The sequence below is a fragment of the Mytilus californianus genome, unplaced genomic scaffold, assembly GCF_021869535.1.
Source record: "Mytilus californianus isolate M0D057914Y unplaced genomic scaffold, xbMytCali1.0.p SCAF_3, whole genome shotgun sequence".
Taxonomy (NCBI): Eukaryota; Metazoa; Mollusca; class Bivalvia; order Mytilida; family Mytilidae; genus Mytilus; species Mytilus californianus.
Window position 1 is genome coordinate 126022115 of NW_026262679.1, and position 246108 is coordinate 126268222.

Here is a 246108-nt window from a genome sequence, read left to right on the forward strand (position 1 = left end):
CGGTCTCGTTAGCATTAGTTCAGAGCATTAGATACATTAAGTATCGATTCCTTCACCCGGTCTCGTTAGCATTAGTTCAGAGCATTAGATACATTAAGTATCGATACCTTCACCCGGTCTCGTTAGCATTAGTTCAGAGCATTAGATACATTAAGTATCGATTCCTTCACCCGGTCTCGTTAGCATTAGTTCAGAGCATTAGATACATTAAGTATCGATTCCTTCACCCGGTCTCGTTAGCATTAGTTCAGAGCATTAGATACATTAAGTATCGATACCTTCACCCGGTCTCGCTAGCATTAGTTCAGAGCATTATATACATTACTTATCGATACCTTCACCCGGTCTCGTTAGCATTAGTTCAGAGCATTAGATACATTAAGTATCGATACCTTCACCTGGTCTCGTTAGCATTAGTTCAGAGCACTAAGATACATTAAGTATCGCTACCTTCACCTGGTCTCGCTAGCATTAGTTCAGAGCATTAGATACATTAAGTATCGATTCCTTCACCCGGTCTCGTTAGCATTAGTTCAGAGCATTAGATACATTACGTATCGATACCTTCACTCGTCCTCTTTAGCATTAGTTCAGAACATTAGATACATTAAGTATCGATACCCTCACCCGGTCTCGTTAGCATTAGTTCAGAGCATTAGATACATTAAGTATCGATACCTTCACCCGGTCTCGTTAGCATTAGTTCAGAGCATTAGATACATTAAGTATCGATACCTTCACCCGGTCTCGTTATCATTAGTTCAGAGCACTAAGATACATTAAGTATCGATTCCTTCACTCGGCCTCGTTAGCATTAGATAAGAGCATTAGATACATTACGTATCGATACCTTCACCCGGTCTCGTTAGCATTAGTTCAGAGCATTAGATACATTAAGTATCGATACCTTCACCCGGTCTCGTTAGCATTAGTTCAGATCACTAAGATACATTAAGTATCGATACCTTCACCCGGTCTCGTTAGCATTAGTTCAGAACATTAGATACATTAAGTATCGATACCTTCACCCGGTCTCGTTCGCATTAGTTCAGAGCATTAGATACATTAAGTATCGATACCTTCACCCGGTCTCGTTAGCATTAGTTCAGAGCACTAAGATACATTAAGTATCGATTCCTTCACTCGGCCTCGTTAGCATTAGATAAGAGCATTAGATACATTAAGTATCGAGACCTTCACCCGGTCTCGTTAGCATTAGTTCAGAGCATTAGATACATTAAGTATCGATACCTTCACCTGGTCTCGTTAGCATTAGTTCAGAGCACTAAGATACATTAAGTATCGATTCCTTCACCCGGTCTCTTTAGCATTAGTTCAGAGCATTAGATACATTACGTATCGATACCTTCACTCGGCCTCGTTAGCATTAGTTCAGAGCATTAGATACATTAAGTATCGATTCCTTCACTCGTCCTCGTTAGCATTAGTTCAGAGCATTAGATACATTAAGTATCGATTCCTTCACCCGATCTCGTTAGCATTAGTTCAGAGCTTAGATACATTACGTATCGATACCTTCACTCGGCCTCGTTAGCATAAGTTCAGAACATTAGATACATTAAGTATCGATATCCTCACCTGGTCTCGTAAGCATTAGTTCAGAGCATTAGATACATTAAGTATCGATACCTTCACCCGGTCTCGTTAGCATTAGTTCAGAGCACTAAGATACATTAAGTATCGATTCCTTCACTCGGCCTCGTTAGCATTAGATAAGAGCATTAGATACATTAAGTATCGAGACCTTCACCCGGTCTCGTTAGCATTAGTTCAAAGCATTAGATACATTACGTATCGATACCTTCACCCGGTCTCGTTAGCATTAGTTCAGAGCATTAGATACATTAAGTATCGATACCTTCACCCGGTCTCGTTAGCATTAGTTCAGATCACTAAGATACATTAAGTATCGATACCTTCACCCGGTCTCGTTAGCATTAGTTCAGAACATTAGATACATTACGTATCGATACCCTCACCCGGTCTCGTTAGCATTAGTTCAGAGCATTAGATACATTAAGTATAGATACCTTCACCCGGTCTCGTTAGCATTAGTTCAGAGCACTAAGATACATTAAGTATCGATTCCTTCACTCGGCCTCGTTAGCATTAGATAAGAGCATTAGATACATTAAGTATCGAGACCTTCACCCGGTCTCTTTAGCATTAGTTCAGAGCATTATATACATTAAGTATCGATACCTTCACCTGGTCTCGTTAGCATTAGTTCAGAGCACTAAGATACATTAAGTATCGATTGCTTCACCCGGTCTCGTTAGCATTAGTCCAGAGCATTAGATACATTACGTATCGATACCTTCACTCGGCCTCGTTAGCATTAGTTCAGAGCATTAGATACATTAAGTATCGATTCCTTCACTCGTCCTCGTTAGCATTAGTTCAGAGCATTAGATACATTAAGTATCGATTCCTTCACCCGGTCTCGTTAGCATTAGTTCAGAGCATTAGATACATTACGTATCGATACCTTCACTCGGCCTCGTTAGCATAAGTTCAGAACATTAGATACATTAAGTATCGATACCCTCACCCGGTCTCGTTAGCATTAGTTCAGAGCATTAGATACATTAAGTATCGATACCTTCACCCGGTCTCGTTAGCATTAGTTCAGAGCACTAAGATACATTAAGTATCGATTCCTTCACTCGGCTTCGTTAGCATTAGATAAGAGCATTAGATACATTAAGTGTCGAGACCTTCACCCGGTCTCGTTAGCATTAGTTCAGAGCATTAGATACATTAAGTATCGATACCTTCACCTGGTCTCGTTAGCATTAGTTCAGAGCACTAAGATACATTAAGTATCGATACCTTCACCCGGTCTCGCTAGCATTAGTTCAGAGCATTAGATACATTAAGTATCGATACCTTCACCAGGTCTCGTTAGCATTAGTTCAGAGCATTAGATACATTAAGTATCGATTCCTTCACTCGTCCTCGTTAGCATTAGTTCAGAGTATTAGATACATTAAGTATCGATACCTTCACCTGGTCTCGTTAGCATTAGTTCAGAGCACTAAGATACATTAAGTATCGATACCTTCACTCGGCCTCGTTAGCATTAGTTCAGAGCATTAGATACATTAAGTATCGATTCCTTCACTCGTCCTCGTTAGCAATAGTTCAGAGCATTAGATACATTAAGTATCGATTCCTTCACCCGGTCTCGTTAGCATTAGTTCAGAGCATTAGATACATTACGTATCGATACCTTCACTCGACCTCGTTAGCATAAGTTCAGAACATTAGATACATTAAGTATCGATACCCTCACCCGGTCTCGTTAGCATTAGTTCAGAGCATTAGATACATTAAGTATCGATACCTTCACCCGGTCTCGTTAGCATTAGTTCAGAGCACTAAGATACATTAAGTATCGATTCCTTCACTCGGCTTCGTTAGCATTAGATAAGAGCATTAGATACATTAAGTGTCGAGACCTTCACCCGGTCTCGTTAGCATTAGTTCAGAGCATTAGATACATTAAGTATCGATACCTTCACCTGGTCTCGTTAGCATTAGTTCAGAGCACTAAGATACATTAAGTATCGATACCTTCACCCGGTCTCGCTAGCATTAGTTCAGAGCATTAGATACATTACGTATCGATACCTTCACCAGGTCTCGTTAGCATTAGTTCAGAGCATTAGATACATTAAGTATCGATTCCTTCACTCGTCCTCGTTAGCATTAGTTCAGAGTATTAGATACATTAAGTATCGATACCTTCACCCGGTCTCGTTAGCATTAGTTCAGAGCACTAAGATACATTAAGTATCGATACCTTCACCCGTTCTCGCTAGCATTAGTTCAGAGCATTAGATACATTAAGTATCGATTCCTTCACCCGGTCTTGTTAGCGTTAGTTCAGAGCATTAGATACATTAAGTATCGATACCTTCACCCGGTCTCGTTAGCATTAGTTCAGAGCATTAGATACATTAAGTATCGATTCCTTCACCCGGTCTCGTTAGCATTAGTTCAGAGCATTAGATACATTAAGTATCGATTCCTTCACCCGGTCTCGTTAGCATTAGTTCAGAGCATTAGATACATTAAGTATCGATACCTTCACCCGGTCTCGCTAGCATTAGTTCAGAGCATTATATACATTACTTATCGATACCTTCACCCGGTCTCGTTAGCATTAGTTCAGATCATTAGATACATTAAGTATCGATACCTTCACCTGGTCTCGTTAGCATTAGTTCAGAGCACTAAGATACATTAAGTATCGCTACCTTCACCCGGTCTCGCTAGCATGAGTTCAGAGCATTAGATACATTAAGTATCGATTCCTTCACCCGGTCTCGTTAGCATTAGTTCAGAGCATTAGATACATTACGTATCGATACCTTCACTCGGCCTCGTTAGCATTAGTTCAGAACATTAGATACATTCAGTATCGATACCCTCACCCGGTCTCGTTAGCATTAGTTCAGAGCATTAGATACATTAAGTATCGATACCTTCACCCGGTCTCGTTAGCATTAGTTCAGAGCATTAGATACATTAAGTATCGATACCTTCACCCGGTCTCGTTATCATTAGTTCAGAGCACTAAGATACATTAAGTATCGATTCCTTCACTCGGCCTCGTTAGCATTAGATAAGAGCATTAGATACATTACGTATCGATACCTTCACCCGGTCTCGTTAGCATTAGTTCAGAGCATTAGATACATTAAGTATCGATACCTTCACCCGGTCTCGTTAGCATTAGTTCAGATCACTAAGATACATTAAGTATCGATACCTTCACCCGGTCTCGTTAGCATTAGTTCAGAACATTAGATACATTAAGTACCGATACCCTCACCCGGTCTCGTTAGCATTAGTTCAGAGCATTAGATAGATTAAGTATCGATACCTTCACCCGGTCTCGTTAGCATTAGTTCAGAGCACTAAGATACATTAAGTATCGATTCCTTCACTCGGCCTCGTTAGCATTAGATAAGAGCATTAGATACATTAAGTATCGAGACCTTCACCCGGTCTCGTTAGCATAAGTTCAGAGCATTAGATACATTAAGTATCGATACCTTCACCTGGTCTCGTTAGCATTAGTTCAGAGCACTAAGATACATTAAGTATCGATACCTTCACCCGGTCTCGCTAGCATTAGTTCAGAGCATTAGATACATTACGTATCGATACCTTCACCAGGTCTCGTTAGCATTAGTTCAGAGCATTAGATACATTAAGTATCGATTCCTTCACTCGTCCTCGTTAGCATTAGTTCAGAGTATTAGATACCTTAAGTATCGATACCTTCACCTGATCTCGTTAGCATTAGTTCAGAGCACTAAGATACATTAAGTATCGATACCTTCACCCGGTCTCGCTAGCATTAGTTCAGAGCATTAGATACATTAATTATCGATTCCTTCACCCGGTCTCGTTAGCATTAGTTCAGAGCATTAGATACATTACGTATCGATACCTTCACTCGGCCTCGTTAGCATTAGTTCAGAACATTAGATACATTAAGTATCGATACCCGCACCCAGTCTCGTTAGCATTAGTTCAGAGCATTAGATACATTAATTATCGTACCTTCACCCGGTCTCGTTAGCATTAGTTCAGAGCATTAGATACATTAAGTATCGATACCTTCACCCGGTCTCGTTAGCATTAGTTCAGAGCACTAAGATACATTAAGTATCGATTCCTTCACTCGGCCTCGTTAGCATTAGATAAGAGCATTAGATACATTACGTATCGATACCTTCACCCGGTCTCGTTAGCATTAGTTCAGAGCATTAGATACATTAAGTATCGATACCTTCACCCGGTCTCGTTAGCATTAGTTCAGAGCACTAAGATACATTAAGTATCGATACCTTCACCCGGTCTCGTTAGCATTAGTTCAGAACATTAGATACATTAAGTATCGATACCCTCACCCGGTCTCGTTAGCATTAGTTCAGAGCATTAGATACATTAAGTATCGATACCTTCACACGGTCTCGTTAGCATTAGTTCAGAGCACTAAGATACATTAAGTATCGATTCCTTCACTCGGCCTCGTTAGCATAAATACATTACGTATCGATACCTTCACCCGGTCTCGTTAGCATTAGTTCAGAGCATTAGATACATTAAGTATCGATACCTTCACCCGGTCTCGTTAGCATTAGTTCAGAGCATTAGATACATTAAGGATTGATACCTTCTCCCGGTCTCGTTAACATTAGTTCAGATCACTAAGATACATTAAGTATCGATACCTTCACCCGGTCTCGCTAGCATTAGTTCAGAGCATTAGATACATTACGTATCGATACCTTCACCCGGTCTCGTTAGCATAAGTTCAGAGCATTAGATACATTAAGTATCGATTCCTTCACCCGGTCTCGTTAGCATTAGTTCAGATCATTAGATACATTACGTATCGATACCTTTACTCGGCCTCGTTAGCATTAGTTCAGAGCATTAGATACATTAAGTATCGATACCCTCACCCGGTCTCGTTAGCATTAGTTCAGAGCATTAGATACATTAAGTATCGATACCTTCACCCGGTTTCGTTAGCATTAGTTCAGAGCATTAGATACATTAAGTATCGATTCCTTCACCCGGTCTCGTTAGCATTAGTTCAGAGCATTAGATACATTACGTATCGATACCTTTACTCGGCCTCGTTAGCATTAGTTCAGAGCATTAGATACATGAAGTACCGATATCTTCACCCGGTCTCGTTTGCATTAGTTCAGAGCATTAGATACATTAAGTATCGATACCTTTACTCGGTTTCGTTAGCATTACTTCAGAGCATTAGATACATTAAGTATCGATACCTTCACCCGGTCTCGTTAGCATTAGTTCAGAACATTAGATACATTAAGTATCGATTCCTTCACCCGGTCTCGTAAGCATTAGTTCAGAGCATTAGATACATTAAGTATCGATTCCTTCACCCGGTCTCGTTAGCATTAGTTCAGAGCATTAGATACATTAAGTATCGATACCTTCACCCGGTCTCGCTAGCATTAGTTCAGAGCATTATATACATTACTTATCGATACCTTCACCCGTTCTCGTTAGCATTAGTTCAGAGCATTAGATACATTAAGTATCGATACCTTCACCTGGTCTCGTTAGCATTAGTTCAGAGCACTAAGATACATTAAGTATCGCTACCTTCACCCGGTCTCGCTAGCATTAGTTCAGAGCATTAGATACATTAAGTATCGATTCCTTCACCCGGTCTCGTTAGCATTAGTTCAGAGCATTAGATACATTACGTATCGATACCTTCACTCGGCCTCGTTAGCATTAGTTCAGAACATTAGATACATTAAGTATCGATACCCTCACCCAGTCTCGTTAGCATTAGTTCAGAGCATTAGATACATTAAGTATCGTACCTTCACCCGGTCTCGTTAGCATTAGTTCAGAGCATTAGATACATTAAGTATCGATACCTTCACCCGGTCTCGTTAGCATTAGTTCAGAGCACTAAGATACATTAAGTATCGATTCCTTCACTCGGCCTCGTAAGCATTAGATAAGAGCATTAGATACATTACGTATCGATACCTTCACCCGGTCTCGTTAGCATTAGTTCAGAGCATCAGATACATTAAGTATCGATACCTTCACCCGGTCTCGTTAGCATTAGTTCAGATCACTAAGATACATTAAGTATCGATACCTTCACCCGGTCTCGTTAGCATTAGTTCAGAACATTAGATACATTAAGTATCGATACCCTCACCCGGTCTCGTTAGCATTAGTTCAGAGCATTAGATACATTAAGTATCGATACCTTCACACGGTCTCGTTAGCATTAGTTCAGAGCACTAAGATACATTAAGTATCGATTCCTTCACTCGGCCTCGTTAGCATAAATACATTACGTATCGATACCTTCACCCGGTCTGGTTAGCATTAGTTCAGAGCATTAGATACATTAAGGATCGATACCTTCTCCCGGTCTCGTTAACATTAGTTCAGAGCATTAGATACATTACGTATCGATACCTTCACCCGGTCTCGTTAGCATTAGTTCAGAGCATTAGATACATTAAGTATCGATTCCTTCACCCGGTCTCGTTAGCATCAGTTCAGATCATTAGATACATTACGTATCGATACCTTTACTCGGCTTCGTTAGCATTAGTTCAGAGCATTAGATACATTAAGTATCGATACCCTCACCCGGTCTCGTTAGCATTAGTTCAGAGCATTAGATACATTAAGTATCGATACCTTCACCCGGTTTCGTTAGCATTAGTTCAGAGCATTAGATACATTAAGTATCGATTCCTTCACCCGGTCTCGTTAGCATTAGTTCAGAGCATTAGATACATTACGTATCGATACCTTTACTCGGCCTCGTTAGCATTAGTTCAGAGCATTAGATACATGAAGTACCGATATCTTCACCCGGTCTCGTTTGCATTAGTTCAGAGCATTAGATACATTAAGTATCGATACCTTTACTCGGTCTCGTTAGCATTACTTCAGAGCATTAGATACATTAAGTATCGATACCCTCACCCGGTCTCGTTAGCATTAGTTCAGAGCATTAGATACATTATGTATCGATACCTTCACCCGGTCTCGTTAGCATTAGTTCAGAGCACTAAGATACATTAAGTATCGATTCTTTCACTCGGCCTCGTTAGCATTAGTTCATAGCATTAGATACATGACGTATCGATACCTTCACCCGGTCTCGTTAGCATAAGTTCAGAGCATCAGAAACATTAAGTATCGATACCTTCACCCGGTCTCGTTAGCATTAGTTCAGAGCACTAAGATACATTAAGTATCGATACCTTCACCCGGTCTCGTTAGCATTAGTTCAGAGCATTAGATACATTAAGTATCGATACCTTCACCTGGTCTCGTTAGCATTAGTTCAGAGCACTAAGATACATTAAGTATCGCTACCTTCACCCGGGCTCGCTAGCATGAGTTCAGAGCATTAGATACATTAAGTATCGATTCCTTCACCCGGTCTCGTTAGCATTAGTTCAGAGCATTAGATACATTACGTATCGATACCTTCACTCGGCCTCGTTAGCATTAGTTCAGAACATTAGATACATTCAGTATCGATACCCTCACCCGGTCTCGTTAGCATTAGTTCAGAGCATTAGATACATTAAGTATCGATACCTTCACCCGGTCTCGTTAGCATTAGTTCAGAGCATTAGATACATTAAGTATCGATACCTTCACCCGGTCTCGTTATCATTAGTTCAGAGCACTAAGATACATTAAGTATCGATTCCTTCACTCGGCCTCGTTAGCATTAGATAAGAGCATTAGATACATTACGTATCGATACCTTCACCCGGTCTCGTTAGCATTAGTTCAGAGCATTAGATACATTAAGTATCGATACCTTCACCCGGTCTCGTTAGCATTAGTTCAGATCACTAAGATACATTAAGTATCGATACCTTCACCCGGTCTCGTTAGCATTAGTTCAGAACATTAGATACATTAAGTACCGATACCCTCACCCGGTCTCGTTAGCATTAGTTCAGAGCATTAGATAGATTAAGTATCGATACCTTCACCCGGTCTCGTTAGCATTAGTTCAGAGCACTAAGATACATTAAGTATCGATTCCTTCACTCGGCCTCGTAAGCATTATATAAGAGCATTAGATACATTACGTATCGATACCTTCACCCGGTCTCGTTAGCATTAGTTCAGAGCATCAGATACATTAAGTATCGATACCTTCATCCGGTCTCGTTAGCATTAGTTCAGATCACTAAGATACATTAAGTATCGATACCTTCACCCGGTCTCGTTAGCATTAGTTCAGAACATTAGATACATTAAGTATCGATACCCTCACCCGGTCTCGTTAGCATTAGTTCAGAGCATTAGATACATTAAGTATCGATACCTTCACACGGTCTCGTTAGCATTAGTTCAGAGCACTAAGATACATTAAGTATCGATTCCTTCACTCGGCCTCGTTAGCATAAATACATTACGTATCGATACCTTCACCCGGTCTGGTTAGCATTAGTTCAGAGCATTAGATACATTAAGGATCGATACCTTCTCCCGGTCTCGTTAACATTAGTTCAGAGCATTAGATACATTACGTATCGATACCTTCACCCGGTCTCGTTAGCATTAGTTCAGAGCATTAGATACATTAAGTATCGATTCCTTTACCCGGTCTCGTTAGCATCAGTTCAGATCATTAGATACATTACGTATCGATACCTTTACTCGGCTTCGTTAGCATTAGTTCAGAGCATTAGATACATTAAGTATCGATACCCTCACCCGGTCTCGTTAGCATTAGTTCAGAGCATTAGATACATTAAGTATCGATACCTTCACCCGGTTTCGTTAGCATTAGTTCAGAGCATTAGATACATTAAGTATCGATTCCTTCACCCGGTCTCGTTAGCATTAGTTCAGAGCATTAGATACATTACGTATCGATACCTTTACTCGGCCTCGTTAGCATTAGTTCAGAGCATTAGATACATGAAGTACCGATATCTTCACCCGGTCTCGTTTGCATTAGTTCAGAGCATTAGATACATTAAGTATCGATACCTTTACTCGGTCTCGTTAGCATTACTTCAGAGCATTAGATACATTAAGTATCGATACCCTCACCCGGTCTCGTTAGCATTAGTTCAGAGCATTAGATACATTATGTATCGATACCTTCACCCGGTCTCGTTAGCATTAGTTCAGAGCACTAAGATACATTAATAAAATTGAGAATGGAAATGGGGAATGTGTCAAAGAGACAACAACCCGACCACAGAACAGACAACAGCAGAAGGCCTAGTATCGATTCTTTCACTCGGCCTCGTTAGCATTAGTTCATAGCATTAGATACATGACGTATCGATACCTTCACCCGGTCTCGTTAGCATAAGTTCAGAGCATCAGAAACATTAAGTATCGATACCTTCACCCGGTCTCGTTAGCATTAGTTCAGAGCACTAAGATACATTAAGTATCGATACCTTGACCCGGTCTCGTTAGCATCAGTTCAGAGCATTAGAAACATTACGTATCGATACCTTCACCCGGTCTCGTTAGCATCAGTTCAGAGCATTAGATACATTACGTATCGATACCTTCACTCGACCTCGTTAGCATTAGTTCAGAACATTAGATACATTAAGTATCGATACCCTCACCCGGGCTTGTTAGCATTAGTTCAGAGCATTAGATACATTAAGTATCGATACCTTCACCCGGTCTCGCTAGCATTAGTTCAGAGCACTAAGATACATTAAGTATCGATACCTTCACCCGGTCTCGCTAGCATTAGTTCAGAGCACTAAGATACATTAAGTATCGATTCCTTCACTCGGCCTCGTTAGCATAAATACATTACGTATCGATACCTTCACCCGGTCTGGTTAGCATTAGTTCAGAGCATTAGATACATTAAGGATCGATACCTTCTCCCGGTCTCGTTAACATTAGTTCAGAGCATTAGATACATTACGTATCGATACCTTCACCCGGTCTCGTTAGCATTAGTTCAGAGCATTAGATACATTAAGTATCGATTCCTTTACCCGGTCTCGTTAGCATCAGTTCAGATCATTAGATACATTACGTATCGATACCTTTACTCGGCTTCGTTAGCATTAGTTCAGAGCATTAGATACATTAAGTATCGATACCCTCACCCGGTCTCGTTAGCATTAGTTCAGAGCATTAGATACATTAAGTATCGATACCTTCACCCGGTTTCGTTAGCATTAGTTCAGAGCATTAGATACATTAAGTATCGATTCCTTTACCCGGTCTCGTTAGCATTAGTTCAGAGCATTAGATACATTACGTATCGATACCTTTACTCGGCCTCGTTAGCATTAGTTCAGAGCATTAGATACATGAAGTACCGATATCTTCACCCGGTCTCGTTTGCATTAGTTCAGAGCATTAGATACATTAAGTATCGATACCTTTACTCGGTCTCGTTAGCATTACTTCAGAGCATTAGATACATTAAGTATCGATACCCTCACCCGGTCTCGTTAGCATTAGTTCAGAGCATTAGATACATTATGTATCGATACCTTCACCCGGTCTCGTTAGCATTAGTTCAGAGCACTAAGATACATTAAGTATCGATTCTTTCACTCGGCCTCGTTAGCATTAGTTCATAGCATTAGATACATGACGTATCGATACCTTCACCCGGTCTCGTTAGCATAAGTTCAGAGCATCAGAAACATTAAGTATCGATACCTTCACCCGGTCTCGTTAGCATTAGTTCAGAGCACTAAGATACATTAAGTATCGATACCTTGACCCGGTCTCGTTAGCATCAGTTCAGAGCATTAGAAACATTACGTATCGATACCTTCACCCGGTCTCGTTAGCATCAGTTCAGAGCATTAGATACATTACGTATCGATACCTTCACTCGACCTCGTTAGCATTAGTTCAGAACATTAGATACATTAAGTATCGATACCCTCACCCGGGCTTGTTAGCATTAGTTCAGAGCATTAGATACATTAAGTATCGATACCTTCACCCGGTCTCGCTAGCATTAGTTCAGAGCACTAAGATACATTAAGTATCGATACCTTCACCCGGTCTCGCTAGCATTAGTTCAGAGCACTAAGATACATTAACTATCGATTCCTTCACTCGGCCTCGTTAGCATTAGTTCAGAGCATTAGATACATTACGTATCGATACCTTCACCCGGTCTCGTTAGCATTAGTTCAGAGCATTAGATACATTAAGTATCGATACCTTCACCCGGTCTCGCTAGCATTAGTTCAGAGCACTAAGATACATTAAGTATCGATTCCTTCACTCGGCCTCGTTAGCATTAGTTCAGAGCATTAGATACATTACGTATCGATACCTTCACCCGGTCTCGTTAGCATTAGTTCAGAGCATTAGATACATTAAGTATCGATACCTTCTCCCGGTCTCGTTAGCATAAGTTCAGAGCACTAAGATACATTAAGTATCGATACCTTCACCCGGTCTCGTTAGCATTAGTTCAGAGCATATTTTATGAATAGTTGTGTTAGTACACAAAGCTTCATTAACCCGGATACTCCATCTGAATGATTTCTTTTTATTATTGATTGTTTTGTTTACATTTTAACACTTGTAGTGCTATGGAACCAGTTGACCACAAATATTAGACTGAATGAATAATTGCTTGAAAACTTTGTCAAATTCCTTTCTAGTTGGTAAACACAATGAATCCAACTCTTCCTGTATTCAAAGTCCTTAATTTTATCTAATTACAGGTCTTGTACAACAAACAACTTTATGGGGGTACAATGTGTTAAATATTCAGTTTTGTTGCTGATCTAAACTTCTAAAATAATCGAATGTACCAAAAAGGGCAACACACAAGGTATAAAAAAAAATTCTAGATAGTTTCATCAATCGATTTATTTTGTCAATTCACTTATAATAAAAAAAAGAACACTTTTTTCCAGATATATTTTTATTTAGTAACTTAGCGAGTGCCAAATATAGAGTGGGAACTGCTTAACCTTCCGAAGCACCTGAGTTCATCTCCTTTTTGGTTGGGTTTCTTATTTCTCAACCTTAACTTTCCTGTGTTATATTTTGCTTTGTTCCTCACACAATTGTTTGCCATTGTCTTGACTGCTTTTATCAGACTAATGCTTTCTTATTGCTCCATTGGTATTTTCACTCCCTTTTTGCAATTGAATTAAACAATCGATGACAACATCCCAGAATGAATTTAATTATATCTGTTTTAGATACCAATCTCTAGAATCCCGAGATCATGCTGAAAATGATGAACGCTGCAGACAACTTGAACATGCTGAGGAATCCCAAGATCCATTATAAGAATCATTTTATGGAAGTTAATGATTCTAACAATGTTGTCCAATGATAATATGGCTTTTGTCTTACGTTTCTTTGTTTTAATGAGTAAATGTAAAAGTACAAAATGCAATGTGCTTGTGCATAAGTCACTGCTTACCCTCCAGAATTACATGAGTTTATCTCTGGTATTTGATTGCTCTATTTTTCTCATTTCTATGTAATGTATTGTGTTGTTTCTCTTTCGTTGCTTGCATTTACCAACGTTGTGTGTGTGTATGTGTGTTTTTTTTTTTGTTTTTTTTTATCTATCCACCATAGACTAAATGACATATATATATTTGCAACTATAGATAAATCCATATTGATGCCTAGGCTTATGCACATGATTTATAAATCCATTTCAATCAAATGCACATTCTAATATGACGTCCTTATTATGCTTTGTAAACAAAGCTGTGTTCTAATTAGCACAAAATATGTTTGACATATTCGCACACACATTCCGTTTACATTCTCATTATTTTTATTGTTATCCTTATAAAATATATACATCTTAGCTGCTTACATACAATGTTTATTATATCTTGTTATTAAAACATATATTTACCCTGCTATTAGTTTTTAAACTTGTAAAATATGAAAATGTAATGTACATACTTCACGGGGAGGAAAAGGGAACATCAAGCATTTCTAAGGTATTTTTGTACGCTTCGACCTATAGAAATACCGTATTTGTCCTTTCAGAATCAAAATAATTATTGACCTGTTTAATTAACACTTGCCTTCATCCTTTACATTATGTTTATGTCGGCAATCATTCATTGATCATGAATACATATTATAAACAAAAGGTTAATTTGAAATTAACCTATAATAGAATACCAGGATCAGTGCCAGGAAAAATATACAGTGAAGGATTGAGGTATACCTCATGTCACATTTTATCCACATATTGTACAAATGGTATGTAGATAATTCCTCTACTCTTTCTAATACATGGTTAGATTCTAATCAACAATTTATTAAGAAGTCGACAGAGGATTTTGGCCACGTTGCCTTAATTGCATATCTTGTTTTGCTGATCATTCCCGCTGTTCGACTTCCTCTATCGTTTATACTTTATGAATTTGTATAATAAGGGGAAGACTGACGACATCGGCTACCTGCATTATTGTCGAGATTTTGTCTTATTGATCATATTTGCTGTTGAATTTGCACAACTATCTATATAGTTGTTCCATATTACAACCAAAAAATCGTCTCGAACTGGCAAAACAATATTAGGTCGAAATAGACAGTAGGTTGCTTTTAACATTCTGTAAAATTTTGCCCTGTTAGATGTTCTGTTTCAATGACTTTTGTCAAGATATTAACGATTCAGATTTTTGTAAAAGATCAGTCACATGATACGTGTGGAGCAAGATCTTCTTATCCTTTGGGAGCACCTGAGATCATCCAGTTTTAAGTTAGGTTCTTTCGCCTCTTATTCACAACGAAAGACTTCCACGGTCAAACACTTCCCCTGTTTTCTATGTTAGCCAAAAAGGGATAAGGTACAGCGTATGATGTATAACTTTAAGATAAATGCCACAATAGCCTCCGTTTAAGAATCTGTTATCTATATCTAGATATGAGTCAATGCCGTACCCGAAAAGATGATTTTCTACAAGACGATTCATACAAAAATGTTAATGATGGTAACAAATTTTATTTAGGTAAGGCATTGGGTCCTATCCAACTTTATCCAGATATGTTTTTTAATGGTCAAATGTTGGTCAAATATATCAATTGCAACCTTTTTTATCATCAAATTGTCGTCAAATATATGTTCTTATCGTGCATACTCCTTTTTTTCATTTGATTACTCAATTAAATGTTCAATGTACAATCTGAAGCTATTATAAAAAAAAATATGTCAATAACGATAGTTTTGCATTGCATTTTTTCTTTCTGACTGTTAATGATCATGACGTCTTTACAATAAATCTATTGGTTGTTGTATGTGTATTGATTGATATTTTACTCTTCATTTCTTTTAACTAGTTATTGAACTAGGTTTCAGTAACTGCGAATATTCTTCGATTTGTACTTTATGTCCTTTGTGATTTTGTGAGTTTGTTTGTTCTTGGTATCGGGGTGACGAGTTAAGCTCATTTATACTGAATTTTTTTTTATAGTTTGTTCTTTTATTGTATTGTTCACCACTTTTTCTAGGTAAGGTGGAGGGTACAGCGCCGGCAATATTTTGTTTGTGTCTGTCTCAAGGAGCGTGCAATTCAGTGGTTGTCGTTTGTTGCAGTATATTATATTTGTTTTCGTTTATTTTTTTGTACATTAATCAGATCGTAAGTTTTCTCAATTGTCATTATGAGGCCTTTTTTTTAGCTTACTATACGGTATAGGTTTTGCTCCTTATTGAAGGGCGTACTGTTACATTGTTTTGTTATCTTCTATGTCACTTGGTGGCGATATAATAACTAGTTTCAATCAAATATTAAAATGTTAATCTATCAAAAACAGAAGTAAATGACGGTCTACTACGATAGTTCTGGTTGTCATTAAAACCTTCTTAGATCCCTTGTTTTTGTAGTGTAACAAATATTTCATCTGTGAACTGAACTTAATGATAATCAGCCCAAAAGCTCATATTGTAATTTGCAAAAGTTTGCAATAGTTAATACTTTTTTGTCGATCGTTTATACATAAAAAAACAAAAGACAGACACATTAGCTGAATCGTTGCTAAAATTTTCCTAACGAAACTTGCTGTCTTACCTGTTAAGAACATTTGATACGCATCTACAAATAAAGCGACAAAATTTGAAAAAGGTTCGTTTGAAAAAAATAGATTAAGAGGAACAATTGTTAAAATATGTTTATTTTTTCTTACCAAAATATGTTTTTTACATTTTTTATAACTCCTATAAAAATTCTGTTTAGCATAGTTTACAATTTCTTTTTTTTTCCTTTATCGTGGAAAAAGTAAAATAATCAGTATGACGGTGTAAAAAAATAAAGGTTGTATTGAATTCTATTTAAGAAAGATAAATGAATAAGGAAACAAATAAAATGGACACAATGTCCAGTTATGCAACAGTAGTTTACAGATATTGAGATCTCATAAGTCGATGTCTGGTAGATTTTAACCCAAAGAAAACACAAACATTGGTAATTCCAATGTTAAACCATAAAAATGAAATATTGTATATAATGGTGAAATCGTTGAAATATAACAAGCATTTAGGCATCACACTCTCATCAGGTAGAATCTGAACTTGCAATATTGATAATCTAATAAAGTGTTTATTAGAACGGTAAATGAACTGAGTAAACTAAAACTTACACTATCAAGAAAAACCAAATCAACATCTATATCATATTTATAAGACTACTTTTGGAATATGGACACACATTATTAAACTGATGAATTAAGACGTCTTAATCGAAACTATATATAGAAGGAAAATTTTATAATAAAAAACGGTATTCCAAAAGTAAGTGACAGCTTTAGTTTATTGGGATAAGAATGTTCCATATATAAACAAGAGTACAAATACCAAACTGTGTTGTATAATAAGTGTGTGTTTAGGTTTTGTTGTTTGTTTTCCCCATACAGGAAATCAGAGACAAAAACGCATCAGCGTTCTTTTTATAAAATATGATACAAAAACTTCAGTTATTTATTACAAGAGGAAGAAAATATTTATGTCAAAATGCCCTTAAAATAAGTCGGAAGGGATATTTATGCTAATAAGTTAAAGATAAACTGACAATGTCATGAAGGGAAAAAAAACGAAAAACGATCATAAGACAAATAACAGTTTGCATAGAAAACTAAAGACTGAAAAACACGAATCCAATCAAAAACCGGGTGAATAATGTGGTATTATTGCAAAAGAATTACGCTTATCTCCACAAGATACCAAATGAAGAAGAAATTAACAATTATAGTCTATATACAGCCTTTAACAATGAGCAAAACCTATACCGCATAGTCAGCTATAAAAAGCCCCGAGATGACACATGTAAAACAATTCAAACCAGAAAACTAACAGCCTGATTTATGTACAACACAATAAACGAAAAACAAATATGATATACAGCAATAACATAAACGGTACCAATTTTTCTGCACCAGATGCGCATTTCGACAATCAATTAAAAGGATGAAGAGCTATAAACCAAAAAGGACAAAGAAGTATTGCCAAAGCCGGGCAAAAATCAGAGCTTTGCATGAGGGAGATACATTCCTTAATTTTAAATATTTCAAAAATTGTGTAACAGAAAATTTTATTAATACAAAATCCGTATTTTCTGGAATAGTGATAAAAAACAACAACCACTAAAATACAGGCTCCTGACTTGGGACAGGAAAATACAGAATGTGGCGGGTTTAAACATGTTTGCTCGTGCCAAACTTTCCCCCTAACTTGAGAAGTGGTGTAACAGTATAACATCAGAACCTACAATAAGAAATGAATTGAAATAGATTAACTCATCAGATCGATACAAAGCAAAAACAAACCGTAACAAAAAAATTTAAAAGACACGAAATAGGAATACATGAGCAGTTACTGAAGGCTAGTTAAAAGCCAATGATTAAAAACTCGTGTATCTAAGACTAAAATATCAATCAAAACACATCCAACATCCAATTGATTTAGTGTAAAGACGTCATTAACAGTCAGAGAGAAATCATGACCTTATGCAATGCCAAAATATAGGTATCGACAGATTTTATGACCATGGATGTATAACAATTATATTTAGCATTGTTTTAAATTCAATGATAACCAAATCGATAGTTATACCGATAAAAAAATATCCGATAAAAAAAATATCCAAACCTCAAGTACATATCTTAATATTGCAGATGAAAAATGTTTTTTTCCATGTTTAGGTTTAACATAACAAAACTATAAGCTACAAGAGAAAACATTAATATAAAGCCTTTGTCTGTCTCAGTCTTTATATCAAACATATATCCAAGTTCTAAAAATGCAAACCCAAAGAGTTGTCTCGGGTATAGATATATATATATATAGAAGTCTAAATTGAAAACAACGTTCAAATCTATGATTGCGTTGGATAAAAACCGCAATTTTTATACGTGTGCATGCAAAACAAATTTCTTGTTAGAGGGGTCTAAATACAGCACAAACAACATTTTCCAAAAGACTAAAAAAGTGAAAAAGTATATTTTAACAAAACGCATTTGACTAACAGGTCGAACAACAAATGTTCTTAAACCCTGCTGACTGCTAATATATATATATATATATATATATATATATATATCTTACCATTCCTTCTCCCTCCTACTGGCGATTAAACACTTGCCACAAAATGAGGGTCTGTTTAGTCGTCCTGGAAGAATATTTTCGCAGCCGCGTCCTGTCATCATGAGGACGTTTAGTCTGTTATATGGAACGCCACAGCTGTCTTATGTGGTAGTCTGATATTACGTTATGTTGTTTTATTATTACTTGATGATATTTTGTCTTTACATAATATGGTTTTGGCATTACGTAATGATGTTTTGATATAACTCAATATGGAATAGGCATTAGCCACGTGACCATTTTGAAAAAAATTAATTCTATTTTTAGCCCGATTTCCATATGTCGTTTGTCTAATGTGCTTCGGATGAGTGTCGCTATCCATTGAGTTAAAGTTCAAATTAAAGTTCGAGTTGTTGTTCAGAGTTATTTGGTATGATAAAGGGGAATGGCAGACAAAATTAAGAAAAACAATAATCTATATTTCGGACATAAGGGGAATATCCCCAAACTACTTGGTCCTGCCGTTTTTTCCCCCTTAGTTCTCAAATGGAAGCAGTATTATAATAAACTCAAGAAGAATTCCACGGATCCCTGTGTTTCGCCTGAGATTGCCGCTGTCATTGTAAAAGTGTAATATTGACTGTAAAACGTCCATTTGTCGGTAAAAACAAAACTAAAAAAATGTTTTTCTGTACATGCTTTATCTCGATATAGAAGATTAACTCCTATTCAAGTTTTTATAACAATTCATGGAGGTTTAAAAATTTATCATGACAAAATAGATGTGGTATGATTGCCAATGAGACAATTCTCCACCACATACCAAATGACGTAGCAGTTAACAACTATATGCCACTGCATGGTCTTCAACAATGAGCAAAACCCATACCGCATAGTAACCTATAACAGGTCCAGAAATGACAAATGTAAAAACAATCCAAACGAGTAACATAACTATCTAAATGATGAAGACGCCGACGACGGAATATAGGTTTGTTGTGTCTCACTTCCACATTGATATCGCAGGCTAGACACACATCAAATGACTTGTACTTTATTGTCAACAAATGATACACTTTAAATCAACTCACACTAAAGTTACAGGAAAATGGGGGATCGGACTAAGCGACAAAGCATCAATTCTATAAAATAAGAATTCTCCGATTTTTTTTTAGAGTGTATAATCATTTGAACATATACGAATATCAATCTTTTAATATATATTTTTATCAATTCTATTCTCTCATATACTTCGCTCTAAAATGATACAAAAAACTAAACTTTTAGGAATATCTGTTTCACATGTGACGACGGATATGTTCCAGTTGTCGTAACCACAATCCCGTCCTTTTTTTCCTCGAATGTGACCTACCGAAATAAACCAAATCACTGGGTTTGTACTTTCACGAATGACACGACGGGTGCCACACGTTGAGCATGATCTGCTTACTCTTCCAGAGCTCCCGAGATCACCCCACGATTTTGATGGATTTATATTGCCCAGTCATACCGATCTATAGAGTTAAGCCAATTGCATCTGATTTTTATACGCCCGTTTACGTGACGTATTATGGTATACCGTTGTCTGTCCGTCCGTCCGTCCGTCTGTCCGTCCGTCTGTCCGTCCGTCTGTCCGTCCGTTCGTCAACATGTCGGACAATAACTAAAAAACGCTTAAATCAATATGCATGAAACTTTGTTGAAGTGTTTATATCTATTGACGTGAGCTCCCTTTCGATTTTTTTAAATTTTACGTTTCCGAGTCATTGGGTTTTATTCATTAAAAGGGGGGATTTTCCAGTTTTCGGACAATAACTCAAAAATGCTTTCAGCAGTTTTTCGAAACTTTGGTGAATTGTTTATATCTATTGACGCAAGCTCCCTTTTAATTTTTATAAATTTCAGATTATACATTTCCGAGTTATGGGATATTATTCATAAAAAGTTATAAAGGAACATAACTGAAGAACGGTAAAAGTGACGCTATCCAAATTTGTACTTGATCTGAGTTTTGTGGTAATAAGTATTGTGTATAAGTTTCGAATTATTTGGCAATTCAGCAATTTTTCCATTTGTAGAGGGACATAACTCTAGAACAGTAAAAGTGACACCACCAAAATTCAAACTTGATCTGTATTTTGTGTTAATAAGCATGGTGTAGAAGTTTCATAACAATTGGTTAAGGCAAACTAAAGTTAGAGAACGGAAATGAAAAATTCAGCAATTGTTCCATTTGTAAAGAGGCATAACTCTCGAACGTTTACAGTGACGCCACCAAAATTCAAACTTGATCTGTGTTTTGAAGTAATAAACATTTTGTATAAGTTTCATAACATTTAGTTGAGGCAAACTAAAGTTAGAGAACGGAAACCAACTTCGGGACGGACGACGTACGGACGGACAAGGGTAAAACTTAATGCCCCCTTAACTACGGCGGGGGCATAAAAATGGGTGATTTTCCAGTTTTCGGACAATATGTTATGAAAGGATTTAGGACGTTATTCGAAATAATTAGAAATTAAAATCAAGGAGATATTAGTTAAACAAACAAATATATTTCTAGTTTTTTAAGATAGTGAAAAGTAAAATGGAATATAAATTTCAAATAATTCGTTGATACAAGAAGAAAATACATGAGTAAAATAGATCAAGATTCGTAAGAATAACGAACTTTATTTTAGATGCAAGATAGTCAGTAATAGTACAAAGTCAAGAACCTCATTAAATAAGTTATTTGGCACGCGTAAAGAAGGTTATTAGGTTGCCGGACAGATGTATGTCGAATTGCTATTACATCCAAGGTTATAACCATATTCTCAGAATCATGAATATTCAGTAATACATTAAGGCACACGAGAACGTTATTAACAACCAATCAAACAGCTGAGATACGAAGATTGATGTATACAAGATAATAATTAAAATTTAACAAATTTTTAATTATCTTTTATTATTAAGATCAGAAATTAAAATTCTTCCAAAAATATTATTCTTTTTAATTTTAGAAAACATAATTCTGATGCTTTTCAAAAACAAATAAATGCATTTTGCATATTATGAAGTAATAAATGTTTTGGCAGCAAATTCCATCGTTTGCAAAAGAAGCTCAATTTCGGCTGGGGAACAAGAATGTCGGGTATTCAATAGTGACTATAAAAGCAAATATAAGTCTACTGCCCGTACTATCCTTGTTCCTACCAGCAGATTGAGTTGTCTTATTTATTTCATTAAAAAGGTAGGTTATATACTGTTACTTAAACTTATTTAAAGAAAGAAGTTAATTGCTATATAATTCAATAAATATAAATATAAATATATATATTCAGATATAACATTTTAGTCATTGCGTTTCATGAGGTTATTCACTCATGTATAACAAATAGACTGAACGTAGTTTACAAGGTAATTCAAGCAATATTTGAAATAGAAATACATATGTTATTGTCAACTGATAATGTTATTTATTGTTAATCTGTATGATTTATGCACTGTGATATTTTATGATCAAAAAGAAAAGAAAAGAATAATTAAACTATCCTTGTTCCTACCAGCAAATTGAGTTGTCTTATTTTTTTCATTAAAAAGGGTCGGAAGGCGCGAGTCCCACTCTCGCTGCCAAGCCAGTCCATAACAACGACATGTAGTCCCCAGATGCCCAGACATCTTTCTACCTACAAGAACCGTAGCAGAACTTAACAAACGAGAGAAGGGAAATCACCATCATGTTTATCAATATAGAAGTCATAAAGCACAATGATCATAGTCCCACCTTAACAAGTGTTTCCCCTGTGAAGTATACAACAAAAAGGACCATAAAAACCTTCACAACAAATATCTTGAAAGTGCTTTGGTGACTGGTTTATATCTATTAAGATAACCTCCCTTTAGTTTTTCATAAATTTCTGATATAACATTGAGAAGTTATTAAACTTTATTCTATGAAAAAGCGACTGGCTAATCGTGTGCTCATGGCGCATCAGTTTATTACAGTTTATTCTTGTGTTGTGCTGTTACACTATTCACCCATGGTAGGGTTAGGGTCACAGACATGTTTAACTCTTCCACGTGCACATTCTTTATGTGCCTGTCCCAAGTCAGGAGCCTGTAATTCAATGGTTGTCGTTATTTCATGTGTGTCATATTTGTTTTTCATAAATTTTTTAGTTTTTAGTTACGGGTGCCTATAATTGCTTACATCCACTGTACTTAAACTCTGGTGGATAGTTGTCTCATTGGCAATCACACCACATCTAACTTTAGTTCGATTTATATGTGGTGTTTTGTATACTGCAACATTGTTTATCTTTGTACGCATATCCCTTAACCCTTTTTTCGGAAGCCCTAGCAAAAGCCCTTGATCCGCGATACAATATTTAAATATGAACTCCAATTTTAACTCGAAATCTTGGTCTAAATGAGACTCAAACTCGAAGTTCAACTCGAAACTCAATTTTAATTATGGCTTGAATTCTAAGTCAAAATCTAAAATTACTCGAAGTTTAAATCAAAGACTAACCCGAAGTTAAATTCGAACAGTAACCCGAACTTTAATTTGATCTCTAACTCGATGGATTGCCACACTCATCCGAGGCAAATAAAACAAGAAAATCGGTTTTAAAAATAGAACCAGTTTTTCCCAAATAGTCAAGTGGTTACACCTCATCAAGTAATGTAATAACCACATCATGTAGTGTAAAATCGTCAAATATTGAAACATCATTATGTAATTTTAAAGCCATATCGGGAATTGGCAAATCATCATTACGAAATAATAAAACCACATCATGTAATGAAGCAACTACATAACATTAAGCCACATACACATCAAGTAATGTTAAAACCACATTGCCTAATAACACAACCACATTAAATAATGATGAAACCACATCGAGTAATGACAAAACTATTTCAGGTCCATACGAAACCATATCATGTAATATCGAAATATCATTAAGTAATGACTATTCCATATTGAGTAATATCACAACATCATTACGTAATGTTAAAACCATATTATGTAAAGACAAAATATCATCAGGTAATAATAATATAACATAACGTAATATCAGAGTACCACATAAGACAGCTGTGGCGTTCCATACCGTTGCGTTGTGTAGTGAGTGAGAGTGTCACGCTCTCTGTACGTTACAAATCCATGCAACAACTCTTTTAAAAGAAAATTCATGAAATATTTGCCACTGGACATTAAGCAAACATCAATCAATCTATCATTCAAAACATTTTGAAACATTAGGTAAATCAAGAGTTCCAAATGGTGAAGTTGAAATCATCCCTTTGTAAATTTTACGGACGCCATCACGAGTTGGTTGACCGTTATGGAATATCCGTTTCACAGACGATATCGGATATGTTCCTGATGTCGTAACTACAATCCCGTTCCCTTTTCACGAATGTGACCTACCGAATTAGACTATTTACCCCTATTTGTGACATTTTTACCTATTGTTTTTGTTTGTTTTGTTCACACATCGTTGTCAATATAATGGAATTTGATGCGACTGTCATACAAGTGAGAGGTTTAGCTAGCTTTAAAACCAGGTTCAATCCACCATTTTCTACATAAGAAAATGCCTGTACCAAGTCAGGAATATGACAGTTGTTATCCATTCGATTGATGTGTTTGTTGTTTTTTTTTTTTTTTTTGCTATTTGATTGGGGACTTTCCTTTTTGAATTTTCCTCGGTGTTCAGTATTTTTGTGATTTTACTATTCACATAGAAATAAGTCTAATATAGTACACATTTTATCAATTTTATTAATTTTATTTTTTCCGAGTCTTGTGTCAGATATATGATCATAAGAGACTAGCAAACTGTTATTCTACGAAAAGGGGCTGGGATAGCATCCTTTTACTGTTACGATTTGCTTTTATAATGTTTAATATGAGACTCATTATTTCTTTAAGCTTTATGTGTATTCAGTTTGATATTATTCATATCCGTTTCTTTTCCAAGTGAATAATGCAGGTTAGTCGTTTGAATCGTATAGAGTTTAGTTAGTTAGCATAGTTTGCTGATTTTTTCATCTTCAAAATTGATTAGTGTATATGCAAAAGAAGAACATGAAAAAAATCGGTACATTTCAGTATATTTCGGTAAATAGACAACCCGTATTGTGAATCCATGTTAGTGTTCTTTTTAATGTAAATTTATTACATAAAAGCTGTTGTACATAACAAGAACCCTGTGATCTCACTGAAAATATAGAATGCTTAATTGGTTTTTACAGCATTGACGAATATCAATATTCGCCACATCATATTGATGTTAGTGATTCCAACAATATTAACTCTTGATAAAATTGCTTTTGCCACATATTATATCATTTCAACTTGTGTTAAGGTTGTTGAAAAGTAAGTTACAGGAATCAATGGAAAATTATTACTTTTGATAATAACGATTTTTCTGCCAAACTATTTAAGAATGGAATTAGCAAATCTATATTATTCCTGAATGCCGCGTGCTTAGCTGAGAATCAACAAAACGTCTTTGGCTTGACCTGGCCGGGTTCGAACCCACGATTTCCATGCAATCGAGGCGTATATATATTAATTTAAATAAAAAGTCATTGGTATAGACAATATAATTTAAGAATAAAAAAAACACAAAACATCACATTATTAATCAAATAGTGTTTCTGTTAGCGTTTTCAACGCATTCTTAAATTATATATATCATAGGTTTGAACGTTGTTTTCAATTTAGACTTGTTTATATTTTTTCGTTTGGGCTTGTATTATATTTGCCTTCGGGTTTATATGATCCGTTCATCCTATTTTGACTCCTCAAAATTCAAGAGTCTATCCCAAATTGAGGTAAATTATGTGGCCTTCCAATAACCGTTTCGATTCCTAACATCACTGAAGAGACATTAATTGTCGAAATCCGGATATGGTGTACAAAAAATCTTTGCACCTTTGTTTGCGGTATACCATCTTCGCCGCAAGTTTATTGTTTTCTGTTTGGTATTAAATTTAAAGTTAAGATCCATTTATTACTCCTTGTGATCCGTTTATTTGGCAATCGCCAATGGCAGTCAGCAGGATTTAAGAACATTTGTTGTTCGACCTGTTAGTCAAATGCGTTTTGTTAAAATATACTTTTTCACTTTTTTGGTCTTTTGGAAAATGTTGTTTGTGCTGTATTTAGACCCCTCTAACAAGAAATTTGTTTTGCATGCACACGTATAAAAATTGCGGTTTTTATCCAACGCAATCATAGGTTTGAACGTTGTTTTCAATTTAGACTTGTTTATATATATATATATATATATAGAAGGTATGATAAGGCAATTGTTTTGGCCTCTCAAAATCTAAATTAAAAACCATCATAAATCTATCAAATGATATCCTTTACCCAAACAGTTTTCTAAATTTCGACATGATAAGGAAATCACAAACTGATATTATATCTGCCTATTTATTAAATCATATGATGAACATTACTTTAAAAGAACTGAACAACCTTATTATTTTAGGGGTTAAATAATAGCACTTATCATGACATCTTCTTTGTGTTATTTGTGATATCTCAAATGCAATTAAGATTTGCAGTTATTAAAGTTTGTCATAACTATTTATATACAGTACATTTGCCTCCTAAATTTAATAATTCAGAGAAATGATTTTGTCGAAAAATATTATTTCCAACAAGAAACTGTTTATCGTTAAATCAAATACAGAGCCGAGTTACGTATTCCATATTTTTTAGTGACTTTTTTTATATTTTGAGTATCTGATCATATTATTTCCGTGTAACAAATACTTTGTGTACTACTTTTGGTCTCTTTGCCATAGCAGCCTTCTTAGATACCTTTTCAGGTAGTGTTAACAAATATTTCATCTGTGAACTCAACTTAATGAGATCCAATGAACAAATAAAAGACACCACTGCAATTATAACAATCAGCCCAAAAGCTCCTATGGCAATATGAGATGGTTTGTCGTAGTAAACACTTTGCTTCGATCGTTTATATCTAGAGAGGGATGTAACATCGACAGCCAGACTAGCTAAATCGTAGCTATAATTGTTCTTTCCGATACCTGTTGTGTTTCCTGTTAAGAATACTTGGTAAACATCTACAATTAAAATGCCCAAATTTTAGAAAATATATTAAGAAGATCAACTGCAACTCATTCCTAATATTTTATATAGTTTAAGATTGGGCTTACTCATAGGTAATTAATGTGCAGAATAGTTTTTGTTTATTCTTTACGTGCAACAAAGGAAAATAATTAATGTTTGGAAAACTGAATGATGGATAGTTAAGTCTGTTAAATATTGATTTAATGAAAATATGATAGGCACAATGTCAAAAGATTTCAAGTGCAGAAAGACTTCCTTAGTTGAAATATTTAAAAATTGTATGTAAACAAAAATGGAAAAGGGTGAATTGGCCCGAGATTATTATTTCGTAGTGCATTTTTTTTAGACCAAAAACGCAAATTAAAAACATCGCACCTGCTCTATCCAAAACATTTTTTTACAGTGTAGTGTACTACTTTTGGGACAAATAATATCAAAATTATAGAAATAGAAAAGTCTATCGGCTCTAACTCAAAATATGGACAATTTTATGTTTAGTGGGTCTGTAATTCAGTTTGCCTATTCTTTACTGTTTAGTCAAAGGAGCGCAGAATTGTACCTTTCTGTTGTTAATGAATGATTTACGAAATCCAAAATCAAATACTCAAATAATTTCTAACTAATCCTTCAATAATCTTATTTTACAATTTCGTTTCAAATTAATCTGCACTGATTCTAGATTGATGGACATAATATCATTATGAAAATAAAACTAATCAAATTGAAATTATTGATATGGAATTCAAAACGTTTATTGAGTCCAGAGTGTTTGATACATAACAAAGTGTATGACAATAAGTGTGTGATTGAGTTAGGTGGTGTATTCACAGTTCAGAAAATTAGATTTAAAATAAACTCTGTGTTAATTTGATAGAACACCAGCTGTTTCTACAAGAGAAGGAGGATACTGAGGTCAATATGCAATAATTTTTTTCGTCCTAGAAAATTTGTATTGGAACGAAAGAACATTTTGCATGGGTCCAATTGTAATTTCTGTAAGGAAAAAAAATATTTTGAACATGTCTGTTTTATATGTCAGTTTCTAGACAAGTTTTTATGGAAACTTATATAAACTTATAAGAACAAAAAGAGGAATACAATATGTGGACCTTCGCCCACGGTACTGTTGTGAAGAAAATCCTTTAGCGCAATAACGATTGAGAATATTTTGCCTGCATATCAAAATAAGTCGAAGGGAGAAATTTGATATGGAGAACATGAGAGATTTTCAGGATAATTACTTCTAATTACGACAAAGCAAAAATTAACCGAATTTTTGACAGAAGTACAAAAACCTATTTGTCTGCATTGGCATAGTTGTCCAATCTCTCATTTGCGTATTTAACTCAGTAGAAAATTTGGGCTTCAAAAGTCTTCAATAGTGTGGACTTTGTACATCAAATTAGCCTTTTCAAATCGTTAATACAGAAACAATACACAATTATACATAGCAAAGAGTCTTCTTGATATACTGCAAAACATCTCATTCTGATTAATTTCATGGTATTGTAATAAAGTATGTTTAAGTGAATGCAGGTGTTCCTCACAACATTTGATATACACTAAACGTAATTCGAAATCAAACATACTTAATAGATTGAAAAGACTAAATTACTAATTTGTTCTCAATACGAGCAATACGAGTGGTGCAACATGTGGAGTAGGATATGTGTACATGATAATATTACTCCCGGTTGCTTGTAGGGTTCGTGTTGCTCAGTCTTCAGTTTTTATGAAGTGATTTGTGGACTGCTGGTGGTCTTTTCGTCGTTTTTCGTTTTTTGCTATGAATTTGTCGGTCTCACTTTGAATGATGTCTTTTTCTCTCTGGGAAATTCTGCCTAATTTATACATATTTGGATGTATTCGAAACACTTTATTATGAAGTCAACACTCAATTAATTTCAAACTGAAACGTATTAATTATCTATGATACATGCATGTTAAAGTATTGTGTGTGCATTAAATAATAAAATATAATAACTAAATACAAGCATCGATTCAAGATATATATAATATAAGATAATAAGATATATAAAAAAACAGGAAAATGATTGAGACAATATGATTCATAAATTATTTTGTTATCGAAAATATTTTTGGCTTGAATGATAATATTGGAATTGAAGCTAAACAATTTGATGATTGTTTTTCAAATCAAACAGAGAAAACTTTAATTTTTCGATGTATACATCAATTTAAAATTCCTTATACAGAGTATCAATTGTATATGTTTTACAGGTTGCATAGTTTCTCAGACTATGTACAAGATAGTGATTCAAATGCATTACTTTTCCTCATGTTTTATTTCATTTTTATTTTTGCTCAAGTCTACAACAAAACTAAAATAGATATATTTTCCTTTCAAAATCAAAAAAGCTTTTGAAAGCTATGTTTATGTATTGAGGATCTAGTACCTTGGCATACTGGTACTGTACCTACCCAGGTACCAGACAGTCATACATACCTTGACACACTGGTTCTGTACCGACCCAGGTACCAGAAAGTCCACACATTCGTACTATGTTCCCTGACATGACAGCAGCACCCGCATCGCATACTGCTACAGCTTCTGATCCATAAACCTTGCCAGTTGTCTTGATTATACCTTTAGTTATGTTGTTTGGTGCTGCACATTCTATATCTGTGAAAAGTTGACAACTCATTGTTATAATATTATTTTAGTTTACCGAGGGTAATCTTGTTTTATATAACGTCGTTCATTGTTTCTAAATAAATCTACACAATACATTACAGATAAACAAGCATGTTTAGTATTGTCTATTCCCATGTTCTTCCCTGAAATTGTAATGAGAAGGTATGATGAGGTAACTGTATGTGCCCTTGGTGTCATGAATTTCTGAAGTATTTGAATTGTTTCTAACACATTTGTTCTAAGGCTTTATACTTCTTTAGTTTACAAGTAATGCAAAAGTGATAAAACAAAAATTTTCATGTTAAAACCTCAAAATAAGCCTCATTTTGATATCGTGTCACATATATTTCAATATGAGCCAAGTCCTGACCCCAAAAAATGTGTTTAGCTACAAAGACGTTTTTACAAAGAAATTAATTTATTTGCATCTTACCGAAAATTATATTTTTGGTAAAGCCTTGGCTCATAATGAATGATGCGTCCAGATTATATCAATTTATTCATTTATCAGAATTGTGAACGGCATGAAACATTTCACTGTTATGCAATTTCAAGGACCAACAGATAAAGCTAAAGTAATACCTCCTTCTCATATTCTTAGCGAAGTATATAGCAGTCGGATAGATTGGTCAATTATTTTTAAACATTTTCAAAACGTGTTTGGTTGCTTTTATCTTGTTTTTTCTTGTCTTTCATTTTACGGATGTCAAGTTGGTTCACTATTCAATATTCAACATTCAAAATTCTATTTTTTTTTATTTTTTTTTTGTTAAACATTTTTTTTTATTCGTTTTCAACATTCAACATTCAACATTCAACATTCGATTTCAACATTCAACATTCAAAAACAAATTTCTATTTTAATTTTAATTTTTTTTTTCATCATTCGATTTCAACATTGATCATTCGATTTCAACATTCAACATTCGTTTTCAACATTCAACATTCATTTTTCAACATTCGATTTCGATGTTGAATGCTGAAATCGTATGTTGAAAAACGAATGTTGAATGTTGAAATCGAATGTTGAATGTTGAAAACGAATGTTGAATGTTGAAAATAAATGTTGAATGGTGAAATCAAATGTTGAAAAACGAATGCTTCGACCTTATATTTCTCATTTCATGCTAATAAATTTTATAGCATTATTTTGAAAACAGTATGGCTTTAAAAGAAATCTTGAGAAAGAAGTAAAAGAGGGGCGAAAGATACCAGAGGGACATTCAAACTCATAACTCGAAAATAAACTGACAACGCCATGGCGTAAAAAGAAAAAGACAAACAGACACACAATAATACACAAAACACAACATAGAAAAACTAAAGACTAAGCAACACGAACCCCAACAAAAACTTGGGGTGATCTCAGGTGCTCTGGAAGAGTAATGACATTTTAAATCAAATACGTCTGGTCTTAAGGCATTGTCAAACGAGAAAGTATTTATTTATTTATTGATTCAGAAATAATCGTGAATATTCACCTTTGCAATGTGGTTGATCACCTGTCCATGTACCGTTAGCCTGGCACTCTCTTATGAGGTCACCACTCCCCAACATGTGGCCAACAACACACTGGTAAGTAACTACGTCCTTATACACATAAGTTACAACAGGAATAGACTGTACATAGGTGCTATGTACTGGATGTGAACATGTAACAGCTACAAAGACAAATCAATCAATAAATATTCATTTGAAAAATAATTTTCCTTTTTTGTATTTTACAATTTCTTGTTTTCGCTTCTTTTTCTGCAAAACATAAAAAAATGGTTTGTATAGAAACAGATGTTTTAATCATACAACATGTACAATGCATAAAAACCAAGTCAGAGGTCTTGCAAACTTCTCATTTTGCCTTTCACAATTGATAAAATAATTTACTAAACACATTAATTTTGTAAAACAATGTGCTATAGTAACGTCATAGGACTGTACCACACTAATCGACTGGAGTTAAAATAAAATCTTTATCAACAGCTTCATTCTCAAAATAGTTTCATTATTGGAATTGACTTAAACATATAATTTAAACATGGAGTCACACACCCGTTCAGTACTCCGTCCAATTATTTAATCAGACACAACCTTTGACAACTGCTTTGTTGATATGCAACCTCATATTTTTTTTATTATTGAAAATGCATGCATCTGATATAAATTCAATTGTCTTATTTCCAAATAACATTTTGAATGCCCTTATAGTAAATCTGTTTACATTAAGTTTGTACATGTGTTTATTATTCAAATCATTTAAATTCCTTCAGTGGCTCAAAATAACATTAAGTCGGAATCATGAATATAATAGTGTATGGAAAACTAAAATGTTTCGGACTACATTCTTCTTTAAGTGTCTTTTTTTACACAATTTAACAGCTTTATTGCAACCTTGCCGTGAAACATATTTTAATTCGATCTAAAGCATTTGTCTGAATACTGGTTTAAAGTTCTTGAATATACAGGGTATTTGGTATTTTACAATCTTAGGTATTTTATGACAGATATAATTTTATTACAAAACTTCTAGATACTAGTAATATTTATTATTTTGTAATGCAACGTTCATGATCTGGATGTTTAATTGGACATTTTTCATCAAGACCGAAGAAAGTGCATTGTAATCATTATTCCTAACCTCAAACATCGACCATAAATTAAACCCCAGAAGCTAAAATAAATTTTAGAAATTGGTATGGTGAGCATCTTTGACAGCCGACGATGACACAGTAGAAATCAGTAATACCAAATCTACTAAATCAGTAGACAACTACTTGATAAAAGTAAAAAGGTGAAAAGAAATTCCATCTTCCTAAACAAAACGCATTATAGGAAAGCAAATTATTCAAAAAAATATTAAAAATCTTTATATAGCTTATACATTGAGGTTTAAAACTTTCCCTATGCCTGATATTGATGTGAGGAATTGATAAGTTTATACGTTATGTCCACCATTCAATAAACAATCAATGGATAAATAGTCCAATGATGTACCACCAGAAGTAGAAACAAACAAATAAAACTGTATATCTTTAATTTGGATTCCTATTCTGTCTACTTAATACTTACGTTGACAGTCTAAAGGAGAAGTAGACCAGTTTTTATCATCCATACATTGTGCCGTTTTGACAGTTGAAATCTTATCGATATTGCTCACAAATCCTTCCTTGCAAGTGTATGTAGCAACAGAGTTATAAGATGTAGTTGTATATGTCAGCGTAGATTTCGAGCCAGTAACTGGAATGCCACAATATTTAACTGCAAAAAAACTGATTTTGTTGAAAAACAAGGGAAAGGATAAACGTTCAGTGCGATTTGTAAAAAACAATATTGAAAATAATCACGATTTATATCAACGGAACAGTTTTTTATTGCAGATTTTCATCTAAATAAATGTTGAATAAAAGGTTATCAGAGCAATATCATTCTAAAGGTCGAGAAAAGTAACTGTACAATATATTTTTCTAACATAAAGGCTCCATAAGTATTACAGTTTTATTTAAACAGTGTACCTGCACAAGACACAGGCGTACCAGTCCAAACACCATTCATCTGGCAAAATCTACTGGCACTTCCTGACATATTCTCATGTCCTGTTGCGCATGTGTAATTAGCCCAGACACCAACAACGTTACCACCAGATGTAATCCTATTTACACCTCCGTTATTTGTCGGATGACCACATGAGACTGAAATTTAAACAATTTTAGTTTATTTGCATTGATATGTTTAGCTATTGAAAAGATGAAAAATGAATTGAAAATAATAACAATGAAATAACGGCCTTGTGCAACTCCAAATTTAATCCAAGGACAGATCGTTGTACTAATAACTGGCACACGATGATCACATGATATTAACAAACAATATTTACAAAAACTCGTTTGTGTCGAGGTCATGTAATTATAAGATAGTCAGGAAAGTTGAAATAATCTTTGCCGACTTGCGGCAAACGCCCTATTTTCACAATTTGTAATATCAATGAGCCTAAAAATTGTATTGTCATTCTTTAAATCGTATGTTCATGTAGTAAAGTATTTATCGTTATCGTTAATTTCAGCAAATTTTATTGTTAACCGTCATTAAAGATACCCCATTCCATCATCAACGGAATTATATATGGTTAATAAGCATGAGTAGAAAATGTTCGCAGCAAATTGCAAGCTGACTTTAAAAGTGTTAGTCCAGTAATGGTTATTATATATTTCTGGTTCTTTCACACTGTACATATTATCATTTTGCTGCAATTTTACGATCAAATAGTATTTTTTACAGTTAAAATGGTATTCCATTTCTATTTGGAAACAGGTAAAACAGTGAACCACTGCCCCCTTATGATATCTTCGCCTTACAAATTCGGGCAACAAGATGTTGCTATGAATCTGAAAACATTTCACACAGTAAAAAATGTTCTCATTATTACTGACAAGTTTCAGGTGCTATAAGAATATGACGAATATTTTACTATATGACCATTATGTGTAATGTGTAAATATATAAGAAATCGTTAAACAGGAGGTTGATGAGCGATGATTCTGAAAACGTATTACTCAGTATACCATGCTTACATAAAACCTGATAACAAGTTTCAGAAAACTCTTATTTAAAGTTCCCTAAAGGAGTCAAAAAATACCAAAGGGATATTCAAACTCATAAGTCGAAAATAAACTGACAACGCGAAGGCTGAAAAAGAAAAAAACCAACAGACAAACAACAGTACACAAAACACAACATAGAAAACTAAGACTGAGCAACACGAACCCCTATAAAAAAAACCGGGGGTGATCTCGGGTGCTCCGGAAGGGTAAGCAGATCCTGCTCCACATGTGGCACCCGTCGTGTTGCTCATGTTAGTACAAACCCGGTAATAAGTCTAATTCGGTATGTCACATTCGGGAAAAGAGAACGGGGTTGTAGTTACGACATTAGGAAAATATCCGCTATCATCTGTGAAACGGATATTCCATAACGGTCAACCAACTCGTGATGGCGTCCGTAAAACTTACGAAGGGATGACTTCAACTTCACGACTTGGAACTCTTGGTTTAATAGCTTCCTTGTGAGCAGCAACCCTCTATCAAGGAAATCGTGATAGGAAATACAAGCCCTGGAATATCGTATAAACTTGGAGATATATACTCCGTATACAGGCGCTGCTGGAATGCTGCTTCATATAAATGGAAAGTTCACAATTGGGAAGCTGAAATCATCTCTTTTGTCGTAAAGTTTATTTTCAACAAACCCTTTTTTTCTACCCTTTTTCGTATGAAACAGGATGTGTCGTACCATGATTTTGTGGTATTACACTTAAAGAAGACTTTTGTGTTGAATAAACTGAGAGTGATTTTTTTCCTTTGTAATAATGGTTATTTGAAGCATTACTGTCAAGTTTTGTCATAATCAGTTCAATCTAGTATAATGTAAGACAACATTTACAGCAATTTGAACAAAATGTAGTATGGACCAATAAATTACCATATATGCATCTCATCATCTTCATACAACTCCAAGGGAAATTCAAAACGGAAAGTCCTTTTTAGAATGGCAAAATCAAAAGCTCAAACACATCAAACGAACGGAATACAACTGTCATATTCCTGATTTGGTATAGGCATTTCCTGATGCTGAAAATGGTGGATTAAACCTTGTTTTAGCTAGGTAAACCTCTCACTTGTATGACAGTCGCATAGAATTCCATTATATTGACAACAACGTGTGAGCAAAACAAACAGACATAGTAGGTACAAATGTCAGAAATTGGGGTACAGCAGTCAACATTGTAATATAATCTTAATCACCATAAAAACAAATCACTATTTCAAAATATAGGAAATGAGGAGAAAAAGTAAGAAAACACTCCTCAAAACGCTGAGTATGGCTTTCTCTGCCTCTAATATTCATGGTAGAGCCCTATTTCAAGGCAATTTTCTCTTAAATGTGTTTTTGAGTTTTAATCCTTTCAGAATATTTCATTTTTGCAATATTTCACTGAAATAGCATGAGATTTAAACAACTGAGAGTACATACAAGGTCAATGGTGAATGTGTAGCTTCCCATTTAGGAATAATACCACCATTGTTTTTCCCCTATTAGTCTTTGTAAAATTGGCATTTTTCAAAAAATTCATCTTCATACAAACAGTTGAATATGATGCAAATAAACTTATCATGGATACCAGGACTGAAATTTTGCTATTTGCGCCAGACACGCATTTCGTCTACAAAAGACTCATTAGTGACGCTCGAATAAAAAAATGTTAAAAAGGCCAAATAAAGTACGAAGTTGAAGAGCATTTAGGACCAAAAATTCCAAAACGTTTTGCCAAATTCAGCTAAGGTAATCTATACCTGAGGTAGAAAAATCTTAGTATTTCAAAAATTGAAAGTTTTGCAAACAGCTAATTTATAATTATGACCATATCAATGATAATTCAAGTCAACACAGAATTGCTGACTACTGGGCTGGTGATACTCCACCAGCAGTAGCATCGACCCAGTGGTTGTAAATAAACTCATCATGGATACCAGGATTGAAATTTTATATTTGCGCCAGACGCTCGTTTCGTCTACAAATGTTGACTCCAAGAAGATAAAAATTACTAAAGGACCACTTTGTCTTCATTATAAGGTCCCTTTTAGTCCATTTATACCTCTTACTTTTCCAAATTTTAATTTTTTAGGCTAATAAATCAAAATTTTGTGATAACTATCACACGTTTATGCAAGAAATGTGATGATTAATGAGTAATTGAAGTTTTCAAGCTGAATGAACTATCCCTATACTGACTCCATGAAGGTTTCTATAAGTCCTTGCGTAAAACTTAAGTTTACGCCGCCCTCCAGAGAGGGACAAAAACACAAGGTCATGTTTTTTTCTGACTGTTTATGACGTCTTTAAACTAAATCCATTGGATGTTGGATGTGTACTGATTGATAATTTAGTCTTAAATGCATGATTTTTTTTCATTAATTGTTATTGGCTTTGAACTAGCTGTCAGTAACTGCGAGTACTCTCAGATCTATGCTAAGTGTCTTTTTGTTGTTGGGATGTACAAATACCCATCCACGTCCACTTTGTGTTTATGTTGGATGTATTTCTATTTGTATTCATCTGTTGAGTTAAACCTTTACAACTGGTTTTTATAGTTTATTCTTTTGTTGTACTGTTACACCACTGACCCAGGTTAGGGGGAGGGTTAGCGCCTTCAAACTAGTTTAACACCGCCACATTCTGTCTGTAATTCAGTGGTTGTCGTTTGTTGCTGTATTTCATATTTGTTTTTCGTTAATTATTTTGTACATAAATTAGGCCGTTAGTTTTCTCGTTTGAATTGTTTTACATTTGTCATTTCGGGGCCTTTTATAGCTGACTTTGCGGTATGGACTTTGCTCATTGTTGAAGGCCGTACGGTGACCTATAGTTGTAAATTTCTGTGTCATTTGGTCTATTGTGGAGAGTTGTCTCATTGTCAATCATACCACATTATAACTGTATATTTCGTAAAGTATTACTTAGGAAAACGTTTTCTTTTAAAACACAAATTAAAAAAAAAACGAAAATACCGAACTCCAAGGGAAATTCCAAACGGAAAGTCCTTTATAAAATGGCAAAATCAAAAGCTCAAACACATCAAACGAATGGAATACAACTGTCATATTCCTGATTTGGTATAGGCATTTCCTGATGCTGAAAATAGTGGATTAAACCTTGTTTTTAGCTAGGTAAACCTCTCACTTGCATGACAGTCGCATAGAATTCCATTATATTGACAACAACGTGTGAGCAAAACAAACAGACATTGTAGGTACAAATGTCAGAAATTGGGGTACAGCAGTCAACATTGTAATATAATCTTAATTACCAGAAAAACAAATCACTACTTCAAAATATAGGAAATAAGGAGAAAAAGTAAGAAAACACTCCTCAAAACACTGAGTATGGCTTGCTCTGCGTACTAATATTCATGGTAGAGCCCTATTTCAAGGCAATTTTCTCTTAAATGTGTTTTTGAGTTTAAATCCTTTCAAAATATTTCATTTTTGCAATATTTCACTGAAATAGCATGAGATTTAAACAACTGAGAGTACATACAAGGTCAATGGTGAATGTGTAGCTTCCCATTTAGGAATAATACCACCATTGTTTCTCCCCTATTAGTCTTTGTTAAATTGGCATTTTTCAAAAAAATTGTGCAGAATTTATCTTTGTTTCAAATAAAGAACTACAAGGCATGAATAAACTTTTATCCTGTCCAGTACTACAGTGAAATGTAAAGCAAGTCGGCAAGAAGAGGAGAACAGTTGGGTATCATGGTCACGATTGTTTGTTGGAAAACATGTCCTCAAAACGTAACAAATATATTGTCAATCAAGAAGTTAAGCATCTTGATAATGTCATTAAACTCATCATAGGTACCAGGATTAAAATGTACACCAGCCGCGCGTTTCGTCTACAAAAGACTCATCAGTAACGCTCCCATCAAAACGTTTTAGAGAATTTTTTTTTGAATAAGAGTGATTTTTTTTTACAAAGTACGATTTATCCCTCCATAAGACAAGATATTTGTATCTACGTTGGCCATTCTGTTTTATGAAGCAAAGCATGACCAATTCTTTCAATTTGTCTTTTAGCTTGGAATTGGAAATACTTGTGTGAAGGGTAGAAAAGTCAACGATTTTATACTATTGCAAGAGGAAAGAGACTAAGATTGTATGTACTCTAATAGATCTTTGGAGTGTTTAAGTATCCAAATCTGAATCATGTCGCCCCTATAGAAAGTAGTTTCATAATAACTTTGAAGCCCGGCTTTGATTGCTGATAAAAATGGATGTTTATAATTTAGAAAGAAATTTAATTAGGTATCCAATAAAGTGAAAGAAAATGCAGTTTTTCATATTTGGTTGAAATTCTTAAGGAACATAGAACAGACCTATGATTATTAAGGATTCCCTCCTTGGTATGTGTCATGGGGGTAAATATTGAGTTTACAAGTGAATTTTTAATATCTAATTCCTTTATCAAGCAGTTTATGTAATGTGTATACACACAAAACGATAATATTCGGGGCTTTATCTTTGGGCTAACAATGTATTTGTCATGGAGGTAGGACATGTGCTTAGTAAATTTGGGTCTTTGAAGATCGATGTGTATTCATAGACCAATTCAGTTTTTTTTAATTCAGATTTGTATCAACGACCTCACAGCCTTAATCCATTCGGGAAGAGTATCTACGTCTTCTATTTAGCGTTTAGCCAATTGCCTGGCATAATCTTTGACTGAATACATCAGTATCTAAAGGTTGGTTACCAATTGATGGATTTAAGCTCGGGATATTTTGGTCCTTTGAATAAAACATTTCGCATTTTTTTAAATGTTCATATTTAAAGTATAATTCCTAACATTCTTTCCCTATACCCCTAGACTGAATCGACAAACCTGCACAACGATCACAACGACAAGGTTAAAGGTTCAAAGCTATAACAAAGTGAGCAAAATAGAGAAAACACTAGGGTGAAAGAGATATGTAGTCAAAGGAAGTTGGAAAAAGTGAGTAATGGATGTTATCAAGATTGTATAGTTATCACCAAAAAAAAATGATTACGATCAATTTAGTTTTAAGTCAACTTCATGTTGAAAATTGAGCCTGTGGGTGACATTCAGGTTTCTCTGTTTCGAAGCATATGTTTAGCATATCATGGAACCAAGTAGGCTATTATATGTGACGCAGTTGATACTATATGCTGTTCAACATTTAAATTTCAGTTTACGATTTCGAAGGGGCCTGGGCCGCCATATATAGTTATTATACAGTAAATTCAACATTCAGGAACCGAGATGCACATTCACTCCTTACGATTCAACAGTAAGTGTCAGTGGCGAATCCAGGTTTCTTTTTGAAAGGGTGGACCTAATTCTAAATTACAAAATATAAAGAGCAACGCGAAAAACAATATGACGATTTTATGCTAAAATTTATGTACTTTTCAATCAAAGGGGCATACACCCTCTATTGCATTCTCAAAATAATCACTTTTTATTAAAAAAAATGCCTTAACATTTTGAAAAAAAATAATAGAAAAAGAGACATTTACGCTTGCTTTATCAAGGTCAAGAATAAACACAATATTGACTGATGTACCACCATTTTAGACATTTTTACCTACTATGTCTATTTATTTTGCTCACACATTGTTGTCAGTATAATGGAATTCTATATGACTGTCATACAAGTGAGAGTTTTAGCTAGCTATAAAATCAGATTTAATCCACCATTTCCTATATGTGGAATGCCTGTACCAAGTCAGGAATATGGCAGTTGTTTTCCATTCGTTTGATGTGTTTGAGTTTTTGATTTTGCCATTTGATAAAGGACTTTCCATTTCGAATTCTCCTTGGAGTTCGGTATTTTTGTTATTATACTTTTTTGGTATATATAAAGGTGTTAGTATGAAATATCTTGCAATATTGCATTTTCAGAGTGTAAACCTTATATGAAAATAACATGAAAATTACCAATCTTATCGAAACAGATGCGCATTTCGACAAATAATGTCTTCGAATTCATTGATGCTCGACGCCAAATATTTGAAAATAAAAAAAGTTATTTTAAACATTGCCTTCCCATTATAAATATGTTTTGATTTAAAAGATATTGAATCCTTAGCATGCTTAGTGTGATAATGCTAAATCTTCAAAACTTATCAAAGCTTCACTTTATAAAGAAAATGAAACTTATCCTAAAAATTGAAATATTTTAGGAAAATACCAAAATATGTCTATGCAAATTTATGTATATAATCTTAATTATCGAAATTTTCGGGTTCAAAGATTACTAGAAATCAGTGATTATATATGTACACTTATCGAAATTGGCAAATACAGAAAATGTTCAATAGAAGATTATTCATCAGTTGTAAAAATGAAATTGATGATGAATGTGATTTACTTCTGAACTGTGATTTAATGAGAATATTCATGAACAATTATTTAGCTATTTTGATACAGTAAAAAACAAATGTTGATAACTTAACAAAAGTTGATAAAATTAAAAAGGATAAGAAGTTTTCAAAACCAAGTGATAATAACACAATAGTATGAATTACAGTCATATAAGAACATAGCAGAAGGGATGATAATAACAATTGATTGTTGATACATGTTGTTCTTTATATGTTATGTCCTATTATTTTAATGTTATTTGTATACTTATAATCTATATCCCTAATTGTGATTATTTGGCATTATTTATTAACGATTTGTGATTTGTTACTCAGGAATAAATTATGGTGTGTTGATTGTGGACCTTCGATATACTCTGTTAAATCTCTTTATCACTTTGCTTAACTCGAGGCGATTTAAATCTTGACATTTTGTATAGACACGAACTTGTATATAGTTGAGGACCGCATATTGGCCGCAATATATCGTATATCGTCCGTGTTTTTTTTTTTATTTATTTTAGTCGGATTGTTGTTTCTTCGTCCTATTCTTCTGTTTGCAGTTAAGTCCACCATCTCGAGTATTTTCGAACGGATGCGTGGTGCAGACAAACCAATATTTACAGTGCAGTTAAAAAAACCAGTATATACAACTAAAATATCGCAAACAGTTCTTAACACAACTGTGTTTTCTGCGACTCACACTTTAAGGTGTCGATTGATTTGCAGGCTACAGTAGTTGATGGCAGGCTGTTCCATAAACTGATGGTGTCTGGGAAGAATTAGTGCTGGTATAGCTGCGTTCTTGTCATAGGAATCAGGAATCTTTGGTTGTGTCCTTTTAAGGTTGCTGATGTTGGAATTAAGCAAGATGTTGGTATCGCAACAAGGAGGTTGACTATGCAATACATCATTATGACTTCATTCATAGCTCTGCGTTCTTGTATGGTTGGTCATTGCAGTTGATGTAAAAGGTTTGTTACACTGACGTATTCCCCAAGTCATTATCTTTTTATTTTTTATTTGAAAACAAATTCAATATTTGCACCAAGGACAGTATATTATAAATGTTCTTGAGTTTTTAAGGTATTTTACTCACCATTGCAGAATGGTGCTATGCCACTCCAGTTACCGTTTGCCTCACACTCTCTTTTTTCATTGCCGTACATAATTCCGTAGCCAGGATCACAAGCATAAATGACTTCACCCTCATACTTCAGCGATGAAATGTTATCAATATAACTTTTGGAACCTGGTTCTACGTCAGGGGTCGAACAGGAAATTCCTGTTCCAAAAATAAATTTCTTAATTTTGTAGAACGACGATTCTTTATTGATTTTTTTCAAACTCACTAGTATTGCCTTCTCTTTATGTTCAGTTATTATCAATACATATAGGAAGATAAGATTTCGAAAATAAAAGTAACATCAAATTCAATCTTACGCATACAATTAGGAATATCAAATACTATGCCGCTTCTGACAATCATTTAACTATCGCATTGAATGATTGAAACTATGTTAGCTACCTACGCCAATAGACGACTTGAAGAAATAGGATTGCAAAAGGAGTCTTAAGATTATCTAATAGTAAACATAGATATAGAAAATTTAAAAAGTTTCGACACAACCAAAGAAAAACGTTTGAACTCCACTTTCTCGTTTACAAATAAGCCGATTCGGTAAAATTTGTTGATGTTATGGCTACCGAACTATCATCAGCCTTAAAAAACCATTGAGGTTTGATTTGTTTCTTTATCAATGCAATTATTTCAAAGCTTGCAACAAATACTTTTTAACAAACGATTCAAACTGAAAGAGGCGACTACAAACTTACGGTCACACTCCAATGGTTCCTCACTCCATGTTTTGTTCAGAGTGCATCTTCTTACAGTACTACCATTGACAGGTTCGTATCCAGCAATACAAGAAAACTGTACAGTAGAGTTGAAAGCCAAGGTCCTAGCGGATGAACTAAGTTGTACTAAGCTGGAGTTATGGTCATTTGGTGCAGTACATACTATGGCTGTGGAAAATCAGTTGTTTCTAGTTATTGCTTTTGCGTAGTATAAATTTCTTTGTTTTAAAAAGCACATATCATGAAATATACAGCATCAACTGAGAAAATTTGAGAAAAAAATGGCGACGTAAAATGGTTATGACCAAACAAGACTCTAAGTTGTGCCTTGAATAAAGAAAAACTTTACTCAAATCAAATGTTAAGACGGTTTGTTTGATGTTTGAAAATAATAATTATCAAATTCGGAAGGGATCAAATTACAAGATAGTATATTTCTTTTCCACTACATTTTAGTTTGACAGAAAAGTTAGTACAGCTGAAACACAAAATATGCTGCTTTGCATAAATCAATAACGGGGCAGATGTCTTGGCGTAAAATTAAAGAATATATGGTAAATATGTCCGTTCATAAACATTTTTGTCTTAATATCTGAATCCTATCAACCCTATGTAAATGAGTCAATAAATTATACCCATTTTAAAACGTTCGTCTTGATTTCTACTTAAAAAAAATTTATTACCAACTATGAAAGCTATCGTTAATCATTATTTCTTTAATACAACTGAATTTAAATGAAAAAACGTATGCAGTGATGTCACGGTAAATAAGTTCATCGTTTAAATAACATAAATACATCAAAATACGTACGACTGTCACAAAACTGGCCTTCAAAACCACTGCTACCACAATCACACATAGGTCCTACTCTTGTTGCTGAACAACCCTTGCCTTCGCATACATCCTCTGAAAAGCAGTCATAATTGTATTTAAGTGCAGAAGGAAAATACAGATTTAAAAAAAAAAATACTAATTAAATTGGCGATTTCCTTGGCCTAGTAGATATAAAACCACCACCAGTATTCTGTGCTCAGCATTGCATACTTTTGTCAATCATTATAGTATTAATTGAATAACAGATTTCGGTGATTAACAAATGCACATATAACAAACTTCCACTATTGCTTTGGATAAACAATTACATGTGCGACAGAATTGATTTCCTTGGGTAGTAGACACTTAGCCAGCCGAAAATGGTTGAGCTAAGGAAGTACTTCTTAAGCTCAGTCGCTTATAGCTCCGATAGAAGTTTCAAGTTCGAGTCCCGGAGGAGACAATGCAATTTTCTATAAAGAATCATGCTCTCCGTTTACATCTGGCGCCCAATTAAAAGACACACGGTGGTTAGAGTATATCTTGCCAGGGTTTGTGTTGTGAGAGTCACAATGGCATGAAGTATGACGGGTTTGCTTTTCTGGAGTAGTAGATACTCGGCCAGTTGTAAGCGTTTGAGCTAGAGGAGTACTTGCTCAGCATAGTCGGTCATAACGCTCACTTGTAACACAGAGGTCCCTGGTTCGAGTCCCAGGTGGATAATTGTCTCTTTGGCAATCGTATCATATTTCTTTGTTTATAAAAACATTTACAAAAAAAAATATCAAATGACACAGTACTATAATGAATTGATATATCATTAGGTTGCATCAACAGAACACCACGTTTATCTTAACAGAACACCACGTTTATCGCAATGTATTGAAAGGCAAAGATTTAAGAAAATACTCATAGATTAATATGCGTCTTAATTATAAGTGCCAAAACCATATTTAATCAAGTTAACTCCTTTGTGTATTGTTAAAAATTAAAGAACTTTATCAGCAAAGAAATGTATTAAAATTCATAATATAGCTCACGTAAAGCATAAAAAATTTTAATCCTGGTATCTATGAAGAGTTTATTTACAACCACTGGGTCGTTGCCACTGCTGGTGTAGGTTTCCTCCCCGAGGGTATCACCAACCCAATAGTAAGCACTTCTGTGTGGACATGAATTATCGCTGATATGGTCATAATTGTAAATCAACTGTTTACAAAACTTTGAATTTTTCGAAATACTAAGGATTTTCTACCCTTGGAAGAGATTGCCTTAGCTCTATATGGCAATATATTTCGGAATTTTGAATCATCAATGCTCTTCAACTTCGTACTTTATTTTGCCTGTTAACCCTTTTTGATTCGAGCATCACTAACGAGTCTTTGTAGACGAAACGCGGGTCTGTGGTACAAAATTTCAATCCTGGCATCAATGATGAGTTTTTCATGACTTGTGCCAAAGCATCGTCTTCTTGTGTATGATACCCGAGGGCCATCACATTACATTTTGCAACATAAAACAGTTTCTTAGATTCACCTGCAAAAGGACTATTACCAGCATAGAAATTAAAACGCAACATATGGTAAGATACATAAGGTTAAAATAACCGATACCAAAGGGGACGAATATGAGTACAACAGGAGTATATGTGAAATGTCGAGTTGAATTTACACAATTTTGAAATTAACAATATTATCCAGAATAGCGCTTCAGATGCATGAAATTTATAAAGTGTTGTTTTCATTATTTTATACATCTATCAAATTTCATTCTTCAAACTTTCAATAAAATTAGTCTGAAAATTTACTTAAGGGGTTCAAACTTCTTGTGTTTAATACAAACTCAAAAATTACCGAAATGTCATAATTTAAACCAAAAACGATGTTTTGCTAGAGATGAAGCTTTTGGTGCTGTTTTATTTTTGACTAGTTGTCTCCAAGTAAAGTAAAAGTGACCTATAGTTGTTAACATCTATGTCATTTGGTCTCTGGTGGAGAGTTGTCTGATTGGCTATCATACCACTTCTTCCTATTTTTATATATCATCTATTTCATATAATAATAAACTGACCTGCAATTATGGAATCTATTCCCAAGGCATATATTTTAGCCTGCGTGCTGCATTCACTGTGAACTCCGTTTCCCCATGACCCGCCTACGGCAAACAAACAACCTCTTCCGTCATCAGGAGGTCGCCACAAATAGATTTTGCCAGACGAAAAACCAAAGACTAATCCTCCATAAAAAGAGGAATCATTAAAACCATTAATCATTCCTGGTACAAAAAAGGAATAACCAAAATTTCCGTTCTCGACCTCTTCTTCTGGTGTAATCTATAATAAACAATTACCATGCACATTTCTGTTATATCAACCATCATGAAATTTCCAAAACCCATTGTGTTTTGTATACAGGTTATTTTTCGATGCATTTAACATTGCCATCTCTTATTAGCTCACACTGGCATCACTTGCTAGCTCTTAGCTCACACTGTCATCACTTGTTAGCTTACATTGCCATCACGTGTTAGTTCACATTGCCATCACTTGTTAGCTCACATTGCCAACACTTGTTAGTTCACATTACCATCACTTGTTAGCTTATATTGCCATCACTTGTTAGTTCACATTGCCATCACTTGTTAGCTGACATTGCCATCACTTGTTAACTCGCATTACACTCTCTTGTTAGCTCAAACTAACATCAAATGTTAGCTAACATTGCCATCTCTTATCAGCTCACACTGGCATCACTTGTAAGCTCTTAGCTTACATTGCCATCACATGTTAGTTCACAATGCCATCACTTGTTAGTTCACATTGCCATCACTTGTTAGCTCACATTGCCATCACTTGTTAGCTCACATTGCCATCACTTGTTAGCTCACATTGCAATCTCTTTTTAGCTCACATTGCCATCACATGTTAACTCAGATTGCCATCACTTGTTAGCTTACATTGCCATCCCTTGTAAGCTCTAATTACCATCACTCGTTAGCTTATATTGCCATCACTTGTAAGCTCTTAGCTCACATTGCCATCACTTGTTAATTCACATTGCCATTACTTGTTAACTCACATTGCCATCACTTGTAAGCTCTTATCTCACATTGTCATCGCTTGTTAGCACACATTGCCATTCCTTGTTAGCTCACGTCTGATCCCTTGTTAGCTCTTAGTTCACATTGCCACCTCTTGTTAGCTCTTAGCTCACATTGTCATCCCTTGTTAGCTCTTAGCTCACATTGCCATCACTTGGTAGCTCATATTGCCATCCCTTTTTAGCTCAAATTGCTATCACTTGTTAGCTCACATTGCCATTACTTGTTAGTTCATATTCCCATCCCTTGTTTGCTCACATTGCCATCCCTTTTAAGCTTACATTGCCATCTCTTATTATCTCACATTGCCATCACTTGTTAGCTCACATTGCCATCACTTGTGACTTTCACATTAGAGTCACATTAACCTCATGTGGAGTCAAATCTCGTATAAACTTGTTTGAGGTGAAATTCACGTGAATGTCACATGAGATTCACATGAGTCTAACTTTACGCGAAATGCACGCGAGTGAAATTTCACTGTGTAGCAATAAAATTAAGTAAGATATCATTTACAAATAAGTGAAATAAAGAAAATTGTTAATCAAATCCTCATAGCAGTAATTACCCTTTAACGATGATTTTACCCAATTGTTTTACCGATTATTTTGAAACTCATAATTAAAATAGAGAAATTCTATAAACAATTAAAACTGGTTAAGACTGTTAAGTAAGAAATGTCAATGAAAATGGAAATGAGAAATTTATTAAATAGAACGCCCCTACCAGTCTTTCGTAGTTTTCAACAACTTCATGACATTTGTGGCTTATCAAGGATTGATAATTTTGCTTGGTCTAGCTATGATGTCATGCGTTCTCAGGACAAGAAATAGTGGGTCTTCAAAGTGGGTTGATCGGGATTAATGTCTGTAAATACCAGGGTAACTGATATCATCATTACAGAAGTACAGCAATTAAGAATTAGTCGCTTATAATCAGGCAAGTGCACATAATTCCATACGTGCTTAGCGTATTATCAACGATGATGACTGTTACTGAATTGTATTCATTATTGGATCAAGGGACATAAGTAAGGATGTTTCATGTGGCTAAGATGAGTTTATTCTACTAATATGTAGATAAAACCTCGATCTCAATACCTCAGTATTACTTACTGTTAAATAATTGATTATACTACTACTCCCTGGAGCACTTGTTGGTGCAAACTTGTATAAATCTTGTGTTCCTGGTCCTTTTAGAACTTCTTGTCCGTATGCGAATGGACTATGTTGAAGATCGCTGAACTTGAAAGCAAATATCTGGGCAACAACACTCGAATCATTATAAACGTTTCCAGTAATTCCCCATCCTTCAACTGCCGAAAATGGTCCACCTGAAAATGTTTTTTTTTATAAAAATTGGAACAAATATAAGGAGAAATGACCATCTAGAACGTGAAATAAGGTTCGCTTTCTCTGGCCTTACTATGATTTTGAAGAGAAACAGCAATGAAAGAGCTGTGCCTTCGCTTTCAATTTTGTTAGTTAAGCGCGTGGAATTCTATTTGCCTCATTCATATCTTCTATTCCATTATGCAACATGTTGATATAAGTAGCATACGCACCAAAGAATATCTAATATAAACTAGTGGTACTGCGAGAAAAGCTCACAAAATGACACCTTGTCACTTGTATCAATCCTAATATAAGTACTGACCTTGAATTTGCAGACACAATTACAATGTAATTCATGACATCCTGTGGTGTCGGATAACAATATCATGAAAACCTCATTTATATCAATCAAAAGATTTGGGTTGAAAAGAACTTTGCATATTTGCAACTATGCTTGTGACCTTGACCCTCAAGACGGAAGTTCACACCTAATTTGCCACACACCGTCTGATGGTGGAAAAAAGTTTAGTGTCGAACACGACTTCATATATTTGAATATGGGGATATAATCTAAAAGTTGAATAAACTTTGTGACTGTGATCGTGCACAGACATTTTAACCTATATTTGCGATACTATCGCTGGTGGTAAACAACAATAACATCAGTATCATTAATATTCACGACTAGAATAGACAGATAGACAGCCAGAGTTATTGCTATATAACCCAGAACTTTGTTCACGCGGGTTTAATTGGAGGTTTTGGGTTGTCACGGAATAGAAGTTCCTTCATAATATAAGTTCCCAATGAAAACAATATTCTGGAATATTATTTCCACTGGAATAAATATTACAGTAAATGTTCCTAACGGAATAAATGGTATAGAATATTTGTTCCAACAGGAACAGATATTATGATATTGTTTATAACAAAGTTTCCAGTGGAACTTCTGTTAGGCGGAACAAATATACGTTGACAGGACAACACTATTTTTTTTCTATATAAGCAAAACAAACATTTTATCCTATCAAATATTATCAAGAGTTTAAGGGAGAGCTGCATGAGTGCTCACAAACATGTTTGACATCGCCACATTCTTTATTTTACCTGTCCCAAGTCAGGAGCTGTAATTCTGTGGTTATCGTTGGTTTTTGTCTGTCATATTTGCATTTTGTTAATGGATTTTTTTATAGATAGATCGTTGGTATTCTCGTTTGAATTGTCTCACATTTTTTATGTTGGGGCCTTGTATAGCTGACTTTAACTCTGGTGGATAATTGTCTCATTGGCAATCATTACACATCTTATTTTTATAAGAGTTTTTTTCATGGTGCAGGTGAATTATCCGCTTATAATCGTTCTCGTGTTAATTTTTAGTTTTGTGTAATTACTGTTCGCAGGTTGATTAGATTTGTCTAAATACCGGTTACACTCATCACCGTTCTCAATTCCGTCGAAATGACTACCGTACGCAGGTTGTTTGACAGTTAAGTGTAATAATGTTAACATGTTAATTAACAGTTTTGTCTAATTACCGTTTGTTTTGCTAGTACCTGTTCCCTTTTTTGGCGACCAAAACCTAATTAGTTTTCTATTATAAGCAAACATAATTCCTCCAAATGGCTGATCAGATGTCAATACCGATGCTGATCCTGAAAAAATACGTTGTTTTTTTTTTTTTAGTTTCTTGAACATTGTTTAAACTTGCACATATGTCCTGTTATTCATTCAACTGTACTGTTATATCATCTTAAGGTTCTAGTATATATATATATCGTGGGCTTTGACTTTTATTTCGGTTGATTTACATGAATTCTGTGACACGTAATTTGACTTCATCTAATTACAAACAGAACTATGCCTAAATATTTCTTTGGGTTTTTTTAATTCAAAAGAAATTCTTTAGGAATGTTGAATAATAAAAACTGTATCATATGCAATAATTTTTTTATTTTCGTCAATGGTACTGGGCAAATACTTATGTAGCTGTATTAACATGCATCCAACTGCAAGGTCTTTGACACTAACAAGAACCGAAAAATATCTAGTGAAAATTACAAACCTCAGCCACTACACGAAGTGCGAAACTTGAAAGAAGGAAACAAATTATTTTTCCTTTAAAGATGGAAAGATCCCGGAAATTTCAATACGATCCGGGTAAACTTATCAATCTTTTAAATGAACTCATTCCAAAAGGTTAACAATTCAACACTGTAATTAGATCTTAAAATATTGTTTTTATTGGTATAAATAATAATTGTGTTATCAGTAAATTAAAACTATACTAAATATTATTGTTATACACATTCACGGTACTACAATCTGTCGATTACTTTATTTTGGCATTGCACAATGTCATGTTTTTGTTTCTGACTGTTAATGACGTCTTTACACTAAATTCATTGGATGTTGGATGTGTATTGATTGATATTTTAGTCTTAGATACATGATTTTTATTAGTTGTTATTGGCTTGGAACTAGCTATGAGTAACTGCGAGTACTCTCAGGACTGTACTTTGTGTCTTTTTTGTTTGTTTTTTGGAGATGTCTGTGTTTTTGTTATATTTTTTTTTCTGCTATGTATTGAGTTAAGCCCTTTTTAAATGATTTTTACAGTTTGTTCTTACGTTGTACTGTAACACCACTGTCCCAGGTTAGGGAGAGGGTTGGCGCCTGCAAACATGTTTAATCCCGCCAAATTCTATGTGTGCCTGTCCCAACTAAGGAGCCTGTAGTTCAGTGGTTGTCGTTAGTTCATGTTTGTTTTTCGTAAATTGTTTTGTTATGAATTCAGCCGTTCGTTTTCTCAATTGAAATGTTTCATATTTTTCATGTCGGGCTTATTATTACCGACTATATGGTATGGGTTTTCTCATCGTTGAAGGCCGTACGGTTTTAACTATCAAGGACAAATTTCCCCACAATTAGCAGTGAATTTCAAAGCACTATCTCCTCATCTGAATAAAATTATTCAAAAAGCAGTACCATCCGCATGAGTGATATATCCATTTTGCAGCTGCACATGTACAATCAGTAAGTCGATTTTGCCCAAAGTATGAGGCACTGTTCCAAATGAATTCCTATCTGAAATGTAGATAAGTATGTGTAAGATGAGAGCGTATAATTGCTCATAATATTTTTACATATTTTTTACATGTTCAGTCTACAATGTTATCTCATGTATTATACTTTCAAACAATAAAAAGTATGTTATATGCAGATTTAAAATATTTGAATAAAATACATTTGGATTTATCTGAGTGAGACGGCAAGGCTATGGAAAAAAACATTTAGATTGCAACATACGGTCTTCAACAAAATACATGATGCAAGCTGTAAAACAAAATACATGTTGCAAGCTGTAAAACAAAATACATGATGTAAGCTGTAAAACGAAATACATGATGTAAGCTGTAAATCGTCCTCAATCAGAGTTGTGAAAAAAACTTTAAAAAGACACCAAAGGTTTGCCATCAACACTTATGTTAAAGTTACAAATGAATGAGTGATAACCAAACTTAGCCACTAACAAGGCACAATTAACACAAGACGGATTAACCTATTTCCCAATAGGAGAGGTACTTATAACTCACAAAATACAAACTGGAGTATGAGAAATAACTACTGTATTGGAAGTACTACTTTCATTTTCACGAATTATTGGATCGTGAGCATCTCAGTTTTGCAAATGGATTAAAAGTAAATGTGTGGTTAACGTCAATTAAACAATCAAAATACAACACAAATAAAAAAAAAAAACATACGTCGTTTTATTTTGCCTCATGAGGCTAAAAGTTGTTTACAGTGATGACAAAAAAAAATTTAAAATCAGCCGATTCATTAATTGCTCCGCTTTTTCTTATATTCACATTATCTTTTCTTTGTAAATCCTAAAAAAATATGTTTTATTTACAACTAAAGATTTCTCCCTCACTAAGCAAGATTTTTTTGGTGTGTTGATCATTCGATCATTCATTTTGAAAAAGAGCAACTATGTTAACTCGGTCACATCTGTAGCTGAGCTGTATCAAAAGAATATCGCTAGTGGTTGTGTGATATCATACTCGTGGCGAATTAGAACTTCCCATACTATAAATATCCCTGTTTATTGTAAAAGACCGCGAGTTATCTATGTGTCATTTGGTTTATTTTCGATTGATATTCTCATTGAAGTATATCCACATCTCTTTGACGTATACCTCACATCTCATTGACGTATAACCCACATCTCATTGACGTATATCCACATATCATTGACGTATATCCACATCTCATTGACGTATACCCACATCTCATTGACGTATACCCACCTCTCATTGACGTATATCCACATCTTATAGACGTATACCGCACATCTCATTGACGTTTACCCCACATTTCATTGACGATTACCCCACATTTCATTGACGTATACCCCACATTTCCTTTTATTCATACCTACTGCATGGATTAACAATACTTACTGTTGTTTATTTCTATACTGGTTAAAAACGATGGTTTTCCAAATGTGCACATTTTCCAGGCACGTATACGAATATGACCAGTCTTGAATGTTCTTGGAAATTCCGGTGGCCCTACATGGTTTGCACCACCTACAAAGGAAACTCAATAACAAAACATGTTTTCAATCTACTGGTATATTTACACAAATAACAATTTCTAGTATGATAAAAACTCGGAATACAAATGGTGTCTTTGAGCATAAATTGAAGCTGCAGACTTAAAGCGGGCGTTAAGAAAGTTTACCTGAAACTGACATTAGATGCCATGTTACTATTTTAAACGTTACACATCGTCTCGAAGAAATGTAATACATGTATCATGAGTCAGGGATTGTATTTTATAAATGCACCGCTAACAATATTTGGACCATAGTCCACAAACGATGCAAAATAGGACAAATATCTACTCAAATAATTTGAAAAGTTCCTCTCTTTGGACCTATTCAATGAGAGTGGTTTCAAGGTATATCACTGAACATAAAAATATACCTAGATATACAACATAACCATTGCATGTTCCACAATCACTTGGACCAGGAGTAATTATTTTGACATTAGTCTCGTTGAACATGTACACGATGCCACCATATTCATTGTTGTAACTTCCTGACTGTGCAGAATTCAAAGCATTGAAGTAAAAGTACGTATTATTAAATTCCACTCTCACTTGAACATCAACTCTCATTGGCAATTCATTTAAACCATGTGATACTGTGAATTCAACTTCAGATGCGTCTCCATTAGCTGTAACAGCTATCCAGTTGCTGATGAATGCAGGTGGGGCAATCCCAAAAACCATTCGAACTGAAAAAAAAGAAAATGTTAAAAGTTTCATCTCTAATATCGACAAATTCAAATGGACTTCGACACACAAAAAAGAAAAATGACACAGAAGCAGTAACATAGTTTATGCCAACATTAACTATACCAGTGTTATTGGAGGCTTCCGAGAATATATCAAAACTGGCAAGTATCCATGTCAAAATGCTGTTTCAAAAATTGTCAAATATCCAGTTCAACATTCTGCTCAACACACTGTCCATTATCGTAGACACCAACCTGATCAACAATGTATCCATTATCCTTGTCAATATCACGGTCCACTATACGTTCATTATCCTAGTCAATACCATGTTCCACTATATGTTCATTATCCTAGTCAATACCATGTTCCACTATATGTTCATTATCCTAGTCAATACCATGTTCCACTATACGTTCATTATCCTAGTCAATACCATGGTCCACTATACGTTCATTATCCTAGTCAATACCATGTTCCACTATACGTTCATTATCCTAGTCAATATTATATTCCATTATATGTCCATTATCCTAGTCAATATCATGTTCCACTATATGTTCATTATCCTAGTCAATACCATGTTCCACTATACGTTCATTATCCTAGTCAATACCATGGTCCACTATACGTTCATTATCCTAGTCAATACCATGTTCCACTATACGTTCATTATCCTAGTCAATACCATATTCCACTATACGTTCATTATCCTAGTCAATACCATGTTCCACTATATGTTCATTATCCTAGTCAATATCATGGTCCACTATATGTTCATTATCCTAGTCAATACCATGTTCCACTATATGTTCATTATCCTAGTCAATATCATGGTCCACTTTACGTTCATTATCCTAGTCAATACCATGTTCCACTATATGTTCATTATCCTAGTCAATATCACGGTCCACTATACGTTCATTATCCTAGTCAATACCATGTTCCACTATATGTTCATTATCCTAGTCAATACCATGTTCCACTATACGTCCATTATCCTAGTCAATATTATGTTCCACTTTACGTTCATTATCCTAGTCAATACCATGTTCCACTATACGTTCATTATCCTAGTCAATACCATGTTCCACTATACGTCCATTATCCTAGTCAATACCATGTTCCACTATATGTTCATTATCCTAGTCAATATCATGGTCCACTATACGTTCATTATCCTAGTCAATACCATGTTCCACTATATGTTCATTATCCTAGTCAATACGATGTTCCACTATACGTCCATTATCCTAGTCAATACCATGTTCCACTATATGTTCATTATCCTAGTCAATATCATGGTCCACTATACGTTCATTATCCTAGTCAATACGATGTTCAACTATACGTTCATTATCCTAGTCAATATCGTGTTCCACTATATGTTCATTATCCTAGTCAATATCATGTTCCACTATATGTTCATTATCCTAGTCAATACGATGTTCAACTATACGTTCATTATCCTAGTCAATACCATGGTCCACTATATGTTCATTATCCTAGTCAATACGATGTTCAACTATACGTTCATTATCCTAGTCAATACCATGGTCCACTATACGTTCATTATCCTAGTCAATATCATGTTCCACTATATGTTCATTATCCTAGTCAATACCATGTTCCACTATACGTTCATTATTCTAGTCAATACCATGGTCCACTATATGTTCATTATCCTAGTCAATACCACGGTCCACTATACGTTCATTATTCTAGTCAATACCATGGTCCACTATATGTTCATTATCCTAGTCAATATCATGTTCCATTATATGTCCATTATCCTAGTCAATAGCATGTTCCACTATAAGTTCATTATCCTAGTCAATAGCATGTTCCACTATACGTCCATTATCCTAGTCAATATCGTGTTCCACTATACGTTCATTATCCTAGTCAATATCATGTTCCGCTATACGTTCATTATACTAGACAATATCATGTTCCACTAAACGTCCATAATCCTAGTCAATACCATGTCCCACTAATATACGTTCATTATCCTAGTCAATACCATGTTCCACTATACGTTCATTATCCTAGTCAATACCATGTTCCACTATACGTTCATTATCCTAGTCAATACCATGTTCCATTATATGTCCATTATCCTAGTCAATAGCATGTTCCACTATATGTTCATTATCCTAGTCAATACCATGTTCCACTATACGTTCATTATCCTAGTCAATACCATGGTCCACTTTACGTTCATTATCCTAGTCAATACCATGTTCCACTATATGTTCATTATCCTAGTCAATACCATGTTCCACTATACGTTCATTATCCTAGTCAATACCATGTTCCATTATATGTCCATTATCCTAGTCAATACCATGTTCCACTATATGTTCATTATCCTAGTCAATACCATGTTCCACTATACGTTCATTATCCTAGTCAATACCATGGTCCACTTTACGTTCATTATCCTAGTCAATACCATGTTCCATTATATGTTCATTATCCTAGTCAATATCATGTTCCATTATATGTCCATTATCCTAGTCAATACCATGTTCCACTATATGTTCATTATCCTAGTCAATATCATGTTCCATTATATGTCCATTATCCTAGTCAATAGTATATTCCACTTTACGTTCATTATCCTAGTCAATATTATATTCCATTATATGTCCATTATCCTAGTCAATATTATATTCCATTATATGTCCATTATCCTAGTCAATATCATGTTCCATTATATGTCCATTATCCTAGTCAATACCATGTTCCATTATATGTTCATTATCCTAGTCAATATCATGTTCCATTATATGTCCATTATCCTAGTCAATACCATGTTCCACTATACGTTCATTATCCTAGTCAATACCATGTTCCACTATACGTTCATTATCCTAGTCAATAGCATGTTCCACTATATGTTCATTATCCTAGTCAATATCATGTTCCACTATATGTCCATTATCCTAGTCAATATTATATTCCACTTTACGTTCATTATCCTAGTCAATATTATGTTCCACTTTACGTTCATTATCTTAGTCAATACCATGTTCCATTATATGTCCATTATCCTAGTCAATATCACGGTCCACTATACGTTCATTATCCTAGTCAATATTATATTCCACTTTACGTTCATTATCCTAGTCAATATTATGTTCCACTTTACGTTCATTATCTTAGTCAATATCATGTTCCATTATATGTCCATTATCCTAGTCAATATCTTGATCCACTATACGTTCATTATCCTAGTCAATATCATGTTCCGCAATGTGTCCATTATCCTAGTCAATATAATAGATCATGTAATATGGCAACAAAACAAGCTTCAAACTAAGACAACCATCAACAACAAATAAAAAAAAGCTCACAAAATTTCATCAAGACCTCGAGCTATCATTGTGAGCCTCAGAAGTAAATGAAACACAGTCGTGGACAATGACGCGCCTTGCGAAAAGAAGACCGAATAAATAGTTGTTGTAGTTATGGGAACCGGTTTCAGTGCGACGACACCACTTTACTTTATAAAGGAATAAAATAAATATAAAACTATATTGAATATTAAAATTCAGAAATGTCTATCTACATTGACGCGTTTGCAGAAAAAAAATGCATCAATGTACGCATATATTTTTTTTGTTATCACGAATATGAACATACAAATATTTCGTACGTACATATGTATTCATTTAAACGTGACAAAATGATCAATTTTCAACAATAATGAACACAATCGTAGTGAAAAAACAAGATCCGTATTTTATCAGATTGTAAAGAACACTAATGTTTATAGTGATCTTGGAAAAAGCAAGTGGTGGATTCTGGTTGTGGAAACATCTCAGGCTCTCGATTTTTATAACTTAAATAAAAATCGGAAAGTATAAAAATCTAATCAAATTCTAAAGGTTCGTTTGTCGGCTGCTGAATAAGCTTTGAGAGCCCACACCACTAAAAACTGCTATTGTGAGCAACATGAATTGTCCTCACTTGGAGTATGTAGTCAGTTATTTTCTCTGACGAGAATTAGACAGAGAATGAATGAAGACAATATCTTGCTTTAAGATAAGAACAATTGAATGGCCATTGAAGCTACACAATATAATACAAACCAATTAGCATGCATATGATATGGTTTTCAAAATAAGAAATGCTTAATTTTTGGCTGTTGATCTGGAAAAGGAAAAACAAGTGAAAGTGCGAGCTACTGCTCACTGATGATACCCCCAGCCCAAATAGTTGACGGTAAACAGGAAGTTGTTGAGTGATGAATCTGAAAACGCATCACACGGTATAGCTGAATTATATAAACACTGAAACCAAATTTCAGAAATCCTTGTTATGTAGTTCCTGAGAAAAATGTGACGAAAATTTTCAACTTGGATGTGTTGTGTAAAATGATGTAAGTGTTCGGTAAACAGGAAGTTGTTGAGTGATCAATCTGAAAACGCATCACACGGTATAGCTGACTTATATAAACCCTGAAACCAAATTTCAGAAATCCTTGTATTGTAGTTCCTGAGAAAGATTTTCATGGGACGGATGGACGGACTGACGGACTGACAGACTGACGGATGGATGGACGGACAGACAGAGGTAAAACAGTATACCCCCACTTTTTTAAAGCGGGGGTATAATGATGTTTTATTGTCCCTTTTGCATCTTCTGCCTCTTTTCATACTATACAGCCGTAAGCCCGTGTGTTCTTTTTTTTTTTTTGTCTACATTTTTAGCAATTGAAGATTCCTGGTTATTACAGAAAAATATGATTCACCGATCTGAATTAGAGACAACTGTCAAAAGGTTAAGGTCATTCAATAAAACTTCATGACCTCATCTGTCGTACAACAGCGTTAATAAACAAAAACAGTTATTATGAATCAATGATTTCCATGTCGTTAATTCAAGAACTTCATAATATTGAACATGCTATACATTTCGGTTTCAGTTTGTTTATTATAACACTTATTATTTGCTTTTAAGTTCTGAGTTTATTATATCATACTGATCGAAATCCATTATCTAATTCTATTCTATAAACATAAAATACAGCCTATATTTGTGTTGATTGGTTAATTGATGTGTGCCTTACGCCGCCTTAGAACAAACTATATCGCAGCGAGAACTTATTTGTATATGCTGAAATAAACAGTTGAGTTTTAAAAATCAGACAAAGGTATTTCATTATGATAAAGCTAGAAAAATATAATAATCAACTAAGAATACATGATAGAAAATAGATCAAAGACTCAAATGGCCGGTTTGCGCAGAATGTATCTGACACAATGCAGAATGTTCAATACTGAACATTGTAAGTTTTGAAATATGAAATATAAAGATACTCAAACAATTCTATAATAGCAGATGTACAACTTCAAAATATGTGCAATCATCCTGTGAAGTGTCAGGGATCTGGGTTTAAAATTGTAGGAGTTGATTATATAAAACTTGTACTTTCTCATACATTTTGCTGAAAAATGACTAAGTTCCCAATTCTGGAAAAATGAGAAAATATTCCCCAAACAATTCCAAAATAGAAGGTGCACAACTTCAACCAATTTGCATTTCAGGGATCTGTGTTGAAAACTGTAGGATGAGTTGATTACACAAAACTTGTCTTCTTTCTCTTTTTAATTTACAAATCACCTTTAGTTTTCGATAGAAAGCTGCTATTTTTTAATCGGGTTTAAAGAAAAAAATAAAAGCAGGTACAAATACCGTTACTTAATTGAAATTAAGTTTACCTTATAACCTGTAATTAAATTTTTCAAACCAGAACCTTAATTGTCAGTGTGATGAATAAGCCATCTCTAAGAAAGGAACTATATGTGTGGAAGATTATTTTGCCATTTGAGTGTTTAAATCTAAAATGGATGTCTTTAGTCGAAAACCCATGCAGAGAGAGAAAAAAAAACTCCTTATTAATGACTGATAATCGTATAATCTTAGTTATTTACGTATAATATTATTTACCTTTTGCTTATTTCAACACATATAATCAATAAAACATTTTAATCGTAATTAATAACTTTAATCTGGATTTGTTAAACACTCTTAATAAATATATATATGTACAATTTACAATACAGAAAAATATTGTTAAATACATATCTTGGATGTGATCAGTTTTGTGTTGGAACTAAGGAATGGGACATGCACGAAGGAGCCGGGCGTCGGTTATTAGACTCCCTCCGATCTCACAGTCGCCCTCCCCAAGTATAATATCGTGAGTATAGTAAAAAAAAAGTCTTTCTAATAAGTAGATCTATAATTTGTTTTTTTTTCAAATGATTATGCTGTACAACTCAATTTTGGCATACTGTACTCAGAAATCGAAACAAAGATTATTTTCCAATGAAACTTGAAAGTTGTTTGCTGCATAGTGTATCCAATGGACACACAAATCAACGTTTCTGAAGCTTTTACAGCAGTTTTTTCTTCTTTTTCTTAGCTTGCAACGTATCAAGTTCAATTCTTACTTAGTATCAATAAATCATTATAAATAAGAAGATGTGGTATGAGTGCCAATGAGACAACTATCCATCAAAGTCACAATGTGTAAAAAGTAAACAATTAAAGGTCAAAGTACGGCCTTCAACACCGAACAACAAGCTATAAAGGGCCCCAAAATGACTAGTGTAAAACAATGCATGTTTATTAAATGTTATATATCATGTGCACTCGTATATAATTACTCCTCGTTCCAATCGATTATGTCAACACAAGAAATTGGAATTTTTTTTTTAATCACATTAAAAATTATTTAAATTTACAATGGTTTCATGGCAATGATACACAAATCACTATTTGAACGATACCGAATCCAACTCAAGTTTAATTCAAAAAAGGGGAAAGTCCATACAAACTGACAAAATCAAACGCTCGACTTAATAACCATCGAAACAAATAGAAACAAGTGTCATATTCCTGGCTTGGTACAGATATTGTCTGAAGAAAATGGTGGGTTAAACCTTGTTTTATAGCTGGCTAAACCTCCCACTTGTATCCTTATCCACTATCCACTATCATTCAGTTTGAATATCTTCTAAATGAATAATATGTCCTTTACGTCTAAAAAAGTGACGTTACCTTCCCTTCCAAAAAGAGTATGTTTCAAAATTTTATCTAAAAGTAGTCATTTCAATATTAATTCGATTATTCCATGTTTATTTCTAATTTCATTATACAGCATATAACAAAAGGTAGCTCTTTTCAAATAACTCATTTCCATAGAAGAAGAAGCAAGAAGCAAACGAGATGTTTCCCTTGTTAAGAAATAATCGCAGTGCTGGTTTGCAACAAGATACACTTAAATTGTACGTAATACTTGGCTTTATGTCACTAGTAACAATCGTTTTGTTTAACACATGCATTTTTTGTAAAAGTTTTAGAACTTTATGTTTTAAAAGCCCTACAGGGGTATCCGAACAATTGCAAATATATACAAATACCAAAAATATTGAGTTTACATATATAATAATACACCAAGAAAAAGAATATACAGTGTTTGACATAATATGAAGTACATGTTTATTTCTTTCGATAAAAAGAGATTATTTAAATCGAGGTTTAATGGATTTTTTTTTTCATGCAGCGATCGTTTGAACGCTCTGTCTCGCCCGAAGAACCTCGACGAAAGATGGCAATCCAATGGAACACCAACTCATATAGGGTAAGTAGAGAAAATGTATATTTTTTTTTTTAAACAGACGGGTTATGAAAATTTATAGTATTACTTGAGAAATGAAAATAAGCCGAATTATTTGATAAATTGCATTCAACCAAATGTATCTGCTAATTTTGCACGTATACTTTAAAAACATTTCAGTACTATTGCTTCATGGCTCTTAATATTTTGGTACTAAACCCAAATACACATTGATTGTGTACCTTTCAGTAGCATATTGTATATAAATAAGAAGATGTGGTATGAGTGCCAATGAGACAACACTCCATCCAAGTCACAATGTAAAAAAAGTTAACAATTATAGGTCAAAGTACGGGCTTCAACACGGAGCCTTGGCTCACACCGAACATCAAGCTATACAGGGCCCCTAAATGACTACTGTAAAACAATTCAAACAGGAAAACCAACGGTCTAATCTATATAAAAAACGAGAAACGAGAAACACCTATGAACCACACCAACAAACGCCACCACTGAACAACAGGCTCCTGACTTAGGAGAGGTGCATAAAAATGCAACGGGTTTAAACGTTTTAACAGACGCCAACCTTCACCCTAACCTGAGACAGTAGTGTAACATTACAACATAAAAATACACACTATAAAATATCAATTGAAATGGCGTAACTCGAAAAAAAGACATTTAAACTAAAACAAGTAAACATACACTGAACGAATGAGTTTGATCTATGACACAATATAAATACAATATTAAAACGTGGGTGCCTATATAACAAAGACGTTACAGGTAGTGATAAAAAGATGTAGGAAGAGTGTCAATAAGACAACTCTTACCTGGGACAAAATGGCGTTGAATAAAACAACGTATACAGGTAAATTTAAATACAATAATTTTGATGTTTGGAGTACGGAAGTAAACATTTTTTTTACAAAATTAATATATTTGTTGTTTAGAGTACGAGTACAGAAGTGAAAATTTATCGTCATACTTAATACTTATCAAAGGTGGTACAAAGTGATACTAGAAAATAGTGAGACGAGATATAACACAAAATGACATGGTACTATAAATTATGTAATGTGCAATTCTTTCTTATTTGTACAGTAAAAGCACTAAATGTGTGTTAAACAATCAGGTTTTAAACAGTAAAAACTATAATTATGTAAAATAGGGATATACAGATAAAAAGATGTGATATGATTGTCAATGAGACAGCTATCCACCAGAGACCAGATGATGTAGATCAACTATATGTCATCGGACGGCCTTCGCTAATGAGCAAAACCTATACCATTTAGTAAGTTAAAGAAAGGCCCGACATGACCAAACGTTAATTGATTAAAACGAGAAAACCAACGGCCTAGTTTATGTACAAAACAATGAACTAAAACGAGAAAACCAACGGCCTAGTTTATGTACAAAACAATGAACTCAAACGAGAAAAACAACGGCCTAGTTTATGTACAAAACAATGAACTAAAACGAGAAAAACAACGGCCTAGTTTATGTACAAAACAATGAACTAAAACGAGAAAACCAACGGCCTAGTTTATGTACAAAACAATGAACTAAAACGAGAAAACCAACGGCCTAGTTTATGTACAAAACAATGAACTAAAACGAGAAAACCAACGGCCTAGTTTATGTACAAAACAATGAACTAAAACGAGAAAACCAACGGCCTAGTTTATGTACAAAACAATGAACTAAAACGAGAAAACCAACGGCCTAGTTTATGTACAAAACAATGAACTAAAACGAGAAAAACAACGGCCTAGTTTATGTACAAAACAATGAACTAAAACGAGAAAACCAACGGCCTAGTTTATGTACAAAACAATGAACTAAAACCAATTATGAAAGACAACAACCAACGACAACTAATCAATTACAGGCTCCTGACTTGAACAGGTTCACAATAATATGGCGGGGTTAAACATGTTTTGGAGCGCTCAACCCTCCTGTAATCTCGGACAGTGGGGTAATAGAACAACACAAGAACAAACTGTAAAAAGCATTTGAATAATGCTTGACTTTTTCATAAAAAAAAACTGCAGGTTTCAAGTTCAAAACTCAAAACAGAGATGTAAAAAATCTTTCATATAATCTTAGTTATGGAATACTTTAACTTGAGTACCGCCATCCTTGCAAAACTACAAGTTTATCAAAAAGGGATATAAACAAAAACATGTATTCAACCAATAAGAAATAATGTATATTACATCATTTTATTACACTTACCTCTTAAAGTTGTAGAGATAATTAGAATGATATCCATACTGCATATTTTAGCGTTTTTTACATTTAACACATGCATAATTTGTCGTCAATTTTTGTCTCTTATGTGTTTGCCTCATGAAATGATATATTTCTTGCTTGTTACATTTCATGTTTATTGCATTTCATTTCAAAGATAATTTGCCAAACCAACTATGCTATAAAATTGAGAATGAAAATGGGGAATGTTTCAAAGAGACAACAACACAACCAAAGAGCAGAAAACAGCCGAAGGCCACCAATGGGTCTTCAACACAGCGAGAAAATCCCGCACCCGGAAAAGGGCTTATGCTATGTCTATTAATCAATAATTATTATAACTAACATTATTATTATTATGATAAGCTAAAATACCATTTTTAGTACATTTTGATATTAGTGATTCTTGTGAAGTTATGGATATCAAATTCAACTTTTGTTTGTAAATTTTCAATTGACATCCCTTATCAACAAATTAATTGACTTATATTATAGTTTAGATGTTTTATGGGGATCACAACAACCGATACGACCACTTGGAAGAATACCAGAAGCAAATGAAAGAGTGAAAGACCTTTCTAAACCCAAGAGAAATTTTCAAAAGGAACGCATCAGGTAAATCTTAGAAAAGAACCTGTCTTAAAATCACGGGAAGTCTAAAATATATGACATGCCCAAACACAGAATATACTTCAAAACGTAAAGACCGGTAAAGGATTACGGAACGTAAAATTTTCAGATGCATAAAATTGTACTTGGTACCACAAATTAATTCACAGAAAACTTAAGATTGAGCATGACTGGGAATGAACTCATGAGCTCTGGAAGTGTTAGCAGTCATACACCCGCCGTGTTACTTAGAAACTATAGAGTGGAAGACTTAGGACTGCAACCTGTCCTAGAAGAGCATCACGGTAGTCATTGAAAGCATAAACTGTAGTATAATGCTTGTTTAACATTAATTAAGCGGAAATGCCCACAGGCAGGTCCTGGACTGTCAAGTGGGTCCCTTTTCCATAGATACATTTTATAATGCGCTTTGGGGATGCAGGCAACAATATAGCTAGGCTATGTCTACTCGCATGATCATAATATTGATTGACCGGGTGAACGCAAACTATTTACTATCGGACAATGTAACGCTTTTCCTGAATTATTGAAACTTTATGGCATATTATAAAAAGATTAATCATCAAAGAACATTCTTACAGAAAGTATATATATTTATCAATTTTTCCCTTTTCACAGACCTCTGTTTTACTACAGTATTGGACGCGCATCCTTTATTACTGAAGCCAAACCTAAAGTTAAGGAAGCTAACGAGAGAGTCAAAGAACTGGCCAGTCCAAAACCTACACACGACCGTGGTAATATGTATAGGTATAATCATCATATCTAATATAAGTTTGAATTTTACTTTAAAAGTGTCTGTAAGTCATACTTAATTTCATACTGCTCAAGTCTTGTCGAGTTATATGTCATTTACATCTCAAATGACCTTTTAGTAACAAATATTGTACCACAATGCTATCAACGGCTGACACAAAACATAGACTTACTAGAAGTGGGAATTTTACAGCGATAAGAACATTTGCTTCATTTCTAAATCTTTTTCACTACAATTAAATTTATACAAATTCATCACGAATGAAAAGGGTTGAGGTGTATACTTCAATGAAACAACATCTAAACGACACAAATAACCAAAAAACATCTAGAGGTCAATTTAACACAGTCTTCGACAATAGACAGGTTTTTATACAATATACCATGCACTATACCGTCCTAAGGTTAAAAAAAAGAAATGTGAAAAGAATAAAACAGATACGTTCATTATCAAATCCCTTTCATCAACACCAAATTCTCCAAATAACTTTAAAACAAGAATTGAGCTGTCAAAATTGACATCTAACTGGATTTTCTGTATCTTGAAGATAACCATTGTTGAACTTAAGAGGGTAACTACACAGGGAAATTTCACTCGCATGAATTTCACGTGAATTTAAATGCATGTGAATCTCACGTTAATTTCACCTCAAACGAGCATATACATGAAACTCACATGAAATCAGTTCATGTGAGTTTCACGTGAATCTCAAGTGAAACTCACGTGAATTTCACATGAAAATAACATGATTTTTTTTTCACGTGAAATTTACGTGAAATTTGAAATAAAGGTATTCAAATAACATCTAAATTTTCAAATCTAATTAAAATCATTAAAAGTACCATTTTTTTGGGGTAAAGTTCACGTGAAATTCACGTAAAATTCACATGAAAATTTTCACGTAAGTTTCATGTATAAGCTCGTTTGAGGTGAATCTCACGTGAAAGTTTTGACGTGAATTTCATGTGAGCAAAATTTGCCTGTGTAGTACGAATGAAATTTATGTTTTCTAATGCATGGCGCTTTCAGGCTTGTTTGACCTGCAACTTTCTGTGCCTATATATTTTCAAATTGCAATCTATCAAGGATAATAGAATGTCATGGACGGTCAAAGTGAGATAGGCAATAAAAGACTTGACCTACATTTGTCATCAGTTACAACATATTAAAATGTGAAAACCATTGGTTGAATGGTTCATAGTTCAAAAGTAATATGTAACACGGAAACAACATAAACTACCATTTTTCACTTACGAGTCTGCAGATATAGAACAGGAGCATGAACTTGTGGCGGGGTTAATTGTAGCAAACGGTACGTAAAGGTCATACAGTACAAATACAAGTATAAATGGTGTTCTATGATCACGCCATAAATAAATGTTAGTGTGTGTGATTGTATTTTTATTATAGTGTGTCTGTCCATTTAGCATTTTGTTAATTATGGTCACAGGTCTTCAGGTTATCTCTCTCTTCTATGAAGAAATTGGATGTGGATAACAGGTCTTAGGAAATGTTTTGAATTTATTCATATTTTAGTAAAATCATGTCAAATGATATGGACATTTGTCTATCATAGAAGACCGTATAGTGACCGCAAGTTATCTTGTTATGTTGTGATGGTTCTATCACCTAAACGTTTACACCACATCTTATTGGATTCATACTGGGATTCTTTTGTTTTGATTTTTTCAGTCCTTTGTTTAAATACAGCTGTGGTCGCCCATCAGCGATATCCCCAGATTTGAGAGCTGTGAAGATCAAGAAGGCTTCCATCAGAATGCAAGAACTTTCAAGACCGAAGGCTTTACATCGAGATTTCTTAGCTCACAGGTATTATCAAATGTTATATAAATACCTATTTACTTACGACAACTCTACAAAACATTTCTTCATTCAACAGTTGAGGCAACGGCTATACGAGACATTCAATATTTTCAGATCATATAGTTGCATAACATTTTCATATCTGTTGAATTGTCAGCCCAAGGAGGTTTTATAATCTCCTTGGTCAGCCTTAGGTCATGATATCATCCCTCGAGCCGATATCGACCGACAGTTGATTATACAGCTAGTATAATCAAAGTACTGAGTACTGAACATCGGATGACCGCAAGTTCTGGTGGATGGTCACAAGCACTTGTCTCAGAAAAAAAATCACATCTCTATACCTGAAGGTAGGTTAAGGTACATAGATATATTTTTTTCTGAGACAAGTTCCTGTGTGGATGATGAATAAATGACAGGGAATTCAACCTCACCGATATAATTATTATATTGTAGTGATATAATCATTTGTTATCAGTATACTCTGGTTTGTTGTTATACATTTTATTAATATGTGTATACCAGTTATATATATAGCAGATCGTCTTAATAACTCTACAGGCAAATTTTCATCCATTTATATATCATTCTATTCTACTATTCTAATGATAGTGCAGTGCAAGTGCATGGTGGACACTCTTCTGTAATAATTCGTTTTTCTAATAGATTGGATTTGAGTAGGCATTCATATTTTCCCGCTTTTGTTGCAAAACGTTCTCGAGATATTCTTCCGCATGCGTTAACACAAATTTTCGGTATCCATGATTTGTTATTGATATATATATTTCTCACGACAAAATATTTTCATACATTTATCCATGTTCTTAAAAATTATTTTCATGAATATTTATTGATGAAATTAATATATAACAAGCGATAAGGAATGTTAATTTCACTCGATAATATCCGCGTAATTATACGAAATACGTTCGGTTATCAGTCAAACGGCAAGGACATTTCTGCGGCAACATAACACCGATATGACCTCTCAAGGTCACATCCGATGTAAAAACTGTCATGTTATGATTGATTGTTATATTGCTTCTTGATTAACTTCGAGTCGGCGCAAAATAACTATTAGTATATCGCGACGAGAGTCCGTTAGTAATAGTTAAAAAAACTAATTAAGTTTTTATAATCAGACAAAGGCACACATCAGATATCACTTTTTTATAGATAAAACGCAATTATGGAACCAAATGCTAAAACATAGTTGAAAAAAACTATACACCGATAAAATATTTAAATCAAATTACATAATATATATATATATATATATATATATATATATATATATATATATATATATATATATATATAGATTCTACCACTGCATCGAGTGTGATACGATATTTATGCACTCGAGACAGTTAAATTTTCAAATTTTAAAAGGCGAGGCTCGCCGAGCGTTTTAAATATTTAAAATTTAACTGCCGAGAGTGGATAAATATCGTATTACACGAGATTTGGTGGTGGAATCTGTTTCTCTAATGATTTTCAAACAATACGCAGGCAAATTTATTCTTTCTTTTCGAATGATCTGCAAAAAGATGTGTTCTTTCTATGTGACGTCATCAGGCATGGTCGCCTTTTTTCATGCCGTCACAATAGGAAATTCAGAGGAAAGCAAGAAAATTCGACGTCATAATCGGATTTTAACCAATGAAGAACTGAGATCAAACGAACCACACGTTGATTAAATTTTTTTTATACAATTGGTGCAGAAAGGGATAAATTGACGAAGAATTAGAGAAATATATATATATATATATGATCTTTTTAGCATATACGTCAACTTAGAAAAATATCAGTCTCCAAAAATGTTGTATTACAAAAATATCAACAGCAAATATGGCATGCAATTTATACTCACGGTAAATCACCAACAATGGCAGTCGTATATATTTAATCATGTTTAAGAGACATTACACCGTAGAATACTTAAACGTGCAAATAGTTTTAGTGTATTCAAACTGCTTTTTTGTACTGATAAATATGTATTATAAAGCCGGGATCAACATTTATTTGTTCACGACACCAATAAGATATCGTTCAGGAAGCGTCCAAATTCAGCCGTTTCCAGCCGAATTTGTCCCGATTATCACGTTCTCAATCCGATTCTAATCCGATTAGTATCTTTTGAATGGCAAAAAACGACCGAATCTGTCCCGACAGCATCCCGATTCTGTCGAATGCGATCCGAGAGGGATCCGACACTGACCAGACAGTGAACCGACGCTGACGGAAGATATCCGTTAGAAAACGTGATAGTCCCGTCCTAAAAAATCGCCATATTCGGGATGATCAGGTACTGTCGGAACGCAATGCTATCACAGTCTGCTGTACCGCATTGCAAACGGCATTGTCTAGACTCAGTCGTATCGTGTTCTGTAATTGTCGGGACTCTGACGTGGGTATTATTGCCGAATTTCGTGTTAATAACGGGACTGTTCCGGAACAAAGACGGTTCGCATTCGGCAAGATCTGGATGCAATCTGGACTCAATCGACAAAAAACCAGCAAAGACAAATTTCTCCAGGTCATGCCCGTTCCACAAGGCACCGTCAGGAAAACACAGAACATTGTTACGATTTTGATCCGATACAGCAGAATCTGTCACGATTGTAATCCGACTAGACAAACACGGCTGAGTTTCCCCGAATGTTACGGGACGCACCTTATTGTCGGGGGTGCTTTGCCGACCTCTCCGAACCATTCCCGATCCGTAGGAATCTGTTACGAACGTATACAACTGCGTTAAGACAATGATAGGACATTCCAGATCATTGGGGATAGTAATCCGACTTTTTCATATTTCGTGTCTTAGCGCTATCTTATCTCAAACGGGAGCCATAATCGACACTGTGTGAACGCAACATTAAAAACAAAACTTTAAACAGAACTAGATTGGTGAAAAAATTAAAAATTTGTGTCACTTGCAAGTTTATATCATTTCCTTAGTGTGGTTCGAACTCTAGCTTTGAAGTCATTAACAAGGAAATGTGGGGTATACATTAATGAGACATTTAAATAAAGGATCGAATTAAAAGAAATATTGGTCAACATATATCCAGTCTGTCATAATAGAAACATACGTTTACATAAGGTCAAGCTATTAATCGCTCCGAGTATTTATATATATGTAGAATATTTTGTATATACCTTAGGAGACATTTTGATTTCAGACAGCATATATCAGTTGTATTGTTATGTTCCATAAGTAACTGGTAAGTAACTTGCAGTATATTCTGTTTCTTTTATTGTTATTTTCTATAAGTAACTGGTAAGTAACTTGCAGTATATTCTGTTTCTTTTATTTTTAGACAAATAGTACAGCCTTTAAGTATAACAAGTACACTACGAAGATAGAAGCACGTGACTGTCAGGATCAGTCTAAAAACCAGACCGATAAGATGTATAGATATACAAAATTATATATAAACATTTACAAACATCGTCCTGTGACTGTTGTCCACCTAAAGGAAAATCAATGTGTATTATTAAGTGTATGTTAGTTCAAGACGTCTGAACAAGTATTTATATATTTTTTTCATTATATATCCTCATACCATATCTATGTATGAAATATATCTCCTTGGCTAAGTCAAACGCTTGTCTAGTTTTTGTTTTTTTTTCTATTTCTGAATAATTTACTACCTTCTAATGTACTTCTATAGTCCAATTTGACAATTAAACTGGGAAATTCAATGACAGAGAATACAAGAACAACTGGAGATAAACTGGTGTTCGTTAATCAGGTGTCAAAAAACGACAGACAATACCACGGCCAAAAGGAAAAAGAAAGAGATCATTAATAGTTCAGGGAACACTACATAAAAAACCAAAGATGGAGCAACGCGAACCCCACTAAAGGGTAATGATAACGTAGTGGCTGTTCCACTTTTGGCACCAGTATTGTTCTTATGACAATTAAAAATCATAGGTCGAAGAAAAACAATATGTCAAAAGAAAAACAAATCAAAGAAAAATAAACAATAGTCCACAAAATACTACACACAAAAAAAACATTGAGCAACACGAACCCTACTAAAAACCGAGGTAAATAAGGTGGTCCGGTATGGTCAGTAAACATTGAGCAACACGAACCCTACTAAAAAACCGAGGTGAATAAGGTGCTCCGGTATGGTCAGTAATTATTTTATATAATGTTCTCAATAGATTTCTTGAAAGCAGCAATCTTCAATTGGTGATCTTGCTTTTGATATTTAACTGTTAGAACGAGTTTCCCACAGAAAACAAAAACCCGCTAGGAAAACTCAATCGTTCCGAAAGAATATACAGTTCCCGTTCTACTCCGTAGTGTTGATTTTGACTTCTAAAAATAACTTATGAATTCAGTCATAAATAAGGGAAAAAAAACATCAGAATTGCGGCTACGACAGATGGAATGGTATACTAAGTCATCTGTATCATAAAGATTCCGTAAATGTTATGATGGCTTTCGAAGCTGAATTAAGAGAGATGTAGGTTTAAAGTCAATAAGACAGCAACCAAACGACACAAAAACTTATATAACTTCCAAATTAAACATGTAAACAACCATAGACAAGCCTTAAACAATATGTCAAACATTACTCTCTCCCCAGTCTACACATGTTGTAATATCAATATTCTGATGCAGAATGAAAGCTTTGAAATATCGCATTGACTGAAATGTCAAGGTACAGGAGAAAAGAGGTAAAACTGTTGTTAGAACCTTAAAATACACACATCAAGCTTTCATACTGTGAATTTGAGAAAAGATTGGAGGAGGTTTCGAAAATGACCTTGGCATGAAATAAATTCAGGTGAAATTAGAACTACCTCTTTGCTATATAAAAAAATTGAAAGTGCAAAATGGAAAAATTAAAGTCAAATATGTTTTTTTAAATATTAGTTCTCAGCTGACCCTCAATGTCGGTTCCCAGATGAAATAGATTCGGTAAACATAGTAACCTAACTGAATCATTCAGTGAGAGAACAGTATCTATATAGATGCTAGCGTGTTTTGTTCTTCTTGAGATGCCCCTTATGTATGTTTCATATGAATGCGAAGAGATGAATAGAGGTGGTTCCGATTGGAATGTCTGTTGAAAACACGTCCAGAACAAAAAATTTATCAATCTTCTTGATAATGTTATCAGTAACTTTTGTTAGAATTAGAGTAGTTGTTTTTTTTACTTCTTAAAACTAACTCTTTGTTCCAGGACCATTTTTTATAAAACAAAGTCCGACAAATTCTATTGGTCTTTCTTTAATTAAGGTAGGAATGAGGAATACTTATGTGCATGAGGGGTTGCGATTGTAATTTTTTTTTAAGTCAATTGCAAATGATGCAATGATATCATATCACCCCCTTTCTGGTTACTCTTTTTAAAAGTAAGAGATATCTAAATCTAGTAATTACATCTCAAATACAAAGCACCATTATCTAAAAGGAAAAAACGCAGTGAGTCTGACATATTGTCCAGAAGTATATACTACACAGAAAACTGATGATATCTAACGCATATATAGAGAATAAAAGAACAAGAAACGTGCATTAAAAGTTGAGCGCTTCATGTAAAATGTTTTTAATTTATATACTATATCAAACTCTAAAAATTCCGGTGCATTTCCAGCAAAAAGGCTTATTTTACATGACTTGGCTCCAAAGTTTGCTTAAGGCCAAGGTACATGTAACAGATTTTAGTAAAATTTTACATTTCGCTCGTTGAATGAAAATGGAAAAATTAATGCATTTTTCTCTTTTATTTTCTGAAATATTACTGAATTAATTCTTTCAAACTCGATGCATTTAGTATAAATGTGCCAAATATCAAATTTACGAAACCCAAAAGGTCGACTAAATTTAAATTTATGGCTATTTTTTTGGACTTCTCCCAGTAAAACCCTTGCTAAAGTGGGGCGTCCGTTTGGATGTGTTGGATGTATAAATACACATGCCATGTCCCGTCGGAATGTGGAAGGTTAAATCAGATGCCCCGTGTATAGATCGTACCACGCATTCTGCACGTTACAGAATCCTTGAAACAACTCTGAGGGATCTGTGGATGGCCTGTTGCAAGGCAAAACAGTCTGTCCTTATCCAATCATTTTCCAGTGGTACCTCACATTTTCAGCCCATCCCGATAGACCCTACCTTGCAGGGCCGACCCTTGTATTTATTGTTTACTTGCTCTTGTTTTAAACATGCATTAAAACTTTGAGAATGGATGTTAAGCAAACAACAATCTAAATCAACTTAACAATAAAAAGATAGTAGGTAAACCGGAAAGAAGGGCGTGAATTTCTACTGTTACTGAACAATTGGGGTATGTTTAATAGGGGCAAAATTTTGTCTGCAACTGGCCACCTATAGACCACTCGGAGAGTTGTTGCAATGATTCTTTTACGTGCAGGGGTAGGACACTCTCCCTACACGAGGGATCTAAATTGACGTCCACATTCCGGTCGAACGTGGCTGCGTATTCATACATCCCACATGACCAAAATGGACGCTCCTCTGTAGCAATTGTTTTACAGTCGAAGGGAAGAAGTCCAGGATTTGAATTCCCAACCCTTGATGTTGAACAGTCTATACTAAATACTCTACCGTCATTTGACAGCGAATGCCGGGCAAGTTCCTTTGATTCAATGTGTATAATTTGCCGTGTTCAGTGGCGTAGGAGTTGAAAAGTAGGGGGAAATTTTCTGAATGTGAAAAGCAAAAGAAAAAAACTTATAGTCTTATATTCTAAAAGCTATTCAGTGTCCTCTTCAATGTTTTTAAATTCTATTTTCATTAAAAAAAATTCCTTGACCCCCGGCTTCTCTTTTCCTCGGCTCCTAAGCCCCTGGAATTTATGACGCTGTCAGTATTTTTTAAACTATTTAATCATAATTCGTATTTATAGTATGATATTGTTTCTTGATTAAAACAAACCTGTTAAGGCTGAAAATTAGGAAAATATAACCATAAAATTTGAACGGTAAAAAAGGATGATGTAACAGAAAAAGTAGGAAGATTGAAGGTGTTTTATGTCTACTTGGTGGTAAATATGACATAGATATCAGGACAAGAACGTGTTGATGTGGATACGTGTGTGTTCTAGACCGCTTGGTCGAATTTTTAACATGCTAGTTCACAAAGTGACAGTCCACAGAAAGCCATTTCACCATACACAGACACATTATAATGACTACGAGTCAATCAGACGTGAGTATTTTCTCTTACTCTTAAATGGTAAGTGCTTAAGCGGGATCAGCAAATTAATACCAATTCTCAAGTCTTTTGTTTGACCCAACCAGTGCAACATTTGTAAGATAAAATAACAAGTTTAATTTTGGACAATACGAAAATAGAGTCATTTTATAAAAAAAAACAACTAAATTATCTTGCTACTCTGTCCACTACTGTAGACAATCTTTGCAAAAACATGGTTATAATATGAGATGTATATGTAAAGATTGGACTGATTAGGAAAATGTACCTTCGTTTTCCAGTGAATTAAAAATGGTGATTTGATAAAAGTCAGCTAATGCCTAAGATTGGCACCTATGAAGAACCCCATACTGCTAGAGGGGATTTAAGCATTTTACTCCAATTTGTTTTAAAACATCACCTTTTGAATTCGAAACCGCTAGACAGCTGGGTTATTGAATCCATACATATATTATTTAATTGTACATATTTTACTGGACAAGAGAGTTGAAAATTCATGTTATAAAAGTTAGTTTCATCACGCTATATACCGGGAGTAAGCGAAAAAAAAGACTTGTACTTGTAGCCGAACAAAACAAAATCACGAAGCAGATACTGTTATTGCAAAAATTTCACTAAAATAACTATAAGAGTGAAAAATAAATGATTTATTTGTTTTTATAATTCGTAGCAGTGCATACATTTCATATATAACCATTGCGAACTTACCCAGGAGAAACACTACCAATAGCCTCATATTCTCTTAGCGGCATAAAAAGACCACTTATGTCATAAGCTTTGAAATAATTGATCTTAATTCTTAAGTTTGCCTATGTCAATGTTTGAAGTATATATTTATTCTCAGATGTTTAAATAATACTTGTGAAGTACCAGGTGGTAGGAACTGTATGTGTATTACAAACGACGGACGCTGGCTTTCGATTTAAAATCAATTAAGAAGGTGCAACTATATACATCTTTCAAACAATCCTAATAAAGATATGCAGCAGTGACACTAATATGGCCTAAAGTAGATAAAATTTTAAAAAATAAACTATTAATTAATTGATTACATTTCGTTCCTTGGTAAGAAAATGAGAACACGTGGATTTCCTTTAATTGTTGTTTTTACACTGTACAGGAGAAAAAGGGAACCCAATTTTTTTTTTTTTTTTTTTTTCTCGTTTCAAAAGCAGAGTTATTTCACAGGACAGATACGCATATCAAAAATGACTATTCATATGACGTAATCTAAAACCCCATCTTTTTCATTACAAAAGCAGTGTTGTTTCACAGGACAGAATACTTATATCGAACGTGACTGTTCACATGACGTCCACTGGGAGTAAAATAAACAACAATTAATCAATTATAAGACGTCTTTGGGTCATATTCTGGTGGTGAAATAGTTCATTTGGAAAATGTGTGTGTCGAGCAATATTATTTTAAAAATGTTAACATAACTTCTCGAAAAACAAAGTTGCTATATCTTATGTAACAGTTCAACTGCTTCTCTTTCATTTATTTATGGTAACCGGCTCCGCAAAATAAAAAACAAAGTAACAATTACTAGTTTTGATCTTTTTAAGAATCTTTTCTACTCCAAAAATAATGAAATTTTTTAATATACATGAATAGGAACAGGAAAAGGAAACTGTTTTTGGGGCAGCAAAGTTAGTTAGCTCGAAAAACTCTCGGCGTCGAAATCGTCGTCCGCGTTTGCACCTACTGTATATTCTCAGAACATCCACATACTTTTGTGTGTAATAAATGAAGGTCATATGACCAATATACCCACTAAAATAAGGTCGCATCACGAATTAACAGTAAGCGAGAGAAAAATAAAATTAATCTACAAATTCCTGTTCAATGTTTTTCGAAGACAAGAGTTTTCATTAAAAAGCTCGAATTTGGGCTTTATATATTCGCGAGAAAATAAAAGGCTAGCTTTTAATTAATGGTTATATTTCAAAGTCAGGTGTGATTTTATCACTATGGATTATTTTCACTGTGAATTAATTCTAGTTGCAGACGATTTGTTTACTTTGTAAATCACATTGTCATGTGAACCCCAGGGATGAAACCTGATATTTTAACACCAGTATAACTAGGCTGCACCTAACTCACATGTCTATCTTATTCCTGGGAAATCCAACACGAAAGGTATGTAAGTTGATTATTCAAAAATATTTGACAATATATGAAATTTGAATAATAATGTTTAATATTATATTGTCTTGGTGAGTGTTCATAAACGCAATATATATTTCAAAATGCATTTCGACACACCACCATGTAGTTGTCAGTATAGTGGTTGATTATCTTGTAGGTGAATGGTTTCGTTCTCTTTGATTTTTTCGTGTATCTTCGTCGAAGTACATTTTGTCTATGATGTTATTTCATGCCATGTTTCATCTACTTCACACTGACATGTCCTTTCTGAATACCTCACGTGTACAAGGTCGTTTTTATGGATTAAGTTCTTTGTAAAAATATGTGTACCAAAGCCACAAAAAACAGAGAGATTAAAAATGTGAATAACACGTACTGAGACAGCAACCAAACAACACGTTGTAATTCGACTATACAAAATCGGCTGGGTTTCCCGAATGCCCGGACCATTCCCCATCCATAGGACTTTCTCTCGTTGTAATTAATATCGGTGTGGACACGTAAATTTCCGCGCCGGTAGGAGTAGGGTATTAAAAATCACATACCTTCCGACTTACGGTTAATCTAAAGTATCGTACATGTAAATGGTGTTACCTAATGCGGCCGTTCACATTATATCCGACTTGTTTATAAATCCCGTTTGTGATCCGACACCGCTACGACACGAAAAGTGAAAAAGGCGGATTACTATCGGCAATAATCTGGAGTGTCCTATCATTGTCTGAATGCAGTCGGTATGTGATTTTTACTTTTCTTGTCGTAGCGGTGTCGGATCACAAACGAGATTTATTATCATAATCGCTATGATTAGTATACTTAGACAGACATATTCAACATTTTCAAATCCAATAAACTACTAGTGATATAAAGATACGACCATTTTTTTTAGAAGAACCCTTACATTTTAACTGTCGGTGTCGTTGTCAACTGTAGGTGTTGACAGTTATTGAAAATGTCTAATAGAATGAAATTAATCTTTAACTAGACTTGCAAGTTTAGAGTATTATTTTCTACATAGCCTCAAAGGTCTTTTGATGTATGTCTTGTATCGGTTTCTGTATTTAAGGATCCGCGACAGGGTTTTTTATGTATGCATAGCAGTTATTACCCGAACATGTGTTGATTGAAATATAATGTTTTTTGAAAAAAAAACAGGTTTTTACGTGATTAACCTCTTCTTCCTGCTATAAACCCGATGAGACTGAATATTTCATATATTCTCATAATTGGTATGTAGAGCTATAAATCTGTCATCGCATGGTGATACGGCGACAGATAATATTTACAAAAGCTCAAGAATGTGTTAACATGGTATATAGAGGTTGTTATTGACAAAGTGTAAAATCTCGACTGGACCGGACTCTTGGACTTGACCCACGGACTGGACTCTTATATTCAATATTGTTTCCTTCTCCCTAATCAAAATATTTTTCTCTTCAAAGTTCGGAATCAGAATATTTTATAGAAAAACCCCTTTTTTGAGTTAAATTTTCGTTCCCTTGCCTACCTGTTTCCATTGTGTCTTACCTACGAGTGTTAATGTCAGTGTAAAAGTGTATTCATGTGATTGTTGACTGCCAAAAATTAATTCCATTCATCAGTAACACTTACAAATATCCTAAAATTTGCTTATGGCTTTTGGTTCTGGAAGAACCAGAAACTATAGAACACTAACTGCGGGGCAGTCATATTGTAGCAGACATTTGGAACCATCTGAATTCTTGGAATTACGAAGCAACACATATTAAAATTCCACTTAATGTGGATTTTGTCATTTTTGGCCTCTATGAAAATTATAAACTAAATTTTATAAAAAAAAATGAAGTCATTTTATTAGCAAAGTATTTCATCTACAGATCAAATATGCAAGATGAAAAACCTCATGTAGAGGAACTTAAAAATTACATCAATGAAAATTTAACTTAAGACAAGCATATTTCTTCAAAAATATGAGTGTGGAAGAATACAGCATATACTGGAAGTCCTGCGTTAAGGTCACCGATTAGAATTTAATGATGATTTTTTTTTTAGTTGTAATCTCTGTCCTCCCTTTTTATTTTTCACTCTATTCGGTCCTGCCTTTTTTTTATAGTTTATCCTGACTTTTTTTTACCTAAATTGTCATCCTGAGGGAAACTATCTAATTTTGGATATGACCATTCATGAGTATCGAATAACTTTAGCTGGTATATATGGCCCAAATAATGATAATCCAGGTTTTTTCTCTGAAGTACAGGAGGTAATCTCAAATATTCAAAATTCTTCAATCATTATAGCGGGAGACTGGAATGTAGTTCAAGATTATGAAATTGATACAATTAACTATAAAACAAAAAATAATGTCAAAGCGCACACTAAACTTATAGAAATAAAGAACTCCTTAGACTTGGTGGATGTTTGGAGAGCAAATAACCCAGACAAGAAAAGATATACATGGAGAGGTCCGGAACATAAACAAAGTCGTTTAGACTATTTTTTTATATCCACTGATTTTGAATCCTTAGTAAATAAATCTGATATAGATATTAGCTATCGTTCTGACCATTCTCCTGTTTCTCTCAGCTTAAAATTTTATAACCAAGAAAGGGGGAGGGGTACTTGGAAATTCAATAATAGCTTACTACATGATACTTATTATGTGGCTGAGATTAAAAAGTGTATATCAGACACTGTTAATCAATATAACCTATCAAATACAGATACGGGGGAAGAAACAGAATTATCTGTAGACCCCCATATATTTTGGGAGTTATTGAAATGTACAATAAGAGGGAAAACTATCTCTTATACTTCATATTTTAAAAAAAAAGTCAAAGGGAAGAATCTGAACTCGAACAACAATTAAACATTTTACAAAATAGATATGACCTACACCCAGATCAGGAACTAAAACCTGAAATTCAAAACATAGAGGAGAGCTTAAAAACATTTAGAGAAAAAAAAAATGGTATAATTGCTAGGGCAAAAGCAAAATGGGAAGCAGAAGGAGAAAAATGTACAAACTACTTTTGTAATTTAGAAAAAAGACATTATAATGAAAAAATTATTCCTAAAGTTATCAACGAAAATGGAGATGAAATCTTTGATCAATTCAAAATATTGGAAGAACAGAGAAAATTCTATAAAAATTTGTACTCATCTAAAAATGCATTTTGTAAAATGGAACATGAAAATATGTTTTTCAACAAAAATAACTCTTTTATCAATTGTCTATCGGAAGAACAAATGTTAGAAGCTGAGGGAAAACTATCAACTCAAGAATGTCTGAATGCTTTAAAAAACATGAAAAATAATAAATCACCAGGGGTAGATGGGTACACAGCAGAGTTTTATAAATTTTTCTGGAATGACCTTAAGTTCTATTTACTTAATTCCTTTAATTATAGCTTTGAAGAAGGCTCTTTATCAATTTCGCAAAGACAAGGCATTGTTACATGCATCCCAAAAGAAGGGAAGTCTAAGTTTTATTTAAAAAACTGGCGTCCTATCACCCTTTTAAATGTTGATATGAAAATATGTTCCGCATCTATTGCAAATAGAATTAAACCCTTGCTCAAACATATTATTAGTGAAACACAGTTAGGATTTATTAAAGGTAGATACATTGGGGAATGTACAAGACTTATTTTTGACTTAATAGAAAGAACTGAAGAAGAAAATATACCTGGACTTTTACTCCTTTTAGATTTTGAAAAAGCATTTGATACGCTTGAATGGTCATTCATAAATAAAGCACTTGAATTCTTAGGTTTTGGTCCTGATTTCTGTAATTGGGTAAAATCTTTATATTTCACTATCGAAAGTTGTATTATAAATAATGGTCATTGCTCTAGCTTCTTTAATATAGAAAGAGGGGTTCGTCAAGGGGATCCTTTATCCCCTTACCTTTTTATACTGGCTTTGGAACTGATGAGTGCAGCAATGAAAAATAACCCAGATATTAATGGTATTAAGATAGACAACTCTGAATATTTGCTTAGTCAATATGCAGATGACTCAACCTTAACCTTAGATGATGATGAAAATTCGTTAGAACAATCTCTATATATTTTAGAAAAGTTCTCTGAGTGTTCTGGTTTACGAGCAAACTTAGAAAAAACAGAAGCCATTTGGATTGGGTCAAAAGCACATTCAAAAGAAATATTTCACCAAGGAGAAAGATTAAACTGGAATCAGACAGGGAAATTTAAACTCTTAGGTATAAACTATGATCTTTTTGCTGTCGACAAGACTGCCTATAATTTTGAAGAGAAAATTGAAAAGATAAATGCATTATTAAATACTTGGATTTACCAAGATCTTTCATACTTAGGAAAAATTACAGTCATAAAGTCTTTAGCATTGCCAATTCTCATTCAGTCATTAACAATATTGCCAAATCCCTCTTTTGAAAATTTTAAGAAAATTGAAAATATTTTTTTTAAGTTTCTATGGAATGGTAAACCAGATAAAATCAAAAGAAATGTTCTAATTGGATCATATGATACTGGTGGACTAAAGATGCCTCATATTGAATCCTTCTGTTATGCACTGAAAATGACGTGGATCTATAAATTATTGGACCCTTTCAATCTCTCTCCTTGGAAAATTCTTTTCAATGATAAATATAGAAAATATGGTGCAGATAAAATATGGATGATGAATAAGGATAGTATTAAACAAATTTCAATATATTTTAATAGATTTTGGAAGGACATCCTTCTTAATTGGGCCAAACTGAGGAATGCTGCCCATGACCAAAATGACTTTATAGGCCAACCTATTTGGTTTAATGCACTTTTAAAAATTGATAATAAAACTATTTTCTATGAAAAATGGTGTGAGGCAGGAATATTTTTTGTCAATGATTTACTGAATGAGAACAATGAATTTCTCTCTTTTAATCAATTTCAAGAAACATACGATATTAATACAAATTTTCTTCAATTCTATGGTATATATCATATGATCCCAAGTAGTTGGAAGGACCACATCAAAAACTGTGAAAAGAAAATCAACATTACTTGCGATAATTTAGACTATTTGAAAACAAATCAGAAATCATGCCCATATTTTTATAAATTATTTGTGTCTACTTATCATGAAAACCCCATAAAATCACAAAATAAATGGAAAGAAATTTTGCATATGGAAATAGGTCACTGGGATCTTTTCTATATGCATCCTTTCAAGTGTTCTTTGAGTAATAAACTGATAATTTTTCAATACAAAATTCTGCACAGAATTTTATGCACAAATGATCTGCTATATAAGTGTAAACTTAAAGAAACACACCTATGCAGTTTTTGCAATGAAACAAAAGAGACAATAGAACATATTTTTTGGGAATGTTACATTGTCAAAAATTTTTGGCTTCAACTAGTTGATACATTACATTCAGATAGCAATTATGAGCTTCTAATATCAAAACAAAATATCCTCTTGGGATCAGATATTATAGATATCTCTGGAAATTTTTTCACTGTTCTCATGAAGTACTATATTTATTCTTGTAGATTGAGCTCACTGTTACCTTGTGTTAAGATTGCACTAAAGAAATTGAAAAATTATTATATTATTGAAAAACTTTCTTCCACCTTTCACAGTTCTCCTGCAATAGGTGAAAAAATAGGAAAAAAATGGGAACCATTTCAACAAATAATTTTATGATACAAGAAAGATAACTCATACTTAACTGAAAATAAATGTGTAACACAACTGGATGCACATCACAATTGGACAGTGGTTAGTGTGCATCCTATAGATATTATATATATGTATGTAAGAATTAAATGTGTGTTACTATGTTATGATAATAAGAGTTAAAATACTGTTTTTTATATGATTTCCAGATATTGTCGGGAAGAAAAAATAACAACAAAATACAAATGTATGTCATTATATATATAATTTTCTTTACGAGTACATGTACGAATAGAATAACTATTGTTGCATCAATAATAATAATAATCTTTAAATATCATTTTAATCATATATAAATCATATATGAATATAAGTTAATGATTTTTTTTTTTTTTTTTTTTTTTTTTTTTAGTTTTTTTTTTTTTTTTTGTATGGGGAGGGGGATAATATAAGCGCTGACACTGGCAGGTCAAAACAAATAAACATGTATTGTATTCTTCTTTGATAGAAAAAATGCATATAATTATTGTATGAGATGAAGAAATACAAAATAAAGAATTATAAAAAAAAAGTTACAGATCAAGTACGACTTATGTTCCGGTCTGATGATTTTGTGCAGAGTTATGGTCCTTGGACTTAGAAAATTCACTTAAATAATCAGTTTTCCACACTTTTTTTCGTCATGCTTAAAGTAATTGATTTGATATTTGTTATATTATAGTTTACACCATGACAAGTTATAGATCAAATAAGCATTTTGTTCCAGTACAATGAATTTTTAACCGGTAGGGGACTGTATTGCCATGCAATACTCTCAGAATGCTTGTTGAATTGGTCCTTATTAAGATCCAAATGATCAAAAATTAAACTTTGTTTGATTTCATCAAAAATTGAATTATTGGTGTTCTTTGATATGCCGAATCTAAACGTGTATTTAGATTTTTAATTTTTCGGCCTGTTTTCAAATTGGTCCACATTGAGTTCCAAAGGATCCAAAATTTAACTCTGTTTGATTTTAAAAAAACTGAGTTCTTGGGGTTCTTTGATATGCTGTATCTAACCGTGTATTTAGATATTTGATTTTGGGTCCTGTTTTCGAGTTTGTCTAAATCAGGGTCCAAAATGAAACTGTGTTTGATTTCAACAAATATTGAATATATGGAGTTCTTTGATATGCCGAATCTAACCGTGAATTTAGATTTTTAAATTTGGGGCCCATTATCAAATTGGTCTACATTAAAGTGCAAAGGGTCCAAAATTAAAATAAGTTCGATTTCAACAAAAATTGAATATATTATTAAGGGGTTCTTTGATATGCTGAATCTAAACATGTATTTAAATTTTTGATTTTAGGCCCAGTTTTCAAGTTGGTCCAAATCTGGGTCCAAAATTAAATTTTGTTTGATTCAACAAAAACTTAATATATATGGGGTTCTTTGATATGCTGAATCTAACCGTGTATTTAGATTTTGGATTTTGGGACCTGCTATCAAAAAGGTCCAAAATTAAAACATTGTTTGATTTCATGAAAATTAAATTCTTGGGGTTCTAACGGTGTATTTAGATTTTGGATATTAAACCATAATAGGTAAAAGTCAAATTTCAGGTTTTTGCGTAACCCCCCCCCCCCCCCTTTTTGAGGGGTTCACGCCTTTATGAGGGGCCTGATGGGTAATTTTCGTTCTTCGTGATCGGCGCATTTTCGCTATCGTAATCCGTTTTTCTACATATTTTTTTTTTTATATTTTCGTGATCCGTGATTATGAAAATTTATTTTCTGTGAATCGTGATTGACAAAAAAATCAACTCGTGAATCGTGATGAGACCCCCCCCCCCCCCCCCCCCAATCAGGCCCCTCCTATATATCGGTGAGTTTTGGAAGTGTCTATGGGCCATTCGATATACTCGGAATCAAGATTTTCGGAACGTCTCGAAAATTTTCGATCATTTATACAGGTAGTTATATATGTCTTTGATACGGTCCCTCTATGGATAGACTACCACGTGACATTGTATATTTCAACAATCAAAGTTCATGATAGTAAAATAATGAAGGTTGCAGTCAAAAAATCATTTATATCTTAGAACCTATTTGCCTTTTGACTAAACATAAGTGTTTTTAATAATGCGAATGTTTATAAAATATAAAGTATAATGATAACGCAATTATTTAGTTCATGCTTTGAGACGGTCCCTGTACGCGTTGTGTGTGTAGTATTTAATACAGAGTGCTGTTGTGCATTGTGACAACAAACCTGGGAATAGTTTATTGATATGTAATGTCCCAGAATAAACTGATTATTTCTGAACGTTTATCATTTGATATTTTGTATTTCAATCATAGCATGGGAAAATGTCGGAAAGCATGAAGAAAATTATGAAAACGATATTTCTGTTATAAATATTTATTTTAGGTCGGAAACACAGTGGTCGGAAAGCAGAGAGATAATTAAACATAAGGATTTTTCTGTCAAAAATATCTAATTTCATTAATAGATACTACCAGACCAAGAGAATATTCATTATTAAGTTTAAACTGAGACTGAATTTATTCTTAATAGAATATAATTAAAATTGTCATATATACGTGCATTATGTTTGACTTTCACAGGTTTGAACAGTCATTACATTTATGAAAATTATATGCAACGTATGAGCAGGGATGCGTACCCAAAGTTAGCTAAATATCTAAATTTTAAACGGACGTGAATGAAAAAATACTTATAAAAAAGAAGATGTGGTATGATCGCCAATGAGACAACTCTCCACAAGAGACCACATGACACAGAAATTAACAACTATAGGTCACTGTACAGCCTTCAATAATGAGCAAAGCCCATACCGCATAGTCAGCTATAAAAGGCCCCGAAATCACAAATGTAAAACAATTCAATTGAGAAAACTAACGGCCTAATTAATGTACAAAAGAATGAACGAAAACAAATATGTAACACAGCAACAAACGACAACCACTGAATTACAGGCTCCTGACTTGGGACAGGCACATACATACAGAATGTGGCAGGGTTAAAAATGTTAGCGGGATCCCAACCCTCCTCTAACCTGGGACAGTGGTGTAACAGTACAACATAAAAACGAACTATAAAAATCAGTTGAAAAAGGCTTAACACATCAGATGGATACAAATAGAAATACATATAACAATAACACGTGGACGTGACCGGGTACTTGTACATTCCAACAACAAAAAGAAACTAAGTACATATCTGAGAGTACTCGCAGTTACTGACAGCTAGTTCAAAGCCAATAACAACTAATATAAATCATGCAACTTAGACTTAATTATCAATCAGTACACATCCAACATCCAATGGATTTAGTGTAAAGACGTCATAAACAGTCAGAGAAAAACAAGACCTTGTGCAATGCCAAGATAAAGGAGTTGACAGATTGTAGATCCATGAAAGTGCATATGTATATAACAATAATATTTAGTTTGCTTTTAATTTACTGATAACAAAATCAATATTAATACCAATAAAACAATATTCAAAGATCTAATGACAGTGTCAAAACCAAATCTTTATATCTATGGAAGAATTTAGTAAAAGTTTTTTAAGTAATTTGTGGTAACGAAATCCCTGACTTAATAATTTACCAGTAATACATAGATTACGTTCGTTAAAATCTAAAACGTCACAACAGACACGGGTATAGCGAACGAGTTGTGAAATATAAACACCGTAAGATGGTGCCAACGGAACATCACCATCCAAAAAAGGAAAATTAACAAAAGGGAACGAAAATTCGTCCTTTTTGTCGTAAATTTCAGAGTGGAGTTTCCCGTGTTAAACTGAAATATCTAAATCTAGGAAAGAACAGTTATTAGCGTTTATATTTGATTTATTTGAAGTAAGTTCCTTTGGGTAAATTTCGGCAGTATACTTAAAAAAATCTTGATTATTTAACGAAAAAATATCATCAAGATAACGATAAGTGTTGTTGAATTTCTCAACTAAATGCAATTCAAACGGGTCTTTACTGAGTTTGGTCATAAACTGTGAATCATAACAGTACAAAAACAAGTTTGCTATTTAAGGGGCACAATTAGTGCCCATAGGAATACCTACAATCTGTCGATAAACTTTGTTGCCGAAACGTACATAAATATTATCAATGAGAAAATTAACAGCTTCAATCATCTCATCACACCTCCAGTAAGTATATCTAGCATATTTACCTTTCTCATTAGAGAAGAAGGCTTTAAATGAGTTGCAGCACATATATTTGCATTCAGATTTACCAAACGACCATTTAATTAAATAGGAAAACTTTTGTGTGGTGTAAAGAGTTGAAAAGTCAAAACTGTCAACAGAATCAAAAGGACCATCAAAAACACGTAATTTATCTAAAACATCCAAAGAATTTTTTACACTCCAAAAATAGTTAATTCCACTATTTTCATATATTTTATTACAAAAGTTTATGATAAGTTCTTTGATAGTAGTTAAGGAACTAGTTAAAAGCACTGAAAGATTAGTTGTAGAACACTTACTAGAGGCCGAGATGAAACGATATTTTACTGGTTTTTATTGTAGTTTAGGTAACCAATACATAGTAGGGACCTTCAAATGTTCAGAAGAGGCCTTAAGCTGTGATGTGGTTATGATATGTTTGTTAACTATATGACTCTCTGTGGGGCGCATGGACTTGAATGTAGATGCATTTAAAATTTCATTCTTAAGAATGTCCGTGTAGTATTTACGGCATACCACAACCACATTGTTGGCTGCTTTGTCGGCCGGTACAAACACAAACTGCTTTGAAAGTTCTTGAAGTTTATTTCTTATTTTGGAAATAGGCGTATTGTGTACTCTTTTATTTATTTCTGAATTTTTTTCAAAATGTGATATTCGAATATCCACCATGTCCACAACATTCATAAATCTATTTAAATAAGAATCAAGAGATTTTTTATCAGATTTTTCCCGTTTACACCAGTTTTTACAAAACGAGGAAAGAGCGTCTTTTGTGACCTGACGACACTGTTTTCAATCTATTTTAGATGGAGGACGATATTTTGGTCCTTTTTCAAAAAGTTTTTTAACCTCTCTGTCTTGGAATTGCATGGTTTCAATTCACAAGGATTTTAAATCCTTGCATCTCACAAAAAACGTAATTAATATTTTACAATAATCATAACAAAATTTGATTACTATGTTAATTATTTTATACTGTTTTAGTATGGATTTATAAGTCTCTGCTTATATTTTGTATAGCAATATATTCATATAGTGGAATGAAAGACTTTAAGAAGAGATTGATTTGATAAATAAAATGTCCATCCGTAAATACTTGACGTTTGTGTTTATTGATATTATATTCTAAATTTTCGGAAAAAAATCATTAACAGGAATGTATGCTAATTATAAAATTTCAATTTTTGTTTGTTTTGTTTGTTTTAATAGTTCAACCTTATAGCATCTACATATTTGCCCTATGGTACAATTTTGAAAATTGTATTCATTGTGTTGACCAGCTATCCTACACGTCTTGATTCATTCACATTATATATCAACCTGTTCACACGCACACTATCGGTTTGCGTTCACACAAATTCCTGATTAAACAGGTTGGGGACAACCCGCCAAATGGGGAACTATTCCCCAAATGAGTAACAATCCCTCATTTGAGTAATCATTTAATAGTGCTATTAACGGAGTTAAAACACTTAAGGTAGGTAGTTTGACATTCGAATTCAACTATTAGATTAATATATGTGATGACGCAAATGCGTATTCTTATCCAGAGTATCAGTGCGTATGCTTTCTCTTTACTATTTCTTGCGCATAAATACCATGTGCATGCATAAATATTAATTTCGCTCGCGAATGTGAATTTTCTCTTTTCTTATCTCAATTCAGGAGTTTCTACCCCAGGAATAGATTACTTTAGATGTATTCGGCAAACTTTGTTTCGAAATTTTGGGTCGTGAATTCCTTTCAACTTCGTACTTTATTTGGCCTTTTTAACTTTTTTTATTCGAGCGTCACTGATGTTTCTTTGTATAGACTAAACTCGCGTCTGAGGTACAACATTTTAATCCTGGTATCTTTTTATATCTACATATCTTTTTATATAAATTGGTTCTTTTGAGAGTATGTTTAGGTATTCATAAAACTTCTGAAAATAAGATATTCTCCAAAACCAAGTTTTCCTGTAGAATATTTGGATTGATTTAAGTAAAATCAGGAAATCCTTAAAATTTGAGATGTTTTATGAGACCAAAATAAGTCTCTTTATAAGAGGTCCCAATAAAGCTGGTGTGTTACTCACAAGAAAAATATACGAAACCTTCTTATAAGTTGCATGCCACAGGGTTTCACTTCACATAGAAATTGAACTTCAAATTTATCTATACACATCTACCAAGAATAACTGAAGGCATCAAGGAAACAAAATATGAAGATATGATAGATAAAATAAATGCATCCAGATTATAAAGCAAACTGAGTGCTTAAATTTATTTTGCGATTGGTTTGTGCAATTTGCATTAGACATCCGGTTTGCAGAAACTGGGATTTGCAATAGGATTATGAAAAAATGATGTAAACTCCCAAGTAATAATTAAAATAGTCGAGCCTTAAAATGTATATTCAAATAGCTGTATATATACACTTTTCTATTGACACCTATCCAACATTGCTTTCAACTGACTTGTGCAAGAATGTACACATTATTACATATTTTTAATAAGGGTGTGTTAACATCATCATTATCTCCTTCTATTCACAGTCAATTATTTCAATTCAAAAGCAAACAAAAATTCAGCAACAGTATTTTGGTGACCAGTCAGCGGTCTTAGGTTCATGTATTGCTTTACTTTTTTTAAAGAAAGCAACTTGTTTTTAATTTTGAATATAAGATAAGATAAGATAAGAGATATTTTTATTTCCAATTATGGGCCCCAAAGGGCATAAACATTACAACATCAATAATTTTTCATAATACAATACAAACAATGAGATGAAAAAAAAAAAATTTAAACGAGAACTATTTAAGTTCTTAAAGAATACGTAGATAAAGAATCTATAGTATGTTTTTTTTTTTTTAATACTAATGCATTTTATTGCAAGTGTGGTTGATATAGATAACAAACAAGCAGCCCAAAAAGAAAAAAAGAAAAATAGATATCCACATATGTATAGTACACAAAAAGTTGGATCAATTAAATATATAATAATTAGCCAAAAAGAAAGTAGAAATTAAGCATGTCCATGACTCATCCTGTGTCAGCAGCAGATAGGAAAGCATTATGGTTTCCTAAAGGCAGCTGACACCAGGGGGCGATACCTTATGGGCCATAGGCATGTAAAATGTGTGTAAATGTCTCTTTCCTACCTGTATCAAAAGCAAACAAGGAAGCATCATAGGAAACTTGAATGCAGTTGATACCAGGGGACGATGCCTCAAGGATATAAGAGAACATTTGAATAAATAATATATCTTGACAATTATTATTTTTTTTTTAATCGGCTTGTATGTTTGTGATATTCAGATGAATATAATTTTCTATGTCCAATCAAATGTATATACACACATAGATTTCCTTTAACTAATCTTCACTAAGGAAGATGTTTGTATATAAAATTACATATTATTTTAAGTAACTCAACATTTTCTACACTAAATAACCAGATAATTTTGCTTTGACTGCTCATATGATTAAAATAAGAATTATATTTTGCAATACTAGCCAACATACAATTTCTATCATCCTCAAATTTGTTACAATCAAATAGAAAATGAGACTCATCTTCGACAGTATTGGAAGAACATTTATTACATATTCTGTTAATTCGGGGAATACCCTGATATCTACCTAATTTTTTTGTAATCTATGAGAAGATACACGTAATTTAGTAAAACTTCTTCTAAGTTCAAAATTCTTGATCAATGTTAGATATTTTTCAAAACCAAAATTTGTTTTATATAAAAGGTAGGTTTTCAGTTTACTGTCTGAAAATTTATCTATTTGTTTTTTTCAACAGCTAATAAACAATATTGATAGCTTGGTTTGTATATATTTCTTAAATTTGTATAAGGATTCACAAAATGGAGCATTTATGGCATTTGTATAGTCAATACCAAGTATTTTAAAAACAACATTTATTGAACCATACCATGATGTTATATTCATGTGATGTAGTGTCTTTGATTGTGTATATGCCTCTTTTAATAGAGGAAAATTATTACCTAAATTCTCTAATCTATACCAGTACAATAACATTCCTTTTATAATATTAAAATATATTGGAAATCTTCCAAGTTCAGATAACACTGCAGCATTTGTTGTTTTCTTGTGTACCCCAAGTATAAATTCACAAAATTTTATATGAAGTTTCTCACAGGGTAAACCTGAATATAATTTTTCAAAAGATATATCTTCCTTCTTACATTTAGAGGAAAGAGAATTAAACATCCCCCATATTTCGCTACCATATAATAAAATAGGTTTTACAGTGTGGTCAAAAACATGAATACTTGTTTTTACATCAGGATTAAGTGATAAAAGATCTTTCCTTAATTTGAAATGAGCTTTCAGGGATTTTTTGTATAGTTCATTTTGAGCATAACTGAATGAACCAGATGAGCTTAAATATAAACCTAGGTATTTGTATTTTGAAACACATTCCAGATTTATATTCTGAAATGTGAATATCTGTTTTACATGTCTGCCTGCCTTGTTGAAAATCAGCACCTTTGTCTTATTAGTATTCACATTGAGACACCAATCTTTGCAAAATTTATCAAGCATTCCCAGCTTTTCTCTTAGTCCTTCAGCTGATGTAGATAATAAAACAATATCATCAGCATACATTAAACAATGTAGATCTTTGTCATTGACATTAACTGGGTCTCTAGTATCTGACAAATATCTGGGCAAATCATTTATGAATATCTTGAATAAATCCGGACTGAGGTTGTCACCTTGTTTGACTCCAATATCTAATGGGAAAAAATCACTTACTTGATTTTGAATTTTGACACATAATTTGCTAATTTCATACATACTTTTAATAATGTTATAAAAATAAGACCCAGCCCCAATATCTAGTAGTTTAATCTTGATCCCTGTATGTATAACAGTATCAAAAGCCTTCTGAAAATCAACAAAACAGGCAAACAGTCTACCTTCTTTTGAATTACAGTATTTGTTAATAAACAAACTAATGTTTACTTCCCACCTGACATCATTGTGTAAGTTAAAGAGTAAGTTACACCAATGTATGTTGAACAGTTGCACTAAATTAGTACTAAACAACATACTCATTTTGGATACATTACACCATGAACAGTGTCAAAAATTAAATTTCAAATATACATTTTATGTTCTAAAAAAATACAACATATAACAGTTACCCAACTTCTGATTTTTCATAAAATGCTACAAATTAATAGTTAAAGAGTGTATATCATATATATCATCATATTGAATGGTATGTTGATTCGAAAACTAATTTTATATAACTTAACTCAACAACGCCAAGTTAACCAACTTTAAAAATATTAAGTTTTCATTTATGATTATACAGATAAAGAAAAACAACGCTATCTGAGATACTGGCATAGCTGTGGAGTGCATCAAAGTAAAGGAAAATGGCAAATACTATCTATCAGTCACGTGACTGTGATGTATATTGTCTGGAGTTAGATGAATTGGATGGCTTACAGATAGTGGTGAAAGGTCATAACTATTGCAATTTTAAAAGAGATAATTTAACTGATCACAATGGAAACATAAGTTACACAGTTCATAGACTACCATCTCAAGACACGTGCATGACTCAATCTTCACACAATTTTAAGTGTAAATATTCACCATCATCAATTTTGCGTGGAAGAAAGATACCAGCGCAATCAGAAAATTCAACTGCTGGTGGAAAAAATATAACAGCACATCCAACTACTGTAGAATCAATCATTACTACAGAACAAACTTCTAATGCAACCAACGTTATTACAGATCCAACTTCTAATGCAACTAACGTTACTATAGATCCAACTTTTACTGATACCATTACAACATCTGCATTTACTTTTAATGAAGCCAATTTAACTTTGCAATCGAATTTGGATGGAAGAAAGATAATAATAAAATCAGGGTTTAATGAAACGAATCTAGCAACACTGTCTTCTACGGCATGTTCAGGTAAAAAGAACATAACAAAATCTTTAACTTCCGAAATAACACAACAGGCTAATGCAACTGGCTGCAACTTTAAACTATCTGCTGGCTCCAAAATGTTGATACAATCAACTTCCTCAAATATCGAGTGTGAAAAGCAGATGGAACGAAGAAGAAATCAGTTACAACGATGTTCATTCACAGATAACAGACCTGCATCACATTCGCAACCCGAAATACACAAAGATAAAAGACCATGTGATTGTGATTTGTGTGAAAAGAGGTTCAGATGGAGATCTAATTTGTCGGTTCATAAGAGAATCCACACCAGTCACAAACTAAATCAATGTATTGAATGTGGTAAAACATTCGGTTCCAAAGATAAATTAGGAAAACATCTGAAAACACACAAAGAGGAAATAACTTATACATGTAGTAAATGTGCCAGTACGTTTAAACAAAAAAGTTCTTTGATGTGTCATTTACGTACGCACGAAAATATCAAACCATATCAATGCACTAAATGCAACGAAGAGTTCAGTCGTAAAGGTCATTTGCAACAACATTGGAGAGTACACACAGTGACTAAACCTTACACATGTAGAATATGTGGAAAAGAGTATATATCTAGTTCAGCATTGAACAATCATTTCCGACTTCAGTATAAATGTTGTGAAAACAAACAATGTTTGTACAGTGTTTCTTCAGATACTCCCATGAGTAAAAGTACAAAATCATATAAATGCTCTATGTGTGAGAAACAGTTTTCCCATGATTCAAATTTATATGCCCACTTGAAAATACATGACTGGTGTCAAAACGTTAAATCATCAACTAATATTGACAACATACTGACACTACCAGCAACTTCTATCACAACAAGCACGGCTCAACAAACATGTTCTATCGTTCCTAACACAACACTTACGTCAACTACTGTAATCGCCAATACGATACAAAGGTCTACTGGCATTGCTAAAACGGCAACACCATCAGCTTTTGTTGAGAGCAACACATCCGAACCGTCTACCACTAGCTCCAACGGTATCCTTAAATCAATTTCTGTTATCAACAGCACGAATTTTACAACTTCTGATTTCATCAACATACCTGAACTTCCAACAGTTGGATCTATTGCAACTCCAGAAAACATCTTCGATCACAAGACAATGCAGTGCTTACCTCTATTTGACTCTAAAATCATGTCAGCAACTCAGGAAAACTTTGTCGACCACGATACAACACGTTGTTTACCTCCTGTTGACTCTAAAATCAGGTCAGCAACTCCGGAAAACTGTTTCAACCACGAGACAACACATTGTTTACCTCCAGTTGACCCTAAAATTATGTCAGCCTCACTATCAAACTCTGGTGGCTTTAATAAGTCACGAACATCAGCTAATGTCAACACACAAACATCAATTTCTACGCGTTTAAACAAAAAACATTTATCTACGTGTAATTCGTTTGTCTCAACCATATCCGCGCTGTCAGCTCCTGTTAGTGCCGTGCCACATCGACCAAACATTAAAAAGAGATCAACACGTGTTGGTAGCAACATGAAACCGTCAACCTGTGATCGATCCAATAGAACCGTATCATCTAATAGTGGTCGTCGTAAATCACATTCCAAATTGCATGCCTACACTGATTTAAATAAATGTAATAAAGGCAAGAAGCTATACAGTCCTAAGAATTATTTAGAACGTCCCTATAACTGCACGACATGTGAAGGTCAGTTTATACGGAAGTACGACTTAGAGAGACATACGAGGATGCATACAGGTGATAAGCCTTATGAATGTAAAGAATGTGGGAAGCGGTTCCCCGAGAACTATCGTTTACAATCTCATCGCAAGACGCACAAAATTTCCTATCAGTCTGAATGTCCCGTATGTGGAAAACTGTATCTCCAACATTCGACTCTACAAACCCATATGAAAATACATTACTGGCGTCAAACTATTTAGGCTTCCCAGAGAGTTTTAGTGCTGAGAAATATACAAGAACTACACGGTAAAGAATGATGGCTAACAATGAAACCTGAAATACTTTTTTTGTTGTACGTCTCAGTTTAGAGAATCAATTTTACGAACCAGTATTTTACGAAGGATGATAATGAACAAACAAAAACTATATTTTCTGAGTCGCAATTTCAATCTTTTTCAATCATGTGTTGCGAGATTGATAGTTTGCTTTGAAAAAGTATGGAAGATTGTGATTTGTGTGGGATATTGTGATTTGTGTGGGAGATTGTGATTTGTGTGGGAGATTGTGATTTGTATGGGTTATTGTGATTTGTGTGGGAGATTGTGATTTGTGTGGGATATTGTGATTTGTGTGGGAGATTGTGATTTGTGTGGGAGATTGTGATTTGTGTGGGAGATTGTGATTTGTGATGGAGATTGTGATTTGTGTGGGATATTGTGATTTGTTTTGGATATTGTGATTTGTGTGGGAGATTGTGATTTGTATGGGAGATTGTGATTTGTTTGGGATATTGTGATTTGTATGGGAGATTGTGATTTGTGTGGGATATTGTGATTTGTTTGGGAGATTGTGATTTGTGTGGGATATTGTGATTTTTGTGGGATATTTTGATTTGTTTTGGATATTTTGATTTGTGTGGGATATTGTGATTTGTGTGGGAGATTGTGATTTGTGTGGGAGATTGTGATTTGTGTGGGAGATTGTGATTTGTTTGGGATATTGTGATTTGTATGGGAGATTGTGATTTGTGTGGGATATTGTGATTTGTGTGGGATATTGTGATTTGTTTGGGATATTGTGATTTGTGTGGGAGATTGTGATTTTTGTGTGGGAGATTGTGATTTGTGTGGGAGATTGTGATTTGTGTGGGAAATTTTGGGATATTGTGATTTGTGTGGGATATTGTGATTTGTGTGGGAGATTGTGATTTGTATGGGAGATTGTGATTTGTATGGGAGATTGTGATTTGTATGGGAGATTGTGATTTGTGTGGGATATTGTGATTTGTGTGGGATATTGTGATTTGTATGGGAGATTGTGATTTGTTTGGGATTTTGTTATTTGTGTGGGAGATTGTGATTTGTGTGATTTGTGTGGGAGATTGTGATTTGTGTGGGAGATTGTGATTTGTGTAGGATATTGTGATTTGTGTGGGATATTGTGATTTGTATGGGAGATTGTGATTTGTGTGGGAGATTGTGATTTGTGTGGGAGGTTGTGATTTGTGTGGGATATTTTGAATACTTTCACAACAAATTGAGGTTTCATCAATGATAAAACTTTTACAAAAGTGGATACAATTAACGTGAAGATAATACTGTTTAATTGAATTTTCATGTTGTTTTAAACACTGCATCTTCATTATATTGTGACGATTAAGATTAACTCCAAACTTGTGAAACTATTTACTTTTTTGTATCTAATAGTTTATTCTTAAAAACCATAGGTACTTGGGGACCGGACAATTTTGTTTTAACTCTCCCACTTTTTTTTCCAAAATCCGTTATTTTTTTTTATTTCTATTAAGTTCAATTATTTTCGCGTTTTTCTGTATTTTTATGAACATAACTACACTAGAAATAACTTGTATATGCTATTTACTATCAATTCCAAGTTTACTATCCACAGCGGTCACTGATATATCATATATATAATATTAATAACGGATTTTGGATGAAAAAAGGGGAAGGTTAAAGGTAATTGTCCTGTCCCCAAGTACCTATGCATAAATCTGTTAGTTTTAGCGACGTGTAATGCGGTTAGGGATTCGTTGGATGTGTACAGTATTATGTTACAAGCTTGCTGGACTTGGCTCAGCAAATCTTTTTAAAAAGGCCGTCAGAGAAAAGAAAAAAGTCACCTGTTTCAATCAAATGTTCATGATCAAATTTCTTTATATTATCAATTTGAATTATTTGGAGAATTAAAGTTTTTTTATTTAGTCTGAATATACTCCAATGTCTTCAGTTATATTTTCGTTATTTGTCAATGCAAAAATTTTATACTCAATCTTAAGGCTCTTTAAAGAAGCTATTATTTCATTATACTAGTATATAATCACGTTAAGCATACAAAAAATCTTTAGGTTATATAAAAGATTCATTTTGTAGGTATCAGGCTCAGCTGTCAAGTTGGGGGAACTTTTAATTGCTCTTTACATATTATTGCAAAATGAGGAGAATTCTTCATTTTTTTTTACTCTCAATTAAATGTATACATATATAAACTCTAGAAATATTTGTTAGCTCTTTTTTTAGTCCTACAATATGTTACACCTTATAGTCTCAGCATCATTTTATAAGTAAGAATTGGTTAAATAAGTAAATCATTAAAACTTAGAGTAATTATACAAGCAATTTTGTAGATTTTTTTCACTTTCTGGTAGAATATAGTGTCATCTGAAATTACCTACCAACTTTTTAGTGAAGTGACAGAGTACCGTTCATTGATAATAAATCATTCTTGGTTTTAATACCGGTAATTATTTGTTAAAAAATAGAATGAAAATAAAATAAGAAAATATAAATGATTCTAAAGTTGTATTGATCTAGTTGTGTTCAGACATGAATATTATACTGTTCAAGATGGAAAAGATACCAAGGGTCAATCAAGAACTACAATTCGAAGAAAAACAGACAATACAGTGGTGGGAAAAAAATACCGTCGTAAAGACAAACAACAGTCACTGCACAGGAAACAATAAATTGAGCAACACGAATCCCGCCAAAAATCATTCAAGCACTGGGTCCCTTGTTTAATTACCTTTACTATGTCGAATATGGTCAGACATCAACTACCTCGCAGAACTACTCCAATCAGACATAATTTTAACACCATATGTTCGCTCATTGTAGATTGGGATAGTCGTCCTGTACATAAAAGGTGACTTAATATTGTTTACAATTATAGGATTGGGTTTCAGGAGATTTTGGTCCTTTGACTCTTTGACTACTATACATGTATTTTAAAGCTTCTCAGTGTAAAAAAGATATGGGTAAACGTTAATGAGACAACGACCCGACAAGACGAAAATAACAACAAAATACATTTAGAGGATAACCGTGGTTTTCAACAGCAAACAACTTGTCAAGTCCTTAGACCCTACATGTCAAGATCTTAATCGTCTCGAGCCTATAGAAAAGTCGGTGAATAAACCTAACAGACTACAAGAATGCAATGATCTCTTCGAAAATAATAGTTAAATAAATAAATAGGTATAATCTACCTGTATTTACCTGAGTTTACCTGTAAAGAATGCGCGCAAATATAATCAAAAGTTGCGTGCAAACGTAATGATTTTTGCGCGCAAATGTAATGGTAATGCGCACAAATGTAATGCATCGGATCTGATATCAATAACCAATTCAACTTTTAAACAACAAATAAAGAAGTATAAAACAATACTAAGTAATGCTGTATCTAAAATATTCTCGTATACTGAAAAAAAACCCAGATCATACTCTTAATTAGTATAAGGAATGGGATTTTCATCTAACTTAAAATACAATAAAGATTTGTTTTGAATAAGTAGATTTATTAATTATAAAAACTATGATTATTTTAACCTACAATATAGAAAGAATGATTTGTGATCCTCTGATGATTTCCAAGATAATCCGTATTTGGGTTTCTTTTTGTGTGATTATAAACTGGCATTTCCCTTTTGGCGGGGAGATTTCCTCAGAGTTTCCTTCCAGGAACGAGTTCAATTTGAAAGTATTTAACCGACATCTACGGCTAGAAGCTAGCTTCCTGTCGTGGCGAGAATAATTTAATCATGATTTTCCAAAATATGTGCTGCCTTTTTTGTTCATGTTCATTGTTTATATATAGTGTTTATCCTGATGGTAGCTGTACTGTGAGTATAAAAATAAGAAGATAATTTATGATTGCCATTCAGACAACTCTCCACCAGAGACCAAATGACATAGAAGACTATAGGTCAATGTACGGCCTTCAACAATGATAGGTTTGTTTTATCATAATTTAAACGACATATGATCTAGATAGGCAAAAGGGGCGAGTGAAAATAGTTAGTCCACAGGCGCTTGGGTACAGAATTTGGATTTTTTTTTCATTGTTTGCACTGTATATTCTATTTTCTATTTTTATACAACATACTTAACAATATCTTGTTTGGGATGAATTTATCAACTCTGATACAATCAAGTGTTGATAGTAAAATACGGGATAAAGTTCAAATGACGTGCATGGTTGTATGCAACTATAGTTCACGGTACGACCACCAACAATAAGCAAAACCCATACCGTATAGTCAGCTTTTAAAGGCAGACAACAACCAACGACTCATCAAATCGACACGTAGCACAAAACAAAACAATAATATAAAAACCAAAAACACAATTATCGATTTGGGAGTACTTATAGTTTCAAAGCCAATTACAATTAATAGACAAATTTTAATCTACCAGATTAAAGTGTCAATCAGTACACATCCATCGGATTAAGTGTAAAGACGTCATAAACAGTCAGATAAAAGCAACCGAAAACCTTGAGCAACTCCAAAATATAAGTACAAAGTCATAGTATCGAAAGGATGTAGGACCGTAAGTTTTCATAAATGACTTTATATTGTGGTTTTGAATTAGCAATACACCTTTGTAGACAACACATAAATAATGGCATAAAGATACTGGACACTAACAGAAACAGTTCAATGAAATGATATATGGGGGTCAGGATGCGGATTTACAGAATAGAGAATAATAGACTAAGAATACAGAATAATAGAATAGAGCAATAAGGTCTTAAAACTTAAAGAATGTAGGAATTAAAGCTCTATCCGCTCATATATCAGTCTGAGACAGATATGAATCTTCTAATTGCTGTCTCATACTGATATATGAGGGGCTTTTGTTTTGTGATATGAATCGAAAGTAGCATTGTTAATTCCAGCTTGACAGGCGTTTTTTTAATTTTAGATTTTTTTTAATTGATTTAGTTCTTATTTTTCTTTTCTTCTTTCTTTTTTCTTTTTCTTTTTTTTTTTTTTTTTTATTAACGGCAATTTTTGTCGAGCCTTCGACTTTAGTCGAAAAAGCGAGACATAGCGATCCTACATTCCGTCGGCGTCGTTGTCGTCGGCGGCGTCCACAAATATTCACTCTGTGGTTAAAGTTTTTGAAATTTTAATAACTTTCTTAAACTATCCTGGATTTCTACCAAACTTGGACAGAAGCTTGTTTATGATCATAAGATAGTATCCAGAAGTAAATTTTGTAAAAATAAAATTCCATTTTTTCCGTATTTTACTTATAAATGGACTTAGTTTTTCTGCCGGGAAATATTACATTCACTCTGTGGTTAAAGTTTTTAAAATTTTAATAACTTTCTTAAATTATCCTGGGTTTCTACCAAACTTGGACAGAAGCTTGTTTATGATCATAAGATAGTATCTAGAAGGAAATTTTGTAAAATAATAAATCCATTTTTTGCGTATTTTACTTTCAAATGGACTTAGATTTTCTGCCAGGAAACAACACATTCACTCTGTGGTTAAAGTTTTTAAAATTTTAATAACTTTCTTAATATACTATTTTGGATTTGTACCAAACTTGGACAGAAGCTTGTTTATGATCATAAGATAGTATCTAGAAGGAAATTTTGTAAAATAATAAATCCATTTTTTCCGTATTTTACTTTTAAATGGACTTAAATTTTCTGTCAGGAAACAACACATTCATTCTGTGGTTAAAGTTTTTAAAATTTTAATAACTTTCTTAATATACTATTTTGGATTTGTACCAAACTTTAACAGAAGCTTGTTTATGATCAAATGCTAGTATCTAGAAGGAAATTTTGTTTTCTTCCAGTTAACATTACATTACATTCAGTCTGCAGTTAAAGTTTTTAAACATTTATTAGATTCATAAACTATCCTGGATTTTTAACAAACTTGGACAGAAGCTTCTTACAATCAAAAGATAGTATCAGGAGGAATATTTTTATTGATTTACTTCCTCATTTTTGTTGAGCCTGCGATTAACAGAAAAAGTAGGCGAGACACTGGGTTCCGCGGAACCCTTACGAATTTTATAGCTAATGACCCATAAATCAAAATCAGTTGACTACACGGATTGTTGTAATATCATGTGTAACATTCTTGTAGTCTATACTACTTAGAGTTATCTATCTTAGAACAGATTATTTGTATTGTTTATAAAAATGTCGCATAAATTGTACCAACAAAAAAAAAGGAAAAAGGAAAAATCATAAACGCCACTTCATAAAGTGCATCAAGGATCTAATGGAACAGTGCCACTAAGGAAGGGAAAATTAACAATAGGAAAGGAAAAGTTGTCTCGTTTATCATAAACCTTAGAATGATGATTAGTTTGACAAATTTTGATGTCAATGTATAATGAAAATTATCGTTGGATTTGGTAGAAGCGAGTTAAGTCAGAGGAATTTTATTCGTCAATTCGTCAACAAGACGCCAACAAAAAAGGTGCTGCAGGCTAGTATATAGTGAATTTGACAAAGACGCAAACAAAAAATAGTTTAGTCGTTGATAGTAAATTGACAAGGACGCCGATAAGAAAGGTTTTGTTGTTGATAGTACATACCATATATAGTATACAATTTCTTGGTAAAGTAAAAATTAAGTAAAATATAAATACAAGGGCAAAAATAAAAGAAACAACAATGTAAAAACTCTCTTGTATTCGAATCACACTTCGGGACCCACCTGCGCCAGAAACCATAGGTACTTGGGGACAGGAAAATTTTTGTAAGCCCTCCCCCTTTTTTCCAGAATCCGTATTTTTTTTATTTTTTTTTTTCTATCAATTTTGATTATTTTCGCGTTTTTCTATATCATATGAAAATAAAATATACTAGAAATAACTTGTATTTGCTATTTACTACCAATTCCAAGTTTACTATCCACAGCGGTCACTGATATATTATACAGAGAGTGACCGCTGTGGATAGTAAACTGGGAATTGAAAGTAAATAGCAAAACCATGGCTCATTAATTTTTTGGCTCAAACACCGATGACGTTTTATAGAGTCTGAGTAGCAGCTGCAAGCTCTTGAATATCGTATGAGTTGAGAAATGTATACTCCTGTTCATTGATAAACTATTTATTTTTACTATGTATTGAGTGCGATTTTGTCCCATGTACATTTACTCCATATTCTTTCATTTTCTATGCATACGGGTGAAGTTTGTATATTAACAGTCAGTTGTTCGTACAAACCATATTCTCAATATTTCTAGTAATGACAAACACTTGTGCACATTTACATCGATACAAAAATGTTGATGGATAAATGAATGCAAAAAACCTATATGTGCTCTGGTAAATGACTTAAGAATTTCAGTCAAACCTTGAGGGGTCATCTAATGGTGAAGTTTTGTATTTTAAATACCATTTAGTATATCTTATGTATTGTTGTAATGTGTATTGTGTACTAAAATAAATCAGTAAAAATGGTATATCTCTGTTATAAGAGCTGTTATGTTCATTTAAAAATTGAAACATTACTTCAAAACTTATTCATCGAACCAACTGAGAAATGTAGACCCCATAAGAAGATGCCAATCGCAATACAAGAGCAAAATTATTAAAAAGAAAAGAAAGAAATCTCGTTTGTCATAATTCTTCATAAATGAAAATGTTTGAATAGATGTTTAAATAGGCCAGGATATTCATTTTCAAAACCCCTCCCAAAAAATCAAATGGTCGTCCCCTTAGTATGGACGTTGTTTTAGCCAACAGCATTTTATTGGAACTTTTGTTTTTTGTTGGGTTTTTTCTTCTCATATCGTTACACAAAATTATTCAACAATAAGGTTAATATATTCTTGAAGACAGAGGCACTGGATCGATATCTGCAGTAAAAACAAAGTGATCACTGATGACTTCTTGACACTATTTCAGAAAGTTTATCCCAATTCGGTTTTTTTTTTTAAGAAGAATCATAATCTCTCGGTCTCAGATAAGGTTAAAAACACAAATATGTTATCCGCATTTTTTTTTCTCAAACTATACTAGTCACAACAAAGTACTGTTGCGGATCAGATAATAATTCTGACCAACAATGAGCTTAATGTCAACCGTACAGAAAATAATAATGCATCAACTGGTTTGAGACCACTAAGATAGTTGTGGCAACACGACGGGTGTCACATGTAGAGCAGGGTCTGCTTACCATTCCGCAACACCTGAGATCACTCCCGGATTTAGGTGGGGTTCGTGTTGCTCAGTATTTAGTTTTCTATATTGTGTTTTGTATACTGTTTTGTTTATCTTTTGGTCTTTTTTTTTTTTTAACCATGGCGTTGTCAGTTTATTTTCGACTTATGAGTTTGAATGTCCCTTTGGTCTTTTTCGCCTCTCCTTGTCACTTCAAGTCGTTTTTTCCCATAAATACAAAGCTTGGTACCAAAGAATATATTGAGATTACAGGAATGCAAATGTACCTTCCCGAAAACGATATCGAATAGATACTGTGTAAGATTCAAATATTGTAGTATACGAGATGGGGCTCTGGTTAAATTGCAAAAAAAAAAAGAATAAAGCTGAAGTCATCATATTGAAAGTTTTACGGACGCTTAAGCAAAGTATACAATAAAAATAGCACATGCAATATACATTAATCAAATATAAGAAGCACATTATTAAACAATAAACATCAAATAATAACTATATAATTGAATTCAAAAGATTTGCAAGAGTTACATCTGCAAGAGCTACCACTTCAGTTCTTAATCGAACTTTTGAACTTTGTTAAACTATATAAAAATAAGGAGATGTGCCATTGTATCCAGAGTTCAAATGACGTGAATATAAGCAATCATAGGTCTTCAACAATGAGCAAAACCCAAACCGAAGCTAAAAAAAATAACATAAAAACAATAGACACAAGGCAACGATGGAGGAGATCTCACAGTTACTAAAAAGCTAGTTCAAAGCTAATTACATCTAATAAATAAATCATGTTATCCCAGACTAAAGTATCAATCAGTACACATCCAACGAGTTTAGTGTAAAGACGTCATAAACAGTCTGAGAAACTCATGACCTTGTGCAATGCCAAAATATAGGTAAACGGTATCTACAGGATGTATAGGATCATGAGTAATCATAACTGGGCCATGTATATTTAGTTATGTTTTATTTTTTTAGAAAATAAAACCAATGTTAGTACCGATAAAACAATATTTATAGATTTTACTACGGCGTTAGATTGATTACCTTTAAGAATAAATGTATTCAAAGGATCATTGAGTTTACATGGTCGTTTCTAAATTAACATGGTTTGTTTGCGAATGTCATTTGGCAGGTCATTCCCAAGTGTGGCCCCAGTGTATATTACGAAGTGTAAGCGAAATCTGGTTGTTCACGGAATTTCGACAATGTTTTCTTTTCTAAAAACATAATAAGCATTTTTTAGTTAAATAATGTCAGAAAGATTATAATGGACATTGTATATATATATATAATTAGACGAGTTGTATAATAATATATATATATATAAAATTCAAGAGTCTATCATAAATTGAGATAAATTATATGGCCTACCAAATACCGTTTCGATTCCTAACATCACTGAAGAGACATTAATTGTCGAAATCCGGATATGGTGTACTAATTTTTGCGCATTTTGTTTGCGGTATACCATCTTTTCCGCAAGTTTATTGTTTTCTGTTTGGTATTAAATTAACAGTTTAGATCCGATGATCCGTTTATTTGGCAATCGCCAATGGCAGTCAGCTAGTCAAATGCGTTTTGTTAAAATATACTTTTTCCCTTTTTTGGTCTTTTGGAAAATGTTGTTTGTGCTGTATTTAGACCACTCTGCCAAGAAATTTGTTTTGCATGCACACGTATAAAAATTGCGGTTTTTGGAAAGTTTGCTATAGCTTGCTATAGCAAAAACTTTCCTAAGGCATCGGCCTCAAACCGGAAGTGACAGACTATCTTACTTTAGGATGTGTGTTCTACTCCTAGATTATGTAGTACTGGTGTTTGACAACTAATTCTAGGAAGATGCTTTTGAAATTTTGAGTTACTTCTATTTTGATTAGCTTACAGTTTGAATTAAATATACTGAATATTCATCGATAATTCAAATAATTCAACTTCATTTTGAAAATGGCTATCACAAACACTACTTCGCGGATCTGCGCTGCGCGGAAGGTAAAATCAATACACATCTACACGAGTCAGCAGTTACTACGTTATGCTTTTATCGGTATTCCCCAGACATGCGTGAGATCCATATCAACGGGAGTACTATAATCCCGGTTTCAAGGGTTTCCTCCCGTCCTTCGGTTGAAGAGAAAATAAATACCGTGTTTAAAATAGTTCATGAATGAACATTTTTCGACGCTTACTACGGTTTATAACAATGTTTATTAAAGACGTAAAAGCCCGAGTGTATCGAAAGTATCCCGGTATCTCATCTCGGCCCACAACAAACTCGGACTATAATAAACTCGGCCTATTACATAATCGGCATCAGAAAATCGGACTATAACAAAATTCGTAATTATACTACTTGCTATTAAGTCTCCAAACAAAGTTTGGAGACTTATTGTTATGCTCAGTTCTTATTATTTTTCTTCTTGAGGTCTATTTAGGGGTATTTTGAGGGGCCAACTGAAGGGAGGGATTTACTATAGAACCCTATGGGATTTGTTTTTTTTTAAATTTTCAAATGACTATGAATTGAAAACAGTAAGTGATAGACACACGCGGTTTTCAGTAGTGATCACAGAATTATAAAACAAATCAAATGAAATATAGCGGGAGTCCCTCTGGATCAGCCCCACCCCTCCTGTTTGAGAACTTGTAAACAGTTGAGATCCCCACCCCTAAACCATATATATTCTTGTATGGGACAATAAAACAAGTCAAATGAAATATAGGGGGAGTCCCTGGGTGTCACCCCCACCCCATCCTGTTTTGAGAACTTGTAAACGATCAAGATCCCCACCCCGAAACCATATATATTCTTGTACGGGACAATAAAACAAATCAAATGAAATAAAAGGCGAGTCCCCTGGGGTCATTCCCACCCCCTTACTGTTTAAGAACTTGTAAACAGTCGAGATCCCCACCCATAAACCATATATATTCTTGTATGGGACAATAAAACAAATCAAATGAAATATGGATGAAGTCCACAGGGGTCACCCCCCCCCCCCTTCTTTTTGAAAACTTGTAAACGGTCAAGATCCCCACCCCGAAACCATATATATTCTTGTATGGGACAATAAAACAAATCAAATGAAATAAAAGGCGAATCCCCTGGGGTCACTCCCACCCCTTTCCTGGGAATGACTAATTATGGGAGCTTTGTTTGGGAGACTTCGTAACAGCATCATGTAACAATTATTTCTTGTATTAAGTAATTTTTTTTAAAGTCGGAAAAAAGTTAAACACCCAATCTACACATTTACAACCTATTTGAAATATTACACATCTACCGTTGCAAACTTTCCACAGGTGCTATCCAGCACTTTGATTATCCAACGCAATCATAGGTTTGAACGTTGTTTTCAATTTAGACTTGTATATGAAATATATAGTCTATCCTAAATTGAGGTAAATTATATGGCCTTCCAAATACCGTTTCGATTCCTAACATCACTGAAGAGACATAAATTGTCGAAATCCGGAACTGGTGTACACATTTTTGCACCTCATGTTTGCGGTATACCATCTTTTCTGCAAGTTTATTGTTTTCTGTTTGGAAATAAATTAATAATAAGATCTATTTTGTTACATCTTGTGATACGTTTATTTGGCAATCGCCAATTGCAGTCAGCAGGGTTTAAGAACATCAGTTGTTCGACCTGCTAGTCAAATGCGTTTTGTTAAAATATACTTTTTCACTCATTTGGTCTTTTGGAAAATGTTGTTTGTGCTGTATTTAGACCCCTCTACCAAGAAATTTGTTTTGCATGCACACGTATAAAAATTGCGGCTTTTATCCAACGGAATCATAGGTTTGAACGTTGTTTTCAATTTAGACTTGTTTATATTTTTTCGTTTGGGCTTGTATTATATTTGCCTTTGGATTTATATGATCCGTTCATCCTATTTTGACTCTTTCAAAATTCAAGAGTCTATCCTAAATTGAGGTAAATTGTATGGCTTTCCAAATACCGTTTCGATTCCTAACATCACTGAAGAGACATTAATTGCCGAAATCCGGATATGGTGTACAAAAACCTTTGCACCTTTTGTTTGCGGTATACCATCTTTTCCGCAAGTTTATTGTTTTCTGTTTAGTATCAAATTTATAATTAAGATCCATTTATTACATCTTGTGATACGTTTATTTGGCAATCGCCATTGGCAGTCAGCAGGGTTTAAGAACATCATTTGTTCGACCTGCTAGTCAAATGCGTTTTGTTAAAATATACTTTTTCACTTTTTTTGGTCTTTTGGAAAATGTTGTTTGTGCTGTATTTAGACCCCTCTACCAAATGATTGTTTTGCATGCACACATATAAAAATTGCGGTTTTTATCCAACGCAATCATAGGTTTGAACGTTGTTTTCAATTTAGACTTGTTTATATTTTTTCGTTTGAGCTTGTATTATATTTGTCTTCGGGTTTATATGATCCGTTCATCCTATTTTGACTCTTTCAAAATTCAAGAGTCTATCCTAAATTGAGGTAAATTATATGGCCTTCCAAATACCGTTTCGATTCCTAACATCACTGAAGAGACATTAATTGTCGAAATCCGGATATGGTGTACAAATTTTTGCACCTCATGTTTGCGGTATACCATCTTTTCCGCAAGGTTATTTGTTTCTGTTTGGTAATAAATCAATAATAAGATCTATTTTGTTACATCTTGTGATCCGTTTATTTGGCAATCGCCAATTGCAGTCATCAGGGTTTAAGAACATCAGTTGTTCGACCTGCTAGTCAAATGAGTTTTGTTAAAATATACTTTTTCACTCATTTGGTCTTTTGGAAAATGTTGTTTGTGCTGTATTTAGACCCCTCTACCTAGAAATTTGTTTTGCATGCACACATATAAAAATTGCGGTTTTTATCCAACGGAATCATAGGTTTGAACGTTGTTTTCAATTTAGACTTGTTTATATTTTTTCGTTTTGGCTTGTATTATATTTGCCTTTGGATTTATATGATCCGTTCATCCTATTTTGACTCTTTCAAAATTCAAGAGTCTATCCTAAATTGAGGTAAATTGTATGGCTTTCCAAATACCGTTTCGATTCCTAACATCACTGAAGAGACATTAATTGCCGAAATCCGGATATGGTGTACAAAAACCTTTGCACCTTTTGTTTGCGGTATACCATCTTTTCCGCAAGTTTATTGTTTTCTGTTTAGTATCAAATTTATAATTAAGATCCATTTATTACATCTTGTGATACGTTTATTTGGCAATCGCCAATGGCAGTCAGCAGGGTTTAAGAACATCATTTGTTCGACCTGCTAGTCAAATGCGTTTTGTTAAAATATACTTTTTCACTTTTTTTGGTCTTTTGGAAAATGTTGTTTGTGCTGTATTTAGACCCCTCTACCAAATGATTGTTTTGCATGCACACATATAAAAATTGCGGTTTTTATCCAACGCAATCATAGGTTTGAACGTTGTTTTCAATTTAGACTTGTTTATATTTTTTCGTTTGAGCTTGTATTATATTTGTCTTCGGGTTTATATGATCCGTTCATCCTATTTTGACTCTTTCAAAATTCAAGAGTCTATCCTAAATTGAGGTAAATTATATGGCCTTCCAAATACCGTTTCGATTCCTAACATCACTGAAGAGACATTAATTGTCGAAATCCGGATATGGTGTACAAATTTTTGCACCTCATGTTTGCGGTATACCATCTTTTCCGCAAGGTTATTTGTTTCTGTTTGGTAATAAATCAATAATAAGATCTATTTTGTTACATCTTGTGATCCGTTTATTTGGCAATCGCCAATTGCAGTCATCAGGGTTTAAGAACATCAGTTGTTCGACCTGCTAGTCAAATGAGTTTTGTTAAAATATACTTTTTCACTCATTTGGTCTTTTGGAAAATGTTGTTTGTGCTGTATTTAGACCCCTCTACCTAGAAATTTGTTTTGCATGCACACGTATAAAAATTGCGGCTTTTATCCAACGCAATCATAGGTTTGAACGTTGTTTTCAATTTAGACTTGTTTATATTTTTTCGTTTGGGCTTGTATTATATTTGCCTTCGGGTTTATATATATGATCCGTTCATCCTATTTTGACTCCTCAAAATTCAAGAGTCTATCCTAAATTGAGGTAAATTATATGGCCTTCCAGATACCGTTTCGATTCCTAACATCACTGAAGAGACATTAATTGTCGAAATCCGGATATGGTGTACAAATTTTTGCACCTCATGTTTGCGGTATACCATCTTTTCCGCAAGGTTATTTGTTTCTGTTTGGTAATAAATCAATAATAAGATCTATTTTGTTACATCTTGTGATCCGTTTATTTGGCAATCGCCAATGGCAGTCATCGGGGTTTAAGAACATCAGTTGTTCGACCTGCTAGTCAAATGCGTTTTGTTAAAACATACTTTTTCACTCATTTGGTCTTTTGGAAAATGTTGTTTGTGCTGTATTTAGACCCCTCTTGAAAACTTCTTAAATTTGTTAACAGAAATATGAATATCAAAATTAGGTTGGTAATCAAATGTCACACCCAGGAGTCTAACTTCATTTTCATACTAAATGTCATTCCTATATATATATATATATATCCACTTTATTTTTTAAGTTCTGATTATGTTTTTTTCCCCCAATGACAATAGCCTGAGACTCCAGAGTTTTAGTTTTAATCAAGACAATGTATTATCAGCAAAATAGTTATAGAGAGCTTTTTCCTTTACAAAATTACAAATATCATTGAGAAAAATGTTAAAACAATACAGGTCCCAGAATGTATCCTTGTTGGACTCCTTTATATTTTTTCCTATAACTAAAATTAACACCTACATGTACTCTGACACATTGTTTTTTTTTTAGATAGATTGCTATCAATATCAAAGACTAAGTGCATTTTTTGACAAACTATCCGTTTTTAATTTTGATAATAACAGGTCGTTGGCCAACGATAGGCAGTTGAAACCTTGAAAAGGTCCATCAGCACAGAAGCTATATAACATATTTTATCGACTACTTAGTTCCAGTCCGCTATGGTTTTTAGCACTGATGCTGTATGACAGTCAATCCCATGTGTAAAGCAGATAAAAATGGATGAAAAATAATTTTAAAAAATCTATAAGCTCTCCGTATATAGCTCTTTCGAATAACTTCGACATAACAGACAAAATGCTTACAGGCCGGTAATTGCCCACTTCCAGCTGACTATAATAATCTTCTTCCTCATATAGATATAATAAAACAGAACTTGAATAGAATGTGCCCCCTTTGTAATATACAGTTGGAAAATAAATTCCATTTCATAATTAGACGAAAATTTAAGAAAAATGTTTAAAAAGTAGAACTGCAGTCAGTAGATCGCCTGGATCAGAAAACATATATAAGAAAACTCTCGACAAAAATCAAAGCTTATACCGGCAAAATCTTTCAAAAAAAACTAAAAGAATTGAGAACAAAGAATTCCAGAGACTATTGGAAAGTACTTAACTAGGGAAAGCGTAAAAAACAACCGGATATCCTAATAGAGAAATTTTATGATTTCTTTATAAGGATCTTAACGCTGCCCCGAAGGAAGACCAAGTTGACCAATTGAATTATGATTTGAATTTGTACATAGAAAAAGAAATTTTGAAATGTATAAAAAAAAAATGAAAAATGATAAGACTGGTGGCGAAGATGATGTTATAAATGAATGCATAAAAGCAACTTCCTACATATTTTCCTACAACACGACGTTACACCAAAAATGGGACGTCAAAGAGTGTTTTCTGAAATTTTGACGTCGATTAATTAAATTTGATAGTTTCATTCGTTTTTTTTATATATGTTATGGGTTGATTCTGTCTCGGTTATTTTTGTGATGTATTTTTACCATGAATTACCTCAAGTTGTAGAAATCGATTAACAATGTTTACACTTAATTCCCCTTAAAATGCTGTATTGTCGTAAATAATGTAGGAAGGCAAAATGGGACGGAATTATTAAATATACAGTTTTCCATAAATAAATTAAAACATAATTTTAGAAGCACAAAACTTTAATCACAGGCTGCTAAAATTTTATGGTGCATATCATATGTCATTGTAAATTTTCCATATCTTGATTCAACCCCAATACAAATATATCCGACACTCTGCAAGTAAATCATATTTTTTTTTACCCTTGATTAATTTGAAATGAATTGTACTTTCCTTGACACACAATTTGTCGAAATACAGCCCTTCAATTATTTGAACCCCAGCTTCAAAATCATTTCCCAGTCATCTATAGTTTCTTGTTTAAGTTTTCTAGCGTCTGATGTACTTTTTAAATTTTAGAAATCTACTCCTGGGTTGTCCGTAAAAACGGATAATACAATCCCGGGTTGTATTATTTCAATGATAAAATTGAGAATGGAAATGGGGAATGTGTCAAAGAGACAACAACCCATCAATAGAGCAGACAACAGCCGAAGGCCACCAATGGGTCTTCAATGCAGCGAGAAACTGCCGCACCCGGAGGCGTCCTTCAACTGGCCCCTAAACAAATATGTATACTAGTTCAGTGATAATGGACTTCATATTAAACTCCAAATTATACACAAGAAACTAAAATTAAAAATGATACAAGACTAACAAAGGCCAGAGGCTCCTGGCTTGGGACAGGCGCAAAAATGCGGCGGGGTTAAACATGTTTTTTGAGATCTCAACCCTCCCCCTATACCTCTAGCCAATGTAGAAAAAACAAACGTACAACAGTACGCACAGTAAAACTCAGTTTAAGAGAAGTCCGAGTCCGATGTCAGAATAGGAAACAAAAGAAAATAAACAAAATGACAATAATACATAAATAACAACAGACTACTAGCAGTTACTGACATGCCAGCTCCAGACCTCAATTAAACTGATTGAAAGATTATGTCTTCATCATATGAATATCAGGCACAATCCCTCCTGTTAGGGGTTTAGTATTATACCGTTCACATATAGCTTTGTTGTTTTAATCCTCAAATATACTAGATATTACTAAGCATATGACCAAGAGCTATAAGAACATTATTGAAAACATATACTGAATTTGTTTTTATAGTGGTTAGTGTTTGCTAACATTTATTTTTTTGTTTTGCGGAGGAAATGTCGAAGATTCTATTTTAAATCCTATGGGTTGTAGGAACAGCGTGCGTAACGTTTAAACAATATGAATGGGAAAATGTTAAATGTGATAAAAAATATGTATAAAATCAAGTATTATTTTTATAACAACAGCAAGTCTGGTTATTTTCCGTGTAATAATGGGGTTAGACAAGGGGAAAACATGTCCACTGTTTTGTTTGCAGTATTTTAGATTGATTTGGAAAAAAGTAAAATAACAAAAATACCAAAGAAAATTCAAAGCGGAAAGTCCCGCTTATAAAGTCCCTTATCGGAAAGTCCCCTTAGAAATTTCTTCACAGAAGAAAAACTATAAAGGCCTTTTCACAGTTACAGAAGAAATAGAACATGAACTTGATGTATTTCTCAATATCTTTTTATTATTATATGCAGATGTTTTTCATGTGGAAGATTACCAGACAATTTACACTTTGTTTTAGATAATCAAGAGATAGAAATCGTTCAAGGGTTAGGTATTTTACAAAAAAGGCAAAAAAAGGCAAAGGTTGAAAAGGGGACAAAAGATGTATGAGATACTTAAAAGGGGGAATTTATAGCCTATCAGTTTTTTGTCAGCTAAACCTTTTTGATGGATCAGAAACATAGGGATTCGGTAACTGTGATATTATTGAAAATGTTCATCTAAAATTTTGTAAGTTGCTCCTGAATCTGAAATCTTTCACTCCCAATTGTATGATATAGGGTGAGCTAGGACGTTTTCCACTTAATATTGATGTAAAATTAAGGATGATATCCTACTGGCCGATTTGGTGATGAGAATAAAAATATATGTAACAATGTGTGCACAACTCAATAACTCTAGAATGAAAAAGTTTAATGAAATTTCTCAGGGGCGGATCCATCCATTTATAAAAGGGGGGTTCCTAACCCAGGATAAAAGGGGGGGTTTCCAACTATATGTCCTAAATGCATTGATCGTCAAAAAAAGGGGGGTTCCAACCCCCAGAACCCCCCCCCCCCCCCCCCCCCCCCCCAGGATCCGCCACTGTTTCTAATATTTTTCTTATTTCTATGTAAATGTGCATGAACTGTGTATTTTACCTGGGACATAATATATTCTCAGTATTCTATTCCCAAATTTTACATGTAGTGGTTTTATATGGATACCTTTTTTCTTTTGAATGAATATACATGTATAATAGAGGTAAGCATTATTTTGCTTATATGAGGTGAGGCATGTTGTCTATCATTTAAGAAAAGAACAAGAAAAAATAAACAAATGTAGATTTTTTTGACAATTTTACTTATTTTTGTTATTTATTGTTTATTTGAGTTACAAGTGTATCTGAAGCCCGTCTCTGGGTGCGGGATTTTCCCGTTACGTTGAAGACCCATTGGTGGCCTTGGGCTGTTTTCTGCTGTTTGGTCGGTTGTTGTCTCTTTGACACATTCCCCGTTTCCATTCTCTATTCTTTTGGTCCTATTGTTTAGATTTAACTTTTAAATGATAGAGCAGCAATATGCAAATTACGCATAAGTGTACATTCTTTGGTGATTGAAAGGGGAAGAGATCTTAAGGTTAATGATTGACCCCTTCTGTAGGTCTGTATATTACGAAATTTTCAAATAGCTACAATACCAAAACAGTAAAAATACAGAATAAAACTGACGCCATTTTGTACATATACCAAAGGGAAACGTTGTTCAAAGCAATACTGTTAAATGTTACATTTCATTTAATAGAAAATGGGGATTTGGTGGCAAATAAAGCCAAGATTTAAAAAAAACCCAGACTTTATTACAGAGATTTTTGTTATAAGATTTTAAACACAGATTACTCATTTGTTTGTCAATGATGTGCTAGCGTTTATTGTCTACAAAAAGTCATAAACAACCTTCACAGTCCCAAAAAACCATCGTATAGAGTCACTAAAGTCGAGCGCACCCTAGAAGATATACTTTAATAAGTCCATTTTTATACTTGTTTAAACAAATATCTTTATTTGTATACTTGTTTGAGGAAAATTAGGCACATTGATAATAAAAAAAAGGAAAATAGCAAAATCAGTAAAAAGAAAACAGAAATAGAAAATAATGCCCCCGAGTTCATATTATAGGACTAAGGAAAATCATTGTTAGCAGTACATGCAATAATTCTTTATCTATTGAGCACCGATTGGTCAAATATAGGATTAAAAGGGGAAAGGCAGCGGATTTTTTTAAATAAAATTTCCATATGTCAGCATTAAAACACATAAATTATTTCACAAAAGGGTAAAGTTTATCCTTAATATTCCAAGAGAAGAAAGATTCAAGAAATGTACTGTTCTTTCTGTAAAAATGGGGAAATTGAAGACGAACAACATTTCTTATTACAATGTAATAGATTTGCCTCAATACGAGAAATATAAAAAAAATATGTTATATTTAGAATACAGCGCAACATTATCACTGTTGAAAAAATATCCCTTTTGGTAAACAATAGCTCAGCATTATTACCCAGTTAAACTGTTTTCCTCTCAGTCAATATAATATATAAGTATGCAACTTTTCATTCTATCATTTCTGTTAATATTATAATACACCTATGATAGGTGTATTATATATGCAATAGGTCTTAACCATTTATTGTAACTGAGTTGTGCGGCCAATAAAATATTGTGCCAACAGAACGGCAGTACTTTGCTTTTTTAATTAGATTGCTAACCGAATTTCTGTCAATCTGACCCATTTAAAAATTTAAAGAAACTTTTGACTGCAACTTAAATCAAATGCAAAATTACAATAGACCAATATGTGATATCGTTTGTTAAGATTTTCCCTTGCGTACCTCACGCAAAACGAAAATAATCTTATGTGACGTCACAAGCACTGGTTCTTCCAAGATGGCCTACGGAGGTACAGAATGTTTGTGTGTGGATTATTTTTTGTTTATATAGTGTACCGACATTTCTTTTGAAATTTGTTTTATCAATATTCATTTGATTAGGATAGAAGGTTTTATTTTTCATTTAATCAATTTAATCCTGTTATAAAAAATCAATGGACTGAATAAAAAATACAAAACATTTAATCGGGATTCTGAATACAAAGCCAAGGTGTGAGGCATCAATTTTTATTATTGTGATGTCAGATTTTGCAGCTATTATTTCGATATCATTTTTCATGTTGGATACAAAAGTGATTTATAAACACTAATTAATAAAACTGTTTTCTCTTTTGTTACAAATATTTGTATGCACCTGATGACTTTATTCAGCAACAACTGTGGAATGACTTAATTTATTTGTGTATTATGATGTGAGGTAGATTGTGTATACACCTGATCTTATTTATTTGAGGGTGAATATCATGTAAATAATGGAGTAAATATATTATAAATGAATTACACACAGTATAGAACCAATGAAGATCTTTCTCTTCTTGGGCACGTTGGTATGGAGTTTGTTTATTTTACACCCTACAACATGTGGGGCTTGCCCACCAAGATGCACATGCACATCTATAAAGAACAAGGCTGACAAGAATAAAGATATTGTGGAGACGCCTAGAGTTGGTCAGGGCAAAAAAGTGATCTGTTCAGGGGCATATTCACCAATCTCATCTGTGGCTGAAATTCGAAATCTACCGCTAGACACTGTAATTTTGTAAGTAAATAAATTTGTAGTTTCTTTTAAAAATTCCTTTGCATCTAAGGCAAGGTGAACCATTTAAAGACAATACCCATAGTGATCCCAAATAGAGTATGTATATTTATATGAGTTTATTATATTGATGAAACCTGTATGTATTTTTTTTTCAGTTTCAAATATAGAGTTTAACGTTTTGGATGTCCTCTAGAAAATGCAACAATTAATATTTTACAAATATGTTAAAGTGTGACATTTTTTAAAGGGGTTTATTTTCACTAATCATCCTTAAAAAAATAAAATTGTGAAAGCATCATGTAACATACTTTGTACATGTAAGTTTGTCCCCTGGCTTATCATGCTGATGACCATATCAGTGAAAATCTGTTTGGGCCAGCAACTTTTAAAAATATTTTTGGTAGAATTAGGCCCAAATTCATATACAGTGTATGTCTATTTCCTGACCATCCCTAAGATTGATCGACGACCATATCCAAGAAAAAAAGTTTTTTGTATCATTTGAGTAGACTATAGCTACATGTAGGAAATCCTACATTGTATCTCAGCTGAATTAATAATGAGATTTACCAAAATCGAGTGAATCACTATTGAGAACATTGAAAAATATAAATGTACCAATGCTTGGGTAAATCTCTGGGCCTAACTTGGAGAAAATATAATTTTTTACAGATTCAGTCAATACACACAGAAAAAAATTGAAATCCTCACTTACCAACCCTATTTTTGCAATGACTGGTGACTGGACACAGACATATATTTTTTGTTTTATACAAAAATTTGAGTTTTAAGGGAGCAACCATTTAACTTCAAAGGGGGTGGGGGGGGGGGGGGGGAGGTTATGGTTTTTTGTCGGAGTCAGAAATTTTTTTTTTGTCATCTGTTTGACCACAATATTTCTTTTCATCAAATTGGGGATCAGAATATTTTTTTGGGAAAAAACCATAGGATATGCATGTAATATACATTTGTACATGTCCACAGAAAGAATCAATGACGAGAAAAGACAGAAAATATTATATAACCTTGCAAACAGGTACATGTACATGTACACATGTATGTCTTGAGAAATCTGAAAATTGAAGTTCTGCTAAAAATAAATTTTCTTTCAATTTCTAATTCAAACACAGATTGTTCTAGATTTAAAGGAAACATGTAGTGATTCAATGTTACACTTGAGTATACGTAATGCATTATAGGAAACACAAAATTATTATAAACATGTATACATGTACAAAGTGTACATTGGAACCACTCTATCTAGTCATGCTAGTACCATGGATTATTGAATTCCGCATGTCAAACAGTTGATATTTTCAAATTGAGGAAAATTACTTTTTCAAGATATAATAGGAAAACAAAGGTACATGTATACCTATATGGTAATACCAATGGGTGGTTGTTTTCTTATGACTTTTATATACAATTAGAATCATATATATATATATATATATATATGGTATTGAGATACATATTGAGATTTTATTAATCATGAAAATTTACATTTTGTCATACAATATGGAATGGTTAACAGTCAATGCCTTGTCATTTATTTACATTTTTATTTAAATTATATATGTAATTATATGTAAACCTTTGTTTTCCTATTGTATCTTGAAAAAACAATTTTTCTCAATTTGAATAAATCAACATATATATTGTAATTTGGTTTCAAATGAAAATAAAGCTATGGATCATGTAAGATACAAGTGATGTAGTACTAAATAATACATAGATGTACCAAAAAAGGCAAAATTAATAAAAAAATTTGTGTTTTTATATTGTACTTTTAGTTTGACCGCCCATCCAATTGCTTTTTTTTTATTGTTATTTGTAAAAATATAAAACAAAATTTATTTTTTTTTACAAAAAAGAACACAGTTTTGGTAAAATCATTGGACAAATTTTTGAAAAGAAATATGAACTTTGTCTACATGTACACATGCTATTGTCTAAAATTCATTAGAGAAACAGATTCTGCCATCATGACCACTGACCACCGAATCTCATCCAATACAAATTTTACAATATAACTCCACTCTGGACAGGGTTATTTTAAATATTTAAAAGGCCTCAGGTTTTGAATTTGAACATTTAATTGTCTCAAGTGGAGAAATATCATATTGCACTGGATACAGATCATACAGTAGTAAAATATATATTTATACATTTGTTCATGTAACTATATAAAAGTTTATGATTCCACCCTTGTACAAAATTGTACATGTACTAGTACTGTATCAAGGTATTCTGTGTATATCTGGTTTTTAAAAGTGATATTTTCATTGTGTAATTTCAGGGATTTAAGTAGGAATACTATTACAATATTACACAGAGGAGAATTTAACAAATTGTCTGGACTCAAAAGACTGTAAGTACACATAACCTTATTAAGCATGTTAAGTATATAGATTTGTAAAATGGTTTGTACAGAAGCTATTACTGTAGTACATATAACTTTAGTATAAAGATTTGTACAATGGTTTATACAGAATGTGCTAGTCATGTTAGAGCGCATTTGTTTCTAACCTAAACGATGTTAACGATTACGCGCGTAGTCGTTTCATCCATTTATTTCTTAAATTTTTTTGGTAAACGTTGACATCGTTCACATAAACGATGTATGTGCAAAGGAGTCGCGTAGTCGTTGATTGTTTATCGTTGAGATGTATAAACGATACATTTGTTTCTGCATCTGTAGTTTAAATAATTACGAGCACATGTTGTTTTTCGCAAAGTCCTGGTCATTCATTTCCTGCACTTTTACCTGTTTGTTTACAGTGCGTGTATGTAATCTACATGTATTTCTGTCTCACTACTCAGGGTCGATAAAGTTCTTTAAATGATGTATTTGTTTCTAGCAGCTTAACGTTTACTAAACGATAGTCATCAATGAAAAAATTTCGTGTTAGAAACAAATGCACTCTTAGTTGTTGCTGTCCACTAGATTTTTCAACACAGTAAATTTATGTAATTGTAGTTTGTATACATGTTATATATAATACTACATTTGTACTTGTTGAAAACAAGCTGTCACTCATTATCACTGCCAATCACCCTATTTCACAGTGATTCATATTCAACAACAGAAAGAGTATTTTTTACTGAATAACCACAATTGTGGCTACAACATGGCCATCATCTCATTTAAACATAGTTAACAACATGGCCATCGTCTCATTTAAACATAGTTAACAACATGGCCATCGTCTCATTTAAACATAGTTAACAACATGGCCATCGTCTCATTTAAACATAGTTAACAACATGGCCATCGTCTCATTTAAACATAGTGAACAACATGGCCATCGTCTCATTTAAACATAGTGAACAACATGGCCATCGTCTCATTTAAACATAGTTAACAACATGGCCATCGTCTCATTTAAACATAGTTAACAACATGGCCATCGTCTCATTTAAACATAGTTAACAACATGGCCATCGTCTCAATTAAACATAGTTAACAACATGGCCATCGTCTCATTTAAACATAGTTAACAACATGGCCATCGTCTCATTTAAACATAGTTAACAACATGGCCATCGTCTCATTTAAACATAGTTAACAACATGGCCATCGTCTCATTTAAACATGGTTAACAACATGGCCATCGTCTCATTTAAACATGGTTAACAACATGGCCATCGTCTCATTTAAACATGGTTAACAACATGGCCATCGTCTCATTTAAACATATAGTTAACAACATGGCCATCGTCTCATTTAAACATAGTTAACAACATGGCCATCGTCTCATTTAAACATAGTTAAAAAGAATCTGTCAATTTTTAAAATATTCAAATCTTAGAATCAGAGAAGTTTAAACTGTATATAAGTTTGTTTAAAAGTGACCTTGTGACCTAAGGGGAAAACCTATTGGAGCCCAACTATTATTCACCATGAGGGCAAAATGTACCGGGGTACACTGTACATGTGTAAGGACTGTACATGTGTAAGGGTACAGTTACATGTTTAATACAGGTTTGTTTCTGCCACCCTTGCCCTAGATGTATATCCATTCTATTCCAATATATATAATGGGAGAAGAAGCATATATACATTTTGTACATGAATGCATACATTGTACATTCTTTGTGCTATAAAAAAATAAATGACTTCTCCAAGAGTCTCAGTAGGACAGAAGAAATACCTTTTCTGAGCCCCACATTTACGTTTCAATTACATGTAACAAACAATGCAATCTACATAAAGAAGTTTTGATTTTAAAACAATTATGAAGACATTTAGATGAAAGTAACCAATTAGAGGTGTACTCGACTACTTTCACAGCTCTATACTGTAATCTTCACACATGCCTTCATTTCTCTGTTTGTTATTCTGTGTTGTGTATATGAGATAATTTATAATTAAGCAAACAAGCATTGATGTTCTAGATAGATCATTATTATATGTAGCTACAGAAGAAAATATTTTCATCCTTCAGTAGACAGCAGAATGAAGCTCTAAAACATCTGTCTGTTACTGGTATTGTAGATGATTAACAGTTGGCATTCACCCCCAGGGAACAACTTCTTCTGGCCCAATGTTTTCTGTGCTGATTTTTTCATTCATCCAGATCATATTTTTTCTGTTTTTTTCTGCTCTGGTAAAGAAACCTGCTAAAAAGTTTTATATGTTGGCATACATGTATAGTGATGTATATAATGTGAACTTTTTCAAAAGAAATTCATATGGCTTGAACAGGACCAACAGAAGGACACTAATTAATGTAAACATATTACTTGTGAGAAATGTCTTCACAGTTATCAAAATCTTTTTTTCCCTGGTGGTCAATGAAGAAATTTACTGGTCTTCACTAAATTTCTATTGCAAAATACCAAAATTGTGTCGGTCCTTCGCAAAATTTTTATGGTTAATACCTTCAGTCCACTATTTTTGGAAAACTGTTTGTCAATTGGTATACATCCATTTTATTCATATTATTTATAAAGTAAAACAGCTCATCATGCAAAATTAATATCCATATGTTATATATCAACAAAGTTAATATAATGTATGTTACATGTTTTATATATATATAGACATATTTATTTAGCTTTAAAGGAATTGTTGTAATTTCAAATTAAACATGCACATGATGAATGCAAATGAGATTCTAATTGTCAATCTTAACATTAATGATAATACATCATAAATAAACAGACTATAAAGATATACCATGCTAACATTAAAGGTACCATGTGTGTAAATATACAGTGCGTGTTTACAAATGCATTTCTAATGATTATCTGAGATGCAGCTGCATAATTCATGTACATGTATGTATATATTCATAATTGTGATTTTCCAATTCTGTAGAGTCCTCACCAACCCTCTCTGGTCAAAAGTGTTACTGTAACTTGATTACTAGTGTTGCTCTCCATCTTTTGCAGTTCTTTTAAAATTCCACTCCAATGCAATTTGTTTCATTACCATTACATGACCATGTCTGCACCATAAGCCTCTGTTCAGATGCCCCCGACTAGTTAATTTTAATTTAGACTATTGAGTATTTGCAAAACATTGGTCTTCAGACTATAGCTAGTATACATATATAGTTGGAAAAGATTTTAGTTCAGACTGAGGGACTTTTAGTTATCAGAGCCCTCCCACTATTGTCTTTTTATTAGTGTAAAAACAAAAGACAAAGTTAATCTTTATAAAATTGCAATATGAATAATTGATTTGTACTTGGGTCTGTATCAGTTAACATTGTATTCATTTTAATCTCCTTACATTTCCTATATAGAATAGCATTGGATCTGATTCTCTACCCGGGTCCTTACTAAAGTTATTATCTTTTCCTAAAGCCAGGGCTTTGTCTTTTGGTCCTTACAAGTAATAAAATGATCTTTTCCTAAAGCCAGAGCTTTGTTTTTTGGCTGACACATCAGATAGTAATGATTTTACAGTTAAACTGGAGACATGTATCTTCATTGGGACTCTCTCTATATCTTGATAATGTTAGACCTTTAAAACTCAAGGATTATGTACATGGACAGATTCTCCTGATAAAAACAATGTTTCTGATAAACAGTACATATTTCTCTGTGTATTACTTGTTTTGAGGTTGATCGTGTGTTTTTGATAAGAAGCCTTTAAATTAGGAATGAATGGTATATTTTGTACATTGTTGTAAATGAATGCATAGAAAAACAATTTTTTCAATGTTTGATATGTATTGTAGTGTACATTGTACACATACACAATTAGATTTGAATAAGATATAAAATCATTCAACACAATTTGTCTATAGTTGATTTGTTAATTGGTTAGAGTTGAAGAAATCATAAAATAAATCTTGTTGTGAATATGCATGTCATATTTGTTACTGGATATTAAGCAATCAATCAAAAACAATAAAAAAGAAGCTTTTTAAAATCTGAATCTTGATTCTAGTAATATTTTTCTTCTGACAATTCAACCAGGTCTTTTCTGTACAGATACATATATATATATATGTATTTAGACCCATCTACCAAGAAATTTGTTTTGCATGCACACGTATAAAAATTGCGGTTTTTATCCAACGCAATCATAGGTTTGAACGTTGTTTTCAATTTAGACTTATTTATATTTTTTCGTTTGGGCTTGTATTATATTTGCCTTCGGGTTTATATGATCCGTTCATCCTATTTCGACTCTTCAAAGTTCAAGAGTCTATCCTAAATTGAGGTAAATTATATGGCCTTCCAAATACCGTCGAAATCCGGATATGGTGTACAAATTTTTGCACCTCATGTTTGCGGTATACCATCTTTTCCGCAAGTTTATTATTTTCTGTTTGGTATTAAATTATAAATAAAGATCCATTTTGTTACACATTGTGATCCGTTTATTTGGCAATCGCCAATGGCAGTCAGCAGGGTTTAAGAACATCAGTTGTTCGACCTTTTAGTCAAATGCGTTTTGTTTAAATATACTTTTTCACTTTTTTGGTCTTTTGGAAAATGTTTGTGCTGTATTTAGACCCCTCTACCAAGAAATTTGTTTTGCATGCACACGTATAAAATTGAACGTTGTTTTCAATTTAGACTTATTTATATTTTTTCGTTTGGGCTTGTATTATATTTCCCTTCGGGTTTATATGATTCGTTCATCCTATTTCGACTCTTCAAAAATCAAGAGTCTTTCCTAAATTGAGGTAAATTAAATGGCCTTCCAAATACCGTTTCGATTCCTAACATCACTGAAGAGACATTAATTGTCGAAAACGGATATGGTGTACAAATTTTTGCACCTCATGTTTGCGGTCTATAAGAAAGTCTAAATTGAAAACAATGTTCAAACCTATGATTGTGTTGGATAAAAACCGCAATTTTTATATGTGTGCATGCAAAACAAACTTGGTAGAGGGGTCTAAATACAGCAAAAACAACATTTTCCAAAAGACCAAAAAAGTGAAAAAGTATATTTTAACAAAACGCATTTGACTAGCAGGTCGAACAACTGATGTTCTTAAACCCTGCTGACTGCCATTGGCGATTGCCAAATAAATTGATCACAAGATGTAACAAAATGGATTTTATGATTAATTTATTACTAAACAGAAAACAATAAACTTGCAGAAAAGATGGTATACTGCAAACATGAGGTGCGAAAATTTGTACACCATATCCAGATTTCGACAATTAATGTCTTTTCAGTGATGTTAGGAATCGAAACGGTATTTGGAAGGCCGTATAATTTACCTCAATTTAGGATATGTCTATATGTAGAATTTAATTTTTTTTGTATTTTGTTTTTTGTTTTTTATGGTAGGTTGTTTGGTTTGTTGAATTTGTTCTTTTATTATGTTGGAAGACTTCAAAAGTCATCTCAGTTTGAATTTAAATAAACAAGAGGAGAGGAAGGGGGTTCAAAAACTATTCAAACAGAAAGCAGTTGTGTTAAAAGGGACCAATAATGCAACATTAAATGTTTTTCGTTTAATGTGAAAAGACAAGGATTTTGGTTGGGTTGGAGGAATATCATACTATCATAGTCTTGATAGTAGTAAACATAGTAAATGTTTATGTATATAATGTTCATAGAATGAATTTATCCAGGTGTTTTAGCAAATGATTGTAAAATCAAACGCAAACATTCATTATGTATAATGATCATACAATCACAAAAATTCTTTGTGTTATAATTTCCAATAGTGATTGATTTCACACAGAAACAATGAATAATTAGTACATGATATGGATCTATTAAATATTGTTTACTATATTATTAGTGCACAATTAGGATCTATAAACTCTTGTTTACTATCTCTGTGATACACCTGTAGATCCCTTGTTTCAGGAATATTATACAGATGAATCTTCCATTCATAACAAATTTTCAGGTGTTTCCATAGAAACAATCTTCTGCTTTTTCCACATTGTACAATATAAGTCATATTTAAGCAGACTTCACTACATACTTGATACTTATTAAATGACTGCTATAGCAGATTTACATATCTTGGTGGAAATCTGTTTGATGTTTTAAGAGTTTTTGGTTCAAAGTAATCTACATTAGTGTCAATGAGAAAAGCAGTTAATTTTTGTCATAAAAATCCATGTACATTTATTTCAGGAGGTATTTCCGTTTTATACTGGTACCAGGTGTGCATTGTTGTTGTTTTTTGTGAAAACAAAAATATCTGTTGAAAAGGTTATCATCTGATTTATACAAGTAGATTGACCAGGTATAGACTCCGGACAGTTTAGAGCTTGACATATTGTGTTGACACCTGTCATTTGTTGAAGACCCTATGTTGCCCTTAGATGTCTTTTAGTTATTCTTGTTGTTTAGTTGCTGTCTCATTGAAATATACCCAAATCTATTATTAACATACAAGTTTGCTGTTTTCATCTACTTTCATCAAAAGTTGGGATTTTTTAGCCTATCTGGGGTTGTTTATATATATATTAACCTCTAAAAGGAGTTGGTTTAAAATACTATCTGCAAATCTGCATACATGTACAATGTATATAAACATGATATACATGTAAATGTAATATTGGTATTTTTTGTAAAGAAGTTTGATTTTTGCTCAAATCTATTTTCTTATAAACTGCCAAATAGGTCCTGTGGATTAATACATTAAGCTTTGCTCACTGATAAAATTGTACATACATAGCTCAGCTGATGTTTGACTGAAGTTTTCACAATACAATATCTTGCACCTTAAGGTAGATTCACTGTATACCGCCATCTTGGATTGTACAATAGCAGTACACAATCGGTCTAGTTCTTTGTCTATGTCTGCAAATTTTGAGACAGATTTGCAATTTCTGTGTAAGACTGTTTATTTGTATAAAGAAAAATAAGTGATTTATTGCATAATCCAAAATGTGTAAACAAATACAAAATATTTGTGTTTTTAGAATCAATTTTTCAACTTAGCCATTTAAGGGGAGATAACTCTTATAGTAACATTTTTATACTGGCATGATGGTGAAATTTCTATTTTTTACTTGTAGCAAGAAAACAAGTTCAGTGACCCTGTTTTTTATTTTTATTTTCTTAAAGCATATTATAAAACCTATCTTCTCATATTTTATTTCCAAATTCTATCTCATAGATTTCTTTTTATTCACAAAAATGTGTTTTTTCATGAACAATCTATGCAAATTTGGGCAATTTTGCACGACTTGTAGCTTGAAAAATAGCACGGTCACCCATACTTTTTATTATATTTTTGAAAAAAGCATAGTAAAATCTTCATTTTGGCAAAGTATAAGAAAGTTCTATCTGAGGAAATATATACCGATGATCCACCTTAATTTTTTGCATTGTAACTATAATTGAATATGTCCATATCATTCTGATTTAAAATGTATGTCCCCATTCACCTCTTGTTTAGAATCAATTAACAGAAATAGGAAGGACAAATTAGAGAAATTATTTGTAGAATTTAATTTTTCTGTGGTTTCTGTAATAGTGATATTAATTCTTTATTATTTGTAGTTCATGACATCATGAATAGAGTCAGCGGTGTATGAAATCAAACTATTTTCATACCTTCATGATAACTTAAAAAAATGACAAAAAAGTAGTTTATATTACAATGTTTAATGAGTGTCAGAATTTGAGATTTAAAGATAAACTTTGTGTAATTATGTATTTAAAATATGAAAGATCTCATGGATTTTGTCAAAATTATGGTTGTCTAAAAACCTGCATGGACTTTACAAATCTATCCCATTTGTTAAAAAAGAGGTTGAAGATGCCAATGAGACTTTCAAAACTCATAATTGGAATAGAAAATGATAATGTGATTGGCAAAAAATGAAGTAGAGCTTTAACTTCTTGTACACTTTGTATAAAGCTCAATGCAGGTCTCAACTTAAAAAAAGTTTTAAGGTAGATTCACTGTATGCCGCCATCTTGGATTGTACAATAGCAGTACATAATCGGTCTAGTTCTTTTCCTAAATCTGCAAATTTTGAGACAGATTTGCAGTTTATGTGTAAGACTGTTCATTTGTATAAAGAGAAATAAGTGATTTATTGCATTAACAAAAAATGTTTAAACAAATACCAAATATTTGTGTTTTTAGAATCAATTTTTCAACTTAGCCATGTAAGGGGAGATAAGTCTTATAGTAATAGTTTAATACTGGAATGATAGTGAAATTTTCATTTTTACTTGTAGCAGAAAACAAGTTTGGTGACCCTATTTTTCCTTTTTATTTTCTTAAAGCATATTATAAAACCTTTCTTCTCATATTTTATTTCAATATTCTATCTCGTACGAGATTTTTTCCCAAAAATGTGTTTTTTTATGAACAATCTATTTGCAAATTTGTGCAATTTTGCACGACTTGTAGCTTAAATAATAGCATGGTGACCCATACTTTTTATTATATTTTTGAAAAAAAGCATAGTAAAATCTTTATTTTGGCAAAGTATAAGAAAATTCTATCTGAGGAAATATATACAGATTATCAACTTTTATAAGAAAATCTAATAAGATGAAGATCTGCATTCCCATAAGACAAAGACATAATTTCCTGGTGAGAAAGCTACTGAATGTCCAGTAGCAAATTATATTCCATAAAAAATTATGGCAATAACATGTTATTTTGATATGAAGACACCCTTTTTTCTTCCTGACACCTTAAGACAGATTTTTAATGTATTAGTTCATATGGTAACAAATTCACAGGAATTGATATTATCGTGCTTTTTTCTCAGAGTCACCTAGTCTTTGCTATTATTTATGAATCCCAAATTCTAGATGGGGAGCAAGGCACAATTAGACTCACTTGAGGCAAATGTGATAAACAACAAAACAAATGGTGGTCCCTGGATTTCAGAGTAATATGACTTTCCTGTCTGTTGTGGACCAGGATATAATTACCCTTCATGATCATGAGTAGATAATTATATCCCTGCTGATCTGTATGGAGTTGAAATACCTAAGACTTACAAATTGTAGGTAAATTAGTGTCTGTCCTTTTAATGTGAACATTAGTACTGGTATATGATTAATTGTCAAAATAGTCTGTATTTTTCTGTGTCATCTCAATCTTGTATTGTCTTATTGTATTTTTCTGTGTCATCTCAATCTTTGTATTGTCTTATTGCATTTTTCTTTGTCATCTCAATCTTGTATTTTCATATTGTATTTTTCTGTGTCATCTCAAACTTGTATTGTCTTATTGTATTTTCTGTGTCATCTCAATCTTTGTATTGTCTTATTGCATTTTTCTTTGTCATCTCAATCTTGTATTTTCATATTGTATTTTTCTGTGTCATCTCAATCTTGTATTGTCTTATTGTATTTTCTGTGTCATCTCAATCTTTGTATTGTCTTATTGCATTTTTCTTTGTCATCTCAATCTTGTATTTTCATATTGTATTTTTCTGTGTCATCTCAATCTTGTATTGTCTTATTGTATTTTCTGTGTCATCTCAATCTTTGTATTGTCTTATTGCATTTTTCTTTGTCATCTCAATCTTGTATTTTCATATTGTATTTTTCTGTGTCATCTCAATCTTGTATTGTCTTATTGTATTTTCTGTGTCATCTCAATCTTTGTATTGTCTTATTGCATTTTTCTTTGTCATCTCAATCTTGTATTTTCATATTGTATTTTTCTGTGTCATCTCAATCTTGTATTGTCTTATTGTATTTTTAATTTCTTTGTCATCTCAAACTTGTATTGTCTTATTGTATTTTCTGTGTCATCTCAATCTTGTATTGTCTTATATAGCAAAGTAATAGTTTCCTTTGGTTCTTCATAACTGTCTTCTTCTACAAAACTTTACATAAATATAACTTCTGAGATACAATTTATCTACATTGTTCATGGTCCTTGAGAGTTTGAATGTCTTACATACTTATAGTGCTGGTTCAGATCTGATAGACAATTATATTTAGATGTTATATGATTCAGACAATTTTTCATACACAAGTACATATATTTATTTCTCAAATGTGTGAAGCTTGAAATAAAACTCAGCTACATGATTAGCTGTCAAAGATACCCTTATCTTTATACTACATGTACTAATATTACAGTATGTATATTGCTCTGCATACACTATAAAATATATATACAGAACTGTTGAGGAGTAACTATTGGAAAAATCCAGTATGATCAAATTAAAAATAGAAGATCCATGTTATGTGATTTACATATTATATATCCAAATGAAATTGATATGAAGCAGACAAAGTAACTATTTCTTCATTCCTTTGAAATATGAAAAAAAAACACTGTTTTATGTCTCCATTTATATAAGGGTCAGTAACTATATATATTCTGCATTTGATGCACAGATAGAATTGCTCTACTATCTACTGTTTAACCCTATTTTTGATTCAGCCATGCTGGATCTATGCGATCACTCTGGTTTTGGAGATGGTGCAGAATACTAAGTTGAAGACATATCATGAAACTAATTATGTGTTTTTATGACTTGCAGAAACTTTCTACACCATTTTAATCGTCAACTGCAAACTTTTGACATGCTATTTGCCCTTAAATGAAGAAAAGATTGGTCGAATAGTGACTTTATTTTAGATATACACTTGCATATAGTTCCTTTCTAAATCAAAATTTATGATGAAAAAGTATTTGTAAATCAATTGAATCAGTTGGTAAGAATTTTGAAAGTATTATATTAGTATCTTGTGCTTGTGTAAATTATTGTTCAATGAAATGTAGGTCAACATGTGTATTAATATATCTAAGTTGATTCCCACACTTTTTTGAAATGGTATTACTCCAATTCTTTCCATAGGCAAGTAAGAGTCAGAATGATTATTAACTGTCATGATTTTCAAATAAATATTAATTAGAAACAACCCCAGGCTTAATTCAATACAGTTAATATCTCATGGCCTGTTACATAATTAAATAGACACAATTTATTACACACCCAACTGAATACACCCATTCTTGACCCCAATAGTAAACCTACAAATGTATTATTTATTTTGATCTACACTACATTAAAATATTCTATTAATTTTGCTAGCTTCTGAGCTAGCTGAATGATTAATCTTATGTTTTTTTTTCAAAGAAAATACTTAAAATGAAAAAAAATATCAGAAATTTGGTTGAAATATTAAACAAAATTGCATAACTCTTACCTGAGCATTTTCTGCAATAAAATTTATTTATTTGTTTTACATTTATATCCCATTATATTTCTATTTAACAGTAATTGGAAATATCTCAGCATTAGGTATTTGTACATTCAGATTTGAATACAGGAAATGTATTTTTTCTTAATGATTTCATAAAATTTTGGGAGAATTCCATTTCAAAAAGTGTTAATGATAAAAGAGGAAACACATTAAGAACCTACAAGGATTTGAAGATGAAATTTGATATGGAGAACTTTTTAAAATTAGATATAGACAGAGCTGATATTTCAAACTTTGTAAGAATAAGGATAAGTAATAGTATTCTTATGATTGAAAAAGGCAGACATAAAAAGATTGATTTAGAAAACAGATTATGCCCCCTATGTAAATTTGAAGTTGAAGATGAATTACACTTTACCATAAAATGTACCAAACTCAATGATCTGAGGAATAAATTTTTTCAGAATATTTCTGATATTTTACTATCTTTCAATAATCTTTCAGACATTGAAAAATTCTATTTCATATTTCGAAGTAATGATTATGATGTCAGTAAATGTTGCATTAAAGGTATTAATGAGATGTACACGTTCAGACGTTCACTAACTTAAGTTATTTTATGTTTATATTATATAAATTGTAATACTAGTATCTAAAACTGTACCTCCTCAGTCAAATAGATAGAAGGGGAGAATAAAAATACTCATTATATATTTATATATATACCTCTTTCTTCTTTTTTTTTTATGTTCTGTATTGTTATATAATTGATTGTAATAATTAATGTTTGTTCTTTGTGTGTTGATGACAATCCATATTTTGGATTTTATATCAATAAAATCTTTGACTTTGACTTTTAATGAAGAATAAACACTAATTCAGATAAAAAGTAGTTATTGTTTTTTTTAAATTTTTGTTGTTGAGAAAGTGCATTTATAAGGCCTCTTTCTGGAAATTATTAAACCTGTCATTATAAATGGCATATAAAAAATATATTACTTGTTTGACGATTTTCCTTTCCATTCTTGTCAAAAATAAAATCTGACAGTCTAAAATTGAAAGATCAGTATATATATCTATATTTGCATCAATATTGCGAAATTCCCTACCTTTGGACAATAACATAGAAATTTTACAGTAAGATTGGAAAAGAAAAGATAAAAAAGTTTAGAAAAAAAGTGTGGTCAGAAAGAATATGAGACTAGCTATGAATATGGCTGGATCACAACATCAACGATGCTTTGATTTTTACTGACACGATTTTGATCTGGGGCATCTGTGTTCCATACAATTACTTATTTTGATCAAAATTATGTAGGTTTCTTGACTGCTTAAATCATTTATTCTGCCACTAATTAGAAAAAAGCTTGAAATATTTGGGTTCTAGTCAAACAGCTTTTTGTTTGTTTTCACAAGTAGAATGAAATCCTAGGTGTTTATGCAAAGAGGATTGCATTTCAGTGTAAAGTTAAAAGATCTTTAGCAGATAAAATTATGAAAATAGTTTATGTGTGTGGTATACCCGTAAATACAATCTGATTGTGTTTTATAGGGGAGCGATAGGATCTGTGTTTCCTGAAGCAGTGGGCTAATTAGCATGTGAACTATCTTATAAATATTTGTCAATAGCTTATTTTAAGGTGTATATATACGGATGAAAAAACGAATGTTGTGAGAAAATTTACATAGTTGGGGGAGGGACAAGTGTATGTAGGGGGAACACAAGACTTAAAACATTTTTAGAGAATACACATGTAACAGAGGATCTTTCCTTTTATTGTGTGTACTAGTATGAGGGACCATATACATGATATATACTGAAAAAAGGTTGTACGTGCAGGTGAAATTTTAATGAAATAATTTTAAATGGCTATATATTTTACATGAACAATGTTCCTGATTTCCTAATAATTGTTGTGGTAAATGGGGTTGGAGATGCAACTGCCCCCTTTCAACTGTAGTTTTCTGTCTGAAAGTTTCCAAAGTAGAGTAATTATGAAAGCATATAAACACATATATCAGAACTGATACAAAAAAATTGAAAACAAAATATATGTTTGATTGTCATGTTCCTGCTAATAATGAAGATAAAAATAATTTGAGGTTATAAATCCATAATCTTTTTAACCCTCCATCATCCTGCTTGCACTCTCTACAATTTGAGGTATCAAATCAAAAACTACACTCCCTATGTACACACCAGTTAAATTCTTTATATGCCAAGAACTACTTCACAGTTAAAATGAACAGATCAAATGATACTGACACATCTTTATTCAGTCAGTTATATACCAAAGCTCCTCAGAAACAGGATATGAAGCCATTAGTTTGTCTGTTTTATGGTCTCTAACAAGACAGATTTTTATATGCAGGACAGGTGTAAATATTTACCTCATGCTTTGATCTTTTATTGAATGAATGTTGTGTAAAGACAATTGTACCTGTGAATAGCTCTCCAGAGCAGTTCAATACATATGTACCGGTGAACATTGTAACTGTTTGACCTGGTTTTATTTGGATTCAAATATTTGAATTATGTAATTATACATATTGAATGTTGGCATCCCCACTGTGCAGCTAGGATACATGTACATGTACATACATGTATGGGATGTAGAAATCATTTTGCACAGTTACACTGTATACACTTGGGATGCTGGATTCTGAATGCACAGTAACAATGTATACACATTGCCATTAATGCAGATTCCCTCTTCCATGTTTATAAATACACATTTGATTTGCTGCACAGCTTTGGCACAGTCAATTAAGAAAAGCAACTTTAATAAAACTACTTTTCTTCCTCTTTTAGTTGTTCTGTTGGTATGCATCTTACAATGTACAATAAAGATCATCAAATTACACTTTCACTAGTTGTACCATCAAGTTTATATTGGTTATAGGGCAGATATGAATGAAATTGTACAATTCATTTGAAGAAAAAAACTTGTTATTGCAGACTTAAAGTAATAAATTGACTATATTTAGTTTGACAGGTGTTATTTAAATCTAAAATCCACTTTAGATTGTAAAAAATTGGCATTAAGTCGCAAGATATACATGATTTGTAATCCTTTTAGATCCTTAATAATTACTTTGGATTGCACCTGGCCCCATATTAGGCTTGTGTGGTATTTTGCTACACAATAGTTCTTGCCTAAAAAACCCTGCTACCTGCTTACATGTACACCTATGTTTACTTATCAGGAAAGAGGCGGTCAAATAATGTGGATTCCTTATTATTTATGGGGTGGATATTATGGATAAAGGCTAGGTTAACCTTATAAATGATCAAAAACAAGTTTTTTATAGGCTAAGATAGATGCATAATTTGTTAACCCAAAATCTAATATTCAAAAATACAGTTTGTCCTCAATCAAGGAAAATTGTTAACCATGAAAATAATTGAATCCACTGTTAGGGGACGACCATTTGATATTCTGGGGGGGGGCCAGGAGGATTTTGAAAATAAATAACTCAGCCTTGATAATCACAAAAATAAATGGTTTGTTCTGTGGTAGTTTGAAAATAAATTACCTGACTTGCAATGTATTGAAAATAAATAACTCAGCAGGTCTAATCGAAAGTATGAGATGGCACCAGATTCTTCATAAATTCATCTTTTTTCCAAAAAAAAATCGGGAAACACTTCCCATATCTTTTAATTATTAAAGTATAAATATTATTTAAATATACTTGAAATGTCAGAAAATTGGTTTCATTTAACTTGAGGTTAATTGTCTCAGGAACACTTACCTCACTTTTATTAAATCAGGGCCGTAACTACATTGAGACAAATGCCTCATGTAGGAAATTTCAAAACCAAACGCTTGTCTCCATATCAAATTGTGTTCACCGTGAGTGTTTGCAAGAAGCAAGTTCTGTTCTCCCTCAGACGTAGCCCCTGATTTTTTGGGATCAATGTTTCTTATTTATTTGTCTTTTGTTCATTGATTGCCCTTCTGTTTTCTGTTAGTGTTGCATTCATTTTGTAATTTAGTAATTTTATTATTAACTTGATCATGAGTTTAAAAAAACACAGCAGCCACAGACTTAACTATGTGAATTACATTTTTGCTTTATCAAGCATATTTGTCTTTTGATGTTGTCCCTAGAAACTTAAGTCTTACACTGAATCTATAACGTGATTTTGCTTTGAGACCAAAATATTGTCATAAAATTATTAAAACAGAACTTGCATTTTCAGTTTAAGAAAGGGTCTGGGGAAACACCCAGAAGGCATGATTTTGCATCATTTGTTCTATAGCTTCTTGGGCCTTCAGCGGATCAAAAACCCTTCAAAAAAAATTTTGCCTCGCTCTGCTCGGCGAAACATGTTTGCCAATACTTTTAAAAGAGCCTTAGTTACAACCTAACTTTAATACTGTGTATGTATGCAATACATGTATATGCATTGGGGAATATAGAAGATTCATTTCTGCAGAGGATGATAATTAATTCTGATTAAATGGTACATAATGACTTGACTATACATGAATTATTTATAATAAACAAATAATTTAAAAATTGTATGTTTTCGAATATTATAAATATAGTTGTGAAAATAAATAATCAGTCCCTTGCTTTAATGAAAATGAAAAATCTTGCTTCAATAGTGCAGAAAATAGATAATCTGTCCTCTTAGTTTACAAAAATAAATAACCGATCCAAAACAAATCCTCCTGGCCCCCCCCAGAATATCAAATGGTCGTCCCCTTAGTCAATGTAATTATTAAGTGAGTAGACTATAAACTTAAAGCTCTATAAGTTGAGGTTCAATACAGCAGTACAATGTTTTTAAAGTTATGAGGTTTGGTATTAAGAAATTCTGTTATTAAACATTAAGACGGAACTATCAGAAATCTTCTCTAGTACAAGTAGCCTGGAATGGCTGTCATGAAGAATTTGAGCTTTATTATGAGCCAGTAGCCAGACAAATTGACAGACTGGTGAAGGTTGAACTATATTAGATATCAAGTCAGTTGCCAGAAAGGCAAGCTGGATGAAGTGATATTTATTATGGAGACAGTAGCGCCATAGTGACAGGTCAGGGTTGAATGTTGAGCTAAATATTATTAAGTCAGTAGCCAGTTACTGACAGGCTGTCTGTGAAGGCTGAGTTTTATTTTGAAGTCAATATCTGCTGTTGGCTGAGCTTTATAATCAAGGCAATAGCTATATTTTGTCAGGCTTGATAAAGGTTAGGCTTATTATGAATTAGATAATAAGACTTTGGCACACTGGGAGAATGTTGAGCATGAAGTCAATAGTTAGATTATACAGGCTTGACTAAGGCTTAAGATTTATATGAAATCACTGTCTACATGTACCATTTTTACATTTGATTATGGCTAATTTTATGATGAAGTCAATAGCACATATTAGCATGCTTGGTGAAATCCAAGTTGAAACTAATAGCTGAAGAAAGAATTAGCTGTATTATGAAGTTTGCAGTCAGATAATGGTTGGCATGATGATAGCTATCAGAGTTGAAGGTCGGCTGGTAGAATAATAGCATGCATAACTTGGGAAAGCCTTAGCTCTATTGATAATAAATAACAAGCATTGAATATAAGCTGAAGGAAGAATAACATTGAAGTGTGCTGCAATATGATGGTTACAACTGATACCACAACAGATGATAATGGAATTTATATCAAATGTGAAATATTGTTAAATAATGAAACATAAGTGTTATTAAGCTGACTAGAGCAGAATATGATACCACAATGATGAAAAATCTCCATTGTACATTTAAATAAATCTTCTTGATTCTGTAATGAATTCAGGTTATTAGCTTTGACTGAAAAAAAGTTTTTGTTTTGTGATGCAAATTGAATACATTTATCTGTATAATCAATAAAAAGGTTTTAGATATTGATTCTTTTGACAAGTTTAATAGGGAGAGGGTCACAAGGGTGCTTAGATTCAATGATTTACACAAGATGGCTCAGTCAGATTCCTTTTTACTGAGTGTGTTATAGCAGAAGATGACCTATCAATTATTAAATTGCTATTCAGCTAGGGAAATAACTTTATTGAAGAAAATTTTCTAATTCTTGTCTGGCATTTTAGGCTTTATGAAAATAATCGCATTTATTTTTTTTTAAATTAAGAATAAAAAAAATTTTTTGATGTGTATCTCCCTAGCAAAAGTTGTAAAATTGGTGTAGGAATAAAAAAAACATGTACTTGTGGATGCGTAATGTAAAATAGCGTATACTTGTACAGATAGAGCATTGCTAACTATAGAAATTAACAACAGTTGCAATAAGATGGTTTGGTAGCATAAATTTCATGAAGATAAAAATTTTGAAACTTTCTTGGTGTAATAAAAAGATTTTTTTTTTAATAAAAAATTGTGTAATTTGTCATACTGTGAAAGGAGCATATATATAAGTTTTATAAGAAGGGTTGCCCCCATTCCCTTTGTTGAAAATTTTAATTTATCTTAAATTGTATATGCAGCAAGAAGTCAAAGGTTTACATTTTTCTCACAAAGTCTATCTTCATAAATTGTATTTCAAATTTGGATTTGAATCTGATGGCATACCTTTGATAGTTTGTTGGATTTGAATCTGATGGCATACCTTAAATAGTGTGTTGGATTTGAATCTGATGGCAAACCTTTGATAGTGTGTTGGATTTGAATCTGATGGCAAACCTTTGATAGTGTGTTGGATTTGAATCGGATGGCAAACCTTTGATAGTGTGTTGGATTTGAATCTGGTGGCATACCTTTGATAGTGTGTTGGATTTGAATCTGGTGGCAAACCTTTGATAATGTGTTGGATTCGAATCTGATGGCATACCTTTGATAGTGTGTAGGATTTGAATCTGATGCCATACCTTTGATAGTGTGTAGGATTTGAATCTGATGGCATACCTTTGATAGTGTGTTGGATTTGAATCTGGTGGCAAACCTTTGATAGTTTGTTGGATTTGAATCTGATGGCATACCTTTGATAGTGTGTTAGATTTGAATCTGGTGGCAAACCTTTGATAGTTTGTTGGATTTGAATCTGGTGGCATACCCTTTGATAGTTTGTTGGATTTGAATCGGATGGCATACCTTTGATAGTGTGTTGGATTTGAATTGGATGGCATACCTTTGATAGTGTGTTGGATTTGAATCATACCTTTAATAGTGTGTGGGATTTGAATCTGATGGCATACCTTTGATAGTTTGTTGGATTTGAATTGGATGGCATACCTTTGATAGTGTGTTGGATTTGAATTGGATGGCATACCTTTGATGGTGTGTTGGATTTGAATCTGGTGGCATACCTTTGATAGTTTGTTGGATTTGAATCTGATGGCATACCTTTGACAGTGTGTAGGATTTGAATCTGATGGCATACCTTTGATAGTGTGTTGGAATTGAATCTGGTGGCAAACCTTTGATAGTTTGTTGGATTTGAATCTGATGGCATACCTTTGATAGTGTGTTGGATATGAATCTGATGGCAAACCTTTGATAGTTTGTTGGATTTGAATCTGATGGCATACTTTTGGTAGTGTGTTGGATTTGAATCTGGTGGCATACCTTTGATAGTGTGTTGGATTTGAATCTGATGGCATACCTTTGGTAGTTTGTTGGATTTGAATTGGATGGCATACATTTGATGGTTTGTTGGATTTGAATCGGATGGCATACCTTTGATAGTTTGTTTAATTTCTTCCCACCAATTTAAAACTCCAGATTATTTAGAGCTTGTACAGTCACCTGTCTTTTGTTGAGAACTGTATGTTTACCTATTGGTGTCTTTTAGTTATTTGTGTCGTTGGATTGCTGTCTCATTGATGTTGCACTCTACACAATAGTATACATTAAACCAAGAATTGTTATAAAGTGGCCTAATTGTATAAACAACTGAAGTCCTGTTCTAGGATGTAATGATTAGGGTATTGAACAGGATTATATAATTGTTTGAAATTAAATCAAACAAGAAGCACTTGTCAATCTAAGGAAATAAGTCTTCAAATCAATATCTCAAAAGCATTCTGGAATATTTAATACTCAGAAAGTCTTCAGAATGTGAAATTAAATTGTATTATAAGAGATTGTGTGGGTATTGGGTGTAAAATTTATGCCACTGCATCAAATTTATGTACAATTAACTATAGATCTACAGTTTAACCACCTATTTCTGTTTAAATTAGGGTAACTACAATCTAAAATCTACAGTATAACCTGTTTGTTAAAATTAGAGTAACTACAATCTAAAATCTACAGTATAACCTGTCTCTGTTAAAATTAAGGTAACTACGATCCGAAATCTACAGTTTAACCTGTTTCTGTTAAAATTAGGGTAACTACAATCTAAAATCTACAGTATAACCTATTTCTGTTAAAATTAGGGTAACTACAATCTAAAATCTACAGTATAACCTGTTTGTTAAAATTAGAGTAACTACAATCTAAAATCTACAGTATAACCTGCCTGTTAAAATTAGAGTAACTACAATCTAAAATCTACAGTATAACCTATTTCTGTTAAAATTAGGGTAACTACAATCTAAAATCTACAGTATAACTTGTTTCTGTTAAAACTAGGGTAACTGCAATCTAAAATCTACATTATAACCTGTTTCTGTTAAAATTAAGGTAACTACGATCCGAAATCTACAGTTTAACCTGTTTCTGTTAAAATTAGGGTAACTACAATCTAAAATCTACAGTATAACCTATTTCTGTTAAAATTAGGGTAACTACAATCTAAAATCTACAGTATAACCTGTTTGTTAAAATTAGAGTAACTACAATCTAAAATCTACAGTATAACCTGCCTGTTAAAATTAGAGTAACTACAATCTAAAATCTACAGTATAACCTATTTCTGTTAAAATTAGGGTAACTACAATCTAAAATCTACAGTATAACTTGTTTCTGTTAAAACTAGGGTAACTGCAATCTAAAATCTACATTATAACCTGTTTCTGTTAAAATTAAGGTAACTACGATCCGAAATCTACAGTTTAACCTGTTTCTGTTAAAATTAGGGTAACTACAATCTAAAATCTACAGTATAACCTATTTCTGTTAAAATTAGGGTAACTACAATCTAAAATCTACATTATAACCTGTCTCTGTTAAAATTAAGGTAACTACGATCCGAAATCTACAGTTTAACCTATTTCTGTTAAAATTAGGGTAACTACAATCTAAAATCTACAGTATAACCTATTTCTGTTAAAATTAGGGTAACTACAATCTAAAATCTACAGTATAACCTGTTTGTTAAAATTAGAGTAACTACAATCTAAAATCTACAGTATAACCTGCCTGTTAAAATTAGAGTAACTACAATCTAAAATCTACAGTATAACCTGTCTCTGTTAAAATTAAGGTAACTACGATCCGAAATCTACAGTTTAACCTGTTTCTGTTAAAATTAGGGTAACTACAATCTAAAATCTACAGTATAACCTATTTCTGTTAAAATTAGGGTAACTACAATCTAAAATCTACAGTATAACCTGTTTGTTAAAATTAGAGTAACTACAATCTAAAATCTACAGTATAACCTGCCTGTTAAAATTAGAGTAACTACAATCTAAAATCTACAGTGTAACCTATTTCTGTTAAAATTAGGGTAACTACAATCTAAAATCTACATTATAACTTGTTTCTGTTAAAATTAGGGTAACTGCAATCTAAAAGTTACACATTTACAGCACAGTCTGTTTATGAATTTTAAGGTATAATTTACAAATATGTACATATACGCCAAATAAAAAGATATTTTTATTATGATTCTTTGACTAAATATTTTTATGATATTCACATATCTAGTTAGTTTTATAATTATATTGTGACAGAATTATCATGATGGTAGAAGAAGAAATGTTTATGTACATGACATGTTTGGTTATCAGATACACCTTTATATTTGTACAATCATTTAAAATGTTGATTTTTTCTCATTTCAGAAATTTAAGTAATAACCAAATAACATTGATAGAACCAAATGTATTTGAAGGACTCCAGAATTTGGAAAAACTGTAAGTTACATTACAAATGTACCATTATAAAAGTCATAATAGGTTTTTAGAAAAAATAGAAGATTCTAATTTTGAAGTGTTGAAAATCTCCATGACTTTTGATATGAATGAACATTATTGTGGTTATCTATAATGGCATGGTGTTAATATAGATATATATACCTTCAAGAAAATTTGGTATACTTTGAAAGGGACATTTCTGATTCAAACAGTTGAAAAAAGGAGATCTAAAATGACCAATTTGAGGTTCCAACTTGATAACATGAGAATGTTTGACAAGACTCATTTGACAACACAATGCTTGAAAGCACTATACACTAGTTTATAGTTTGAATTTCACTCAATTAAAGACTAATGCCCTTAAAAACATGGAAAATAGAAAAGCCATGGGTTTGTCAGATTGTAATTTTGAGTGTACTTCAACAAAATCCTTTGACACATTCAGACAAAGCAAGGTGACCACAAAATACAAATACAGTATATTTTAACATCATGCATATCCTTCAGGATCTATAATATGCATTTACTCTGAATATTGCGAAAGTAGGCATTATTGAATTGGTCATATTTTTGGTTTTTATTTTGCATATATATATATATATATATATATATATATATATATATAAACTGTCAAAAACAGTCATCTAAATGTATTTGGGTGGGAGACACCTGTGTCCATTTACCAGGTACACAATTTCCTTTTATTTTCTCATATTTTTTATGGCCCCACCGTAGCGGAGGGGGCATTAAGTTTTACCCTTATCCGTCCGTACGTATGTCCGTCCGTAAGTCCCAAAGTTGGTTTCTGTTCTCTAACTTAAGTTTGCCTCAACCAAATTTTATGAAACTTATACACAATGCTTATTACCACAAAATACAGATCAAGGATGAATTTTGGTGGTGTCACTTTTATTGTTCTAGAGTTATACCCCTTTACAAATGGAAAAATTGCTGGATTTTTCGTTTCCATTCTCTAACTTAAGTTTGCCTCAACCAAATGTTATGAAACTTATACACAATACTTATTACCACAAAACTCAGATCAAGTACAAATTTGGGTAGTGTCACTTTTAATGTTCTTCAGTTATGTCCCTTTATAACTATATGATATGCAAGCGGGGGCATCATCTGTGTCCACATGTGGACACTATCCACACCTATTTTTATTTAATATCTCGAGTTTACATGTATCTGTTTCTGATTTTATACTTATTTATTTAGATAAAAGTGGTAAAATCCCTAAAAATTTGAATGTTTGTTATGCTAATTTTAATGTAATTTCATATTTTTAAGATGTAAGTGGGTGAGGTCAGAGCCGAAGAAGACTTAAATTAAGAAATCATCTTTTTCAATTTCAGTGCAAATTATTCCAGAGCTGTATTTCTATACAATATTTTAGGGAAAAAGCTTGTGCTTTAAATGATATTTAATTGATCCTTTAAACATTTAATATGTAAACAGTCATCATGATGAAGTATTGAGTTGACCAACATTACTGATAAATAGATAAATCAAATCGAAACATTTATTACATAGAGAAATATTTTAAGATATTTCTTTCATTGTCCTAATTCTGTAATAAATGGAAGGAAAAAAGGAAGTGAATAAAAAAGATAATTCCACAGTTAATCATGGTAATAATACTTAGTTTGTCATAAATAGATGGAAAAAAGGAGGTTGATAAATAAGTTAATTCCATAGGTAAAAATACGCACTGTATATATACCACAGGTAACATATTAAATCTTATGAGATGATTTCACTGAACGAGAAGAAAAATGGAAATGAATAGCTTGTCGTCGTGTGGTGTCCCGTCAATCTGATTAAGTTTTATTACAATGACAAATTCCCTTAAAGAAAAATTAAATCTTGTACAAAGTAATCTTTGCCATCTTTATTCACTTTTAAGAGACAACCTTGTTAGTTAAAGATTTAACATGAACTGTTGGGTTAAAGTTTTGATAGTTAGGCTCCTGTGTACTTTGTCATACCACAATGGTAATGAAGATTTAATTAACTACTGTTAAAATTAGTTTTGAAGAAGTTTATGAAAATGCTCCAGAAACGTTTTGACTTCACACTTGAATAAAAGTATTATTAGGTGTGATTTGGCCAATTTGAATCTGCTGATAATTGACTTTAATAGGTCCAATTTGGTTGTAATTTATTCTCAGTTGTGAGAACAACTGTCAAGAGTTCAATTGTCAATTTAGTTATTTATTCTCACAAAAACATAGAATCAAAAATGGAGGCAAAGATAAATGTCAATGATTTTAACCTTAACTCTTTTCTAAAATAATTTCATTACAAATATTTACTTTTTCAGTACAAATATTTGCTTTTGATCTTTTTACAGTAAAATGTTTTTGAACATCATCAAAATTTAATCAGTTTTTGGGCTAGCTTGTCTTTATTTCAGATTTTATAAGCATAACTTGAAGCTATGGTACAAAAAATGAAGATTATTTGACTATTTATAACAAAAAAGAAGAATTTCAGTATATTTTGGCAATTTAAATGTTTTCACAACTGTATTTCTTCAGTTTCTTCATAGGTATGACAAATTACCAGCATCAAAAACCCTGTATTATTATTAAAATGTATTAATATTATAATATCAAATTATCAATGTTATCTCAGTCATTTGGTATTGATTAAAACATTTCAGAGAATGTGATTATGAATTTTAGGAGCAAATATCCTTTATTCTAGATGTGAACATTTTATAGCTGTTAGAACATATCATTTGTATATATAAAACATGAAGTATCTTTATACTTAATTCTTTCTTGAAAACATTTTCTGTGTTCATTAGAAGATAAGATGAATAAGCAGACTGCTGGTGATGTTAGCAATTATGAATTAATGAAAAATGAAGTATTCTGAAAAAAACCTCTAATCAAATCTGATGTTCTTTAATAAAAAACCCTATGTTATTGGTTCAACGCTGGGGATATATTTATTTCCCAGTTCTAATTGTAAACAGAGGGAATTCAAATGGCTAGCTAATGTCACGCTAGCGTTAATGAGTTGATTGTTTGATAAAACCTAATTGATTTTTTGAGTGAATTCATCATATTGGGTACCTTTTAAACAATTGTTCCTATTGATATAAATTGTATTTGTACAAAAGCTACCAGAAGAAGTTCAATAGCAACATTGAAGAGGCCATAGGAGGGAGAAGTCTTGAAAAAATTATGTCAAGGCTGTTCAGGTGCATGGAATGATTCTGGCATAATTCCCCATTTAATAAAAATACTTAGAATTTATCAAGTTGAAAAATAAATAAGATTTATAATCAGCACTATTACAAACATGCCTCATGGCGCAGCTCTTTATTGCTAAATGCTTGGCCTGAATATCATACTTTAAAAGGGTTTTCCAAACTGATTGTGGTGGGGGATGGAAGGCACTAAAATTCATTAATTGTGATTTGTTTCATTTTTCTTAGAATTTTGTAAGAATTATAAATAAAATGAAAATTTTATATAATGAATGGTTGCATTTAAAAAATTGCCTCTCAGGCCCTTCATGTGTTTACTTCGTTACACTCATAAGGTCCATCTTAATTATATATATATTATATATATCTATTTTATCCAGCAATTGACTATTTCACTTTACAATTTTACTATACAAATACAGATGTACAGATGAAAAAATAAGAGATATCCATAAAATATACATATATATCTTCTCCTGGTTTCCTGTTTCTGTTGTAAGTGAACAGTTCCATTCAAATTTCTGTTCACATCACAATTTAATTTGTTTTGCCTGTTTAAGCAATGTTGATTTCTGTAGCTAATGTGAATTTAAAAAGCTGAACATTTTTGAAGTGTCAATGCCAATTTCTATAGGAGCGCAAAATTTTTGCAATCGTATATTGGTATCTCCTAGTCATCTGCGTCATCGAAGACATTTGGTTTCCGGACAATAACTTTAGTATATGTAAATAGAAATCTATGAAATTTAAAAACAAGGTTTATAACCATAAAAGGAAGGTTGGGATTGATATTGGGGGTTCTGGTCAATTCGCAACAGTATAGTGTATTGCACAAAAGCAAAAAATTGAATATAAATTCAAATCATATAACCAATTCTAAGTTCTTTGACTACAGTTATTCTGTGTCAGAAACCTATTATGTGTCAAATATTTAATTACAATCCAAATTCAGACCTGTATCAAGCGCTAATATTGTGTCCATTTTTGCCCTAACTGTTCGGGGTTGGACCTCTGCGGTCGTATCCAGCTGCACTAGGCGAAGCAATTTATTTAAATTGCAGGGCTAAAACATTTTTTTTTTATAATTTAATACCCCTCTCCCTCTTATTCGTATGCTTTAAAGGAGGGAGGAATACTGGTTTTTCTCCTTCTGTCTGTCAATTGCTCGATCAGGCTGTCCATCCCATGAAATTTTTATTGCATTTTCTCCCAAACTATCCAAGAAATTAGGTATCAGGCTTCAAACTACTAAGACAAACAATTTTTATGTACAATCCATTTTGATCAGATACAGACTAGCATGTTTATATTTCAGGTTCATTTTATGGAAGGAGATGGAAAGTCTCTCTTTTTCAGAAATTGTGTTTAACAAAATGACCATTGTATTTTCAGGGACATGTCAAACAACAAGATTGGAAGTATCAACAGTTCAATATTTACAGGCTTACCAAAATTACAGAAATTGTAAGTTGTCAGTTCTTAATGAAAGTTGTTAATAATGTATACCTTTTAAAACAAAAATTTCTTGTTGTATGATAAAAATAAAACCAACACAACTTATCTACAGATGTTGCATAAAATAATGAAACCTGCATTTATAAAAGAACAAAAAAACAAAGCTATAAAAATTGATATTTAAAGATTTCCAAACTCTTTAATGTACCGTAGGTTTTATATAATATTTTTCCTTGTTAAAGCTCTATTTGACTTTCAGTTTTAAACAATGAATTGAAATGTGAAACTTCTGTTATTTGATTAATCCACCAATGACCCATATAGTTGATTGGTCCACCAATGACCCGTATAGTTGATTGGTCCACCAATGACCTGTATAGTTGATTGGTCCACCCATGACACATGAAGTTGATTGGTCCATCAATGACCCATATAATTGATTGGTCCACCCATGACAAAGTTGATTGGTCCACCAATGACCCATAGAGTTGATTGGTCCACCAACGAAACATGAAATTGATTGGTCCGCCAATGACACATGAAGTTGATTGGTCCATCAATGACCCATATAGTTGATCGGTCCACCAATGACCCATATAATTGATTGGTTCACCAATGACCCATATAATTGATTGGTCCACCAATGACCCATATAATTGATTGGTCTACCAATGGCAGTTTGACCCATATAGTTGATTGGTCCATCAATGACCCATATATATATATATATATTCTGGAAATTAAGTGACATGTCTGGTGCAACTGTTCAAATCTTATCATGGTTTACTTAGATACCTAGAAATCATTGTATATTCCGTTTCTGTACATTATTGTGATGAATAGAATTGGTTATTTTCTTTAATACTAGTTTCTTTCTTTTCCATTATTATAATTATATCATGTCAATCTAGATTAGCATAAATAAAGGAAGCAACCTAACAACAACAAAAATAACCAAAAGACAGACTTCTAGTGGGCAATATATGGTCTTCAACAGTAGTCAGGTTTTACATAAATGAAGTCAAAATTATAAGAAGACTTTGGAATAATAATAAAAAGTATCAAAGAAATGTAGGCCTTTGTTTTTATATTGATCACCTTCTAAGAACACACAAGAAGACAACGGTATAATGAATTATAATCTTGACTTGTACCTGTCAACTACATGCAGATAGATTACAGGAAGAGTTGAGTGTTCAAAAGGATGTTTAACCTCGGCATATACTTTATGTCTAAAACAAGGAACTGGTCTTTTGATGTCTCAGTCTTATTGTGTAATTGTTTTTTCTGACTATCTCTTTATCTATGCTGTAGACTTCATTTTTGAAGACTTTGTGTAGATTGTTCCAATTCTTTCCTAAGGAATCTGCATAACCACCCAGGATGTAGCCATACTAGCCACTAAATCTAAACACAGAAATATAGTACCCACTACTTTTCATGTCTTTGTAAATATGCAAAAATGAACTGTGAAAAATTTGAATTATAAATCTTTATCAATTTGCTTGCTAGTTTGGTAATTTTTTAATTATAAAAAAGTAAGCATACAGATACATTACCAGTATGATTAAAAGCTTTCATGATCATTAAACAGTAGACTATTTTCATATTACTGACTTTTAAATTCAGACTACATAGTTTTTTTACAGGTTACCTGCTCTGGGGTATGACATTCTGTTACTTAGTCAAGTAAGAGCAACTTAAAAGAAGTTAATTCAAGCTTACATTCAGTGAAATTTTTTTTTTTTTGGGGGGGGGGGGGGGGAATTGACTGTTTTATGTTTTCTCTACACAACAAAATCATTTGAAAACAGTTATTTTTCCCCAAATTAAATTGCACCAAATGTTAGCTCTTTTACTTCTTTGAATTGCTCTTACTTGACCGAGTACCAGAATGTCCTACCACAGACTAGGTAGCCTGTCAAAAAATTATATTACTCAAGGGCCAAAAGTCTGTAATTTGAAAATAGTCTATTACACACAAAGGTGGAGTTTTTATTTGAGTTCCCATTTTTTAATTCAAATCTTAAGATAAGGGCAAAATGCAAGTAATTGTCTAATATGTTAAAAACCATAATAGGAAATTTGACCAGACAACAATGTTCTGAAAATCAAAATCTACATACTTTTCATTTTCCTCAATATTATCAGATGACTCCTCCTTGTGTGAGAGTTATTGCCCTTTGAATTTTTATACGACCGCAAACAAATTTGGGTTGTATATTGGTATCAGGTCGTCATCGTCAGCGTAGTCCTAAGACATTTGGTTTCCAGACAATAACTTTAGTAAATGTCAATAGAAATCTATGAAATTTAAACACAAGGTTTATAACCACAAAAGGAAGGTTTGAATTGATTTTGGGGGTTATAGTCCTAACAGTTTAGGAATTAGTGGCCAAAAAGGGAAAAACAAGGGTTTCCTGGTTAATGGACAATTAAAAAAAAAGTGCAATGTAATGTTTGGATTACCTCCCTTACACTGCTTTTAAATTATGTATAAAGAAATGTTGTATTGTCTTGAGGTGATTAGCTGTCAATTTATTTTTAGAAGTTACTATTTAAAAATGATGATTAAGGAATATTAATTTTAGCCATGATAATGTATGTCATTTTCTATTTTAAGACTTTTATGTATTTAAATGGGTAATTATTGTTGCAAACTCCATTGGAAATTTGAATTGAGATAATGACCATATTTTGAGGGAAAGAATTTTTATGTCCCCGCCGTATCAGAGGGGGCATTAAGTTTTACCCTTGTTCGTCTGTTCGTACGAACATACGTCCGTCCATACATCCCAAAATTGGTTTCCATTCTCTAACTTGAGTTTGCTTCAACCAAATGTTATGAAACTTATACACAATGCTTATTACCACAAAACACAGATCAAGTTTGAATTTTGGTGGGGTCACTTAAACAGTTCTAGAGTTATGCCCCTTTATAAATGGAAAAACTGCAAAATTTTTAGTTTCTGTTCTCTAACTTATTTAAGTTTGCCTCAACCAAATGTTATGAAACTTATACACAATGCTGTTTACCACAAAATACAGATTAAGTTGAATTTTTGTGGCGTCACTTTAATCATAATGGAATTATGCCCCTTTAAAAATCGAAAAATTGCAAAATTTTTAGTTTCTGTTCTGCAACTTAAGTTTGTCCCAACCAAACATTATGAGACCTATACACAATACTTATTACCACAAAACTCAGATCAAGTACAAATTTTGGTAGCGTCACCATTATCATTCTTGAGTTATGTCCCTTTATAATGTTGTATGCAAGCGGGGGCATCATCTGTGTCCATGGGGACACATTCTCCATTTATTTTTTTTGGAAGGGGGGTCAATTCTCAACAGCATAGTGTATTGCACAAAAGCAAAAAAAAAAACGGGGAGGGGGGGTAATTTTTTTTTTTAAATGTTTTTTTGTGGGGGGTGGGGGGGGGGGGGGGGGGGGGTCAATTCGCCACAGCATTGTGTATTGCACAAAAGAAAAAAAATTGAATATAAATTGAAATCATATAACCAATTCTAAGTTCTTTGACTACAGTTATTCTGTGTCAGAAAACTATAATGTGTCAAATATTTAATTACAATCCAAATTCAGATCTGTATCAAGCGCGAATATTGTGTCCATTTTTGCCCCAACTGTTCGGGGTTGGACCTCTGTGGTCATATCCAGCTGCGCTCGGAGAAGCAATTTATTTTGTTCTTTTTTTGGTATCTATCTTAAAAACTATAAAAGATAAAGGGAAACTGTAAACAGAAAATGTGATCAGCAGGTTTAAGATACAGAAAATATTACTGGCGGTCTCCAAACTAATTTGCTTTTAGTAAATTTCACAGTATTCTCTTGTCGTTTTGCTTATTGAGTAAATTGAAATGTGTGGTAATGTTTTATTGTTTGTTTACTGTCTCATTGATATTATCATTATATCATATACACTACAGCTGAGGTGGATTTTGTCATTTAAGTCCATCCACAGTTGTAGTGGACACAGAGTGGATTAAGTTTGTAGATGATTCCTCATGCTGAACTTATATGGGGAAAATGCCAGTTCTTTTCTAGCATCATACAGATTTTTTACAAAGTTAAACTTTGAGGTCAATATTTTTAAAGAAATCTAAGGTTTGATTTGAACAGGCAAAATATGACTGCCCAGTGAACCCGTAGTTGGAAATGACAAAATCTAAATTAGCTATTTGTCCACCATTTCTGACTGTCACAGACGTTCCCATAAAATTTTGATGTCATAAGAAAAAGTGTCTGATGGAACAATGCAAGGTGATTGTTGTATGACGTCAATAGTTCAAGTGTCACAAAATCTTGGGTCAGGTGTCACAGATTCTGAATTAGCGATAAGGTCTATAAATGCAACACAAATTTATTCAAACAGAAAATTTTCATAGAACTCATTTCATAATTTGTGTAGATAACTGGTATATAGCATATACTCCCACCATCAATTAAGTGAGAAATTTCAATCATTCCCAAGGGATTACAGAAGGGGAATAAAAACATTACTGTGATTACAACTCAAGGATTACAAAAAATAAAAAGGTTATTATGGAAAGTTAATAACACGAAAGCACAGCACTTTTTACCCTAAAGTCCTATATTTTACAATTATCAAACAGAGACATATTAACCCATTAGTGTTAAAAGAAACATATCAAATATTTATGGCACCTTTCAGCACTAATTGGAAAATTCTAATTTTGCAGAGTCTTTCTTTTTTGCACAATTTCTGGATATGATTCAGTTTTCTATAATGTAATATCAATTAAAGGAAATAACTTTGTGTACCAGAAAATGAATCGTTTAGCTGTTTGAGCTACATATTATGAATTTTCGTTATTTTCTTTAGAAAGGTACATACAGATATTTATAATCGAAATAAACGTACTCTTTTTGTATCAAAACAAAATGGTTTGATAGAGTTATGTTAGGATTTTACATGAATTTATTTCCATGAAATAGATTTTGCTTAAGACGACAAATCATTATAAAATTTTGGCAGGAATGGAAGTTATAATTAAAAACTGCAAGGTGGAAGATTGCTTTTTATGCCCCCGCCCTAGTGCAGGGGGCATTAAGTTCTACCCTTGTCCGTCCGTACATCCGTATGTCTGTATGTTCCGAAATTGGTTTCCGTTCTCTAACTTAAGTTTGCCTCAACCAAATGTTATGAAACTTATACGCAATGCCCATTACCACAAAACTCAGATCAAGTACAAATTTGGGTAGCGTCACTTTTACTGTTCTAGAGTTATGTCCCTATATAACGTTATATGCAGTTCCCCATTAATTTAAATAGTGATCCAAAGGAGTAAAAAATGGTTTTGTTTTCGATGATAATAAGACTTATGTTTCCTCTCAAAAAACAACTGAATACATGTAGTAGGTACATTCAATTTTAAAAACTTCTTAATGGGAGAACATTTGCATAAAATATTTTTTAAATATTTCACAAAATTAAGTTATTAACAAAATAACTGGGTATATCAAACATATTTTATGACAAAATTGTAGACTAGATATAAAGTCTAAAGCATCTTTAATGTTTTTCAGGATTCTCTCTTCCAACAAGTTCAACACTATACCAGAAGGAACCTTTAACCCATTGATTTCTCTCAGGAAAATGTAAGTTTGTTGTTGGATTGCTGTCTAATGGTTTTATGTCTGCATTCAGTTCTTCATATAATACTACTGTAGGATAAAAAAAAATTACTTAATCATAAGAGGATTTGTGTAGATTTAAAATTTTACATATAACCAGATAATCATGCCCAAACTATGCTTCCAGTGTTCCAGTTTTAAGGTTAATCGAAAAGGCAGAAAAACAACTTTAAAGCATAAGAGAAAATCAGGTCTTATGAGAATTCAAGACACTCAATTCTGATGGTTTTGACAAGTGGTGTTTTATAAACAAAAACTGTTTTGAGCAGGTGCATAAATATCTTATACCTTTATAATACATTGATGAGAAGTTTCATAGGCTATAAAAACCTGTTTAATTAAACTGTGTTTAGATCAAACAAAAGACTGTTTATGTCTCTGCAGATGTTTAAATATATTCAAAAGTCTTGGTAGCATCCACACAGATCTTATTTTGTTATTTTGTATCAGCTTTAAATCTGAAATGGTTTAAATCTACAAAATTTCATTGTAAAGCATAAAAGATGGTGTTGATAATTCCATAAAAAGATGTCCAATTGTTTCTACATCGCTTCCTTATTGAGACAATATTGACTGATGTCAAACATAATAAATAAAGTGAATAACTAGTATCACTAAAACATTGACAGTACAACACTACCACAGCATCCATCAGAAACATTAGACAGTACAACAGTACCACATCAACCATCAGAAACATTGACAGTACAACACTACCACATCAACCATCAGAAACATTGGACAGTACAACACTACCACATCAACCATCAGAAACATTAGACAGTACAACACTACCACAGCATCCATCAGAAACATAGGACAGTACAACACTACCACAGCATCCATCAGAAACATAGGACAGTACAACACTACCACATCAACCATCAGAAACATTGACAGTACAACACTACCACACCAACCATCAGAAACATTGGACAGTACAACACTACCACATCAACCATCAGAAACATTGACAGTACAACACTACCACACCAACCATCAGAAACATTGGACAGTACAACACTACCACATCAACCATCAGAAACATTGACAGTACAACACTACCACACCAACCATCACAAACATTGGACAGTACAACACTACCACATCAACCATCAGAAACATTAGACAGTACAACACTACCACACCAACCATCAGAAACATTGACAGTACAACACTACCACACCAACCATCACAAACATTGGACAGTACAACACTACCACATCAACCATCAGAAACATAGGACTACTACACTACCACACCAACCATCAGCAACATTGACAGTACAACACTACCACATCAACCATCAGAAACATTAGACAGTACAACACTACCACATCAACCATCAGAAACATTGACAGTACAACACTACCACATCAACCATCAGAAACATTGGACAGTACAACACTACCACATCAACCATCAGAAACATTAGACAGTACAACACTACCACAGCATCCATCAGAAACATAGGACAGTACAACACTACCACAGCATCCATCAGAAACATAGGACAGTACAACACTACCACATCAACCATCAGAAACATTGACAGTACAACACTACCACACCAACCATCACAAACATTGGACAGTACAACACTACCACATCAACCATCAGAAACATAGGACTACTACACTACCACACCAACCATCAGCAACATTGACAGTACAACACTACCACATCAACCATCAGAAACATTGGACAGTACAACACTACCACATCAACCATCACAAACATTGACAGTACAACACTACCACATCAACCATCAGAAACATAGGACTACTACACTACCACACCAACCATCAGCAACATTGACAGTACAACACTACCACATCAACCATCACAAACATTGACAGTACAACACTACCACATCAACCATCAGAAACATAGGACTACTACACTACCACACCAACCATCAGCAACATTGACAGTACAACACTACCACATCAACCATCAGAAACATTGGACAGTACAACACTACCACACCAACCATCACAAACATTGGACAGTACAACACTACCACATCAACCATCAGAAACATAGGACTACTACACTACCACACCAACCATCAGCAACATTGACAGTACAACACTACCACATCAACCATCAGAAACATTAGACAGTACAACACTACCACATCAACCATCAGAAACATTAGACAGTACAACACTACCACACCAACCATCAGCAACATTGACAGTACAACACTACCACACCAACCATCAGAAACATTAGACAGTACAACACTACCACATCAACCATCAGAAACATTAGACAGTACAACACTACCACATCAACCATCAGAAACATAGGACAGTACAACACTACCACATCAACCATCAGAAACATTGACAGTACAACACTACCATACCAACCATCAGAAACATTGACAGTACAACACTACCACATCAACCATCACAAACATTGACAGTACAACACTACCACATCAACCATCACAAACATTAGACAGTACAACACTACCACATCAACCATCAGAAACATTAGACAGTACAACACTACCACATCAACCATCAGAAACATAGGACAGTACAACACTACCACATCAACCATCAGAAACATTGACAGTACAACACTACCATACCAACCATCAGAAACATTGGACAGTACAACACTACCTCATCAACCATCAGAAACATTTGACAGTACAACACTACCACAACAAACAAAAAACATTGACAGTACAACACTACCACAGCATCCATCAGAAACATTGACAGTACAACACTACCACATTAACCATCAGAAACATTAGCCAGTACAACACTACCACATCAACCATCAGAAACATTGGACAGTACAACACTACCACACCAACCATCAGCAACATTGACAGTACAACACTACCATACCAACCATCAGAAACATTGGACAGTACAACACTACCTCATCAACCATCAGAAACATTTGACAGTACAACACTACCACACCAACCATCAGAAACATTGACAGTACAACACTACCATACCAACCATCAGAAACATTGGACAGTACAACACTACCACACCAAACACAAAAAACATTGACAGTACAAGACTACCACATCAACCATCAAAAACATTGGACAGTACAACACTACCACACCAAACACAAAAAACATTGACAGTACAAGACTACCACATCAACCATCAAAAACATTGGACAGTACAACACTACCACATCAACCATCAGAAACATAGGACAGTACAACACTACCACATCAACCATCAGAAACATTGGACAGTACAACACTACCACATCAACCATCAGAAACATAGGACAGTACAACACTACCACATCAACCATCAGAAACATTGGACAGTACAACACTACCACATCAACCATCAGAAACATTGGACAGTACAACACTACCACATCAACCATCAGAAACATAGGACAGTACAACACTACCACATCAACCATCAGCAATATTGACAGTACAACACTACCATACCAACCATCAGAAACATTGGACAGTACAACACTACCACACCAAACACAAAAAACATTGACAGTACAAGACTACCACATCAACCATCAAAAACATTGGACAGTACAACACTACCACACCAAACACAAAAAACATTGACAGTACAAGACTACCACATCAACCATCAAAAACATTGGACAGTACAACACTACCACATCAACCATCAGAAACATAGGACAGTACAACACTACCACATCAACCATCAGAAACATTGGACAGTACAACACTACCACATCAACCATCAGAAACATTGGACAGTACAACACTACCACATCAACCATCAGAAACATAGGACAGTACAACACTACCACATCAACCATCAGCAATATTGACAGTACAACACTACCACATCAACCATCAGAAACATTGGACAGTACAACACTACCACATCAACCATCAGAAACATTGGACAGTACAACACTACCACACCAACCATCAGAAACATTGGACAGTACAACACTACCACACCAACCATCAGAAACATTGGACAGTACAACACTACCACACCAACCATCAAACATTGGACAGTACAACACTACCACACCAACCATCACAAACATTGGACAGTACAACACTACCACACCAACCATCACAAACATTGGACAGTACAACACTACCACACCAACCATCAGAAACTTTGAACAGTACAACACTACCACACCAACCATCACAAACATTGGACAGTACAACACTACCACACCAACCATCAAATATATTGACAGTACAACACTACCACACCAACCATCAGAAACTTTGGACAGTACAACACTACCACACCAACCATCAGAAACATTGACAGTACAACACTACCACATCAACCATCAGAAACATTGACAGTACAACACTACCACATCAACCATCAGAAACATTGACAGTACAACACTACCACACCAACCATCAGAAACATTGACAGTACAACACTACCACACCAACCATCACAAACATTGGACAGTACAACACTACCACATCAACCATCAGAAACATTGGACAGTACAACATTACCACATCAACCATTAAAAACATTGGACAGTACAACACTACCACACCAACCCTCAGAAACATAGGACAGTACAACACTACCACACCAACCATCAGAAACATTGACAGTACAACACTACCACACCAACCATCAGAAACATTGACAGTACAACACTACCACATCAACCATCAGAAACATTGGACAGTACAACATTACCACATCAACCATTAAAAACATTGGACAGTACAACACTACCACACCAACCCTCAGAAACATAGGACAGTACAACACTAACACACCAACCATCAGAAACATTGACAGTACAACACTACCACACCAACCATCAGAAACATTGGACAGTACAACACTACCACACCAACCATCACAAACATTAGACAGTACAACACTACCACATCAACCATCAAAAACATTGACAGTACAACACTACCACACCAACCATCAAAAACATTGACAGTACAACACTACCAAACCAACCATCAGAAACATTGGACAGTACAACACTACCACACCAACCATCAGAAACATTGGACAGTACAACCTTACCACACCAACCATCAGAAACATTGGACAGTACAACACTACCACACCAACCCTCAGAAACATTGGACAGTACAACACTACCACACCAACCCTCAGAAACATTTGACAGTACAACACTACCACACCAACCATCAGAAACATTGACAGTACAACACTACCACACCAACCATCACAAACATTGGACAGTACAACACTACCACACCAACCATCAGCAACATTGACAGTACAACACTACCACACCAACCATCACAAACATTGGACAGTACAACACTACCACACCAACCATCACAAACATTGACAGTACAACACTACCACACCAACCATCAGAAACTTTGAACAGTACAACACTACCACACCAACCATCAGAAACATTGGACAGTACAACACTACCACACCAACCATCAGAAACTTTGAACAGTACAACACTACCACACCAACCATCACAAACATTGGACAGTACAACACTACCACACCAACCATCAGAAACATTGGACAGTACAACACTACCACACCAACCATCAGAAACTTTGGACAGTACAACACTACCACACCAACCATCAGAAACATTGACAGTACAACACTACCACATCAACCATCAGAAACATTGACAGTACAACACTACCACATCAACCATTACAAACTTTGACAGTACAACACTACCACATCAGCCATCAGAAACATTGACAGTACAACACTACCACACCAACCATCACAAACATTGGACAGTACAACACTACCACATCAACCATCACAAACATTGGACAGTACAACACTACCACATCAACCATCACAAACATTGGACAGTACAACACTACCACATCAACCATCACAAACATTGGACAGTACAACACTACCACATCAACCATCACAAACATTAACAGTACAACACTACCACATCAACCATCAAAAACATTGACAGTACAAGACTACCAAACCAACCATCAAAAACATTGACAGTACAACACTACCAAACCAACCATCACAAACATTGGACAGTACAACACTACCACACCAACCATCAGAAACATAGGACAATACAACACTACCACACCAACCATCAGAAACATTGGACAGAACAACACTACCACACCAACCATCAGAAACATTGGACAGTACAACACTACCACACCAACCCTCAGAAACATTGGACAGTACAACACTACCACACCAACCATCACAAACATTGGACAGTACAACACTACCACATCAACCATCAGAAACATTGGACAGTACAACACTACCACATCAACCATCAGAAACACTGACAGTACAACACTACCACATCAACCATCAGAAACATAGGAAAGTACAACACTACCACACCAACCATCACAAACATTGACAGTACAACACTACCACACCAACCATCACAAACATTGGACAGTACAACACTACCACACCAACCATCACAAACATTGACAGTACAACACTACCACACCAACCATCAGAAACATTGGACAGTACAACACTACCACACCAACCATCAGAAACATTGGACAGTACAACACTACCACATCAACCATCAGAAACATTGACAGTACAACACTACCACACCAACCATCAGAAACATAGGACAGTACAACACTACCACACCAACCATCAGAAACATTGGACAGTACAACACTACCACACCAACCATCAGAAACTTTGGACAGTACAACACTACCGCACCAACCATCACAAACATTGGACAGTACAACACTACCACACCAACCATCACAAACATTGACAGTACAACACTACCACACCAACCATCACAAACATTGGACAGTACAACACTACCACACCAACCATCACAAACATTGACAGTACAACACTACCACACCAACCATCAGAAACATTGGACAGTACAACACTACCACACCAACCATCAGAAACATTGGACAGTACAACACTACCACATCAACCATCAGAAACATTGACAGTACAACACTACCACACCAACCATCAGAAACATAGGACAGTACAACACTACCACACCAACCATCAGAAACATTGGACAGTACAACACTACCACACCAACCATCAGAAACTTTGGACAGTACAACACTACCGCACCAACCATCACAAACATTGGACAGTACAACACTACCACACCAACCATCACAAACTTTGGACAGTACAACACTACAACACCAACCATCACAAACTTTGGACAGTACAACACTACCACACCAACCATCACAAACATTGGACAGTACAACACTACCACACCAACCATCAGAAACATTGAAAGTAAAACACTACCACATCAACCATCAGAAACATTGGACAGTACAACACTACCACACCAACCATCACAAACATTGACAGTACAACACTACCACATCAACCATCAGAAACATTGACAGTACAACACTACCACATCAACCATCAGAAACATTTGACAGTACAACACTACCACACCAACCATCAGAAACATTGGACAGTACAACACTACCACATCAACCATCAGAAACATTGGACAGTACAACACTACCACACCAACCATCAGAAACATAGGACAGTACAACACTACCACACCAACCATCAGAAACATTGGACAGTACAACACTACCACACCAACCATCAGAAACTTTGGACAGTACAACACTACCACATCAACCATCAGAAACATTGGACAGTACAACACTACCACATCAACCATCAGAAACATTGACAGTACAACACTACCACACCAACCATCAGAAACATTGGACAGTACAACACTACCACACCAACCATCAGAAACATTGACAGTACAACACTACCACATCAACCATCAGAAACATTGGACAGTACAACACTACCACATCAACCATCAGAAACATTTGACAGTACAACACTACCACACCAACCATCAGAAACATTGACAGTACAACACTACCACACCAACCATCAGAAACATTGGACAGTACAACACTACCACACCAACCATCAGAAACTTTGGACAGTACAACACTACCACATCAACCATCAGAAACATTGGACAGTACAACACTACCACACCAAACACAAAAAACATTGGACAGTACAACACTACCACACCAACCCTCAGAAACATTGGACAGTACAACACTACCACACCAACCATCAGAAACATTGGACAGTACAACACTACCACACCAAACACAAAAAACATTGGACAGTACAACACTACCACATCAACCATCAGAAACATTGGACAGTACAACACTACCACACCAACCATCAGAAACATTGACAGTACAACACTACCACACCAACCATCAGAAACATTGGACAGTACAACACTACCACACCAAACACAAAAAACATTGGACAGTACAACACTACCACATCAACCATCAGAAACACTGACAGTACAACACTACCACACCAACCATCAGAAACATTTGACAGTACAACACTACCACACCAAACACAAAAAACATTGGACAGTACATCACTACCACATCAACCATCAGAAACATTGGACTACTACACTACCAAACCAACCATCACATTCCTATATGTATAGATTATCAGGTTTTTCTACACATTGATATTGTAAAATATTTGGTGGGTAAGCGCAGCAAATAAGCAAAAAAGCTTCACATTGTGTCGTTAATCTGTTTATCATTCTGTTACTGGTCCTTTTCCCCTCCTTTAGACTGTTTTATGCTTGATGAAAGTAAGCTTTATAACGTCTCCTGATGTTGCTAATGACTTCTCAGACAATGTGACGTCCCTGATAATGTCTGCTCAAGTCTTAAAGGTGTGATTTGAAAATTTTAGAGTGACTGAGCCGCGTGATATAGGCATAGGGAAGGACAATAAAATATAAAACACATCCTCTAGCAGTATTTTATAGGGACTTCATTATTTTATAACAGAGTCATTATAAGTTTTTAATCAACACAAAAAATCTTATTACTGTAAAGATGCTTGAAGGAAATTGACACCAAATCAGTAGAAATGTACTTTTCCTCTGAGTTGAGATCTAGATTTACCCATAATTAGAATTATGATAGAAATGACAACAGACGATATCTGTTCAAAGAATCAAATGCTTTGTATTAGAAATGCAATATGTCTGTAGAAATTTGTGAAAATCTTTATCTATTTGGTTTTCAATTTGCTCTGATATGTAAGATGATTAATTGCTACAGAATGAAAACATCTGGAGTTATTACAAATAGGAAGCTATGTTTTTTTTTCCTGATTGATCACTGTTTGTCATTTTGAAACTTGTATCATAAATTTGTTTATCATCTGTCAAAATTGAAATAAGAAACGATTAAAGTTACATCAAAGTAGCAGAAAGAGATTGGCAGTCAAGCAGAGATTTGTCAGAGAATATGCCTGCTGGATTTATTCCAGAATTTGTACATTTTTAGCTTGTCATCAAACACTATTTATTGAACTGATACCTATACATTTATTCTTGAGTTTTTAAGGTAAAAGTTGTGATCTGTAATTTTGTTAGACTCTGACTTCTATACAATGTACAAATAAATCAAATGAACACCACAACCTGAATCACACATTATTTTGGATTGTTTGAGGACTTTTGAACAAATTTTGGAAATCAAAATTTAACATCTTAAAAGGAGTCCTAATGTAGTGAGTAATGGAATGTAAATGATAAATCCAAGACTTAATCACAATGTATTCTGTGATGGAAGTATATAGAGAATACCTACAATACCATAATTTACCCATGGGTGAGCAATACTGATATTCATGGACGAAACATTCCATCGATATGATGAAGATTTAATATAATAATTTTTATGGAATATTTTTTTCACAAGTGGAGAAAGTAATAACTTTTACAAGCTTTTTCACTAGTGGAGAAAGTAATAACTTTTACAATCAGATGTTTATGTTATACTAAAATACCTGAACATTTATGATAAAACATATCTATAGATAGACCATTAAATAGTCTTTAAAGAACTAGGGGGATATAATGGGGAGGATTTTCAAATTTTCATGGTTTTTTGAAGACAACAAGTCCAATATGTCATCATGTTGCTATCTTGTGCTTTTCAGAAATTTATTAAATACTGTTAACTTATTTATTTCTTTGCATCCAATTTTAGTTGCTGAGGTCATCACGGTGAATGTTTTGTTGATTTTCCAGATGATGACAATCAGTTATGAGCAGCATTATTAATGGAGTGTACTTATGTTTGTGAACTGTATTATCTGTTTGAGCTCATATCTCTTGGGAGGCACTGTAATTTTCCTAAGTTTGGCTTATTTTGAGAAATATTAGTTTTGGAATCTGGTCATTCAAAAAAAAAAACAAATGCAGTTTCAATCATCTTCTGCAATCTGGCATTCTGCTGTATAAAGTTATTTTTATATGGCACATTTTTGATCATATAACAAGATTTGTATGTAACAACATACAGATTCCAGGAAGGTGTTATTGTTGATTTATTACTGTGTCTATTATTCAGTACAAAACACTTATAGCAGAAATATATTGAAGGAGAAGAGAAAATGGTGGGGGAAGCATTGTCATTAGACAAGCTATAACAGACAAACATTTTAAAATTATGGGTTTTTGATAATTAGGCCATTATTTTGGCTTTTTTAATTTAAAATCACAAAGTATTGTAAGCCATCAAATAACATCCTTCCGACAGTCACAGTAGTGTTTCAGATATAAGATATTGTTAGTTTTGACTTACTGTACATAATTAACAAGAGAAATGGTGTATCAATTCAATTCACAAAATCCCTACATAAACTTGACAAAACCATAAGGGAAACAGTGCTATTAATTATTGATGTTCTTCATCTCAAAGTTTGAAGGTCACAATGAGGACCAACAAAGAGCTTTGGTTTGAGCTGAATTCTTTGTTTTAGGCCTTCAAACTTTATAGAATCATTGAACAATGACAGTTTATCACAATATTAGATACAATAGTAAATAGTTAAACTGATGTATTTATATTTTTCAGAGAATTTATATCAGATTACTTGAGATGTGACTGTCACCTTCAGTGGATTGTTAAATGGTCTCATGAGAAAAATGTAAAAATTCAGTCCTCAACAACATGTGCTGTCCCAAGTGAACTGAAATCTAGACCACTGAGGAAATTAAAGGCAGAGGATCTACATTGTAGTAAGAGATTATGTTTATTGTTTTATAAATTATGGCACATTGGTGATGGATTTCAGATATTAAAGAAAATCCCCAAAGTGTGTGGGAGGGGGAAGAGAATGCTCTTCACAATTGCATCTTTTATTTTTGAAATAAGAAAAATAACAGTGTTTTCAAGAATTATTTTTCTTTAAATCTGTGATTATCCTTCTCAACACAATGTTTGTTTTTAATTGATTATAGTTGGATAATTCTTAGATCTTGATTTGAGGAGTTTGAATTATATCATCAAATTTATTTGATATTTTCTTACTAGCAATAATGACAGCAGGTAAATAAAACTCCTGAAGATGTTATTGAAAAAATCACATTTGTCGATCCCCTGAAAAAGACAACAATGTAATACCATTAATCAATTTTAGAAAAATCATTAAGGAGAATAAAAGTAAATATGACATCTACAACATCTGTTCACTCTCAATTATTGAATTTTCAGTTACTTTAAGTATAAACAAACCCTTAGTTTTGAATTTAAAGTCAAAGATATTATAGATGCAGTGGTCAAATCTATCTTTAACCATCTGGGGCTCTTTTCACAAAAAATCTTACAACAAAAGTGGTCGTAACTTATACTGAAATGTTCATGAATTGAGAGTATTTTTTCTCTTAAGATGTTTTGCAATATGAGTCGCTAGACTGTACTTCTCAAAACATATAATAGTGTATATGCTTCTATTTGGTTAAGACTCTCATTAGAAAATTTTAACTTTCCTACTTGTATAATTTGACCAAACAAGAGGGAGGAGTGTAATATAAAACAATAAGTTCAGGATGGTGTACCTGTCATTATTAAATTGTATGATGATTTCTGGTACATGAATGTGTTAACACAGTGGTCTTCATTATCCAAGGGAGATACATTGAACAAAAAGGTATTATATCAGTCAACGTCTGTTTTTTTAGAGGTGGAAAGGGAGGATTAAAAAATTCTTGTGAGTTCCATCATAGATGTATGGTTCCATATTGATTAGTAATAAATATGATTGAAAAGAAATGAGGTTTTTGATTAAATTTGAAATAGTTTATATGAGGAACAAGATTAAAGATAGAACATATGATTATTCAAGCTGTGATCGGAGATATAAACTTAATGAGCCAGAAAATTCTTATAACAGTCCTACAACAAGGCAAAACAACTGTTCAAAGTATTAAACAAATTCTCTGTTTAGTCTAAGAAAAAAGCATTTAATCAATTGACCTTTGCAAATATGAACTGAAGCAGGTGTGTTCACAAAAGACTGAGGAGTGGACATCAAGCCTCCATCTGGTTTGGCAAGGATCCATAAAAATTCCCATTTCCAAGGAGTTTTTCATGATATATCATTTACTTTTCCTTGTTCTCCCTACAAATTTGGAGGTTGGCGAGATTTAATAACCAAAATCAAGGAGGATTGAGAATATTTGTCATAATTACAGATTTATTAGGCTGAATTTATGAATGTATTTTTTTTTTTTTTAAAGTTTTATTGGTAAATTTAAATAAAAAAACATAGTTTAAGGAAATCTTGATAGTTGATTCTTACTGTATCTATAGTAACAGGCAGTATGAAAATACCCTGGTTGCTTTGGAAATAAAGAGTTTGCTCAGTTATCGAAATGTTAGGATTACAAAACAATCTTTTTCTTGAAATTTATTTTCTTACATATGGCCTAACTGATTAGATTTGTAAATGTGATAGGATAGCAGCATGTGTGACTGGGTGTATAAACTCAACATGTACCAAAGATTTAGAGCATTACATTTTGTAAAGACACCTGTATTCTGTTGAAGACTATATCTTGACCCCAGTAGATATCTTAGTTGCTTGCTGACTCATTGTTGCATACCCCCACATCTCCTTTATTCATAATAATTGAATAAAGAGTTGACAGATTAAGAGAGGTCAACATCAAGTGAATGTACAAATAGATGTTGCCCTCCAAAATCATATAGTGAACATGTACATATAATGGTTTACTTTTACACATTGTGACTTGGATGGAGATTTGTCTCATTGGCACTCATACCACATCTTCTTATATCTATGTATGTGCAAATGTAAGCTGTTCTCTATAATGCACCAAAAGTGTTAAGGTTAGAAGAAAATATTCCAAAATTGGAGTCTAAATCCAAGTTCAACTTGCCTTCTTGGTCAATAAATTCTTGTATTTAGACTATTTAAAGGGTAAGTTAATTCTAGGAGGAATATGCCCCTTTTATCATTTAGATACACTATCTTATGTAGTGCATATAATATACAGGACAAAATTGAAATTTTCCTTTTTTAAGTTATTCCACCAACTTGAAATCCTGAATTCATTGATATTTATATATTATATGGTTTTGAAAATAATTTCCTTGTGAAAAATAGCAGTACTTCTATGAATAATGACTGGAAGTGTGAAATATAAAAAAGCATTGAATTTATTGAAAAACATTATCTTCCCTCATCAATGAGGAGAATGTTCTTTGTCGTTAATGGAAAAATTGTCTGCAGATTGATTTCCTTTACACCATTGTCAATTTCCTATTGCTGAATATTTATGTAGTAACTTACAAATCTGTATTTTAGTGCATAAAGTACATTTCAGTAATATAAAGTTTTTCATAACAGTTATCTTTATTGATAGAAATGTTTGTTTTTCATGTAACTTGCTAATATAAAAAAGCCATTCTTTGTTAAGATATGTAATACTGACTTAAAATACAGAATATGAAACTGATAAATTGATGATTTTAATGTACATGGTAAAATTCACAATAATTTAATACTCTGAAAATGGCTATTAGATGTGAGTTATAATATTTCAATAAAGAGAATGTACATCGATTTTTATCTTTATTTTTTAGTCTGAATGTTTCTTTCAGTGAAATTATGTTAGAACTCATTTGTACTCTGATTGAAATTGTTGGTTTTATTGTTGCTATCTATTCAGAGTGACTTGTAAGCACCATCAAATATGACTGCATGTAATTTGGACAGAAATCACAGCATAAAATGCTCTATAATAAAGCAGCAAATGTGTTCTTAAGATTCTGATTTGCATAACTATTTTGAAGTTTGAAGTTTGTTTTTTTTTAAATGTTGTTGTTTTTTTTTTTTAATGTTCTCATAAATTCAAGTGATTGCTGTATGGGTATGTTTAACATATTATGAATTATCCTTTACAGATCGCCCTTTAGAACTTCCACTGTTTGAGATTTCCCCCAGTACTAGTCAGGTCGTATTTGAAGGGGACAAGCTTCCATTTGAATGTAGAGCCTCAGTCATAGACAGAAATACAAAAATGGTGTGGATTCGAAAAGAGGAGATTGTGGAAACAAATAGAAAAAGAGGAATCATTGTCCACACATCCGAATCACGTGATCAGTCCATCATGATACATCATCTCGTATTGGAGGAGTTGTCCAAGAATGATTCTGGTATCTGGCAGTGTAGAGTCACGTCACCACAGGGCAATGTCACTAATAACATCAGTATTGTTGTCATGCCAACAACAGCCAGATTTTGTCCATCCTTCACAACAACAACAAATAAAGGTGTATACAAATGGCCTAAGACTGTAGCTGGTGTCCACAGTGAACTGCCATGTAAAATAGGTGTTGATAAACTGGCATCTCATTTCTGTTCTCCAGCTGGACTGTGGGAAAATTTAAATGTTGAGGCCTGTGAATATACAGATGAAAAGTTACGTGGATTAAAATCCTCTGGGCAAAAGGTATTGTTCTCTTGGATGTAACATGGTCACATGAAAACATTGTTTTCTGAAATAAAATGTTTCCTCTCTGTAAGCAAGTAATCAAACTGTAATTCTATTATTAGTTAATCATAATTATAAGAACTTATAGGATGTTTGTGCACAGAAAAAAAGATAAAACATTAAAAAATGTATGATGAAACTTTAGCATTATCATAAAAACTAGTTTTCATTCAAACATTTAAATTTAAACACTTCTTACATTGTACAGATCACAAGAAATAATATCTAGTATTAAATTTTCATTTATATCTTGAATTGATCTAAATGAAAAACATTTTGGTTGTTAATTAAATTGTCCTCATTGTTCAGTTGTTAAACTTTCTATCACAATTACTAGCACTGATAACTTCTTACAAAAAAGAATATTAACATATGTATGCATAATAGGGGAGTCAATGAGAAAGCAACCCAACAACATGAAACAGAAACAAAAGACATTTAGTGGTATTCTTTTTCCGTTAAAAGTAATCTATTAGATATAATTCTTTTGGTAGTTTGATGGAAATGCTGATGATCTAGCAAGACAGTTAGAGACCTTGACCTCTGACCCTAGTCTGAACAGGTCACCTTACTTTGAAGTGGCTACAGGAGCTATAGAAAGTCTGGCTGCATTTATACCAACCAGACAAGAGGTAAGTAAATGTTCTGTAAAAGGCATTACGGTGATCTATAGTTGTTAACTTCTATGTCATTTGGTCTCTTGTGGAGAGTTGTTTCGCTTTCATGCCACATCTTATTTTTATAGGTAAATAATGTCATACACCAATTAGCCTTGACACTACAGCAAAGTACTGACCAATATCAAAAGGTCAATCTTACTTGCTAACAGGTCATACATTGCTGTAGGATAATTCAAAGCAGGGAAACAAGTCAGAATGGGAATAGAATATATGGTACCACCAATGAAGAGTTTGGATTGTTAAGGGTATCTTAGAATATGAATCATGAATCAGCAGCCCTCTGTATGTGAACAGTATTTTGGGGTTCCAACCCTGCACATTATTCCTTCCTGGAATAGCTTGTAGACATTTAAGTCATCTCTCTATGATGTCCTATCAAAACATTTTCCAATTATAAAGGTCATGTTTTGATAATATCTTGCTTTTATCAAGGAAAATTTGATACAATGGACCTTCATCAGGTGATGAGCATTACAAATACCAGCAAAAGTCCATGTTAATCAAATGGCTATCAATAAATCAATCAATTATATAAGCAAGTACAAAGTGAAATAGTGAAATAATAATTAGCTTTTACCAGTCAGTTTAGTTCAATTTTGTCAAAATAAGCTAAGAAACATTGCTGATGAATTATTCACTTGCAAGTGAATAATTCGACCTCATTGAATCCGTATTCATGTGACCTTCAATTTAACCCATTAGCTAAAGATTGGTCACAAATGTATAAGTCTTGTTCAGCCATTAAAAAGAAAAGAATGTCAACATTGAAAGTGAAACAAAGGTGAACCATCTCGTTGACTGATTCAATCCTCAAAAAAATCATTCTTATACAGGTAAAAACGATGATTAACTTATTTTTTTAACCTATAACATGAAATCAAGCAGACCTAGAAAAGTCCAATTGCACTAGGTCACAATCTATTTATAGTTATGTTTATGTTTATATTGGGTTATATAACCGTCGGCAGTCTTGGAGGTCATCTCGATGGTTAATTAGATGGCATCAAGACTAAGAAACACAAAATGCTGATATATATTAATCGAGTTCATGCGTTGTTAATTGTTTATCTAAGACTTATTGTAATTTCGATATATGTTTTAGTATGTTATAAATCAAATATTAGAATTTGAGTGAAATCGGTGAACATGAATTTGACAGCTAATGCCCCTTTAAATCCTAGATCTGACAGTGTATATTATGCAATTAAATGCAAAAATGTTAAAACAGAAATTTCTACAGAAGCAATATTAACTGGTTTGTCATAAACCATTAATATTATCATTATAAAGAATGTCGTCTCTGAATAGATTTTCATATTTACTTTGAAATCCCAAAAGATTTTTGAAAAATTCATCAACAGTTAAAAATCAATCAGAAAATGGCATAAGCAAAAGTAAAAAGATAAGTTTTGATGGTTTTCACAATTGGATTTGATAAAGAAAATAGGTAACTCATAATTATCTTAATTATGTAAACATTACTCAATACAACATCTGTTGAATGATTTAAATCAGATAAAAGGGAAGTAATCAGATAGATAAACATATTATAAATCACTTTGTTTACTTCCTGTGGAGAATTAGGTATTAAGCAGTAACTGAGATTTAATTGTGTCAATATTTATGTCTTTTAAAGTTGTATAGACATTTTGGTTCACCAAGGACAATGATATGAACTAGACATTACTTTGAAAACTCAACTTCAGAAGATGTATGCATTTCCTACAAAATATTTGTACTAAAGTCTTATTTAGAAAACGTCAAAAATGTCAAAAACACCCTAGCATGTAAAAGCTCTAATAACATGAGTAGACCAGTAGTGAAAGCCAACATTACAGCACCAAAAAATGCTTACGTTTAAGGGTGTCAAGCACTGAGTTTAACATTTTTAAAGGCAGTGCTTTATGCCTTTCTGGTTGCCGGGTTAATCCTTCCTTCCGCGATATCCAACTTATCTACGTGGGGGGTCATTAGGCTCCAAGTAGATCCGGAAATGTTGAATTCTCTCCTCTTCTTATTGCGATATAAAATGTTTTTTGTTTCATTTCATTTACATTGGGAAATAGAGAAACGATCATTGTGTTTTGTTAGTTTTAAAAACTTTTGATATATTAGTATTTTGCATTATAAGCAGTCAACCGATTGACAAACTAGAATTATTTGAATTCCGTGGGAAAGAGCTCGGGTTAATTTCGAGTGTTATCTGCAATCTAGATGTTTATAAATCATTTCAGTCGTTGATATAATAATTAAAGGTCGACTGAACATGAATTATATTATACAATTTAAAGCGCATTTCTGTTTATGCACGTGAACCCGTCTAACGTTATTGTTATTTCGCAGTTATATAAAGTAGCAAATTATCGTTCCTGAATAGGTGGCGCCGTGGTAGCGGATCCTGTTCCTCAACTTCCGGTTTCTGCACAGTGCAACTATTTCAGTTATATTTTTAATTAACGATGCCAAGTACTTGTTGTTGTGTACCTGGATGTCATTTAAGAGGAGGACATGCATTTCCAAATGACTTAAAAAGAAGGAAAAGTTGGATCAACGCCATTGCCCACACACAGATTGGACGAGAACACGATGATATCGTGGAGTCCATCTCAATCAGCTGTTGTTTGCAAGGCACGTTTTACTGAAAAAGACTACGTGCAGGAAACTATTCATGGTAAAACTCTATTTTCTTTGTGAAATATATAGTTATATATGTAATCGCCATGCGAATAAACCAAAGTCTGTTTACAACCGCAATTATCGTTTTAGAATAAAAGGGGGTGGGTAATTCAAGACGTCATAATTTTTTGGATTACGATTCAATGTGATCTGTTTGAGATTTTTAGTGATTGCTACAATTATAATGATTTCTTACAAGAGGTTTATCATACTGAGAATTAATTTAGCAGTAATTATGCTAATGTAGTAATGACAGGAATGCATAAGCTATGCCTCATAGACTTTCTTGAAAAATATCAATGACAATGTTAACAGGAACAAAACAATGACATGCTCTCATCTATATTATAGTTATTTAGGTACAAACAATGTACGTTTGTTGCATAAGTCTCTCATTGTTTGTCCTTTGGATTTACATAACATACATTGAATCAGGCAAACATAGTTTTATCCAGATTGTAATGAATAAATCTAGTTAATATTTCGCCAGGTAGTACAAAGTATACATTGCTAATGGAAGTTCATTTAATTATCAAAAAAACTAATGTTTTATAACCTTTTTCAGGGCGCAAACCCACCATACAGAGACTTAAGTCTACTGCCATTCCCAGCCTATTTTCCTGGACCAAAAAAGAGACTGAATCGTCCGCAAATAGAAAAATCAGGGCAGTTTCCTGTGAAAACAAAAGAACTAAACTTGATGAATATTGTAGTAGAAATCTAGAGGAAAGTTTTGATTGTAAAGTTGGTTTTCCTGAAGAAGTCATTCATACTGCAGAAAGGATTTATGACTGTCCACCACCAACTGCCGAGCTAATGTTGAGCTTCACAGATGGAATTACGCAAACACCATCAATGCCTATGTTTTCAGCAGAGAATTTTGAAATGAAGACACGTGACACAGCCATGCATTTTTATACCGGTTTAGAGTTGTATACTAAATTTTTATTTGTTTTGACCACACTTGGTCCAGCAGCACATTGTTTGAGATACATATATTTTCAAATTGATAGGGTGTCAGTTGAAAATCAGTTTTTTTATGACTTTGATGAAATTGAGGCATTATACAACCAACTTTGAACTGTCTAGATTCTAGATTGAATCTAGTGTTAAGAATATTGTGTATACATGGATTGTTTTTATGTCTAAACAGTGGTGTGAGGCTAACACTTGGCCATCTAGTGGTTTAGTCAGGTATTTTTCACCATCCAATTTCAAATTAAAGTTTCCTACGACTTGGATTATTATTGACAGCACAGAATATCCCGTGATAAAACCTAAAGCTCCTAGAGCTCAGGCAACCTTTTCATCAAATAAAAACAGAAACACTGAAAATTCTTGAATGTTCGACACCTGGTGGTTTAGTCAACTATGTCTCTATGTCACATAGAGCGAATTATTGGACTTGGCAAAACATACAAAATTCGAATAAATCCTATGAATGGAACTGAAACAAAACTTTCATCTGAAATAACATTTAGTTGTTTTATGTTGTGTCATTTTAGAACTTGTATTGTGCCAAAGGATGCATAAATTAAAGTGACGCAATGAATTTTGTTCTGATATATATATATTTACAATTACATGCACATGTAAATTGTAATGCATATAAAAATAAGGAGATGTGGTATGATATTCAGTGAGTTTATCGAACTAAAGTGCATAAGAAATGGGTTTAAGCAGTTACAGGTGTTACTGTCACCGTACAATCTCCAACAATGAGAAAAACTCGTACCCTGTAAAAAAATTCAGAGTTTTGTTGTCTCACCTTGACTTTGGTGAATTTTTTTATATCTGTTGATGTAAATATAAAAAAGAAGATGTGGTATGATTGCCAATGAGACAACTCTCCACAAGAGACCAAATGACACAGAAATTAACAGCTATAGGTCACAGTACGGCCTTCAACAATGAGCAAAGCCCATACCGCACAGTCAGCTATAAAAGGCCCCGAAATGACAATGTAAAACAATTCAAACAAGAAAACTAACGGCCTAATTTATGTACAAAAAATGAACGAATATAACAAATATGCAACACATAAACAAACGACAACCACTGATTTACACTTTTACAGGCTCCTGACTTGGGACAGGCACATACATGTACATACAGAATGTGACGGGCTTAAACATGTTATCGGGATCCCAACCCTCCCCTAACCTGGGACAGTGGTGTAACAGTACAATATAAGAAAGAACTATAAAAATCAGTTGAAAGAGGCTTAACTCATCAGATGGATAAATACAAATACAAGTGGACGTGGTCGGGTAGTTGTACATCCAAACAACAAAAAGACACCAAGTACAGATCTGAGAGTACTCGCAGTTACTGACAGCTAGTTCAAAGCCACTAACAACTGATAAAAAAATCTTGCATCTAAGACTAAATTATCAATCCGTAAGCTCCCTTTAGAATTTTATAAATTTTAGATTTTACATTTCTGAGTTATGGGGTTTTATTCATTAAAAAAGGGGGGATTTTCCAGTTTTTGGACAACAACTCAAAAATGCTTTAAGCAGTTCACATGAAACTTTGGTGAATTATTTATAGCTATTGATGTAATCTCCCGATTGATTTTCATGAATTTCAAATATGACATTGAGAAGAAATTGAACTTTATTTGTTTATAGTCTGGCAACAGATTTATTAAGTATTGCGCAACAGCACAGTGTATTGCACAACAGCAAGAAATCTTTAATTGAATATAAATTCAATTCATATAACCGATTTCAAGTTCATTGACTACATTTATTCAGAAACTATAATATGTCAAATATTTAATTACAATCCAAATTCAGACCTGTATCAAGCTTGAATATTGTGTCCATTTTTGTCCCAACTGTTCAGGGTTGGACCTCTGCGGGTGTATCCAGCTGAGCTCAGCGAATCAGTTTATTTCTTAATTAAGAACTCCTTTTTGTCGAGCCTTCGACTTTTGTCGAAAAAGCGAGACATAGCGATCCTACATTCCGTCGTCGTCGTCGTCGGCGGCGTCCACAAATATTCACTCTGTGGTTAAAGTTTTTGAAATTTTAATAACTTTCTTAAACTATCCTGGATTTCTACCAAACTTGGACAGAAGCTTGTTTATGATCATAAGATAATATTCAAAAAAAATTTGGTAAAAAAAACAATTCCATTTTTTCCGTATTTTACTTATAAATGGACTTAGTTTTTCTGCCAGGAAACATTACATTCACTCTGTGGTTAAAGTTTTTGAAATTTTAATAACTTTCTTAAACTATCCTGGATTTGTACCAAACTTGGACAGGAGCTTGTTTATGATCATAAGATAGTATCCAGAAGTAAATTTTGTAAAAAAAAAATTCCATTTTTTCCTTATTTTACTTATAAATGGACTTAGTTTTTCTGCCAGGAAACATTACATTCACTCTGTGGTTAAAGTTTTTGAAATTTTAATAACTTTCTTAAACTATCCTGGATTTGTACCAAACTTGGAAATTAGCTTGTTTATGATCATAAGATAGTATCCAGAAGTAAATTTTGTAAAATAAAAATTTTATTTTTTCCGTATTTTACTTATAAATGGACTTAGTTTTTCTGCCAGTTAACATTACATTCACTCTGTGGTTAAATTTTTTAAAATTTTAACAACTTTCTTAAACTATCCTGAATTTGTACCAAACTTGGACAGAAGCTTGTTTATGATTAAAAGCTAGTATCTATATGGAAATTTTGTTAAAATTTTGTTCCATTTTACTTATAAATGGACTTAGTTTTTCTTCCAGTTAACATTACATACAGTCTGCAGTTTAAGTTTTTAAAACATTTATTAGATTCATAAACTATCCTGGATTTTTACCAAACTTGGACAGAAGCTACTTACAATCAAAAGATAGTATAAATAGGAATATTTTTATTAATGTTTTTCCTCATTTTTGTTGAGCCTGCGATTAACAGCAAAAGTAGGCGAGACACTGGGTTCCGCGGAACCCTTACGAATTTTTTCATTCATAAATTACTTTATGCTTGGAAATATAATTTTGCTTGGAGTTGAAAGAGTTGACATGTTGCAATGTACATTTATTCTACATAGTTCTATGGTACCAAATCAAAAGTTTATATAAAAGAAAGAAGTCAAAGATTTCCCATCATAGTTTAGTTACATACATTTTTTTTGTACCTGAGGTCGTTGAATATAGATCATTATATAAATAAGGAGATGTGTTATGATTGCTAATGAAAAAACTAAGGATTTTCTTATCCAAGGAATAGATTATCTTAGCCGTATTTGGCACAACTTTTTGGAATTTTGGGTCCTCAATGCTCTTCAACTTTGTACTTGTTTGGCTTTATTACTATTTTGATCTGAACGTCACTGATGAGTCTTATGTAGACGAAACACGCGTCTGGTGTATTAAATTATAATCCTGGTACCTTTGATAACTAATTTGACTATAAACATAGATAAAAAAGGTACAAACTGGACATAATGCACTAGTTCATAAACAAGTGAGAACAATCGCCTTCATACAGTGCTCAGAATATGACATTCATAAAACTTGTTCAATATCATTAGAGAACTCTAAATCTTAAATACTGAAAGCCACCTCTGATAAGTACACTGTACTATGCAAGATAATGATATAACTGGACTAAAAATACACACATCCTGTAATTAACTGCCTTTACAGCGCTTTCGCGCTTTGATTACTTTTTCTTCACACGTATATTGCTATTGGAATTCATTCTCAAGTGACTTGTTACGATTTAAACCATGTTGTTGGTATGTGTTTGACCGAAAGCCATAAGCTGACCTACATGTAGTTGTCTATTTTTGTTCAAACTGTGCTTTTGTGTTGCTGTTCCTTATAAAGTTCCAAAAAAATGGCTTTGCATTAATCAATTCTTAGGTATTCAGACCTTTTTATCACAGTTAAGATGTCATTCAAAGTAAATGGAAAACTATTTTTATGCTGCCGGCATTAAGTTTTACCCATGACCATCCGTACGTCCCGAAGTTGGTTTCCGTTCTCTAACTTTAGTTTGCCTCAACCAAATGTTATGAAACTTATACAACATGCTTATTACCACAAAACACAGATCAAGTTTGAATTTGGGTGGCGTCACTTTCACCTTGCTAGAGTTATGCCCCTTTACAAAAGGAAAAAATGCTGAATTTTTCGTTTCCGTTCTCTTACTTAAGTTATATTAGCCTCAACCAAATGTTATGAAACTTATACACAATACTTATTACCATAAAACACAGATCACATTTGAATTTTGGTGGCGCCACTTTAACCGTTCTAGAGTTATGCCCCTTTACAAATGGAAAAATTGCTGAAATTTTCGTTTCCGTTCTCTAAGTTAAGTTAGCCTCAACCAAATGTTATGAAACTTATACACATTGCTTATTACCACAAAATACAGATCAAGTTTGAATTTTGGTGGCATCACTTTTATCGTTCTAGAGTTATGCCCCTTTACAAATGGAAAAATAGCTGAATTTTTTGTTTCCGTTCTCTAACTTTAGTTTGCCTCAACCAAATGTTATGAAACTTATACACAATGCTTATTACCACAAAAGTCATATCAAGTACAAATTTGGGTAGTATTACTGTTACAGGTTTTGAGTTATGTCCCTTTATAACATTATATGCAAGCGGGGGCATCATCTGTGTCCCATGGACACATTCCCCATTTATTTATCATGTAATTACTTAAAAGTACAAATCTAGCTTATAGAAAATGGTGAATGTTGGGCATTAAAAAGAGAGGATAACCATCAAACTTTCTAAAACAACTCTGAAAAAAAAATAACAGGAACTAACAAAATAGACAAAACAAGAGACCACACCAATAACAAGAAAAAAGGTGCTCAAAGAAACAATAACGAACAACACATGGTATAGATACCATGACTTCTTACAGGCACAGAATGTGTTGGAGTTAAAGCCGTATAGAATGTGCCCACAAACAAACCTAACAAAAAAATAAATGTTTGGTTAAACATTGAAGATGTTCACCTACATAAAGCTTGATATATATACACATATGGGGAATTTATGAAGATTTTTCTGAAATAGTCAATATTATCATTCTTAAAGGTAGGTATCTATTTACTCAGAGCCTACACACTTTCTATTTAAGATGTATATCTTACTTATGCACACATTTGATAACTTTTGCATATTTTCCTTTATTGATATGGTCTGTAAATTTACAAAGCAGAAGTATATGCAACCCATTTGAGTCTGACCAATTTTATAAAAAATATTTGATTTAACCATTCAAAAATCAATAGAACTGTTCAAACTCTTTACCTGTTAAAATTTTCTTGATCTAGTTTCATTTTGTAAAATGGTATTTAAATCCACCAAAAAGATAACTGTATCATTGCATCTTTGGGGGTCCACATAGATTTAAAACTTGTGGTCTATTAACCCAGTTCAGCAGCATTTCATCAAAAATCAATGAGAAAAAACAAATTCATATGGAGAAAGCAAGGGACTCTATTTTTACCAATAGCAAACTGTTAATCTACTATGAAAATTTGTAACACTTCAATTTATTTAAAACATCAAAGGGATATTATCTGATCAATAAATATTATAAATCTATTATTTACCTCAAAAGAGGCTTATGTTTATTAGTGTATGGGTTTAACTTTGTCAATATTTTCATCATTATATGTCAAAAGAAGATCTAAACTGAAAATAAAATCTGTAAATTATTAACTGTGAAAGTTTGTTCAAGGGATAAGTGTAAAATAAATTTATTGACTGGGTATAATATTATGGTTTTTTATGCAATAAATTGTCTTTATTTAAAAGAAAAAAGTACGAAGTGATAATGTATGATGGGTAATGAAGTTAGTTAAAGTTTTATTATGTACAAACATTTTTACCTGAGAATAGCCGTGCATGAAAAAGAGCAATAAGATAACAAATTATACGGAAGCTTTTGATGGTACAACAAAGAATAATGTCACTAAAAGGATAGACAAATGTCCAATCAAACATTAAAGACCCACAGCTCACAGTAGCTTAATGAAGAATAGAAAATAGTACACCACAAAAACCTCTAGCCTAAATCCTATTTAAACACTGCAGATCCCCTCCATAAAACATTCCCCCAAAACACTGTATTGACAAGTGCCATTATTTTGCTTGGTAGCTGTTTTATTGGAATATACTCCATATTTCTGGTTGTTGACATTATATCCCACTACCCAGAATTGGCATTTCATCTCTCAGTTGACATGTATGTTTATACTCCCACTTTAAAAATAGATACTATATTGTAATGACCTTTTGTTTCAATCCATTTTTCCAACAAATATTTTTGTCACACTTTTCTCAGAAACTATGGAACAGATTGACTTCATATTTTGTGTTTTTTATAACCTGTGTGCAATTTTTTTTCCCTCAAGATTTAAGAAATTGTCAATTTTCCAAAGAAAAATTGGGGGTCACAATTTATTTTGCTAATTCTTTGTACATAGTCTAAAACTGATTTACTAAGTATTGCGCAACAGCACAGTGTATTGCACAACAACAAGAAATCTTCAATTGAGTATAAATTTATACATGTTATATCATATAACCAATTTCAAGTTCTTTGACTACATTTATTCTGTGTAAGAAACCTATAATGTGTCAAATATTTAATTACAGTCCAAATTCAGACCTGTATCAAGCTTGAATATTGTGTCCATCTTTGCCCCAACTTTTCAGGGTTGGACTTCTGCGGTCATATCCAGCTGCGCTCGGCAAAGCAGTTTATTTTCTGATATTTTAAATTACGATGTTATTGGGACAGAAATTACAAGAATATAGAAGTTTCATTGAGCTGGTGGGAAATAAAAGCACAAAAACAAATATATATGTAAAGAATCAAATGTAAACTGAAAATCCTGTGAACACAATGTCAAAAATGTAATTATAGGAGGAAATTGGACTGAGTTTGTTTCTTTATAATCTTGTACATGACTGTGTTTACAGATAGCAGAAAGAGTTCTGAAGATTGTGAGTGGCATGATGAATAGTAGTAAAACAGTATTGAAACATGGACAGATCAATGATCAAGCTTGTTCAAGGTTTGTACAATCAATTATATATATCTAAATTCAAATTGAAGATGTTGAAAATTTTTCCCAAATGACCCTCAAAATATTTTTTTGCCCTACTGTGGATTCATACCTATTAAATGAAATATTATTGCAGCAACTCTTCATGCCCAAAATCTGATGTTTGGAATGCTATCAGTCATGTATAACACACCCCTTTTTATCCTTCGCACTTTTGGAAATTTAAAGTATTCAAAGCATTAAACTAATTCAGTCCTTCTATGTTTAAACATGCATGATGTGTTTAGAAATTCTGTCCTTTGTATATTGTCTTATCCTTGTATGCAAAGTTAAAGAAAACTTGCACCAAAAGTAAAATAAAATTCATTGCCAACAAATCAAGTAAAGGGAAGTAACTCTAGATGACTTAACTGCATATAAAGGGAAATAACTTAAGCTTTACATGAACCATAGTGATATGTTTTATATTTACAGTTGATAAGAAGGGATGTTATTTTCAATGATTATGACATGAATTGTATCACAAATTAAAGACAGATAAATAAGGGGGGTGAAGGAATAACAGATAACTCTTTTCAGTACTGGCGGTTCACAAATTTCACTCTTTTGACGAACTTTTATGAATGAAAATCCTGTGTCTTTGGATGAATTTTTTTAAGCACTGAAAAGAAAATCAGATTGATGCAATAAACTATTGATGATATGATAAAAAAGAATTTTTTTTATATTGAATAAAACTATTATATTGAAAAGTAACATCATTAACTGTAAAAACATTAACTGAAATGAAGTGATGCTCACATGTTGTAACATTAGTTATACATTATGAATATGATTCTCCTACATCCAGAGCACCTCCATACATATGGACCATGATATGTGAATGAGAACCATAGATTTATAAACACATTTATTAACTACACGATCTACAAATGTTATGGTTATGTTGACAAACCCAAATTTACAGATGAAATGTACACAATTAGTCAATTTTAATGTTTGATATAAAAATCAGTTTGTGAAATACACAATCATACATCCTTGGCAGCAGACTGATACAGATTGCTGTATAGAACAATCATTTCTTATTTATTTACAACACATAGAAACTTTTTATTTGAACCAAACATGCAGAAAAAATAAAGAAAAGAACCAATACTGTAAAAGTTCTATTTACAGATTGGTACATGTTGTGGAATCTATCCCAAACCAGGTTACCACCAGACCTCAAGCTCTGGCCTCACAGAATATTGGTATCTATGTTATGGAGGTCGAGGCTAGTCAGTTCACTGGGATTAAATGCAATGTGGCATCCAGTTTCAGTACTAATGTCTGGTGTCAACAAAGCTTTGAAAATTTCACAGACAAGAACTTCTTTGCTAAAATTGTAAGTACATGTTAATTATATTACCCACTGGGAAAAAAATATATTGTCATATTTTCTGTGATGAGGTATATAGAAATTAACTTTTTTGTATGATTTACTACACATTTTGTAGAATAAGGATCAATATATTATACATTTTCAAAAATCACCCAAAGCATTTTGCATTTTTTTCCTAGAGAACTTTATCTGCCAGAAATTTTATAAAATATCAGATTTTATTTAATACAGCTAGCTTGAAATATGGGTGGGATGATCTGGTGTATTTAGTTTTTCAAGAAATATACCTTTATTAACTTTAAAAATAAAAGTGTTGGATTTGTCAATCAGCCGTCCTGCCCTTGTATAATAATCTTTAAAAAAACCCACTTTAATTTTAGATATGAGCATGTACAAATAATGCTGATGTAAATATCATTGTATCTAACTTCTTTTTGGAGACGGTTTATAAAAGTTTATTAAGGCGACCTATTTTTGAAGTCTAGTTTAATAAGTTGCTGTGTTAAGTTTTCCTACAGATATTTGTTAAATGGATTGTATTGTAGTTGTTATTAGAATGTCTATTGTAAGCCAACAGATGGTGCTGGTTTTATGTAGACTTTACCAGTAATTCTATACTGTTTTAGAATGGTAAAGATGGCACTTTCTGCAATCAATCCCAATCAACATTTGCTGACTATCTATATATATTTCAACCTCTTCTCTATTTTTGTTTTGTGGGTAAACACAAAATAATGCAGCAAGTTAAGCATTCTTTAGATCCTATCCATGCCCATGTCAACAATGATATATACTCAGATATTCAATTGACGAAATGATATATGTTGTTACTATCATGAAAAAGTTTTAATTTTAAATTTCACAGGTTTCAGAGAGTTGTCATAGTGTATGGATCTCTAACAGTTCTACATAACATTATATCTACAATTTTTAAGGACAAAGGGAAATAACTCAATTCACAATACCATTTCTTTGCATAGTTTAATTATTAAAGTTAACAATGCAAATTGTAAATAATTTTTAACCCTCAATGTTCACAAGCATTTTGATTAATTTATGGTTATTTCCCACCATGTTCAGATATTATTATCAAATGTACCTGAAAACACTCTTTTCCTTTTATTACATGTTTAAACGTTGGTTGAGTAAAGGTTAAATGTTTGATATCATCCTGGGTCATATGTGCTAATGTTTGGGACTCTTTTTGTGTGTGGGTTTTTTAGGTAGACTGCGTATGTCATGCTGTTACGCCACTGTCCAAGGTTAGGGGGAGGGTTGAGCGATCACAGACATGTAACCCCGCCACATTCTTTATGTGCCTGTCCCAAGTTAGGAGGAGCCTGTAGTTCAGTGGTTGTGGTTGGGTCATGTCTGTCATATTTGTATTTATACGACCACATTTTACAAAAAGAAAATTTCTTCAAATGTTTTTTTTTTTTTCGGAAGGGGAGGGGGTAAAAAAAAAATTGGGGGTCACAATAAATTTTGCTAATTCTTTGTATATAGTCTGAAAACAGATTTATTAAGTATTGCGCAACAGCATATAGTGTATTACACATCATCAAGAAATCTTCAATTGAATATAAATTCAAATCATATAACCAATTTCAAGTTCTTTGACTACATTTATTCTGTGTCAGAAACCTATAATGTGTCAAATATTTAAAATTACAATCCAAATTCAGACCTGTATCAAGCTTGAATATTGTGTCCATTTTTGCCCCAACTGTTCAGGGTTGGACGTCTGCGGTCATATCCAGCTGCGCTCGGCAAAGCACCTTATTCGTTAGTTGTTTTGTTATAAATTAGGCCGTTAGTTTTCTCAGTTAAATTGTTTCACATTTTTCATGTCAGGGCCTTTTATTACCGACTATACAGTATGGGTTTTCTCATTGTTGAAGGCCAAAAGGTTGCCTATAATTGCTTACATCCACTTTATTTGAAATTTGGTGGATAGTTGTCTCATTGGCAATCATACCTCATCTCCTTATTTTTATATGCAACATTATCCACTAGCTCTGTGCAGATGTCTAAAAAAATTAGAAATGTAGGTATGCATTGTTAAGACACCAAGCCACTAGCATAACTGATCAAAGAAAGGACAAGGCCATCAGATAGAGTTAAATATATTGTCTTCAATAATAGACAAAAATCCATCATAAATTTAGCAAACTACCTATTGTCAATTTTCCAATTATTGACTTTGTCTCCAATTTTAAATTTTTTTGCAAAAGGAAACAATCCCTTAGTAGGACAAACTCTGTATATGTGTCCATACAAAGAAGTAAATTGTGCATGATATATTGTGCAGTATCTGGCCATGATTATTAATTTGTATGTGTATTAAACTTTTATGGAAAAAATGGGATTGCAAAATATGTGATTATGCAATAATATTGCTGTATGGAAAAAAAAACCAAAGACCAGCAATAAAAATGTTTTTGACTCGGGACAACATGGATTGAAGTAGCTGCACCAAGTGGTCCATGGCCTATATATTTTGCCCTGGCTCCAAAAAGTTTAAAAGTAGCCAAGGCTGGCTTTGATAATTATGTATTTGACCTCACTTCAGTATATGGTGGTAGTTTATAAAAAAGCAGACTTGGTTGTAATTTTCGTACCAGGCCCCAACTTGCCATTACAGTTTAACCATATAGAATAACAGCAGTGTTTTGTTCTGTTTTTTTGGGGGGTAGACTGTTAGGGTCAACACAGTTTCACACTGATTGGTAGAGTAGGTGACAAAATGTAAGGCACATTTTTGCAATACTTTTAACATTTCAAATTTAAAAACGAGTTTAAGGAACTGAACATTTCTAGTGGCTGTAATCTTTATTTTGTTGCTTGTTTTATAAATCTGTATTATATATTTTATTAAAGATTTGCAAATATTACGATAAAGCCACAAATTAGTTGTAATTGTCTTCGAAATTCATTTGTTTAAAATAAATTTTCCACTTAAAGATATACATATTTTTAAAAAATTATTCCAGTTATTGATTCATTCATGAATTACATGTAGATAGATTTAGCCTGGGGAGATACTGTTTGAACAATTTTTCAACTCAAGCAGAATAATTAAACTGGATAGTACTGAATTGGTCAAATTTTACATTATTTTTAAAAAACTAGGAAGAGAATGAGAATTGGTCCCCCTCTTTTTGTTATTGAAAGGAATAAAATACATTAATTTCTACAGCTAAGTAAACTGGCAAAGAAGGATTTTACACTTCTGCAAACTATATTATATTTTTAACCCCATATTTCTCAAAAACAAGTTCTGTGACCTATATTTTTTTTTTATCAAATTTTATATATAGATGTATATTTAACCTTTTAGGAAAATGTAAGAAAAATTATATGGAATATTAGATTAAGATAGAATCCCCTTTAATCAGGTTTCTGCATCATATCATTATGAGAATTTGATATGATGCACTTTGGAAGCATGTGAAGAGATTAATTACCTACAGATATTACATATTTATAAAAATGTTTCTATTTTTATTATAAGTTAGATAAGAAACAGGGGCATCTTCATATATCATCAGCATGATTCACTTTCCCAGGTGTTAAAGTTTATTTCTGGTATATTAATAAAGAATTTACATACTGTCTCAATCGAATACTAAGTAGACAAAAAGTGGACAATATTAGGTGAAAAATTTATTTACATGTTAAGATAGTTTAATTCTGGAAATGGTACTGAATTTTATAAAAAATGAAAGTCTATGAAAAAACTTCTGCTTGAATAGAGTTTTTCAAAGTAAGAATGGTTTTAAACTTCAAAATCCATAACAAAGTTTGGTAGCTACAGTATACTATGTATTCTCACTTAAGGTAGATAGGGTGTCTTCCTCCATCTTGGATTTGGAAATACCAGAAAACAAGGTCTAGATCTTTAATAGAATGTGCAAATTTTGAGAGTAGTAGGAAATTCATGTGTAAGAACTTTCACTTCAATATAGAAAATGACATGTTTTATCATATTTATGGTTGTATTTTACAAAAAACAGAAAACTTTTGTTTGATTAAATTTTTTTCAACTTTGCCACATAAGGGGAGGCAACTGAAATGCAAGGGCAGATAATTAAGATAAGGGTACTTTTACAATAGAATGTGTTAGGAATTTACCTATTTTACTAAGTAGCAAGAAAACGGGTCCGGTGACCCCATTTTTTCTTTTTCTTAACTGAAAGCATACTATTAAAGCTATCTTCTCATATGTTATCTCAAAATTCTATGGTGTAGTTTTCGCTTTATTGCAGAAAATTGGGTTTTCCATGCATAATCTATACAAAATCTGTCAATTTTGAACACCGTGTAGCGTGAAAATAAGCCCCGTGACCCATTCTTTTTATTATTTTTTTTTAAAAAGCATGATATAAACTACATTTTGGCAAACTATTAAAAAAATCTATGGATTATAATTTAGACACCCCATCTACCTTAATGGAATAAAAATTCAAAATGATTTTGTCAAGAGAATAAGAAATGGGTGTAGCAATAGTTCTAACAGAAATACAGAAAAAAACATAAGTATTGATGATTATAGATTTATTAAAGCCTTTATTTTATTAAAGTTTTATACTGTTTCTGTCATTTTAAATGTCAAAGTAACTGTTAAAAGGAGAACTAACTCTGATAGTAGTTCATGTATATTAAGGAAACTGTTCCAAGGGGAACTAACTCTGATATTAGTTCATATACATTAAGGAAACTGTTCAAAGGGGAACTATAAACTCTGATAGTTATACCTGTACATTAAGGAAACTGTTCAAAGGAGAACTAACTCTAATAGTAGTTCATATGCATTAAATAAACTGTGCAAAGGGGAACTTACTCTGATAGAAGTTCATGTACATTAAGGAAACTGTTCAAAGAACTTACTCTGATAGAAGTTTATATACATTAAGGAAACTGTTCAAAGGGGAACTAACTATTATAGTTGTTCCTGTAAATTAAGTAAACTGTTCAAAGGGGAACTAACTCTGATAGTAGTTCATGTGCATTAAGGAAACTGTTCAAAGGGGGACTAACTATGATAGAAATTCATGTACATTAAGGAAACTTCAAATGGGAACTAACACTGATAGTAGATCATGTGCATTAAGGAAACTGTTTAAAGGGGAACTAACTATGATAGAAGGTCATGTGAATTAAGGAAACTGTTCAAAGGGGAACTAACTATGATACAAGGTCATGTGAAATAAGGAAACTGTTCAATGGGAACTAACTCCGATAGAAGTTTATCTGCATTAAGGAAACTGTTCAAAGGGGAACTAACTCTGATAGAAGATCATGTACATTAAGGAAACTGTTCAAAGGGGAACTAACTCTGATAGTAGTTCCTGTACACTGAGGAAACTGTTCCCAAAAAAAAGGGAACTAACTCTGATAGTAGTTCATGTACATTTAGGAAACTGTTCAAAAGGTAACTAACTCTGATAGTAGTTCATATACATTGAGGAAAAAAGTGCAATTAAACCTTCTTTTTGAACAAATGAAGCAAAGGGGGTAAGGGAAAATTGATGAAAGTGAGTCAAATAACTTTTTTAGTATTTATCTTTAAAAGTTAGATGGTTCATTCATCTAAAGATTTGATCACCTTTGTGTACTCAGAACAGCTGGAAATAATTTATTTCTGATGAAAAAAAAGACCTATTAGTTAACTTTTATTACTTTTGGACACATATGTAACATATTTCATCTCTTCTCTGAAGCCATTGTTTTGTTTTTTCCTTCACTTGAAATCTATGCCCGAAGTTGTAATGCTGAAAAATGTAGCAAAATTTCAAAGAAAACGATTTACTTTGATGTACTGTTTAATCTTTTATCCTGGTTGTTGTACCTCTGACAACTTAAATCAATTTTGTTTTTTTGTTTTTATATACACCAGATTTGTTTATTCACATCTGCTTTTTCTCTGATCACAATTTTTTGCAATAGTTTATGAATTAATTGATTGATCTTTTCTTGCTCTGACAGATTAAAAAAACCCAGCTTCATGTTTTCATTCATTTAAATCTTAATATTCTGCACAGTTTTGGCTCACCTGGTTCAAGGACTGGTAAAGGTATGGCTATTAAGATTGCAAAAAAACAAGTAATTTCCCATTAGGCAACAATACAATGTACTATCCTTTTTTCAAGATACAGACTTTAGAAAGTTGATTTTTAGAATGAAACCTTGCTAGAATCAAAGAAAAATTGTAAGGACAGTATTTTTTAGTCCAAAAAAAATTTAAGTTCCCGTTGCTTTTCTTATTGCAATTTGTACTTATCTCAGTTGCGTATCAATTCTGTACTTCAAAATACTTGTCTCCTCATAGTTACTCCCTTTCTTAACCAGTATAATTCAGCCCCTCCACATAATTGAACTCTACTTTTGAAGAGGGTCTGAAGCCCTGAACTTTTTATGCAACTAAAGGATTCACAATTCCTCAACTTAGATTGACTCTTTCTGGCAGAGAGAGCTTATCAGCTAGTAGCTCAATTTTATAAAAATAGGTAAACCCAGAATTATTTCCAAATGATGGTAGAAGATTTTTCTGTGATTAGGCATTCATGGGTTAAAGAAGACAGTATATAACGAAGTCTTGTTTCCCTTATCTTTACTTTTGTTGTAATAGATCCCCCAGGATACTAGCCAGTGTGACCATTCAAAATATAAACCATAATTATTGTAACCAAGCAGTTTGTAACTTTTTGTTTCTATGAGTGAGAAAGATTTCTGTAGCCGGCTGTTGAATTTAATATTTTTGATGTGGGTTATAACCCTGGAAATGAATTTGTGAGAAGCACTTATCAATCTATGATAATGTTGATTAATGTAATGAATGAAATAAATAAAAAGCCTTATCTATCGTGATGCAGAGTTGTGAAAAATAGAAAGCTGAATATAATAATACATTAATCTTGTAATTCAGGACTTCTCAGTGTGAGGTTGTCAGGATTTCATATCTCAACAGTATAAAATATTAATATGTTTTCACTTTTGAGATAGGATCAGATTAAGAGAATTATCCTTGAAAAAGTTCAGTGAAGTACAATGATCAGTATATGTATTCCCAACCACTATATCAAGCAGTTATTCCTTACCACTACATCAAGCAGGGTTATCCCCTACCATTACATTAAACAGGGGTATCCCCTACCATTACATTAAACAGGGTATTCCTTGCCATTACATCAAGCAGCTATTACTTACCACTACATCAAGCAGGGATATTCCCTACCATTACATTTAACAGGGTATTTCCAGCAGGGGTATTCCCTACCATATCATCATCAAAAAGGGGTATTCCCTACCATAACATTATACAGGGTATTCCCAACCATTACATCAAGCAGGGTATTCCCTACCATAGCATCAAGCAGGGTATTCCGTACCGTTCCATTAAGCAGGGGTATTCCCTACCATTACATCAAACAGGGGTATTCATTACCATTACCTCAAGCAGGGTATTCCATACCATTCCAGTAAGCAGGGGTATTCCCTACCATTACATCAAGCAGGGGTATTAATTTCCATTACCTCAAGCAGGGGTATTCTCTACCATTTCATAAAGCAGGTGTATTCCCTACCATTACATCAAGCAGGAGTATTCATGTCCACTACCCCCAAGCAGGGGTATTCCCTACCATTTCATTAAGCAGGGGTATTCCCTACCATTTCATTAAGCAGGGTTATTCCCTACCATTTCATTAAGCAGGGGTATTCCCTACCATGTCATCAAGCAGGAGTATTTCCTACCACTTAATAATGCAGAGTACTTTGGAATGTCATTCATCACTCTATCCAACATTGTAAATACTCTCATGTTTTAACTTTTTTCCCTGGATGTTGATGTAAGGAGTAATTAAGATACGGACATTCTTATACAGCCATATTTTTACTGAAATTTGTGCTTCTAATTTAAGAATTTCACTTATAATAGAAAAAATGGAAAATGATGTATAAATTCATTACAATAAGTATCCGTACTTGACGAAACATAACTAAACTTCCCAACTTGGAAGACCTTGTACATATATCTATTTTAACATACAGTGATAATTCAGTGGTATTTTGATACTTTATTTTTCATGCCACACAAGGGTCTTGCAACTCCCCAATTTAATGAAAGAATTTATAATGTATTAATATATTTTTATATATATTAACAATATTAAAGTCATAATTTAAAATGATTGGTGTTTGGAAAATATTCATGTGAGTTCTGTCTTTTGGTTATAAACCAATTGTACAGGACAGAAAGAGATTTCCATGGTAGCAACTCAATGATAATTACTTTAATTTACCTTATAAATATATCTATAAAGATAACCCAAGAAATTTGATTAATTATTAGTCCCCTACTGACTTCGTTGAAGGGGACTTTGGTTTTGCACTCCGTCTGTCTGTCTGTCTGTCTGTCCATCCGTCAGTCCGTCAGTCCGGCAAATCAGTTTTCCACACTCTTTTTCTTCGTGCTTGAAGATATTGATTTGATATTTGGTATATTGTTTTATCATGACAAGTTACAGATCAAGTTTGAATTTGGTTCTGGTCTGATGATTTTGTGCAGAGTTATGGTCCCTGGACTTAGAAAATTCACTCAAATAATCGGTTTTCCACATTTTTTTTTGTCATGCTTGAAGATATGGATTTGATAATTGGTATATAGTTTTATCATGACAAGTAATAGATCAAGTTCGAATTTTGTAATTTTGTTCCTGAATGATGATTTTGTGCAGAGTTAAGGTCCTTGAACTTCACTTAAATAATCAGTTTTCCACACTTTTTTTCGTCATGTTGAAGTTATTGACTTGATATTTTTTATAAAAATTTCACCATGACAAGTTATAGATCAAGTTAGCATTTTGTTCAGTACAATGAATTTTTAACCGTTAGGGGACTATGTATTGCCATGCAATACTCTCAGAATGCTTGTTTTCCTTGTAAATAACTTCCTTCTGTCTTGTCTGGTTTAAATTGAAGGATAAATTAACAAATGTTTTAATTCTCACAAATTCCAAACACATATTTGGACAGTGACCTATACAATGATGACTTTAAAAGCTGTTATTAACAATAGTTATCATACAGTCACATGACTTGTGTCAAATTTTTCATGGTCAGTTTTCCAGGTGGTTTGATAATTGACACGTTTAATTAACGAGAAATACCTGTAGAAACAGGTAAGATCATATGTCAGTGGTAAATAGATAAATGTTGCTTTGTTCACAGCCATTCATATACTGTAGGATAGTAAGATGTAAACATGGGATATAATATAGTAGTTAGTACAAAATGAATTTTGATATTTTCCATCTAGGAGGTAGGAAATTTATTCTCTTCGGTAAGAAACAGCCATTTGAATCATGAGAGTAAGATAATAAATGCAAATAATGTAAGGACAAAGATGAAATTATTTTAACAAATAAAAATTTGTTTGTATTTGGAAAAGTCCTTCATATTATGAAAAACAATTGATCTCCAGCCACATCAATGCTTAAATAAAAACCAAATAATCTGTTACAGTTAGATAAAAATAAAAACCAAATAAACTGTTACAGTTAGATAAAGATTTTTTAAATGTATTATGATAAGAAAAGTTTCTATTATTCTCCATATTTTTGTTAGACTTATTTTTGCATCCAAACAATTTGTAGAACTTTACATAAAGCTTGACAGGTGGAGTGTAAAAAGCTAAGTTTCAGCAATTGTGAATATAGGCTATAGTGATACAGTTCTATTATTTACCATTTGACGTATCATTGTCTTACATTTTTGTGTTATATGTTTTTTATGTTAGTTATAATTTTTCTTCTTTTATAATTTCATCATTGCATGAAATGTGTATGGTCTTAAAGGTGTATTTAATTGTATTTACTTGTTCCAACTTAAACTGGCCAAGGTTATAGTCGGTCTGTTACGTACAAATCATCTTGTATTAGTTTAACCACAAATTCTGTGTAACGTGTTATGTCTGGACAAAACTCTGATAGCTAATTTATAAATTGCTTGCTTTATGATACTTAGGTGGACCACCTGTTCATCACTTAGAAGTATAGTTGTAATCCTATAATGATAAACAGTTGTGGTGCTTGTAGGACAGCTACCCACCAAAGACTGCATTTTTATAAGGGTTGTTGTATTGGTGTCTTGTTGATGTTTACCCACCCCCCTTTTTTCCTTCATTCATAAAGCCTTATTTCTACCAGATGCACAGATGTTATGTATGGAGGAGTGAGTTAGTCATTTGGCAACTGTGCTTTTGTTTTTGCCAAGTTTAATTTTCTCTGCTTCATGTAAATCAGTGAAACATTTACAGACATAGAACCAGGTGGTCTTATAAAGAATCAGGAAGCCTTCATCTTAACATATGACTTTTCTGCATTTTTTTTTTCTATTAAGAGAGGAATTTGTCCTCGACCAATTTGTTCAAAAGATAAATTTATACTGGTTGTAATTTTGATATAAATTTATTTGAGAATTGAAAGTATTTATAAGCAGTATTGTTGGTTTTACTTTATGAGTGTTTTTGTCTCGTCTGCAACAAAGTGGCGAAGACAAGACATAGTGATCATAAATTCTGTCAGTGTCATCAACATTTTAGTTCAGTTTGTGGTTAAAAATTTCTTAAACATCAATAACTTTGTTAAACCTTCATGGGATTTTACAAAACTTGGACAGAAGCTTTTTCATAAATAAGAGTTTAATGAGACCTGTAGCAAAATGTTGAAAAATGATCCCATAATAATTCTTGTTTACCTGGATAGTACCTTCATATCTTATCAGATCCTCTTCCAACTTGTATGAAGGCTTCCACTCATCTGTAATGCATAGCACATGTAATATTAACCCATACACATTATTTGGGGTATGTGAGCTTGCTCACTCAAGGTTATTTCATTATAAAATGGTTGTCGTTTGTAGATGCTTGCATTTAAACATATAGTTGAGATATAGTTTTAAATAGGTTTCACAAGAGCATCCTGATTTTGCCTCATGCAACAATAGAAGCCTGCTAAGGAGTGGCCATTAGTAGCTGATATTGAACTGTATCTTTGATTTTAAGGTCAAGGTTAGGTACATGATATACCTACTAATACATATTCAGTAATCCACACTTCACATCTGATATGTGTTGTCAAACTTCACACAAGAAAGCCACTTGTCTGTAGTAGTTTTTTAAGTGCCATAAGTATTGTAATTTTCTACAATGTTGAAAAAAACGGTTGCCCAAATTACGGACAATCACATGTAATTATAAGTCAAGAGACTGGTGTATTAAATTTCAGGTCTGTGATAGACAAGTTCTTTATATAATTTTAGTTGTAGTTTAATATTTTCATAAAAGATCAAGAAAAAGTTCACTTTTAATAATACCCCCATAGTTAAAGATAGAATGAGTTTGATCAAGCCAAACAATGGATCAAAAAGTCGACAGAAGAGGTAAAAATAGCCGGAGATTTAATTTAGATAATCAACTGGAATTATGTTTTTCTTCTGACTTTGGACATTTACATTGTGGATATTTTCACCTGTGACAAATCTTATTAATAAAATCACACAAGGACAGATTTATAAATGCCAGATTTTTTTCACTGTTAGGACAGGTGTTTGACATTTCGTTACATGGATGCATCTATAGATATAAAAAGTTGTGCATGGTTTTAAATGATTGGGGAGTGAAAGTTGGCTATAGATAGTTATTTGTGATTTTCCACACAATTCATTTACATAATCTTTCATGAATAACGAATTTTTCTCTCATTTAACAATTTTGATAATCAATTGAAAGTGTAGTGACAGAAATTCAAATTTTGATTTATGTCTTTGATCCGTGTTGGTCTGGTACAATACCAGGATTATCTATATAGAAATTGGATTAATTTTCAACATTGAGTGGTATGGATATAAAAATATTCAATAATAACGACATTTGAATTGTACGATTTTATTGTTTAAGGTAAGTTCAATATTTTTAATTGTGGGACTGTGCAAGTTTGCTTTTTGTTATGGGACTACATCAAAGTTCACTCAAGGATTAAGCAACTTTATTCACAAAGTTTTTCTTTCATTATTCAGACATTTTTACCATTTTGTAAAGATTTCCAACAGAGAAAAAGTAGAGCCCTTGCAAGATGTAATTTACAAATGTTTAAAAATTTGAAGATGAAAAATCAGTATTGATTAGATGCATATGTGATTTTTGACCAACTGAATTATTGTCCCAAACATTAAATCTCAGATTGGCCGGTACCTTATTTAAAATGAGGTTAGATGTAGCATATTGACCTTAACCTAAACCTACCTCCAAACTATTTTGAATTAACTTTTTTCTGCCATTGATCTTTTGATGTAGTCCCTAAATTCAAAATTGTTAGGTACAAATACTATACATGTATGTGGATCTCTACATGTATGTGGATCTCTACATGTATGTGGATCTCTACATATGTGCTAACATTGAAACATAACTGTTTGACCTCAGCATTGTCCATCAGGACGAAATAAATTTGATGTAATAGTTTTTTCATCTGAATTTTATTGTGCTATTTTTGATCTACATTTATATGAATAAGATGCAAGAGAAATTCAATTTCAAATTTCACTGAAATCTCCTTATCACTATGTACACCTTTAAAAGACTCGTTCATTCCTTTGATAGAGTTTTGCTGGACAGTCTTTCATATTATGAACATATCAAGATAGCTTGTATCCGTATGAACATGCTCCTTCTAAGCAAGAACCATTTACTGCTGGATTGTGAGTCTTGCAGGCTCTACTATAACATGAAACATATAATTCGGCATATAACTTTTCATGTACAAAATGACTAATCATAATAACTGAAAAGCATATAATAGATATATTTCTGTCTCCTATACTAGATTAATTTATAATAGAGAACCTGGGAAAACATACAGTAACACAAATATATAGTCAATTTATGAAGTTAAAAGAATTAAAGTTAATGACTAGTTGCAAGTAGTAGAAGATCACCATTAATTTACTGTAGCTGAAAATGACTGGCAGACATCCTCTGTAGAAGGGTTTTAACAGCCACAGTAGGATGATTGTTGCTATTATATTTGTAAAGGGAGATAATTTATGTGAAAAGGATTACAAAGTCTGTAATTATTTTGTATTCAATTTTATTTGTAATTGAAAATGATTACACGAAGTTGAAGGTTAACTGTCTCCCATGTGAGTAAACACTAGTAGATTGGTACATTAGCAGTGTGATATAAATATAATGTATCTCCTCCTGCTGTGAGAAAAACAAATTAGTGCCTGTATTGATACACAGAAATCTTCACATCCTATATATTATTAATAAAAAGTTATGAAATGATTATTTTGGAGATCTATACACTGTCAGTTGTGACACTTGACAACTGGCATGAGAACAAGCTCAGTATTACATAATATCAGTATTGCATGAATTGGATAGAAATCTGTAGCTAATACCTTGTTGATGAGTATACAACTGTTAACTGTTTGGTTGCAGTGTGTACGCCTTAAAGTTCATGTTTCTTTTTTTTAGGTTACTTTCAAAAGTTTTGATGTCCACACCTTATATATATATTATATATATTATATATATATACCTTGATTCTGCATGGTGGCTGAGTGTTCACTTTATTCTTGTTTTTTTTCAACTGAATATCATTAAGCTACTTAGTTCCTTTTTATGACTTTAAAGTTGGACACCTCTAAAATTCTGGATACTCAGAGTAAAACTTTGAGTTTCTTGTTGACTGAGTATATACTTTAATCCATGTCTTGGTTGGCAAGCCAAAATATTTTAAAAATCTGTGTTGCAGTGTATACCTTCAAATGGTCTTGGTAGCATAGTTTACTCCTTGAAAGATCTTGATGGTGAGCATGCAATTTTAACGTTTGTGGCTAAGTATGCCACTTGGAATTTCTTTATGGCGGGCATGCAACTTTAACTTTTTTGTCTGAGTATACAACTTAAAAGTTCTTTGTAACTGGGTGTATAGCATTCTTTGCTGCTGTTGTTTGCTTACTGTATTGCATTGAAGTTTTGAAGCTGAGTGAACATGTTCATAGAACATTAAATTTGTTGGTCTCCGGTCGAATGTACTCATATAAAATTTTTGATAAGTGTGGTGGGTAGGGTTTGTACATCTTTGAAGTGGTAAAGTGGTGAGAGTACACTTTTATTCAAAGTTATTGATCAATAGTGTACATCTTGACTTGAGTATAATTGGCAGAGGCTAAACCTTTGAAAATGTGTAGACTTTTGCATACAATTTGGAGACATTTGTTGACTGTACCTCTATCGGTGTCTTGAGTGTACATATTAGAAGTTTTTGTTGAGTGTACCCCTATGGGTGTCTTGAGTGTACATATTAGAAGTTTTTGTTGCATGTACCCCTATGGGTGTCTTAAGTGTACATATTAGAAGTTTTTGTTGAGTGTACCCCTATAGGTGTCTTGAGTGTACATATTAGCAGTTTTTGTTGAGTGTACCCCTATAGGTGTCTTGAGTGTACCCCTATGGGTGTCTTGAGTGTACATATTAGAAGTTTTTGTTTAATGTACCCCTATAGGTGTCTTGAGTGTACATATATATTACAAGTTTTTGTTGAGTGTACCCCTATGGGTGTCTTGAGTGTACATATTAGAAGTTTTTGTTGAGTGTACCCCTATAGGTGTCTTGAGTGTACCCCTATGGGTGTCTTGAGTGTACATATTAGAAGTTTTTGTTGAGTGTATCCCTATGGGCATCTTGAGTGTACATATTAGAAGTTTTTGTTGAGTGTACCCCTATGGGTGTCTTGAGTGTACATATTAGAAGTTTGTGTTGACTTTTGAAATATGAACCTTCAAATTTTTATTAGGATCTACACATACAAACACTTTTGAAATATTTAACTTAAAGTATATACAACTCTTACATTGTTTGTTATGTACACCTTTAAATTTGTTGTTAGCAGAGATTATGTCATTGAAGGTGTAAGCTGAGCGTACAACTTGGAAGTTTTTGGGAACTAAAGGTGTACATATTTTGAATGGTAGCATCCTTTCTTTTCTCCAGGCCTAGTGGTCATAAAAATTAAGAGCACGATTATTGTACTCAGACTCAGAAATCAACCAATCAAAATACTGGATTTTGTGTTTCAAGCACAAATTTTGTTGACCGAGAACCCAGGTCTCTTACTGCTACATTAAACAATATGATTATTTACAGTTCAGGATAATAACTGGGAGTAATATTTCATTGACATAACTATAAACAATCATGTCACCTTGGAAGCCTAAGGGACCATAGGATCATACACCTAAATAAAACACATTATTACCTGTGTTGAAAGGCATAATCATTTTATTTTAGGAATGTATTTTTTTACCTTGATGACCAATGGGGTTTACTAATTACGATCAACTTTGAATTTTGAGTTATTAAAGTTCATTTTTACATTGTAATATAAAGTTATCTTATAATTGTCAGTTATATGGAGTTCACAGACTGTCAATAAACTTATATACAGTTATGCAGTATCCTTCCCAATAGATGACATAGTGCAAGTGTTAATTTCATACCCTTGTTTTCCAGTGTCAGTCAAAACTCTTCTATTTTCTTTCTTCCACAATCTGGTTATTTAAATTAACCAAAGAATAAACCTTTTAGCCCCTTTTGTAATATAGTTTCTCTGGTTTATGCACATCCTTGTGTTTTATTGGTGATCCTGATCAATATTAATCAAAAAGGGGATCTAATGAAGAAAAATATTTTGTTTATGTTGATACATTTTGTGTATACATGTAATATTTGACACTGGACATTAGGTAACTACCAATCATCAGTTCACGAGTGAAGCATATAACATTTAATTTCAGGAGGAAAGCAAGCAAATTTATTAGAAAATAAGAAATATACATTGCATGTCATTTGATGAGAAGAAATATAACTTTGCTTATTAATCACATCATATTTCAGTCTGCTATTAACGTCTGAATTCTTGATTTATAATAATATGACATAACCTTGTAAGGTAAAAATCAAATCTTATAAAAAGAATGTACCTGACATTGGAGAAGACAAGTTTTGCACAAGGATTTATTGTGAATTGGTTGTTAGTGGTGCCATGCTGTAGTATTAGTCTACAGGTACTAACCATTTTAATTGGGTTGTATTTGTAACCACAAGATCTTATCTGGGTACAATGTCAGTAATGATCCATTCAAACATGGTTAATTTTGCATGTCTTCATTTGAAAGGTATAGATCATTTACCACTTAATGATATAATGAGGGGAAGATTGGAAAATGATCTCTCATTCTTAATATTGTTAGGTTGTTGAAATCAAAAATCATGAAATTGTAGTAAGGTTTTGATGTTAAAAGTTATTCAAATTGTTTTATTTTTTTCATTTTTACTGTTTAACTGTTTTACTCAAGTTGCATTATATATTGATTGTTGAGTTAATATATAATCATCTCCTGCATTGAATGAAGGATGTTGGAAGAGTACTGCTACTTTATTGCTGACTTCATAAAAATAAAAAGAAATGTTGTATGATTGCCAATGAGACAACTATCCATGGACCACAGGACAGAGATGTGAATAATTACAGGTTACTGTACAGCCTTCAACAATGAGAAAAACCCATAATGTATAGTAAGCTATAAAAAGGCCCTTATATCCAGGTCAATTGAACTCTGATGGATAGTTTGTCTCAATAGCAGTCATAACTCATTTCCTTATTAAGCTCACCCAAAGGGCTGTGTGAGCTTTTCTCTTTACTTAACATTTGTTGTGCCTCAACTTTTACAAACATTTTCAAGGGAGTTATAGTTTAAAGTAGTCTAGATTCTTTGTTGACTTTTTGTTGTAAAATATTCCTACATTTTATTAGGCTAGGTTTTTGATGTAACAGAAAGTTACAAAGTTACAGAGATTAATTTGATATTGTTTTTCTTCGGTACACTGTGATCAACAAATTAGTCATATATTCAGAGTAAAATTTGTAACTACCAAATACAGACATTAAAAGACCATCTTAGGTAGCCAAGGTCATTATTCACCCTTCAAACACATTATCCATTGGCCTGATGGTTAAGATTATATGAATGCAGATGATGGTTCATTGCATTACAGAACAGACGAGCCAAGCATATTCTCTTACTCAGAAAAATAACAAATTTAGAAAATTAGGAGTTGGTAAATAGGATGCTAATTAGTAAGGAAGATTTATAAATTATATTTAAATATTAGTTCACAGAGTTCATTGTCTTCTTTCCCCTAAAGGAAAGAAAATGTCTTTAAATATTGATTAAAATATTCAGTTTAACCTATTTTTCTTCTCTCTAATCAAAAAATTCCCAAATTGATGGTGAACATCAAACAGTCAGGAAGGAGATTTGAAATTAACATTACCATTTTGAGGTTGAACAAACATAATCACCAATAAGCCCATTGTTCAAATCGTTTAAGTCAACATGACATGATGATAAAAATCTAACATGCATATCTTTGCATCTAATATTGATAGTAGAATTACTGTGTTTTTGTCATCTTTACCTTTGAGGTTTCCCCCAGTAAAGGATCATATTGTTGAAGTAAGTTTGTCAAAATAATTTCTCTGTCTACATTTAATTGATTGAAAGTTTGAATTTTGGTATTTACATAAAGTCAATGCAAGCTTGATTAAAATCATAAGTTTGACTTTGAAGACTAAAGTTGAATTTAAGTGGCAATTTATAATAAAATAGAAAAAATTTCTCACGTTAAAGTGATCCACTGCACAATAATTGTGTTATACTGTTTACTGAGATTGGAATACCAACCTGTCTGTCTTGATCTGAGATGGGTATTACTTGGACAGGAATGGTTTGGGTTTATTTTTTTGCCTAGAATTATTTATCACAATTGATTGCAAAAGAATCCAAGCTAACATTTTGTTAAAATTTTGTACTCTTTACATGTGATTATATTTTCACTTAACTATTAATTAATTATGAAAAAAAAATGCAAGATAAAAGAAACCTTTAAATGTATTTTTACACATAGACTTAACAAATCTGATGTAGGTATAAAGTTAAAAAAAAAATTGTTATAAATGGAGTTTTCTATCTTATTGAAAGCTTTAAATTTTCATTATGAGAAATGAAATATCTAATGCATTGTTAAGAGGAAGGTATTATTGATAGTTTGGAATTACACAATTCATTACACAGTTGATTTTATCAAACAAAATAAACACAGATTTATAACATTTGTACAAGAAATACAAAAATCTGTCAAGATTTCAACAGCAATGAGAGTTTTCTGCCAACATTTAATTGAGTTATTGTTTAGTTTCTTTATCTTTTCCATTTGTCAAATTTAGTTTATTTACCAGATAAGATAACTTTTAAGATTGTAGTAATTTGCTTATTTAAAATTGAAACATGTTAAAAGTTTTATGACAAGACTACTCAGTGTTAATTGATGTAGCTCTCTAGGATTTGTTGGCCTCTGTCCAGTGAGAAGTGCCTTGTCAGAGCAAAAAAGTAAAAAAAAAATGTTCATCTTTTCATTGTGCCTAGATTGATAAACTATCAATGGGTTGTTGTCTCTTTGACACATTCCCCATTTCCATTCTCAATTTTATATTTTGTAAACAGAGAAAGATTGGATAAAAGTGCACATTAGTACTCAATAATTGTAATGTTATTCGACTGAATGTCCTCCTTATATTATAAAGCTTCTCTGTTAGTAACAAACTGTATGTTACTCAGTCAGTTATTAACCTTAGGTTACTCAGTCAGTTACTAACATTAAGTTATTCAGTTAGTTACTAACTTAGGCTCAGTCAGTTATTAACATTAGGTGACTCAGTTAAGTACAATCCTTAGGTTACTGAGTGAGTTACAAACCTAAGATTACTAAGTCAGTTATTAACCTTAGGTTACTCAGTTAAGTACAATCCTTAGGTTACTGAGTGAGTTACAGACCTAAGATTACTAAGTCAGTTATTAACCTTAGGTTACTCAGTTAAGTACAATCCTTAGGTTACCGAGTGAGTTACTGACCTAAGATTACTAAGTCAGTTATTAACCTTAGGTTACTCATTCAGGTACAATCCTTAGGTTACTGAGTGAGTTACTTACCTAATATTACTCAGTCAGTTACTAACCTAAGGTTACTCAGTCAGGTACAATGTCAATCATGAGGTTACTAAGTGAGTTACTTACCTAAGATTACTCAGTCAGTTACTAACCTTATGTTACTCAGTCAGGTACAATCACGAGGTTACTGAGTGAGTTACTAACCTAAGATTATTCAGTTAAAAACTGTGGGTTACTCAGTCAATTATAAATCTTATGCAAATCAGTCAGGTACAAACCTTACTTTACTCAGTCAGTTACTAACTGTAGATTAATCAGTCATTAACAAACTATAGATTAATCAGTCAGTAACAAACTGTGGGTTACTCAGTCAGTTACAAACTGTGGGTTACTCAGTCAGTAACAAACTGTGGGTTACTCAGTCAGTAACAAACTGTGGGTTAATCAGTCAGTAACAAACTGTGGGTTACTCAGTCAGTAACAAACTGTGGGTTACTCAGTCAGTAACAAACTGTGGATTACTCAGTCAGTAACATACTGTGGGTTACTCAGTCAGTAACAAACTGTGGGTTACTCAGTCAGTAACATACTGAGAGTTACTCAGTCAGTAACAAACTGTGGGTTACTCAGTCAGTAACATACTGAGAGTTACTCAGTCAGTAACAAACTGTGGGTTACTCAGTCAGTAACATACTGAGAGTTACTCAGTAACAAACTGTGGGTTACTCAGTCAGTAACATACTGAGAGTTACTCAGTCAGTAACAAACTGTGGGTTACTCAGTTAGTTACAAACCTTGGGGTTGCTAAGTCAGTTACAAACCTTCGGGTTTCTCAGTCAGTTACAAACCTTGGGGGTAACTCACTTTGGTAAACCAGACAGTTACAAAAGGATTCATACAAGTTCTTTCAATACAAAAAAGAATCTTGTAACAGTTCAGAATTTGTCCATTGGGATATTTACTAAAATTGATTGCTACTTTTTAAGTAAAAAAATGTTTGTAACCAAACTTCATTGAATATTGTGTATTTATGAAAGAAGATTTATGTTTTCCTTTTTTTCAGGGATTTGTCTACTTGCCAAAATCCTTAATAAGGAACAACACAGAGATAGCATTAGACGATTCTGTTACTTTCCAGTTTGTGGCTTACAAGGAGCCTTCATTATTTCCCATCACTGTCTCTCCAAAGGATCCTTTATTGCAAGGAAAAGTTCTGACTGCTGTGTCACCAGTACTGACTGTTAATATCTGTGAGTATCTACTTCTTTAATCAAAGGATATACTGTGATTATGATACCAGTACCTATATTTATTGTCATATAACTATGCACCAAAAACAAGGAATTGTTTGAATCTGGAATTATTTTGAATTCTGGAAAATTGATGAGAAATGTATGATGAAAACTAACCTAACTAAATGGGTTAGCCATGGCTAAGGTTAAAGTTACTTTCACTGATATTTCAGTATGAACTAACTAACCACCCTTAGCCATGATGCATGGCTTACCATCCTTTATTGGGTTAGTTTTAATTATACATTTCAGATCAATTTTCAAGAACTCAAAATTATTCCAGATTCAAATAATTCCTTGTTTATAGGACTATTTAAAACAATATATATAGAGTTGTCTCATTGGCACTCATACCACATCTTCTTATATCTATTGACCACCCAACATACATAAGAGTTTTGATTTATGTCTTGCATTATGACAAGATCCATTAAAATTTGACATTTTTTATGAAGAACAACTTGTCTTTATATTTTAGAGATGATGATGATCATATATTACATTCTTCTGTTTAATGCCTCTTCACTTACTTTGTACTGTTTGTTTTTTTAAACAAAACAACTGACCTTTATTACAATACTAATGATTGTAAGATTATTTTCCAAAGAAACTTTCTACTAAAAAATATTAGAGAAAATTTGTGATAATCTATCTTAACTGGTTTTTGAACTGTTCATTCTTATCACATTGTAAAAATCAGGATATTGGAGAATCAAAACCTATATTTTACCTTGCCCTCTGTTCGTAAAAAGATAAAATTTTAGGTCCAATTTGTTCCTTTCATTTTTAGCTCACCTGGCCCAAAGGGCCAAGTGAGCTTTTCTCATCACTTGGCGTCCGTCGTCTGTCGTCGTCCGTTGTCGTCCGTCGTCGTCGTTAACTTTTTACATTTTAAACCACTGAATGGAATGAAACCAAACATGGCATGAATGTTCCTTATGAAGTGATGACCAAGTGTTGTTACTTTGTAGCCGATCCATCATCCAAGATGGCCGCCAGCGGGGGACTTAGTTTAACATAGGACCCTATGGGAAATACATACAAATGTCTTCTTTTAGAGAACCACTGAATGGAATGAAACCAAACATGGCATGAATGTTCCTTATGAGGTGCTGACCAAGTGTTGTTACTTTGAAGCAGATCCATCATCCAAGATGGACGCCAGCGGGGGACTTAGTTTAACATAGGACTCTATGGGAAATACATACAAATGTCTTCTTTTAGAGAACCACTGAATGGAATGAAACCAAACATGGCATGAATGTTCTTTATGAGGTGCTGACCAAGTGTTGTTACTTTGAAGCCGATTCATAATCGAAGATGGCTGCCAGCGGGGGACTTAGTTTAACATAGGACCCTATGGGAAATATTTACAAATGTCTTCTTTTAGAGAACCACAGAATGGAATGGAACCAAACATGGCATGAATGTTTCTTATGAGGTGCTGACCAAGTGTTGTTACTTTGAAGCAGATCCATCATTCAAGATGGCCACCAGCAGGGGACTTAGTTTAACATAGGACCCTATGGGAAATACATACAAATGTCCTCTTTTACAGAACCACTGAATGGAATGAAACCAAACATGACATGAATGTTCCTTATGAGGTGCTGACCAAGTGTTGTTACTTTGAAGCCAATCCATAATCCAAGATGGCTGCCAGCAGGGGGACTTAGTTTAACATAGGACCCTATGGGAAATATTTACAAATGTCTTCTTTTAGAGAACCACTGAATGGAATGAAACCAAACATAGCATGAATGTTCCTTATGAAGTGCTGACCAAGTGTTGTTACTTTGAAGCAGATCCATAATCCAAGATGGCCGCCAGCGGGGGACTTAGTTTAACATAGGACCCTATGGGAAATACATACAAATGTCTTCTTTTAGAGAACCACTGAATTGAATGAAACCAAACATGGCATGAATGTTCCTTATGAAGTGATGTTACTTTGAAGCCGATTCATCATCCAAGATGGCCGCCAGCTGGGGACAATGTTTAACAAAGGACCATATGGACAATACATACAAATGTCTTCTTTTAGAGAACCACATACTGGATGGATTGAAACCAAACATGGCATGAATGTTCCTTATGAGGTGCTGACTAAGTGTTGTTACTTTGAAGCTGATCCTTCATCCACGATGGCCGCCAGTGGGGGGACTTCCTTTAACATAAGACCCTATGGGAAATACATACAAATGCTTCTTCTAGAGGTGCACTGAATGGAATGAAACCAAACATGGCATAAATGTTTCTTATGAGGTGCTGATGAAGTGTTGCTACTTTGTTGCCGATTTACTGTTCAAGATGGCCACCAGGATTTTTTATTAAATTATAGGACCAATATTAAACCAAATTTGGCCTCACTCATTATTAGGGTATCTGTTATGATTTTAATCTATTTTTACATGATTTCCAAAACCAAAGTAGAATCAGGTGAGCGACACAGGCTCTTGAGAGCCTCTAGTTGTTGTTGTAAGGTTTTTATCCATATCCTATACAATACCCAACACGTTATACTTCAATATTACCAATGTGCTGTCATTCTGTCACCTGAAACTCAAGTTGCCCTGATTTTTTTCATAATGCCTGCAGATTTGGAACATTAGTGTTTTAATGGTGAATTACAAGTGTAGTGTGTGATTGGTTCTGGTTGACTGATTTTTTACAGCATTACTGGTACAGCCCTTCAATATAGAAAATTTTAGAAAAATTGTACTCTTGTCTGTGTACTTTTCTTTTGTAATGCCTGCAGATCTGGAAATGTTTTTGGTACAGTAATATATAATGATCAGTTAAAGATGACTTGTTGTGATAAGACTGCAGGCAGGGGCAGGCATTTCTTACTGACATATTTAGCTTTTACATAATTCAACAATAAAACAAATGTTATATTTATAAGAAGATTCTGGTATTTTATTTAAATATTGAATTACAAATACATGTATATCAATTGTATCAGAGATCAGATTACATTTTGCACTCTGTGGTAAATGTAAGGGACTGTTTTATTAGATGTCATTTTATCTGTTTTGCTCTGTAGTTCATATTTTCAGCTTCACCATTGTATATTTACAGCAACCCCCATATACAACTTGACAGAACCTATTGTGCTGACCTTTAAGATCAGAGCTAAGTCTAAAAAGTTGTATTCAGCTTACTGGAACTTTGAGGCTAATGGTAATTTTGATTGTTTACTTATTATTGTCAATGAATAAAAAGTATGAATTATTTATTTTAATTGTTAGTTTTACCTGCATAAAAATAAAAGCCAAAGTGATAGAAAGTACAATGTACTGAGGTGTCCATTATTTTCGTTGATTAATATTGGATTGGTTTTGTCAAAGAATGCTTACAAGCATACAAGCCTATAGAAAATGGGAAAGATGGAGATATACTTTTAAAATATGTACTTTTAAAAAAATCAATTATTGTTAACTTTGCTATTAAATGATATTTTGTTCTGTTTCAACAGTACAAGTTTCCTTAATAAGTATTAAAAAAAAATATGACACAATTACCTTTCCAGTGAATCAATGTCTGTGTATTTAGCCTGGTTAAGTATTGTACAAGTTGATTTGTTTTAATATGTGTTAATATGTTGTAATAACTATACATTAAGTGATGAGGTTTCCCCTGCAGATCCTTTGTTTAAATGACAGCTGCATTTGTTTTATGTCAAAATTTCCATATAATATTTATGTATTAATATATTTGCATAACATTATCCATGTACTATTGCTCACTGTAGATGGCTTAGGAGAATGGAATACAGATGGCTGTCTTCTTCAAAGTATTACCAATGGGTCAGCTGTTGTACATTGCTATCACCTGTCAAGCTTTGTAATTTTGGAGGTAGGTTTTAAATACAGAGAAAAGGGGGAGAGTTCTCATACATTTTCATTGTTTTTCTACTTTAAAAGTTTTGGAGTAAGGTTTCATTGCTAGGAAAAAAGGAAGTGAGGAATGGGTTATAGATTTGAACATATATTCTCAATTTTTCTGTTTCTGATGGAGAATTATTTTAAATAGAAAAAGGTGGAGAAAATAATGGGTTGAAGTTTATTATTAAGGTAATGAAATATAAATTAGGGAATTTAAAGGTTTATCTGTAGTCTCTCTTGATTTGATCAAGAACTATTGTATATTGTGCTTTCAGGAACACGTTGCTGATGATTTGGGTTTACTTAAGATGTTACATTTAATGAAGCCAGCAGTATATGTTGGTAGCTGTGTGTGTATTCTGTGTCTTATGGCTGTCATTGTTACATATGTATCCTGTTTTAGGTAGGTATTGGTCACCACTGACCAGCTGTCACACATAAGATAGCCATGAGTTAACTTAAAAAGGTGCAGGAACAAAAGAGGATGAAATGTTAACAGTTATTCCTTTGAATACATAGAAAAAATGGTGGTAGAAAAAGAGTGATATAGTGAAAAATATAGTCTAAAGATGTGAAAGGGACATCCAAACTCATTAGTCCAAAACAAGCTGACAATGCCGTGGCAAAAAACGAAAAATGATCAAAAGACAAACAATAGTATACAAAACACAACATAGAAAACTTGACTGAGCAACACAAACCCCACAAAAAACTGGGAGTGATCTCAGGTGCTACGGAAGGGTAAGCAGATCCTGCTCCACATGTGGCACCCATTGTGTTGCTTATGTAAGTACAAACCTGGTGATAAGTCTAATAATAAAAAAAAAACATTTATAAGCCAAAATTTTTAACATTGAAAAATAGGGAGCTTTATAGCCATATCCAGCTACAATTAACTTTATCTGAGTATCATCCAAAGTAGCAACTGTAGTATTTGAAAAAAAATATGTATCTGTAGAAAATTTTTCAAAAGATTGTTGACTTGATCGTCCATAAAGATACATTATAAAACAAATGTGTAATTAGTTGAATTGTTTAATGATTCAAGTTTTCATCAACAACTGGTTTATTGTTATATGATGATTACAATTTTATTGTATTTTTTTTTCAGATTTATAAATGTGCCAAAGAAAATGAAGCATTCAGTCATTAATATTTGCATTAGTTCATTACTTCTAATTATAACATTTACGATGGGTGTTAAAAGAATGGACCATTATCTAGCATGCCAGATTGTTGGTATATTTATACATTACTTAACGCTATGTGCCATGTTCTGGGTCACTATCACAGCTTAGTAAGTATATAAAACAATCAAGATTTTAGTAAAATTAATGGATCATATGTGTGTATTGAAAGGAGATATGGGGTAAAAGACTACATCTCACGAAAAACTAGGAAAAATACCTTACATAAAACATAATTAAGACCAGAGACTGCAACCGAAAACCAATGCCGGTGTTCCTGCTGTTTTTATACGACCGCAAAAAAATTTTCGGTCGTATATTGGTATGACGTTGGCGTCGTCGTCGTCGTCCGAAGACACATTGGTTTTCGCACTCTAACTTTAGTTTAAGTGAATGGATCTCTATGAAATTTTACCAGAAGGTTCAATACCACAAAAAGAAAGGTTGGGATTGATTTTGGGGGTTATGGTACCAACAGTTAAGGAATTAGGGGCCAAAAAGGGGTCAAAAATAAGCATTTTTGTAAAATCCAGACATAACTTGTGTGTTAGTGTATGGATCTTTCTGACATTGTACCACAAGGTTCCATATCACAAATGGACTGCTGGGATTGATTTTGGGGGTAATTGCCTGAAAATTTTAGGAATTAGGGGCCAAAAAAGGGGCAAAAAACAAGCATTTTTCTAGTTTCATGACAATAACTTGTGTGTAAGTGTATGGATCTTTCTGAAATTGTACTACAAGGTTCCATATCATAAAGGGAAAGCTGGAATTGAGTTTGGGGGTAATTGCCCAAAACGTTTAGGAAAAAGGGGCCAAAAATTAGCATTTTTCTTGTTTCCAGACAATAATAAGACATAACTTGTGTGTTAGTGTATGGATCTTTCTGACATTGTACCACAAGGTTCCATATCACAAATGGACTGCTGGGATTGATTTTGGGGGTAATTGCCTGAAAATTTTAGGAATTAGGGGCAAAAAAAGGGGCAAAAAAACAAGCATTTTTCTAGTTTCATGACAATAACTTGTGTGTAAGTGTATGGATCTTTCTGAAATTGTACTACAAGGTTCCATATCATAAAGGGAAAGCTGGAATTGAGTTTGGAGGTAATTGTCCAAAACGTTTAGGAATAAGGGGCCAAAAAGGGGCCAAAAATTAGCATTTTTCTAGTTTCCAGACAATAACTTGTGTTCAAGTGTATGGATCTCTCTGAAATAGAGGGAAGGCTGGGATTGAGTTTGGGGGTGATGAATCATAAGAGGGTTCAAAAAATTTGGGGGAGGGATTTTTTTTTCCTTTTTTTCCTTTTTTTTTCTTTAAAATTTTCCCTTTTAAATTGGTTATTTCTGATTTATATATAAAAGCAAATAATAATGATATGGTTTTAATAGATAAATTAAAAATGTTTAAGTTCTTAGACCACATTCATTCTGTGTCAGAAACCTATGCTGTGTCAAATATTTAATCACAATCCAAATTCAGTGCTGTATCAAGCTTGAATGTTGTGTCCATACTTGCCCAACTGTTCAGGGTTCAACCTCTGTGGTCGTATCAAGCTGCGCCCAGCGGAGCATTTTATTATGTTTTACCCTTGTCTGTCTGTACATCCTTCCGTATGTATGTCCCAAAATTGGTTTCTGTTCTCTAACTTTAGTTTGCCTCAACAAAATGTTTTGAAACTTATGCACAATGCTTATTACCACAAAAAACAGATCAAGTTTTAATTTGGTGGCGTCACTTTTACCTTTCTAGAGATATGCCCCTTTAATTTACAAATGGAAAGTTGCTGAATTTTTCGTTTCCGTTCTCTAATGTTAGTTTGCCTCAACCAAATGTTATGAATCGTATACACAATGGTTATTACCATAAAACACAGATCAAGTGTGAATTCGGGTGGCATCTTTTTTTACCTTTCTAGAGTTATGCCCCGGAAAATTGCTGAATTTTTAGTTTCCTTTCTCTAACTTAAGTTTGCCTATACCAAATGTTATAAAACTTATACACAATGCTCATTACCACAAAACACAGATCAAGTTTAAATGTTGATGGCGTCACTTTTACCATTCTAGAGTTATGCCCCTTTACATATGGAAAAATTGCTGATTTCTTTGTTTCTGTTCTCTAACTTAAGTATTTACCATTCCTAAGTTATGTCCCTTTATAACGTTATATGCAAGCAGGGGGAATCATCAGTGTCCTATGTTTAAAAGTAATTGGAAGGTCTTTAACAATAAGCTGTTAACATACCTCCAATATTATAGAAAACTGATTGAAGCACCAAGCTTTAATGTTAACCATATGCTTTGATATTCATGTGATAGCTGTTACAAATGTTTTTAAGTTATACATATGGGAGGTATTGGTTAAAGAAATAAATAACCAGTCACTAATCACGAAGTGTCATTGTAATGTTCAAGATAAAGTAGAGATTTTGCATTTCTGAATAATTAAGGATTTTTTTCTTGATGTAAATATAAAAAAAAACATTTTCAGCCTTGAAACAGTTCATGTGATTAAAAAACAGTAGAAAATAAAAAAAAAAAAAAAAATCTTTACAAACGTGTTTTGCATGTTAAAAGCTATAATGGATTTTAGAATCATATCACTTAAAACATTAAATCTACAGTCAGTTCATTTGAAAACTTTATCACTTACACATATAGATTTTGTAGTTTAATTATGATTATTGTTTTTCAGCAATCTGTTAAAGAAGTTTACCAAATCTGACAAGCCCCCAGCACCTCCTCCTGATCCAGTTAACATGCCCTTACCTCCTCAGCCTATGTTACGGTTCTACCTCCTTGGGTACGGTGTACCTGTTATTGTGTGTGGCATTACAGCTGCTATTAGTTTAGACCATTATGCAGACTCTAATTAGTAAGTATATACCTCCAAACAAGTCAAGTCACAATAGATATGGAATTACATCTTTTGAAAAAATTATCACATCAGTAGATGTTAAAATTACTGGAATAAGCATCATACTAACACTGTAATCTATAACTTTAAAGTCAAAACTTCGTACATTTATGGCATAGGAAATGGAACAAATTAAAGCAAGAAACAAAATAGAATATATATATATGTGAACCAATAAAGTTTGAGAAATATCTTTTTACCAAGGATTATCTCCCTTAATTAAACTTGTTCATATAATTTGCTATAAGATCTTCAGCGATTTTATCATTAGAATACCTCTAACTTTAAAACAAAAAGAAAACAATATTTCAAATTATGAAAGATTTTGTTCTTTAAGTGTTTCAAGTATGATGGTATAACCTCATTAACATAAATCTATGAACAAAGTATCTGTGAATATCCACAGTTCATAAGTACACAGTATGATAAAACTTAACACGTGTATATAAGATATAAAAGCTTATATGATACTTCTAATGAACATTGTTTCTTTTTCATTTCAGCTGTTTCCTACAATGGGATCCTAGTTTGGGTGCTTTTTATGGTCCAGTAGCTTTATTGGTGCTTTTCGACGTTGTGTTCTTTTTACGTATTGCTTGTGTGGTACAAGACATAAAACCTGAGACTATTAATGTGATAACAACAGATGAAACCCATGACATAGAACTAAATCACACTACTGACGAGATCACCACAGAGATTGAAGCTTTAACTCCAGTTAGAATGGCACAAACAAAGGATATGTCTGATACCCAGTCAACAGTTTCAAGTGTCATGGACCAGGAGAAAAGACCTAAATCTCAGTTATATTCTGTGGTTGGAATACTTTTGTTATACATGTTATTCTGGGTGTGTGGCGCCATTGCTGTTGCGGAACCATTTAAATCATGGATTCCTTATCAAGAGGATATATTTAGTTATTTATATGCATTTACTTGTGCCCTGTTTGGGATTTTTATGTTGTCATATTTTTGTTTGTCTCGTAAAGATTCATGCTCCAGTTGGAAGCGATTTTTCTTGTGTGATCAGCCTTCAGTATATGACATGGAATTTCATGTGCCTAATCAGTTAGATGTTCCTAATGGAAGTGTTTCGAAAGGGACTGGTGAATCGTCAGTCCCTCTAAATCATTACAACATCACTCAGGAAGAGAATGATAAGACATTCAAGGATAAATCTCTCATCAGTTTGGTGCCCGTTAATTCAATTACTGATGGATCAGTTGTGAGTGTACCTGAAAACCCACAAGTATTTTATAACCCAAAGCAAAACGGGGCTGCAAAACGTTTCTGGGAAAAGAGGCACCACTCTAAAGTTATAACCAAAGATATGTTTAAAAACTTCAGTGGGAGTGCCACTGATTATTTCTCAGGATCTGAGGCCGGTAGGCCAAACAAAATGTGTAATGGAAATCTTAGTGATACAAACACACATCTAAGTATTGAAATTCAAATTCAACCAAAGAATGGTTTGAATAGTAAACCAACATCACCAATTAATTTTTCTCCAGGAATGTACTGTCAGCCAATTCCACCACCAAATGGCATGCCATATCAGGCTCCTTACTTCTCACTGTTGCCATTACACAGAAACCAGATTCCTCCAGTAGGAGGGTCTAATGTGGGATCAAATATGGGCTATAGTTCCCCTGGTCCTGGGAGTCAGTGTTGTAGCGTAACATCATACCCAGAGTCACAAGTCACCAGTACTAATCGATGTCCCAGTTCATGTTCATTAGGAACAAAATCTCATCCTAGTGCATTTACTCCAGTACACCCTAAAAACAATACACTACCCAAACAAAGCAAGGGTGAAAAAACATACAGTCCTGTGCAAGATATGCAGAGAAATGGATCCGTCCAACGCATGCGTGATTTCGATGGACAGAGTCAGATAACCGAATCATGTCAAAGTGAAGAGCAAAGAACAATGCCATCTGTGAATAATCTTAACTGCAATAATAATAAGATATCTAGAGATTGTACTTATAAACAATATGGAGCAATTGACGATAACATAGCCCAAGTTCAAAACCCAATTAATATTCGAAGGTCATTATCAGGAGGGTCAGATCATAGTGCTCGTAATCATCGTAACCATGACAATTTCATACAGGAAGTTCATCAACGAATTCCTAATGAACCTACATCAAAGCAAAAATCTCTGTCACCTCCGGGTTATCAATCTCTGTCACCTCCAAGTTATCAATCTCCACCACCAACATATAATAAAACTCCTAATGGTGATGTATTATCTCCGACAGATACTAAAACTTTGAATGGTATCATCCATTCACCAGACTCTGATAGTCAATTACAATTTAGAAAATTTCGTGGAAATGACTCTGACCATAACTCTGAGCCTGCGTCTCACTCTTCTTATCGGAGACATCATAGACGTGATCATCATCACAAAAGACATTCTCGGCACAAAGGTTTACCTAAACCAAGGTCACTAGACTGGGACGAGGAAAAAAATCAATCAAAAATTAGAGCAATACCTTATGTTTATGTTAATCATAGTTACACTGAAAGGGTGAAGGAGAAACTTATATCCAAAGGACTTATAGATCGACAAACCAAATCTTCTAACAGTATTAATCGTTATGCAGAGTATGGTCCCATGATTGAAGATGATGACAGTTCTACTTCAAGTTCTGATGATAATGATTATTATGGGCATGATGTTTGGGTTTTACAGGGGGCAAAATCTAAAAAGTCCAAAAAGGAAACCAGTGTGTAATATATATATGTTATTGTTGCAATTAATTTTCTGTATGATCACAAAAACTGATGCATTAATTCAGAGAAATGAATTTATAAAACTAAGACAATCCTTTTCAAAGGTACAAAATAGTTAAAAATCTTAATATTATTTTATATTTTGTATGTTTTGGGGTTTTTTTTATGCAAGAATATCAATTTCAAGCGTTTTGAACATTTAATAAGAAGTATTTCAAATTGATTCATCAAAATTTCTACTTTTGACCTATTCCTAGTACAATGTAGTAGCACAGAAAGTGTTTCTTAGTTATTGCATTCAAAATTTCAAAAGTTTTGTACTTTTCTTCAACATGTTCAAGATGGCAAAAATGTAAGATTGTAAATTTTCTAAATATAATTTAAAGGTTTGATAATGAATAGGAATGTGTGATATTTATCCATCTTTCATGAAATTTATAATGTTGAAATAACTGACTTAACATGCCAATGTTACACAAGAAACCAGTTACTTTTATTCTTTTTATAATTTTTTTTTAAATAAATAACCTCTCTTTTTTATGCATTTTTTTATTATTTATTTTCAAAGGGGAGCATTCTCACTTTTTATTAAAATTTTATGCATTTTTAATAATGTTTTGTGTAAAATAATAGCAATATATTGATTGTGATCCTCTGTGGTTGTAATATTTTCTAACCCATTTATTGGTCAGTATTTTGACCATAAAACTACAAGTAGTGATTGTTTATTGTGATTATGAATGTAATTTATTTATTTTATACAACATGTTGTAAATTCATTGATTGTCACAAGACTATTCTTAGACCTATTCAATTGAAATATTTTGGTTTTTTTTTATACAATAAGGCCAAATCAAAAAATATGTGTGGTTCCAGTATACCTACCTATCCTACTTTTAAGGAATAAAAATAGCCTACCCAGGTAACCCTAAAGATTTTTTTGTCATTTTTGAAATGAGCACTGTTAAAGTATGAATGTCTCTCCAATGGAAAATTAAAAAAAATCCCTGCTTACCTATCCTATTTTTTGTCTACATGAAACCAGAACCACACACATTATTTAATATTTAATTTAACCAAAGTAAAAAAAATCTTGAGCTTTTCTATGAAATTAGCCAAAGTCAGTGGAGCATGAGAACGAGGTCATTGCTAACTATTTTTGTCCAAGTGATGACCTACAATATACCTTTCATGAGTTAAAATGTTTAAAAGTTTAGTTGTGTCAGCATTAATATCTGGAAAACTATTCAAAACTTGTTCATTAGTATATTGTAGGTCATCACTTGGACAAAAACAGTTAGCAATGACCTTGTTCTCATGCTCCACTGACTTTGGCTAATTTTATAGAAAAGCTCAAGATTTTTTATATTCAGGAAGTGAATTTATAACAAGATTTACATTTGACCATACGTTAAAACCATTTTAATTGACAAACAAGTTGAATAAGTCTCCTCTTGTTTGAGTTTAACTCAAGTAATTCTCGGTAGATAATTTAAGATTGCATTCATTACTCACTTAGAACAAATTTTTAAGTAATTTAATTAAATTGACTTCTATAGTTACTTTCACTTCAAGATAACACCTTAAGAAAAAGCTTGTGAAATTTGTTAAACAACTGTATGTCAATTTCTGAAATGAATAACAGAAAATTTATAATATTTCTTAAATTTAGTAACAGAATTGTGACAATCAATGAAAAATAGATATCTTTATTGTAATTAATATGTATAAATATTATGTATTCATCAGAATAGTCAACAGGACTTGTGCCATAAACATTTAAAATACCAAAAAATATTTACATATAGATAATAAATATTATGGGAAACTCCCTTTTATCATTGATGGCAAAAGTTATTTTAACTAAGATTTCCATGTTTTATGCAAATGTGAATTGGGCTAATAATATAGGTTAACCATTTTGTGTGTGTATGTGTAGTACTGAATACATGTCAATCCAGACTTGGTTCATTTATGTTTAAAGTCCATTTCTCAGAAACAAGTTTTAGTTTTAGTATACCGTACAATTATTAACTAATATTTGATAGAAATATTCAGTCATATATATAAGTCATGTTGACCAGCATTTCATTCTTGAGTGACAGCTAAATTTTTATATAAAGGTTCCATTGTTAGGAACCATTGATCAGTCGCACATCTATATTGCATCTTCTTTATAACATACATGTACAATACAAAGAGAATATTATATGGCTTTTTCAATATCAAACCCATATTAACCCAAGACACTTATAATCCTGAGAGCTGTGTTCCAGAGAAAATATTGATTGAGGGTTGTTACAGTGTGTGATATTCAAAAAGCCATATTATATACACTTTATCGTTAATTACATACTTTCTTTTGGGGTGTGATTAAGCGTTTGTAAACGTGACTGATTTTGCTGAAAAGCCTATGTAACCATGACTGGTATCAGTATAATCATTGATGGATGGCACAGAATGACTTCTATTGATTGTATTACACATAAAAATAGTTGTTTCTGCAATATAATCATGATAATACATTTTGATAACGATTTGTTTCTTACATTTTACACTTTTTTGTACTTTGATGAAGTTTGACTTTTCAACTCTATTTCAGTAAATGTTACTTCTAAATGAATTGTTATGGAAAAATATTACATCCTCTCACATGTACTTAGAAAACACTCACATGTACTTAGAAAACACCCAATATGTTTAAAAAATAAGGAATAAGAAAATAGAAATATATGTATACCTGAAACATGAACCATATCACAAAATGTAGTCCTAGTACATATTTGTATATTGGACAATTTGAATCTCAAATGATGATGGCAGTTTAGAAACAGGGATATAAATAACTTTATCGGGGGAGGGGGGAATAATTAAGTCTCCCAAACAAAGTTTGGGAAGACTTATTGTTTTTGCTCAGTTCTTATTATTCTTCTTCTTCTTCTTCTTCTTCTTCTTCTTCTTCTTCTTCTTCTTCTTCTTCTTCTTCTTCTTCTTCTTCTTCTTCCACCGCTTTTAAATTTGAACTTGTCTGCACCCGTTCTCCAAAACCGCTTGTCAGATTAACTTAGGGTTTCACAATATGTTAGACTAACATGTCTAGTGGTGCAATCAGGGTTTTGTTTGTGCAATGGGGTTTATAAAGGGGTACTTTGAGGGGCAAAAAGAAAAGAGGGTTTTACTATAGAACCCTATGTGATTTTATTTTTTAAAATTTTCAAATGATTATAAATTGAAAACCGTTTGTGATAGACACAATCTTTTTAATTGAAAATGTTCTAAATGATAAAGCCCATTAAATGAAATGCAGGGTTAGTCCCCAGGGGCCACCCCCACCCCCTGCCATTTAAGAAAGTTCTAATACCTTGTAAGTGGTCGAGATCCCCACCCCTAAACCATATATATTTTGGTTTGTTATGCTAAGATGGTTTGAATGATATACAGGGTTAGTCCCCAGGGGTCATCCCGACCCCCTGCCATTTGAGAAAGTTCAAATATCTTGTAAACAGTCGACATCCCCACCCCTAAACCATATATATTCTGGTTTGTCATGATAAAGCACATCAAATGAAATACAGGGTTAGTCCCCAGGGGTCACCCCCACCCCCTGCCATTTAAGAAAGTTCTAATATCTTCTAAATGGTCAAGATCCCCACCTCTAAACCATATATATTCTGGTTTGTCATGCTAAGATGGTTTGAATGATATACAGGGTTAGTCCCCAGGGGTCATCCCGACCCCCTGCCATTTGAGAAAGTTCTAATATCTTGTAAATGGTTGAGATCCCCACCCCTAAACCATATATATTCTGGTTTGTCATGATAAAGCACATCAAATGAAATACAGGGTTAGTCCCCAGGGGTCACCCCACCCCCTGCCATTTAAGAAAGTTCTAATATCTTGTAAGTGGTCAAGATCCCCATCCCTAAACCATATATATTCTGGTTTGTCATGCTAAGATCGTTTGAATGATATACAGGGTTAGTCCCCAGGGGTCATCCCGACCCCCTGCCATTTGAGAAAGTTCTAATATCTTGTAAATGGTCGAGATCCCCACCCCTAAACCATATATATTCTGGTTTGTCATGATAAAGCACATCAAATGAAATACAAGGTTAGTCCCCAGGGGTCACCCCACCCCCTGCCATTTAAGAAAGTTCTAATATCTTGTAAGTGGTCAAGATCCCCACCTCTAAACCATATATATTCTGGTTTGTCATGCTAAGATCGTTTGAATTATATACAGGGTTAGTCCCCAGGGGTCATCCCGACCCCCTGCCATTTGAGAAAGTTCTAATATCTTGTAAATGGTTGAGATCCCCACCCCTAAACCATATATATTCTGGTTTGTCATGATAAAGTACATCAAATGAAATACAGGGTTAGTCCCCAGGGGTCACCCCACCCCCTGCCATTTAAGAAAGTTCTAATATCTTGTAAGTGGTCAAGATCCCCATCCCTAAACCATATATATTCTGGTTTGTCATGCTAAGATCATTTGAATGATATACAGGGTTAGTCCCCAGGGGTCATCCCGACCCCCTGCCATTTGAGAAAGTTCTAATATCTTGTAAATGGTCGAGATCCCCACCCCTAAACCATATATATTCTGGTTTGTCATGATAAAGCACATCAAATGAAATACAAGGTTAGTCCCCAGGGGTCACCCCACCCCCTGCCATTTAAGAAAGTTATAATATCTTGTAAGTGGTCAAGATCCCCACCCCTAAACCATATATATTCTGGTTTGTCATGCTAAGATCTTTTGAATGATATACAGGGTTAGTCCCCAGGGGTCATCCCGACCCCCTGCCATTTGAGAAAGTTCTAATATCTTGTAAATGGTCGAGATCCCCACCCCTAAACCATATATATTCTGGTTTGTCATGATAAAGCACATCAAATGAAATACAGGGTTAGTCCCCAGGGGTCACCCCCACCCCCTGCCATTTAAGAAAGTTCTAATATCTTGTAAGTGGTCAAAATCCCACCCCTAAACCATATATATTCTGGTTTGTCATGCTAAGATGGTTTGAATGATATATAGGGTTAGTCCCCAGGGGTCACCCCCACCCCCTGCCATTTAAGAAAGTTCTAATATCTTCTAAGTGGTCAAGATCCCCACCCCTAAACCATATATATTCTGGTTTGTCATGCGAAGATGGTTTGAATGATATACAGGGTTAGTCCCCAGGGGTCATCCCGTCCCCCTGCCATTTGAGAAAGTTCTAATATCTTGTAAATGGTTGAGATCCCCACCCCTAAACCATATATATTCCTATTTGTCATGTCTCAAACATTTGAATGACTTATACGGTCAGTCCCCAGGGGTTCCCCCCACCCCCAATGTTCTTATATCTCGTAAATGGTTGAGATCCCCATCCCTAAACCATATATATTCCTGTTCGTCATGTAATGAACATTTGAATGACGTATAGAGTCAGTCCCCAGGGGTTCCTCCCCACCCCCAATGTTCTAGTATCTTGTAAATGGTCGAGATCCCCACCCCTAAACCATATATATTCTGGTTTGTCATGCCAAGATGATTTGAATGATATACAAGGTTAATCCCCAGGCATCACTAATGCATATAACTTTACTGGACCAAACCAATTTTCACTGGACTTTGCCCAATGTCACGTGACCCTGGGAATTACGAATTATGGGAGCTTCGTTTGGGAGACTTCGTAACAGCATCCTGTTACAATCATTTGTTGTTATTTAATGGACTTAATAATAATTGTGTTATAGGAAGAGACTACCTATGACAGATCTTGCTTACCTTTCTTATCAAATGTCAGCTCCTTAATCTTCAATCTAATGATATGAAAATCTTTGCCATTTGACTTTTTCATAGAAAACCAAAGAAAATGTAAAATGATTTTTACAACAGGTGCTTGCTTTCTTTAAATCAGATCTCATATATATATATTTCACATAAACCATTGAAATTGTATACAATTTATTAAGTTATTTTTTCTGTGGTGCAAAAATGAACATAATGTGTGTTTTATTTCTCATGTGTAATAGATTTTCTACATTTTCAGTTATCATTGATATAATTTTTAGTGATATATTGTACATACATGTATTTGATGTAATTGTAAAGAGATAAAAATGTACATTAAATGGTGCTATACCTGTGAATTTCATTGTATTAACATTGTGTGCCCTTCATTAGTATGTTATATATATATTCTCTTCTCTTTCACAATGGGCTAGACATTTCTCATGTGTTCATAGTTTTTTAATCATGTGCACTTGTTTGTCAGTTCTTTGGTTTTTAGCTCACCTGGCCCGAAGGGCCAAGTGAGCTTTTCTCATCACTTGGCGTCCTTCGTCATCGTCCGTCGTTAACTTTTTACATTTTGAACTTCTTCTAGAGAACAACTGAATGGAATGAAACCAAACATGGCAGGAATTTTTCCTTATGAGGTGCTGGCCAAGTGTTGTTACTTTGTAGCCAATCAATCATCCAAGATGGCTGCCAGTGGGGAACTTAGTTTAACAAAGGACCCTATGTGAAATACATACAAAAGTCTTCTTTTGAAGAACCACTGAATGGAATGAAACCAAACATGGCATGAATGTTCCTTATGAGGTGCTGACCAAGTGTTGTTACTTTGTAGCAAATCCATCAACCAAGATGGCTGCAAACGGGGGACTTAGTTTAACAAAGGACCCTATGGGAAATATATACAAATGACTTCTTCTAGAAAACCGCTTAATGGATTGAAACCAAACATGGTAGGAATGTTTCTTTTGAGGTGCTGACCAAGTGTTGTTACTTTGTAGCTGATTTGTCATTGTCCTTATAAAGTCATTTTCTACAATTTCAATGAATTTATTGGTAATTTCTGTAAACTTTGCAAAAGCTTTCTGCTTTTGATTGAATTACTGGGCCAATATGAAACCAAATTTGACATCAATCATTATTAAGGTATCTGTTATGATTTTAATCTATGTTTACATGATTTCCAAAACCAAAGTAGAATCAGGTGAGCGACACAGGCTCTTGGGAGCCTCTAGTTGTTTTTGCCATTGCATTGTCAGTTTCTCTTTTGTCTTATGAGTTTTGAATGTTCCCTTGCCATGGCATTGTCAGTTTCTCTTTGTCATGAGTTTTGAATGTTCCCTTGCCGTGGCATTGTCAGTTTCTCTTTGTCTTATGAGTTTTGAATGTACCCTTGTCATGGCATTGTCAGTTTCTCTTTGTCATGAGTTTTGAATATTCCCTTGCCATGGCATTGTCAGTTTCTCTTTGTCTTATGAGTTTGAATGTTCCCTTGCCATGGCATTGTCAGTTTCTCTTTGGCTTATGAGTTTGAATGTTCCCTTGCCATGGCATTGTCAGTTTCTCTTTGTCTTATGAGTTTTGAATGTTCCCTTGCTATGGCATTGTCAGTTTCTCTTTTTCATGAGTTTTGAATGTTCCCTAGCCATGGCATTGTCAGTTTCTCTTTGGCATGAGTTTTGAATGTTCTCTTGCCATGGCATTGTCAGTTTCTCTTTGACTTATGAGGTTCGAATGTTCCCTTGCCATGGCATTGTCAGTTTCTCTTTGTCATGAGTTTTGAATGTTCCCTAGCCATGGCATTGTCAGTTTCTCTTTGTCTTATGAGTTTTGAATGTTCTCTTGCCATGGCATTGTCAGTTTCTCTTTGACTTATGAGGTTCGAATGTTCCCTTGCTATGGCATTGTCAGTTTGTCTTTGGCTTGTGAGGTTTGAATGTTCCCTTGCCATGGCATTGTCAGTTTCTCTTTGTCATGAGTTTTGAATGTTCCCTTGCCGTGGCATTGTCAGTTTCTCTTTGTCTTATGAGTTTTGAATGTACCCTTGTCATGGCATTGTCAGTTTCTCTTTGTCATGAGTTTTGAATATTCCCTTGCCATGGCATTGTCAGTTTCTCTTTGTCTTATGAGTTTGAATGTTCCCTTGCCATGGCATTGTCAGTTTCTCTTTGTCTTATGAGTTTGAATGTTCCCTTGCCATGGCATTGTCAGTTTCTCTTTGTCTTATGAGTTTTGAATGTTCCCTTGCTATGGCATTGTCAGTTTCTCTTTTTCATGAGTTTTGAATGTTCCCTAGCCATGGCATTGTCAGTTTCTCTTTGGCATGAGTTTTGAATGTTCTCTTGCCATGGCATTGTCAGTTTCTCTTTGACTTATGAGGTTCGAATGTTCCCTTGCCATGGCATTGTCAGTTTCTCTTTGTCATGAGTTTTGAATGTTCCCTAGCCATGGCATTGTCAGTTTCTCTTTGTCTTTTGAGTTTTGAATGTTCTCTTGCCATGGCATTGTCAGTTTCTCTTTTACTTATGAGGTTCGAATGTTCCCTTGCCATGGCATTGTCAGTTTCTCTTTGTCATGAGTTTTGAATGTTCCCTAGCCATGGCATTGTCAGTTTCTCTTTGTCTTATGAGTTTTGAATGTTCTCTTGCCATGGCATTGTCAGTTTCTCTTTGACTTATGAGGTTCGAATGTTCCCTTGCTATGGCATTGTCAGTTTGTCTTTGGCTTGTGAGGTTTGAATGTTCCCTTGCCATGGCATTGTCAGTTTCTCTTTGTCATGAGTTTTGAATGTTCCCTAGCCATGGCATTGTCAGTTTCTCTTTGGCTTATGAGTTTTGAATGTTCCCTTGCCATGGCATTGTCAGTTTTTCTTTGGCTTATGAGTTTTGAATGTTCCCTTGCCATGGATGGCATTGTCAGAATTTTTGAAATTATATCAAAGGTTAAATCAGCAAGTTCAAGGCACATAAACATTAGCCACTGATTAAGTTCAAGGACAATAAAAAAAAACACAACCAATAATAAGGTTCAGTGACAGGCACATCAACCACAACCAAAAATAAGGTTGAAGGATGGCCACATAACAACCACCAATAATAAGGTTCCAGGACAGACACATCAACCACAACCACTAATGAAGTACAGTGACAGCCACATAAACAACAACCACTAATAAAGATCATGGAAAGACGCATAAAAAATACCAATAATAAGGTTCAGGACCAGACACATTAATCAATCAAAAATGATGGGCACATAAACAATTACCACTTATGGGGTTCATGGACGGGCACATACACAATGACCACTGATAAGGTTCAGGGACAAACAAATAAACCAAAACCAATAATAAGGTTCAAGGACGGACTCATAAACAACAACCACGAATAAGCTTCAGGGATAAACAAAAAAACCACAACCAAATTACAAGGGTAAGGACAAAAACAAACAACAATAAATGTCCACATAAGAGTGCTTACAAAGACTGGACATGAACAAATGAACACTTGATTTTCCCTCATTGTATAGCAGTGGGGTACAAATATAAATCAATTTAACGATTTGAACATCTTCTTTTTGCAAACACTGTGTAAATGTTTGATTAATATTGAAGGAAAACTGTTGGAACTAAGCATGACAGAAACAACAATAAATACTTAGTTTCAGGGATCAACACATTAAGGACGACCACTAATCAGGTTTAGAGGCCGGCACATAAACAAAAACCACTGATAAGGTTCAGAGACCGACACATAAAAACCACAACCGCTAATAAGGTTCAGGGACGTGCACATACACAAACCACCAATAACAAGGTTCAGGGACAGGCACATACACAACCACAAATAAAAAGGTTCAGGGGCAGACGCATAAACAACCACCAATAAAAAGGTTCAGGGACCGGCACATATACAACCACCAATAAAAAGGTTCAGGGACCGGCACATATACAACCACCAATAAAAAGGTTCAGGGACCGGCACATATACAACCACCAATAAAAAGGTTCAGGGGCCGGCACATATACAACCACCAATAAAAAGGTTCAGGGGCAGACGCATAAACAACAACCAATAAAAAGGTTCAGGGGCCGGCACATATACAACCACCAATAAAAAGGTTCAGGGACAGATGCATAAACAACCACCAATAAAAAGGTTCAGGGGCAGGCACATATAATACCACCAATAAAAAGGTCCAGGGGCAGACGCATAAACAACCACCAATAAAAAAGTTCAGGGGCCGGCACATATACAACCACCAATAAAAAGGTTCAGGGGCAGGCACATTCACAACCACCAATAAAAGGTTCAGGGGCCGGCACATATACAACCACCAATAAAAAGGTTCAGGGGAAGGCAAATACACAACTACCAATAAAAAGGTTCAGGGGCAGACGCATAAACAACAACCACTTCTACGGTTCAGAGACCTAAACATTAGTAATCTAACACTAAAAGAAAGAGCATATAAAGCACTAGTAAGATTTATTGTGGAATATGCATGTACAACTTGGGATCCATACCTGAAGGAGAATGTTCATCGGATTGAGATGGTTCAGCGAAGGGCTGCCAGATACGTTAATTGAAAACAGATACCACAACACCTCATCTGTCATGCTAGAAAAGTTTAGAATGGACATCACTTGAAGAAGAAAGAAAAAAATCAAGATTAGTACTATTGTACAAAATTGTGAATGGGCTAGTCCACAAAGATGCCTCTGACTAATAGACTAATAACACCAACAAGATTTAGTCGAGATATGCATAGCGTTTCCTTCCAAGTACCATCTTGCAGCACAGTTGCTCAGAGGGAATCATTCTATTTAAGGACTATACGAGACTGGAATGCCCTACCCATTAATACTGCCATGGCTAAGAATCTTGAAATATTCAAGAGCAGTTATCAGATTGTTTTTACTCGCGCATTTTTGATCTGTGTAGCACCGTTTGTTTGTTTTGTTAAAATTTTAGAAATTCCTGTTGGAACAAATATTCTATATCATTTATTCCGTTAGGAATATATACTGTAATATTTATTCCAGTGGAAATAATATTCCAGAATATTTATTCCATTTGGAACTTATATTATGAAGGAACTCCTCTTTTGTGACAATCGGACAGACACATTAAAAACCACTAATAAGGTCCAGGGACAAACACGTTAACAACAACAACTAATAAGGTCCACGGACAGACACATGAACAACAACTACTAAATATGTCCAGGGACAGACTCATGAACAACAACTACTAATAAGGTCCACGGACAGACACATGAACAACAACTACTAAATAGGTCCAGGGACAGACACATTAAAAATCACTAATAAGGTCCAGGGACAGACACATGAACAACAACTACGAATAAGGTCAAGGGACAGACACATGAACAACAACTACTAATAAGGTCCACGGACAGACACATGAACAACAACTACTAATAAGGTCCAGGGACAAACACATAAACAACAACTACTAATAAGGTCCAGGGACAGACACATGAACAACAACTACTAATAAGGTCCAGGGACAGACACATGAACAACAACTACTAATAAGGTCCAGGGACAGACACATGAACAACAACTACTAATAAGGTCCAGGGACAGACACATTAACAACAACTACTAATAAGGTCCAGGGACAGACACATGAACAACAACTACGAATAAGGTCAAGGGACAGACACATGAACAACAACTACTAATAAGGTCCACCGACAGACACATGAACAACAACTACTAATAAGGTCCAGGGACAGACACATGAACAACAACTACTAATAAGGTCCAGGGACAGACACATTAACAACAACTACTAATAAGGTCCACGGACAGACACATGAACAACAACTACTAATAAGGTCCAGGGACAGACACATGAACAACAACTACTAATAAGGTCCAGGGACAGACACATAAACAACAACTACTAATAAGGTCCAGGGACAGACACATGAACAACAACTACTAATAAGGTCCAGGGACAGACACATGAACAACAACTACTAATAAGGTCCAGGGACAGACACATGAACAACAACTACTAATAAGGTCCAGGGACAGACACATGAACAACAACCACTAATAAGGCCCAGGGACAGACACATAAACAACAACCACTAATAAGGCCCAGGGACAGACACATGAACAACAACTACTAATAAGGTCCAGGGACAGACACATGAACAACAACTACTAATAAGGTCCAGGGACAGACACATGAACAACAACTACTAATAAGGTCCAGGGACAGACACATGAACAACAACTACTAATAAGGTCCAGGGACAGACACATGAACAACAACCACTAATAAGGTCCAGGGACAGACACATGAACAACAACCACTAATAAGGTCCAGGGACAGACACATTAACAACAACCACTAATAAAGCCCAGGGACAGACACATAAACAACAACCACTAATGATGCCCAGGGACAGACACATTAACAACAACTACTAATAAGGTCCAGGGGCAGACACATAAACAACAACCACTAATAAGGTCCAGGGAGAGACACATAAACAACAACCACTAGCTATAGTAAGGTTCAATGACAACTATTGGTAAGGTACAGAAACATAAACAACAACCACTGATAAAGTTCAGGGGCAAGCACATAAACCACAGCCACTGATGAGGTTCAGGGAAAGGCACATAAAGAACCACCAATAATAAGGGTCAGTGACAACTACTGATAAAAATCAGGGACAAGTACATAAACTACAACCACCGATGAGGTACAGGAACAGGCACATAAACAAATAAACACTGATAAAATCGCTGACAGACGGACAGCATCAACAGATAAGGTTCAGGGAAAACACACAAACAACCGCCGTTGATAAGGTTCAGGGAAAACACACAAACAACCGCCGTTGATAAGGTTAAGGAACAGGTACATAAACAATAATCACTGATTAAACTTAGTGGCATACATAGCCAACAGCCTACGATAAGGTACAATAACAATCACATAATAAATAACAACCACGGATAAGGTTCAGGGATAGACACATAAACAACAACCACTGATTAAACTTAGTGGCATACATAGCCAACAGCCTACGATAAGGTACAATAACAATCACATAATAAATAACAACCACGGATAAGGTTCAGGGACAGACACATAAACAACAACCACTGATTAAACTTAGTGGCATACATAGCCAACAGCCTACGATAAGGTACAATAACAATCACATAATAAATAACAACCACGGATAAGGTTCAGGGACAGACACATAAACAACAACCACTGATTAAACTTAGTGGCATACATAGCCAACAGCCTACGATAAGGTACAATAACAATCACATAATAAATAACAACCACGGATAAGGTTCAGGGACAGACACATAAACAACAACCACTGATTAAACTTAGTGGCATACATAGCCAACAGCCTACGATAAGGTACAATAACAATCACATAATAAATAACAACCACGGATAAGGTTCAGGGACAGACACATAAACAACAACCACTGATTAAACTTAGTGGCATACATAGCCAACAGCCTACGATAAGGTACAATAACAATCACATAATAAATAACAACCACGGATAAGGTTCAGGGACAGACACATAAACAACAACCACTGATTAAACTTAGTGGCATACATAGCCAACAGCCTACGATAAGGTACATTAACAATTACATAATAAATAACAACCACGGATAAGGTTCAGGGACAGACACATAAACAACAACCACTGATTAAACTTAGTGGCATACATAGCCAACAGCCTACGATAAGGTACAATAACAATCACATAATAAACAACAACCACGGATAAGGTTCAGGGACAGACACATAAACAACAACCACTGATTAAACTTAGTGGCATACATAGCCAACAGCCTACGATAAGGTACAATAACAATCACATAATAAACAACAACCACGGATAAGGTTCAGGGATAGACACATAAACAACAACCACTGATTAAACTTAGTGGCATACATAGCCAACAGCCTACGATAAGGTACATTAACAATTACATAATAAATAACAACCACGGATAAGGTTCAGGGACAGACACATAAACAACAACCACTGATTAAACTTAGTGGCATACATAGCCAACAGCCTACGATAAGGTACAATAACAATCACATAATAAACAACAACCACGGATAAGGTTCAGGGATAGACACATAAACAACAACCACTGATTAAACTTAGTGGCATACATAGCCAACAGCCTACGATAAGGTACAATAACAATCACATAATAAATAACAACCACGGATAAGGTTCAGGGACAGACACATAAACAACAACCACTGATTAAACTTAGTGGCATACATAGCCAACAGCCTACGATAAGGTACAATAACAATCACATAATAAACAACAACCACGGATAAGGTTCAGGGACAGACACATAAACAACAACCACTGATAATGTTCAGGGACAGGCACATTAACAACCACGAATTTTTGCCCTTTAAAGTCAATTTTTCACAATGTTTTTGTAATTTTTTGTAATCTTTTACAAAAATCTTCTCCTCTGAAACTACTGGGCCAAATTTAACCAAACTTAGCCTAAATCATCCTTAGGGTATCTAGTTTGGAAAATGTATCCGATGACCCCGCCCATTAACCACGATGGCAGCAATGGCTAAAAATAGAACATGGGAGTAAAATGTTCATCAGGTCAAGATTTATCTGCCCTGAAATTAAAATTTTCAGACGCAACAGACAACCCGTTGTTGGATTACTGCCCTCAATTGGAAATTTTAAGGAAATTTTACAGTTTTTTGGTTATTATCTTGAATATTATAATAGATAGAGATTAATTGTAAACTGCAAAAATGTTCAACAAAGTAAGCTCTGCAAATAAGTTAACATGACCAGAATTGTCAATTGACCCCTTTAGGAGTTATTGCCCTTTAAAGTCACAATTTTTCGTAAATTTTTGTAATCTTTTACACAAATCTTCTCTGAAACTACTAGGCAAAATTGAACCAAACTTGGCCTAAATCATCCTTAGGGTATCTAATTTAAAAAAAAAATTATCCGATGATCCCGCCCATCAACCAAGATGGCCGCCATGGCTAAAAATAGAACATGGGGTAAAATGCATAATTTTAAAAACTGTATAATGAGACATTAGAAGTATTGTTTCTAATTAGTTTTGTTTAGCTGTAGTATTTAACAAACAGCTGTGACTACCTAAGCTAGCACATGTTAAGCTGCTGTAGAAGCTTATTGTTGTCTATTTTACTTTTACGACATATGGTCTAGATAGGCAAAGTGGAAGATTTGTGCTCATGTAAGATTCCATTTTGTGCTGTACAAGTCAGGATGTCTGACCCATGTGTTTGTTCATGGTTGTTCATCTTTTTGAACGTCCTGGTTTTTATTTTAAGAGGAGTCGTATGTTGATGGTCTGTTTTTTGTTGATTCCTGTTCATTTTATAATTGTTAATCAAAGTCCTCTCCTTGTGCAATACTTTGTAAAAACGTTTGTCTTCACTATCCCTTAATACAAGAATTACTTTATTTCAACTGAAAGTTTCCTGAACCTTACTTTATGAAGATGTTTACTCTCTTATTATTTACATTTTTTGGTAGATTTTCGGATGTGTTTTTAACAAACAGTACACGACTGTTAATAGTAAATGTACATGCCATATTCAATCAATGGCATATAAACAGTACCTCCAATCGAGATCATGTCAATGCATATTCAATCAATGGCATATAAACAGTACTTCCAATCGAGGACATGTCAATGCATATTCAATCAATGGCATATAAACAGTACTTCCAATCGAGCACATGTCAATGCATATCCAATCAATGGCATATAAACAGTACTTCCAATCGAGGACATGTCAATGCATATTCAATCAATGGCATATAAACAGTACTTCCAATCGAGCACATGTCAATGCATATTCAATCAATGGCATATAAACAGTACTTCCAATCGAGGACATGTCAATGCATATTCAATCAATGGCATATAAACAGTACTTTCAATCGAGCACATGTCAATGCATATTCAATCAATGGCATATAAACAGTACTTCCAATCGAGCACATGTCAATGCATATCCCATCAATGGCATATAAACAGTACTTCCAATCGAGGACATGTCAATGCATATTCAATCAATGGCATATAAACAGTACTTCCAATCGAGCACATGTCAATGCATATTCAATCAATGGCATATAAACAGTACTTCCAATCGAGCACATGTCAATGCATATCCCATCAATGGCATATAAACAGTACTTCCAATCGAGGACATGTCAATGCATATTCAATCAATGGCATATAAACAGTACTTCCAATCGAGGACATGTCAATGTATATTCAATCAATGGCATATAAACAGTACTTTCAATCGAGCACATGTCAATGCATATTCAATCAATGGCATATAAACAATACTTCCAATCGAGCACATGTCAATGCATATTCAATCAAAGTCATGATAACTGTGTCTGCAATCGAAGACATGTACACTTCATACCTTATCAATGACATGAACACTGTAACTTCAAGAAAAGACAAGCAGATCGCATATCAAACAAATGTCATGAAAACTGTTACTTCAATCAAGACAAGCACATCGAACACCAAACAAATGGCATGAAAACTGTAACTTCAATCAAGGCATGCACACCGCATTTCAGACAAATGACATACGCACTGTACTTTCAATCAAGACATAGACACTACATATCCAACCAATGACATACTCACTGTACTTTCAATCAAGAAATGTACACTGCATATCCAACCATTGACATACTCACTGTACTTTCAATCAAGACATATACACTACATATCCAACCAATGACATGCACACTGTATTTCCAATCAAGTCATGAACATGGCATATCAATCCAATGACATATACTCACTGTACTTTCAATCAAGAAATGTTGGTTCATATCCAACCAATGACATATTCACTGTACTATAAATCAAGACATGCACACCGCATTTTAAACAATTGACATGAACACTGTAACCTCAATCAAGACACGAACACTACATAACCATCTAAAGACATACACACTGCACTTCCAATAAAGACATGTACAATGCATATCCAAAGAGTGGCATACTTGATGAACTTCCAATCAAGGCGTGAACATGGCATATCAAACCAATGACAGACAGACTGCAATATCAATCAAGACATGAACACTGAATAACCAACCTATTAATACTCACTGTACTTTCAGTCAAGACATAAACACTGAATATCCAACCAATGACATACTCACTGTACTTCCAATCAAGACAGGATACTGCATATCCAACTAATGGCATACTCACTGAACTTCCAATCAAGAAATGAACACTTCATATCCAACCAATGACATACTCACTGTACTTTCAATCAAGACATGAACATGGCATTTCAAACCAATGACAAACTCTTTGTACTTTCAATCAAGATATGTCGGTGCATATCCAGCCAATGGCATACTCACTGTACTTTCAATCAATATATGTCGGTGCATATCCAACCAATAACATACTAACTTCCAATCGAGACATGAATATGGCATATCAAATCAATGACATACTCACTATACTTTCAATCAAGAAATGTCGGTGCATCTCCAACCAATGACATATTCACGGCACTTAAAATCAAGACATGCAGACCGCATTTTAAACAATTGACATTAACATTGTAACATCAATCAAGACACGAACATTACATATCCAACTAAAGACATACACACTTCACTTCCAATTAAGATATGTACACTGCATATCCAACCAGTGACATTAGCATTGAACTTCCAAACAAGAGATGAACATGACATTTCAAATTAATTACCAACAAATTGCACTTTCAATCAAGACATGAACATGACATATCCAACCAATGACATATTCACTGTATTTTCAATCAGGAAATGTACACTGCACATTCAACCAATGGCACACTCCCTGCTCTTACAATCAAGACATGCACATGACATATCTTAAACCAATGAGAAACACACTGCACTTTCAAGCAAGACACGAACACTGCATATCCAACCAATGACATACTCATTGTACTTTCAATCAAGACATGAACACTGCATATCCAACCAATGACATACTCACTGTACTTTCAATTAGGACATGTACACTGCATATTCAGCCAATAAAATACTCACTGTACTTCCAATCAAAACAGGAACACTTCATATCCAACCAATGACATATTCACTGTACTTTCAATCAAGAGATGAACATTGCATATACAACCAATGACATACTCACTGTACTTTCAATCAAGACATTAACATTGCATTCCCAACCAATGACATAATCACTGTTCTTTCAATCAAGACACGAACACTGCATATCGAACCAATGACATACTCACTCTACTTCCAATCAAGACAATAACGCTGCGTATCCAACCAATGACATACTCACTGTACTTCCAATCAAGACAGAAACGCTGCATATGCAACCAATGACATACTCATTGTTCTTTCAATCAAGACACGAACACTGTATATCCAACCAATGACATTCATACTGTGCATTCTATCAAGACATGTACAATGCATATCCAACAATCAATCAATGATATCAAACCTATACACTGTAAATGTACTTATTATCAACATGCTCAAAAACATGATCACTGCATATCCAATCAATGACATACTCACTGTACTTCCAATCAAGACAGAAACACTGCATATCCAACCAATGACATACTCACTCTACATCCAATCAAGACAGAAACGCTGCGTATCAAACCAATGACATACTCGCTGTACTGTCAATCAAGACAGAAACGCTGCATATCCAACCAATGACAAACTCACTGCACTTTCAATCAAGACAAAAACGCTGCAAATCCAACCAATGACATACTCACTGTACTTCCAATCAAGACAGAAACACTGCATATCAAACCAATGACATACTCATTGTTCTTCAAATCAAGACAGAAACACTACATATCCAATCAGTGACATACTCACTGTACTTCCAATCAAAACACGAAAACTACCATATCCAATCAATGACAGTCATACTGTGCACTATCAAGACATATACAGTACGTATCCAACAATCAATCAATGATATCAAACCTATACACTGTAAATGTACTTGTAAGCAACATGCTCAAAGACATGATCACTGCATATTCAACCAATGACATACTCACTGTACTTCCAATCAAGACAGAAACACTGCATATCCAACCAATGACATACTCACTGTACTTCCAATCAAGACAGAAACACTGCATATCCAACCAATGATATACTCACTGTATTTCCAATCAAAACAGAAACACTGCATTTGCAACCAATGACATACTTACTGTTCTTCCAATCAAAACAGAAACACTGCATATCCAACCAATGACATACTCACTGTACTTCCAATCAAGACAGAAAAACTGCATATCCAACCAATGACATACTCACTGTACTTCTAATCAAGACAGAAACACTGAATATCCAACCAATGACATACTCACTGTACTTCCAATCAAGACACGAACACGGCATATCCAACCAATGACATACTCACTGTACTTCCAATCAAGACAGAAACACTGCATATGCAACCAATGACATACTTACTGTTCTTCCAATCAAAACAGACACTGCATATTCAACCAATGACATACTCACTGTACTTCCAATCAAGACAGAAACACTGCATATCCAACCAATGACATACTCACTGTACTTCCAATCAAAACAGAAACACTACATATCCAATCAATGACATACACTTTACTTTCAATCAAGACAGAAACGCTGCATATCCAACCAATGACATACTCACTGTACTTCCAATCAAGACAGAAACACTGCATATCCAACCAATGACATACTCACTGTACTTCCAATCAAGACAGAAACACTGCATATCCAACCAATGACATACTCACTGTACTTCCAATCAAGAAATGTACACTGCATATCCAACCAATGACATACTCCTTGCACTTTCAATCAAGACATGAGCGTACTCACTGTACTTTCAATCAAGACACAAAAACTCCATACCCAATCAATGACATTCAAATTGTGCATTCAATCAAGACATGTACAGTGCGTTTCCAACAATCAATCAATGATATCAAACCTATACACTGTAAATATACTTATAATCAACATGCTTAAAGACATGATCATTGCATATCCAACCATTAATATATGCACTGACATAACGTCTGGGAGAACATGATTTATTTGTTATTTGTAATTGGCTTTGAACTAGCTTTCAGTAACTTTTAGTATTCTTATATTGGTGCTTTGTCTCTATTGTTTTTGTTTCACTATCCCAGGTTAGGAGAAAGTTAGTGTGCCCGCAAACATGTTTAACCCTGCCACATCCTGTATTTATGCCTGTCCAAATCAGGAGCCTAATATTCAATGGTTGTCGCTAGTTGTTGTATATATATCATATTTGTTTTTCGTTTATTGTTTTGTACAGGCTGATAGTTTTCTTGTCTGAATGTTTTACATTTGTCAATTATGGGCCTTTTATAGCTTGCTATGGGGTATGGGTTTTGCTCATTGTTGAAAGCAGTATGGAGACTTTTATGTTGTTGCTAACCTTCTACATCATTTGGTCTCTGGTGGAGAGTTGTCTCATTGGCAATCATACCACATCTTCTTATTCTTAGATGTACACTGCCTATACAAACCAGGCGTGTAGCTACATATCATAAATTTGTTCATTTTCAGCCAGAGTTTGAATCTACTGTGAATTCTATTCAGTTAACTATTTTTTAAAGCCATTCATTGCTGAGATACGATATGTCTGGCTTGCATTTTTATGTTACACCTGAAAATTAATCATTTCATGTGTCCATTAACGATGAGTGCCACATGTGGAGCAGGAACTGCTTATCCTTCCGTATCACCTGAGATCCCCTTGGTTTTTGTCGGGTTCGTGTTGCTCAGTCTGAAGATTTCTATGTTGTGTTTTATGTACTGTTGTTTGTCGTTTTTCGTTTTTTGAAATGGAATTGTCGGTTAAATTTCAACTGATGAGTTTGAATATCCCTTTGGAATCTTCCACCTCTCTTTTTTATTTGTTGAATTTTTTCTTTCATTTTCATCTAAAACAAATGACAATTAGATTCCAAATCAACACAATGAATAAATTTAATATGAAAGAATAAATTCAGATAAAAAGAGAGGCGAAAGATTCCAAAGGGATATTCAAACTCATCAGATCCCTCGCCGAGGTTCGGGCGTACACATAAAAATGGCCTAGCTATGCCACTGCAAACACTTACAAATAAACTGAACCACTAATCACACATGAACATGGACATTAGGATTTAAATAATAAAGAAAATCACAATAATTTAATTGATAATTACACATTACACTGACAATTTATTATTAAAATCATGATCATTTTTATTTCCACAATCAATGCCTGTGAACTAAGCTATCAAAGAATTTCATTTCATTAGTTATCTGGCTCAACAGTCTTAACTCTTATTACCATTGGCAACACTATGTATATAATATGTACATGTACATATGTCTAAATAACTTTGAATTGACTTTTTCACTTTAAATTACATCTGAGTAGTAAACATACATAGAAACATTAATCTGAAACTAAATAATTTCTAAATTACACGTGCATTTTGTATTTTATTGCATTTCCCTATTATCATGATTATATTTCATCTGAAAAATTCATACAATTACATTGTATGTAACCTATTCAGTAATATCTTATTTTTTCTACCATGAAAGTTGAAACAGTTGTAAAATTATGATACATTTGTAGCTTATCATGCATAATTGTTGTCTCTAGATACCATCTTTTCAGTTAACCCTTGTTTCTGTAACAAATATATATACCGGTACTTATCTGCAAGGATTGATAGGCACCTTCATTTTTTGTGTTGTAAATTCTTGATAGTAAAAACAACTTAAATCTTGTACATTTTTTTTATGATATTCTTGTTTCCTGTATTTGAAAAGTTGAATTGCTTGTTAATTAAAGCTTTAAGGTATTCTCTAACATGTCTATAATGTACATTTACTGGGGTTCAGTTTTTATCAGAAATTGTTCATTCTTTTTAATCAATTCCTTAATACTTTCTGTTAGTTTATCATCTTCTGTAGTTTTAACTTTGCTTTTAACCCTTTTTGATCTTGGTAAGCCTGTCCATGTTTGGGGTATAGATTTCTCATGATAGATAAGGGAATGTTTACGGTATGTTGCACCATGCACAAATTTAACACCACAAATTTCACAAGTAAATTTAGTTTCTTTCTTAGGCATATTAGAAGTGGGTGGAACAAGATCTTCTGATGAACGATTTGAGTCTGGCAGGTGTTGCCATTCAGTTGGTACTGATGGATGAAATGTCCGCATGTGCTTCCGAAAACCTGAAGTCTGAACGAATCTACTACCACACACGTCACATCCATATGGTTTTTCACCAGTGTGTTTTTTCATGTGTTGGTGTAAGTGATGATTACGACTAAAACATTTACCACATACCTCACATTTAAAACGTTTGACACCTGTATGTATAACTGAATGGTTGTGTAGTTCTCCGTTAGAAAAAAAAGCTTTATTACACACTGGACAGGGAAATGGTGCCTCTCCTGTGTGGATTCTCTGATGTCGCTTTAATGTGTTTCCGTACCTAAACTTCTTACCACAGAGATCACACTGATAGGGTCGCTGACCGGTGTGTATCAGTACATGTTTGGCAAGATTTCCTGCATCAAAAAATGGTTTATCACAATAATCACAAGAGTAGGGTTTTATACCAGAATGTAGTATCATGTGTTTTTTCAGATTACATTTCTCTGAAAACTGTCGTTTACAAATTTCACATTCATACGGTTTTTCCCCAGTATGGCGTTTCATGTGATCTTTTAATGTACAAGCATGATTAAAACTTTTCCCACATATACCACATGTGTGTTTCTTCTCACCGCCATGTGTATTATGATGTCTCATAAGATTCCCCTTCTTGTTAAACTTTTTTCCACAAATATCACACGAGTATGGCTGTTCTCCACTATGTATTATCAAATGTTCTTTCAGACTGCTCTTACTTGAGAAATCTTTACTACAGAACTGACAAATATAGTCTAAATATTGATTTGGTATCTTAACAAGGATTACATTCTGTTGGCATGGTAACACTGTTGCATTAATTGCACTATCATCTGTTATGTCTATACTGGATTGGTCTTTCTCCAAGGGGAATTTTGTTCTATTTATACTTGTAAATTGACCTTCACCTGTGTAAATTTCTTGTGATTTTTTCATCATTTCATTCAAATGTTGTTCTACCATTTCATTTGATACAGGAGTTTCATCATTCCTTTCTTCATTACTTTTAGATATTTCATGGTATGCCATTTCCTTTGCTGAATTTTCAGCTATGTCATTTATTTCACTGTTGCAATCCATGACTGTTTATGAATCTTAGTCTAATTTACTATAAGATAATTTACTTTCAGAATCTGTTTACAATTCTGTTGATATTTGTGAATCATGAGAATAATCAGGATTTAACTAATTTTCAAGTGTACTTAACTGATGAGAATGTTCAGGATTGAACTTGTTTTCTAAGAAGGTATAGTATCTAACTATCTGTCTGTGTATCGGTTTGCCTGGAAGGTTCAGAATCCAATGTGTTTTCTAGTGTTCTAATTTGCTGAGAATGTTTTGAAATTTTTCCAGTTGCAGCTACATGCATGTCAGATTTCATATCAAGATTTTCTATTGATTCTAATTCTATTGCTGATATTTTTGGTCCTACCATGAAAGCTTCTCTTTTTCAGTAGTGCTTCCATTGTATAGTGTGTAAATCAGTTCTTTAGTCAGATAACTGAAACATCTTCATCACTTCAAGATCTGTAATATAAACAAACAGCTTTATAACATTCAATTAGAATATAAATATTTGATTTCAGTGAGGTAAATATTGATTACAATGCGTGAGCAATGTTTACAAGGAAGTTTTAAAATGGAGGCTGAAGTTGAAATAATGTGACAATAAAGGCATGGACTTGCGAAAAAACATGAAAAAGGCAGGGCGTCTTAAAAAGTGCACATGGAATCATAAAAAGGGCACAGGGCAGCAGTCTGGGAAGGGCGGGCGGACAGCCCTGTGAAAACGATCAAGCTGGAACACTGTCCTGGAAAACTTTTACACATTATTGGTTATTTTTGAATGAGGATTTGGTTAAGTTTAAAAAGATAACAGATTCACTGTCAATGAATATTAATTTCTCAGTCTGTTCCAAATTGATCATCTATAATAAATGTTTGGGATATTTTGGTGAAGGTTGAAAACATTGTATATTTGGATCGTGATATCAATTGCTTCTAGTGTATTGTGTAATACTGTGTAATTTACCCAGTGTATATTGGTATCATGATATCAATTGCTTCTCCTAGTGTATTGTGTAATACTGTGTAATTTACCTATTGTATATTGGTATCATGATATCAATTGCGTCTCCTAGTGTATTGTGTAATACAGTGTAATTTACCTATTGTATATTGGTATCATGATATCAATTGCTTCTCATAGTGTATTGTGTATTACTGTGTAATTTACCTATTGTATATTGGTATCATGATATCAATTGCTTCTCCTAGTGTATTGTGTAATACAGTGTAATTTACCAATGGTATCCTCTAAACCTTTAGAAAACATTGATTTGAAACTGGTGCAATAAATTAGGAAATCTCTTAAAATTCCACCACAATTTGTTTAACCCTTATAAGATACTTCTATTGGCAGTAGGACCTACAGCTTTCCTATTGGCAGTAGGAGTCTGTAGGACCTACAACAGATACAAGAATGTCTCATTTACCACAGCTTGTCAGGCTTTTTAGATCATTCAACATGTTAAAAATAAATAAATGCTAAGGCAAAAATAAATAAATTATGTGTTTCCTATTTCACCTCCAAATTAGGTAGGGTAGGTAGGTAAAACATTTTATATTTTTTCTATTGTTGACAGCAGAAAAAAAAGGTTCCAAATCGAATATTGTTGATGTGCCAATGACACACTGGGTACGTGTTGGAGCAGATTATTACCTCTTGAAAACATTGTGAACTGATGTTCAGCAGTGGTTGATTATGATGTTTCGAGGGGTTATACTCTGCCCTTGCACCCTCTTTATTTAATATCTAAAGATGTATTTTGATGTTAAACAGAATGTAATCTTGAAGAGTGGGTGGTTCTGACAATATTAAAATTCAAGGTTTTGAGAAGTGAGAATGTGAAATCTTTGCCTTAATATACTGGTCAAATAAATTGCAGAAATAAATTAAATATGACTGGAATTTTTTCCCCTTTTCTTGTATACATTGTTATGGGACCAGCCAGAGAAAAATATAAAAAGAATAAAAGTTGACATGGTGCCTGTGCAAATTCATTTATAAATAAACATGAATCATACACCATGTCTGCCTACTAGGGAAAGCTTCTTTTTTCTCTTTCTTGTTACACATTGTCTGTCTCCTGCCATCATTAACTCAACTGCTCAAAGGTATTGACAGCCGTTTATGTTGTGTCCTGAGCACAATTCGCGAGAGCTTTTTTACAACAATAGCTGGATTGATTTTAGAAGTAAATTGAACACATTACACCCTATAACTGTTTGTCAATTCGCCAACAGATGTGGTCTGTCCAACCTGGGACGATTCTGACTTTTGGTCCAAAGAAGTTGAGCAAAATATGTCAGCTTCTTTTTTTGGCGTCCATGTGATCACATATCCCATATTTGACAGCTAATACCCAGCACGGTATTTGACAAGCCTAGCTGTGAACCCGTTACTCTAATGGTCTGTATCATGTTTTCCGATTGGTGTGGATGCTTCGCAAACTGTCAAAAAATATCATAAGGACCTATGAGCTACGGTTCCACAGCTACAAGCCATGCTTGTTCATTTAAAATCTTGTTTCTTGATGCGCTTTACTGATGCCTATTAGTCGCAACTATCAAACACTTTGTAGATCAATAGTATTCTAAACGGATAATCGAATCCTGAAAGACTAAAAAATCAGGATTTTTTAAATCTTTTTTATAATCGTCAATAAAATGATGAGGGTCAGCGTCAGAAACAGAGGTAGGGACAGAAACGGAAACACAAAATTTATTTTGGCCTAAGCTTTATAATTTTCCTGTCATATCAGAAACGTATAATACAGGAGATTGACAACTCTATTTGTTGGCCATATAATTCATTGATATATCATATGGCTCTCCAAACTAATTTTCCATGTACTGATATTCCTTCTCATTTCTATAATGTTTTAGGTAATATTTAAAAATAAAGAATTAAGAACAACGAAAGTAAAAATTCTACTTCTATATATATTGAAAATACTATGATGTCACAGAGAGTCCAGGCTAGGGGCAGCTCTGGCTTCAAAAAATTGGAGCCAGAAAAAATGCCAGTTGCCAATTTTAGAACAAGCCTAAGAGTCTTGATTTCCTCTACCCAAATTATACTGTGACCAACTCAAATGTCTTATGTACCATACATCATTTAACTTTAGTAATGATATAAAATTGCAATTTCATGTATTGCCCTGTTATGGTGGGTTTTTTATTTTTTTAAATAAACTTTGTCACTCCTTTTAATTTATACTGTCACATGACTGTTGGAAGAAAAAAATAACTGACAGTGATGTCTGAAGTTGTGGGACTAAAGACAAATGTGAGTTAGCTTTGACTGAGGGGAATTGTGAAAATAAAATGATATTGTAATGTCTGCTAGTTATGAAAATATAAGGTAACATATGCCTCATACTAGTTAAACATTGATATTTTGGTCTGCTTACATGGCAAATACAAAAAAATATTCCATGGACCATAAGAGCCTCGGTCCCAAAAGCGGATAGTATCCATTTATGAAGATCTTCCCCAACCTGTCCGACAATGGCGAAATGCACATATGATCATATCATCATATTTAAATTATTTTGATTCTGAATTTATGGAGCTTTTTACTGAACGTTTTTCATTTAACTCTCTTGAACCTAGAATTTAGGACAAAATAGATAAAAGAAATGGTGTGCTATTTGGGTATGACTTTTCTGTTTTTCGTTTTAATACCATAAATCCAATTCTGCATATTACTGCTTGCTTGCTTTGTTGAAGTACCCGGAAGTAACTTAACGCATGTTAAAATATTCACGTACCGGTACGATTGTGACCAATAATCCGCGCAGCTCCTTCCATACAGTATTCGAGATTACGAACTGCTGCATGAGAGGAGTATGTGATTTAATATATCTAGACATGGTGCATACACCGGCGGTGAATGGACCCGCCTTTTTTTTTTAAATATTTCTTTCTTTTTAAATTTTTTTGGTGTAAATATTATGTAAGTGTTTTAACTTATTTTCACCTGGGACATAGTATATTATTCCCAATTTTCACCAAGGATTAATTTTGTATATTGTGTCGCTATACAGATAATTGTTTCACTTATGCAATGTGTCATGCTCTTTGTCGTACGATATTACACATACAGTGTTTTACAGTTTATATAACAGTAGTTTATATAACAGTAGTTTATATAACAGTAGTTTATAAATTTTTACAGTCAATTATTACCACTCTGTTTATCAAAATCGTACAAGAAATGCATATTTTCCTAATACAAACATTCGAGGTATATAAAGATAAGGAGACGTGGTATGATTGCCAATCTCAGGCAACTATACACCCAAGTTCAAATGAAATGGATATAAGCAATTATAGGTAACCTTACATCAACCATTGGGACTCGGTTAGGATTCAAAAAAAAATTAATCATTGTTTTTTTTTCAATATTTTGGGGTATTTCCTGTCTATTTGTCTATCATTCAGAAATGTTTTGGTCCAAATATATAAAAATATAAAGATTTACGAAAGAAATCCTAGGAATCAAAAGTAACTAAATTCTGTTAAGTTGGAGCATTGAAGTCATTGACAAGATTTCGACCTTCATTTTATACCACCAGTTTAGATTCATGCACCATAATAAATCATCAAGGTTTTCTATTTGGTAGTTCGACTGAAGATATATTACACTTATACCTTGAAAACCTTTCTATTTGGCAGTTCGACTGAAGATATATTACACTTATACCTTGAACACCTTTCTATTTGGCATGCAGTTCGACTGAAGATATATTACACTTATACCTTGAACACCTTTCTATTTGGCAGTTCGACCGAAGATATATTATACACTTATACCTTGAACACCTGCTCAATTCAATATGCACAAAACATAACTTATCTTTTTGAAATAAGTGATGCGTCTTGTTCTATTTGGAAACTCATTTAACTCATTACCAGAATGTTGTGGTTGCTTTGGGAGATCGTGTACACTATCTTCCTTTTCCAACCATTGAACATTGTCTCAGTTTATTAATTGTTACGCATGTTTGCATATCTTTATACTTGTAAATTATAACTTGGGCAAATCTATGCTTAGGAGTACCTGATCCCGTTATACATTGCAGAATTAAGAAGATACGAATCAAAAGCTTACATAAACGTATATCAGATATTCAGATATACTGGGGTGTATGCGATGTATCTATACGGTGTCGCGTGTGGAGCAGGATCTGTTTACACTTCCGGAGCACCTGAGACCCGACACTCCAACCAACATCTACAACGAGATCGACTTACCTACCATTTAGATTGTACTTTATTTTGTTATTATCTACAACGAGATCGACTCACTACCATTTAGATTGTTCTTCATATTGTTATTATCGACTTACCTTCCTTTAATTCTAATTTCTGATGGTTTGTGTCTTTTTTTTTCAATTTTGTTGTTGTTGTTTTTTTCTGTATTTATTCAGTTATTTCATATTCAATACAACAAATTTTAAAAGTACATGTATTCAGTGTTCTTTTCGTAAGTTGTTTTCTAATTTGGTATTAGTATTTGTTTGATGGTTATAAATACTAACTGTATATGGTAAGTGTTAATTGTAAGAGCAACACCTATATAACAACTTCATGATTGTAATGTATTCGTTCGCAAAGATGGAATATACATTTTGCAAATGTTGACATTGGTTGAAAACATATATAATCGTTGTTACCATTAGATATTCATGAATTATTTGAAAATATAAGATATAATATTAAATTAATTAAAGGGAATTTGATTAACAACAATTGGAATTTGTTAAGGCTCGGATAATCTTGAGAAATATTTCAAATATTTGTCTCTGTTTTAAATTGGTTCCATTTAAAGTTGATAGTTATTTTATTTCTATTAATATCTGATTCGAAAATAGAATTTAATTCTTTTGAAATTTAAATGAATGAAACATTTGTATGAAGCAACCATTGCTTACAATACTTAATCTGTTGACACACAAGCTGCCAATAATTTTCTGTATACATAAAAGCTAGAAAAAAATCAAGTGCAAATAGGTTCCTTCTTTTTAAATCTCTTTCTACAAATTGTGCCACTGTTATGTTTAGCAACCTCTTGTACATGCTTTCAGCCAATTAGAGCTATTGTATAGTGACAGTTATCCCTCTAAGGTCACACCAAACGTTGTTAAACTGCTACTTTTGTCACTTAGGGATATGTTTCACTTATTATACATTTATGAATATGTTTTATACATGATTAAATGCCCAAATCTCTTATGTTTGTCCGTTTACCTTTGATTGATCTTTTATAAAAATATATACCACGACGATCTTTTGTGTCAACTACAAAAGACTTTCAATTAAAGGGTATAATTACATAAAAATGGCGTAAACGATTCAATTGTTACCTTTTGTTAAAAAGACAATGTCTGAGTCAAACTGTAGAAATTAATTATAGCCGGATTTGTTTGAGATCGTAATGTTGCGTAATCATAGGGATTAACAAATAAACCAGGTCCTGGCCATAGTCAAAATATCGGACCATTGACAACATTCGGCATAACATATACTCCGTATGAAACATGAGAGTTTGACGAACAGAAATTTAATAAAAAGGACAGAAAATTGTGTACGAAAAAACAAATAGTTATAAACAGGTAAGAAAGCGTTTATTTTTTTTAATTTATTTTTTCTTCATTAATGAACATGTATTCATATATACTTATCTCGTGGCACAATAATCATAATTATTGTTTCAATTATTCATTGAAAATAATGTTCTATGGGTATTAAATAGTATTACATGTATAATAGATAGCATTCGAAGTCTATATACATACACTCCCGCAACCAGATGGAAAATATAGACAAGACATCAAATACAATCAGTAATGCATTCAAATCATTTTCAAAACACTAATTCTTCAGGATACGTATAAAATCGAATATATAGAAAGGATAAAATGAGTGGTAAATTATTCCACCACAAGTATGAAACAAATTTATTAATCCTTTCGAAAATCTGGTAAATGATTAACTCAATTTACGAAATTGATAAAGAAACAATAGACTTGAATATAAAAGATAAACAAGAATACGAAATGGAGCAAACTGTCGAAAAATGAAAATTATGTAGTTACATATATAGGGTTATTATTGCATGAATATTAGTGAATATTGTACCCAGTACATTTTTATATTGCACAATATTGCGAATGCAATGTAATATTCTTCAAGAGATAATATTCACTTATATTCATGTATAACCATTTTATCGTTGAACCACTCAGTATGTTTCTATAAGGGAGATCCAAACTAGGGAACTTGTGTTCTGTAACTGTTATACCGATGACTATGGAAACAGACACTAAGAGGCCTATTCAAATTCAACGCACGTGTATGTAGCAGATTTTATCCTGCAATCCACCTCTTTGATATACAAATTAACAGGTTTGAAGATAGCACGATGTACGTATGGATAAAGAGTTGCCCCATTGGAACCCATACCGCGTCTTCTTGTCATGTTTTATACGATAATCGCATTCCTCTCTGTTGATAAAGCTCGTACAAGTAAATTTGATATTTTTAAATGCCTGTTTCAAGTCAGGAATATGACAGTTGTTTTCCATTCGTTAGATGTGTTTGAGCTTTTGATTTTGCCATTTGATAAGGGACTTTCCGATTTGAATTTTCCTTGGAGTTTGGTATTTTTGTTATTTTACTTTTTCCTACATTGTGCGAACATCATATATATCCGTTCATAGTTTATATATTATCTGTTTTAATTTCAGGTAGCCATGTCTTTCCTTAAGAATATTTTTTCGCCAAAATCAGAGATAAGTGCCTCCTCACCAACAGCATCAAAGAGTTCGAGGCTTAATGGAATTCTTCGCAAAGAAAGTACTTCGGATAGCAGTAGTTTAGACAATTGCGATTCAAGATGTTCTAGCTGTACAGAAACTCAAAGTGTTTACATATCAAATTGTGAAAATTCTAGTGACGATTCAGACTCATGTATTGACTGTGGCAGTAAACTTGGAAAAAATAGCTCTAAAATTAACCCTAAGAGAGTATCATTCAATGCACAAGTGAAAAGGCGGGTATTTCTGTCAGACGCAAGTGAAAGAGCACGTGATCGAACAAACCAAACAGTTGTTAGACATTCAATCCACGTCAATCCACACGAGCATTCAATCCACGTCAAACCAAAGTATCACAGACATTCACTGAAAACATCAGGATATGTTATGTATGTTCCGGGTCATCCGGAATCTTCGTACCAAGTAACAAACAAAGGAACAGTATATTTCAGAATTATATGACCGTACTTTTAGAGTTTGAGCATGGAAAACAACATGTAAATGTATCTGCAACAAAGTGCAATAAAACGGAAACGTGTCAGAAGTGATCAGTTGTTGAGTTAATAAAATATTTTGTTAAACATTTTTGTTTCTAAGTATGTGCAGTGCATGCGTTTTTGATATAAATTCAGTATTACTCTTCAGAAATTGGGCACACTTTAAGATTGTAAAACAAAACTGACTATGTCGCCATAGTTATAAACTACTAAAGAAACACACTTTTATAACATAATCCGTTCGATATATCTCTATAAAACATTTATTGTGAAAAGTTTATCAAATGTTTTTACGACATGACTTGATTATATTTCAGGTAAGATGCTCCTACAATCAGTTTTGAAAGTACTAGGGCTTAAATAAGGAGGAAATATAATAATTATATTAAAGTAAGATCTTGAAAACATGAAAATTAGAGGTGATAGTTTGAAGCTACTGGTAACATTTGGTTCAGTTAGTTTTACTTGTACGATGTATGTATATTTAAAAATACGAATTAATTTAAACCTCCTTTTTAGCTCACCTTCCCCACAGGGCAAAGTGAGCTTTTCGCATCACTTAGAGTCCATCTACCGTCGTCGTCGTCCATTAACTTTTACCAAATTTTACCTCTGAAACTACTGGATCAAATTTAATCAAACTTTGCAACAATCATCATTGGGGTATCTAGTTTTTTAAAAAATGTGTCAGATGACCCCGCCTACCAACCAACATGGCCGACATGCCTAAAAATAGACATAGGGGTAAAATGCAAGTTTTGTGTATTATCTAGAAAACCGCTATGAATAAAGACATCTCAGAATGTTGAAATTTGCCTTTTATTCATTTACACTAAAACTGTCAGACGACTTCTTACATGACTTATTGCCCTTTAATGATACATTTTGCCAATTTCTTGCGTTTATGCCTAATATCTTAAAACTATAATAGATAGATAATAACTTAAATAAGGCAAAAATGATAAACTAGACAAGATCGCCAAATAAGTCTACATAGCCTGAACGATCGTCCGACGACTCCTTAATGGAGTTGTTGTTCTTTAATGACGAGTTTTACCCATTTATACCTATCATCTTGAAAATTATAATAGAAAGAGAGACACGTTAAAAGACACGATCTGCAAATAAGTCGTCAAGGCCAAAAATGTCCAACAACTCCTTATTGGAGTTATTGTCCTGTAGGCATGATTTTTACCATTTTGTTTTGCGTTTTGCCTAATATCTTAAAAACTATAAAGAATAGATAGACACTTTAAAAGCAAAAATGATCAGCAAGATAATATTTACAAATAAGTCAACTTTTGCTGAGATTACACCCTGTTTTTGGTAGGGTTTACGTTGCCGAGTCTTTAGTTTTCTATGTAAACTAATGTTTCTTTGTCAAACCTACATCAAACTTTACAGAACTTCAAAGATCAAGGCTTCTTCATAGTAAAGAAATAGCACCCGAAGAAAACAACTATTACTTTTATTATTATGTGCCGTATTATACTAATGAATGGACTATGCGAGTTACCATTTAGATACAATCTACAGAAATGTTTTTTTTTTTAAAAACATTCATGACTTTTTAAAACAATCATGAAATATTCAGACATTTTTTTCAGAAGCTTCTTGCCAGTCTTTCCGTATTTTGCTTATACATGGACTAAGTTCCCTTTTTCAGTCATGTTTCAGGAAAAATCAGAGACATATAATACACATAATTATATGTCTTTGGTACAGTCTATGACTAAAGATGATGAAATAGAAAATCAAAGGCCTTGAAAAACTATATATCATATATATGTCAAACCTTCAATGAATTATACAGAATTTGGACAGAAGCTAAATGTAGTTCATAATCAACAGATAACACCCTGATCAATCCTTTTATCATTTTCCTTGTTCATTGCGTGAACCCCTGAGGGTTGGTCAAATTTGTAGTCTTTCGGAATACCGGAAATGCATACTGTCTTTTCGGAATACATATGTTTTTTTCTATTGCCACTTGCGTAATAAGTGTTAATTTATCTATGAATATGTATTAGCGTCTAACAGTTGCTATAGAGATAAGTGTTAATCGAGACTAATTGATATCCTACATAAGTAGCTAATGAAAATAGAGTCGCATATGTTAAGGGTTTTGAAATACAAGCTGTGTTCACATTGGAGATCAAGATGATTTCAAGCGAAAAAAGTGACGGTCAATGGATAGGGCGTTTTTAAGATTTTCAAACTGAGCCATTTTAGCGAAATTAAAAAAGGGTCATTTCCGTTTAAGCCGCAATTAAAATTCTACGTCCAGGAAAGATGTGAACAATCAAGGTGTTTCTGAAATTGTTCCTATTTCAATTGAAATAACAAAAATGGAATTATTATAATTTCATAAAATGATATTTAACTGGTAAAATATTGAACAATTTACCCTTTGTCGTTATCAAAATACAAACTAGACTAAAAAGAAAATAAATTAAAGAAAAACAAACTTAACCATAAAGAATCTTTGAGGTGTGTAAAATGCAGATATAAGATGTTACATTTTTAACATATAAATTTAAGTTATATAAATATGTTTAAGGGTATGTCGACGATTCTGTAGGAATACTTCAATGTTTGGGATTGATTTCAAAGAAAAATTATTATGCATATGCAATAGCAGTGGTGAAATACTAATACAGGGTCAGAAATAAAATAACGAATGTCTTTTATAGAGATTGACTGATGAAAGATACAGTCATAGATAAGATAATGAATTTCTATTAATAGTAATTATATAGGGCTCTACATTTTTATCAAAATAAATATAAATAAGGAAAAAAAAAGGCAAAAGACAACGCAATGAAATCAGGTAGTTGGTTTTCTCATATGAATTGTACTATGCGATTTGGGTATTGTGTCAACTTGAAGGTCGTACGGTGACGTATAGTTGTTAACTTCTACGTCACTTGGTCTCTGGTGGAGTGTTTTTTCATTGGCAATCATAGCACATCTTCCTTTTTTTGAAGAAACCATACTTAAAAAAAAAAAAAGTTAACCCTGGAAATTACGACGAAATTTAAAGCCACGTTTTATGTGTGTTAAATGAAGAAATTATATGTCATAGTCGAAACAGTTCATACATGAATATGCGTTTGAGTCTTTATAATAATTCTATAGATATGATACGATTTGCAGACAGGGAGTTATATTCTTTGGATTGAGGCAATAAATCTCTACCTATTTAAAACTTATGGTTAATGAAATAAAAAAAAAGAGGTTTGATATGTTCCTCGATGTTTGGCATTAAAAACTATTATGATTTACTACCGGTATGTGATTTGCGAGAATATATTAGCAATTGTCCAAAAACTTAAAATAACAGGAATATGAATGTTATCTATTCATGATTATTTAATAAAATTGGAGATTCGTATGTTAATTTCTTTAGGAAAAGGTGTGAGTTTTCCAATGGGCACGTGTGTCGACTACCCTCTCCAAAACATATAGTTATAAATTGCAAAGTCAATTCTTTTATTTGGAATGTGAAACAACCCACCTACCCACAAAATAAAATCAGATTAAAAGTTGAAGTAGCTGGTGCACAACTTCATGTCCCACCTAAAGAAGAATCAGTGCAAGTTTCTGGGAATTCCGTCAATTTGTTTTCAAGGAGTAGAGGCAATCTGTATTCAAAAGCGAATGTAGAGGATCTAGTTGACAGATGTCTAGAGCTTTTTTGGTAAAACATTATTTTTCTTAAAATCAATATCCGTATTCAACGAACATGCGATTGCAAAAACAGGATTTTTGGACATGTGCTATACTGAATTGGCACTGTTATTCCTGCTTCCCTCTGTCTGTTACAGAATCGTATAAAACAACAAATCAACAACTATATTTTGGCTAATTTACAAAAGGACAAGTTATGAAATGAAAAAAGTGAGATTTGCTTGAGCAAACTGATTTAAGTATAAAGTTGTGGTTTCAAACTGTTTCTACTCTAAAAGTATGTTTGGAGTTTGTTGCCTGGGTTATAATTTCATTGAGATCAAGCATATCTTGAATATGATAGCTAATGACTTAACCATATGTAAACCAGTGTAATTGGTTTTCCAAGATGGTATTAGTTCGGAATTAACGAATAAGAATATAGCTTAGGATTTTGAACTACTTTCAAACTGGCTACAAAAATAAATAATAATGATTCATATAATTAAACTTCTTCAAAACAAAGGCTGTTTTCACATTTACATATCAGTGGCGGATCCTGGGGGAAAAAGAAGGGGGGGGGGGGGGGTTCTGGGGGTTGGAACCCCCCTTTTTTGACGATCAATGTTTTTGAATGGGGACATAAGGTTGAAACCCCCCTTTTAAAAATGTCTGGATCCGCCCCTGACATATGCTTATATGTACGAGCACGCGAGTTAAGATAGATCTGAATTTTAATCAGAATGCATGTTGTAATGTTATCTATCTGAAGGAGAGGGATGGGAGAGACAGAAATAATTTCTTTAACAAGAAAATGATGCCCCATATGAACAGCAGCTTCATTAAGAATCCATGTCAGTTTTTCTACATTTCATAATAAAATAATGAGGTAAAATCATGTTTCTTCATATAACAATTATCTGACCTTTCATGCCAGACAGTCATTTAGGTTCACGATTGCATTTCTTTTTTTAAAGGTCAGTGGGAAATCTAGTGAAAAAGAATTAACGAAAATTACCTCTTCTTATGACAGAGTCAAGAAAATCAATAATAAAACAATGCCGGTGACGATACTGATCAAAAATTATTTTCTAAATAACAATTGTACATTTTATAGAAATTATTTGTTAAACTGTGTTAGAAACATACATACAAATACACGATGTTTTAAGTTCAGTATTTATCGAGATAATTGCATTCGAAGCTTGTGAAAATGAAATCTAAAAAAATGCCAATCTTTGCTGAATATTGATTAAAAAAATGGGAAAAAATCATCTATATATAAAATCTAAAGATCTTTCGGGTCACCAATTTTTGGAGTGTTCCACAAATTCCTTAGCATCTTACAATTTCCCAAAATATACTTATTTTTCACATTCTAATTTTTCGAGTACACCGGTCTCCTCTTGTCACATGAAAATTCAATATAGAAATATTGTCTTTCATGAATATAACAATACAGAAGTCTTGTTTGTGCAGGTTAAAAAATTATTTATACAATTTTAAGAAAAGGTCGTCTCGATTTTTGTACATGTATTTGCGGTCTTCTCGATCTATTCACATTCAATGTTTACATTGGGATAAGGTCCGTCTGAATTTGCTTAGTAACTTAATTTCAAAAGTGCCAATCTTTGCTGCATATCAATCGATTCCTTTGGAATTTTTTCCCTGACTTTCTCTGATCTAGCTGCAGATACATACGGATAATTAGCATATTCCAGAGAGGTATACAGTCAGTAATAAAATAAATTGCATATGGTACTCCAGGAATTCATTTGCAAAGTAACATTTTAAACCAATTTTACACCAAGCTCCTTTAGTCTGCTGTACTCGTCGTTTTCTATTTAAGAAGGGAAATGATAACATTAAATGGAAGTTTTGTTTTTATTTCAACTTATTTCTATTTTCATTATTTACCAGAACGTCCCGTGAATTTATAATTGATAGCGTCCTTGCTAAAATGGGACAAACATTGAAAAGATCTAGTTTTCAGTGTGTACAGGGGAGGTTATATTTTGTCACAAGATTTCCCACTGCTGATAAATAGACAAAAAATGTTTTTGGCAGTTAAAACACCCTTTTTTTACAGGAGCAGTCGCACTCAATACACAGGGTTCTACTTATCTATAGTCCGTAATCCCTGTCATTTGACTATACTCTTATTTTAAGATGCACAACTCTATTTTTATAGTGATAGATAAGGACCCTGTCCTGTAACTATGTTTTCATTGGTGATCAAATATGAGTCCTGATGTTCAATAGTTACAGATTCATCATTAATAAACAGATTCAAAGTTAGATCATCGACTACATAATAAGTTTAATTACTCCGGGCACGACGAAGAACATATAAAAAATGTTATTGGTCGTGACCTCGAGGAGCTGAACGAATGGTCAAGAAGGTGGCTTATGTCTTTTAATCCAGACAAAACAGAAATAATGATTTTTTCAAATAATGACGCTCCAGATCTAAAATTCTCCTTAAATAACAAAGAAATTCCTATTACAAAATGTCACAAACACCTTGGGGTAACGTTTTGCTCTGATGCTCGGTGGAAAAGCCATATAGACAATCTGATTATTAGTGTAACGAAACATTTAAATATACTGAGAAAACTCAAGTATCAACTTTGTAGGAAAAACTTAGAAAAACTCTATATAGTATTTATAAGATCAATTTTTGAATATGCAACTGAGGTTTGGGATAATTGTGGAATTGGATATGCTAATAAACATGAAAGTTTGCAGCTAGAAGCTGTTAGAATAGTTACTGGTTTGCCTATATTTACAAAATCTGAAAATCTGTATGAGGAAGTTGGGTGGGAAACTTTAGCTGACAGGAGGAAAAGACGAAAATTACAAATGTTTTATAACATTCAATATAAACATGCTCCGGATTATCTATGTAATCTAGTTCCACCCAGTGTACAGAGCACAACTGTATATCCCCTGCGAAATGGCAATGATATCATTGTTCCTTTTTGTAGATTATCCCTTACTAAAGAATCTTTTATACCATCAACTATTAGACTATGGAATCATACCGATTTGTCCCTTCGAAAATCAGACTCTATCTCAAAATTTAAAATCCAATTAAAAAGGCTAAATACTATAAATAAAGATGTACCGAAGCACTATTTATATGGACCGAGGAAACTAAATATAATTCTAACACAATTCAGATGCTATTCATCTTTCTTGAACTATGACTTGTTTAGAGTCAATATAATTGCTGACCCATCTTGTTTTTGTAAATGCAACATTGAGACTGTACACCATTTCCTTATTTCCTTTTCGACTGTTCTTTATAAACACACCAGAGAGAAATTCTGATGAACAATCTAAGATGGCTCCCTGGTGACCTATTATTAAATGTTAAGTTACTAACATCTGGTAATCCGAACCTTTCGTATGAACAAAACGTCAATATATTTAAACATGTATTCGAGTTTATTAAAAGGTCTGAGAGATTTCTTGTTAGTGTATTTGCGGTACATTCACGTCATCATCCTCATCATCATTACCAATGTTTCTGTTATTATTGTTTTATTTTTTTTTTCAATAGATAGACTCTTATAGTATTGTATATTCTGAATTATTGCATGCTCACATTAATATTGTATTGTAATTTATTGTTATTCGGAGCGGACTTCATAAGTATGGTTTACTAGTGTCCAATCCATTTTACTTTGAGTAAATAAAATATGTTTAAACTAAATAATAAGACACTTGAGGAGAATGTGTTCCTTGCATGGACATCAAAACATAACCGTCTCCCACTTATTTTTAGAAAGTTTGTAAAATATGGCAAAACGCTGTATACTGATCATTGAACTTTTCATTTAATCAGTATTGAACTATCACCTGT

General features: G+C 33.4%; 6 protein-coding genes and 1 long non-coding RNA gene across 8 annotated transcripts; 5 read left to right on the forward strand and 2 right to left on the reverse strand.

Moving 5' to 3' along the window:
* Window positions 1-18198: 18198 nt before the first annotated feature.
* LOC127736117 (sushi, von Willebrand factor type A, EGF and pentraxin domain-containing protein 1-like) lies at window positions 18199-33591 on the reverse strand. 2 transcript variants are annotated; one of them, XM_052246658.1, is made up of 5 exons: window positions 33384-33591; window positions 32941-33129; window positions 31359-31538; window positions 29689-29865; window positions 18199-18298 (listed from the first exon to the last, which is right to left on the reverse strand). In XM_052246658.1, exons 1-5 carry the CDS (start codon window positions 33451-33453, stop codon window positions 18261-18263), a joined length of 654 nt encoding a protein of 217 aa, XP_052102618.1. In that variant the 5' UTR covers window positions 33454-33591; the 3' UTR covers window positions 18199-18260. The 2 variants fall into 2 exon arrangements, with proteins under 2 accessions (XP_052102618.1, XP_052102617.1); XM_052246657.1 differs by lacking the exon at window positions 18199-18298 and adding an exon at window positions 25853-27214.
* Window positions 33592-59318: 25727 nt separating this feature from the next.
* LOC127733622 (testicular haploid expressed gene protein-like) lies at window positions 59319-69920 on the forward strand. The gene is made up of 6 exons (XM_052242942.1): window positions 59319-59427; window positions 60796-60873; window positions 63601-63720; window positions 64354-64485; window positions 66185-66322; window positions 69640-69920. Exons 1-6 carry the CDS (start codon window positions 59348-59350, stop codon window positions 69683-69685), a joined length of 594 nt encoding a protein of 197 aa, XP_052098902.1. The 5' UTR covers window positions 59319-59347; the 3' UTR covers window positions 69686-69920.
* A 22120-nt stretch (window positions 69921-92040) lies between these two features.
* LOC127733623 (zinc finger protein 510-like) lies at window positions 92041-94460 on the forward strand. The gene has a single exon (XM_052242943.1). The coding sequence runs from the start codon at window positions 92160-92162 to the stop codon at window positions 93411-93413; it is 1254 nt and encodes a 417-aa protein (XP_052098903.1). The 5' UTR covers window positions 92041-92159; the 3' UTR covers window positions 93414-94460.
* Window positions 94461-113558: 19098 nt separating this feature from the next.
* On the forward strand, window positions 113559-208249 carry LOC127736120 (adhesion G protein-coupled receptor A3-like). Its single transcript, XM_052246663.1, has 17 exons — window positions 113559-114319; window positions 116619-116690; window positions 137832-137903; window positions 142519-142590; window positions 148151-148222; window positions 159204-159367; window positions 162558-163105; window positions 163642-163779; window positions 174471-174565; window positions 175736-175943; window positions 196081-196267; window positions 199391-199492; window positions 200064-200167; window positions 200472-200599; window positions 201308-201493; window positions 204082-204261; window positions 204807-208249. The coding sequence occupies exons 1-17, from the start codon at window positions 114078-114080 to the stop codon at window positions 207043-207045; spliced, it is 4809 nt and encodes a 1602-aa protein (XP_052102623.1). The 5' UTR covers window positions 113559-114077; the 3' UTR covers window positions 207046-208249.
* LOC127736133 (uncharacterized) lies at window positions 166376-168055 on the forward strand. Its single transcript, XM_052246686.1, has 2 exons — window positions 166376-166498; window positions 167069-168055. Exons 1-2 carry the CDS (start codon window positions 166414-166416, stop codon window positions 167581-167583), a joined length of 600 nt encoding a protein of 199 aa, XP_052102646.1. The 5' UTR covers window positions 166376-166413; the 3' UTR covers window positions 167584-168055.
* Window positions 208250-228167: 19918 nt separating the features above from the next.
* Window positions 228168-234010, reverse strand: LOC127736126 (zinc finger protein OZF-like). The gene is made up of 2 exons (XM_052246675.1): window positions 233939-234010; window positions 228168-230716 (listed from the first exon to the last, which is right to left on the reverse strand). The coding sequence occupies exon 2, from the start codon at window positions 230267-230269 to the stop codon at window positions 228875-228877; it is 1395 nt and encodes a 464-aa protein (XP_052102635.1). The 5' UTR covers window positions 230270-230716; window positions 233939-234010; the 3' UTR covers window positions 228168-228874.
* Window positions 234011-236551: 2541 nt separating this feature from the next.
* On the forward strand, window positions 236552-238655 carry LOC127736134 (uncharacterized). The gene is made up of 2 exons (XR_007998818.1): window positions 236552-236871; window positions 238006-238655. It is a non-coding gene; the product is annotated as an uncharacterized LOC127736134 (long non-coding RNA).
* Window positions 238656-246108: the final 7453 nt, after the last annotated feature.

What these genes read in the sequence shown, in the direction of transcription:
- LOC127736120 (XM_052246663.1), top strand. Translation starts at nt 114,078, where the DNA reads ATGAAGATCTTTCTCTTCTTGGGCACGTTGGTATGGAGTTTGTTTATT. An exon ending in TTGTCTGGACTCAAAAGACT is followed by an intron (nt 116,691 to 137,831) that starts GTAAGTACACAT and finishes TTCTCATTTCAG; the next exon opens with AAATTTAAGTAATAACCAAA. An exon ending in TTATACCAACCAGACAAGAG is followed by an intron (nt 163,780 to 174,470) that starts GTAAGTAAATGT and finishes CTGTGTTTACAG; the next exon opens with ATAGCAGAAAGAGTTCTGAA.
- LOC127736126 (XM_052246675.1), bottom strand. Translation starts at nt 230,269, where the DNA reads ATGGATTGCAACAGTGAAATAAATGACATAGCTGAAAATTCAGCAAAG.
- LOC127733622 (XM_052242942.1), top strand. Translation starts at nt 59,348, where the DNA reads ATGGGACATGCACGAAGGAGCCGGGCGTCGGTTATTAGACTCCCTCCG. An exon ending in CCCTCCCCAAGTATAATATC is followed by an intron (nt 59,428 to 60,795) that starts GTGAGTATAGTA and finishes TTTTTCATGCAG; the next exon opens with CGATCGTTTGAACGCTCTGT. An exon ending in GGAACACCAACTCATATAGG is followed by an intron (nt 60,874 to 63,600) that starts GTAAGTAGAGAA and finishes CTTATATTATAG; the next exon opens with TTTAGATGTTTTATGGGGAT.
- LOC127736133 (XM_052246686.1), top strand. Translation starts at nt 166,414, where the DNA reads ATGATATCGTGGAGTCCATCTCAATCAGCTGTTGTTTGCAAGGCACGT. An exon ending in CGTGCAGGAAACTATTCATG is followed by an intron (nt 166,499 to 167,068) that starts GTAAAACTCTAT and finishes AACCTTTTTCAG; the next exon opens with GGCGCAAACCCACCATACAG.
- LOC127733623 (XM_052242943.1), top strand. Translation starts at nt 92,160, where the DNA reads ATGAGTAAAAGTACAAAATCATATAAATGCTCTATGTGTGAGAAACAG.
- LOC127736117 (XM_052246657.1), bottom strand. Translation starts at nt 33,453, where the DNA reads ATGTCAGGAAGTGCCAGTAGATTTTGCCAGATGAATGGTGTTTGGACT. An exon ending in TACGCCTGTGTCTTGTGCAG is followed by an intron (nt 33,130 to 33,383) that starts GTACACTGTTTA and finishes GTTTTTTTGCAG; the next exon opens with TTAAATATTGTGGCATTCCA. An exon ending in TGATCAACCACATTGCAAAG is followed by an intron (nt 29,866 to 31,358) that starts GTGAATATTCAC and finishes AACTTTTCACAG; the next exon opens with ATATAGAATGTGCAGCACCA.